Below are 272,891 nucleotides of genomic sequence, written 5' to 3'. Positions count from 1 at the left end.
TTTATTCTTACAAGCTATTCCTTGCGAGAGTCTGGAGTCTGAACTAAGTCGAAACCTGTACTACAGATCTCCATCTCTCCGAGGACTTACTGGTATGTAATAAATCTAACAAATGTTTTTGTGAGGTAAAGTTGTATAATGTGTCGCTAGTTGCGGTATATAATATAGTTAATGATATGTGTGTGTGTGTGTGTGTGTGTGTGTGTGTGTGTGTGTGTGAAACCTCTCTGTGTGTGTGAAATGAATGTGAGTGTCTGTATGAGAGAGGGTGTGTAAAGAATTTTATCCGTTATTCCTTTCAAATACTTCATGTATGCTGGTTGTCTGTTCAGTTTCGGTTCCGTTTTTTTAGATTTTATTAAGCGCTTACCTTCTACTCATTATGTACCCGTTTCTTTTAAGCACCTCTTGAACAGCGGACAGTTCCTCTGCCACAAATTCAGGGGCACAGACTCTGTTTTGTGAGAGTAATGAAGCCAGACAGGCTAAAGAAACTGCTTATCAGGCTCTCGTTCCAACAGGGATGTTGGCGTATCTGATGCGAGGCGGAATTTAAATGCTGCGTCCAGGTTTAGTAAAAGAGTAATTGCTAGAGCCAAATTCGACTTCGTCACCAAAATTGGGGAGCGATTAGCCCGTCATCCTTCTGGAAGTCGAGCCTTTTGGTCCCTTGCTAAGGCTGCCGAAGGTAACTTTAGTCAGTCGTCCTTACCACCACTACGGAAGCCGGATGATAACTTGGCACATAGTGCAAAAGAGAAGGCCGATTTGTTGTGCGCTCTTTTTGCCTCAAATTCGACTTTAGACGCTGGGAACACCATACCTACTACCATCCCATGGTGTGGTAACTCTATGCCGGAAATATCCGTAACACAACGGAGTGTCCGGCGAGAGTTGCTGTCTCTCGACGTCAACAAGTCGAACGTGTGGCTGGTGCTAAAGAAGTGTGCTCCTGAGTTGTGTCCCGTACCCACGCGCCTCTTCGCGCTTTCATACTCCTCTGGGCAATTTCCGTCGTCATGGAAGTGTGTGCACCCTGTGCCAAAAAAGGGCGACAGGTCAAACCCATCGAACTACAGGCCTATCGCTATCGCATCTTTGCTCTCCAAGGTGATGGAGCGTGTAATTAATACACAGCTCCTCAGATACCTAGAAGATTACGATGTGTGTGTGGTGATCTTTTAGTGTATCTCACACACCGCTGGGCTCTTGCCATCGAGAGCAAGGGTGAGGCGTTGGCAGTCAGCCTTGATATGGCGAAGGCATTCGATCGGTGGCATCAAGGTCTCCTATCGAAATTGCCCTCATACGGAATACCAGAGGGATTATGCAAATGGGTCGCTAGTTTTTTGTCTGGCAGATGCATCAAAACCGTGGTCGACGGTAGTTGCTCCAATAGCATGGACATTAACGCTGGCGTCCCGCAAGGCTCTGTTCTCTCCCCGACACTGTTTTTGCTGCATATTAATGATTTGTTAACTACGGTTGACATTCATTGCTATGCGGATGACAGTACTGGGGACGCGTCTTACACGGGCCGTGCGAACATCCCTCTTTCCGTTGTGGAGTCAAAGCGCGAACAGCTTGTGTCTGAAATCGAGAGTTCTCACCAGAGTCTCCGATTGGGGGCGATTGAACTTAGTTCAATTCAACCCTACCAAGACACAAGCCTGCGCGTTCACCGCTAAGAAAACCCCTTTTGCTGTGGCTCCGCAATTCCAGAACACGTCCATTACCATCTCTAAGAGCATTGGGATTCTCGGTGTCGACATCTCTAGCACAGTTGAGTTCCGTAGTCATCTCGAAGAAAAGGTCAAGCTGGCGTCCAAGAAGCTCGGTGTGCTGAATAGAGCGAGGCGGTACTTCACTGCGAACCAGAGACTTCTATTGTATAAGTCGCAAGTTCGGCCGCACATGGAGTACTGCTCTCATCTTTGGGCAGGAGCACCTGGATACCAGCTCGGTCCTTTTGACTCGGTTCAGAGATGTGCTATGAGAATTGTCGACGATCCCAATTTCTCAAACGGTATCGAACCACTTAGCTTGAGGCGAGACTTCGCATCGCTTTGTGTGTTCTACCGAATATACAATGGACTGTGTTCTGATGAATTGTTTGACATGATGCCTACGGCTACCTTTTACCATCGCACCGCTCGCCATCGACAGGGAATTCATCCCCACACGCTGGAACCTAAGTTTCGTACAGTGCGGTTTCAGTGACACTTAGATTGTGGAATGAACTACCTGCCGAGGTTTTCTCGAGAGACTACAGCATGGGGTTTTTCAAGAAGGGTATATTAAGGTTTCTTAAGGGTCGGCAACGCGCATGTGACACTGATGTTTCAGGCGTCCATAGGCTACGGTAACCGTTTAACATCAGATGGGCCGTATGCTTGTTTGCCACCTAAGTGGTATAAAAAAAAAAAAAAAGTAATTATTAACCGAGAATATGGATATCATCTGCGTGGAATCTAGTTATAAAGAAGTTCAAACAAAGTTTGACAGCATCTCTCAATAAGTGTACAGATACCGTGAGTGTTGTGTATCGCAATCTTTCGTGTATTGGCGGTAGTTAAAAAAACTACTCGCACCTACCGACATTGACATCGATGTTCAGGCAGCTCGTGACCATATTACATAAAATTATTCGTGTTTAGACCCGGTTAACATTTAGTTTTTGTAGTACTCACAAATAATACGCATTAGTGTCTAATATGTCAATAGAAATTAAACAAATTAATTTTTTGTTGAACCACTGACATCTACTATAATTATAAATAATTTAAAGATAGAAATAATTTATAAGTGTTATGGAGTAATTATATGGTGAATACGAAATGTAACTGGTGTTTAATTAATACAATGGGACAGAGAAGTCGCAGCATAATAGCCACACAAAAAAATACACGAAAAATTACTTAATTTTTTTATTAATAGAAAATAATTTAATGAAATAACAGAAAGAGAATTCACTTATTATTTTTAGTGAAAGAATAATTCACTTATTATTCTTTCACTTGAGCTTCGCTTCTGCCTCTCTCATAAGATTGATAACCTTATCATACACTTGTTCTTTTGCATCAATACCCCAAACAAAGTCTCTGTGACTGAATGCTGTCCTTTCTATTTGATGCATACCGACTACATTGGGTAACCTTTCAACTAAATGATAAATATCTCTATAATCCGCCGTTGCATCACCCAATGAGTAGTGAACATTAATTGGTGCTGTAACTAGGGATAGGTCGTAGGATGGCGGGACGGCTTGACCGTATCGTTCAATATTTACGATCGGTATATGATTGTATCTTCGGAACTCTCTGGTATATGTACCCTGGAGGTAATGGAAGGCTTGTCTTACGGATGATCCGGCGGGCGAGTGGCCGTATACTACTGGCGTTAAAGTCTGGAAAAATAAGATTGTTTCAAAGTATGAAAGAATATAGGTTCTAAAATTGGGTAACTTCCCATTACAACTTCTTTCGCTGGTGAGCGCAGTATAGGGCACATTCCTTATATAACTAATTTTTGACAAATATTTTTAGTTTTAATTAGTATTAACTGGCATCTACTTCGATGATTATAAAAATACCATGCAAATATTTAATTTCTTTATATTAATTAAATCTTATCTTCAAAATTAGTAGTGTTACCGTTTCTGTAGACTAAGTTATACCACGAGCATCAGAATTGAATTTGTAACATCTGCGATGCAGCTTACTTCTTTAAGCGACAGTAACCACTTACCATTAGATGGGTCGTCAGCTTGTTTGCCATAAAATACATAAAACACTTACCGTATTAAAATATTCTATGTCGCCTTCTGCTATTAACATTGAGACACATATGCTGTGTATTAAATCGCCCTCTTTGCAGAAGTTAATACCAAACCACGTTAGCAATGCTCTGTTGCCGAATACATCGTTATAGCCCACAGTTTCGCTAAGAACCTGCAACAAGAATATTATATAAATAGGTTTATTTCCGTGAACTTTGCTTTCAAGGAAATAAACTAGATAGATGAGATCATAGTGGAGTTACACCCACCAACCACCCATAACAGAGGTCATGAGTTTAAATCTGGCTAACGCCAAAAATTTTTCCATTTCGAGCCAGTAATGGAAACACCAATGTAAAACCCAAATTCAATCCTAGAGACGGCAGCAGCCCTGCCACTTAGGATTAAAATATAAATATGAGAACATACATATAAATATAGTAATATAAATATTTTAGTCTAACTTGATAGCGGGAGCCGTCTTTCGATTTAATTGCAGTTTATTATTAGTTTTTTCATAACCGTTGATTAATTAGAAAATTGTATAGCTTAGGATTAATCCCAGAAACATCTCTCTAAAACTACGTTAATAATCTTGAAGAAAAGCTATCAAATGACTTCTTACCTCAATAGCAGTTGAATACGGTGCTACAAGCCTTGTGAAGAAATCGTTACTATATAAGAAGAATGCAGCCGGCGCCATTGCATGAACTGATATGAACTTCTCATTGTATTCTGGCCTTAAGGAGTTGAGGACGAAGAATATGGTACAGCCTTGGGAGTGACCGATATAATGCAACTTGGAATGTCCAGTCACTTCAAGGATGTGGTCAATGGTGACAGGTAAATCAATATTTCCTATTTCATCCCAGCTGAATCTCCAAAACTCTGGATTACGTCGATCATTTGGGTCCAGATAAAGGTTTTCCCTAGAATAGAAATTTCCACGAGCATTGCCCAACCATACGTCGTAACCGGCCTCGGCCAGGGCATAACCTGTTGATTAGAAAGATTTCTTTTAACATACAGAGGCAATAAAATGCCAAATTTTGGTCATAGCAATAGCATTGCATTGTGCATTTATACATGTTTCTACATACTAATATCTGGATATTCCCTATATTTCGCTGCAATATTTTGAATCTTCAGTAGACCAATAGAATACCAAGACACTGCTAATTGGCACTGTCGGTATTTAAGACACAACGTAAGTTATACATATACTTAATCCAGCCATCTGCTATGTTAGTAGTAGTAGTAGCTTGTACGTAGTACATCGAAGATTTGTTTCAATATTTGTATTTACAAAAAAATGTATTTATAATTCTACCAGTTTTCTAGTACCCACAACACAAGCTGTACTTAGCTTGAGACTAGATACCACTGGTGTGAATTGTCTTGGGATACACAAAATATGGGAATGTACATTTTCTGTTTCGTTATACAAATTACTACATAAATTGATTAAAGATATTTTCAAAGCTGCCTCACCCAAAGCGATTTCTGGTCCCTGTACTACAAATTCAGCTGATGAAGAGATAAGTCCATGCATGACCAAAACAACAGGTTTATTGGGATCAGGCTCATTATTCTGATCTCTTCCATACGGAATTCTATGAACTTCCAACACGTAATTGTCAGGCGTGGTTAATTTGTGAATTTCTACTGGATATCCATATTTTTCAATCAGACCTGGCTGAAAAAATGTTAAATTATATAACATGCTACGAAAAGAAGTTATTTAATTTAACAATTCATTATTAAAATCGTTAAAGAATTAACATTACAAGACTTGGCTTGAAGAATACAATAATATTACCTTAGTAATAGATGTTTTATATTTACGTATATTCTAATTCATTGTTTTTTTTAAAGTTTGGGTAGTGCACGCACATAAATCTCTGTTTCTCCTATGGTTGGCTGGAAGATGATGCCTTAAGTCTACATTTGTGTACATATTTGTGAATTTACTGCATATAAAGATTAAATAAATAAATAAACTTCTATGTTTCTTCTATTATTCCAAGATTAACCTTTACGCCGTAAGTCAAACTAAACTAACTACAAAATGAGAGTAAGCTAAGCAATGACGGCCAATAGGTATCAGTTGAAGAAGATGACATACAGCTCCCATCCCAATATACCTTGGCATATACATATTATATTAAAAAATCCAACTTTACACCAGAGCCAAAAAACTATTCCAAAAATTCATAAGTCCTATATTTATGGAGATAGAAAGTTGAAAATTTATTAAATACATAGCAATTTTCAGCTTTCTGTTTGTATAACTGCCTATATGAGTTAAAATTTTTTTAAATTAAAATATTCTAAAAGAATTTTTGTAACTGCTATTAATAGTATTCCATTTTCTTGCGTAGAAGTCACAAAGCTATGTGACTATGAGTGAAGCCGGGGCGGTCCATAAACTTGCTATTTATCACATAATGAATAGTGCTCATTATCATACATACGTACATAAGCATTACAAAAATAAATCATTATCTTCAAGATAGGATCGCCTATCTCCACAGGAAATTATTAATCAAATATATCATAATTTTTGTGTTCAGTTAAGATATAAATTACATATATCTGTTGTATACTATCTCTGTGGTTTTAAACTAATCTATGCTTTATTAAATATTAAAATACTATAAATCTCAATACACATTTGACGACCTCGGTGGTCTAGCGGTCAAGCACACCGCTTTACGACCGACGGTCGCGGGTTCGATTCCTCGCACGGCACAAACATTTGTATTCATGAGTATGATTGTTTGTATCGGTCTGGGTGTTTTCTATGTATAATATGTATGTATTTACAAAAAAAAAATATCTATGTATTAGTATCAGTTATCTAGTACCCATAACACAAGCTTTAGATAGCTTAACTTGGGTCTAGATGGCGCTGTGTGAAAAAAAACAAAATAAAAAAAAAATAAAAAAAACATATACTTGTTATCATCACCATCTCATTTTCCCTTGAAATCTTGAAATCTTCTATAGTTTCTAAGGCAGCAGCTAAAAAAAGCTTAGTGAGTGTCAGCTGCGGTTCCGAGGGGAGGTTGAGTAATTTTTTTTTATAAAAAATTACCTGATACGTTATAACTTCAAAGTTAATTTCAATTCTTACTTAGAAAATATATTTTAATACATTATCTGCTACGTCTAGTTATATCAATAATATTTTTTTTAATGTTGCTAGGATCCTGCTCCGCCCATCCTCGAAACTATTTTGACTTTTACCATCATAAAAGTTTTCAGCCGAGAGGAAATGATTGACGAAATTAGGCTCTGGCTCGAGAACTATATAGCCTATGTCACTCTGGAGTCATCTTCGCATAGAATGAAGTCGCTTGCGCTATCTGTTCACTTAATTCTTTTAAACTACGCAACTAATTTTAATGCAGTTTTTAGCAACAGAAAGAGTAATTCAAGAGGAAGATTTATATGTAAAATGCATTTAGACATATGTGAAGCCGGGGCGAGTTACTAGTGTAACTATAAATAAGTGAAAGAATTTCACAAATAATGATAAAATAAAAAAAAGAAAATAGATATAATTTTATCGATTCATTTTATCTGTTTACTAATGTATAATTATTTTATAATCAACATAATATTCGATGTTAATACATCTAAATATACATTCTGTAATTAATTTACTGTTTTACGTCATGTTTTAATTACCTTTATAATCACTAAACAACATTTAGTTTGGAGTCTATATCCACACTTCTTAACAAGGTAGGATGAAGCTTAAGTTGCCGTCCTTAAGATTTCTTAGGGGCCTTCTTTCTTACCCTTAAGCAATCTTAAGGTCGGCAACTTGACACTCCTGGTGTTTCATAGACTATGGTAACCATTTACTATAAGATGGGCCGTAAGCTTATTTGCCACCTACGTAGTATAAAAAAATGATATCACTCTAATTGGAGAGGAAAGGCTCACCCTACAACATGCGTCATACTTGGGAACGAGTACTTGTAGGAACCTAGTTATTACGACTGACATAATCTTATTTAGTTACTTAACCAATTAAACGAGTAGTTAATATTTTGACTCTACTGAATTAGCGCTAATTGATGTTTTGTACGCACACATTTCAATTTGATAATTACAACAATTATTTAAAAGAGCAACACCCAAGTTTCTTGCTCCTTGTTCTTGTGATACAGCTACAAATGAGCGGTAGATTAAAAAAAAGTATGACTATTCAAACCTTCTAAATATAACTTTTGCTTAAATTTAAGTTTATTTGCATAAGATATATCTATTCTATTCTATTCTTTCTGCATGATACATTTAACAACGTCGGTGTCAGATGTTATGGTAGAATGCAATACTAGGTATATGTACAAGCTGCAAACTTGAGTGAAGATTACCTTTGGATGATTTTCCCATGTCAAAGGATACTAAGTATAATTAATATATAATAAGTTAAGTACGTATAAGTAACTACTCCAGAGCGGAATGGTATTGTTAGTAATGTAGACTAATGAACCCATTCAGTTTCCATTCTGTTCAGGTTGCGAACTGATTAGATTTTTCGATTTTTTTTTATATAGCATATGCTGGTGGTCTCTCTACTCTCCCAAATTTGAATTTAAATGAAATAGTATTATTCTAAATATGTACAACATTAAAAAAAATACAAGCTGAGTTTCTTGTCAGTTCTTCTCATCTCGAAATCATTCCGAACTGACGGTAGATTTGACATATCATAAGAGTCTGTAATAGATCTACATGAATAAAGACATTTTGAATTACTAGCAATGTACCATGTCTTGTTGACCTCCACGTGGTTCCTCCTGGAAATCATCGTGACAAGTTCCTAGTGAATTTGCCACGATGGTTTAACTGGCTAGAACTCATGTTCATCTTATAATCCTTCACTGGTGCCCAGTCAGCGTAGACCGTTAGAGCAGGCGGATGCACCATGTCATTATCATCCAATAAAACAAACCAAGCCCATTACAGTAAATTCTGATGAATATAATCTAAAACAGGATGTTTTATATACCATAAAAGGTGGAATAACTCTGAATATCAACCACTTTCAACAAGAAACAAAGTGAAAATCTTCCGATTTTAACATTTCTTCTCCTATGAAAAGAAGAAAGAATTTCGTAACTTTCATTCCCACATTATTGTAATTATTGTAAGGATATCTATATATATAAAAATGAATCCCTAAATCACTAGTCACGGTATCACACGTGTACGGGCTATACCTTTTTTTTATTATTGTGTTTGTTATTGTCGGGTGAAGGTTCTTATGAAAGATAAAATTAAGAAAAGTTTGCTGATTTTTTGTTTATTATTATAATTAATAAAAAAAAATGCAATCCAATGCAAATTAAATATTCATAGTTAAGACACGACAACGTGTGTCGAGTTAGTTACTCTTACTAATATTATAAATGCAACTGTTTGTGGGTATAGATGGATTCATGAACGTTTGTTACTCTTTCACACAAAAACTATTGAACGGATTTTGATAAAATTTTACAGTAATATGACTTAGACATCAGAATAATGCACAGGCTATAATTTAAGAAGATATCAGGTAAATTGGGCGAAATATAATAACAAATGTCATGGAAGTGGGTAGCAGACGAAGTTAAGCGGGTAAGTTAGTCTTGTATATCTTTTAAAAAAATGTAGCCCACTTTACTTGTTTAAACGTCTAATTCGTTATGTGAAAGTATTTTTGTATATGTATAATAATAATAGAGAGATTTTGTATGTATAAAAAAAACATACATTCAAACGAGTAACACACAAGTTACTTGCTCATTCTTCTTGTGATGAATCTGCATTCCAAATGATTGGTAGAATCAAAATATGACTATTCAATAGTGCTTGTAATGAGTTTATTTGAATAAAGATTACTTCTATTTCTATTTCTAAGAGCTTTATTATATCTTTTTAAGTTTCAATTATTAGAGAATTACAATGCAGAGCTCACATAGATTCGTGCCGTCGCCCACCATTGAACAAAAGCTGAGAGAGACAGGCATAGACCACACAAACACAATGCTATAAATCTACCACAGATAATACTTGTACTTGACACTTCCTAACGATAATTTACAAACAAATATTCAAGTCTTTCATCGTTACTTTAGTCGTTGTCATAATGAGAATTGCATTACTTACAGCATCCAGAAGTGCATCCTCGATTACTTCCGGTGTAAACCCATGATTTCCATTTTCCTTCAACCAGTTCTCAACGTAATCTGCATTCGGCGACCTCCTCGCTACCACTGCCGTCGCCAATACCATGAACAGTAGTGGCTTCAACATTATAACCTCAACGTCCAGTGTAACCTAACAAAGACCACCCACTGACTCGAAGAACCACATGTATTTAACCTTTTTTATGGCGTTATCTGGTGTGGCGATCGATCATGTTGAATTAATGGATTGATAATTAATTTAAAACCAAGATAAAATGGTAACCAAAAAACAAACAATTTTTATATTATATAACTGGGGTAGTATACTGGAAAATAATTGCATAAATAAATAAATTAACCTAACTAAGACGGTCTTGGTGGTCTAGCGGCTTAGCACACCTTACCTCCAATAGTCTCAGATTCTATTCCTCGCACGACACAAATATTTGTATTCATGAGTATGATTGTTTGTATCGGTCTGAGTTTTTTCTATGTATATAATATATGTATTAACAAAAAAAATCTTAGTATTTATATCAGTTGTCTAGTCTCGTACCCATAACACAAGCTCTGCTTACCGTGGGACTAGATGGCGCTATGTTAATAGTCCAGGTTTATTTGTTATTATTATTATTCTTATATATGATATCACTATGACATAAGTATCATCTTTATTTAAAATTCCAGTTGCAGTATTATTATTATCACGGAATATTTGACTTAATATATTAGAACTTTACTTTCCTTCATTTTTAGTCTATCGTCTGTTGGATTAATTTTAATTGTTATTACTATTTTCATCACCATAGATGCATAATTGTCTTCTTTGAACCTCAGTACCTTGCAGTAACTATAAGTCGGAGTAGTGAAACAATAAACCTACGCTCTCGGACTAATAAATTAATATAAGTCTATCTAATTTACAATTGTGGTAAGTTGTCTAACTGTATACCTTATTTTGTCTAACTGTTATATTACGCACAGCCTAAATAATTCAAGAAATTAGAAACTCTGTTATGATGCAGTTTTGTGCCTATAATTTTATAGTTTCTTTTATACAACACTTTTAACTTCATGTAGTGCATATTCGATTATTCTTACAACTGTTAGCTGTCAAAATGACATTAACACCCCAGATGGAGCTATAGTGTCAGAGTACAAAAAATGGCTCCTACGCAGATGAGAGGCAAAATGTGATTGTACTTCTTCCGATCGAACCCCTATCTCATTTCAACGAAATCAAAATTTCATGAGTCTTAAGAGAGACAGAAATTACTGTAAATTCTAACTGTAAACACTTATTATATTTTTAAACCATTCTAATATATCTTTAACATTTATACTGCACTAGTTGTACCCGCAACTTCGTCCGTGTGAAATTTAACTCTATTTCCTAAAATAAAAGTAACCTAAGTTACACCTTATTACATCAGCTTCCTGCCAAAAAAGTCCCATCAAAATCGGTCCAGCCATTTCAGAGATTAGCCGGAAAAAACAGACAGACAGACAGATAAAAATTGTAAAATATGTTATTTTGGTGTATGTACCGTGTTTATATTCATATGCATGTAGTAAAAATACGGTTATTTCAATATTACAAACAGACACTTCAATAAAAAAATAACAACAACTGTTTATAGACCTATTCTTCGATTAAAAAATAGCTATTCAAAATTGTATCAAGACTATATCTATTCAATTCTAAAATATGACAAACTCAACATAACCAATCATCTAAAGAAGAATAGTTAAAATAAAAAAAACAATAACATTTTAGATAGTTTAGGTTTTATGATAATGCTATCTCATCTAAAAGATAATACTATCTAAAATGTTTTTTTTATTTTAACTATTCTTCTTTAGATGATTGGTTATGTTTGAGTGTGCATTATCATAAAACTATTTCAGTAAATCTAAACATTCGGTACTACTCAGTAGTATGTTATTATTTTTACTACCACATGCAATAATTTTACATTTATTTAAAACCGCAAATCTGTCTACAGCAATATCTTTATTCGTCTTCTTTCTTAATTCACTTGATAGTTCGGAAATATACTTGTTTGGTATATCGGACGGCAGTTATAGTCCGTTATTATTGTAGAATCAGTTACAGTGGTTAAATGTAGACAGGCTACAGTCCAAGCTACAGTGGCTGAAATTGAAACGTAACATCGAATACGACTATCACTCAATTGTGAAACTTCTGTGGTGAGAATAAACAGATTTCAAGAGACGACCATTTGTTTCAAACCCCACCATCATACAGTCCACTGCTCTCCCTGAGGAGCTGTCGCCAACAGTGTTGTATATTGCTCTTTTTTATTTACAGAATATCTAATCTTTGTCGAAGCACATCTCCAAAAAATCATCCAAAGTAACTATAATAATACTTCATTCGTAAAAAGTATCCTCCAAAGTAACTATAATAATACTTCATTCGTAAAAAATATCTTCCAAAGTAACTATAATAATACTTCATTCGTAAAAAATATCTTCCAAAGTAACTATAATAATACTTCATTCGTAAAAAGTATCTTCCAAAGTAACTATAATAATACTTCATTCGTAAAAAGTATCTTCCAAAGTAACTATAATAATACTTCATTCGTAAAAAATATCTTCCAAAGTGTTGTAACTGGCTAATCAGATATGTATTTTATATTCTAAATTTGTATTTGAATTTATAGTTCTTTTATATTACATTCTTGTTTTTGATACTTCAATTCATTCTTTCTGTTCCTAATATGTTAGTTGTCTATTATTAATATATTTTCTCCGTTTTACCAAGTCTTTTTTCTTATTACTACAACACAAAGTAACTATAATAATACTTCATTCGTAAAAAATATCTTCCAACGTAACTATAATAATACTTCATTCGTAAAAACTAATTATAAATTTTAATGTTTCAAAAACACTCGTATTAACTCCTGCTGATTATTATGTACTTAAATCATAATAATTTGACACTTATCTATAAATTTAATGCGTGAGATATCTATATATAAATGATAAAATAAAAAACAAACGCGTAATGTAATTAAGATTTATTGATATAAAAATAATATCACAAAATAATCAGACATTCGTAATGTATAGACACACATAGACCTACCTATTTACTTCGAATTCAAATCAATATTATTTATTTCACAGTAATAATTGTCATAAACGGTGAAAATTACTCAAGATGTATTGTAAAAGATAGATTTCTTATGCTAGTACTAAACATTATGCAAAGATTCTTAAATAAACATGTTCCATTCATAAACATTTTAACACACTTGGATTTGGAGTGCCAATGACTAGAGATAGCACCCCAATATTGTTATGTTCAAATCCGGCTGAAACATTTTCTATTAACTCTCCGACTGCAGTCGGTGGTGTTAGACCAAATAAAAAAATATCGATAATAAATATTTTTTTATTACTCTTAATTCTGTATTTACAATATATTAAATGGCCATTTTTATTTCTTATTCGCTTCCAATTCTTGCATAAGTCTCACAACGGTATCGTACACTTGTTCCCTCGCGTCTACACCCCAAACGAAATCGAAATGGTTGAAACTTGGTCGTGGGGCTAGGTACATACCTACCACATTGGGTAGTCTATCGACGAGTACGATCATGTCTCTAGGATCTGTGACGTAATCGCCCAATCCGTAATGGAGGTATGTTGGCGTTGTCACTTGGGACAGGTCGTAGGAAGGTGGCACTGGGCGTCCGTATCGTTCGATGTTCTTCATGGGGGTGAAGTTGTATCTTCTGAAATCTCTGGAGTTGTAAGATTGTCCGTAGTGGCCGAGTTGGAATAGAGATGCTCCGGCAGGCGCGTGACCTACGATTAGAGGTGTCAACGTCTGCAAAAAATTGTAATCTTTATGTTTGTCTTTGTATATAATGACTAGGTGCAAACGTTGTTTTCCATATATATAAAAGTACGGACATCGCTATAAAAAATAGGGGTTGGTGGTAAAACAGTGTATGTCTTTTTAAAGCTACGTCATAAATGAATCAGAAATAAAATTGTGTCAAAAACATAAAAAAAATTGGTCATCGGTCATCCTTAATCACTTAAGGGTATAAAAAATGGATAGTAATATATTCTCAGAATACACATATAAAATTTCATCAAAGTCAGTCAAGCCGTTTTCGAGGAGTATAGCATCTAACACTGTGACACAAGAATTTTATATATAATAGAGAAAGACATCATACAATCGTAACAAAACTGATAAATAGTATCTATTTAATATCAATATTTTGAACAAATTTAATTTAATAAAAGCTAAAGAAATGCGAAAATTAAAACCAAAAGAGGAAAGTGACTTATTTTGTGAATAATTCTGAACTAGCTAGCTATTTTTTCAATAATAAAATAATAGTTGGTGCTGTTTTGATATTATATTTATTATGTAAGATTGGTACGCTTTGATATTTGATTATCAAAGATCTACGTAGTAACAAACACGGGAATTATGTCGTTATATAATTATAGTTGCACAATTAGTTATTAGAAATAGAAATAATCTTTAGTCAAACAAACTTAATATTTGCACTATTGAAAATACGTTTTATTTTACTGAATAACACATTCAGAACGTAGATTTCAAAGGAATGAGAAAAAATTGCGTGTTGCTCTTTTAAATAAAGGTTCAGTATTACATTTTTAAGAATTTGTGTTAATTTTACTATAAATATAGTTAATCAGGTATTAACATTGACACTTCTGCTACTCCACAGTCAGTGGTACTCCATACACAGTAGGCAGTCAGCTCGTGACCACAGCTAGTGTTACCTAACCACACATTGTTAGTGATAGACACCACAATATATAACCAAAAAATCACATTAATATCAAGCATACATCCTGCCTAATGAACACAATCTAAATATATATAACTCAAAGGTGACTGACATAGTGATCTATCAACGCACAGCCCAAACCACTGGACGGATCGGGCTGAAATTTGGCATGCAGATAGATGTTATGACGTAGGCATCCGCTAAGAAAGGATTTTGATTAAATCTACCCCCAAGGGGATAAAATAGGGGATGAAAGTTTGTATGAAACTTTGTCAATTTTAAACCGATCGGGCTGAGACTTTGCATGCATAAAGCTACTATGACGTAGGCATTCCTTAAGAAAGGATTTTGATAAATTCCACCCCTAAGGGGATAAATTAACGTGAGCGAAGCCACGAGTAAATTGTATTCTGAATGAAAAAAAAAACAGTAATATTCTTTATCGTATACTTACAGAATTTATGTACGCTGTATTGTCTCCTTTTAGTCTGTTTGTACATAGATCGTGGAATATGGCACCTTCCTTGCATAAGCTGACAGTAAGCCATTTTAGAGCATCCCTCCTGCCTAATAACTCGCCGAGTCCGAAGTAATGATAAACGTCCTGCAAAAAATTATGAAATTAGATCACCATATCACAGTAACTTACCAGAGTACAGGTGTAATAAGTCGTCTGCGGTACCTATGTCTCGCATATTTCAGCCGCCAAGCTTAGTTTGGAAGCTGTTTAGGTTGTAGGGTCAGATTAGGTAGTCAAAATTATGGGGTAAAGGGAATGGTATCTTAGTTTTCTGGAATGACAAATGATAACGTCATATTCGACTACTGGCCGAAAGGTGTGGTGTATCGGCGCTACCGTGGCAGATTGCCGTCTTCAGTGCCGTGATCACACAGACAATATTATTGTATTAGTTTTTAAATATTATATTATATGTATGTTAGTCTATAAGGTATTTATAATATGGGCCTAGTTGCCTGAAATAAATGAATAAATAAATAAATATTCTTAATGCTGTTAAAGTCTCGATGGTCTAGCTCGGTGTTTCCAAATTAGTGGTACGCGTACCCCCAGGGGTACGTGAAGTTGCATCAAGGGGTACGTACGGCTATCAGTAAATCAAACATACACACACACTCACAAACTGTCACATTTGTAATATTAGTATAATTGCTACAATAAGGGATACGCAAGGTTTGAGGTCTTTTTTGAAGTAGTATGCAGCAAAAACTAATTGGGAACCACTGGTCTAGCATACCACTTTACTTCTGATGGTCGCGAGTTCGATTCCTGCTCACACGGTACAAACATTTGTATTAATAAGTATGATTGTTTGTATCGGTCTGGGTGTTTTCTATATACATATATTATGTATGTATTTACAAAGAAATATGTATCTAAGTATTTATATCAGTTGTCTAGTACAAATAACACTAGCTCTACTTAGCTTGAATAGACGTTGTGTGAATTGTCCAGGGGTATTGCTATTATTAATATTATATAAAATTAATAAAAAAATACTTACATCGAGAGGCCCCTCATATGGTCCCAACGTGAGCAGTAAATCCATTTCATTATACAAGAAAAAGGCTGCAGGCGCCAGAGCTTGGAACGAAATGAATTTCTCATTGTACTCGGGTCTCAGAGAGTTCAGAACGAGGAACGACGTACCACCCTGCGAGTGTCCGACGTAATGCAAACTGGACTTGCCGGTTTTCTCCAGGATGTAATCAATGAAGGTGGGTAGATCGATATCGCCGATTTCATCCCAGCTGAAATGCCAGAAATCGCCGTTGAAGCGTGCATCGGGGTCGAGGACGAGGTTCTCCCTTGAGTAATAGTTTCCGCGGGCATTGCCCATCCATACGTCGAAGCCGGCATCGGCAAGAATATAAGCTGTAATTATATATTTATTTTAATTGGTAATAATATATATTATATCTAACACAAGGGGTAAAAGGAACGTTAATAATGTGAATTAATTCTACATTGCTAGCAATGTACCAAGTGACGTTGACCTCTACGCGGTTCCCCCTGGAAACCATCGCGATAAATTCCTGGTGAATTTGTCACGATGGGTTAACTGACCTGACCTCATGCTCATCTTAACATCTTCCACTGGTGCCCCGCCAGGGTAAACCGTTAGAGCACCATGGGTGGACCATACCATTTTTATCCATAAAAAATTATATATATCTACTATATGTATACGTATGTATGGCTGATCTTGTGAACATATTGTCCTATAACACTTTCTATGTCTGCTGGAAGAAATCTCTTTTTACAGATAAGCTCACCCTTGTACATTACATTTACCTTATTACTGGTGTTTTTTCCTATGCGTGTGTATAATTTAAGACACTTTACTTCTGATGGTCGCTGGTTAGATTCCTCGCACAATACAAACATTTATTTTTACGAGTATGATTATTTGTAGCTGTTTAGATATTTTCTATATATCATATATGTATTTACAAAAAAATGTATTAGTTACCTAGCACCCATATCACGAGTTCTGTTTAGTCTTAGGTTTTTTTTTTCATACTGTTTCCCCGGATATTTTTCAAGCTTATTTCAATCTGGATTTTATACACATATTTCTTACATATAGGCACTTAATCTTAACTACAAACTAACTGAGAGCATACGTACTACAGTGTAGTTGTTTTTTTTATATAGGTACATTGATCAGTCTTAGGTTATTTCAGTTAGGTGAAATATCTTAAGTTCGTAAAAAGGATTCTTACCTAGAGCCCTTCCTGGGCCTAATACCACAAATTCAGCTGAAGACGACAAAAGGCCGTGCATGATGAATACAACTGGTCTGTTAGGGTCCGGGGTCCCTGTCTGGTCTCTGCCATGGGGGATTCTGTGTAGTTCCAGCACATATTGATCTTTCGTAACCAATTTGTAAACTTCCACTGGGTAACGGTATTTCCTGATTAAATCCGGCTAGAACAAAACAAAATTAAAATTTAGGAGTAATGAAGATTTCACTTTTTATATGTTTGCTTGTTTGTAATGGTTGAAGTAGATTGTAGAAACCGTGTGAACCTTAGTCTATTGCAGCTGTCAGCAGCTTGCTTTATACGCTGTTGCGGTTTTTTCAGTATATGATAATGGAATGATGCACCCGCCTGCGCTAACGGTATACGCTGACGGGGCACCAGTGGAGGATGATAAGATGGACATGAAGTCAGATCACAGTTAGCCCAACGTGACAAATTCACCGGGAATTTATCAGGATGGTTTCCAGGGGGAACCGCGTGGAGGTCGACCTGACATAGTACATTGCTAGCAATGAGATCATCAGTCCACATTACTAACAATCCTCTCTCCCCCGCGCCCCCGCTTTTGCGGTTTTTTTTTAAAGGATGATAATGAAATGATGCTTCCGCCTGCGCTAACGGTTTATGCTGGCAGGACACCAGTGGATGATAAGATGAGCTTGAGGTCAGGTCAGTTGGCACATCATGATAAATTCACTAAGAATTTATCACGATGATTTCCAGGGGGAACCAGAAGGCGTGGAGGTAGACCTGAGATTGCTAGCAATGGAATAACCAATCCACTACCCAAGCTGTTGCGTGTTTTTTTAATTCGAGAAGTTTTAGTTACTCTGTATGCTTCAGCGTTTGCGTCTGTGGTTTACGCTCGCTTCAGCAGGGTTTGAAAAGGATTGTTATATTTATATATTACTAGCTGTCGCGGCAAACGTGGTTTTGCCTTAAAATAAACTAGACTACCCCTAACATTTAGGGGGATGAAAAATAGATGTTGGCCGATTCTCAGACCTACTCAATACGCTCACAAAATTTCATGAGAATCGGTCAAGCCGTTTCGGAGGAGTATGGGAACGAAAACTGTGACACGAGAATTTTATATATAAGATATTATTATAGTGACATATTGATTTTATAAGTAAAAGAAGATGTTAGTTAGAATAAACAACGACTAACAAAGCAATATAAAACAAACAACAAAAAATAAAAGAACAGGAACAAAACAACGTTAAAACGTAAAGCAAAAAATTAGGCAGTGAATTTACAGTATAAGAGCTGACTTCTAAATCCTCTGAGTTATATCACTGGGTCTGGGCCAGTAATGTAATATAATAATATGTTATACTTAGTGTTGTTCATGGATATAGGCCGCTTTAGTGACTTTATTTCTGTTGATTGCGGGTTCGATACCCGATTCTCCCTTCTGGGGCAATCAGGCAATATTTTTATTTTGTTCAGTGAATTAAATATAGTAAATTAAGTGCAACCCTACTATTACGTGCACTTAAACGTAAATAAATAACAAATATAAGCATAAATTACCTGATAACTTGTTTGTTTACTAACAAATAACTTATTTGATAATTTATTTGTTTGTTTTTATTTGTTATTCAAGGTCGTATAACTACGCAAAGTATGAAATACTATACAAATTAAAAACGATTTAATACGGAATATAAAAATGAAACTATCAATTTAAACTACATTTATACATTTTTTGTGTTATAAATGTTATTTTGGTGTATGTACCGTTTTTATATTCATATGCATGTAGTAAAAAACTGTTATTTCAATGTTACAAACAGATGCTCCAATTTTATTTATATGTATAATAGCAACACCACATCACATCATAAAGGTATAACGCTACAATGGTGAGGTGATTACCATCGCGCTACCAATGGAATTGAACCTCAAATCAATAACCAAGTCAAAAATATGTGAATTACGTTTAACAAGTTTTAACGTTTAAAACATAAATAGGATAAGCAATCGTTATGAGTTTTAATCAAAATCCGCGAAATGCATTATCTATTTATTTATCTATCGTAACGGAACTATTAAAATATTTATAAATGTTTATAAACAAGAATATCTATGTTGTTATCACATTATTATTATTAATTTGTCATTTGTTATTATCATTAATACCTGAAACTGATAAGTGCGTCATTTCCGTCCATTCAAGGTTCGTTATCAATCAGATAATCAACTGTTGTGGAATTAATAGAGAATTACTAAAAATTCCAAATAGTATATTAACTATGAAACATCAACTTAGAATATATGTTTCAGATTATATTATTATATACTAGCTGTGTCCGCGACATCGACCGTGTGACCTCGACCAAACAAAGAAAAAATATTCAATAATCTAACCCAAAAAAGGCAAAGAAAGTGAACCCCATTACGATTTACCCCATTAAGGGTAACATTTGTACAAACTTTGAACGTCATATTTATTTGTTTTTAATCAAATAAGTTTCAAGCTAGGTTAAAAATGACGATTTTCCATACAACCTTTCATCCCCTCTTTTAACTCTTATCAACTCCTTTTCACATTAAAAAGTAGCCTATGTCCTTTCTCAGGGTCTAGACTATCTGTGTACCAAATTTCATTTAAATCGGTTTAGTAGTTTTGACGTGAAAGCGAGACAGACAGACAGAGTTACTTTCGCATTTATAAAATTAGTAAGGAGTATGGATAACTAAATATATACATTTCATACAAAACTCTCTAGTTCTAAACCAAGCCAAAATAGTAATATAAGATCTAGAACTAAAGCTAAACTTAGCTCTTATCTTATTCATTTGGGGTAATACATATTTCCTTTTTTTTTCTTTTGTAATGGTTTGGAACTTTGATTGATGGCAAATGCAGGGTGCATTTGCTAACATCAAAGTTTTGGGAAACTATAGGATTTGATATAGGATAATTTTGGATTTTATTTCTCTTGATCTTATTTCTTTTATACTCTTGTATTTCTCCGTATTTCGCTTTTTTTTTGTTTTAATCTAAGAACAAGGTATCTAATCTTTAAGTACTGATACAGTATTAACAGTCAATACATACAGCTATCATTTCAGAAAGAAGCGCCATGATACTTTAATAATCTGTGGCGATTACCGACGACTATCGTTTTGTACGGAAATGAAAAAGGAACTTCGAACACGAAGTAGTGTTCGAAGTTCCTTTTTGATTTCACTGATTTTTTTTGTATTTTCTAGTTACATAAATAAAAAAATTAATCAATAAATTAAAATTTCTGTATTTATGTATTCTTACGTTGAAAGTATAAAATTACACCAAGATAAGAATTGGCGCCAATTTGTAGTTTGTTTAATATGGAGTAGCACTGAAAATTTGGCGGGAATACAAAAATCAATACGATTTTTTAATAGACTATTATTCTTCTTCTTAATCTATATTTAACGATAAACTAATATTAAGAAAAAACAAAATCTTTCCACATGATAGTTTTTCCAAAACAATTAAGTATTTCAATGAGAATTTTTTACTAAAATAAAACTATCATAAAATATATTAACCGAATACTGGCAAATAAATGCTTCAGATAGACAAAATATCACAATATTTATTTCAAATTTCGAACACAACGAAAATTTAAATTGTGAGTATTTTAATAACTTTGTGGTAACTAACCTCTTGCCAAAAGAAGAAGATAAAAGTTTGTTGTAGGTATTCTGTTTGTAAAATTTGAAAGTATTGACGTTTGTTGATTATGACTTATTTAATATGCGTATTGTAATATTTAATTAAGGTACTTGTTAAGGTTAGGCCTTGAAAAGAACTTGTATCCAGAACCATAAAACTAAAATATATAAACAATATTTTAGTTTTATGTGCTAAGTTTAATATTAAGTTGGGCGATTTGTAATTTGCAGATATTATTTTTAAAAAAGATTATTGAGAGTGTTCAGTTGTGTTATGAGTTTTATTAGTATAATTAGCCACAACAATGCTTTCGTATCTTAAATTGAATAGAATAGAAAATCGTTTATTCAAAGTAACTTACATTGAAGCACTTTTGTATACACTTAGATTTATGGTACCTATAAAGTAAGGTATCCGAAAGTGAGATGATATTTCCCACTATACATTCGAATTTATAAGATTATTTTATTTCAAAACATTATTACAACAACGCAACAATATACTCTTATTGAATTTTGTAATTTAAGAAACTAAAAATATTTGTATTCGTGTTTGGCTAACAAATGAATTCAAATATTATGTTTTGAAATTGTAGTTATACTGAATGATTATCGAGATTTATTTAAAATAATATTTAAACCAATAGATTTATTACAGTATCTATAGAATATACTTATTATAGTACCTTTTGGAGTATTATGTAAGGTTGTATTATTAGTGAAATATTTCTATTCAACTTTTTCTTTTTGACTAGCTTTAATGCCAAATTGACATTATTTCTTACAATATTGTGTTATATGTAGAAGTCGACGGCGTTTTTGTTATAATTTTTGTTACTTTCAAGTAATTTTAAGTAAACATTGATTAAACAACTTGTAAAATCAGCCTCTAATAAGATTTATTATTACCTACAGAGTGATAAAAATTATGAATAAACATGCCACTAAAAATGTTCTTTCCTTCATAATATTATTAGTTATAATAAATTAAAACAACACTAAAATTTCAAAAACAAGTGTGTCGAAAATTAACAGAATGTTTCTCGATGATTCTCGACGATTTCTGTCGTCAGCTGTAACTGTTTTGTAGGGTTAATATTATGACAATGAAAATGAATGTGTTCAGAGGCGACCGACAGAGTCACATAAAATCCTCCTCGTGATCTTCACAGAAAAAAAAACTCCCGTCAGCCATTGAGTTATAAAAAGGTTGCAAACATATAGATTTAATAGTGTCGATATCTGTCTATACAGGTTATATTAGTATGGATTCTAAAAACAAAACAATGTAATAAATATGTTTCGTACATTAAAATCATACATTTTTGCTTGATTGAATGTAAATGAAAATAAGTAACGATTACAATGTTAGTAAACATTTACTCTAGTGATTCTGACTACCCCAACCCTTGCAACACTAGTCGTGAAGGTATTAGGTATTGTAATGTAAAAGCACTTACGACATCAAGAAGTGCATCTTCGATCACATCGGTCGAATATCTGCCACTGCTTCTCAGGAACTCCTCAGCAAAATCAGCATTAGGAGACTTCCTGGCTACCGCCACCGTCGCAAATAAAGCAAACAGCAACGCCTTATACATTGTAGAAACTGCAGCGTTACTGTACAGTGTTAACTACGAGCCACTACTGTTTTTAATAGACACACGTGGTTCGCTTTTGTTAAGTTCATTATCAAGATTATTTGATATAGTTGATTTAGACGTGATCAATCACTCATTTGTTGATTAGAAAAGATAAATTGTGCTTAAACGTTTTTCGCCTGGAAAAATCAACTGAACTTTAATACTATTAACATCATTTAACACGAAGTTCACAGGATTGACAATATTATTAATAAAAATCTGAAAAATGATATATGCGATTACAAACATGTGTATATATATCATAAAAGTTTAGTACTAATATACATATTAGGTATATACCAAATCGAAAGTCACTGATAGTCTGCATGAAAATAAACAAATTTGCCCAAGAAGCAAAACAAAGTCTTTAAATTTGGGAAAATTGATTTTTTTTTTAATTTCGATAGTATATTTTATGTTTTCCATTTTGTCTCATGATCAAAATAAGATCCGTTTTATGAGTAAGTATTGTACCTGGGTTTTGACTTATTATGCCTATTACAATTAATTTCTTCTTCAATCTGCTTCAATCAAGTACGGACTTCATGGATAATAACAGTTTTAAACCACAAATATTGTGAATTACAGATTCGTTTCAAAAAATATATATATTTATATGTACAAAAAATATTATCCTAAAACTTAATCATACTTCAGCACAATAGTTAATATTAATTTTGTTTCCTTAATGGGTACACAAACATTTCATTTGAGAGAAAAACTTCATAATTCCACGCGTTACTAGATCTGATATTCTATGTTTTGGTATCCAGTACAATAATGCTGTTTAACCGGTTAATTTTGTGGTAGATGACTTTAGTTGCTACCTAATATAGTTGTAATAGTCTTTTTTTTTAAGTAACTGGAAGATCTGCCTAAATACTCACATTTATAATCTTAACCGTTGGGTGGTGTAAATAAATGAGACGGATATACATATAGACGACTTTATACAAAGTAGATATTTCTTTTTTTCTAAGTAACTGGAAGGTCTGCCTAAATTTACTCACATTTATAATCTTAACCGTTGGGTGGTGTAAATAAATGAGACGGATATACATATAAACGACTTTATACAAAGTAGTAAAACTGGAAGGACTGTCTAAATTTACTCATATTTATAATCTTAACCGTTGGCTGGTGTAAATAAATGAGACGGATATACATATAGACGACTTTATACAAAGTATATATTTATTTTTTTTAAGTAACTGGAAGGTCTGTCTAAATTTACTCACATTTATAATCTTAACCGTTGGCTGGTGTAAATAAATGAGACGGATATACATATAAACGACTTTATACAAAGTAGTAAATATTAAGTGAAAACTCTGTTGATAATACACACTACACTAAAATGAAAGCCAATATCGGAGCAATTGTGGAAAGCACAGATCACTGATTAGAACGTAACTGTGGTAGAAAGGTTCAAATCTAGGCTATATTGGAATAATAAAAGACAGGGCCTAGATTGCTGCCTAGATGGGAACAGTGGTGGAAGCGCCTTAGATCGTTGCCTGAAACGCCTTGTGTGAGCAAAATAGAAGCTGATTTTATACCCACTATCCTCCAATATCGCCCCTGATTTTAGTGTCGTACATACGCCGTTCAAGACGCAACAAATTATATTCTTAATCTTAATTGCTATCTTGAAGGTTGTCTGTATTTACTAATAAATTTATAATGTTTAATTAATCGTTTTGTTCCACAAAAAAGAAGCATGTAGGAAGCATTGCAAAATTTAAATTGGTACTTTTAGGAAAAATTAATATATCGAAATCAGTTGGGTTTTGATTTGAATCGCGTATGTACCTATTATTTTTGTTTACGACAACAACACATGTATTATGTTTGTTTACTTCATATTAATGATATTATTATTAGTATTAAATTTGATAAAATTGCTAATATGACAACCTTTTTTTGGCAGTCGGTAAAAAATGAAACGTAAAATTGGGTGAATGATGAATATAATCATATTTGGATAATCAGAAAACTCATTAATTGTTATGACAATCTAATCGATTTGTCTGCAGATTGAATATAATGAGAATGTCATTAATAGCATAACATTTGAGATTAAATTGCATCGTAGATTGTGTCTGAATGGTTACGCACATTTTAAGCACAGACTATCAATTCGTTGTAAGATTCGTTTCCGTTTCGGCTGTCGATTAAATTATTTCGTTTTGTTTTTTGTTAAAAATCTTTAATTTGTTCTGTACTTTTGTAATCTTTGAAAAGATTCTTAAGTTTATTTTGATTCTTAGAAAAATTAAGATATTCGGATATTAAGTATATGACTGGTGGTTAGGACTGGAACTATAGATAGATAAATAGCTTTATTCTCAATTTACAATATTCATCATCATTGTCCTGCAAAACTGCTGTCGACGTGAGTCTGCAGCCATGTAGTTCTCTCTTATTTAAATAATAATAATAATAAACTTTATTTGTCTCAAAACAAAAACTTTTCACACAATACAACTGTTGCCCATAGAATAATATAATTTAAAACTAATGAATGAGACAAAACGGTCTATAACTCATTGGGAACAGTGAGTCCACCCTCTCTGCTATTCTGTTATAGCCTTTATCAGTAAAATAATACAATATGAGATCAACGACGACGATAGCATATTAAGTTAAGTTTTAAACTACAACTAATAAAGTAAACAAAAATTGACAATAACAAACTTAAATAGGTTCATATACCATTTAGAAAGTATTTGTATGCACACATAAAATACGATATACCGATTTTATAATATTTGTATATTATATATACAAAATTAATTTATGCTATTTTAATTTGACATCTTGAGGTGCGTTTCCTTGAATATTTAAGGCAATTTTATTTGTAATAATCTATATCTATAGTAATTTAAATGTAAATATGGGGTATCAAATTATGCTTAAAGTCAACACTACCTCGTAACATTTAACCTCATTGGTAGATTATTAATATTTCGATTATCGGCACTGTACTTTTAAATTACTTACATTTGTTGTAGAATTTGTATAGATTACTATATAAATTCTTTTTAATAATATTTATTCCAATAAGTTTGTCTACGGGAACGTGCTATAATTTTTTTTATCTAACAATCTTTCATAACACAAAGCCAAAACACAATTTCTAATGTGTATATTTTAATCGTATGTTGTTATTACGTATTTGCAACATTGTCATAATCCTTGATAAAGTTATAGCTAATAAATCATCAATCACTGTCAACGGTATTGAAACAAGTTCTTTTATTTAAGTTCTGAATGATGGCTCGTTCATCCATCATACTCGTGAACGGATGTGGAAACTCATGTGGGAACTGGTCTGTTCGAGTTACGGCTACTGACAAAATTATTTCCTTTTAACAAAAATGCAATAGCATGTACTGGTGGTCTCTACATTTTCCCTAATTGAATTAAAAATACATATTTGTTAGTAGAAGCTCATTTGGAAAGAATAAGGGCTGGGTTTCTTATCAGTTCTTTTTAGCTCAAACACTTCGAACTGACGGTAGAGTAACATCATAACTGCTCAGACCTAGAATGAATAAAGATATTTTAATAGATAGAGTGATTCAAGAGGAAGGTTTATATATATAATGATATGAGTATATTATAAATGCAAAAGTTTGTATATCTGGATGTTTGTTAGTCTTTCACGCAAACACTACTGAACCGATCGTCCTGAAATTTTGTACTTCTTGGAACTTGGATACTTTTTGTTAAAAAAAAACTTTTTTCGACAATTGTTTTTGCAAATAAAAGAAGAAAGTAAAATATATGATTTGAGTTTACTAAGAACACAACTTGCAACTTGTAATAGGAAACAAGCTGAATTGCCACCTGATGGTAAATAGTAAACATCACTTACGGACAATATGCCCATTACTCCACTCAAGTGTTGTGATTCAAAGTAATATAAATGTTGTATTTCAAACTTACTGATATTGTAATCGGATAAGTTTGTGAGTGTAGAACAAACATCCAAACCACCCGTTGGATGTTTGTTACTCTTTCACGCAAAAACTACTGAACGGATATTAATGAAACTTTAGAATAATATGCTTTATCTCATCCTTCATCTGAAACCTTGATTAGAAAATATAGTTTTCCACGCACAAATATAATAGTAAAATTAATACTAATAGTGATTGATTTAGCGATAAGGCCGGCTTTTAGTACTTATTCATTATTCTGTAAATTATATTTCTTGTAATACACGTCGGAGATGCAATATAGATTAAATAATTGACATGACATTAATTAATGAAATATAAAAACATAATATAATTAAAAAAAATATATATAGGTAAATACATATATTATTTGCGTTTGCATATAGCCATTTAATATATTTAAAAATAAAATTATAAAATCTCAAATTTGGAACGTCAGGCACAGAACATCGATGTTGTTTTATATACAATTTTGCACTCCTTCTCGAACATTCCGTGGCGTAATTAAAATCTGTGTACAACATATTCTAAACATTCTTTTTATTTCAATTAAAACAAATTAAACATTGCAATATTCCTCCAGCAAACGTATATTATGTATGAAATAACATAGATAATACTCTCTACAACCTAAAGGCCAGCTGCGGCCAACAGCATTAGAGTAGTCCGAAAAACTTACTTACTTTCGATGTTCGCGAGTTCTATGTCAGTCCTCGCACGGTACAAACATTTGTATTCATCATTGTATATATATCTTTAGTATTTATTGTTTGATTTAGTATATATTTATGTATTATATATTTATTATAAATGTAATTTTATTTGTTTAGGTATTCAAGTACATATTATATATTAATATATATATTTTTTTCTTTTATCTTTATGTATATTGTATTAGTATCTGTATTTTGGACATTATATTTTTATGTTTAGTTTTAATTATTTTGACATTTTCATAAAAAATATAATTTGCACATTTTATAACACTTCCTATGCCACGCTCTATTGGGTTGACTGGAAGAGATCTCTTTTAGAGATAAGTCCTCCTTTGTTAACATTAGCAATTAATTTACTTATAAATGTACAATAAAGTATTTGTATTATATATATATTATATATATAAACCTTCCTCTAGAATCACTCTATCTATTACAAAAACCGCTTGAAAATCCGTTGCGTAGTTTTAAAGATTTAAGCATACATAAGGACAGACAGCGACAGCGACTTGTTTTATACTATGTAATGATATACATATTTAAAAATGTATCTATGTATTTGCGTAACGCACCTTTTTATATAATAATTATATTTTTTTATAAATACATTTTAAATATTTGATACTTTGTTCCTTTTCTATTATTTGTCACATTTGAAAAATATATGTCTTTTACCATCAGAGACCGTAGTTTCTCTTAAAACTAAAATTAAAATATATTAAAAATACAGTCCTTAAGAAACCTTAATAATTAAAAATGTATTTATATCAGTTGTCTAGTACCCATAACACATGGTCTATTTAGCTTGGGACTAGATGGCGCTGTGTGAATTGTCCAGAGATATTAGCAAATATATTTATCAACAAAATTATACAGTCGAACTAAGGACATCTTTGAAATCGGTTAAAATGAATGTCAAATAATGTCAACAATAAAGTAGACTACAATAGATATCTTTTAACAATCGCAATAGATATATTGGTATTGCTAAAAGATAAGAAAGGTATAATATACTAGATATTTAGTCACATTAATATTTTTAATATAGATACGTAATACGTAAGAGATAATAAAGATACCACCATTTGCGGCAATAGTATTGATAATCTAAATCTTAATAATTACATAGTCAAACAAAATCGCTGTCGCTGTCTGTCCGTCCCTATGTGTGCTTAAATCTTCAAAACTACGCGACGGATTTTGAAGCGGTTTCTTTTAATAGATAGAGTGATTCAAGATGAAGGTTTATATGTATAACACATGTACACCCATGCGAAGCCGAGGTGGGTAGCTAGTAATATTATAAACGCGAAAGTTTGTAAGCATGGATGTTTGTTAGTCTTTCACGCAAAAACTACTGAACCGATCTGATGATCGGAATTTCATGATTGAAATTTTGTACTTCTTGGAGGTATTAGAATAAACATAGGATTTTTGTTTAAAAAAAACAAAGGACTTTTTATTTAAAAAAAAAACAAATAATTTCGATTCAATGCGAGCGAAGTCGCGTAAATGGTAGTAATATTATAAATGCGAAAGTTTATAATTATGTAAAGTGTATAATAAAGTACCTACGCAAATAAGAGGAGTAAGTAAAATGGATAATAAAGTACCTCTGCAAATAAGAGAAGAAAGTAAAATGTATAATAAAGTACCTATGCAAATAAGAGAATTAACCCCAAAACAATTGAAAACTAAAATAAAATATTTTTTTGAAAACATCCATTTTATAATGTTACCGAGTATTTAGACCTAAATATAATTATGTTGTAATTATGACTATTAAACATACTATGTTATTAGTTATATTTGGTACGTATTTAATTAATGTAATTTTATTTATTAATGTAATTGTAATTGGATTGAATTTATATAAATATGAATTACTGTAAGTTATGATCTGCCATGAAAATTATTATTGAGGGGAAAATAGAAGGAAAGAGGGGGAGGGGAAGACCAAGGAATAGCTACATCAAACAAATTGAGGACAAAATGGGAGTCGTGTCGTATCAAGAATTAAAGAGCATGATGGAAGATCGCGGAAAGTAACAAGAGCTCCACCGACAAGAGCGTAGCTCTTAAATTATGAATGAATGAATGATCTGCTATGATATATGTAAAGAAGTTTTTTACATTGGTTAATAAACGAAATATGAAATATGAAAATATGGATGTTTATTACTCTCTCACGCAAAAACTACTGAACGGATTTTTAATTAAACTTTACAGTAATATTTATTCAGGATAGCGTATAGGCTATATTTTTTATTGAAATCTATATATTAAAATCTAATACGGATGAAACCGCGGGCACAGCTAGTAATTTATATATTGTAGTTCATAATCTTTGTAATTTAATAGATAATACGTATATAATATTGTTAAACACTTGTTGGTACCCGGCGCATGGCACGCCGTCGGTTGTCTAAACGCAATCATTTGTATTAATGAGTATAATTGTTTGTATAGGTTTGAGTTTTTTTTATCCATAAGACAAGCTCTGATTGACTTCGGACTAGATGGCGCTGTTTGAATTGTAAAAAAAATGGCAGCAATACATATAAATACATATAAGGCATACCAAAAGGGGTGGAAAGAAACGCAATATGAAATTTAACTGTATGGAAAGTAACAAAAAATATATTACACAATTAATTTTTGACTTTGTATGTACAATTGACAAAAAATAAGGTATATAATAAATTAGCTGACATATTTCAAATTAACTATTTTTTTTTTAAACCGAGGGGTTTGTGACTTTTCCGATGAGCCCCAGGTGGGGAAAATCCACCCTGGATTTACCCACCTAATGGATCATGTAAAAAAAATACACACCTGACATTTAGGAAAATAACCACATATTATTTATAGTCGTAACTTTATCCAAAGTGTAAAGGACAAAGTTTATCTACTATAGATACGAAAACTATATTTAGATATATATATCTATAGATACTGTAATTAAATATGCATGCATAAGGTGTAAAACTAAAAGACTGAAATATAAAAATTTTGGAGAAAGAACTATAGAGTCGATATATCAAAATAAATATTTTTTTTCAATTAATAATGCTTTTTTTATGGCATGCTGCACCCGCCTGTGCTAAAGGCTTTCACTGGCGGGGCACCAGTGAAGGATGATAGGATGAACATGAGGTCAGATCAGTCAGATCAATTAGACCATCGTGACAAATTCACAAGCAATTTATCACTATAATTTCCAGAAGGAACCGAGTGGAGGTCAACCTGACATGGTCTGAGTTTTTGTATTGATTTGGATGTACGTATATTATGTAAGTATGCACATTGTACTTTCATTTTGTATGTGCAAAGGCCCCATAGCCTATGCGTTGCCCCCAGGTAGTTTCTGCTTTGCCTGATGCTTAATCCTAGGCCCTGCTTAGAAACATTAAGTGTGAACACACGCCTATCCAAACACATACGGTAATATTTATTGAGTTGTATATTTGCCTTTATATTACAATCGGCGCTAAAAATATGACAATAAAATTATTAAAATTTATTAGTGACTCTCTACAGTTTTGTGCAGTTGCAATATTTGTGGAAATCTCGATTAATTTAATACTAACTACCCGCCTCTGCTTTGCACGGGTGTAGATATTTTCTACTTATAAACCTTCCTCTCGAATCACTGTATCTTTTCGTAAAAACTGCATTAAAATCCGTTGCATAGTTTAAAAGACCTAGAAATGATACATTTTAAAATAGTAGGTATATGAAGTACAATATCAATTTTTTTAGGAAAGGGTTTTGTTTATATTTTAAGTATGTTTTTTACTTTAATTATTATTAAAAACATAAAACACTGATAGGTATTGTTTATATTTTAAGTATGTTTTTTACTTTAATTATTATTAAAAACATAAAACACTGATCATTTCAGATGAGATAATTCTGTAATTTACCTGTAGGCATATCTTCGTAAAAACGATAAAATATGTTACGATGTATTATTGTCGCTAACAGCAGACCGATTTCCGTGATGTGTTTTGTAACAAATAAAATACATTTTTAGTGGATTATATACTATGGTACTATGTTCTTAGAAGATATTATTATAATTAAAAACTGTATTTAATATACTTGTCTGTAACAATTAATTATCAATTACCCAACTTAAAATACAGGCTGGATAAAATACATACTAGTTTTAATAAAAAAATACTTACTAATAAAATAGAGGAAGTTCAATTTTCTGAAGTATTTTGAAACTAGCTGTACCCGCGACTTCGTCCGCGTAAAATAGTGACCTTGATCAAATAGTAAAAAAAATATTTAATGACCTAACCCAATAAAAGCCAAACCAAAAAGTTTCATTGTTATACAATCTTTCATAACCCTTTAAACCCTTTATAACTGTCTTTATACGACACGTCAATAGTTACCTATATACACATCAATAGCTGTCTTTATACGACACGTCAATAGTCACCTATATACGACATGTCAATAGCTGCCTATATACACGTCAATAGCTGTCTTTATACGACACGTCAGTAGCTACTTCTTTACACGTCAATATCTGTCTTTATACGACACGTCAATAGCTACCTATATACGACACGTCAATAACTGTCTTTATACGACACGTCAATAGTTACCTATATACACATCAATAGCTGTCTTTATACGACACGTCAATAGTCACCTATATACACATCAATAGCTGTCTTTATACGACACGTCAATAGTCACCTATATACGACACGTCAATAACTGCTGTCACTTCTTTATACGACACGTCAATAGTCACCTATATACACATCAATAGCTGTCTTTATACGACACGTCAATAGTCACCTATATACACATCAATAGCTGTCTTTATACGACACGTCAATAGTCACCTATATACACATCAATAGCTGTCTTTATACGACACGTCAATAGTCACCTATATACACACGTCAATAACTGTCTTTATACGACACGTCAATATGTCTGTCTTTATACGACACGTCAATAGCTTCCTTTATACGACACGTCAATAACTGTCTTTATACGACACGTAAATATCTGTCTTTATACGACACGTAAATAGCTGTCTTTATACGACACGTCAATAATCTGTCTATATACACATCAGTAGCTGTCTTTATACGACACGTCAATAGTCACCTATATACACATCAGTAGCTGTCTTTATACGACACGTCAATAGTCTACCTATATACACACGTCAATAACTGTCTTTATACGACACGTCAATAGTCACCTATATACACATCAATAACTGACTTCACATACGACACGTCAATAGCTATACGACATCAATATCGACATGTCAGTAACACGACACGTCAATAGCTACCTATATACGACACGTCAATAACTTTCTTCAAATATATATTTCAATAAATAGTCTAAAAATCATATAATCATTTAACTCGTCAATAAATTTCTTACATACGACATTTCAATATTTATATTTAATCAACAGTCCTCATATACGAATCAATTTCTTCACACGACACGTCAATAGCTTATATAAAATAACTGTCTTCATCCGACATTTTATTCTTAACGACACGTCACTACCTATATACGACACGTCAATATTTCTTCAAACGACACGTCAATATTACCTATATACGACACGTCAATAACTAAGTCTTCATACGACATGTTCTATCTTCAAAACACGTCAATAACGAATATACACGTCAAAACTTTCATCCCTTAATTTATTTTACCCCCTCTAACGACACGTCAATAAAACACGTCAATAACTATACGACACGTCATATTTATTTATATTTCATTACGACACGTCAATAGCTACTCACAAATAAGTCTTCAACGACACGTCAATAGCTTCATACGACACGTCAATAACTGTCTTCATACGACATCTTTCATCGACACGTCAATAACCTATATACGACACGTCAATAGTTTTTTCGCATTAAATAGTCAGCTTTTAAATTAACATCAATAAGTAAATATACGACACGTCAATAGCTACCTATATACGACACGTCAATAACTGTCTATAACAAATAACTGTCTTCAACGACACGTCAATAGCTACCTATATACGACACGTCAATAACTGTCTTCACACGACACGTCAATAACTGTCACACGTCAATAACTGTCTTCACACGACACGTTTCAATAACTGTCATATACGACACGTAGAATATGACACGTCAATAACTGTCTTCATACGACACGACTGGATGGACATCACTCATCTGCTTCTTCCTTATCCCATTTATTTGGGGTCTACCTATATACGACACGTCAATATGTTTTTCTCTTCCGACATGTCAGAATGACTCTATATCACGTCAATAGTTAATATACGAAGTCAATAGTCCTCCAGAATGCCATACGACATTCATGTCATATACGACGTTATTATATTATACGACACGTCAACACTTTTAGATTTTTACTTATAATAATATTTCTTATATATTAAAATATATACGACATTTGTTAGACACGTCAATAGCTACCTATATACGAACGTCAATAACTGGACTTCATAATTGTCAGTAATTTCTTCAAAGACACGTCAATTAAATAAACACGTAAGAAAGCTCTTCATGAAGAAATTGCATGGGAAATAGTAAAAACAACAATTTTATGACATAACTAAACTTTGACATATTATTTAATTCTGTCGGAACAGAGGTCGCAGGGTCAGCTTGTTTAGAATAAAATATACACAACATTAGTTAATTTTTTATTATTAATTTATCTATATGATTTCATGTTAAATACGCCATTTTTATTTCTTCTACACGTCAATAGCCACCTATATACGACACGTCAATAACTATCTTTATACGACACGTCAATAACTATCTTTATACGACACGTCAATAACTGTCTTCACACGACGTCAATAGCTGACACGTCAAACTGTCAGTCTCTCATACGACATCAGTTATATATCAATAGTTAACCACATTTGGCAGCCTACATACAGCTTTTTCTTAATATATATTTAATAAATGAAAAATTAAACTTCAAGTTCCACAATCCATATATTCATTTAACTTTCCTTTAAATACCTTACGATAATGTGTTTCAGGTTTGAAAATGGCGATATATCCATACAACCTTGTACCTACCCTTTCGATCCCCTTAAACCCTTTTCCATATTAAAAAGTATGTATATCCATTCTCAGGTGTTAAATTTTATTTAAATCAACTTGTGAGAGATCGTACGATGGGGGTACAGGACGGTTGTACAGCTCGATATTTTCGATTGGTAGGTAGTTGAATCTTCTGAAGTCCTTGCTGGTGATGCTCTGTCCGAAATGAGAGAGTTGGCGTGCTGAAGAGCCAGCTGGTGCGTGTCCGAGGATCACTGGCGTTAATGTCTGCAAATAAAATTCAATGGAGATATTCAGATTGATGTAATTGAACTGGTTATGGTCATACATACATATAGATATTCAGACTGATATAGCAATCAATATAATTGGACTGCTTATAGCCTAATCATATGGTTATTATTAAACTTTCTTTAGCTTTATGCATGCAAAGTCTCAGCCCGATCGGTTTAAAATTGACAAAGTTTCATACAAACTTTCATCCCCTATTTTATCCCCCTAGACTAATTGTGTACAAAATTTCACTTAAATCTGTTCAGTAGTTCTGGCCTGTAAGTCAGAAATTGTACAAAATTTCACTTAAATCTGTAATCAAAATCCTTTCTCAGCGGATGCCTACGTCATAACATCTACCTGCATGCCAAATTTCAGCCCGATCCGTCCAGTAGTTTGGGCTGAGCGTTGATATATCACTATGTCAGTCACCTTTGAGTTATATATATTTAAATAGATTTCGTCCAGACAGAGACATTTAACTATATTTTTCTAAAATAAAAGATTTTTTTAAAAAATAAAAATAGCCTAAGTTACTCCCTATTTCATCAGCTACCTGCCAAAATAAGTCCCGTTAAAATCGCTCCAGCCATTTCAGAGATTAGCCGGAACAAACACAGACAAAAGTGTTTATATTCGTATGCATGTAGTAAAAAACGGTTATTTCAATATTACAAACAGACACTCCAATTTTATTTATATATATATATATATATATATAGATTATTAAATAGATACAGTATATGTACTTACAGTGTTAACTTGTCCTACAGTTATATATATTGATAAAGTTACCACTTTTAGATTTTTACTTAAATATTATTTCTTACATATAAAAATGAAATGACGTTTGTTAGAGATTAACATTTGCAGTACTCTAAAGAAGAATTAAATAATGAGTCCAAGAAATTGCCTCTCTACGTCCTAATAAAAGCAACAATTTTATGGCCAATCCAGGAATGGTATATTCTGTCGAGTCTGAAAATTAGAAATCATTTGAATTAGGTTTAGTTTAATATTTACTTTACAAAATACGCCATTTTTATTTTCGCTCCATTTATGGTATAACGGTTCCAGGGAGTCATTGCACTGTTTCATAAGACGAATCAAATATGCTAACTCTTCTCTCCAATACATTTATGAAAATATCATCTATGCCAGAAGGAATATAGTGTCAGTTTCAAAACGAGTTAAATGTGATTGCAACTAGATAAAAGCTTGTACGTAACAATAACAAACTGATTTTACCTAAATGTCGTTTGGCTAAAGTTAGTAATTCGTTTTATGGAAATTGCGTAAGGTTTTACATTAAAATACCAGAGTCTGTTATATAAATCTGCCAGAAAAAAGATTTAAATGTCAAATAAAACAGTTCCTTTGCAAAAAAGCTTACTTTTATAGTAAGCTTTTTGCTTGAAGAATTCGTTAACGATAATAATGTTTTTATAGAAAAACTTTAAATCTATAGCACTGACAATATTATCTGATTACATTAATAATGAGTGAACTAGCACTTCTATGTTGATTATCGACAAAAATTGTAAAAGATCTTACTTGTTATACTGTAATTATTTATATAAAAAAAAAACATCTATTTAAAAGAGCAACATTTATATGTACAGTTTTAAATATATACAGTCATTCTTCTTGTCCTATGAATCTGCATTCCGAATGAGTGGTAGAATCAAAATATGACTATTCAAAAGTGTTTGTAATGAGTTTATTTGAATAAAGATTATTTCTATTTCTATATCTATTTAAATTGATGATGGAATTGTGCATCCTGTGAACTAGTGGAATATGATATGATGAGAATGAGATCAGGTCAGTTAGCCCATGATGAAAGTACTCGCATGTACATTACTAACAATGGTGCCCTAGTCTCCATTACTAAGGCCCCCTTCCCCCAGTTATGGTAAGTTTGATCCGACGACGACCTCGGCGGTCTAACGGTGTAGCATGGTCGCAGATTCAATTCCTCGCACAGTACACTTTTAATTGGATTCAGTACGATTGTTTGTGTCGGTCTGGGTGTTTTCTATGCATATTATATATGTATTTAAAAAATGTTTCTACGTATTTGTATCAGTTGTAGACAACTGAAGAAAACATAGAAATATTTTTTTATTATTTTTATGGCTATATAGAGTACCCATAACACTATCTCTGCTTGGCTTGGGACTAGATGGCGCTGTGTGAATTGTACAGAAATATTATTATTATTCAAACATCTCTAATAGAATAGAATAGAATAGAAAATCATTTATTCAAATAAACTTAATTTAAGCACTTTTGAATAGTCAACATTTTTCTAAATCTACCGCTAATTCGGAAAGCTGTCTCATCACAAGAAGAATAAGCAAGAAACTTGTGTGTTGCTCTTTTAAACAATCCTTGTAAGTTCACGTTTCACAAGTCGAAACGTGTGAATACAAACTACCAACCAATACTAATTTATTTAGGCTCAAATATAAAAACACAATAATATTAAATCAGTCAGTCTAATAAAGACACTTTACATTGGTTCCTTTTTAATTTTTGAGTTGAACAGACATCGGCATATATGTATACTAGCTTTTGCCCGCGGTTTCGCTCGCATTGAAATATTTCTGGTTGCTAGATGGCGCTGAAGTAGCAAAATGTTGATATATATTTTTTTTTATAAAAACATTTGTTTTTTATTAATAAAAAGTATCCTATGTACATTCTAATACCTCCAAGAACATGATACAGAAATTAATGATGACGTAAAAAAGCGTAGCAAACATTCAACCTTTACATTTATAATATTAGTAAGTATATATGTACAATTTTTTTATATTTATATTGATACAATAACGACTACCTGCTACTTTATCTATGAATATTCTTTTTCTTCTGATAAGTGAGAATTAATTACAATGGTTTCAATATAAAAAAAAAATCGCTATCGCGTTTTTTTAGGACTATTTAAGAGAATATACATCAATTTGACAACTCTCACTTAGCAGAATATTCTTGACTCTTATGATTCACTTATAAACTACAGCTTTTATATTATTCCGTTGTATAAGCTACCTTACTGTAAAAATTTCAATAAAATCGGCTCAGTAGTTTTTGCGTGAAAAGGTAAAACATCCATACTTACAAACTTTCGCCTTTATAGGTAATATTATAAGATTTTTTTATACCACTTAGGTGGCAAACAAGCATACGGCCCATCTGATGGTAAACGGTTACCGTAGCCTATGACGCCTGAAACACCAGGGGTGTCACATACGCGTTGCCGACCCTTAAAAAACCTTAATATACCCTTCTTGAAAACCCCCATGCTGTAGTCTCTCGAGAAAACCTCGGCAGGTAGTTCATTCCACAATCTAAGTGTACACGGGAGGAAGCTCCTCTGAAACCGCACTGTCCGAGACCACTTAGGTTCCAGCGTGTGGGGATGAATTCCCTGTCGATGGCGAGCGGTGCGATGGTAAAAGGTAGCTGTAGGCATCATGTCAAACAATTCATCAGAACACAGTCCGTTATATATTCGGTAGAACACACCTTCGGTAGATTTACTCTTTAAACCAGAAGTGAACATTTTTATTAAAATTTGAGCGATTAAAACCGCGGGCACAGCTAGTAAATAATAAAATTAAATAAATATACTTACTTCAAGAGGTGCGCTGAAATGTGCTCCAAGCTTGAATGCGAGCAATTCATTGTTATTAAAGAAGGCAGCGGGCGCCAGAGCATGGAACGAGATGACCTTCTCATTGTACGAAGGTTGCAGAGAATTGAGGACGAGCAACGAAGTACAGCCTTGGGAGTGGCCGATATAATGAAGCTGTGATTGACCAGTCTCCGCAAGCACATAGTCGAGTAGTGTGGGCAGATCAATGTTGCCAATTTGTTCCCAGCCGAACTTCCAGAACTCTGGGTTGCGCAAATCATCAGGGTCCAACACGAGGTTGTTCCTCGAATAGTAGTTTCCTCTGGCGTTGCCTAGCCACACGTCGAAACCGGCCTCGGCGAGAAGGTAAGCTGTAAATATTTTGGTTTTTAAGAAGACTTTAAGGAAAATTGTTGACTTTAAAAATAGTGGGTAAATCAGTAAGCTGTAAATCTTATATATAAAATTCTCGTGTCACAGTTTTCGTTCCCATACTCCTCCGAAACGGATTGACCAATTCTCATGAAATTTTGTGAGCGTATTGAGTAGGTCTGAGAATCGGACAACATCTATTTTGCATTCCCTAAATGTTAGGGGTAGGCTACCCCTAATTTTTTTTATTTTTATTTTAAGGCAAAACAACGTTTGTCGAGACAGCTAGTACATATATAGTTTTTATATTTAACTTTGAAAAATTTGTAGAAAAAAATCTGCGTGGGTACTTCAAGCTTGCCTGTTGCAGCTTCCTATATAATCTGTGTTTCCCCTGCAGTATGGAATTAAGGAAATCTTGATGGAGATATTCAGTGGATTACATATATCGCAGTAAATATGATTTACTTTCGTTCCGATCGCAGTTGCACGTTACGTACAAATTGTTACTCAGCAACAATACTTATTTTAAATGTGATGGATTATACTTTTTCTTCTTAAATCAATGTGCCTAATACGGTCCCTTAATCCATTACATTTAAGACACTCTACATCTTAAAAATAACATACATAATATAAAACTATATACTGAAGAGTAAACAATAGAACAACAGTAGTAAAAAACATATACAAAATTAAATCTGTTAAAATATTAATCACTGTTGGACCTATACATCTGCCATTTTCAGAATTTCGATTTGTTTTCACCACTATATTCAAGAATTCACTAAATTATATTCACTTTAGTGCTAGCTCATAACCTGAGGGAGATATTCAGTAGATTACATACATAGCAGTAAATATAATTTACTTTTGCAGAAGGAATATAGACAGTTTCAAAAGAGTTAGTGATTGCACTAATAAAAGCTTACGTAACAATAACAAACTGATTTTACTTAAATGTCGTTTGGCTAAAGTTTTATGGCAATTGCGTAAGGTTTTACAATAAAATACCAGAGTCTGTTATAAATCTGCCAGAAAAAAATTTAAATGTCAAATAAAACAGTTCCTTTGCAAAAAAGTTTACTATAAAATTGAAGAATTCGTTAACGATAATATTTTTTTATAGAAAAACTTTAAATCTATAGCACTGACAATATTATCTGATTACATTAATAATGAGTGCGTAGCGACTTCTATGTTGATTATCGCATGCCTCTTACTTGTTATACTGTAATTATTTTTATTTTGCGCAAAAGAAAACATCTATTAAAAAGAGCAACACACAAGTTTCTTGCTCATTCTTCTTGTGATGAATCTGCATTCCGAATGAGTGGTAGAATCAAAATATGACTATTCAAAAGTGCTTGTAATGAGTTTATTTGAATAAACATTATTTTTATTTGGTTCTGATCACAGTTGCACGTTACATACAAACTGTTACTTAGCAACTACTTATTTTAAATGTGATGGATTATACTTTTTCTTCTTAAGTCAATGTGCCTAATAAGTCTGTTTTTCCCTTTAAGTATTAAGACAGTGAACTTAAAGGTTATAAAGGTATAAGATCTTAATTTTCCGGAATGACAATGAATGTTATCGTGGGTGTCACATGATAACGAGATATACGTGGTACTAGTGGTAATAATGGTAACGTGATATAGGTGGTAGGTACGCATAAACATGCGGTTACCATCAAATTTACCATCAAATTGGCATTTCCGACGATTAACATTTATCATTAGGCCGTCAGCATTTGCCACTCTAATCAAAGAGATGTATGCATTTACTTAACTACATATTTCTATCATTTGTATCTAGTAAACAAGGTTTGCTTAACTAGAAATAGAAATAATATTTTTTCAAATAAACTCATTACAAGCACTTTTGAATAGTCATATTTTGATTCTACCACTCAATCGGACTGTAGATTCATCATAAGAAGAATGAGCAAGAAACTTGTGTGTTGCTCTTTTGAATAGATGTTTTTTTTATATAAATAATTACAGTATAACAAGTAAGAGGCACTAATAGATGTAGAGAAACATATTACTCTGAGCAAAAATAAATGGGATAAAGAAGAAGGTGATGATGATGATGTTAATGATACTAGTATTTATAAAGAAATGTACTTTATAACAACTACTAATATTTATCCAGCACCCAAAACACAAGGTCTGCTTAGCTTAGGACTTGATGGCACTGTGCCAATTTTCATAAAACATTACAGTTATGTTACTATTTTCGGTAGATAAAAAATATAATATAAATAATTTGACAGGGCATTTTAGCTGCTTATGAACGCAGCTAAAATGTCCTGTATAATTAAATGACTTTTGATTTGATTACTAAGAAGTCTCACCTAAAGCTGTCCCTGGGCCTAGGACTAAGAATTCAGCTGACGAAGAGAAGAGACCATGGAAAAGGAAGACAACCGGTCTGACTCCCGGCTCGTTGTTCTGATCTCTGCCATGGGGGATCCTATGAGCTTCCAGTACGTAGTTATCAGATGTAACCACTGTGTGGACTTCCACGGGATATCCATATTTTCTGATTAAACCAGGCTGGAATCAAATAATAATAAGATATGTACGTCTATATTATATATTTAGATGCTTTTTGATCTCAAATTATAGTTAATTATATGTATAATTATATTATTTATGTTAGGACAGGTAGGGCTGAACACCGCAACTTCATCTGCATCACTTATTTGACATTTATCATTATATTTCGCCGAATTCACATAATATCTTTTTAAATTATAGCCTATATTATATTCTAATATATAAGCTATATTACTGTAAAGTTTAATTTAAGTCCGTTCAGATTTTTTGCGTGAAGAGTTAATAAACATCCTTATCCATACTCACAAACTTTCGCATTTAAAATATTAATAATATATAGTTACAACATTAATTATTTAATACACTTTAAATTATAAATAACAAGACAATAATCAACAGAAATTGTCCCGAAAGTATCCGGCCCGAAGGACTCGTAACGTTGGTAGCATTTCCGGGTTTATTAATTGTTAGAGAAATCCTTTGTGCCAGACGATCCAGAACAGAGATCATGAGTTCAATCCATAATGCACTGTCATGAATTACGTCACATGTAAAATGGAGGCGGGGGAGAGGGTTGACGAGGTCGTAAGACCACAAAGAGGGGGGAGGATGTTAGGGTCGACGAAGACGTAAGACCACAGATTACAGATTACAGAATTACATAGGTGAAATAAAGGTGACTACATAAACGACTTTTTGCAAAGTATTCTGCAAATAAATGATTTGATTTGTAAATTTTTATTTGAATAAAGTCGCTTACGTTGGTACCTCCATTTTTCTTTTTCTAATTCTGACGCAACAATATTAGATAGGTATATAACGAAATCGTTAATCCGATTTTTAAGGAAACATAGAAAAACTATGCCTAAATATGTTATCGCATTATTGTAATTATCTGTCATTTGTTATTTCCTTAATACATGAAATCTACATAAGTATAGATAACCACATATTCGCTCATTCACAGTTTAGTTGTGTTATCAGGATTCTAATCTGGCTTAATATATTTCTATTTAAAACTAGTTGTTCCGCGCAACTTCTGCATCACAATTACTTGTTATTTATCATTATATTTCGCCCCATTTACTTAATATTATTTTAAATTATAGCCTATGTTATTCAGATTTATAAACTACACCTATTAATGTAATGTTTCATCAAAAATCCATTCAGTAATTCTATATCATCAGTTCATCATCCAAACTCTCAAACTTTTTCTGTTTATAATATTGGTATACATATAATTGGTTGAGTAACAAAATAAAAATAATTATCTATCTATCTATCTATCTATGTTTCGTTTATCCAGAGAAATTATGGGGTACAGAGGTCATTCGAGAGAAGTGAAATGTAATGCCTTCAAATACCCTTTAATCTTTTTAACACATCTTACACAGCAAGCTTGGGGGAATGAGGATGAAGTCAGATCTGTTAAACCATGGTGGCGGATTCAGGAATTAACCACGATGGGAAGGAGAAACCATGCGAAGGTTGTCTTGATACCATTGACAGCAATGAACATTACTTCTATTTTATTATATTTGTAGCGAATACCTTTATACATTTTATATTATTGTAATTGTATTCTTTGACACGTTCCTCTTTATTACATTCATTTGTACATTTTGTTGTCGTATCAATCTCATCTATTAATTATCCCTATACTGTACCCCCGGTTTCACCTGCATGAAATTTTATAGCTCATGTTATTCTGATATATAAGCTATACTATTGTAAAGCTTCATTAAAAAATCCATTGAGTAATTTTTGCTTGAAAGACTAACAAACATACATCCTTCCATCCACGCTCACAAACTTCCGCGTGTATAAAATTAGTAAGATATTATCTTAAAACCCTCGTAATCCACTGTTCAGGTACATTCACCTCTCTTTCACTATTCTTTGAGCATTTTTGCCTTTAATATAACTTTATAGCGGGGTTCCTCTGAAAAGTGTCTCAGATGTCTCAAATCTACTAAAACAAATACTAAATACTAACAATAAGAGTACATAGGATATATACTCTATCTATCCTATCCTATCCACCACTGTGGTGCATCGTTACTGTGTCACTGTGTATTGTTTTGAGTAATGCTTTCATCTCTAATTTAATGATTTGTTTTATTTACATTTATTTTATATAATAATTTATACGCTACTTCAGCATCGACATTGTTGTGGTGTAATAAATGTTATTCTATTCTATTATTTTCAGGAAAAGTACTTACGACATCGAGAAGGGCATCTTCAACCACATCGGTGGAGTACCTGCCTTCGTTCTGCTTCACCAACTCCTCGATGTAGTCAGCATGAGGTGATCTCCTAGCCACCGCAACCGTTACCAGCGCCGCAAACAGTGCAAACTTGATCATCGTGACCTCCAAACTAACGTCCAGTCTCAACTGCCAACCACCACTGTCCACAACAAACGCAGGTGGTACGATTTTGTTTTAATCACTATCAAGATTATTTCATAGTTTATACCTACGTGATCAATCATACAGATTACATGCGGCCTTGGCGGTGTCACATATTGTCTTACTTTCCGGTGGTGGCGGGTTCAAACCCCTCGCTATAAATAAGCTGTTGTTTTTGTAAGATGGCTGTGAACTAATTGTTTACTGTTTCGTCGCAGTCAGTCGTGATCAAAGTTAAACGCCATAATTGACGCCATAGATATCTGTGTGAATTTATATTTTTGACTGTTAAAGGAAACGCTAATAGAAAAGCAAAAATCCAAAAGACAGCAGTAGACTTACTCTCAGTCATATCGGTTTCAAATATATCTAGCGAAAAGTGAAAATGTTAAAAGTCACGTACAAATCAACAACCTACGACAAAGCTAGTAATCAAAGATTATCATATATAGTATATATAGTCGTTGTTCTTTGCTTTTTCTCATATTTAAAGAAGTTCTCTAATTTGACAGACAATTATTAAAAGCTTGATTGGCAGCTAAAATAGGTGACACTGAGGTACTCATGCATACGATTCTTTACAACCGAGGATTTGCGAAAAATCTCCTGCCTGAGTACCACCCTTCCTAAGTTGTCTGGAAGAGATTATAAACAGTTGGCTGCCTGGGTACTCTCAAAGTTGTGTGAAAGAAATGGTAAAAAGTCGTCTGTTTAAGTACAACCCCTGGCTAAGTTGCCTCGAACTTGAGTACCCATCTCTTTGTTGTTTGGAAGAGATTGTATAAAGTCTTCTGCCTGAGTACTCTCCTTCCTAAGTTACATACAAGAGATTGTAAAAACCGTCTGTTTAAGTATTCTCCTGCTAAGTAGTCTCGAACTTGAGTACCCATCCCTAAGTTGTTTGGAAGAGATTGTAAAAAATCGTTTGCCTATTATATTCTTTACAGTTACAAAGACCGCCTTTTGTACATTACCTTTGTGTTGCAACAATTGTTCAAAATTATATAAATTCAAAATATCTGTTAAATCATATTTACTGAGCAAAGCCTATTACTCACTAAACGATTACTTGAATGACGAGCGTACATGGCAATAGTTGTTCATGCAGTGGATTTTCATTTAATGTTAGACATAGACCTATATAAATATACATTGTAAATTTTTTGGCTAAAAAAAGTAATTCATTTGAATTTCTTGCCAGTTCTTCTCAATTAGATCTATATACCAAATTGAACGGTAGGGAAAAAATTAAAGTTATAATGTAAAAATTTGACGTTCTTAAGCGGCTAGAATGTCCTATATGAACAAATGATTTTGAATTTCTTATTGTGATGAGACAGCTTTCCGAATAAGCGGTAGATTATAAAAAATAATTATATCTATTCAAATTTGCTCAAATTTAAGTTTATTTGAATGCAGAATTATCTATTCCATTCTTTGTAATTTACTTCTGGTACTATAAAGAGTTAATAAGCCTAGCTCTGCTATAAAAAAACATTTGGGTCGATTATTAATTCTATTATTGTAAATACGGTGGCCTTGAACAAATATCTTTCGGTAATGCCAAGATTAAGGTTACTTAATTAATCAGTGTGTCAATATGATTACAGGATTGTACCTTCATGTAGATATGTTGGATATCACGCTCACTCATATAATAATTATTAAACACTGATTATATGTTGATACTTGATACTAAGTAGGCTCATGACAATAAAAATATAATGTATGCAATAAAAATCTGGACATGTACATATTATAACGTGTAATAATTAGACAATCGCGGTCGTCTTGTGGTTTTGTACCGTCTTTTCTTCGGATGGTCGCTAGTTCAGTCTTCGCACATTGATAATAACAATGCAGTCTTAGGTTGTCATAGTTAAGTGGTAGATAACTCTGAAAATATATTTAAACACATATACTGTATCTCAGTTGTAATATACATTGACAGGGTGCATTATTTTTCATTTGGAAACATATTCGAATTACGTGTATTCATGAGTTTATATATATTATGTTATAGGAATGGCAAAATGGAGGGGAGTACACATATTGTGTGTGTGCTCGTGGTACTCCAGTATAAATAATAGTTATAAATAATCCTGGACTATTAACATAGCGCCATCTAGTCCCACGGTAAGCAGAGCTTGTGCTATGGGTACTAGACAACTGATATAAATACTTAGATATTTTTTTGTAAATTGTTACATAATAAACATACATAGGAAACTCAGACACATATTAACAATTATACTCTTGAATACAAATGTTTGTACGGTGCGAGGAATCGAACCCGCTACCATCAGGAGGCCCATTGGCTGGTTTACCATTCATAAAATATACATATAAAAAAATTACTACAGTAATAGATAAACGACAAAAAACAATATTAGCAGGCATAAATTAAGAATTTTACAGTATTTGAATAACACGTAATTAATTACTATTTAATTAATTTTATCACACTAAAACCGGTGCTATCTATATTGATTAGATATAACTTCATTAATAGAATCACTGCCCATGTGACGACGTGACGTCACATGGTGGGTGGTACGTACTGAAGAAATATTATTATTCATTGGATGAAAATAAAAAACATAAAAAATATTTATTAATTTATTGATACAAATCATAAATAATAGAATTTTTAAGAAGTTTATTGTTCTCGTTGGTGATGGTCATGAGTTCAATTCCTGCACAATAATAATAATAAACAATGGAGCGCCATCCCATAGAAGGTATTTTTGCTTGGAACTAACAAATCAAATCAAAATATCTTTATTCATGTAGGTCTATTACAGACTCTTATGATATGTCAAATCTATCGTCAGTTCGGAATGATTTGTAATGCTATGTTGGGTTGACCTCCACGCGTTTCCCCCTGGAAGCTATCATGAAATTCCTGCTGATTCAGTATTTATAGGCTACCTGACCTGACCTCATCATTTTATCCTATACAGGTGCCCTGCCGGCGGGAGGCGGGTGCACCATTCCATTATCATACATTAAAATATCCATTAGGATATTATACAAATCCTAACAAGAAACAGATGAAAAACTTCGTTATTATGTATGTAATAAACAAGAGATTAAAAAATAATCCTAACTACACCAAACAACCCACGGATCGCTAAATCATTAAATAATTACTGACGACATAAAACGCTGTTATCAGAGTGATAAAAATTATCTAACACACGGTTGTTTCTGTAGAGCAGTTACTATGCCATCTATGAACAATGACTTAGATTAGAAAGATTGTTAGGAATTGAAGCTAATGGTCTAATTGCTAGCTCTATAAATTCGACCGTAATACACTTGCCCCTATAAATAAATACTTGACGAATTTGCTACGACGAGTTAACGGATTTAACTTAGGCTAAGGCAGTACATCGGACTTCTAATTCTTTAGTTTTAGATTTAATTAGTTTTTTACTATTGTCTTTTCTTACGTTTATTATTTGCACTTCCGTGAATCACATGCCACTTCCTATCTCACGCTGTGTTAGGTTGACTGAAAGAAATAATTCTTTAATTTTTTATTTTATTAATTTTTGCGTTGGTTTATTTGTTACTTTTATTATTTGCACTTCCATGACTCACATGCCACTTACTGTGTCACGCTGTTTTAGGTTGCTGGAAGAAATAGTTCTTTTTTGATTTAATTAGTTTTTTACTTTTGTCTTTTCTTACTTTTATTATTTGCACTTGTATATCTGTGACCCACACACCACTTCCTGTGTCACGCAGTTTTAGGTTGACTGGAAGAGATCTCTTTTAGAGATATATCCTCTTTTATTAATAGAATTTCAAATATGTATTTGCAATCTTGTATTTAAAAGTACAAAAGGAATATATATTGAGTATTTAATCGAAGTAGTACTAGTTGATAGTTTGTATTCACACACTTCAACTTAAAAATGTAAAGTAACAACAAAGTTATTTAAGAGTTGCTCTTTTTTCTTGCGATGAGACAGTTTTCCGAATGAGCGGTAGATTGAAAAAAATGTGATGACTATTCAAAAGTGCTTTAATGTAAGTTTATTTGAATAAATCATTTTCTATTCTATTCTATTGCAAAAAGTCGTAGTACCATTTAAAACTAAATGAGGCTATTTTAGCCTTGTCCTCCAAATGACCGCAAAACTGAATGTCACTGGATATATCAACGCCAAGGACCTCGAGATTGGGCTTCACATCAAGGAGAGTGTCTTGAAACTGAGGAGATACGATAAATGGAATCTTTTTTGCGGTGGTGGTGGACCGCCTTATTTGCCATTTCAAATATGAGTTATTAGTACATTAGTATTATTTATATCAATATTAACAACAAGTTTTAGTTTTAACATTTTCGGATATTTTGTAGTCCGGATTCATGATCACAGTACTTTTTCGTACAAGGTAATAAGAAGTAACTTAGGCTACTTTTATTTTAGAAAAGTAAAGTTACATTCCACTCGGACGAAGTCGCGGGTACAGCTAGTGTTAAATATACGACGTAATAGCGTCGTATATCGTGTTGGAAACTCCAACAAAAATAGGTATAAAACCTCCTCAATTATTTTTTTCATATTTAAATACAGAACGCTGTGTTCTCTATATTACGATTGTCATTTGTTTTTTATGTTCTTATATATTTTTGTTACACCGCTAATTATATCGACATTTTAATAAATACATATATATAATTACGATTTAATTTACAATTTGGTGTTTTTATAATTATTTACAACGAATACATCCATGCAACTCGTTGAGATTCACACGTATCGTACGTAAATAAACTCAACCATAAAACTGTGATACTTACAGATGCTTTCCCGCCGTTTTACTTTTTTAAATCAGCCTACTGTCTGTGCCGCGCTGCGGTCAGTTCGAAATTTAAAATAGTGCTGTTATGGAATATAACTTCAATATTTACCGCCAAAAACAAAAAAAAACTTCACATTTGCATTTATAACGCACACATGTTTTATAAACTTCTTTATGTAAGTATATATAGAAAACCGTTGAAATTAAATCCACTTTACGGGCAATGTGTTAAAAAAAAATGTAAATTGTCATTTCAGAACTTCTTTATTTCGAAATCAGCTCGCGACTTCAATAATTTACTATTTTAGATTTAGAATCATCTTGTATTTTTTAAGGAATATATAGTAGTATTTTAGTATTTTATGTCTAGAACAAGTTGTTTTTTTAGGAAAATATGCCTCAATCGTGATCATATAAATACGGCGGGTTCCATGCAACCAGCTGTGATACCTCCAGAGAATTTACAATCTAGATGTATAGATATAAGCAACCTCTTAAATAAATATAACAAGACTATAATCCTAGATTGAATGTTCGTAGGAATTTCCAAAGGCTACATTTTTTAGTAAGTTTTTTTTAGAGCTAGAATGCCAAGTGGTAACCGTCGCCTATAGGGGGGAAGGAGATTGTTAGTAACGTGGACACATGACCCTATTGGACGTCAAGACGCGTGATTTACCATGTCAGGTTGACCTCCACGCGGTTCCCCCTGGAAACCGTTGTGATAAGTTCGTGGTGAGGTTGACACGATGGGCTAACTAACCTGACCTCATATTCATCTTATCATCCTCCACTGGTGCCCCGCCGGTATGTTGTCAATTTAGATGAGATATTAAATTAAATAAAATTTACAACTAGCTGTTCCCGCGACCTAGTTCCCGTGGAATTTAACTTAGTTTTCTAAAATAAAAGTAGCACGCATTACATCAGCTACCTGCCAAAAAAGTTTCGACACACAAAAATTGTAAAAAATGTTATTTTGGTGTATGTACGGTACATACATTTATATTCATATGCCTGTAGTAAAAAATTGTTATTTCAATATTACAAACAGACACTACAATTTTATTTATATGTGTAGATGGCTATAACCAAATAATCTATATTATAAACGAGAAAGTTTGTGAGTATGGATGAATATTTGTTACTCTATCAAATAAAAACTACCGAACGACTATAATTTAAATAGATATTATGTAAATCGACCGAAATATAATAATAGTCAAGTAAAACTGATGCAGACGAAGATGCAGCAAGTGTCATGTAAAGAATTAAAGCCGCTGTAATAGTAATTATAAATATATAAATAATTATATAAATAAAATATATAAATAAAAAATACATAAATATTATTATAAATATGACCAAGTTTACTTAAGTTAGAAATGATAATAAACATTATGTATAAATAAGCTTTATTTTGGCCAAACTATTACATTGTATCAAACGTTTAAGACATTGAAATAATTATGTAGTAACAATATAAAATTCACATTAAAAAAATAGCACGAAATAAACAAAAGGCCCAGTATTGAAGCTTGAGTATGTACTGTTGAAATTATTATAATCTTTACCATATACCTAAATCTATATTTAGATAGGGTACAGCGATAAAATCCGAGAAAAATGTTTAAAAATACGTTTTACAGTTAATTTTGTCTGTACTGACAATAATTACGATTTATTTTAGATGACACAATGACCAGAATTTGAGGTAGAATATATGAAATGAACTTATACAATTTCCTATTATTAAACATTAATTCTCTTATACAAAAGACATGCAATCGGATCTATAATAAACTGCAGTAACTAAAAAAATAATATTACTGGAATATAAACTTTAAAGTAAAAATATTAAAATCTATTTCTCAAAAATTTTAGGAAACAGTTCATATACGGCATGCATGCAAAATGTTATACAAAATTTTAGGTGTTGTGAGAACTATTTTGTCCTTTACTTACAACTGTTCTCTTCATTTGAATGAGAGTGACAAATATTGTTTTATAGATTTTTAATGACAGTTTAAAAAGATACAACAACACATCAAGAACGTTCTAGGGTTCATCAAGTTTCAATATTGGGTTTCAAGGAGACACGTTTATAAATAACATACTAATTGTACACAATATAGGGTATACTACAATTTATAAAAGGGAAGCCTTTCTTATAAAATAGAAGAGCACCAGCACATTGAAGTACTCTCTGACCTCTCCAAACACGCTAAAACGATACTTATTTTCTTCATTGGCTTTTTATTGCATCGTACCTGCCGCTAAAGGCTTAATTTTAATTAATAACATTTCTCATTTATGACAGATTACAATCTACAATTTTGCCGTCATGATCATCAGTTCACTGGACATAGGCCTCCCCCAAGGCACGAATATAAGCCCTTCTCTTCCAGTCATTACTCGAAACCCTACGTATGCCGTCGCTCCACCTAGCTGCGGTGCTTCCTACTCTACGTTTGCGAGTTCGCAATTGAAATGATATACTTCATTTTATTTAAGTGTTTTAGGCTATTTCTCGGTGCTTAGACCTGTAGCACTGTCCTGTTAAGTAGAATTTGCAGATGCCACTATGAAATAGATCATATAAATTCGCAAACCTACCGATTTCAATCCGTTACAATGAAAATTGTTACAGCATTATACAATTAAGCCCCGTTAAAATTTAGGAGATAAGGTCACCTACTGTTATTTGCGTCTTTTTAAACACTAGTATCACTAAACTCATCTCAGTCAGCAAAGAAAAAACGGTTGGTTTCAGGCGAATTTTACAAGATTAATGTTATTATACAACAATACTTGACAATCCCCACAGCGCCATCTAGACCCAAACTAGGCAGATTTTGTATTATGGGTACTAGAAAAAATGGTATAAATACTTAAGTACATTTTATTTTATAAATGCATACATAATATATATACAAACAGTCATACCCATGAATACAAATGTTTGCACCTTGCGAGAACATTGGAAGGCGGTGTGGCAAGCCGTCAAGTAATAAGTTATATAATATATTAAAATGTATTCGTATATTTTCAAAAATACTATAGTATTATTTAATTTATTGTATGTTAGCTTCGTATTGTTATTGAATAATTTATAAACTCTTTAATATACAGTTTTATTGGTGCAAATAACAGTGGGTTACACCTTTGACTCCATCTGCGCGGCTTGCAAAATGCAATATCATCTCTTCGGTCCAACACATTGAGCACACACTATAATATCATTGACAAAATACAAATAAACTTAATTCTTAAGCATTTAGCAGGTCATATTTTGAAGTGAAACTTCTAATAGATGTATTAAGATTTTTCGGTCACGAAAAAGCGTTACCGCCCCGTGGAGGGGGTAGACGTACCGCATTGTGAGAGAAAGAGGCATGTCCATTAAAGTTTCACTTCTAATTATAAATATTTTTTTATTTATTCTACCTCTAAATTTACAAAAGATTCAATCAACTGAAAGGAACAGAGATATTAATTTGAATTGATTATAAATTATTTACTTTAGTATATGTACTAACATTAATAGCAAATTAGGGATGTAATATTTTTATATATCTAGAGAGAATAGTATTGGACCTTATGAGTATTAAACCAAGAGTTAAATGTACTTTGTCGTCGTTAATATCTAAATAACACTATTCAAGGATTAGCAAATTTACATACGTAATACTTTCTTATTGCCTTATAGCGTTACCAACACTGGTTTATTAGAAGCAATATGTGAAATATTAAAAATAGATTTCTCATATATCTGGTGCACCAATATACTTATATATTTAATACTATCATTTGGTACTTAAATTGATTTGTAGAATTATCGAAATATATTTGTCTCGCTTACACTTACAGCGTACCAACATAGTTGGGGAGTATACAACATAGGTACCTATGTGTTTTTATATCTTAGCTTGGCTCAAAATGCTATAGGAATGCCGAAGATAGCACGAGTGTCGCCTTTATGAAATAGTGGGCTGACTTGTATAATTAAAAAAAATATCTTGGAATGCGCGAGTGCGGTTGAAAATTTATATAATAATTTTTATGACGATTCTATAAGTACGAAATACAAATCTGAGCGCCAAATGCCAATTTATGTTACATTTACGTATTATATATCATTCATACGTATTTAATATTTTCCTATAATTTAATATTTATAAATTTGTGCGCTATTTTTCTTCTTTTTTTTTTCATTTGGTCGATTATTTCATAGACAAAGTGATTAACACCGTGCAGCCAAACCTGAATGATTCTATTTTTAGTTATTGTTTGCAATATAGAAATACCTCGTTTTTATTTCATTATATTCATTATATTTATATTCTCGCGATAAATCTATTCATCATTCAAAATATTATTACAGTTTGCACTATTACGTTACACATTGTAAGATATTATTACAATAAAGTAATTTCCTATAATTGCACAAATGCTCTTAACTCTTATATAGTATTTATTGTATAAAAAGCCTATACTGACATTCACTTATTGATTTGCCGCCAAAAATTTTGCACTTTTTTTTTAAATTGCGTTAAAATTTTCAGTACGCTCCGACGCACACAAAACATTTGGTACAGCTTAAAGCAAACAGCAAGGAAAACCTAAATGTCTTATGCTTATGTAAATAATCGCTTATATAATTATAATGCCTAACATAATATTGCTACGTTGTATAGATACATAAAAAACGTATTGAAAATACTAAAGTTCATTAAATTTATACATTATTATTTAATGGTTGACATCATATGAAACTTATACAAATACAATCAATATATAAGAAGGGAAACGGTTACGACTAATGACTCTTATGTCTAATTGTCAATATAGATATATTTTTGTTCAGTCAGCCACCATTTCCGACGCAAACAACTGGATTGGACATGAAACTACGACCATGTGTTGTATTAGTATTGTATGAGCACATACATATTATTATGATTGATACAGTAACAAGGAAAATATTCTATTTATTGAATTATATAAATGATTTAACATCGTAATATTAATTTGCAACTGTAAATATCTGACAAAATAGAACCATATTCTTTTTTTAAACTAAAAAAAAGATTGATTTCAATTACAAATAAAATATAGTTAAGAAATTTTGGCGCCAAAACATTGACATTTACTTTTTTTATGGCACATTCAAACACTAAGGAAAGTGTGGTTCGGACGTCCAATCCAGTTTTTTATTCAACCAGCCAAATCTAATCCTTCCAGTCTTTCTTGATCTCGAAGCACCATTCCCACTGGAGGTGTACATTCTTATCATCGTCGGTGAACAGGCTGTTGACGGTGTAGGAGCCCCGCGCCACCATGCCTGATGGGGCGTCCTCTGGCGGCGTGGTGTAGGATTGGATCTCAGTTTTGGGAGGGTAAGACCCCACCATATGAGTCATCTTGTCAACTGGAATGCCATAAACAAAAAATATTAATTGACGGTCTCGGTGGTTTAGCGGTTTAGCACTCCGCTTTAATTCCGATGGTCGCGGGTTCGATTTTGCATTTATGAGTATTAGTTTTATCGGTCTGCTTTCCTATGTATATTATGTATGTACCATGTATTATGTATTTACAAAAAGATCAGTTGTCTAGTAACCATAACACAAGCTCTCCTTACTGTGGAACTAGATGGCGCTGTGTTAATTGTTCAGGTTTATTTATTTATTTATAATACTTGTAAAAAATTGTGATTGCAGGACCGGTGGTGAGTGTGTAGATACAGTAAGGTTAGACCTGTACAACGCTTACGACACTATGGCAATGGTACTCGTAGGTACACCGTTTGGTTTTTTAGTGGGTAAGAATCCCACACACTCTGGCATATTATTAAGATATTCCGACACGATAAAAAAATGAGTTAGTACACAACTTCACATATTCCATCATCACCTTGCCTTTATTTTTTATATTCTTATTACGTTTTAAATATTTAAAATTAGAATTTTTAGAATATAACTTTTTAAGTAAGTTATTTTTAAGTATTATTTAAGACGAAATTGCAAATGGTTTATAAGCAGCACAGAAAAGCTGATAAATTAAAAAAAATGTAATGCATTCGCAAGGCGAAGCCAGGACGGGTCGCTAGTATAAAATACATGACTAATTCTTTTCCTAGCGGCCTCGCACTACACGGTACTTCCACTAAAGGGTATCATACCAAACTTGTACAAATAACGCATCGTGAATACAATACGCGCCTACTAATTATATATAGGCATGATTATGACAAAAAATCTTACAACATACACTGAATGCAAATACATACCGGGTACTATCCAGCGGCAGAAACAGAGAACAAAGATTTGTTTAAACATACGTCAGCGATACATAAGAAAAAAAAAATGTAGTTCTTCGTATCAATGCACAGAAGAAAAAAAACAAGAAAAAAAAATTTAGAGCGTTTGAAGACAATGTAACTTTGTATGTATTAATAATACAAGCTCTGCTTAGTTTGGAGCTAGATGGCGCTGAGTATATTGGTCTGAGGTCTTATTTATTAGGCACATAGGTGAGGAAAATCGGGGGTAAATTATATTCACTGTTGTATATCCATTGAATATCTCCACCATTATTATTATGTACTAGCTGTGCCCGTGGTTTCACACGCATTAAATTTCAATATAAAATATAGCCTGTGTTATTATGATGCATACGCTATATTACTGTAGTTTCATCAAAATCCATTCAGTAGTTTTTGCGTGAAAGAGTAACAAACATTCAAACTTACATACTTTGGCGTTTATAATATTATTATGTATATATTACCTGGAACTCCTAATCGGTAGGTCTTCTGCACGTATTTGAGACCGTGCACTATCTCCCGCTGTACGATGAAGTCGATCCTTATTTTGTACTGCACACCCTCCTTTATCACGAACACCTGTAAACAAATAAACAGTATTTATAAGTAGCTGAATTACATTGGACACAACCAGAGATTGTAAAAAAATGCAATTTATAACTATATATATAATAATAATAATCTCATGACAATTCACACAGCGCCATCTACACCCAAGTTAAGCTAGCTAAAGCTTGTGTTATGGGTACTAGATAACTGATACATAGATATTTTTTTTTTCGTAAATACATATTATACATAGAAAACAACCAGACCGATACAAACAATCATACTCATGAATACAAATGTTTGTGGCGTGCGAGGAATCGAACCCGCGACCATCGGACGTACAACGGTGTGCTAGACCGCTAGACCACCGAGGTCGTCAAATAAATAATCCATATCGTAAAAAAACACAAACAATAAGACATTTTTTACTCTATTTCTTTGACGCAGTCAGCTAACTGGTCGTTAATAACCGGATTTTATCGGTAAATTTGGTTAATAACGGGTTTTAGGACAATAGTATGATGCCAATTGTAGCGGAATTACGCAAAATGATATAAATCTTAATAATCTTAATGGATAATGAATTGTACTTGCGTAAAATAACACCTAATTCATTTAAACAATCGTATTATGCTCACGTATTGCTAGCGGCAGGCACCTAAAGTTCATCTAGCGATAGTAAATTTTCCGCATCACGCATACCTACGCGTATGACGGATTTATCCGACCGTTCAACCGTCATAGTTCGGGTGAACTGTCGTGGGCGTAAATCATTGCCCGACATCTGGTACGGTGCGAGAGATCAGCAGATCTACTCCGGAATCTCAATCGATTTCTATGCAATGAAGATTTGTTTGATTCTTTTTATACACAATCAAAGCTAAATTTAAAACTTAAATTATCTTTTCTTTTACATTTAACTTTTAAATTTTGATAATGGACGATGCGCCCACATGAATCTCTGTTTGTCCTATGTTTGACTGGGAGAAAATGCCTCAAAGTATTAAGTCTGCCATGAGCATCTTAATTTGTATATTTGTGCATTGAAGTTTTAATAAAAAAAAATTACAATGTACGGTGTCATCAAACTTTTATACATACAGTTAGTCAGATTAAGTACTGTAGAAAGCTATTAAAACGCGATTTTGTACGCGTGGAATTAATTATCATATATATACTAGCTGTCCCGGTAAACGTTGTTTGGCATTAAAATAAAAAAAAAATTAGGGGTGGACTACCCCTAACATTTAGGGGGATGAAAATAAGATGTTGGCCGATTCTCAGACCTGCTCAATACGCTCACAAAATTTCATGAGAATGGGTCAAGCCGTTTCGGAGGAGTGTGGGAACGAAAACTGTGACACGAGAAATTTATATATAAGATTTTAATTAATCCCAAGTTACTATAACATTATCTATCGAGAAGTGAATGTGAAAATATTAATTTCAATCAACTTTAAAAAAGGATAAGATCCTTATAATTTTTTAAAGTTTTTACTTTTAGCTTTAAGTATTTATCTCAGAATTATTTTCTAGTAAGTGTCATGATGTTTTATTTTAAAGCTTTTGCTTTCATGTCGTACCATATAATTTAAACCAAGATCTGACTAGTAGTTTTTAAGTTAAGTTTAAACAAAAATAACTTTGAGAAAAATAGTGTCACTCTGAATGGCAATTATTAACTGTCGCCTAAACATATGGATCACCACGATTAGTTTTTTTTATAGTACAAGGCATAAACTTGCGGCCCACCTGATGGTAAGTGATTACCGCCGCCCACGAATATCCACACCAGGGGGATTGCAAATGCCCACGAATATCCACACCAGATGGTCAGATCAAATATCACGTCAACTGCAAATACATCAGGCATTCCAGCGGCCTTTTGAGATAGGAATCCTCAGCAGTGAGGGAACGATTAAGAAGAGAGAGAAGTTCTTTACTTGAAGGTTTCAATATCGTATCGGTACGGAAATATCATAGCTGGAAGGTGATTCCACAATGTGGTTGTGCGTGGCAAAATGCCTCTAAAGTTATCTCCAGAGAGGTTAACAGTAAATCTTCTGTGTATAGTATAAAATGAAGCTTCCACTGTCTGTTCGGTTTACATAATTTAATGCAATTTTAGGAATCGATAGAGTGATTCAAGAGGGAATAAAGGAAAGGGAGTAAATAACGGAATGACTGCGAACAGAGATGAATGGAAGAGAAAAACATATTATGCCGACCCCAAATAAATGGAATAATGAAGAAGCAGATGATGATGTTAGAGTGACTCAAGAGGAAGGTTTATATGTATAATACGTGTACATCCGTGTGAAGACGGGGCGGGTAGCTAGTGATATATAATATATTACATAGTATAAAAAGAATTCGCTTCCGTAGTCTGTTCGCTTAGATCTTTTAAACTACGTAACGGATTTTAATGCAATTTTTAGCAATAGATAGTGATTAAAGAGGAAGGTTTTATGTATAACTAGGTACTCGCCCCGGCTTCGCTCGGGTGTACATGTATTATATATATACCCCTTTCTCTAGAATCACTCTATTTAAAAAAAACCCGCTACAAAATCCGTTGCGTAGTTTTAAAGATTTAAGCATACATAGGGACAGCGACTTTGTTTTATACCGGTATATTAACTGTAGTTATGAATAAGTAAATCAGTTCCCCTGCACTTTTAGATGACTATGCACACTGTATGTTGTTGTTGGAGGTTCGCCAGTTCGATTCCGGTATCGTACGCTAATTACGACCGCTTATAATATGGGATTACGTACATCGGAGTACACCTGTCACAAACATTGCTGTTTGTATGTCACACTATTAGAGAAGTAATTTAAGCATTATATGTATAGAACATTTTGCGACTACCCTACCTGTACTATTATAAAATGAGGAATATTAGTGTCTGGCTGTCTGTTCGTTGCCTTTTCACGGCTGGAAGAATTTTAATAAAATTTATCATGACCTATCGACTTGTCCCGGCTTCGCACGAATCCATTATAAATCTTTGAATTTTTTGTCCTACTCGATATAACACGTATGTATTCTTAAACTTACGAAGTATACATATATAACTTCATCAAAATCGGTTCAGATTCTCTCGCGGACAAACAACGTGAAATTTTTATATATTACCATCTGACCCCGCAAATTTGTATTGCCATATAAATTAAAATCACTATTAAAAAATAGGGATTGGTGATAGAAGGGGTGGGTTGTAAGTATTTTTTAATACCACATAAAAAAAAATAGAAAAAATTAACACAATATATTTGACACTTAGGTGGTATAAAAATTTGTTATAAACCTATTCTCAGACCTACTAATTATACGTATAAAAATTCAAATCAATCAAAATCAATGAAGTCTAGGAGTATAAACACGAAATCTGTGACACAATTTTTTTGTTATATATATAAGATCATTATTTCTATGTACACATTGTCAGTTTATAATCATCTGTAATATACATCGTCTCGAGCAACAACATCGTATTATTCACCCGCAACAATACGTATAAAAATTCATCAAAATCAATGAAGTCTAGGAATAGTATAAACACGAAATCTGTGACACAATTTTTTTATATATTAGAAGATACATTTACTCATACCATGGTATGAGTAAATGTATCTAAATGTATATACATCTTCTCTCTACTTATATAGTAGTAAATTATATAAATAGAGAGTATTTCATATAATTATGGGGCTTCACTTCGTCTGCTTGTGATAAGGCAATAGCGAGCAATGTCGTCCGTAATATCAATCAATACTATCAATATACTGTACAGGGCCAATTAATTGACTTATAGGCGAGTTATGTGACTAATTGCCTGTGATTGCTGTGTATTACTGACCTATGTTGTACTAGCCGACCTGGCCACGCGTTGTGGCTTACAGTTTCTTTATATATAAAAACTAACTGAGCCCGTTTGTATTGCTATATAAATTAAAGTCGATATTAAAAAATAAGGGTTAAATTTTCACCCTTCTACCATCATAGAAGGGTGAAAATTTAGGGTATTTAAAATTAGGGGTTACTATATGTATTTTTAATGCCACATTATAAAAAAAATTGTCCAATAAATAAAAAAAATGTTAGAGGTGGACAACCCTTATCACTTAGGGTATGAAAAATAGATAGTAGCCAATTTCAGACCAACTGAATACGCATATAAAATTTCATAAAAATCAATATGAGTATGGTAACTAACATTGACACGAGAATTTTACATATAAAATAATTTGCAATAAAATAATATTGCGACTTAAAAGAGCAACACGTAAGTTTCGTGCTCAATTTTTTGTGATGAATTTAAATATGATATAGTCCAATAAGGTGAGAATAAATAAGAAATATGTATAGCTACAAATATACATCGAAATAACATAGGCTATATATATAAATGTCATGAAACGGGTGAACCCGGGGGCATGACTAGTATTAAATAATTGAGTAATATGGAAACGGGGCGAATATATCTGACCACTTTCGCATAAAACTCACGAGATTTACAGCCAATTAATCGTTACATTTCACGTTTGGTGTTCACACGGATAAAACCGCGGTCAAAGCTACCACTAAATAATAGAGCAAATAATAAAACAAGCCGAATATATCTGTACACTTTCGCATAAAACTCTGAAGAGCACTTATACAAAATTTACAGCCAATTTATCGTTACACTCCACGTTTGATGTTCACGATGCCACTTTCACTGCATTTGCACTCACGCCAATTATCTCAGAGCACTATGTAAAATGTACTGTTTAAACCTACAAAAAAGATTGAAGCCTCCTCGTACTAATAGGGGGCCATTCATAAATTATCTCAGACTAATTTCATGATTTTTAGCCCAACTCCCATCCATGTCACACTTGGTCACATTTACCACGATACTAGGCCTTAGTGTGACATTACATTAAGATTATCGTTAGTAATTAAAATTTCGTGTTGTTTTGAAATGTGACATCACGAAATTAAGACCCCTGCCTCCCTTCGTCACACAACTTCACACCTTATCGATACTCTCCTATTCCTTGTCACAGTTTATCGACCGACCCCCTCCGCTCCACACAACGTCACACATTGTCGACAGTGAGTGAGTGGGACAGACGAGTGAGACCAAATTTATGGATGACCCCTAAATGTGGGAACGAAAAAAATAAGAGACTTTCAACGAAGCTGTACGGAAGGAATGGCAATGGAAGCAACATGACTCGTTTTACACAAAGCGCTATTGTCACAGAAATAGACAATGTTCTCATGAACATGTTGAGAACAAAGCCTCTGTTATCTTTACTTCATCAGAATATTTTTTAACTTTAGTTAGCATTTTGAATCTATTACTGCAGTGATAATAAATGCAGACATAACCGAGTGGTGAAATGAAATTTTTACATATAATGAAACCAAGAACTGTCTGTTCGTCATATTGGACTCAAATATTTCCACCAAACATGAATTGGCACACCAATTAATTCACTTGCCATAACGTCAGCATTGTTTCTGACTACCCCATAAGACAACAGGCGTGACGATTGTTACATCTAAAAGTGCTGAAAAGCGGAACTAAAACTAAATGAACGAGGCCGTAAGTGACAATATCTATTGATACATACATAGTAATTGGACAGTTAATTGTAATATTGTTAATTGTATATTAAATCTATATAACGCCAACTATATTCTTGTGGCAACTGTGGTTTGCGTTACAACTTCTAAGGTACACTCCCTGCTAACATCGAACGGTGTCACTCGTTTTTTAGTTAGTAACTTAAAATGTAATATTTCATTAATATTATTAATAAATAAAATACAAGTTTTTTTATGCCCATGGTCTCGACTATACATATATATATACTCAAGTTGTGTTCAAACACACCGATATTACACAAACGTACAAATAAACTCTCAAATAATATTATTTTACATATAACAACTATGAAATACCTGCTTCTTAAGATTTGTCAGATCACCAGAGAGGTCCAACTCCACGTCGTCCCGTCCGGTCACGCATAGAGCCAGTTTCTTCACTATGACCTTCCGCGGGTCATTCACATCTGCACAAATGTATGTTAATTAGACAATTTTTTATTGGGTTGTTGAGGCTAATATCAGGTGCTTGGACCTGTAGCACTGCGACCTACATAGATCTATTGTGCCCGCCCCCTTTCAGAGATCGCTACCTGCACCTGTCAGGGGCAAGAATCGGAGGATACTTTTAGGAGCGATGGTTTTTATCTCCTCAGGAGAGTAAACTTTCCAAAGGACTACAATCACATAGGATGTGTGGTGGACAAGAATTGAAGAAGAAAATAAATTAATTAGACCTAACTATAATAGAAATGAAAACGATATAATGGTTGATAGAATTTATGTAAAGTTCCCACTACAATCACTAGGATGTGTGGTGCAAACAAAAATTTGTATAAGAAAATAAATTAATTGCATCACATAATGGAATGAAAATTTATTATCATATTTCGCCCAATTTACATATCTTTTTCTCTAATTGGCCTGTCTGAGTGCAAACCAAAAATTTGCGCATCGGCAACTAGGCCGACCGGACGCTTTGTCCGACATCACATTTACTTGCCTAAAATTTTATTATTATCATATTATATTAAACCATTTACATATCTTTTTCAATTATAGCCAATGTGTTGAAACCGCGGGCACAGTTAGTGTAAACATAATTTTTCGACCAAATCCAATTCTTAGTTTCAGAGATCAACACGTTCAATCAATGCAACTTTTTATATCAGTAGATAGAGACGTAAATATAAATATACCACACAATACACTGACCAGCAGAAACGGTATCATTGTGGTACTATATTATTTATACTGTGGTATATGTTTCCCGGCGTTTGATGCGTACACAATACGAATTTGCAACGGCGTTTAGACCGGCCGGTCGGCCTCCGATTTAATGATCTCATACGTAAATAATTCATCAAAGAAAACATTCGCAAATTACCTTGAGCTTATTTTTTAGAGAAGTATATTAAAGGTACGGAAAATACATAAAATAAGAATAGTCGTTCGCGAGAAGACAACATAAAAGACGCACTTCAACATGACTTAAGACAGAAATAGATATCTGCCCATTTGTATCACGTAGCCAGAGACAAAAGGTGGAGTCGCCATTTAATAAAATGTCTAGGACCGACAGGCAAAAGACGAGTAGGTAGACAGAAAAAGATGGTACGATAACATCAAAGAAATAGCAGGGTAAAATTGGATGAGTGTAGTTACAAATAAAAAATTATGTAGCAGGTTGGAGGTAGTTTTTAACCACATAGGACCATATTATGACGACCTCGGTGGTATAGTGGTTTAGCACACCGCTTTACGTCCGATGGTCGCGGGTTCGATTCCTCGCACGGCACAATATGTATGTATTTACGAGAAAATATATATATATATATATATATGTATTAGTATCAGTTGTCTAGTATCTATAACACAAGCTTTAGCTAGCTTAACTTGGGACTAGATGGCGCTCTCCTGAGATTATTATTATTATATTATATAAACAAACCAAATTAATTAAACCTAATATTTAAAATTGTAATTTTATAGAAATGAAGGCTTAAATAAATATTTTTTTTATGAACCGTAAACAATGTCTTACCTGATGCAATGTGGTATAAGATGATCATCATAAAATTATTTACTAATTACGTAGTATGTAGTAGGTATAATGTAACGGTTTATGATATTATGGTTATTTATGAGTATTTTTGTTATGTATTTACAAAAAATATATATATATACAAACGTTGTTTTGCTAGCTTTAGTGAAAAATAGATTGGTTGGCCGATTCTCAGCAATACGTTGTTATAAAATAATTTGCCTTAAAATAAAAATGAATAAATATGATATAGTCCAATAAGGTGAGAATAAATAAGAAATATGTATAGCTACAAATATAGATTGAAATAACATAGGCTACAAACGTCATGTCAATACGCTCACAAAATTTCATGAGAATGAAAAATAGAAAACTTGACACGTTTAAATATATAAGGCCGATTCTCAGACCTACTGAATACGCATCATAAAATTGGCCTGGGTTCATAAAATATATATAAGTCAATATCTCATGATTTTACACAATGTCAAAGACGAAGACTGGTAGATATTCTATACATAAAATATAAATACGGTACATACATCAAAATAACATTTTTTACGTTTTTTGTCTATCTGTCTGTTTGTTCCGGCTAATCTCTGAAATGGCTGAACCGATTTTGACCGGACTTTTATCGACAGGTAGCTGATGTAATGTAGGCTACTTTTATTTTAGAAAAATTCTTTTAATTTAGAAAAATAAAGTTAAATTCCACGCGGACGAAGTCGCGGGTACAGCCCGTAGTAAATAAAATTACAAAATAAAAGCCTCTTAGCAATGTCCTACAAAATACATTAGATAAGTGTTTCCCAAAGTGGGCGTTAAGGCTTTAATTTTATTTATTAATTATTTTATTAAAAAAAAACATTTTTTTTATTAAAAATTTTATTTAAAAAATATATTTATTATTTATTTTATTTAAAAAACGATAAAATTTAAGTATCTGTGTCTGAAGACTACATAAAGGCGTAAATATTTCGTTGGTCTATTTACAAATTGTAAGTGATAAACACGGCGTCGTCTTATCACTCAGATAGTTCAAATGATAACAGTGTGATAGAATATTCCAGATAAAAAAACGATATTTGATTTTCTTAACATCTAGTATATTGAAATAATCGTTATTACGCTTCACAATTATTTTATGGTCGGCGCAGATTGTTATTCTCTTTTATTGATCCTGTCTCTCAATTTTTTTCGGACTACTCTAATGCTGTTGGCCGCAACTGGCCTTTACAGCTTCACCTTCTCTCATTCTAACAACAATACTTCTCTTGTGCATGTTAACCTTTCTACAGTTCATATATATTCATTGACTATAACCGCGACTTCTTCCGCGTGGAATATAACTTAATTTTTCTAATAAAAAAGTAGCCTAAGTTACTCCTTATTACAACAGCTACCTGAAAATAAGTCCCGTCAAATCGGACTATTTCAGAGATTAGCCGGAACAAACAGATAGACAGACAAAAGTGTTTATATTCATATGCATGTAGTAAAAAACGGTTATTTCAATATTACAAACAGACACTCCAATTTATTTATATGCATAGATGATCCTTTTTCTAGTATTTAAACACATAATTAAATAATAAACTGACTGTTCAAATACATGTCATTATAATAATAATATCTCAAGAAAATACACAGCACCATCTAATCCTAAGCAAAGCAGAGCTTGTGTTATGGGTACTAGACGACTGATATAATACATAAATAAATTTACAAGTATAAAAATAAATACACACATAATATATGTACATAGAGAACACCCATACCGATACAATGATACTCATGAATGCAAATGTTTGCAACCGTGCGAATAATCGAACTTGAGACCATAGGGGCAAGGCGATGTTCTAAACCCCTAGACCACAGAGGCCGTTTTAATATTATTATTGTTACTTTATTGCAACGTTCTACATTGCATGAATATAACAATCTTTATAAAACAAAGAAGTCACCGCTGTCTATTCGCTTATCTTTTACGTTTACATTCAGCCGCTTCCCCTGCCACTCACGCTGCCGGAAATATTGCCGGGCGACAACTGAGCGAGAGGGCTGAATGTAAAAAAACGCTGCCACTCGCACTTCCAGTCCTTCGACTCGCGCACGAAAAACCGACAATCGAGGGAGCGTCGGGCAGCGCGAGTGGCAGCGCCAATGGCATTGGAATTGTTTCCACTTGTGTTTACACTCTCGCGCTGCTCACTTCCCTGCCCACACGGGCTGAGTGTAAATTGGGCATTAAATTACGCAACATATTTTAATGCAGTTTTCAGCAATAGATAGAATGATTCAAGAAGAAGGTGCAAATCTATAGTACAGTATAGAACAAGCTGAGAAATTCAAGGTTTGTAATGCCTCCGTGCGTACCCGGGAATGTTCACTAGTGTAAGATAAAATCATGCCTGTATGCAGGCTGAATACAGTGGACATAAATTTTAATATTTAATTAGAAACTATTATCATTGTATTCTGGAAATAAACGATTTGATTTGATAATAAATTTAAAATAGATATTGATCTACATGACATTTTCATTAGCGACTATAAAATTAAAATTTCTATTTGAAAGTTAGTGTAAGTGAAGAAACTGTATTATTATTATGATATATATGAATATAATTATCGAGAAGTTTTAAGAAATAGCGTATTAAATATCGTTCAGAATAAAAGCAGATAAAAGTAGAATGACAATACAGTTGTTTTCAATATAAAAGAATAGACAATAAAAATCATAAACACGTGCTTCCTGCATAGATAGCTTAAAAGGATGCAACTGGCTCATGTATGTATAGGTTGATGAATGTAATCCTTTACCCATAAGCCTAAGAGGGATTTGTGAATTGCAGTATTTAGTATTCCTATTTCTCTGCCTACATCAATAGGACACAGGCGTAACGAAGGCGGCATCGATGGTCTAGCGGTTTAGCACACCGTCTTACTTCCGATGGTCGCGGGTTCGATTTCTCGCACGGCACGAACATTTCTATTCATGAGTATGATTGTATCGGTCTTGGTGTTTTTGATGTATATAATATGTATGTATTTACCAATTTTTTTTAAAAAATTTTTGTATTTGGTCTAGATGACACTGTGCGAATTGTTCTAAGATTTTTATTATTATATCTATGTGAGTTCATTTGGCTGAAATGGTACCTTAGAACTTAGAATCAATACTATTGTACAAATTTACTTGTTTAATTAAACTTAAAAAATACAGTTGTTTACTATACTGATTACAAATTCGTGAAACAAAACTGATATGAACTATCCATTAATGAGAACGTACTAAATTTACCCACATTAATGGCTTGCTACTTCCTTTGTATATGTTACTATGTTATATAGATAAGAATAACAAAAAAGCAATGAATATTCTATTTAACTCAAAGAAAGTATGAAAAACAACATGTAGTACCGATCAGTAGGGTAAATTCATAATATACATAGAAAACAGACAACATAGTAATATATATAGAAAATACCCAGATTGATAAAAAAAAATCATACTCATGACTATAAACATATATACCATGCGAGCAATCAAAATCCATGACCAACCAAAGTAAAGATGTGTGCTAAGCCATCACACTGAGGCCATCAATATAATGTCAAAAATTTGGTACACAGCTCTAATGTTGTCAAAAACTTAGTACATACAGCTCTATCTATATGTTTATCACTACGACTGATTTAATCTTATTGTGTTTTTATATTTGAGCCTAAATGAATTATTGCTGATTGGTAGTTTGTATTCACTTGTTTCAACTTGTAAAATGTGAACTTACAAGGATTGTTTAAAAGAGCAACATACAAGTTTCTTGCTTATTCTTCTTGTGATGAGACAGTTTTCCAAATAAGCGGTAGATTAAAAAAAAAAATTAATTTTTTTAAACAAAAAGTGCTTAAATTAAGTTTATTTGAATAAATGATTTTCTATTGTATTCTAATTGTCAATAAATATATAGAATATTTTACCAGAATTTACAAACAACACCACAGTATATAGCTAGTAAATATAGTAGTATTGTAAAAAATTAAACTACATACCAACTACAACTGTCCCTGCTTGCGCTTGCCCCAAAAGAGCTTCTTTGTACTTCCTTAAGGACTCATCTTCTTGGTCAGCAGCTAGGATCTCCTCAATGGTCTTCTCAGGTGGAGGTTTGTATGTGGACTTGATTTCTTCCTCTGTCTCCTCATCGGGGGTATGAGTGACTTCTGGGTCTCCAGACATATTGGTTTCTACAATATTAATAATCATATTTTTTACTATTGAAGGTTTTGGGCTATTGTCAGGTGCTAAGACCTGTAGCACTGCAACCAGCATAGATCTATTATGCTCGCCTAGATATACAGACCTGTCAGGGACAAGAATTGAAGGATAATCTTAAGAGTGATGGTTTTTATCTCCTCAGAATAGAGTGTAAACTTTCCAAAGGAGATACTTCCTTTATGCATGAGTGAGCTACATCCACATAGAATGTGCAGTGGCATTTCCTTTGCAGCTAGGCAAAATCTGCAGATTGTTGTTAAACTCAAGCCTAATTTTGCCATGTGTTTATTCATTTTGCAGTGTCCAGTGAGGGCCCTAGTCGTGATGCATATATTGTTTTTACACAATAATCTACTGGGGTATTGATTCTAGTAGCCTGTGTAATAATAACCCAGGAAACTTCACACAGTGCCATCTAGTGCCAAGCACAGCAGAGCTGGTGTTATGGTTACTAAACAACTGATATAAATACTTAAATACATTTTTTGTAAATTAAGTATTTACAAAAAATGTATTTAAGTATTATACACATTAAACACATACACATGAATACAAAAGTTGATACAAATCTGACATTATTTTGCAAAAGTATATTATAAATTTTAGCAATCCATAAAAGATAATGTGCAGTTGAATCATAATTTTTCTTGTGCAGAATGATAGAAGTCCTCCCCAATTCACCCTAAATGTTAGCATAGACAAAAGTTTATTTGCAATTTTTTTCAAGCCTTTATTTACTAAACAGTAATTTTTAATACATCACATACAAATTTAAATTGCCAGCAATCCATAAAAAGTAAAATGGCAATTTTTGTTCTGCGAATAGAACTCCTACCCAACCAACCCTAAGTATTCATGTAACAAATGAGTCTTTTCCATTTTTTTTTTCTAGATTTACTAAACAGAGTATATTATAAGACATCATTTACATATTTAAATTGTCATATCATTCCCCTGTTTAGTGTCTTTGGACATGCTGCTTTCCATATCACCCTTCCTCTAATAAGTCTCATCAACAGTGAGTCACAGTTTTTTTATCTTATCAGACCATCTCATATCTATTTTTTTTTAATATTATAATGATGTGTCCACTGTGATTTCTCTGCTCCAATTGTTTTCCTCTAAACATGCGGCCTATCGTCGCCGTTTTAACGTTTTTATTGTCTTTACATCTGTCAATTGCAATTTTCCTTATTTGCTAATTAACATGTACCTATTTGTTTGTAAAATTAGATTTCTGTCATTATGAGGTGGAATGATTTATGTATAAGAGCACTTTATATGTATGCTCTTTAGAACAAGTATTATAATTTTTATACTGTTCTTTTGATAATTATACTTTCAGAACAGAATGAAGAATTATCAGTAAATAACAATTTATAATCATTTCATGATATTTTTTAAAATCATATGCCTGTATCTACCAGAACGGGATGCTGGCACGTGCTCATTGATTATGCAAGATTTAGATTTACAAAATTCCGAAACCATATTATAGATACTAATAATGAAAAACCGGGTTTAATCGCGAGCACGCCGCTTTCAGTTGGAACCGCCCTATTTTCATTGTGGATAACAATTTTTGCATAGCATAAATCATAAATCATTATTGTATTAGATATAGAGATAACCTAAGAAGACCCAGCAGTATTATCTGTTATAATACAATTTTTATTTTTAGTATTTAGAAAATTATGCGGCTTCATCACATCAAGGTAAGCCCATAGCACCAACTTTAGCGTCCTAACTATAAAGAAGTTAATGTTTTTACTTACCTTTTAATACTTTTTTTGACACAAAACAATATTATAATTCCAATAAGATTGTACTGTAATATTATGCACCAATAAACGAAATATAAGCGGTTGCAAACGAAAATTACCAAATTGTTACAAAAACTAGAAACATAAAAATGACGGCGAAACGGAAATGCATCAATGATTCAGTGATTCGATTTGTTTTCGTTATTGGCAATTTTGCATGGCATTGGTTGGCATGTCACTTTTAGATTCTCTATGGTTTAGCTAAAAATAACAAAGTGAAAACTTGACTTTAGAAATTTCAGTCATTTAAAATATACGTGAGAGACGTATTATATTATTCTGAATGCGTACAGCGAAATTATAAACAACGTGACTGGGATTGCTGATGTAACGAATAATGTATGTCGAACGCAATAATTTATTATTCTGAGAGAGTGACCATAATAGAGACTTCCTTCACTGGCATCTCTGGGCATCCATATTTTTTCTTTACGGCTACATTACCATTTCAGAGTAAATTTTTAGTGGAGAGATGGTTAAATGATTTTAATTATTGCGCACCATTATTTGTATAGTTTACAGAATATCTACATGTTTTTTTTTTCATACTATGAGTGTCTGTAACGAAATAATGATTATTCTAATGGCAACATATTCAGTAAGCTTAACACAAGCATTTCTTAAGTCGATCGATTGTACTCTTGATATATATAGTCAGTTTGACACACTGAATGAATGAAATGAATGAGTTATTTAAACTTTTTTCATATTTTGTTCTTCTGTTTAGAACTTTTATTTTTCTTTAATTTGAATAACAAGACTAAAAGTGATTTCACTCTAAATATTTATAAATGATGAAACAGCAAAAACAATAAATTTAATTATGTTTTATTTCTATCATTAAGTTAATAGTAATGTTCGTAAGTAAACTTTAATTCATAAATAGTTATTTATGTATCTCTTTCGGTCGATTTCTGATACTTATGCATTTTCAGATATCGAAATTAATTTTCTTAAGACCATCAATGCTAGGTCGATACAAACAACAATCATGTACTTGCACAACGACCGTAGCAGACGAGGAAAAGGAGAAGGAATTGGAAAGAATCGCTCGAAATGTAAGGAAGTGATAAGTTTATTATGTAAGAAAAATTTATTCTACTACTCTAATATTATTTATAAATCGTTAATAATTGATTGATGCACCCGCCTGCTCTAACAGTTTACGTTGGCGGGCACCAGTGGACGATTGTGAATTATGTAGTAATAACGACCATGGTTTTTATGGGGATAGTGTGGAAGTATATCTGCTATCAATTAGGTCATTACTCCTAATTACTTAGAAATTTCCTAGCGGGTACAGTATTCCATTCTCATCCTTAAAAAAAAATTGGTGTAGATACATAGCATACATAGCATAGCAGATATAGCATAGATACAAAACTGTTATACTGACAATACTCCCATGTCAATGTAATAGAACCCAAAATTAATGAGTTTTTTTTATAAATTGATACAAATTATAAAGATAAATATGGGAAGATGCATGCTCAGCTGATATGAAATAAAACTATATAGATACTTATTTCAGGCATCCATAGATGAACCACCAACTGCATGCTGTCAATCCGGCTGTGCTAATTGTGTATTTATAGTTTGGGCGGAGGCATTGACCAGCAAGATGGATAATGCAGGCCCAGAAATAGCTGAGAAAATACTGAAACTCGTTGAAGACCCATCAATGAAGGCATACTTGGAGATGGAGCTAAGATTGCGAGGTCTAAAGAAACAATAGAATAGAATAGAAAATCCTTTATTACTAACTTCATTTAAGCACTTTTGAATAGTCATTATTCTTTTTTAATCTACCGCTTATTCGGTAAGCTGTCTCGTCACAAGAAGAATGAGCAAGAAACTTGTGTATTGTTCTTTAAACTAATAGTTGGAAGTTTACATTTTTCAAATTGAAATGTGTGAATACAAACTACCAACGGGCACTAATTTATTATTATTAAATCAGTTCCTACAGGCAGAACTCATTCACAACTATGATCTATAATTGTGTATGTATTAAAACTAAAGAAAATACTTAATAGATTATTTATTGTTTGGATACATTTTTGTAATTAGTAGTTGGTGTTTGTGTAATTATTGTATATATTGATATTGATTCTATGTACATATGAAACATTAGCATAGTGTAGAGTAATTTAATATATATGTAAATATGAAAAATTGAAATTATAAGCAAATTAAATGTTCCACTTCTATTTTTTTTATAAATTAATTAATATTTATTTAAAGAGATAAAAATGCCTCTGTCTCTCCATTTTTTGCTGTACAAAATAATTTTAACATAAAATGTATTAATGTTCGTTCAGCAATTTAATTGTGAAAGCAAATGTAGGGACAGACAAACTTTTTTGCATTCATAATATTAAAGAATACTAGTTCTAATACATAGGTACAAGGAAAGTCCTGAATTTTTCGCTATTTGAAAAAGTCCTTTTCCAAACTCCTCTTGTTTAATGCCAATAAGCTTACAATACTTACCAACAATAGGTTATATCTAATTTATTTTACACTAGTAATACCTAACATAAGCTGTGGTATAATAATAATAATAATAATATAATAATAATAATGTATTTACAAAAAAAATTATACATTAGTATCAGTTGTCAGAACAATTCTCACTAGATGGCGCTGTGTGAATCTATTATTATTATTATCTTCATCTGTGGTAAAATTAAGAAAAATCACAGGATTTTACCACATTTATTTATTTTTTATCGAGCTTTCGATATTTAAATACAATAAAAATAAATAATACGTAGTAAAAAGTCTATGATTTTTCTTAATTTTACGTATAAATAATTACAGCGTCAAGTTTAATAAAGTATATTCACAATGATTGTTTTGACAATGGTAATATACTTGACATTAATAGCAATTGACCCAATATTAACAATCCTTTCTCCAAAATATAATACCAACAAATAGACGCTTGAAATTATATAAAACTTGAAGTAATTTAAAGAGTTTCATTATCTACCTGGCTGTCAGTAATTTAGTCCGATAATTGTGATATTTAATTGGAAAACTTATTCGCAAGGCTCAGGTGAAATGTTCAAATATTTAACTAGAATTAAACAAAAGTTATAGAGTACACTAGTTTATGGGGTTAAACTTTTTAATTGAATATCGACAGGATATATTTTCAGTTTTATGAGTTGTATAGTTCAGTTATGTCACATCTTCACGACCAAAACACCAGATGGGGTAATCGCAGGCTTGTTAACAGACGTGACTAGGTAATATTTAGCTGGAAGGTACTGGGCGTGAATTTTTTTTATGGATGATAATGGAATGGTGCGCCCGCCTGCGGTAACGGTTTACGCTGGCGGGGCACCAGTGGAGGATAAGATGAACATGAAGTCAGTCCAGTTAGCCCGTTGTCGATAAATTCACCAAGAATTTATCACGATGGCTTCCAGGGGGAACCGCGTGGAGGTCAACCTACTAATAAGATCGTCAGTCCACATTACTAACAATCCCTTTTCTCTCCTGAATATATTTATTATGGCATGGGCAAAACGAGCTTGCGGTTCAGTTGATGTTAAGTAATCACAGCCCATGAACACTCGCAATACACGTCAGGGGAATTTCAAATGCATTGCCGGCCGTTTAAGAAGGAATAAGCTCTTTTCTTAGCCTTGAAGCCTTGATTCAATATCATATCGATTCAGAAATACCATTGCTGGAAGGTGATTTCACAATGTAACTGTTACGTTATTCAAACAACAAGTGTAGGCTGTGAATGATACTTTATTCCTTTTTTATAATAGGTGACACATTAGAGTATTTATTATTTATCTACCTACATATTAGTTCATAATATCTGACAGTAACCACATTGTAGAATGATCTTCCAGCGATGGTAAAGCGTGACAAAATTTCTAGAAAAATTCACGTCTGAATACCGCCATTCAATGATCAGGATGGTATTTTAGTTATGGGTAGTTAGTGCGATGGTGAAATTTAGAAGCTGGTATTTATCCGAACAATTCCTCAAAACACCAGGCGATATATTTTGTAGAAAATGCCAATAGATGCAACGTGTCACCGTAAAGCCTATCGGTCGAGTCTGTTACAAAGATGTTGATTTTATAAGTATAGAATTAAAATAAATGAATAGAAAAATTGCGAGGTAACTTGATTTGAGCTGGTATGTGCATGTTATGCAGAGGAACGAGGATCACGTCTTATGGAAAGTGTATAGTATGAATATGGATGGATGTAAAGGGAGAGGACGCCCTAAGAAAAGATGAGTGGATTGTGTGAGAGATGATATGAATAAAAGAAGAGTATATTCATATATGACGACCGATAGAGAGCAGTGGAAGAGAATGACATACTGCGCCGACCACAAATAATGGGATAAAGGCAAGTTAATGATGATGAATGATGAGAATTGTATTGTAAGATTGTTTTTATGTTCATTTGTTTTCCTTTGTTAGGGAATACGAACTTAAAAATAGGATTGAAACGCTATCATTTTATATAAAATTTATATTTCAACAACCAACAGCAATTATATATTTCACTTACGGCTATTGTCAACTTCTCATATATCTTAATTGGTACACAGATGTCATTATATTACAACTAAATATAATTCCTATGCACTTGTATTAAAGTTGAAATTGTAGATGACATTTATTTTAATACATACACAGATCTGTATCGTGGCCAAATCGTAGAATAGAATATTTTATGAAATATTCAGACATAGTGAATTACTCTTTAATATCTAATAAATAAGGTTTATTTTATAATTGATAATTCTATGAAGTACATAGTCATGAATTATTAAATGATATACTAATCATTTTATATTACGTCTAACTATAATATAATATGAACCATAAAGCATATAACCCAATGGTAAGTGATTACAATCCGCAACACCAGAGAAATTGCCGGCCTCTTAAGAAGGTATAAACTCTGTTCTTGAAAGTTTCAATATTGTATGGATTCGTAAATACATTTTTGATATCAATTTTACGACTTGGTCACAACATAAATGACTAGACAAATCACTTATCCTAAATGTGATGCAGTTTTAGAATAATAAAATTATACTAAGCACATGCAATTTTGTTTTCAATATGAATTGACATTTTTATGACACCCATACATATATCTATATTTTATATTTATTTTACAATTTACCAAAATCTTTATCTATTTTACAAACAGCGCCATAGAAAAAATATTGAATATTTTCTTCGCAACTTCTAACATGTTGTTACATTTAATTTTTATATTATATTCCTTAGCTAGAATTATGTAGAGAGCCGTTATCTAAATATATATAACTCAAAGGTGACTGACGTAGTGATCTATCAACGCACAGCCCAAACCACTGGACGGATTGGGCTGAAATTTAGCATGAAGATAGATGTTATGACGTAGGCATCTGCTAAGAAAGGATTTTGATTAATTCTACCCCCAAGGTGATAAAATAGGGGATAAAAGTTAGTATGAAACTTTGTCAATTTCAAACCGACCGGGCTGAGACTTTACATGCATAAAGCTACTATGATGTAGGCATCCCCTAAGAAAGGATTTTGATAAATTCCACTCCTAAGGGGATAAATTAACGAGCGAAGCCGCGGGCGAAAGCTAGTTTTATATATAACCCATGTAACTTCATCTGGATTACCTACATTTTCTCCGTTTTCGCAACACTTTTCTGGCCCTCACAGAACACTGCAAATTGAACAAACTTGTAGGCCTATGGCACAACAAAAATCTGCAGATATTGCCAAACTGAAGAGGAAACGCCATTACACATCCTATGTGGTTGTAGCCCATTTATGCATAAACGTAATATAGGAGATATTACGTTTGAAAATTTACAATCTATCCTGAGGAGATAAGAACCACCGCTCCTAAGAATATCTTTCAATTCTTGTCCCTGACGGGACTAGGTAGCGAACTCTGACAAAGGGCGAGCACAATAGATCTATGTAGGTCACAGTGCTATAGGTCCAAGGACCTGACAATATATTTTCTTTAAGATAATCAATTGTTAATACTATATTCTTTTCAATATACTAATTATTAGTTGAGGGTCTATTTTATTTGTATATTTATTGTTACCGACCCCACAGCCTAAACAACCCAATAAAAAAACACTTCATGTTGATCCGCGTCTATAGGTCAAAGCATATATATCTATATCCTTGTTTGATAAATTGGCTATACAACATTAAAAGTTTTATTCAATTCCAACAGTTCCTGATATTTTACGCTTTCAACTACCTTCTCAGAAAAGAATCTCTTTAACTTTATTATATTAGTACTTATAGATTGAAAATCTTAATAATTGTATAGCAAGTCGCAAATCAGTACATTCAATTCAAAAGTCTATGAAGATGTGGCCTGTAAATTAGGTTTCATATCGTATAAAATTCTAATTGAAGTATTATATTTGAACCGACTTGAGCAATTTCTCCTAATGACTGATTTTTCGGGTAAACACCTATTTTCTTTATGACTGACTCGAAAGAATTTGAAATAACAAGACTTGAACAAAAGATATATTAGTATATATTAGTTAATATATAAGTTTTTTTTATATAAAGATATATTAATATATAAGTATTTGAAATTGACTGTTTTTTTTGGTTAATCACATTTAATTTACCACTGACTTTTTCCAAGATAAATATAGGGGGGTATCACCATTTTCTTAAATATTCAGCAGGTACAACAATCATATTACATATTTAGCATAAGTGAAATTAAAAAATATATATATAAATGAGCTAATAATACCTCTTTATGGCGTACACAGAACATATACAAAAAGTATATTTTTCTTATTTCTCTGTTGTCAGTTTATATTAATTAAGTATATTTATTTCCGCTTTTAACTGCTCAGTGAGTTTTCCGATAAATATCCGAACATATTGACCGAATTTGGTCCACAAACCCATTTTTCATGAACTCCATAAAAATGCTAATCAAAGTTTATTGGAGCGATATCTTTTGACACACCTTCACAAGTTAGTAAAATGTACAAGATATATAAATAAATAATATCAGCGAGTGTAACTTTTTTATGTTATGGCAACCCAAGTAGAGCTTGAGTTATATGTATACCACACAACTTAAATAGGTACATACATAAAAATGTACATTTAACAAATTGCAACCACTGCAACTGTACGACTACATAGATAAATACTAACATTAGATTAGAAAAAAAATACTATCAAACTGTCATAATAAACATATTTATTATTAATTGGTTTGAGTTGTTTTCCTATAATATTTTTTGACAATTAACAAAAATTACTTTAATACCTACTATACAAAAAATTATATTTTGTTTAATTCCATTAACACCAATGTTCGAGATCACATAATATTTATGTAGTATGGAAACTTGTCCACTATTACTGTAAGTGTTAAGACGTCCTCCATTTAAGCTGTCGATTTAAAATTCCAAACAGATACTTTGATTTTATTTAATTGCATAGAAATGGTACATACCCAGAAGGATATATTGAAAAGTATTGTATTAATTAGACTTTGATTTTACTGAACAAGTTTAATAATCCTACACTATGCCCAAAGAAGTCGCACGACTTCTCCAGCAAGAAGAGTGTGGTGAGTTTCCAGAGGAATCCGCCGAGATCGGATCCGTTATGGCCACTGTAAGATCGGAGTCGACGAGTGCTAACGTGCCCTCGTGACCAGGTATTTGGTGAGAGATCAGGGATATCTTGGAGTTTTTAATGAGTAGAACAGTCACAGTACCAGGTGGGTCTCCACATGGATTTTCTCCAAGTATAATAAAAGGTTAAGATCCCATCACTTAAGCTGATAACCTGGATATCGTTTCGAGCAAAAACAATTTATTTCACCGCATTAGGTAACAAAGCTTTCAGTTAGATTGTTCTACCCATTTCTCTCGCACCTTGACACTTGGCATGGAACTTGACGTCGCATATTTAAAGTCGTCTAAACAAAAATAAACCTTATCAGCATTTGTTGAAGTATCTGCTTTCTAAATAGATTTCTAAGACTTTTAAAAACGTGACTAAGTACTTGTGCTTGTTGCTGGTCTCTACCAGTAGCTCCTGTACATTTAGGTATAGTTTTTAGTCACAGAAATGTGACAAGGGGACTATATAGTGCTGTAATTAGTCAGCCCTTTTGTCATAGAACAGTAATTCCTATTATGATAATTAGCATGCATGTAGCATGACGCTGTGTTGATAAAATTATAAAAAAAAATCCTGTCATAATTCGGCTGAGTATATATACACATATACACATATATAATATCTACCAGATTTACATATAATCTGACTTTAAAATCGTGAAATAAAAGTGTTGTCTAGGTAGGTACACAGTTCCTCCAAGCAGCACTCGTTCACAAGTATGCCGGATGAGCCAGTGGTCACTGCGCTTGACCATATTTTAGGGAGCCCAATGACTCGGCCCACCACGCCGCCACATGTCTGGACATTTTAGTGAGTATCACTACTCAAGATAAAGGACCACGTCATAGCTACTTAAAATCACCATGTGGTAGTTATAGTATTCGCACTTTACATAAGAATAAAAAAAATATAGAGACAATTGGGGTATTATCAGGTGTTACCTACCTTAGGTTCTAAAAATTAATATAGGCATCTAATCCCGTTACATGAAATTGATTTTCAGTTGCCATGTATTAGGCCATGCCCAAATTAATATTTGCAGTCGATGAGAGTGATTCAAGAGGAAGGTTTATATGTATAATACATGTACATCCGTGCGAAGCCGGGGCGTATAGGTAGTGATAATTAAATAATATATATTAAAATATGACTACTCTCATTATATAGAAATATACATTCTATTTGTAACCAGAACATTCCATAGACCTATTTTTATACTTTCTTTTACAACAAAATAATAACTCAAAGATAAGGATGTTTCACAGTTTTTATGTCGAATCCTTTTAGCTTTAGTAGCTCTAAGAATGTAATTAATAGATAGGTGCCTATTGCGAGATTCTTCCACTTTTATAGGTAAAAATAATAATAGCTATCTATATTATTTTTACGAGTTTTCCCAGCTATAAAAACCAGGAAAAATTACGCGGTAAACTTGACCTCCGTAAACGTTCCAAGTCAATTAGAAAAACCCAAATATACCATAATTTAGACACATCAAAATAAGGGTTTATATAAGCACTTAATAATACAATTTCATTATAATTAGGTACGCTTCGTTACAAATTGCCTAGCACCTTATTTCTGACACATTAGGTATCATTTTATTGGAAATTTATTAATGTTTTACGATGTTATTACATCGAAACGACTACTAGGCGCCCGTCCTGACTGACTCGGGTTCACGAATATAGTCATATTGCTCAATATTCCAGTCATAAATGTTAAAAACGAATATTAATTTCACAAAATATGGTAAAGCGTAATAAAATTAAAAGTACATCTTCGATATTGAATAATTAATCTAATTATAGGCCCACATATGCCTATAATGTAATAACCTTTTTACGCATTTTACGTGTCCCAGCACTATTATCCCGATACTTTGTAAATCGAATAACTGAAATTCGGAAATCTAATATGAGTTAATATAAAGTCGACAGAAATAATTCATTAATCGAATGCACAATCAGGATATTAAATTCCTAAATCTAATGAAAACACTCTTTTACTTCAATTAGAATTTGTGAAGGTAACTACAAATTTATATATTATTAATTTACGTATAAAGTTTAAGGATAGGTCTTTAATGCGCTTAAAATTAAAAGAAAACTTATTTTTACGTTATTAATGTCAAAAAGGATATAAGTCTTGTCGATTATATTATTTCAACAATTCAATATTAAATGAACTAGGAAAATTAATATGAAAAACAAGCCAACATGGCTGTATAAGCACAGTTCTCTTTGCCTATCCTTAAAAGCTTAAAAAGAAAAAAATATATAGATATAGGCCTCTTCTATTAGGCGGATTTTATATAAATAGGGTATGAGCATAGAAAAAATATACTCTTATTTATTTAAAAATCATTTCATAGCAATAGTAGGTACCTATTATTTTTCTTTACCTACCAATTTTTGTTGTAACCACTTTTGTAGTAGGTATACAATTATTATACAGACTTATTTCGTAGAAAGACCATGATATAACTACGTATATATCTTAATATATAATATAAATATGTTATGTCACAATAAATATTTATGTATTACATTATATTATTAAGGGTAAATATTTATTTTTTAATTTTAGAAATATTTAGACATAAAACTAAACAGTCAAGTATAAGTAGGTGACTAAATAGACATATATACATTTGACTATATAAATATATATTATGTACCTATACATACAATCTTATAACAGCACCAATCATGCTCCGCAATTTTATTTAGAAAAATATATATACTTTTAATTAATTAAATTATTTAATTAATTTAATGCATTTTGTTTACCTTTTTAATACAGAGTAAATATACAGAGTATGCAATTAAAACAGAAGAAGCCAAGACAACTCACAGCGCCATCTAGTCACAAGCTAAGCATAGCTTGTGTTATGATTACTAGACAACTGATAGAATTGTTTTAAACACATGTTTTTAATGATACATATATAACGCCCAGGCCGATACAAACAATCATACTCATTAATACAAACGTTTGCACCGTGCGAGGATTCGAACCGGTGGCCATCGGAAATAAAGCGGTGTGCTAAACCACTAAACCATTGAGGCCGAAAAATTAATCAATAAAGTCACAGATAAAATATGTATAATTATTTATAATGTTTTAATAAATATAAGACATATATCTACTTATTTCAACTTAAGCATTAGTTCGTAAAAAAAACATTATTATTTAGTAATACTTTTCTCAATTTACATTTTATAGATATCTACCAACAGTCTCGATCACTTGCCTAATATTAATCCTCTAATTTACCATTTAATTAATGGGCTTCAATGTATACTTAATTATAGATTTGACTAAAACAAGGATTAGAAGAGTCGAGTACGATATGACGTTCCTTGCCTTGTTAATAAGGCCCTTACACTTTACGCGAGACACAAACATACAAATATTGTTTGGTGCGTAACTGAAATGCAAACAAACTGACAAATCACTGAATTAAAAGAGGAACCCTCAACCCTGAACATAACAGCAATTTCGACGTATACTTACTAAAATCTTACTACGTTTTATTTTTGTATTGAATTCCCGATATTTCAATAATACTCGTAGCTACAAACGAAAACGTGTGAAGATAGACGCATATGTCTGTCCATAAAAATATTTTATTTACCGTCTATCCGCTGCTCTTCAGTTTACCCGTGATCATGGCGGTTGAAAACCGAAATATCAGGAACTCAAACAAAATAAAACGTGGTGAGATCCCGTGATTTTTACTAAATGTATGTATAAATAATAAACAACTTCATTTGTCTCCAATAAAAACTAATAAAATTGCTTATATAAAATTTAAAAGTAATAAACGAGACAAAACGGTCTATAACTCAGAGGAGGCAGTGAGTCCACCCTCTCTGCTATTCTGTTATAGCCTTTATTAGGAAATTAATACAATAGGAGATCGAGGACGACGAGAACACTTAAGTTAAATAATTACCGCGTCAAATTTAAAACAATATAAGACAATTTCAACGTTCCTAAAGATGGATATATCATTCCTCTGTACCTTTATATTTTACTAATATATCTTATCCTTCACAAAGGAATATAGTTCGAGATACAATCTGCTAAACTGCATTAATAGACAAGACACAATTCTCACGGTGACGACTTTTAGTACCCGAGTTACGTTCCAATTTGTCAAGCACTTCCTCTCGGCCGAAAACTTCTAAAATGGTTAAGCCTAGTGAAAGCCAGAGGCAGTTCCGAGGGTGGGTTCAGGAGTAGTAATATATTTTCTTATTTTTAAATAGATCTTATGTAATATAACTTTAAAGTCCATATTTTGGAAATTTATTTCAATAGGTTCTATTGATTAATAGATGGCGTTGTCCAAAATACAAGGCCTTTTACTACTTTATCTGGACGACTTTGTACGACTTATTTCTTGATAGATTATAAGGTACCATTTAGGCTACAGCCAATGATCATAATCTATAGAATACAACCTCTGCATTGCTGCTAATCCCCTCGCTCTACCATCTGCATCATCACTAACATCATCATCAACCATACACTCATATATCACCTTATAAGATTTCGTATCATCTTCTAAAAAATACTTAACATCATTACCAACTTTTGGCATAACCTTATTCTTTTTCAATCTTATCTCTTTCTCTGTCAGTCTGTCGTCTTGCACCTCATTGCTGACCCAGAAGAATGGCATATCACCTTGGTAAAGTTAACGTCAGTCCTCGCAAAATGAGACGACGGGGGCCGAGTGGTTTTCTCTGGGCGGTACGAAGCAGGCGCACGCTGGGGGTCCAGGGGAGGATAGTGCTGATCCCGGGCCTAAGGATCCTCCGCAGGAGAGTCTCGCCCGGTCCCTTATATTCAGGATGGACCGCTGAGGACTCCACCATGGCTCGTCGTAGGTGCTGCCTGCGTAGTCGCGATTCTGAACTGGTGCTACAAAAATAGAATTTATATAAATTTCATTTCATTATAAAAGATATGTTTCATTAATAACTATTATTAGAAACGAGTAATACTTGTATTTATTTATGTATCTCGGAAACTGATCTTACGGTTTGGATAAAATTGTGCATTTATATAGGGTTTTGCTTAAGTTACTGTACATAGCGTCTTTGCTAGAAAATTGTTTTATAAAAGGAAGGTAGAAAGTACATATATAGAAAATACACAGTATCATCTTATGCAAAAAATGTTATGTTATTAAAAGTATATGTTAATAAACTAACAAGAAATAACAACAATTCAAGTACCAAAATAATTAATTAAACAAAAGATTATAAAATTAAAAAATTATAATCTTTTGTTAGTTACTTAATCTCTTCCAGAGTTAAACGTTTTGCCCAAGAAATTCCTAGCGAAGCATGGTCGCTCGGGTACTAAAGATTTATAGAAAGCGTGGCTGCTCCCTAATTCAACGGTGATGCATATTTTTATATATATGTACTATACGTAACTCATGACAAATGATAGCTTAAAACACAATTTAGTTGCGGTATCAAGATATTACGTGTAACGCTTGGAAATGATGGATGACGCAAATAAAGAGATTACGGAAATTAAAAGGTCAGGTCTGGTGGAAGCCTTTTTACGTTTATTAATGGCTAAGTATTAACAGAAAACGCAATATTATCTATTTATTTACTAGCTGTATCCGCGACTTCATCCGCGTGGAATTTAACTTATTTTTCTAAAATAAAAGTAGACTGAGTTACTCTTTATTACATCAGCTACCTGCTAATAAAAATCCTGTCAAAATCGGTCCAGCCATTTCAGCGATTAACCGGAATTGTTTGTTCCGACAGACAGACGAAAATTATAAAATATGTTATTTTGGTGTATGTACCGTATTTATATTCATATGCATGTAGTAAAAAACTGTTATTTCAATATTATTAACAGACATTCCAATTTTATTTATATGTATTGATTTATTTAATAAAGGCTACATTACCCATATTATAAATACCTTATAGACTAACATACATAAGAAATAATAATAAAATATAAATAAAATTGTCTCTATGGTCACGGCACTGACGACGGCAATCTGCCACGGTAGTGTCAATAGACCACCTTCGGCCAGTAGTCTTCCTTCATGAAGGTGGGCAGCATGTTGGTGGGGAGTCGGGCCACGAATGCTTTGAAATTGCGTTGTAACTCGATTCCAGCTGCGTCACCTTCAATATCAGGTTACTTTTGGTCCATTATTATAGTATTTTTTATTGGGTTGGTTGGGCTATTGTCAGGTGCTTGGCCTTGTAGTACTGCGACCTATATAGATATATTATGCTCGCCCTTTTTCAAAATTCGCTACCTAGACCCGTCAGGGACAAGAATTGAAGGATATTCTTAGGAGCGATGGTTTTTATCTCCCCAGGATAGAGTGTAAACTTTTCAAAGGAGATATTACGTTTATGCGTGATTACAGTATAAAATTTCATTGTTTCATAACCTACTGATTTACATGATTTTTGTAGGTGACAAAAACTTTTGTTTTCCAATATATTTTTATCTGACGGCCTCGGTCGTCTAACGGTTTAGAACACCTCTTTAATTCCTATGGTCGCGGGTTTTATTCCTCACACGGTACAAACATTTGTATTAATGAGTATGATTGTTTGTATTCGTTTGGGTGTTTTCTAAATATATTATGTATGTATTTAAAAAAAATTAAAAATATTTACATCAGATGACTTGTAGGCAAAATACAAGCTCTGCTTAGCTTGGGACTAGATGGTGCTGTGAGAATTGTTCTGAGATTTTATTATTATTACATGTTACTTACGGAATCGGCAAATTGAATTTTTCCTCCTCTCGTGATCTTCTCCCACAAGCCACCATGTCTTCATCTCACCTTTTCCCTGAACAATAATATTTTATATTAATATATATAATTTATACATTACATAAATAGGAAGTCTTTTTTTTATGTTTTTGTAATGGACATGTTTATGCATGTACGATATGAGTGGAATGTACTTAACATTCCACTCACACGCATCTTAATAACATTATAAACTCAAAAGTTTGTGAGTATAGAATAGAATAGAATAGAATAGAAAATCATTTATTCAAATAAACTTACATTGAAGCACTTTTGAATAGTCATAACATTTTTTTTTTAATCTACCGCTCATTCTGAATGCTGTCTCATCACAAGAAGAACAAGCAAGAAACTTGTGTGTTGCTCTTTTAAATAATTTATTCTTACTTACAATTTAAGTTTAAGTGTGTGAATACAAACCACTAATTAGCACTAATTCAATTAAATACTCAAAAAGAAAAAATATTGAATACATAACCAACTGGTTAAACAATTAATAAGAGGAAATCAGTCATAGTGATTAGAGCAGACCAGTGGATGGATAATTGTTACTCTGTCACATTTAACTGTGCAGATTTTTAAAAATAAATTTAAAAAAATACTCCTCCTCAAAACTGTGCCGTGATGTGTCTGCACTCCAAAAGCGGGGTAATGCAAGGTGTCAGCCTACTAGTGTCACCAGAATTTATGTTTATTTTATGTTTCAGTGTGTAGTCTATGTTTGATGTTTATTTATATATGGTAGTATGTCGTAAATGTTTGCTTTGTGTTGTCCGCCTGGATTTATATATGTATGTGTATTATTATTATTATTTTATTATGTTTATTGTATATGAAAGTGTCCGCTGAAAACCAGCGTCGTGGCACCCCGTCACGACATATACTGAGCGGAGACCTAGTTGGTACTATAATTATTAATATAAAATGTAAATTAAATTTTAAAAATTATTTTCAGTGTACCAAATAAACAATTTTCTTTCTTTCTTATTTAAACTACTGTACTAACTCTACTAACGGTTTTGTAGAAATTTTACTATAATACAGGTTAGGTTACACATTACAATGACATCATAGCCTATAAATATCTCGCGAGAGAAACAGCGGGCACAGCTAATGTCAGCTATAATTTCATAGCATACTTAGCTCCACCATATCCATCCATACTCGTGCTCTACGTTTTTAATATTAGTGAGTATAGTACTCATAATATAAAATAAGATTTATAATACTTTACGGGATTATCAGTAATGGGTACTAGCATAGTTCTAGTTACTTCCACGAGGTTCCAGGAAACCATTGGCCTAACCTCACTTCATCCTCATCCTAACATTCTCCATCAGTGCATCGCTAGCGTATACCGTTAGCGCAGGCGGGTGCACCATTCAATTAGCATTTATTAAAAAAAAATCGCGAAAATTTTTGTATTGGCCAAATTTAATCTCACGACCTCGGGTGTATTCAGGGCAGTGAACCACTAAATTAAACAACATAAAAAGTAAAAAATTCTTCTGGATTTTTTTATATACTAATGAGTTTTTGTTTTCAATCACTCATTGGAAACAAGAACTAAAGAATCATTAGTATATAAAAAATATATTTTTTATCCCCAGTCATCTATTTATGTGGATTATTGAAGGCTTTTATGGAAAACTGTGTAACCGTAAGGCAGTACTTTCACCTTACAACAACAACGGAAGATTGTTTGATCTGATTTCATAGCTCTTTTAAAGTACAACCAAGATGCGTAGATATTTTCTTTACAAAAAGCTCTCCTTTCACGCACTGCAGAGATATGCAGGAAAACCGCTTTTTCTCTTTTATATGTACTTTGTATAATAATAAAAAAGAAAAAATATTAAACAACATTCCTCGATACTTCAAAGAATTTGTTTTATTTATCTATTAAAAGTACAAATAAACAAATACATGATGGACTTGACCATCTAAAAGTATATGTACATATAATATAGTTCATAAAAAATGTTTATATCATAAAGATTTTAGTTTTTTAGATTCTGCCCGCGATCCTACTTTTACTTCAATAAAGATTAATATTCTTCTTCTTCTTCTTTGTGTAATCTTAACAATAATAATAATAATAATAACAACTCTCCCAATTATTATCTCGTCTACAGATGTCATTTCAACATCCTCACACACTAGCCTCAAGTTATCAGCTTCACCCACTTACTTCCATACTTCTCTAAAAAGCTGTAATACTAAATACATGTAGAATTCTCCGCAAATTTTGGTCTTCCGTTTAAAAAAAATATTCATCACCATTATTTCTTTTATAGTTGTTATTGTTTGATGATTTTCACCCGCAATGACAGTTTTATCATCCCATCAAAAGGATATATATATAAAATATAAAACAATAATAATAATAAATGGTTGTTGGTATATATATATATATAGATATATGATATAAAAAATTACAGAGCTTATATAAAGAAGCCGTCAACAAATCTAATAATAATAAATCTAAATGTCGGTCGGCCATTGTTGATTCTGATTTGGAATGTGTGTGTGACAGTTACATAATATTATTTATTTAAGCTTTGCATTCCATAATTTTAAAGTAAGCAGTTGGTAGGTAGAGACTTAATAAATCGTTTATCTTATATATAAAATTCTCGTGTCACAGTTTTCGTTCCCATACTCCTCTGAAACGGCTTGATCGATTCTCATGAAATTTTGTGAGCGATTCTCAGACCTACTTAATAGGTCTGAGAATCGGCCAACATCTATTTTTCATCCCCCTAAATGTAAGGGGTTTTATCATCAACTCCTATTTTTTTATAGCGTTATTAATTTATATGGCGAAACAACGTTTGCCGGGACAGCTAGTATTATTATAATATTCTATATATAATCATAATAACATCTAATTCACGTAATTAATAATTAACTACCTGTTCCCGCGACTTCATTCGCGTGGAATAGAACTTTATTTTTCTAAAATAAAAGTAGCCTAAAATATTAAAAATTATTTTGTTCATCTTAATTGATTCGTTCCATTAGTAACTGATAGGTTCAAACTAACACATTTACATCCTGCATCATATCATCCCTTATTTTATTCCCATGGGGGTTGAATTTATCAAAATCGTATTTAAGCAGACGTTTTCATCATAGCAGCTCTAATCTTTAATTTCAGTTCAATCAGTCGAAAATCTAAAAATATTTATACAAACTTTCATCCCCTATTTTATCCCCTTAGGGGTGGAATTTATCAAAATCCTTTCTTAGGGGATGACTATGTCATAGTAGCTTTATGCATGCAATATCTCAGCCCGATTGGTTTAAAATAGACAAAGTTTCATACAAACATTTATCCCCTTGGGGGTAGAATTAATCAAAACCTTTCTTAGCGGTTGCCTGCGTCATAACATCTACCGGCATGCCAAATTTCAGCCCGATCCGTCCAGTGGTTTGGGCTGTACGTTGATAGATTACTATGTCAGTCAGTTATATATATTTAGATTGAAACTCTATATATTTAATTAATAAAATTGTACAATATTTAATTCAGTATGTTAATTTTATATTCTGAAATATTATGAATATATTATCGTACGAGCTTTGAATCCGCACCTATTGGAAATAAAACATTGCGTGTTGGATTCAATATCATTCCATTCTGGTATTGTATACTTGTGTCCCATTCCAAATAATAAATTAACATCCAACATCCAAGGGCACTATTGAACGTTTCGACCCGCGTCAGTTTAGAAAAATTCGTTTCCTAAACGGCCAATCGTGGGTCGAATCCGAGATATCTTCAATTATAAATCTAAGGCCACTCATACTATACGATACTCGTAAGATACGGCACTTAAGTTGAATAATCTTATACATAAAATTCTTGTGTCACAGTTTTCGTTCCCATACTCCTCCGAAACGGCTTGACCGATTCTCATGAAATTTTGTGAGCGTATTGAGTAGGTCTGAGATTCGGCCAACATCTATTTTTCATCCGCCTAAAGGTTAGGGGTAGTCCACCCCTAATTTTTTTTTTATTTTAAGGCAAAACAACGTTTGCCGTGACAGCTAGTATTAATATAGATAGATAGACTCTTCAAATTCTCTCCACCCTAAGGTTGCCTGGAAGAGATCGCTTTTTAGCGATAAGGCCGCCCATAGTTACCTCTGTCTTCTTTGTTATTGTTTTTTTATCATTTTATACAATTATTTAATACAATTAATTGTGTATGTAACTGTATTTTCTGTGAGAGAAGCAATAAAGAGTTTTATTCATTCATTCATTCATATATAAATAGATAAACAGACAAATTTGTAATTGGTGAATAAAGATTTAAATGTCGTTCAAACACTTCCTTCGAAAAAAAAGTTTATTACAAAATTGAATAGTTTGTAAACCATAACAATGTTTTTGTACAAAAAACATAATATATACATAGCCCTGACAATATTATCAGATTGCACTAAGAATGATTCTACGTTGATCATCGTATGCCTGTTACTTGTTATTGTGTAATTATTTATTTTACACACAAGTTTCATGCTCATTCTGCTTGTGGTGAGTCTGCGTTCCGAATGAGTGGTAGAAAATGACTATTCAAAAGTGCTTGTAATGAGTTTATTTGAATAAAGATTCTATTTGTTTATTCAAAATTCTTCAAACTCATAGCACATTTGACGTACAAAAATATATATGTACAAAAATAGAAACGGAGGAAGCTTTGTGCTTGGTGTAGCTTAGTGTTGGAATTTAATAAAAAAAGAATAAATATACAAAAAAAAAAAAGAAATAAAGGTAGCTTTGTGTTTTGTGTAACTTAGTGCTGCGAAGGTGATTAAGCTACCAACTTAGCATAAAGATACATGTACATGTTTGCACTAGCTTTACCGGTGACTTCGTCTGTGTCATTTTTTTTTTATTTAAGTAAATAATATTTCTGAAATTAAATAGTGTAAGTTACTCCTTATAACATACTACATACTATACTATATCTTATAACATACATTTACTACTACATACTCCAGATAACTATCTGCGAGTACAAGTCCTGTTAAAATTGGTGCAGCCGTTTCAGAGATTAACAAAAACAAACAGACAGAAAGCTTTTTTATAATATTTAGATTACATATTATTAATTGTTCATCCTCACCTTAATATTGATGATTCCCCTCTCTTTGAAGTGGTAGCCTCCATGCTGCTTCAGTAGTAAGTACGTGTCATTACTGATGTGGACCTTCTGGGGTTCTCCGTTGGACTCCATCCGCGCCGCCGTGTTGACAGTATCCCCAAAAAGACAGTACCTGGGCATCTTCACGCCCACCACTCCAGCAGCACATTGCCCACTGTGGATACCTAGTGGAAATTAAAAAAAAAACTTTTTACGTATTTGTAACAAATTAGCTAAGCCCGCGACTTCACTCGTGTGAATTTTATAGCCCATGTGTTATTCTGATGTATAAGCTATATTATTGTAAAGTGCCAGTATGTGTGGATGAATGGATGGATGAAAGAATAATCTTTCACGCAAAAACTACTGTTTTTCAGTAGTTTTGCAGTTTGGAGTCTCCGAGTTAGGATAATAATAAACAATTGAAGCATGACCAATTCCAACACTATACTATTTATCTAAAAAAAAATGTCTCCGGCAGAATCGAACTGACTACTCTTTGGAGTCTCCGATTTGGGATAGTACTAAACAACTGAACCACGACCCTCTTCAATATGTATGTACCAAATATTGAATTCTAACAATACATTTTATACGAGCAGTTTTAATAAAATATATCGGGGATTCGGGCCCATCAGTTGATAAAGCCGCTTTATTAAAGCGAAAACATATTTGATTAGCAGAAGTCAAAGGCATTCATGTCGACGGTAAATATTGACTTGTACTGATAACAAAGGTTTTGTTCGTAAAATCAATTGTTAAAGGAAATTTGGTTTTAAGGTGACTGAACTAAAATACGAATAAATATTTGCATGACCTGTCCAGGTTTCGCATGCTCAGACAAAATAAATAAATAAGTAACTAATTAACACAGCGCCATGTAGATCCATATTTAACTTGGCAATCAGTGCAAAAGAGAAGGCCGATTTGTTGTGCGCTCTTTTTGCCTCAAATTCGACTTTGGACGCCGGGGACACCATACCTACTACCATCCCATGGTGTGGTAACTCTATGCCGGAAATATCCGTAACGCAACGGCGTGTCCGGCGAGAGTTACTGTCTCTTGGCGTCCACAAGTCGAATGGGCCAGACGGCATACCGGCATTGGTGTTAAAGAAGTGTGCTCCGGAGTTGTGTCCCGTACTCACGCGCCTTTTCGCGCTTTCGTACTCCTCTGGGCAATTTCCGTCTTCATGGAAGACCACCCTTGTGCACCCTGTGCCAAAAAAGGGCGACAGATCAAACCCATCGAACTACAGGCCTATCGCTATCGCATCTCTACTCTCCAAGGTGGATGGAGCGTGTAAATATATCACGATCTATTGAGCGATCGTCAATATGGCTTTCGCCATAATCGCTCAACTGGTGATCTTTTAGTGTATCTCACACACCGTTTCTTTCGAGAGTAAAGGTGAATTGGCAGTCAGCCTTGACATGGCGAAGGCATTCGATCGGGTTTGGCATCATTATCGAAATTGCCCTCGTACGGTATACCAGAGGGATTATGCAAATGGGTCGCTAGTTTTTTGTCTGGCAGATGCATCAAAACCGTAGTCGACGGTAGTTGCTCCGATAGCATGGACATTAACGCTGGCGTCCCGCAAGGCTCCGTTCTCTCCCCGACACTGTTTTTGCTGCATATCAATGATTTGTTAACTACAGTTAACATTCATTGTTATGCGGATGACAAAACGCATTTTACACGGGCCGTGCTAATATCCCTCTTTCCGTTGTGGAGGCAAACCGCGAACAGCTTGTGTCTGAAATCGATACGAATAAATACCAAGACACAAGCCTTTTGCTGTGGCTCCGCAATTCCAGAACACGTCCATTACCATCTCTAAGAGTATTGGGATTCTCGGTATCGACATCTCTAGCACAGTTGAGTTCCGTAGTCACCTCGAAGAAAAGGTTAAGCTGGCATCCAAAAAACTCGGTGTGCTCAATAGAGCGAAGCGGTACTTCACTGCGGACCAGAGACTCCTCTTATATAAGTCTCAAGTTCGGCCGCACATGGAGTACTGCTCTCATCTTTGGGCAGGAGCACCTGGATACCAGCTCGGTCCTTTTGACTCGGTTCAGAGACGTGCTATGAGAATTGTCGATGATCCCAATCTCTCTGACGGTATCGAGCCACTTAGTTTGAGGCGAGACTTCGCTTCACCGATTATACAACGGACTGTGTTTTGAGAAACTGTTTGACATGATGCCTACGGCCACCTTGTACCATCGCTCGCCATCGACAGTATTCCCATAAACAGTGCGGTTTCAGAGGAGCTAAATGGAATGAACTTCCTGCCGAGGTTTTCTCACGAGACTACAGCTTGGGGTTTTTCAACATATTAAGGTTTCAGCGCCATGTGGTGCTTCAGGCGTCCATAGGCTACGGTAACCATTTACCATCAGATGGGCCGTATGCTTGTTTGCCACCATAGTAGTATAAAAAAAAAAAAAATATTAAGCAGAATTTTGTTATGGGTACTAGACGACTGATATAAATACATAGACACATTTTTTTTTTTAATTACATACATAATATACATTGTTATAGCTATTGCTAATAGGGAAATTGCTGATGAGGAGCACATCCCTGTACTTTAGGATGTATGGGACATCAGAAATGACGAGTCAACGCTGCACATCTTCGTTGCGCCACCGCGCTACGCAACTGCTGACTTGACACCTAGTGTAGAGTTACCGCAGCTTAGTATTCAAATGGAAAATTTGTCAATTCAATTCGGTACCAACTCCGTCCGAAGACAGTTATAGTCTTATTTTATAATTTGTAATATTTTATTTTAAATTAAATATATTAACAATTAATTGGGTTTATTGACTCCTACGGCTGCGACTCACGTAATTACATAGTAAACATCCAGATCGATACAAACAATCATAGTCATTAATACAAATGTAAAACGCCTTGGTAAACCGCTAGGCATCCGAAGCCGTCAAATCATGATAATTTTTATAGTATCTTAAAAAGATATTAGATTCAAAGTAACTGATACTTTGTCTAAATAAACTTTCATTTTCTATTTCACCCTCTAAAATTAATTTAATAATATTTTTGAGGTAAACTAACCCTACCCTTTCAGTAACAACCCAACAAAAAATAACAATTTAAAAAGATATGAAAATATTTTTTTTACTGTACTGTACTGTAAAGATCCCACTCTTTTAACATAATCAGACTATGAATGAATGAATGAATGAAAAACACTTTATTGTTCCTCTCACAGAAAGAATAATTACATAAATTAATATGTACATTAAATATGAAAATAATTATAAAACAGAGGTAACAATGGGCGGCCTTATCGCTAAATAGCGATTTCTTCCAGGCAACCTTAGGATGGACAGGAGTGATTAGACTGTGTCTGGTCGAGGTATAACAATTAGTTGTTGGATGTACAATTTACATATCATATACACATACATATAACTACATAATAATCATTATATATAAAATATCCATACATACATACATATATATATATATATATACTATCTGGCCCCATTAACGTTGTCTAGTCTTAACTATAAATATTGAATTAGCAAGATTTTTTTTATAAATATATTATAAAAAATAATTTTCGCACAACTTTCTTATTTTTACTTTCATAGGAACCTTCTCCTAACAACAAACACAACAAAAAAAAATATTAAATCTATCCAGCCGTTCACGCATTCCATAAATATATAGATTATCTGTTACTCGGGTTTTTATTTGTAATCACAGATAGCTATTAAATATTTCTATATTTTTTTCATTAAGAATTTCTATATGTTATTTATATTCTTAGGTATATTTTTAAAAATAAAAGGCATGCGGAATGTTTTTATTGAACCATTTTGAAAATAGAACTATTTTCAAAATCGTTTAAAGACAGTTTTAACGGTCGCATAGATTTATTTCTTTTTATAAATTTACGAGTATACATTATTCTTCTCGTAGATTCCACGGCATAACCTAGGAAAATAGAGTTTAATATATATATATATATATATATATATATATATATATATATATATATATATATATATATATATATATATATATATATATATATATATATATATATATATATATACAAAGTAATATAAATAATTTAACAAAGTATCCAGAATAAAATTTTACGTGATGTTAGTTATGAGTTGCCTTTTCACTTTGCGGCGCATAAAATCACCTTAATTTCTTTTACTTGTTCATGTATTTTTTTTGTACGTCATCTTTGCTATGTGTCTGTAATTGGTGAATACAGAATTTATCTATCGATAAATTTATACTGAGTATCAGAGGTAAGTTATAGTAAAGCAACCCGTCAGTTCCATGAATGGATAGCATAATGGAAAGCTCGCAGATAGATTACCACGATAAGCACCAATTTCATTCTTTTGCTTGGCACTGTTTGTATTCCTGTGATATATCATCATAAATCTACTTAACTTCATATATCCTTGAGAGAAAATTCTTATAGCCACTCAAATAACGTCAGATTATTTATTCACTATATGTTTCTCGCATCAGATGCCGAGTTAATTTTGGTGAATGTTTGTAAGTATTTGGGATTAATGTTATAGGTATTACACAACTGATTTGAATATTTGATTGGTTCTTGGAACCGCAGATATAATTTTATTTATGAATAATCCATGTTATACATTTCTTTTGAATCCCTTCCATAGTTTTTGTGTGAAAGAGAAATAAACATCCATTCATACATCCACTTCCCCAATCGATCCCCCGTCCAATTCAAACGGGTATCGAAATTACGACGGCCTGAGCCGAGGCACGACCCCCTAGCAGTGCCCTAAGGTTAAAGTCGTATTTGTCAGACAGAAGTTGAACTTCAGTTGAGCTCTATAAGTCCTTCCGGAATTCTAACATTCGGTATAGTAGCCAACAGCATTAGAATAATTTGTAAAAATAAAAATTAAACACACTGGCATTAAGATACAGGCAAGTTTTACATTACAAATAAGGTTTTCAAAATTACATTTATAAATATAAGGGCTAATAAACTAAAATTAATATACCATATTTTGTAGGTTCATGTTTACTAATAATAAAACCTTACTATAAGTCAGTGTTGCGATATAGCTTAGTTCTATAGTATATTCACGTGTGGGAGTCACATTCAGCGACTTGACTCTGTGGGCGATAAAGGAAAACATATATATGTACAAACAAACAGTACTTACTAGAGCCAAGACGGGAAACCGACAAGAACATTAGAAAGAAGTGACAATTTAGAATAGAATTTGGCATTCGAAATATAAAACTTATAAATGTAACATAGACTAAAGAAATGGCTTGTATTCCACAGACTATACTACGGCCCAAAAGCGAGGTTAAATTTGAAAATAGAATCCTTGATGGATTCAATTTTTTTTAAATTTACATTTAGTTGGAATGGAACAAACCTATTCGTATATGCAGCCGTGCAGCTGGCATATGCCTCATCCTGATCTTCGGTACAGCATCCAGCACATGCAGAGCTAAGGAAGCTACTTCAGCCGCATGACGTGAGCACCGTTCGGGTAGTCCACCTACTACCATGTACGCATCTCCTATTGTTTCCACCTGAGAACAAAGATTTTGTTAAATTTCGACGTGGTGGTTAGCTGTTTAACGTATAACCTTAGGAATCGAGTGAGGTTTATTGGTTGTTTATCTGCTGTATTTATTTCTTCATAATATTTATGATAGATTCTTATACTTTGGCCGCGATTTGATATGGATAAAGGTTGTTTTATTTGTTTAATGTGTTTCTCACTAATGTTATGTAAAAATAACCCAAGTGAATTCAGAGAGCACCATCTAGTCCTGCTAAGCAGAGCTGTGTTATAGATATTAGATACGTCACAGAAATACTTAAATAGTTTTGTTTGTAAATACATACATAATACACATAGAAATACCCAGACCATTCCATCGTGCGAGGAATCGAGTCTGCAACCATCATCAGTCTATATATAAATATTGATATGTATGTACTTAAATATATTTATACTCCTATATTATTATATGTTAGGGTTCACATGGATATTTTCGAAAAATCTGATATTTTATATTAAAAGAAGGTAGTTTCATTATTACTCGGTATCGTTAAACTAGTTGCATATAACCCCCACTCATATCTTCTCTGTATAAAAGGGAGGGTTTTTGTAAGCCGCGGCATTCGGTCTTTGTGCACAGGATGTGCTGGTTGTATTTTAAATTGCTAAAGTAAATTGTGTTAGAGACATAGTTAAATTAATGTTATATAGTTGTTATTTTATTATAATACATACTTTTACTAGTACATAGAGTTGATATATCTTACATATATTATTACTATACTATTAGCTACATTCCAGGTAAGATACCATGTCAGGGTAACCACCTCATTTCCATTCGCCAGAGGGTTGACTTTATGCTTCTTCTATCATCCTCCACTCGCGCACTACCAGCGTATACCGTTAGTGCAGAAAGGTGTATCATTCCATTATCACTCAAAGCAAGCCGCTTGACGGCTGAAGTAAGTACAGTTTGTAGTAAGTCTATATTTCGTTAAAATATATACTAAAAATATTGATGTTATCTTTATTATTGTGCTTGAATTTGATTTCTTACCTATTAAACTTTACTAACTACAGTTCTTTGCGAATAATTTTTTTGTTTGTCCCGTATACCCGTCCGGGGAATTTATTGTAACGCAGTTGTAAAACTTAGACAATCTTCATAAATCACATTCGTAATATGAATACAAACAACTTTTTAGTATTGAAATAGTTATTTTTGGAATTATTTCGACATTAAAGTTTGCTTTAAAAATATTTTAGCATTAAGACGTAAACTTACAACAGTTGGTTAAAGGAGTAACAAGCAACTTTCTTGCATGTTCTTTTTGAAATGACTATACAAAAGTGTTTATATTAAGTTTATTCGAATAAAGGTTATCTGTATTTCTATTTAAATTTTGATAGGATACAGATGTTGCAAGTCTAGACATAAATAAATACTATACTAGCTACTCGCCTCGGCTTCGCCCGGGTGTAGATGTATTATATATATAAACCTTCCTCTTGAATCACTCTATCTATTAAAAAAAAGCCGTTTCAAAATCCGTTGCGTAATTTTAAAGATTAAAGCAAACATAAGGACAGACAGACAGCGACAGCGACATTGTTTTCTATTATGTAATGATTGTATTAAAAAATTACAATTCTCGCCTGTGCTATACTAGTACTTTTATAGGCTTTTATGTGCACTTTTGATAAAAATGCAATACCAAACATATATTCTCCCTAATTAAAATTCATCTGAATTTTTATAATCATGTACAAGCTTATTTGAAAAGAATAATAGTCAAGTTCCTTATCAGCTCTTCTCAGCTCGACATCACTCCGAACTGACGGTAGATCTGACATATCGTAAGAGTCTGTAATAGACCTACATGTATAAAGTTAAAGGTTTCTTAAGAGTACGGTACTTACTTAGTACGGTAACGCGCTCGTGACACCCCTGGTGTTTCAGACGTCCATAGGCTACGGTAACCGTTTACCATTAGACGGGCCGTATGCTTGTTTGCCATCTACGTCGTATAAAAAAAAGATTTGAGTACAATTAAATTACCTTGTAAACATTGTAGTATGATATAACAGCATCACAACAGGTGTACAGGTCGTTTAATATCTCCACGACCTGTGAAAATAATATTTATATACATATAAATTCATACTGTATAAGACATATTTATTATGGTAATGAATTTTATTCAGTCAACCACCTCTATATTATGAAGTGCCCGAGGTTTCACTCGCGTTACATTTCAATAAAAAATGTAGCGTATATGATATTCTGATACATAAGCTATATTACTGTAAAGTTACATCAAAATCCTTTCAACAGTTTTTGCGTGAAAGAGTAACAAACCGTACTTATAAAATTTCGCATTTATAACATTATTAGGATAATTTTTTTAGTGACAATTTAATTCAATATGATCTAGACGACCTCGGTGGTCTAGCAGTTTAGACACCGTCCTACTTTAGATGGTCGCAGGTTCGATTCCACGCACAGTACAAAGTATTGTATTCATGACTATTTTTTGTATTGTTCTGGGTGTTAGTGTCCAATTATGTATTTATATCAGTTGTATAGTACTCATAACACGGGCTCTCCATAGCTTAGGACTAGGTGACTCTGAGTAAATTGTCCTAGGTTTATTATTATTATTATATATATATATATATTGGTTTATGACACAACCTAGTCTGACAACAAAGTTCACTACATCATTATAAGTACGATTATATCAATACATAATCATATCAAGAATTATATTTTTTAATATAATAATACTTAAATTATATTTTAATACTATATAGCGATTACTATTATGCTCTACAGATTAAAAAAGAACGCTACACTTGATTTAAAAAAAATAGCAATTACCCTTATATAAGTTATGTAACATCAAAAATACTTTTAAAAAATAACATTATCCTATATCATCAAATACGTGATAAATCAACAATAATAAATACATAAATTAATTCTATATCCATTTGGAACAATAAAATAACAATTCCATCATACCATGAAAAGGGTGATTTTAATTTGCAAGAAGAACCTAAAAGAAGGTCAAAGAATAATATTGTCATAGACAACATAATTTCGCCATGGACTTATTTGCTTCATCCCAGGGTTTCCCATTGTCTAACTTTAATTGTTTTACTTGTAAGTGTTAATAATTAACGGACGTACCTAATTTAATTATAAAGTGTCGACGACAATGAATAATTAATTTAACAAATTAAAAAGAGGTACAGCGAATTTAAAATTTAAACACGATTTATTATTTATCTCTAATATCTCTCGACAATTGACACAATGCTGTCTTGGCTCAAGGTGAGTAGAGCCTGTGTTATGGTTTTTTTATTGGGTTGATGTTTGGTGTTTTTTTTATGGATGATAATGGAATGGTGCACCCGCCTGTGCTTTACGCTGTTTACTGGCGGGGCACCAGTGGGAGATGATAAGATGAGCATGAGGTCAGGTCCGTTAGCCCACCGTAACAAATTCACCAGGAATTTATAACGATGGTTTCCAGGGGGAACCAGGTGGAGGTCAAACTGACGTAGTACATTGCTAGCAATGGGGTTCACAGTATCAGTCCACATTACTAACAATCCCTTTTCCCCGATGTCAGGACGATGTTTGGACCTAGACTCGTCAGGGACAAGAATTGAAGAATATTCTTAGGATCGATGGTTTTTATCTCCTCAGGATAAAGTGTAAACTTTCCAAAGATAATACGTTTATGCATGAGTGGGCTACACTCACATAGGATGTAGTGGCGTTTCCTCTTCAGTTTCGCAAAATCTACAGATTTTTATTGTGCTGTGTTATAGTAGGTAATATTATCTTGTCCGGGCACGGCTGCTTTGGGCGGTATCTGTGTCATGTGGCGAGGAAGGAGCCGACGACCGGCTGCCACGAATGCGGAGGTGTAGAGGACACGGCGCAACACACGCTGGAAATATGTCCAGCGTTTGAGAGTGAGCGCCGTGTCCTCACACGAATAGTGGGGGACGATCTCTCGCTGCCGAATTTAGTTCGGAGGATGGTCAGTAGCGAGAGATCGTGGCTGGCGGTGAGCTCCTTCTGCGAGGAAGTTATCTCGCGGAAGGAGGCGGCGGAAAGGGAGCGGGAGTCAGCTCGTCCCGCTTCCCTCCGCCGCAGAAGAGCCAGGCCTAGAGGTGGGAGCGTATCCAACTCCGTCCCCCTCTATCCCCCACTGGGGCCGGGGTGACTGCCTTGAGGGAGGCAGTCCCCCCAATCCAAAGGCCCCGGAGGTGTGCGCGTGTACCCACACGCCTCCACAATGGAGTAGGGCGAAATAGGTCGCCCTAACCACTAAACGAGATGGGGCCTGCCCTACAACATCTACAGGGCGGGCCGTCGCCGTCGGAGCTGGGGTAGAATGCACTTGCGAATCCCCTGGCTCCGGCATAGGCGCTCGTAGGTACACCGTGTGGTTTTTAGTGAGTCAAGTCTCACACACCACCTCGCCATCCCTCCGGCGAGGTGACGGTCTTTTGAAGATTTTCCACACGTTAAAAAAAAAAAAAAAGGTAATATTATCTTTTCTGTGGTTATGGGTACTACACAACTGATATAAATAAATAGATTTTGTTTTTGTAAATACATACAAAACTCTCAGACTGATACAATCATACTCATGAATACAAATGTTTGAAGCATGCGAGGTCTTTACAGCTTCACCGGACGATACCCCTATCGTCCGGTGAAGCTGTAAAGACCAGCAGCCAGTGCAGCTGGCACTCCAAACCCGCGGTAGGACTTATGGAGCAGCTAAAGGCCAACTCCCGCGTGACGGATATGACTTTAGCCTGAGGGCACCGCTAGGGCTTCGAACCTCGGCTCAGGCCGTCGTAATTACGATCCCCCTTTGAATTGGACGATCGATCGGTAGGATTCTACATTTGGCAAATAAAGTATTGCATTATGAGAAAATAAATGCTTGAAATAAAACTTACTTGCATTGGTGAATTCACTGCCGCCAGTCTAGTGAAGCCAACTATATCGCTGAAATATATCGTGACACAGTCGTAACTCTCCGCTTGAACTCTCTCACCCCGCTTCAGTGCTTCAGCGACAGTTCTGCTTGGAAATAAATTAAGATTACTGTATTTATCTATCTACTGGCGACTCATCGTGACTTTACATGGATATTGTAACCAGTTATCGCTGGTGACTGAAATTCAAATTGAATTCTAATATTAACAGAGCCGTTTGTAATCATTTGTTCTAAAAATCGAATTAATCATATGTGAAATTTTAAAAAAATATCTTTAATTTCAGTATGACTTTTGGCATAGATTTACTTCAATAGCTTCCGTTAGATTTTGTTCCCACAGTTAACTATAACTCAACAGGGGAGTAGTGATATATATACAACTTCCTCTAACATCTATCTATTAAAAAAAAAACGCTTCGAAATCTGTTGCGTGGTTTTAAAGATTTAAGCATACATAGGGACGGACAGACAGCGACAGCGACTTTACTTTATACTATGTAATGATGTGGACCAATCATCCCAATGCTAACAATGTACCATGTCAGGTTGGAGGTCCACACACGGTTCTCTTTGGAAACCATCGTGATTGATTCCCGATGAATTCTTCACGATGGGACTGGAACTGACCTGATCTAATGTTCATCCTATCATCCTCCATTGGTATCCTACCAGCGCAAACCGTTAGCGCAGATGGGTGCAACATTTCATTTTCAGCTACTAGAAAATAATAATAATAATCTCAGAACAATTCACGCAGCGCCATCTAGACCCAAGTTAAGTTAGCTAAAGCTTGTGTTATGGGTACTAGACAACTGATACAAATACATAGATATTTTTTTTTCGTAAATACATACATAATATATATGATATAGAAAACACCTAGACCGATACAAACAATCATACTCATGAATACAAATGTTTGTGCCGTGCGAGGAATCGAACCCGCGACCATCGGACGTAAAGCGGTGTGCTAGACTACTAACCCAACTTCACATTTTATTGTATATTCTACGGTTATAATTTACGCCTAGATTCTGCTCGCGACTGTGTTTGAAGTAATATTTTAATTTTAGTTGCACCTGATACGAAAAACTGATAATTATAAAATATATTTATTGATTAATTAGATTAGATGGATCTCCTTCCAGTTTAAAGCTTATGTATACTGAAATTCACAAGTAGTTAAGCCGTTAAGGCGCGAAACCCTAAGAATGGACGTTTGCTAACTCAAGAGAAAGAACAAAACACCAGACATTGCTGTCTCTTTCCATCTCATCCCTAAAAACACATCTTCAGATAATTTCATTTCCTACTTGTCTAGAGTGTGGATAGAAATAGTTAATTAAAATAAAACGTACGTCCCAAAGTGATCACTTTGTATATAAAATATGAGGTAAGACAATTTTGTCATAAAAAGTCAATAAAACTTACTATGGAGGTTTCATAATACCGATTTACGAAGATGTGTCGGCAGTAGTAAACAGAACTATTATTCTGCCTGTAATGCTCCACGGCGAGCCATTTTGTATCCTGTCTTTGTGGGATGGGACATAGGATGTAAATTGGATGAATAAGTTTATTGAGGTCTGATATAAAATTCTGGATATTCCCTTTATTTATTGTTACATTTATTTCAGTCCTATTCTGCGAATGATTTCTTTGTTTTTTTTTTGCGAAAAACATCTACTGGGCATTGTTAGAATTTGGTACTCAGTCATAAGTTATTAGGTATTGTATTTTTATTGAAAATGTCATGGTCTAGTGGTTTAGTCTCTGACTCACACCCCAGAGGTTATGACTTCATATCTGTCTGACACAAAATAAGTGTAGATTTATCTAAAAATAAATGTTAAAAATTGATTTTTAAAATTTTATTTATTTTAATAAAAAAGACGTCAAATTCCACTTTAATAGTCGCAAGAATCAGCTAGGATTTAATATTTTGACGTTTAAATTCAACGATCTTTGTATAAAACAAGTATATTGTATTCCATCTAGGGTAAACATGTCAGACAAATCCATATTGTACTTAATATCTATTTATGTAATAACATATATCTTACAAATAATGAATCTTCAATCTTAAATGAATTAGGGCAATACCATTGGGTGAAACGCTTACAATAAAATCCTCAAAACAATAACTATAATATTTTGTACATGCATTTTATGTATCTATACAAAAGTTATGATCTATTCACACGTTCTGAGCAGATTTCCTTGACTCTTTGCAATCAAGAGTCATATATAACTATAATATTCTTAGGTACTTCTTACCTAGGTAGCATCCTATTGAGCAGATCGTCAGTCCTGCTCTTCTCTTGCAATAGCTGTTCCGTTCTGGCCGCCACTAAAGCTTCTAAGTTTGAAGCGTACTTCTCCATCATTGCGAGCATGTTGTCGAATATGTTCGTCTTCCTAAATATATAAGGTATATTAGAATTATATCACATATGTTTATTCTGTGGAATTAACTAGTAAATTCAAAGAAAATTCGGTAACTTCAATCAATAAGTACGGATACAGTGAGTGCTGTGTGTCGCGATCTTTCCCTGTACAATCTGCCGACGATAGTTGAAAAATTGATAGCACGTATCGTCATTGACTAGTTACGCCAAAACTACTGAATCGATTTAAATTAAATTTGTTACACAGATAGTCTAGACCCTGAGGAAGGATATGGGCTACATTTTAATATAAAAAAAGGGTTGTAAGAGGTTGAAAGCGGAGATGAAAGGTTGTTTCCATACAACCTTTCATCTCCGCTTTCGTATTCGTATCGTCATTTTTAAAGCTAGATTGCTTGAACTTTATTTTTAGACTTCAAAAGTGTGGAAAGATATAAAAATGATTTACTGTTTATCTAAAATGGTGGTCAAAATGCTTCCATTTGCCATATAGGGTATAATTTATGGTAATTTTGCCGTTATATAATTTTGACTGTAGCTTATTAGATACTGGAAGTACGGGGAGGTTAAAAATCCAAATTACAACTCATGTTTTTGGAAATGTTTGGCTAATAACAATCATCTTAAACCTATTTAGAGACTTAAGATTGTTTGCACTCAGAACAAATGACATAAGATTATAAATTACTTCTTAAAAATTTTAAAAGCGGTACACAAAACTGTAGGTATGAATACTAACATGCCAGCATGCATATCCTTCAGCCGCAATCTGACGAGTCTCAAATCAGGTCGCCTTTCGGGTCTTTCACTCCAGCAGGCGTTCAGTACCGCCAGAACTGATGGTCGTGCTACCAGGCCACTGAGAGACGGTCGGAACAGCACACCACCGATTGGCTGACGAACTCGTCCTATTATTTCTGTTGACAAAAGAATATTTGTTCATTTAAACCAGGTTAAACATCCAGGAGAATGTCTGACGGCTGCTTATCTTCTATTAAAGAGGTTATTGGGGCGGACTAAACATCGCTTCGCACATAGAAATATTTACTTTGAGCCAATGTCTTAGACGACCGGTTGCGCTACACCCCTGTTTGCATTCCCTAGGGTGGGGGAGTCTTCATAAGAATTTTACCCAAGTTTAAAAAAGATTGTTGGATAGCGGTGGATGCGAGCAGCGCAGGGCCGATCGTCGTGGAGATTTTTGGGGGAGGCCTTTGTTCAGCAGTAGACGTCTTCCGGGTTAAAATGATGATGATGATGATGATGATGATAAAAAATGAAGGCCGCTACGACTTGGCTGCGACGGCAACCGTCCAGCGATGTTCGCTATTACTCCAGTCCGCTGGTAACCACGGCTAGTGCAACCTATTCCTGTTAAAACCCATTTAACTATATTAATAAAGCTTGACCGATACTTATGACATTTTGTTTATGGTCAGTAGCTTAGAGTAAAGTACTTAAACTGTTTTTTTGTGAAAAACAGTTTAAGGACCACCCATTCAGGAGTGTGCTCCATGGGTGGTCCACCCCAATTTTATTTCAATTTTTTACTGTAGACGGTGTAGTGCAAGCCCCATGAGTAGTGCGAAATAGGTTGCCCTTAAAATAAGTTATAGGGCGACCTATTTCGCACTACTCAATTGTGGAAGCATGTGGGTACATATGCAGGCCTAAACATTCATACTTCTTCCATCAACCCCGATTTTTTAATGGCGATATTAATTTATACAGTAAAAGAACGTTGGCCGGGTTAGCTAGGAGTTTTAAATTAATTCTATAGTATTGCGCCTTTTAATATCTATATTTGCGACTCATTTAGTACGTGGCACAGTGGGAACTCGCCTAAGAAAGCCATCTCATAAATACTTTTTCTAAAACTCCGTGGATATGCTTGTATAATACCTCAAATTGTAGCCAAAGAGTTACTCTATCATTATAAATATGATTCAAATCTCTGACTATTCATACTTCATAGAATAAAGCCTCTAAAGTCAAGGAATGAAAAAAATGCAAAAATAATTTTGTAACTTAAATTTGTTTGGTATAAGTTTATAGTATCAAAATAATATCAAGTCATATAGTGTGATACCATTTTAGAATGCTTAGAATGTGTACTTTACTATAAAATAAAAATATATTTAGTTTAGTCGAATATTATTTAACTAAAAATCCATATATCGTTATATGTACTATTTTCTTTTCTCAGACTTTCACTTGGAGATTTGACAGTTGCTGAAGCTTGCCGAAGTTCTAAATTTGGTTTTATTTATTAGGAAATATAATGTAATTTGATGGCATAACATTTTTTTTTGCAGTTTCACTGCGTAAAATATTTAAATCGAGTATAATATCATGGTGAGATTTGTTTTTTCTGAGTACGTATATTAAGATTTTTTTCTTTATTTGAGAATCTCTGTCTGAATATTCAAAAAAATACTTTTTGCTCAATTATTACTATATATTTTATCTTTTGCCTTACTTTTATCAATTATTTCACACAGTATATAGTTCCCATTCCCATACAAACCTATTCTATAGCGCATAATGATAAATATTTTTTATCAAGTAATTTTGCACACGTATATGACCATTATTAAGTATAAAATAGTATATGTATTTGCATATGAAATATTACAGTTCTTCATAAGCATTTGTTATTACTAAATAATTGTTAATTACTCATCTCACCCCAATGAGTGAATTCTCGTGTACCAGACGCGACTTAAGTGTCTTATTGATTTAAAGTGATACAAATTATGTTGATTCTATCTCAAACTACGAAATAATTTTACCGAATCTTCAGATGCGAATATAGCAAAAATTATCGCAAGTATTCAGAAGTCCTTCATAACTCATTTTCGTCACCGCTATACGAAATATGGTCGAAAGAAAGAACAGTTTTTAAATAAAATAGCAATTGATAGGATGGTATTTTCACTGTAAATCTAGAAAAAACTACATGCGAACCTGAACCTCCTACTTCGATAGAGAAAAGAGGAAGACATTCTAAAACGTACGAAGACAGTTCGGACAAAGAAACGGACAAACAAGGCTTGCTTGATACCTGTGGACTTCATACTGAACTCATATGTACAGGGTTTAAGGGTTTCATCATTGATATTTTACGAGCATTGCCGGCAGAAAACTAGAATGAATTGAGCAATCTTAATGAACCGGCACATATAAGAGCATATTCAAAACATTAAGCTCTTAGCATTTTCATAAAATTGGATCTGAACAAGGCACAGTACGAAAATATGAGGAGTTGTTTGATAGCAAAGAATTACTTATTGTTTCCATCATACAGGTTGATTTGTGAAGCTAAAGAATCGTACTATCCGCCAAAATTGTATTTTATTTTATTTTTATTGTAATGTATAGAAATTACTAACGTTAAAGCAGAAATCAAATGTATGTACCATTTGCAGTGCAAAATCCACAGAGATGAACAATTTAGAAAAACTACAAAATAAACCTGTCGATGAAACTTCCTATCAATACGAGTATGGCCTTTCAACTTTGCATTCGTGGAACTTATTTTACATTTATCTTACAATCAATATACAAATCAATAAAAATGGTCTGCCACAACAACAGAAAATAAAGATTTAAAAAAGCAAAAGAAGGCTTATGTACAAAGAAGGTTCAGAGAAGAACTTGGATTAAATATAGATAAACCGAAGCAAGTTAGTGGCAACACTAATGACGGCAATACAGCCACAAGATTTTTCCAAAATTATCATTGTACATCAGAAATTACTAGTATATATGAGGAATTAATAAAACTGTTTTATGTTATGAAATGAAATGTGAACGTGTGATACGTTACTTTTCTGTCTTGCCTTTTGGGCAACTTTCAGAAGATGCTCAAGAGTCACGGAACAAAGACTATAAACAGTTCAGGCTTCATCATGCAAGACAATGTTCGAGGGTAGCCTATAACAAAGATGTTCTACACGCATTTTTATACACCTCTGACCCATACATAACAAGTTTAAGAAAACCTTCCAATTAAAAATATTTAGTACTTTTTGATGAAGAAAAGGAGCTCTTGAGTGACTTGTAAGCTATCTTTATAAGAATTTTGGTTTTTTACGCTGATACTTTTACTTATTTCTGTATAAACTTCTTAGGACATAAATGTAAGTCTACAAATTCTATATTTTTTGTATTCCTAAATTATTTATAACTATTAAAAATATTTTTTTACTCACAAAGCATACATTATTTAAAAGTATATATATTTAAGATTATCAGAAAAAAAAATCATGTACATATCTTTATTAATACAGAAGTTATAGATTTATGAGATGAAAATGAGTCAAAGTTCCCACTGTGCGTGGGCGCGATCACCCAGGGATTACAACCTATTCTTTAGTAAACAATATAGTAATTTAATTAAATTTCCAACGCAGGCACCACCTACTCCGAAAATGAGCAATAACTACTTCCAAGTACTCCTAAGGGATCAATAAAGCAAATTATTGAAGTCCTTGGGAAGTAAAATGCGCACACAAAATACTATATGAAATACTATCGTAGACCACCTAACATAGACTTTCTGAAAAAAATCCAATGATGGAAATACCAATATATAGACTTAGCGAAATAATAGTATGGCAAATTTTGAGATTACCATGACGTATACTTAACGATACTTGTTTCTAATGACCCCATAAAGAGTTATAGTCGTGAATACAAATATTTTGAAACTTTAGCGTTCTAACTTCATTTCATTCCGAAACAATATTTATACAAAATCAAACATAAATACAAACGTTTAGGAACTACAGCGTTCTGTATCGTACAATTTTACTGCTAAAAAGCTATACCTTTCTTAATGAAAATTAACATTAAGATAGATTGTACCGCGAAGAAAAACATATATTACCTGTCGGGAATTAAACTTAGGTTCAGTCTTTCATATCATTTATTTGTTATTGATATATCAAGTAGTAAAAATTTAATAAATCTATTAAAAAAGTATAATATAAGCAACACTGCAAAAACAGACGAAGTTGGGTGTTACTGATAGTGGTGTACAATAGCTATTATTTATATTTAAATAGAGCCAACATCAAAGATGGGAGTTCAAGTTTAATGGGTTCAGGTAGGCAAGTATTTTGTGATAAGAACATTTTCTAAGCCTCTTTAAATGGGATAAATTCGGAACTGTTCCATCTCTTTGCACTTAAGTTATGTAATTTTTTATTTTCTCTATGGAATTAGTATAAGGCTAATCGCTTACTGCGACACAGAGAGACGAACTTTTAGCATTCAATATATTAACCGTGCGGGTGGCGGGTCCATCGTGTGGCAGAGAGGGAAACTTCGAGCAGTTTCCGGGACTTGTGAACCGGGTGTAGGTTTAAGTGCTCTTGTGCCGAGGTACATCAACACTTACCTTCAGCGCTCGTGTTTTTCTCCTTACCTAACCAAATCTGGTAGATGCTTGTTAGTACTGCTTTAGATCTTACTGCAGTTCTGTAAAGTCTGCAGACAGGCCAAGATACTGCTTGCAGTACAGAAGATTACATCATGTAAAGTGCTTTTATGTAAATGGAATGGCCAGTAAGCTGACGGTCCACCTGATGGTAAGTGGTAACTATGATGTCACTCATTTACCATTCTGGAGGACTAAGATGTCAAGCCTTATTTAATACTAGGTGTGCCTGTGGTTTCACCCGCGTCAAATTATTAGCCTATTTTTATTCTGATGTATAAGCTATATAACTGTAAAGTTTCATCAAAATCTGTTCAGTAGCTCTTGCGTGAAAGAGTAACAAACTAACCATTCTCACAAACTTTCACGTTTGTAATATTAAAGAAGATTTACGCCCTTCAATCGAAACAGTTAACTTTCAGAATATATTTTTGTCAATGTTTGGAAATAAATAAAAAAAAATGTTACTATACATTATTTCGTTGTATTTAGGCCTTAGTATACGCTTAACCTAATGTAAATAAAAACACGAATATGCTCTTATGTACATTAGTGTAATCTTTAAGCTTACATACAGAACGTTTTGAACAGAATTAAACAGAGCCACGACAACCTTGTGGTGTAAAATTGTGGGGTCGGTTGTAATTGACATACAAATGAAATAGACTTTCGACAAATAATTAGTGTATTTGAAGAGGTATAGTATTTAATATATCAATTATAGTAATGTACTAGCTGTGCCCGCGACTTCGTCCGCGTGGAATTTAACTTTATTTTTATAAATAAAGTCTTTTTCTAAAATAAAAGTAGCCTAAGTTACTCCTTATTACATCAGCTACCGATAAAAAGGTACGTCAAAATCGGTCCAGCCATTTCAAAGATTAGCCGGAACAAACAGACAGACAGTCAAAAATTGTAAAAAATGTTATAATATAATTTCTAGCAATAGAGTGACAGCTTTTGTTTTCGGACTACTCTAATGCTGTAGGCCGTAGCTGGCCTTTACAGCTTCACCGGGCGTTAGGGGGCGAGTGCAGATGGCACTCCAAACCCGCGGAAGGACTTATAGAGCGGCTGAAGGCCAACTCCTGCTTGACGGATACGACTTTAGTCTGAGAGCATCGCTAGGGGTTCGAACCTCGGCTCAGGCCGTCGTAATATCGATCCCCGTTTGAATTGGACGGGGGATCGATCGGAGGGGGTTATACAGCTATAAAATTCTGGTTTACGTGTCAGGAAGGTCGTGATATTGAGTTTGGATGACACCAATAATTCTCCGTGTTAATTTTCCAAATGACCTGACCTAATGCTCATCTCATCATCCTGTACTGGTGCCCCCCCAGCGTACACCATTATCGCAGGCGGGTGCACCACTCCATTATGGATTCCATTATCTTCCAGACCTCGGTGGTCTCGTGGTTTAGAACACCGCCTTACTTCCAATGATCACGGATTCGATTCCTCACACGGCACAAACATTTGTATTCCTGAGCATGATTGTTTGTATCGGTCTGGGTATTTTGAATGTATAATATGTATGTATTTACGAAAATAAATGTATCAAGTAGTACACAAGCTTTAGCTAGCTTAACTTGAGTCTAGATGGCACTGTGTGAATCCTGAGATTATTATTATTATATTAAAAAAATACTAAACTAAAAATCAAATTAAATAAAAGTGCAAACTAACCTGCAAATGTCAAACTGGTGTCACCCCACGGTCCATTTCTGCCCAGAATCTCGTACAGGATAATCCCGAAAGAGTATACGTCCCCTTTCTGGGAACCTCTGGCGGGAGGGTTGGGATCTCTTAGGAGCTCCGGAGCTCTCCACAGCATCCGTCTCTCCATGCGAAGTGCATCTTCAGAATCAACGCAGCCACCTTAGACAGAAAGTATGTATATTACGTAATTGTTAAAAATGAACACTTATTTATATTTATATACTAGCTGTGCCCGCGGTTTCATCCGCATGAAATTTACAGCCTATATGTTATTCTGATGTATAAGCTATATCACTGTAAAGTTTCATCAAAATCCGTTAAGTGGTTTTTGCTTGAAAGAGTAACAAACATCCATCCATACTCAAAAACTTTCGCTTTTATAATATTAATAATAAGATTCTTTATTGCACAAAATAAATTACAGGAATCAAAATTAACAGAGTAATAGGGTACAAAAAACGGGCTTATTGCATATGCAATCTCTTCCGGACGACCTTTGCGTAGGGCAGAACTATTATTAAACTAAAAGCACATTTTAACTTATTAGTGTTATGTATCCCTTTCTTTAAATTAAGGGAAATGAACTTCCTTTCTATAGATTCATCGTGCGGGTGCCGAGTCCATCGTGTGGCAGAGAGGCAAACTCTAAACAGATCCCGGGACTTGTGTCTCTGGTATAGGTAAACTCCGAGCTGTTCCGTTGTGACCCGAGTGTAGGTTTGAGGACCCATTTACCAACATACGTCGACAACTACCTTCTCCGCGTGTGTTTCTCTACTTACCCCGAAAATAGCTCATAGCTCCAAAAAGATGGACGAAATAATTCAGCAAGTCGAAAACATACAAGGAGGTAAATAATTATAATATATCTTCATAACTGTTATTCCAGATGGGGTATATAGGCGCTTTGCTCTTATCACTACGACTGATTTAATCTTATTGCATGATTATATTTGACCCAAAAAATTTGTGCTTGTTGGTAGTTTGTATTCACACGTTTCGACTTGTAAATGTAAACTTACAAGGATTATTTAAAAGAGCAACACACAAGTTTCTTGCTCGTTCTTCTTGTGATGAGACAGCTTTCCGAACGAGTGGTAGATAAAAAACAAATTGTTATGACTATTCAAAAGTGCTTAAATTAAGTTTATTTGAATAAATGATTTTCTATTCTATTCTATTCTATTCTTTCGCGCGCGCTCACACTTCACGACCTTGTATAACGTCGTGAAGTGTGAGCGCGCTTATACTTCAGTATAAGTACCTGACTTAATAAAACCTCCGTAAATAATAAACTGCAAAGCTACGATGTTCTTATTGGCGGTTAATACATATATTTCAATACGTTGTGGAAAATACACACTTACAAAAAAATCAAGCTGCAAAACAACAGTTCTAAGAAAGCACGGAAACGATTTATTAACATACCCTCAATATGTTTAGGAATCAATGGAAATAAACCTCTTACGCTTTTCGTTTGAAGCTTACAGTTCATTGACAAAAATAAATTGTATGTAAACAAACAAAATTGTAGCACGTTTCTTGTCGAGAATTTATTATTCACTTTATTTATTTTAAATCTTTTATTAGTTCTAAATTCAAAAATAAAAAAGTATTACAGCCCATATATTTTTATTCTTATTTACTTTAAATCTTTTATTAGTTCTAAATTCAAAAATATGGACACTTAATACATAACATACATATACAACATACATAACAACAATTTTGAATTTAGAAAAGATTCTAATGGAAATTAAATAATATTTATGCGTGCAAAATTAATAGAATAGACCATAGACCAGAAATTTTAGTTTCAATAAGCACATAATAAAAAAAAATATTTTAATAATCATCATACTTTTATGTAAAAGTAAGTAGGTACAAATCAGTAGTATCTACATATATAAAATATCTATAAAAATGTGTAACGGAATCTCAGAAACTCATTATAGTACAGAATTAATGCTATACATGGACTATAGCAATGTACTAAGTTAACTATCATTTATGTATCCAAAATCGTACCCGCGACCATTGGACGTAAAACGGTGTGCTAGACCGGTAGACTACCGAGGTCGTCAATTATATAATTAGGATGTTCTACTGCAAAAACTAATAACAAACAATAGATCCCTTAAAGAACGTACTAGTTCTACTAATTGAAATAAAAAAAGAATCATCATCACATTTAGATTTCAAGCATTCATTTGGATGCAACATAAATAGCCAAGTTTTAAACGTAATTCATATAACGCACGTTCAATCATAAAATAAATATATATCTAGTTATTTTAGAAACAGTTTTAAAATTCCAACACGACGTTTTCATTAAAACACACTTTCATGAGCCTTAATGAAGGTCGTTATATAAATTGGGAGGACGTATCGCATCCTGTGTGCTGCATAACAATTTTTTTTTATATTTATGACGTGACTGGAGTTTTGCTTATGGATTATAACTGTATGGTATACCGCCCTGCGCTAACAGTATATACGCTGGCGTGGTGCTAGTCGAGGATGACAGGATGAGTGAAGTCAGATCAGTTAACCTACATTGGCTATTTCCCCAGGAATTAACCATAATGGTTGCCGGAAAAATATTTGAGTTGAACAAAAACAACAAAACTAAAATGATATGGTTGTACTTTTTGTCAAATCGGATTGTTTATAGGATTACAGATTTTTTTTTTATTTCCTTCTGTTTTTTATGCCCTCACATATGATATAATCTATGAAATTTCATTGAGTTCCTAAGGCTATTATTTAAAATTATTGTGACGTATTCATTACATATTTATTCTTAATATGAAACGGTGATTATTATTATCAGCAGCATTTACTATTATGAAACTAATTTATAAAGTTTATTCTTTTTTATTTTACTCATTGTAATAGCAAATGGGCTAATAACAGGACGAGAAGTCGAAAGATTGTGCTCAGTGGCATGCCTTGGGAGAGGCTTATGTCTAGCAGCGGACTTCAGTGGACTGATGGTGACGATGACGGTGATGGTGATGATGGTGATGATGATGATGATGATGATGATGGAAATTAATATTGAATAAATATATAAATAAAACAAAATAATTTAAACAGCTACCATAATCTGAGATCAAAGTATCGTCACCGTTTTCGGTAGATCCACGAGTTTCCGGCGCAATAAACTCTGTAATTGTATGTAAATCCATTGTGATCATAAATACGTTGATTAGGCTATATTATACAATAACACACCGACACAACTGGAAGCTGTACGTTTGTTTACGCATCGTACGAGTAATTCGATGCCATTCATTTTAAAGGATCAAATTGTGTCGACAGAGAAACAATTGTATTTACAAAATTAAAGAAAACAAAATGTGCGTCATACTCGTGGACGTGTGATTCTTCGGAAGTGTTAAGCTATATCATTTATATTTTTAAATATAATTACGTAACATATACCAAACTAACATTTTTTTAAATTTTTGTCAGTTTGTCTGTCTGTCTGTTTATTTCGGCAAATCTGTGAAATAGCTGAAACGGTTTTGACGGGACTTTTATTGGCAGGTAGCTGATGTAATAAGGAGTAACTTAGGCCACTTTTATTTTAGAAAAAATATTTTAGGTAACTTAGAAAAATAATGTTAAATTCCACGCGGACGAAGTCGCGGGTACAGCTAGTTTGATATATAAATATATTTATATATCAAATGAAGCCTTTCCACAAAAGCATAACGTATTACACGTTATGCTGTCTTTTACACGTTTCTCGCTCGTACGTTCCACTCAACTGAACTTTCCAATAAATCTATAATTGATGATTCTTTGTGTCACCTAGATTTCTACGGATACGGTAATTATATTGTAAGTGTATATAGCTAAGTTCCTACAATAATAATAATCCAGGACAATTTATACGTGTCACCTAGTTTTCTATATATATCGTATTTACAGTGTACGCGTATGTAGCTAACTTCCTGCAATAGTATTATTAATAAACCAGGACAATTAACAGTCACATCTAGTCCCAAGTTACAAGAGTTCGTATCGTCCAACAAATCGAACCTGCGACCATCAGGAGTAAGGTCGTCATTTCCAATATTTTTTTTATTTTAATTTCATGTAATTGGAATTTCAAATAGTATATATAAGAGGTGTATATTTAACATGGCAATATCTATAAACTCCCTATATTCCCGACCATCAATATTTGATGGTAAAAAACAGTAAAGATGTTGAACAACCATCTAACTTACCACCATCATAGTATTAAAAAAAAACTACACTCGCGAGCAACCAAATCGACTCAAGCGCTACCTCTACATTCAAACATTGTTTTAAGTCAAACTATACATAATTTTAATAAAAATGATATGTCATTTGAAAGCTTATATATGTATATATTTAATTTTACTGTATCTGGAAACGAAAGAATACGAAGAGTGACGAAAGAGGGCGTTGAGAATGAGTCGTAGTTTTTTTTTTCGGACTACTCTAATGCTATTGGTTGCAGCTGGCCTTTACAGCTTCACCGGACGTTAGGGGCGAGTGCAGGTGGCACTCCAAACCTGCGGAAGGGCTTATGGAGCGGCTGAAGGCCAACTCCTGCCTGACGGATACGACTTTAGTCTGAGGTCACCACCAGGGTTTCGAACCTCGGCTCAGGCCGTCGGAATTTCGATCCCCGTTTGAATTTGATGGGGGATCGATCGGAGGGGGGAGTCGTAGTATAAAAAAGATGATTATTCAAAAGTGCTTACATTAAGTTTATTTAAATAGAGATTATTTATATTTCTATTCTTATTATTTTTCTATCTATTAAATAATACTACATGTGATTTCCTTCATCACCTTTGAACATACGAACTACAATAGTACCATATATTGAACGCTATCACTACATGTCCCATATCAGTCATTGCAACGCGCTAAGCACTCACTGTGAATTGGGTCTTACTTCGTTCTCAATTCATACATAATCAATAGACATTTCATTAGGAGTAAAGCTTTTTCTCTGCCATGAAATAAATGTACTGTTCGTGAGTAAACGAGCCTCCATAATTAATCATTAGCAAGTGACTAAGGAGCTCCGCAAATGTAGACATTTAACGTACGAAACCAGCCAACTGGCTATTGTTTTCATAAAATTTCTAATAAAAATAAATCATCATCATCATCATCAACTGCTTCTTCATTATCCCATTTATTTGGGGTCGGCGTAATATGTTTTTCGCTTCCATTCATCTTTCACACAGTCCATCCATCCATAAAAATAAATATTAGAAATTTTATGAAAATTGTTTTAAAGTGTCGTATCAAATTCAAATTCAGAAATCATTTATTCATGTAGGACATTTTAGACGCTTAGGAACGTCAAGTTTTACATTATATATTTTTTTTCCTTACCGTCCAGTTCTGTATATAGATCCAATTGAGAAGAACTGGCAAGAAACTCAATTGAATTACTTTTTTTTTAAAAGCCATATTATTTACAATTTATAGGTATATAGGTGTCTTTGTCTAACATTAAATAAAAATCCCATACATGAACAACTATCGCCATGCACGCTCGTCATTCAAGTAATCGTTTAGTGAGTAAATAGGCTTTGCTCAGTAAATATAATTTAACTGATGTTTTCATTTATTTAAATTTAATTCCAATTGTGATTGTCATTGTGATTGTACACATTTAATATGTATTAGTAAACAAATAGACATATAATGCGTAGGAATGAAGATAATATTATTATTTGCACTACCAACAATTATTTCCTGCACCACCTATGGTTAACTGGTAGAAAATGCCGCATGGTGTTAAGTCAGCCAAATGTACTGTACTATATTTTATACCTATTGTGTGCATTAAATTGAAGTTAAATAAATAAAAATTAATATTTTAAGGAAGGTGTTACATATGAATGTGGATGGTTATAAGGGCAGAGGAAAGCCGAAAAAGATGGTGGACTGTGTGAAAGATGATTTGGTAAGAAAGAGAGTAAATAACGAGATGACTGCGAACAGAGATGAATGGAAGAGTAAAAATATTACGCTAACATAAAAACCCCAAATTAATGGGATAAGGAAGAAGCAGAAGATGAGTAAACAATATAAATAACATTTAAATATACTCTGCTTTAGACAGTCTGCTAAACGTAGTGTATAGAGGATATAAGCGCTCCTTTTTTGTCGGATTACTCTAATGCTGGCCGTAGCTGGACTTTACAGCTTCACCGGACGATAGGCATTCTAAACCAGCGGAAAGATTTGTAATAATAATAAGGAGCGGCTGAAGGCCAACTCCCGCCTGGCGGATACGACTTTAGTCTGAGGGCACCGCTAGGAGTTCGAACCTCGGCTCAGGCCGTCGTAATATCGATCCCCGTTTGATATAGTCGGGGTATCGATCAGTATTTATGTTAGCAGAATGTCTTTATTACAGTTATTTATATTTAATACTAGCTGTACTTGCGACTTCGTCCTCGTGGAATTTAACAAAAAGTTAATTGGATTTTTTTTCTAAAATAAAAGTAAACTTAAGTTACTCCTTATTACATCAGCTACCTGGCAAAAAAAGTCTCGTCAAAATCTGTCCAACCATTTCAGAGATTAGCCGGAACAAACAAACAGACAGACAGACAGACAAAAATTGTAAAAAATGTTCAGAAGCGAAGCGAATAGGCGCCCCAGAACGATTCTTTACACTCCACGTTTAGGCGCTATGCGTTATCTTGCTTTTTTACAGTTATATATTTATATCGCTACAGTGGAATACGGCATTATCCAATGCCAAACGGAATCGTTAGTCCACATTACTGGCAACCCTCTTCCCTCCACGCACGAAGGGTATTACGGAAATCACATGATAACGTGATTATTTCATTCAAAAGAGCACAATTTACTTGCTCGTTCGTCTTGTGATGTGGCTGCGTTCTGAATGAGTGGTAAAATAAGTTTATTTGAATAAACTATCATTAGTAATTTTATTTCTGTCTGTAGTGTGGTTCATTTATATAGGTTACGATTTGCATTTATCATCAGGGAATAGAGATTCTTCACAATCATTATCATCACATTCATTATCATCAGAAAATTCATCACATTAATTAACATAAGCAATTTTACCATTCCGGTTACATAAAACATCGACATGTCCTTCTCCTGCATCGTTTTATTGTTCTTTAACCTTTTCCTTTATACGTTTAAGCACTTTACGAATGAATATCAATAGTGATATCATTCTTATTTGGTAACAAAATGAATCTACGTTTACGTCATACCTAATTGACCATGTGTTCACGTTTGCGTTCTATCTAAATATTTAAATCACACGATTCTGTTCCACATTTCATAATATCAATCTAAACAAGGGTGTGTTAATTTTCTACATGGATGATTTTGTATCAATAAAGTCAATAATTAACTCAGATCAAATTATTAGTACCCAGTTGTATGTTTTCGAATAATTACATTATATCGAATAATATAATACTCATATAATGCCTATGCATTATATGAGTATTATACATATAATTTCCTAATATGAATAACAATTTATATGAAGAGAAAGAAGCATGTTCTGTATGTTTTTTTTTAAATAATTTATTCAATTTAAGCACTTTTGAATAATCATAACAATTTTTTTTTCTTCCGCTCATTGGGACAGCTGTCTCATCACTAGAAGAACGAGCAAGAAACTTGTGTGTTGCTCTTTTAAATAATCCTTGTAAGTTCAAATTTACAAGTCGAAATTTGTGAATACAAACTACCAACCATCCCTAATTTATTAGGGTCAAATATAAATATACAATAAGATTAAATCAGTCGTAGTGATAAGAGCAGACCAGTCCCTAGAAGCAGCGCTCGTTCACGAGTATGACGGATGAGCCAGCCATCACTGCCCTCGACCATATTTTAAGGAGCCCAATGACAATGTCTAATCCTAACTAATATTATAATTATGAAAGTAACTATGTTTGCCTGTCGTACTTTCACGCCAAAACTAATGAACCTATTTAAATGGAATTTGGTACACAGATAGTAGACCATGAGAAAGGACATAGGCTACTTTGTAAGAATTGTAAGGAGTTGAAAGGGGGTGTGAAGAAAGGTTGTATGGAAGTATCGGCATTTTTAAAGCTGGAATCTTGAAACCAATATTTTTAGCTATTGATTAAATATAAATAAATATGACATTCAAAGTTTGCAAAATAATCGCTTTAAAATAAAATAGGAGACAAAAGGTCGATAATTCGTCATTTTGGAAGCTAGCACTATGAAATTTAATCTTTGGATTTTTATAATTAGCCTAAATAATTAACAATGTTATCCAATATCACTATTCCACGCGGATGAAGTCGCGGGTACAGCTAGTGGATAATAATGGAACAACATCCTTATTCCCAGTAGACTAAAATCCACTTTGCGAGTATGTAAGAAGGATTCATTTACTTTAATCTACCTCTGGCGCAGAAGACGTAACGTTAATGGACTAGAATAATTTCATCATGTTATACGAAATTAATACTATTAATGACTCGGTTAAAGCTTGTTTTTGAACCACTAATGATGAATTTGAATTTGGAATAGTAATATCAAAGCAAATTTTTTTTTAAAATTAATATTAGATCTATTTTTTCTTTTTTAATGTACTTAATTTTTTTTGTATGTTTATTTTTGTATTTTTAATGTATGTTTTTTTAATGTACTGTAATAATAATAATAAATAATCCTGGACAATTAACACAGCGCCATTGAGTCTTACGATAAGCAGAGCTTGTGTTATGAGTACTAGACAAGTAGTATAAATATAGTTTTTTTTTGTAAATATATACATATGCAATGTACTGCAACTTTGCATATGTATATATTTAAGTCAATAAGTTCTGGAATAAACATATTTAGATTATCATAGACATAAAAAAAGAAGGCCGAATAAATACAAGCAAGTTACTAAGCAGCTAGTATACATGAGCCAAAGGTATCAAAAAGTCCGCCTTGGTTGACTATAGGCCGTTACCTAATCTATACTCATCTATGAAGCCGTTTATCCTGACTAAATATCGACACACTATCAAATTATTAGTCTAAAAAGGGTTGATTTTTCATAATGAGCTGTATTAAACAAAAAAATCGACATCACGCGTGAAATACCAATGTTATACTGTAAAAATGTTAAAAATGCTCTAAACCCTTACAAATTTCTATTTAAAAAGTGAACGTCTTTATTCTATTTTTGAATATTCTTTTCATTATTATTTTTTGTTGTAATAATTTGATAGTAATTTACGCGGCAAATTCTATGTTCATGTTCGAAATTCAAATTTATTTAAAAAAAAAACAATAAACAAATTTCTCCGACTACCCCATAGACAATTTTCTAGGCTATAAGCACGACATAAGTATCTGTAAAGACCGTAGCTATCGCCATGAATAAAACATTGTAAATATGATTTCCATTGCGGCCAGACGAAAGTTATGTTTATACAGGCTGAAATTGAATTTATTAAAGGTTTTTACTCGTCATTTAGAATACGTTAGAACTAAAATGATGTAAATTTATTATATAATCAGGTTTGAGTACTGGTAATTCGAAGGTTACTGACCATAAGTAATTAAAATTTTTACAGTATTGTTTATTTTACAAAATATTGCCATATAATTTATATTGTTACTTATTTATTAAAACTTTAGGACACAAACACAAAAATAAAGATGTTTATGGCGGATTTAATACCATAAGACATTTTCTTCCAATCAATTAAGTAATAACGTCTTCATGATGACTCAACTCAGATGAGGTAGTTGAAGATATTTTACTGTCTGCGATGAAGATTCAGATGTATAGAAGAACATGTCAGATTTCTCAAATTAATTTCCTATTGATTTTAGGAAAAATATAGACAAAATATATAACCATAGAAAAAAATTGTCTTTCTTTCAGCAGATTCAAACTCATTCATATGTAGTTTGGATCTGAATCTAGGCATCCACTGAGCTATAAAGCTCTCAATAAATAAATTACTCAATTGTATTACGTCAATGGCTCAAGAAAATACGCCCACAATTTGTTGAACTCTCCGGAATTTGATGAATCGATGTGACGAAAGGATTATGTGTTAATCTCACTCAAATTATCGAATAAACATTTTGGAATATTCGAGCATTTACGGATCAAGCGACAGTCGATTCATTCGACATAATGAATCCATTTGTAATTATACAACACTTTGAATCAGGATAATGTTGCTGTATTAACAGTATATGTCAACTGAATAAATTTGGTTTCTTTAGCGTCTAGTTAACTGGTGAGAATAAATAATTCGAAATGTAAAATGCAAAATAAAATATATTACTTGAAATTGTATCAATTTACTATTGCGCAGGTTCTCGTCATTAAAACCAAAATATAGTAATAAATAATAATTTGTTTGTGACTATGGATGGATGTTACTCTTTCACAGAAAAACTATTGAACGGATTTTAATGAAACTTTACATTAATATAGCTCACACATCAGAATAATACATAGGCTATAATTTTAAAAGATATTATGTAAATTGGGCAAAATATAAAGATAAATGTCATGGAAGTGTGATGCAGACAAAATTACGTAGATCAGCTAGTAAGAAATAATCTCAGAACAATTCACACAGCCCCATCTAGACCCAAGTTAAGCTAGCTCAAGCTTGTATTATGGGTACTAGATAACTAATACAAATACATAGATTTTTTTTCCTAAAGACATACATATTAAACATAGAAGACACCCAGACTGATACAAACAATCATACTCATGATTACAATTGTTTGTATTACGAGGAATAGAACCCTTGACCATCGGAAGTAAGGTGGTTTGACTAAACTCCTAGACCACTGAGGCCGTCATGTCATTCAAACAAATATATTTTGTTTGATTATGTGTATTATGTGTATGAGAAAACAATTGTTTTCTCATTACGGCATATTTGCAAGCCATTGTCGGTATAGATTCATTTTTAACATTTCGTCCGGATGTGCTAACCCAATTTGATTAAATTAAATCAAAATAATTTCTGGGTGAAATTGTGAAAATATTTCTTTTTATAAAAATACAGGTGGTTGCGTACTTTTTATTACAGTTCAATTCTCATAATGACAGTGCCAACTCTTAAACAACGTAGTTTAATTGCTCTGTATTAATGGAAACCACTGAGCAAGTAATCACTACGTTTTAGTTAGGAGACCGCTTTTCCAGTAGGCAATTACTTATCTATGCTGGCAGAAGTCAGTATTTTGTACTCAGAACAGTTTTATGTACATAACGCTATTAGTAAAACTAATAGAAAATAGAGTGCGAACTAGTATTTATTATATCGAAATAGCTTGGAAGTAAAAGTTTAACATTTCCATAAAAATGTATTATATGAATAGATTTGTCAAATTGAGGCGTTATATTCTCATTTGTGTAACCTTTATACATATTCAAAATACACTATTCGGGAAATGTTCCTAAAGTACTATTTATTTGATGTGCGTGATCTGTGTCACATAAGATAACGTATTCTATATTCATATAGTAAACGAAAAATACTTCAATATAGGCGCGAAATAGTGTCGTTTTAGTCGCTAAACTGAGGCGAGTTCTAATTTTGAAATATTTCATTTGTTAAAAACTTCCTCTCTGAAGTCAAGTCGTAACCAGGAAATGTTGTTCCATATTCAATTTAATAGTGAATTGTCAGACTGTTCTATATTTGAATTCTTTTTTAGTTTCTTGTTGATAGAAAATATTACTAGCCCTAATAAAATTAAGCTGTACAGCCAAATGACCATTGCCTTTCCCATTTAAAGAAATTAAAAGAAAATAAGAGACTGTAGAGGAAAAGTTTTGCTCGGCCTATCTATATTTTTTCCCTATAAAACAATGTGGTAACATTTTTCTTTGTATCTTATTTTAGTTAAGTTAAGTTTGTGATATACTTTACTGACTGATGGCTTCGTGCCAAAATATAGTAGAATAAAAAACAAAGTTAAGGTACCTAATATTTTCTTATTCATAGACAGATAAATCTGTTCTTAACTAAGTTTTTATTATTTTTATTGCAACCAACGGCTAACTTTAACACACAATTCAATTACAGAGTAAGAGAAAATAATCTTTTTGAAATAACAAACAAGCTGAGGACAAGTTTTTATACGAATGTAGTGGTCACTATCAAGCGTACGACCAACCTGATGGTAAACTGTTACTATAGCCTATGGATGTCTAAACACCAGGGGTGGCAGCGCGTAGCCAACTCCGAAATTTATACCCTCCTTAAAAAATAATTAAAAAAAAAATATTGTTTGAAAAATGGATTATAATGCTTATAAATAATATTTAAATATATATCAAAGGTTCGGTTTGATTACAGACTTTCTAATATAATGTAAATATTTATCAACGTTATTTTACAAGCTTTTGTTATATATTGTGTTTTACATTTATAATGACGAATTAAGGTTATTAGTCTATATTTAAAATAACTACACTAATATTATAAATTCAAAAGTATGTCTGTCTATTACCTTTTCGTAACTGTTGAGGCTGAACGAAGCTTGATGGAATTTGACGTAAAGACAATTTATATAAGAGTACATAACCCCTTTTGCCTACAATAAGCAGATGTTATTCCGGAATAAAAACTACTGACTAAGCAATGTTATATAAATAAAATACTTAATACTAGATAAATTCATCAATTTTTTGTAGCGATTTAATATCTAGCCTGAGAAAAATCACAATGGAATAATATTAATTACATTATTTAACCATTAACACTTTCTTATAGAATTACCAAACGACGCTAATCAGACTAATTAACTTATCTCGTCACGTTTGTCAGAATTTAATCATCTATCCATTCCATTCTATAGGTGCAACCCTAGCAGTGCCCTTAGATTAGAGTCATATTGACCAGAGTAGACTTACAACCTATTATAAGTTCTTCAGCGAGTATGGATTGCCGTCTGGTAAACTACTATACTAACTACTGTTAAAAGTATTAGAATAATTGGAAAAAAAAAAGCAGAATATATATATATATCTTATATATATCTTAGAATAATTCCAATATATATATCTTAAATATATCTTAGAATAAGACAATGAATTGACCAAACCTGTCGAGTACCTAAATGCGTCACAAAACAAACGTCAACAAACTATACCTACGTCTAACGCTCTATGTTGTTTTTATCGATATATTCATTTTATGGTAGATTGATGCTGAAAACTGATCAACCAGCTTCGTTAGCATGAAATGGATGTGCGAGAAAAATATTTATGTCGACAGGCATCGTCGATAAAAATTATGAGCCGAGTTCAGGTAACGAACAAGGAACACTTTCTATATAGTTAATACTACACTGTAATTTATTAGAGGAAAGGCGATATTGTCCAATATGGGACACAGTTACCTATATACTCTAAGATAATCGTATCAGTATACTGCAAGTAATTAAGGCCAGTAAGACATTAATATTGTCTACTAAGCACTGTCCAAACTGTGTCACCCCATACATTTTGCTATTGTAATTTAGTATATGAGATCAATATTTTAATGTATGTACATTTGATCAGTTAACTTTTATCTGACGGCCACGGTGGTCTAGCGGATTAGCACACCGCTTTACTACCGACGGTCGAGAGTTCGATTCCTCGCACGATGTAAACATTTGTATTGTATAATTGTTTGTATCGGTCTAAGTGTTTTCTATATATCTATGTATTTGTATCAGTTATCTAGTACCCATAACACAAGCTTTAGCTAGCTCAACTTGAGCGCTGTGTGAATTGTCCTGAGATTATTATTCTTTATAATTTATAATACAATAATTTATTAGAAACAAATAATCATTAATCACCATACTATCAATCAATCATAAACTCCATCTTTTCAATCGACTATCATAAAGAATACTCACTTTTCAAATTATGAAGACCATAGTCAGCTATCTGTAACACCCATCGGCTGTCAACCAAACAGTTGCTCGACGTTAAATTCCCATGGGATATCAGCGGAGAGTCGTGCAGGTAGGTGAGACCCCGCAGAAGATCAGCTACCAGGCTAGCGACGAACATGTCATCCAGATGTAGATCTCTATCAGCCAGGACGCGTGCCAGCGAGCCTCTTGAACAGTAAGCGGAGACCACGTAGCTAGAACCGCTTTCGACGCAGACCCCAACAAATGTGGTCAGATTTTCATGACGTAGCTCACGGATCTGGGAAAATAAGTTGTAATTATCATTTTGTTAATACGAGAAGTAAAAACTTTGTACCCTTTTTTACGAAAATTTCGTGGATTGAAGGAGTATGAAATTTTGCACAAAAAAATTACGACGGCCTGAGCCGAGATTCGAACCCCTAGCGGCCCTCAGACTAAAGTCGTACCCGGCGGGAGTTAGCTTTCAGCCGCTCCATAAGTCCTTCCGTAGGTTTGGAGTGTCATCTGCTCTCAACCCCTATAGTTTGGTTAAGTTGTAAAGGTGCGATCAGCAGTAATAGACTAGGCCGATAAAAAAACACTTATAATTTATTTAGAGAAAGAGTGCAGAACGCTAATATAATGTACATATTTTTTACATATATTTATGCATAATTTATGAGGATTAAAACGTTATATTTCCCCACATTGTAATGTCACTACCATATCACCCGATTCATAATCAAAGTAAAAGACCTTTATTCATGTAGGTTCATTTCAGTCTCTTAAGATATGTCAAATCTACCGTCTGTTCAGAGTGTTTGTCGATCTGAGAAGAACTGACAAGAAAGTCAGCTCGTATTCTTTTCAAATATTGTTTACAATGCAGATTCATGTTTAAATTCAAATTTGGGAGAAAAGAGTGTCCACCAGCATATGCTATTGCAATTTTGTCAAAGCAAATATAATCAGTGTTCGTAACCCGAACAGACTAGTCTTCTTTTTAGATTAGTAATATAAACATATAGCTACATATGGTATTCAATATACAATTTTATGCTTCTATAATCAGAGGTAAGATTATATTTAATCAGTTAGTTGTATAGATTATTCACGGATAAAATCTTGAAACATAAACTAAATTAATGTGTTTCTATTATTTTAATTATAGTTAATTCTCCAGTAAATGTTTACAACATTCTAATTAGCGTTAAAACTCTCGAGTTAGTTTAGTTAGACGTTATTAATTACTATATTACGAAATGTAGACGTTTTAATTATAAATATTTATACTCAATATGAATACATTTATTATATTATAGTTAGACAAATGTATTAAATAAGTGACAATAAAAATGAACAAAAAATCTATACTCTATAAATATACAAAAAATAAATGTTAAGACTTTCATCTCATATCATAAAAGGCTAAACGTAGCAAAGCGAAGGCTAAACAAAAAGCTATGGAAATTCTCTTCTTGATAGCTATTTATATTTATATTATTTAGCTATTCTTCTTGATAGTAAATTGAAAGTAAGTGACAAAACACTTCAGTTAAAGCAGGTTAGCTGGAGGTTTTAATCTTAAAGAGTAATGTATTTTTAGTACTTACATAATCCTGAGAAATAAAAATAATAAAAACCATTCGAGGACTGTGATTAATTCAAATGGTTTCTAGCACTTTATTATTTGAAAGTTACTTTAACAATGAAGAGTAAGTGAGAAAGGCTTAAGAAATTGAAGTAGTTAAGAAAAAGAAAGCCACAATCGTAAAACAAATAACAAACAAGTAGTCAATCGTAGTCGAAAATATTTATATAATAAAAAAAAATATTGTAACAACATTGTTAAAATAATTTATAGTAATACATAAAAACAAAAAGAAGATATAATAACAACAATGCCTACTGGTCACCAAATCTTTAAAACTATAACGTTGAAAATTTTCAAATACAATACTTTTAAACTACAGTTTGAATCAAATATAAACAAATTAGAATTGAAACAATATTTTTAAAAAATTTTAATGTTGAATTTAAAATAGATCACATCACTTTAATACTTTTTAGAGTTACTCTGGACTGATCTGCTCTGACAACTATGCCTTCTTTTATTTTGTTACTCAAGTACCAATTTTATGACGTTTATTTTATGGTTTGTATTTACAAAAATCTTAAATATATTACATACTAGCTGTGCCCGAGCTTCACCTGCGTGAAATTTATGGTCTGTAGGTTATTCTGATATTCAAGCTATGTTACTGTAAAGTTTCATCAAAATCCGTTCAATAGTTGCATGAAAGAATAACAAACATCCATACTTACAAACTTTCGCGTTTATAATAATATTATTGAGATTAAGATTAAGATTAACAATATGCAAGTTTATTTGTTCTTGTGATGAATCTGTTTTACAAATAAGAGATAAAATAAAAAAAAAATTGTGACACAAATAGTCGTAATTTTTTTTTAATTCTTTTAAAGTGATTTCATTAAGTTTATTTAAATAAAGATCGTTTCTCTTTCTAAATGCTTAAAACGAGGTGTCAAGAATATTACTATAACCAATAATAATTACTGGTTATTATTATTATTCTAACTTAAACTTTAAAAGTAAAATAACTGTGATACAAAAACATGAATCGAATTTAAACTACAGACTGTAGATAGTTTAATTAAAACAACATAGGTAGTTAAAATTACTAATGTTACTTTTACGTACAAGACTACAAAATTGTAAGCGGATGTATGCGTTCCATTAAAACTTTTAAATTACTCTACATTTTGTTATATAAAGTTTTTAGTTGTTATCATGAATATATCCACCCTTACCAATATGTACATTATTTATAAGTTAAATTATAGTTCAAACTATTGTACCAGTTAAATGGGCATGGCGATAGTAACATAGATAATGGTCAATTAAATCATTGAATAATTAAATTTCAGATAAACATTCAATCAAATCAGATAAACTGTAATGTAAGGTAATAATAACCTTAGCAAAAAAATAACTTTCTAACCAACAGAGAAAGCCAAGAAAATAATGTAATAAGTAATTATATCAGTTGTCTAGTACCCATTACACAAGCTCTGCTTAGTTTAGGATTAGGTGCCGCTGTGTGAATTATTTTGGGGATAATATTGAAATTATTTTTAAATTGTTTATGATGAACTGACAAAAAATTTGGCTAATTTTAAACAATTCCTTCACCTAAAGAAGTTCCGAGTAACATAACTAGAATTCAACGATGCCGATGTGAGAGCCGCGGCTTTATGGATATAGTATTCAATTAAAATATTCTTACCTGTTTCAATTCCTTCCTGATGGCTCTAGTAACGTCGATGCTTTTCTTCTGTAAACGCTTCACAGCAACAATATTGCCTCTGTAGAGAGCTATTGTGGTGTGTGCACGTCGAGTATCCACGTCTTGGGGCATTGATGTCTGTAAAAAGTTCTTTATTAAATCTCTCAAAATGTTACTTGGACAGTAAAATTAACGGAAACGACGCCTAATGTAATCTAAGTGGTCTCAGACAATGCTGTTTCAGAGGAGTTTCCTCACGCGTACATCTAGATTGTGGAATGAACTACTTGCCGAGGTGTTCTCGAGAGACTACAGCATGGGGTTTTTCAAGAAGGGTATATTAAGGTTTATTTAATCTTATTTAAGATAGACTTTTACAAATCATCTGTGTGAGGATGATTGATGATGAGACTGAGGTACCCCTCAGTCTTTATTTATAGCACAGATAACACAATATTACATACATATAGCAAGCAGCAGCCAAACAATTTACTTTATTTGTGTTTCGGTTAAAGAGTTAAATTCAAATTCAAGATAAGAGGAATGGCATCTTAGTCTTCTAGAATGACAACATATGACAGCCTAAGTGATCTATAGGTTTGGCACTCCGCCTTACTTCCATGGTAGCACGTTGGATTCCTCGCACAATAAAAATATTCATACAGGTATCGTAATATGAGTCTAGCTATTTACTATGTATATTATGTATGTATTTATAAAAAATATATCTCTATGTATTTATATCAGTTGTCTACTACCCATAATACAATCTTGGGAGTAGATGGCGTGTGAATTGTCCTGACAAAAAAAAATATAATACGCATTACATGATATCTATGGTACCTACTTACCGTCAGCTTGTTTGCCATTGAAACTATATAAAATAAGTAAGAAAACATTATTTTAGTAAAACATAAATAATCACTACTCCATTAAACAACATTAAACATAGCGACAAACTCTGACATAATGTAAACAACGAAAAACATAGTATGTTGACAACCGACCGACCGGAACAAAGAGCTCACTATCAAATTAATTACGTTGCTAGCTTTAGGTCGTAGTTTTATCAACTTGTTATTTTCTCTATTCTAATAATAACTGTTACGATATTTATTTACACGTCGATATTTTGTTATTCTATACGTATACTCGTTACAGATAATTTTACTGGAATTAAATTGTCACTAAAAATAATAGAGACAAAATATAAATGATTTAAGATCACTATTTTATATATTGTCTATTTATATATAACTAGCTACTCGCCCCGGCTTCTCCCGGGTGTACATGTATTATACATATAAACCTTCCTCTTGAATCACTCTATCTATTAAAAAAACCTCTTCAAAATCCTTTATACTATGCAATAATGTGATAATGGATTGTGTGATTGTGTTAAAATAGCAACACACAAGTTTCTTGCTTGTTCTTCTTGTGATGAGACAACAATCCGAATGAGCGGTAGATAAAAAAAAAATTTTATGACTATTCAAAAGTGCTTCAATGTAAGTTTATTTGAATAAATGATTTTCTATTCTATTCTTGTGTTTATGTAAGCACTAAGTATTAATTACTGCTCTTTATATTTAATATTACCACAGATAACATAATATTACATAATACTACTATGCCTTTTTATTTCTTCAGTCCATTCTTCCGTCACCTACCACTTTCTATCTTCTCTCCTCTACCCAAAGTTTCTCTTGAAGAGATTGCTTATACGATAAAACAGCTTTTTGTACCTAATTACTCTAATTTATGTTCTTTATAATTTATTGCTAGTGGAATAAAGAGTTATTAAAAAAGTTGTAAATAATAAAAAAAGTTGAATGAAAAGTTATACATAATCACTACAGATAAAATCATGTATAATCTAGTCATTCGTTAACTTTGCAGACCATCATTTTGATAAAAAGTTATTTATAAGAAATACTACAAGCCTATAAAAAAAAAACCAGTACAGAATAGGTGTAATATTTATGTAGTATGTCGTAAGATTATTAAATTTATAAGCGACCACAATTTACATAAAAACTTAGATTAAAAACTAAAACATTTACGTTACATTCATAAAATGAAATTACTATTAGTTCTGAAATATTAAACACGTATTAAATCACGAATATATCAAATTCTGTCGATTGTTTACTGATTGTTTACATGAATACTTAAATAATTAGGTTTTTATGTAAGCACGGTGTATACTATCATAGGCGTTTAGTAAAAAGCTGTTAATTTTGATATTACAAGTTTAACTTTAAATTTATTTTTTCCATAAATTAACTCTCCGGAATCGATATCACAGATAAGATATTATAACGATATTAACTAAAAAAAACCTGATAGAGAGCGACAGGTTTGTTCCTGGTCACATTGAATTGAAACATATCCAGCGAAATGAGGAAATGTAAAGTGTTGCGTTAACCATAACATTGAGAGGTGATAATACCTCTGCCACTAATATCTCGTGACTATCTGTTTTTATTTTAATATATATATATGTATGTAAGAAATGTAATAATTTAAGTGCGTCTACAAAATTCCACCCGCAAACAAGTGTTCATTACTAAACTTGATTGCAATTACATTGCCACTTCGGCTTGTAGCTTTCCACTCCTATTTTTGTTTACCTTTAAGTATTTACTTCGGCTCGGTGTATTTAGTGAAGTGCAGCGCTGTGTACATTACTTAAGTAAGTTCAGTGCCTACTAAGTAACCTAGATTTACTTCTTGTAAATAGAGCCTAGTTAATTGGTTTTCTGGGACTCGCACGTCTACCGTGCTTTTACAGCGTTACTCACGAGTAAATAATTAAATTTAATGACTGCAAATTCTTGTATAAATCAGCTGGGTCAGCGTATTTCAACCGCCAAGCTGCTTGCTTTGTTAGCTGCATTAGATTATTTAAACAAAGATTTTCTATATAATCCTTTAATAATAATAACCCAGACAATTTACATAGCTCTTTATCTAGTCTCTAGCTAAGCAGAGTGTTTTAGACGACTGATAGATATACTTAGATACATTTTATATAAATGCATACTTAACATATATAGAAAATAAGATAATGTGCAAGTAATCGATCCCGGACCTACGGAGGTAAAGCGGTTCAACCGGTAGACCAATGCGACCATCAATTAGAAGATAAGAGATATACATGCAATTTAATGCATTTTAGGGATGAAAGAAGAAAATCTGCTCGGGATGCCTTAGAAAAAGATTTTATTCAAATATCAAAATTTAAAAAATCTAATTTTATATTTTGAATCTGCTCGAGATCCATTATAATAATTTCATATGATTATTTAATAAAATATTAATGCAGATTAAAAGAAATTACATCTACTTATTTATACAACTGAGTGTATCTACGCTTAGAATTGTCCATTGTCTACATTCTCTATGAGAGGGAGTGTTTAAAAAGAACTGCTGGATATGCCTTATACAAAGATTTTATAGGACCAGTCAATAAAGTTTTAATGTGGTTAAATCTAGCTGAATCTACTTATTTATACAATTGAGTGTACTTTGTATCTGTATATAAAGTTGCCCATTGGACTTTCACATCACGTAGGTATTATATACAAATATTTTACAAACAAGTACCCCGTTAACTCCGCCATTACGAATTTCGGCCATTGTCCGCGGAGTGTTTGGTTCCAACCTACCGCAATTTACTTTTTTCCAACGCTTGAGGCCCTTGTATCCTTCCCATTATACTAAGTACTGTTCTGAATTTTCTACTCTAATATCGGCCGGGGAGAGTGGTCATATTGTGGACGAAAGGGAAGGGAAACTTTCAATAATATTAAGGTATATATTAGACCAGTATTCAGTATTTTTATGGATGACTAAGTGCGTCCTGACGTTTGCATGAAAAAGGTACAGCCTATGTTACACTAAATAATATATATACAAAAATTAAAAATAAAATAAAAACAATTACAGTGAGATACAGTAACGAAATGGAATGAAAACGACAGAGGTAACAATGAGCGGCATTATCGTTGCCTATTTAACAACCAAACATTTGTAAATAATAATGATAAAGTTACTTAACTGAGTTTTAATATTCTAACACCTATAGAAAGGTGACATCGACTGTCTCATGCAGGCAGTACCATAGGATAAAACTAGTACGAAGTTAACTATTGGATTTATTTTAAAATATGTTATGTATACAATTTAAATAGATTATGTACCATGCTGTTTATTTCAGTTCAAGTTCACTCGTGCGTTAGTCAACGACGCATTCTTCAACTTACATCGTTCATAGTGCAATTCAAAATTATAATATATCATAAAACAGTTTATGCTCTGTTAGATACTGCTTGCTCTTCAGAAAGACAATAATTCCTTTGTCTATGCCAGGCAAACGGACGCTTTACATTCTCGAGCATAGACAAATTTATAATGATGTTGAAATGAGAAATTTCATATATTGTTCCATTTGACTCGACTTTTCTATTGTTCTAGAGTGTAAAAAATGTAATTCTCTAAAATCGCTGCTAAAGGTAAAAACGACGGAATGCAATACTTCTCGTTATTTGAGATCTACAAAATTCCAGTTTAAGTAGGTAGTTGTATGTCTCACTAAATTAAAATTTCTTTAAAATGACACCGACTCTATGTACTTCATAGAGTTCTTTTTATAAATATAACGATATTAAGGCGTAAGAGAAGCTATATTTATATTAAAAATTTGTTTATTTTAATTCCACTTGGATGAAATTGCAGGTAACAGTTAGTTTTATATAAGAGAGATATTGTATTTATCTGACATTTCTCTTCGTTATATATCTAGTCGTGGAAAATTTCTGTCATATTGTCTGTGTCAAGTTTAACCTGTAGAAATAATCTTTATTCTAATAAAGATTGAATAAAGATTATTTCTACAGGACTCTTTATTCAATCTTTATTCTAATAAAGATTATTTCTACAGGACAAACTTGACACAAACAATATGGCACATATTTACAACGACTAGATATATAACGAAGTGAAATGTCATTTATTCTGTCCTGTATTTTAGAAATTATAAAGCATTCTAAAATTCTATTATTCCCAAAACTATGTATATATATTATTATTATAGAATGTATATATATATATATATATATACATATTTATAATTATGCACGGTAATCGTTATAGCGCAAAAATCAACATAACTTTTAATAAAAGTATATTAAAATTTTACATAGTATGCTCAAAATGTTAAACGGATATATGTACATACATATGAATGTCCTGCTAGCTTATATGGAAAGTGAAGCAAAAAGGAAAACAGCACTTTAAATTGTATTTTATTAACACGTATCCTATGTTGTTAAAGGTGTATGCATTGTTGGTATAACTATCCTAAACAAATGAATAAATAAAGTACGGCCGATGGGACATAACTGCTTGTCATCTGAGCTGAGCTAGATGGTATGTATATAAAATAGTTGTTTATCTTGTTAAATTTAAATTTCCATATCCTATATCCTGTCCAGAAACTGCCATAAAATACTCCAAATATCGTATATCCATTGAGAATAGTTTGTGAGTATTTATCACGCTAGATGCTACTCATGTAGCAACTAATACTACACTAGGTCTTAAAATGACGTACCTAAGGAAATTTCCATGATAATACATTCAAGGACAATTCTAAGTAATATTAAAAGAAAGTGAGTTTTTTCTTTTCATATTTGAGAGACGAGACCCGACTAAAGTACCAATATGTAAAATTTCTCCTCATAAAAGGAAATGGTGTTTATACTGAGCTGTATGCGGAAATTGTATATAATAAACTGAATAAGTTATTAAAAAGTTTTTGTATTCTAGAGATGATCTACTCCTCATTGATAACATAGAAACAAATAATAAAATATTGGTGAAATATTTATTGTTGGAATTCATGAGTCTCCAAATTTCTCTAGAATAAATATAGAAGAGATAATTCCTTAACTTTTTTCGACCCTTCTCTCTATAGGAATAATTCGAAACATTTCATAAAGGAAATAAAGTATTTTGTTAAAATGGCGTTCCTGTATTTGGTAATATTTAGCTTAGATAAGATTCTGTCAACAGATTATATTAATTAAACATTAATATTTTCAACAATTCATGATAAAATAAAACGGTATAATTGAAAATATACAGACCGAATCTCTATCCATCCTAATACATTGGCAACACAGCTCTTGTAGCCTTCTCACATGCTCAAGAGACTAAAGAGGAGAAATGTAATGTAAAGAAAAGCAATAAAGGTGCTGATCTCTTCTCTCGTATTTTAAAAGAATAAAAAAACAAATATACAATTATTTATATATATTATACTTTATTTTAACTATAAAAAATCTTATTATTCAAACAAAATATTAATTTAGATAAATTTAAATAACTTATCCTAAAAACAAATAGAGTTATGGCAACAAAATACTTTTTTATTTGTTTGATAACTAACTAAAACTCACGACTTAGTTTTTGTAGATGAATGATCGATCCTCGTAATGCGTAAAATCTATTTTTACTTTAAATTTCAACAATATTTGTTCAATCGTGGATAGGTAAAAGTCAAACAACGTATACTGTTAGCGCAGGCGGGTGCATCATTCCATTTTCACCCACTAATAAAAGACAAGCATACAATCTTTTTTTTTTCGAATTATTACAATGCTATTGGCCGCAGCTGGTCTTTACAGCTTTACCTGGAGATATGGGGGCGAGCGCAGAAAGCACTCCAAACGCACAGGCTTATGGACCGGCTGAAGGTTAACTCCTGCCTGATGGATACGACTTTAGTCTGCGTGCTTCGAAACTGATTTTATATATAAGTAGTATATGTGAGAAAGAGAGGGAAGTATTATATATAGCATATCTAGAATATACTGCGCCATATATACTATTTCTATAAACTTTCGATTTTATACTATATATGTATTTTAGTATATGTGAGAAAGAGAGGGAAGTATTATGTCGTCTCTAGCGCTCACTGCTGGCGTCATAAGTACATTTCTATATACTTTAAAATAAATAGCTTCTATAACTTACAGACTTTATTACCCATCAAACTAAAATAAACGAGTAAATATATAATTTCCGTAGCTTCGCCCACAAAGAGCCCATTTGTAGTTACTTTATTCTCAAAGTACCTTCATGTTACACGAGTTCATAATACAACTAATATGTAAATTAGTACGTGCACTTTGATAAAAATGAGTTATTATCGTAATGAACATACCAATGAACATACTTAATTAAATAAGAAATCTAGATTTAGTCATAAAATCATCCTAACTTACTATAAGTATAGAGACCTCAAACGATGAACATAGATTTTATACACAATACAAGATACAAGTTAATGATACTTTGACATCAAAGCCGCGAATTACACTGCAGTTTGTATGTGTTTTACTGTAGGTATGTGAAATATAACAGCAGATTACGTCACAATATTCTTATCAATACGGGCTAAACATTTCATTATTTGACTTTTTAAATGTTTGTTCATTTTATAAGTACAGGGGCATTCGAAACACTAAGATAGGATTTCTTGAAGCTTCCATGCGAAATAAACCGGTTCGTAGAGCTGCAGTAAACTGCAAGTGTTTTCTATAATATAGCATTATTTAAAAAAAATATTAAAGTAATAATGACAGTTATATTATAAACAACAACATGTAATAAGGATACATCTATTTCAATTATGGATTGTATCAAAATTACCCGTGCCTCTTATTCTAGAACTAACAAATCAAAAGACTCACCTTATTCGTGTTGCAAGCAGATATAAAAGTCAGGTCCTTTGCCTCAATTCTCCACAGCACTGAAGCCAACTTCTGCTCGTATCTATAATGACGGAACAGCAAGGCAGCCGCCAGGATAGCTGCTGCAGCGGCCGCCGCAGCCGCCGACAGTACCCCAGGGTCGTGAGGCAGGGAGCACTTGGAGCCATTGAATCCACAAGCCGGCTCAGCGACAGGCGGTCTGCCTCCAATCCAGGCTATTGTATTGCCTCCAACTAGTTCCTGTAAAAGAACTAGCTTTTGAAGAAATATGAACTAACTGCCTATTGTGACAAAGGTTGTATTGACTTAACACAGTGGTACCATAAGTAACTCATATAAATTTCCAGTTGAGTCTAGTGATATACAGCTATATATCTATCTATACAGATAAATATAATTGGAGTGTCTGTTTGGAATATTGAAACAATAGTTTTTTACTACATGCATATTAATATAAATACGGTACATATACCAAAATAACATTTTTTATAATTTTTGTCTGTCTGTCTGTTTGTTTCGGCTAATCTCTGAAATGGCTTGACCGATGTTGACGGGACTTTTTTTGGCAGGTAGCTGATATAATAAGAAGTAACTTAGGCTACTTTTATTTTAGAAAAATAAAGTTAAATTCCACGCGGACCAAGTCGCAAAATCAGCTAATATTTAAAATAAGAATAAAGCTGGATGTCACAAAAAGTCAGAGAGTCGGATTGTCCACTCCTGGCACTGGACATCACTACACTTACGAACCCAATGATTCTGGAAATAATATATAAATAAATTAACCTGTTTTTATAGTTATATCTTAATCAAATGAATGAATCACAAAATCTAAAATTAATAAAAATCATGAGTGATACAGTGTGTACTTTGCTGTGGCTATCAAATTTATTCCAGTGATGGTGTATATAGAAAAAGACAAAGGAGGCGTGCTTGTAACAATTGATCACTATCTGTATACTATCACTATCTGTAACTATATGTAAGGTATCCCATCAAAAACATACATAAATGTGAAATCTTAGCCAAGTTCCATATTATGCCTTGATTGTTGACTTCAACGACAAAATAAATGAGATCTAAATGTATGCCAAGTTCAATGCTCAGTTCTGAAATTTATTTATAAAAATATAAAATATCTTTTCTACTTATAACTTAGTATAATATATTGTAGCCTAAGGTCAGACTTGGCTAGTTTTCATATTTTTGCAATTTGACAGGTTTATGTGAAAGAGTTTTTGAGTTATGAGGGGGTCAAAAGTGGCTCCAAATGGTTCGTGTAAAACTACACACGGTGCTGCTCGCCATTTCTTTTACTTGAACTTGGCTTTGACGCGCTCCCGCGTCTAGATTCGTTAAGTCTTGCTAAGTTATTAATATACTAAAATTTAAACCGTTTAAATAGAACCAGAGTTAAAATTCGGCGAGTGTAAAAACTACGAGTTGAGAGCCGGTATGCTGAGAATGTTTGTAAATACATACATAATATTAAGGGTGTACACTCTGTTAGTTGTCCTAAATAAATAAATAAATTAGGGTCAACGGATTACAATACTGCCTGTTATCTGAAGTGAGCATGATATTTGTTAAGTATATATTATACTTCTTACATATATACCCATTTTTATATCCAGAAAGCACCGTAAATAAAAGAATAAAGTATATATCATCACGCTAGAAATACTAAACAACTAATATAAATATGTACTTAAATATATATTTTTTTTGAATAAATAAACCTTTCATAATTTCTTATGTTCAAAACCAGTTAGTTGAAACTACTGAGAAACCCGTGAAGTTCAAAAGTAGCGTGTAAGAAAATTACTTTCCGCAGTCAGAAACTAGAAGCAACTTGAACGGGTACCCTAGCTTTGACTTACTCTACACGCGTCGCTAGAAGTTATAAAGATTTTCCTATCTCTATAGAATATGCATGGTATTCGAAACCAAACAACAAAGTTATTCCAAAATTATACAGATAAACATTGGAACTCGAAACTTAATTAACACAAAGCATTGCAACTTACTGCGCAGTGCTCTGATAACTATGACTGATTTATTTTGTTACTCAAGTACCATTTATTTATGTATGTCAACATTGCTATTTGGAATAGAATAGAATAGAAAATCATTTATTCAAATAAACTTAATTTAAGCACTTTTGAATAGTCAAAAATTATTTTTAAATCTACCGCTTATTTAGAAATCTGTCTCATCACAAGAAGAATAAGCAAGAAACTTGTGTGTTGTTCTTTTAAACAATCCTTGTAAGTTCACATTTTACAAGTCGAAACGTGTGAATACAAACTACCAACCAGCACTAATACTATAGGCTCAAATATAAAAACACTATAAGATTATATCAGGCAGTTTATATTTACACGAAATTCCAACACGCAAATTACTTGCACATTATTCTTGAGATAAATCTGCTTTTCGAATGAGTTGTAGAATAAAAAATTGTGCATATTAAAATATACATATATATTGAATAAAGATTATTTCTATTTCTATTATTTCTAATACTTTAAGTAAATATTATTTTATTCTATTCCAAGTTCTGAACTGTCTAAATACTGTAACATAGGTTTTCCTTTCTTACTGTACAGATTCCGTTCAATTGTCTTATATTATTATACTAGCTGTACACACGACTTCGTCCGCGTGGAATTTAACTTTATTATTCTAAAATAAAAGTAGCCTAAGCCACCTCTTATTATATCAGCTACCTGCCAAAAAAAGTCCCGTCAACATCGGTCCAGTCATTTCAGAGATTAAACGAAACAAACAGACAGACAGACAAAAATTGTAAAAAATATTATTTTGGTGTATGTTATTGTAATTTGGTGCAGGTAATGTATATTTGGTGTATATCTATTTATATTCATATGCAATTAGTAAAGAACTGGTATTTCAATATTACAAACAGACACTCCAATTATATTTATATGTATAATTTTCAAGATGTTAAAAAAAAATATGAATAGTAATATAATAGGAAAGGAATAAATAAAATGTTTGATATATAATTCGAAATAACGTGAAATGCTGCCATATATAGGAGTATATCCAGAATATAGAGAAAAAAACAGGAAATAGGGCAATATCATTGCTTTGTACCTAACCATCGTATATGAATATGACAACATGTAATGAGACTGTCTGTAGACCAAGACGAGGCACTGACAGCCTCGCATATTTAGATGTTTAATAAAAATCTGTTTTTATGCCAATAAGTTTAGAGTTGAAATTGTAAATGAAATGAAAAAGCAATTACTACATTATTGGTAATGGTTTTTAGTTTTCAACCCTCTTCATATATGTAAAGATTCTTCTGCATTATTTTATCCTATGTCTTTGATAATTTTGATTCATTAATCTTCTTTTAAATTCAAGTTTTAATATCTTATTAATATTATAAACGCGAAAGTTTGTGAGTATCCATGGATGTTTGTTACTCTTTCACGCAAAAACTACTGAACGGATTTTGATTAAACTTTACAGTAATATAGCTTACATATCAGAATAACATATAGGCTATAAATTTCATGCAGGTGAAATCGCGGGCACAGCTAGTAATCAATATTTTCCCTGATGTTCCGAGTGCTAATGGGCGGCGGTGATCACTTGCCATCAGGTGAGCCGCAAGTTTGTTTGCTGTTAGAAAGATTGAGAGCAATGAAGTAAGAATATTTCGAATTTATGTCAAAATATATATAAAATGTCTAAACCCTTCCAGCCAATATTATCAACACCCTCTATCCAATAAAAACATCACATTGGCCGTATGCTTGATTGCAACCATCGTGGTATAAAATAAATAGTTACCGGCAATAGATCAGATGAGTTTGCGTAATGGAACGTGGCGACAGGTTGGGCGCTCCAGCCTCCTGGGGCAGTAGCATCTTCCACCAAACCGATCACCGTGAAGTTGCCTTCTGCATCACCAGCCGTGTCCATGTAGACCTGATAAGTAGAAATTAATCTTCATATTTATACATACTACCATTCTAATATTATAAATATAAAAGTTTCTTTCTTTAAGTGTATTTGTCTCTGTGTTTGTTACCTTTTTACGACGAAACTTCTGAACGGATTTAAATGAAATTTGGCATGAAGATAGATAACGAGAACGGATACCTTTTGTCTCAAAGAATAGTCTGAAAGGGGGTGAATTAAAAGATGGAAGTTTGTACAGAAGAAGTTGCCAATTTAAATATAATTAGCGACCCAACAGGCATCACATGGTGAATTACAAATCTTTGAATTTCTTGGCTTGTTCTGTACTATAACACACGTGTATTATACATATAAACCTTCATCTTGAATCACTGTATCTACTGCTGAAAACTACATTAAAATCAGTTGCGTAATTTAAAAGATAATAAAAGATATAAACGAACAGACAGCGGCGGAGACTTTGTTTTATACTATGTAAAGATACAAAAGAATTGAATCTTTTAAATTAATTGATATCATCTCATAACAAATTTGTGTCAAATCATATCAAAATATTTATGTAGGTCTATTACAAACTCTTATATTATATAGGATAGGTCAAATCTACCGTCAGTTCGAAGTGCTTTCGAGATGAGAAGAACTGACAAGACACTCAGCTCAATCTGCTCATCTGTATACCTAATAATAATTCCTAATAATAATAATTCATAAAATACTATATTATCTGTATATGTGCCATCAAAAGTTAGTATTATCTTATTTTATTTATGGTAAATAAATAAAATAAATTATATTTAATTTTGCTACTTTACATTTATTCTTTACCATCCATCCTAAATGCCAAGTTTCATTATTAGTTATTAAAATAACCACAATGAGTAAAGAAAGAAGAGTACGTGAAAGAGTGAAACAAACAAACAAAGTTAATTTATAATAATAGTTAGGATTGGACTATTCTAATCCTAACTAATACTATACATGATATTCTTGCATTTCCTCCAAAGAAACTACAGGAATATCTGGTTAGTAACTTTATAAATTCTTTATTACTGGCTTATTTACTATTGCGCGACGTTTCAATAGAGTCTAAACTACTGGAAAATTCTGCAAAATAACTGAGAATGAACGTTTCCTTACTTTCAATTCGTGGGGTAATTTTATTAAAGCGAGAGAAAACTTTGGTATTCGAACTGAATGTCTGATGAAGAGTTCGAAGGTAAATCAAGTTAGCAGTCTGTAATAGAGCATTTCCTGTACACGTACATAAACAGAAAATAGAATCAAGTAGTTTTTCATTCGGTGTCGGTAGACAAAGGACATTGTTTTATTATCGGACTTCTTATAGAAAAAAAAACATTTTATTCTATGTAAAATTTTACAATCGTACAGTTGTAATACATTTAGTATATATTTACTACTAGTTACCCACCCCGGCCTCGTACGGGTGTCGTAAATCACTCTATCTGTTAAAAATCACCGCTTCAAAATCCGTTGCATAGTTTTAAAGATTTAAGCATACATACGGACGGACAGACAGCAACAGCGACTTTGTTTAATACTATGTAATGATATGATAGACGGCCCTGTGTGCGCATAAAGATATCCTTCTTGTATATATTTAAAAAAAGTCCACAATTATACAAGTATTTAGCATATATTTACTATATAATAGATGGCCCTGTGTGCGCATAAAGGTATATTTCTTATAGGTATTAAAAAAATACAGTTCTAAATAGTGGATTTGAATAGGCATAACTGATTGGTTGTCAAGATTATATAAATTTTTAGATATAGTTTTTTTTTAATATCTAAATATTACAAAGTATTAATTTCTAAGACAGAGCTTTTACTATAGCTACTACAATCAACAGAAATGAAATTTAAGGGTAAGAGGTTTGACATCTTTAACATCAGGTGAGATTGCGGTCAAACGCGCTCAAATTATGATATAAAAAAAAAATCTTAATACTCATGAGTGGTATCGTATGAGTGCTGTCACATGATAACGTTAGTGATCTTCAAGTATATAGGCTACGGTTATTGCTTACCACCAGATGCCCGTCAGCTTGTTTACCATTCCAACTGCATAAACAACTCAAACACATTTTCTTTATAAACTATCTGACCCGGCGTACTTCGTAACGCCTAACAGTAGATTCCCTAATTTATTCGTTTATTTAATATCTATTCTGCTATTAAGGACGCCGGGTCAGCTAGTAAGATAAAAGTTATTAAGTCAATAATTACATTATGTCAAAAAATAAAATTATGTAGCAACTAAAATTATTTTAATAGTCAGTAAAGAATTACAATTTACTAAATATTAAACTAAAATTTCTATGGTATATAGTTTAGTATCAGTCATCAATTCTGCTCTGCTCTGCTCTTGTTCGTATTCCCGTAGTAATATTTTTTAGAATACAATCATATAATTTCCTGTAGAATGCTTAAAGTCAACCCTATGCCTGTTGAAATAAGCACAGATAACCATATTAGAGCCGATTTAAAGAGCATGATGGAAGATCGTGGAAAGTGATAAGAGTATTGCCCTTAAATTATGAATGAATAAATGAGAACAAAATATATTTGAGCATAAAACTAATTTTCCAGCTGTGCACTTTATAAACTATGGAAATATATTTCAATTTGAACATGTAATGTGCTGGAAATGTGTTTCTGATTTACTTTGCTATCCTTTAAAGAGGAGGAAATTGTAAAATTTCCATATACGCTACAGCAATTTTTAAAACGGTTTCTTTATTTTGACTTTAAGTTACTTCCTGGCGTTCCTTTGGCTTTGCCGCTTTATTGGTTACATGTTTGCAGTTACATTTCACTAAATGCAATGTTATTTTACTTTCTAAGTTTAGAAGAAATGTATTTTCTTATATAGGAGAATTTCTGTTACTTTTGTATATGAGTTTTATATTACTTGTTTTACTCAATCGTTCGTTTCATCTTGGCTGTTAATTTGGGAAGAATTAGTAAAAGACTAATCTCATATTCTTCTTAAATTATATAATCAATCAAAATATGGTAGTACACCTAAGCAAAATACAGACCGAATAGCGATATATTCTCGCTTAAAAATTCTGTTAGTATCGTGTTAAAGTATGAATTTGTCGATTTGTACCCAAAAATTGATTTCTTTTTTTCTAAGATATGACACGTTTATTTAATCAAAATATTTACTCTCATTATCATACATTGCTGCCATGTAACCAGACGTTAATTTCTAGTGTATTTGTAAATTTGACACGATGGGTTGACTGACCTAACTGATCTTCTTATTATCCTCACTCCATTCATAATGTTAACTATCGTGTGACGCACCATTAATTAAAAATCGTAAAGTCAATAATCATGTAACCTGAAACGGAACGTCAGAGGCCAGAGCCAAAGTAATCTTTGTGACATTGACAAGTAGATGGATGGGTGGATTGAACTGAGGTAGCGGGAGGTTTAGAGGGAAAAAGTTGAAGTGTTTTATATTATTATAAAAACAAATAAGAGATAGGTAATTGTGAATATTGTAGGCATTGTGGATTGATGTGTAGATTTCTCTCCCTGACCAACCGGCATCACGCCTAAGTTGTCAGGGTACTAGTGATTTTAATAATAAATATATATAGCACTAAATACATATATACAATGCATTATTATTGAGGTTTATCTAGACACGCGGAAGCGTGTCAAGCCGAGTTTCAAGTAAACTGGCAAGCAGCACCGTGTGTATATTTACACGAACCATTTGGAGCCACTTTTGACCCCCTCATAACTCAAAAACTCTTTCACATAAACCTGTCAAATTTGGTTCATATATTGAGACTTGCGAGATAAATATGTGTTCCAAATTTCATAAACATATCTCAAACGGTTATTTAGATATTAATGTCCAAAAATCGTCATTTTTATCACTGATCAACTATAGATCAAAATTATAACCCACTTCCAGATGACCTAGGAAGTTCAAATTTGGCATGCAGATAGGTAATTAGGTGAATATAAAGGAAAAAATCTGAAACTGGTAAATTGTTATCATTTTACTACAATTTTTCACTTTAATTGATTCTGTTTCAACTTATACTGGACGAATACTAAAATTCTATGAAAACGTCGATAGCCACCAATTAACGTTGACCCCTTCACATCAGTGTCGATAACTAGCAAACTTCAAATATTGCATTGAGCGGTAAACACTAGTTGCTATAATTTAGATTCTGTCTAAAATACACTCGTATTTATAACTAGGAGTATAGTCGAATTTCGTATTTATTATGTTATTAACTGAGATTTGGTATTAATTATTGTTTCAATATTTAGCGCACATCGATAGTGTAAAATCATTATTTTTATAAATAATTATTAAATAATAGGCATATCGGTATAGGGCGCCGCGGCGCCGTGTGGGAGCGGTGCGATAAAACGTTGAACTAACCTATAAGGTTGGTATTTATGCTACGAAATTCATATTTGTGGTTATATTATTATTACATTATTTTAGTAAATACGTATGGTATAGACAATAGTTTAAACCAAAAAATAATAATAAATTTAGTACAGTTAGAAGTAGGAATGTATAGTTAACGCGAGAATGAGAACAAACAAACGAGAAACGAGAATGGTAACAAATTGTTTTCTTGAGAATTCAATAGATAACAGTCAATTTGTTACATAATCGTCTTTATGAACTATAACGTGTCAATACGAAGTTTCAGATATTAAATACGCGTGTCTTGGCTAGTTTTCATATACGAAATATACTGTAACCTTTGCAAGTTCTAAACATGTTACTTGTCGGTTCCTATTTTAATATTAGTAGTAACTAGCAATCGAAAGTAATAATTGGTATATGAGAACTGGCCAAGTTAGACCTTAGGCTACAGTATATTATCCTAAGTTATAAGAAGAAATGATACTTGTATATTGTTATAAATACATTTCAGGACAGACCATTGAACTTGGCACCCATTTAGATCTCCTCTCTTTTGTCGTAGAAGTCAACAATCAAGGTATATATCATAATATTAAACTCGGCTATCATTTCACATTTATGTTTTTGATGGGATAATCTAATATACCGAAAAATATATAAATGTCAGTTACTTAGTAACGGTTGTTTGAACTGAATACAATTTTATGTTTTACACTGCATGTCTTGTTTCTCTAATATTACCAACTAATACCATATCTGTTTGTCTTCTAACAAACAGATGTGGCATTTTGCAATTTGCGGAAGCACGATTCTCTGACTGATTCAGAATCTTGTTTAAATCCAGTTAATTCCACTACTATTGGAATGTGCGTACAAACAGTTGGACTGGAATACTGAGTTAGCACTACAGGATTGCACATGCCATTTCAAATTCGTGCTCAATATCCAATTGGTACTCTGCAACTAGTAAGCAAATACAAATACGTGTAAATACATATTCGCATAGACTTAAGAATGTAACTGGTGCCACAATATATATTATAATATGCCTATTTAATACCAACTTGATCAGCGATTAATAATTTACTTACAAACTCGTTTCGATTCCTCACACGGTGCATACATTTGTATTCATGAGTATGATTGTTCGTATTGGTCTGGATGTTTCTTTAGTATATTATATATGTATCAATATATTTAAGAATTTATATCAGTTCTCTAGTATACATATATGTGACACCTGCACTGCTTAGTTTGAAACTAGATGGCGCTTTTCGATGGCTTATTATTATTATTCATTAATTTTAATTGAATAGTATATTAGGAAAACAAAATTTAAATAGCATATATTTTAAGAAGAAATCAGATTTGTATTATGTATTAACTGATGGTTACAATAAGAACACCATTTTTTTTAATAATTAGACGAAGTAGTTATACCTCGGTGGTCTAATAGTTTAGCACACTCCTTTACTTCCGATGGTTGCGAGTTCAATTCCTCGCACGGTACATACATTTGTATTCATGAGTATGATTGTTTGTATCGGTGTGGATATTATCTATGCATATTATTTATATATTTACAAAGAAATCTAAGTATTTGTACCAGTTATCTACTATTCATAAGTTTAATATATTCATATATTTGAGCTAAACTTGAGATATATCCAGTTTTCTGCGAAACTCTTTGTTGGGTGCAGGTTTGAAGTCCTCACGAGATAACACAATCCTTTTTATTCATAACTTCGATTGGTAAATATATGCATATATCAGTTGTCTACCATGCACGATGACGGTATCGTGTGACATATCCACCGTCATTTATATTCACTCCAATTACTCTCAGGAAGACAACTTCACGAAAATATGTCGCAGTTTTCTCTGTACCCTCAGAGAATATCGCGCAAATACGCACCTTATATGTCCAAATCCTCTTGTCAAGCGAGAATATTTCGCTATTTTATTACCATATACTTCCTTATAAATTTTTATTCAAACAAATATCCGTGTGTCGTTATATTTTCGAGTCTATAAATTGTATTACCGATTTACCTTCCTGTAGCCAATGAAAATAAACAGCGATTTAATCGCACCATAAATAAAAACGTAGTCAGTCAAAGTAGGTAAAAGTATGTCAAATCAATATTTTATAAGGTAAGATTAAGAGGTAATATCAAAGGTATTGCTTATCAAATATTATAAAGCAAAATTATTATAATTCGATAATTACCTGTACTTATAGTTCGTTAAATTTAATAAAAATTCTTTGTTTAGGAACACTTACCAGGTTAGACCTTATGCAGGCTACGTCTATGTGGATGATTGTGACAAAGGTTACATATATATTTCTGCCGTCAGCAAATTACGTTGTTAGCTTTGTTCCAGTTTAGGGTAGAGATCTGCCAGTGAAATTACAGAGTACGGAAAGCGATACGGAATCTATACATATAAATAAAATTGGAGTGTCTGTATGTATTATTGAAATAACCGTTTTTTAGAAGAATATAAATACGGTACATACACGAACTGTCTGTTTATCTGTTTGTTCCGTGTAATCTCTGAAATAGCTGGACCGATTTTGACGGGATTTTTTTTGGCAGGTTGCTGATGTAATAAGGAGTAACTTACTCTACTTTTATTATAGAAAAATAAAGTTAACAGGCGATTCGCAAGGTGTCTAGCTAATATAGGAGATGGTTAGTATTTTCCTACATTTATAATATAGAAGTGTGTCACATTGATTTTTGGTACATATATCTACTTATGTAAAAACATGTATTAAAAAAATATATATTGCGTAAACTCTCTGTTTACAAAAAATCATCACTTCTGTTAAGTTGAACTTTCATTATTATTGCTATTAAGGGCTATATCACTGACGCAATAATATCCGCACGAGGTCACAAAGCATTGCCACAATTATTATTAGATTCATTCATGCGTCCCCTTTTCCTTTGGGATTATTTGGGATATGCAGAAATTAGAGGGCCTTGATTAGAAATGTGATGACTGATATTTTCATGTTAAATCTGAGAGAAGAGTGATTTATTAATGACTATCTTTCCGCCCGCGGCTTCGCCCGCGTAGACTATAGGTTATACTATTCAGTAGTGGAATGTTATACAGCTTAAACCTTCCCCTTGAGTCACTCTATCTATTCTGTCTATTAAAAAAACTTGCAGAAATTAGAAGGCCGTGATTAGAAATGTGATGCCTGATATTTTCATGTTAAATCTGAGAGAATAGTGATTTATTAATGACTAGTTACTTGCCACAACTTCGCACGGGTGTACATGTATTATATATTTAAAATTTCCTCTTGAATCACTCTATCTATTAAAAATCATTTGAAAATACGTTGCGTAGCTTTAATGATTTACATAGGGATGGACAGACAGCTACAGTGACTTTGTTTTATACTATGTTAAATGATATGAGGTTATCTAAGAAAAACATATTACGCTGATCCAAAATAAAAAAAAAGGATAAGGAAGAAGCAGATGATGAGGTAATGTGCTCATAAGTACAAAGCAATTGAATGTCGGTATATTTTTTAGTGTTATCTACTTTAAACAGGTTTAAAGGGTATAAGCCTGTTTAAAGTAGATAACACTAAAAAAATATACCGACATTCAATTTATATAAGAGCAAAAACAAACTTAACAGACAATCTTGTATGGATAGATCAACAAAATTGGAGAGGGACTGGCCACATGATCCGCAGCAAACCTACAAAACACGTGTTACTGAATGGTATCCAAGGGAACCAAAAAGGAAAAGATATGGACTAGAGACGCTGGGAAAATGAAATTAAATATAAATGAACAAAATTGTGCAACTAATAATAATAAAAAAATAAATAAGTGCAGAGTAAAAGCTTCTTTATCTTTATTTTAAACAGACTATATCTAGACAAAGTCATAATAATTTAAGATAGAATAATGATAAAAAAGAATGAATAAATAATTATGACATTTCTATCATTGATGCATGTTTTCTTTTTTTCTGGATATTTACTCCTTAGATAATACAAATAATTAGTTTCCCAGCCTCCCACTAATACATGTAGCGTTTGTTTTCTCCATCTTTACCCGACAATTAATCGGTTAAGTGAAATAAGTCACCGTAACCCACCCCATACCACCGCAGGCAGTAAGACGCTACCTTTTCTACCCAATTTGTAGTTAAGTACCATTACGAGTGTTTTACGTCCTTTTATCTCTGAATACAGTACACGGATCGAGGTCCTATCACATCCTCTTTTTGTCCCTTTATAAAAAGTAGCATTTCATCCTTTTTTTATGTTATCCACTTGTAGTTGAATGTAAAACAATTGAAATGTTTTTTATAAAAGCATCGGTATAATAATATACTTGTGAAAAAGTGTTATTTATCGCTACGAACGATTTAGTTATGTCAGACCTACAATGTGATTCACTGGCAGTTTTGTATGTTTCTTTATCCATAATTAAAATAGAAGTATTATGTTTATCTATTGTTTTATATACATTTCTATAACTGCGCTCTGCTCTTCTGTAATTAAACGTCTAAAAGCATGTCTTTTTTTATCATTTATTATTATTAAATCGTTACAAAATTTTATTTGTGTATATAAATGCCTTGATTTTTATGATTTATTATTTATTATCGCCCCGGTTATACACGGGTGTACATGTATTATCTATATAAACCTTCCACTTGAACCACTCTATCTATGAAAAAAAACCGCTTCAAAATCCGTTGCGTAGTTTTAAAGATATACATATGGACGGACAGACAGCGACCGCGACTTTGTATTATACTATGTAAGGATTTATGATTAACATTCTTTGTTTATATTCATGCAATATCAACAGCCGTAAATCAATTATATAAAAAAGCGAGCACGAGTAATAATAAAACAATGTTTAATATACAATTATACTGAACGTGACAGAACTGAATGAAGTGCAATTTTCTATTAAAATTTCTAAGTCCAGACAGCTAAGGGCTTTAGATAGGCAAAGGACAAAGATGACGCCTATAATAAAGGCGACAAGACTGAGGGAGTAAATTAGTTGGGGCTTCATAATAAGATCGTAACTTTCCGAGATACTAAAACGAAGATAATATGAGAACTTGTTATACAGATTAGGATTCTTAGTAGCCGTAAGAAAAGAACGTAATTAAAGGTATACTTCAGTGCACAATAAAACTTTTGTTAGGGTTCACATTAATATGTATCACATTGATATTTGAAAAAGATATTAAAAGAAGGTAGTTTGTGTTTAGTACTAATGACGTGTTACATGTAAAGATTATTACAGATATTGAAAATATCGTCATCTAATATTTATAGACCGAACTAAGCTGGTTGTCATAAGATAACCGTTACCCCTCCTCTCCCTACTCATCATCTGCTTCTTCCTTATCCCATTTATTTGGGGTCGGCGTAATATGTTTTTCGTTTCCATTCATCCCTGTTCGCAGTCATCGCGTTATTTACTTCCTTTCTTACCATATCATCTTTCACACAGTCCATCCATCTCTTTTTCGGCCTTCCTCTGCCCTTATAACCATCCACATTCATATGTAACACCTTTCTTAAAATATTATCCTCGTTCCTACGGATTACATGTCCATACCATGATAGACGATTACTCTTCAACCTCTCTGACACATAAATACGGAGGCCGGTAGTTGAATAATTATCTTTCGTTGAATAATATAATAATTTCGTCATCATAATTAGTGGATCTTACATTATGATTTAGGTATTCTTCAGTATTCAATCTATCTCTATTGAGAGATCTTGCCTCTTCCCTCACCAAAGCGCGTTTGCAATACTTTCGATTGAATTTTTGCCGTAAATATTTACGTATCGCTCCACTCGGCTCGCTCTATTGATACAGTAAATATAAGGGATTTTTTTCTTTATTCTGAAAATTTATTATAATTTCAATGTTTTGTTTGACACTTCTTAGTCTTGGTCTATTCATACGAATGAACTAAATATAGGTCCTTTTGGTGAATATCGAGTTTTCAATTAGGTGTAATTTTAAAACAAACTTGTTTAAAGAAAGTCTGAAGAGTGAAATTTTGATTTTAGTTGCCTTGTTTTTATGTGTTTGAATTTGTTTCCTATTGACAAAATTTTATCGTGTTTATTACTAAATGTAGATTTTTTAGAGTAATATATCGTGTATGGAGAGTGGTCGGAAATATGTAATGTTGAATAATGGAGCTTTGTAACCAATTGTGAGTTATTATCCAGACTTAAATAGATGCCAAAGATAGCGAATTCAAAGACCCACTTCAAGAAAAGATTGATATGTCAATTCATATTTGCGACCGACTATCTTTTGATGGAACTGCAGATAACAAGTTAAAAGTAATCCAAACGACAGTTGTAGGATAATTACCTGCTCAGTAGGTTAGAAATATACCTAGCGAAATATGGGCATGTCATGTGTTGTTTACAATTATCCTATTTTATTTATTTACCTAAAATAGCAATTAAAGCACTATCAGCATACCAGTAAGTGATAATTGAGGAGATAAAAACCATCGCCTCTAAGAAGAACGAGAAAAAGAACGAGCTCAATTGATCTATGCAAGTTGCAGTGTTATAGGATTTAGAGCCTGATAACAGCCGAAGAACCTCCAATAAAAAAAAAGATAATTGTCACCTGTTTACAAGAATTATACAACAGACGTCAAGTTACAAGTAAGGTGTGCTAAACCACTAGACCATCGAGGTATTTGGAATGATAAGTGACTGTGTTTGAATAAGAATTATATATATAATATTTAGTATATACTTGTATAAATAAATATAAATAAAGGAAATAGGTTAAATAGAGGCGCGTACGCAGTCGACATTGTACAGAATTTCTATTCTAATCGATCAGAGTTAAATAGGCATAAAGGTACAGGTATATTATAACTTTTTAAGATAACAATGAATATAATAACAGACAGATTAGGGTCAGTGGGAGCCTCAGGAAAGGAAAGTCATTAAACAATCGATTCGGTACCTCACAAAGAGTTTTATCGTTTTTATAATCTGTTTCCTTGAAAAAGTTAATGTACCTTGCCCTAATGAATATTGAATATAATCTGTTTGCTTTGAAGTTAAATTTACCGCCAAAATTTCTACATCAGTAATGTAGAAATTTTGGCGGTAAATTACGATATTTAGCTAAATTGAAATATTTAAAACACGTGCTTACAACTGCGTAGTTGTTAAGATATGCTTGATTAGACGTTGAACATATATCTATACATATAAATAAAATTGGAGTGTCTGTTTGTAATATTGAAATAACCGTTTTTTACTACATATGAATATAAATACGATACATACACCAAAATAACATTTTTTAGAAATTTTATCTTTCTGACTGTCTGTTTGTTCCGGTTAATCTCTGAAATGGCTGGACCGATTTTGACGGGACTTTTTTTGGCAAGTAGCTGATGAAATAAGGAGTAACATAGGCTACTTTTATTTTAGAAAAATAAAGTTTAATTCCCCACGGAATCAAATAATAAGTGTATGAGGTAAATATAAGGTAACTTTTATTTATTTGTTTAAACCTTCATTAGTGTACAGTTTGATGCAGTCCTAACTCCCAAACTATAAATTTTATTTTATTGGGGGGGTTTGGGCTATTGTCAGGTACTAATAATAATGTACAAATGTAAGATCTATTGATCTCACCCTTCGCTCGACTCCCAAACTAGCCTGAGCTGTATAACAGAATATCGTTATCGGATGCTAGGAATATCGTGGACAAAGTTTCGTACAAATGATTCCATATTAAAAGAACTCTGCATCAGACAGCGCCTATCAACCACAGTGCATTCACGCATTCCGACCTTCTTCGGTCACGTATCTCGAGGTGGTAATGACTCCATAGAGCGTCTCGTAGTGCAGGGAAAAGTGGAAGGCACCAGGCCACGTGGTAGATCACCAATGAGATGGACAGACCAGATCAAGGCCGCAACTAAGTGCTCAGTTTACGAATGTACCCGGAAAGCTACAGTCCGCGACGAATGGCGCCGTATTACCAAAAACCTCACTCATCGTGATTCAAAATGTTGACCACTACCACTCTGACAAGAGTGTACCGACTAAGAAGAAGTATAACAGAAGTCAGTTCCACAATGTACCTTTTGACAGTGCAAATAATCAATTCATGGAATGTTTGCGCTGTTTACAAAACTGTAAAACCTAAGTTACTTGTTCATTCTTTTAAAATTAATCTAGGTATATTTATTATGGTGACAGAATAACAAAACTGTAAAGGAAAGTGCTTATCTCATGTTAATATAGCATACCTATTTATATTCTAGCCTATATATCGGTTATTACTTATGCAGTCTACATATTGAGATTTTTTTTACAATTTACACAGCACCATCTAGATCCAAGTTAAGATAGCTAAAGCTTGTGTTATGGGTACTAGATAACTGATACATATACATAGATATTTTTTTAGTAAATACATACATATTATACATAGAAAACACCCAGACCGATACAAATAATCATACTCATGAATACAAATATTTGTTCAGTGCGAGGAATCGAACCCCCTAGACCGCTAGACCACGAGGTCGACGAAACAAATTATTGCAAATACAGTCGAGTTGTTACTAGTAGGTAATATATTTCGCCACAATATATAAATCGAATATCTTTAAAATAAACTTCCATGAAGATGCCTGAGCTATATTGTTTTATGCCGAGACGGAAACAAATCAAAACATTATCTATTTCTAGGTATCAATACCGGTTTATATTCACTGAACTATTTCATCAAATGTTCCTGTATTTCCTATATAAAACAAGAACACGATCTCCTTATTGCTTTACACGATATGAAATATTTTTCTTATTTTGTACTACAAATCGAATAGAATAAATAAAGAGAAAAGAGATCCTTCTATTTTTATAAACCAACTGATAATGTTACTAAGGACTATATTATATTAATAACTAGCTAACCTAGGCTTTGCACGGGTATACATATAAACCTTCCTCTTGAATCACTCTGTCTATTGCTAAGAACTGCATTAAAATCCTTTGCGTAGTTTAAAAGATCTAAGGGAACAGACAGCAGAAGTGACTGTATTATACACTATGTTACTAGCGACTCGTCCCGACTTCATACGGATGCATTACAAATCTTGGCTTGTTCTATACTATAAGATGCAAATTCAAATTCAAAATATATTTATTCATGTAGGTCTATTACAGACTCTTATGATATGTCAAATCTACCGTCAGTTCGGAATGATTTCGAGATGAGAAGAACTGACAAGAAACTCAGCTCGTATTTTTTTTTAATGTTGTATATATTTACAATAATACTATTTCATTTAAATTCAAATTTGGGAGAATAGAGTGACCACCAGCATATGCTATATAAAAAAAATCAAAAAAATCTAATCAGTGTTCGCAACCTGAACTGCATATATTATACATAAAAACCTTCATCTAGAATGATTCTATTTGTCCTGAAAACTGCATAAAGTCGTTGCATAATTTATCTTTTAAATTACACAACGGATTTTAATGCATAAGCGAACTAACAGCGGAAGCTACTTTATGTTATACTAGCTGTACACGCGACTTCGTCCACGTGGAATTTAACTTTATTTTTCTAAAATAAATGATTTTTCTAAAATAAAAGTAGCCTATGTCACTCCTTATTGCATCAGCTACCTGGCAATAAGTCCCATCAAAATCGGTCCAGCCATTTCAGAGATTAGCTGGAACAAACAGACAGACAGACAACAATTGTACAAAATGTTATTTTGGTGTATATACCGTATTTATATGCATATAGTAAAAAACGATTATTTCAATATTACAAAAAGTCACTCCAATTTTATTTATTTGTATAGATGTATAGATTATGTAAAGATATAGCGAATTGTTCTGATAAAGACGTTGTACAAAACCGTTTGCGTTGTGCCTCTGACACGCTTATTTCAGTCGCCCTACAGTTTACTTTGGTGAGGTATAGCAGTGAAATTACAGAGTACAGAAGCATAACAATGTAGTCCTTATTATGATAATATTTAAGGCTGCATTTCCAGCAATTTTTACAATAAGTAATTAAAATCGATGAAAATTTGTCAAGACATTATAAACGTGCATGGCAATAGTTGTTCATACACGGGATTGTGATTTAATATTATAATTAGACAACTATCTACACTAAGTGTACAGTGTTTAAAAAAAAGAATTTCAGTTAAGTTTCTTACCAGTTCTTCTGAATTGAATCTGTATACTGAACTCGACGGCTCAGTATATAGATTCAACTAGCTGTTCCCGCGACTTCATCCACGTGGAATTTAACTTTATTTTTACAAAATAAAAATAGCCTAAAGAACTAAAAATAATTTTATTCGTCTTAATTTATTCGTTCCATTAGGTACTGATAGATTCAAACTAATACATTTACATCCTGCGTCATCCCTTATTTTCCCTTCCCTTATATTCCCTTATATTATCCCAATTTTATCAAAATCCTATTTAAGCGAACGTCTTCATCATAGTAGCTCCAATCTTTAATTTCAGTTCAATCAGTCGAAAATCTAAGAAGATTTATACAAACTTTCATCATCTATTTTATCCCCTTGGGGGTAGAATTAATCAAAATCCTTTCTTAGCGGATGCCTACGTCATAACATCTACTTGCATGCCAAATTTCAGCCCGATCCGTCGAATAGTTGGGGCTGTGTGTTGATTCTACCTTTGAGTTATATAAGTATATTTAGATAAGAAACACTGGTAAGAGGAAAAAATATTAATACAAAAAGCTTGATATTCCTAAGCAGCTAAAATGTTCTACTGAATGTTTTTTGTTTTGTATATAATTTTCATTACTAGTACTTAAATGATTTTTCATTTGAATCAAAACCAAAACAAATATTACGACATGTGTTTCATCGCTGGCCATTAGAACTTAGATATAGTTTCGAAACTCAGTGTTGACTGTTCGACTCGAATAGCGGAATTAAACAAAAATAATACAAATCCATTAAATAATGAAATAAACTCCGCAAAATAACGCTTAATTCGATAAAATATATAATTAATAATAATTTTAGCTCATACATTTCATTTTAATAATCTCCGCAATAGTACTTAACCTTAAAAAAATACCTACTTATTAAAACCTATATAAATGATCCCATTCTGTACACAGATTAACTCTATGGCTACTCTGTATTGCATTGTTACGTAATCGACAGTGCTATGTTTAATTTGAACTCTGGAATACCAGTAATTGCTTGCAAATTATTACCAGGAAACATGCTCATAAATACCTCGGAAATTTTTCAAGCAGTTACTTGATAAATTTCCATCTAAAAATTATATAATAAATTGTTATCTAATAAACATTTCTCTTCTGAATAAATGTAACAGAGCAAAATGGTACGAGCTTGAAATAGGTGCCTTCGTATAGATTATATAAGAGAAATATACAGATGCAAAAAGAAAAATCAAAGTTGTAATACAGATTTCAATATTATTATTTACATGTTACTGTAAGTTCATTGTTACATATATAAAGTAACGTAGAAATAATTAGAATGAAGGTTAACCACAGGTTACTTACTAGTTTCTACATTACTAGACATTAAAACATAATGATCACTGACTCAGTTTGACTACAGACTAAATAAAACTTGTAATTCCAAATTCAAACCGCTATTTCCCGCACAATAATATTCGCGCTATTTTTTCGGTTTGCTACTAGTTTCTATGTAGCTAGACATTAAAACATAATGATCACTGACCCAGTGGTTTTACAGACTAAATCAAACTTGTCATTCCAAATTCAAACTCCTATTTCCCGCGCAATAATATTCGCGCCATTTTTCTCGGCTTTCCTCACTTAGAATAAAACATTTTTTGGAAGAAACTATATATTTAATCTAAAATCTGTCTCATTTAAGATAAAAACATATTTGTATGAATCTGTATGGTATTTAATAACCCATATGGGTTTATAGAAGATAGATTTGATAGGGTACTTACATCAAAACCTTGTACTGAACGGTAGGTGGTAGGTCTTAGAAGTTTCATCAAGGCAGTGCCATCTGTAGGTGGCAGGCCGGCCCTCATCGCAGCCGTGGCAGCTCGGGCCCAAAGTGTCACAGCATCGTAAAGATGAGCTGCTTCTATGGGGACCTGATAGGAGAATGAAATCAATATTACTAACTGTATTATCCAAAGTATAATTTTCCTCTATTATAAGTATATAGTTAAATAAGATATTTTATATTATATACCCTATATAGTATAAGCTGTAGTCAATAATATATTATTATAGTATAAAACAAAGTCGCGGCCGCTGTCTGTCCCTATGTATGCTTAAATCTTTAAAACTACGCAACGGATTTTGAAGCGGTTTTTTTTAATAGATAGAGTGATTCTAGAGGAAGGTTTATATATACAATACATGTACACCCGGGTGCAGCCGGGGCGAGTAGCAAGTAACCTATAAAGATGAAAACTGTGTTTATTTGAAAATGCAAAACTCTGAAACTACTAGTTAGAATAAGAAAATCGGAATAATTTAACAATCTATACTAATATTATAAAGCAGTAAAAAATTGCAAGTTCGATTTATTTTCATATCTGATATCTAATCATATCTGATCTGATAGTTACGACTGACCACGTTTTGAAAATTCTTTCAGTGTTGAAAAGCCCATTAATCAATAAAGTCTATAAACTACAATATCACGCTACGACCAATAGCAGTCGAGCTGCAATAAAAAATATTATGTGAAACAGCGAAAATGTGACCAAATAATATTACACAGATCAGCTAGTAATTTAAGAAATCTTACAATCATGCTACAACATATAGCAACCGAGTAAAAAAAGTCAGCAGAAATGCTAACGGACCACCTTAATGCGTGTTAATTGCAGTAATTACTAGTAGTTACTTTTGATTCCCTTACTCCCACAAACTTTCCGTAGATTGGAATATAAATCATAAATATATAGGTACATAATTCAATTTCCGTTGGTAAACCACACCTACCAGGCCAACGAAAATTGGATTATCTAAGCCGTATCTTCGCGTGGAAAGAATACAGAAACATCCCAAAATTTTATAGTAAACAAACAAATGAATCTTAATCATTACATAAAATAAAGTCGCTGTCGCTGTCTGTCCGTCCCTATGTATGCTTAAATCTTTAAAACTACGCAATGTATTTAGAAGCTTCTTCAAGAGAAAGATTTATATATATACTTTAGAGGAAGATTTTTATGTTTATATATATAATACATGTAGACACATGGTTTAGCTAGCGGTTTAGCACACCGCTTTACATCCGATGGTTCCTGGATCAAATCCTCGGACGGTGCCAACATTAGTATTCATAAGTAAGATTGTTTGTATCGGTCTGAGTGCTTTCTATGTATGTATTTAAAAAAAGTTGTAAGTATTTTTGTCAGTTGTACGCGACTGACATTGATTTTTAAATACTGGGTGTATTTAAAAATCAATGTCAGTCGTCGGTAATACAAGTTCTGCTATGGACTAGATGACGCTGTGTGTCCAGGGTTATTATTATTATATAGTTAGCAAAAATTTATATTATTTTACCACAGATAACATAATATTACATAATTTTACTAACAATCTCACTTTGCAAGAACAAGTTACAAACATAAGATTCGTTGTCAACATCCATAGGTATTATAGCATAAGCTGAATGTAGCGAATACCTTGGCCTCACGCCAGGACACGCAAGGACGAAGATCGCAAGATATCGTTTATTTTTTCTCAAACACAATGGTTTTCCAATAATATATTTTCCAATGAATTTTTATTTACCGTGTTCTTAACATATTTGTGTGGATATAATGGTATATTTATCGAATACAGACATCAAAACATTATTATACGGTACCTGCGAGATTTGAAAATAAACAGGATATTTAGAAAATAACCGGCACAGCTAAATAAAAGGCGCTGTAATCAATAAAGAAATTACTGTTCCAAATAAAGAACAGTGTGGCAATTTGGAGCTACGTAATTTTCGACATTACCTTCACAGCTTAATGTTATTGAACAAATTTATTTTGTAAAAGGACCGTTCCTCATTTATATATTTTTTTTGTAAACAAAGTGTGAAGGAGCAGTAAATTATTAGACCACAATGCTGAGAGCTTTGTGGTTTAGTGGTTAACTGCCCGTAGACCCGAAATGTTAAAGTTCAATCTAATCTATATTGTTGTAATTCTTGATACTTATATAGGCAAATAACAATATAATTACTAGTAGATAATAAATATGATATTGTAAAAATACTGTAAATTTAAGATTTTTTATATAACTTTTGTAAGTAACATTTGTAAACCTAAATAAAAAAATTTAAATAATTATAATAATAAAAAAAATTTTATATAAAAATTAAAAAAATAATAATACACGGAGATCCGAGATTTTGTTTTATGGATTGTCAAGAAGAGAAGTAAATACAAACTTTGAGTATAAACATTAGTACTTTTGTTTAGACCATTATAAAATTAATATACAAAAATTATGACAATTTATATTTCTTTAGAAACACTAATAAAAATACTAATTAATCAGTGAGACAACGGTAAGAGTATGCTCTGTTTATTACGATCCAAATATGGGCTATTGAAACTGGCAACAATCACTTTAGTTCATTTTTGTACCGCTTAGTGTCGCTCTCTTCTGTGTGCCTGCCATATTATGTAAAACACATTGTTTATATGTTTTTTATCTAATCCAATCCAACATAAAATCATAGGAAACCTATCAAATTATCAAATATATCCATGTTCAATACAACTTCAAAACTAAGCATAACCTTCACGATTCTAATCCCAGATGAGGCAGTCAGAAGTATTATCAAACATCAAAGTCATTTTCTAATATATAGTGATATTTCCCGATTTTAGTGAAAGCACTCTTACAGATATATATTTTTTATATTAGGAAAACAATAGAAGTACACGTTTACTTCGTTTTTCATTATATTATATTTAACCAATATGATAATACAATATAAAACATTTATGATCAAAGTTAAATATCTTTTCGATTATATTTTTAAAAAAATATTTTAGTTTGTTTATTGTCTTTCTCATTTAAGATTTGTGTTCCTGGCTGTATTTATTACCTATTGCTTTAGGGGTATTACAGTACAATCTACTCTAAAAAAATATCATTTCTTTAGGGTATATTGTACTATGAGACATACATACACTTATGACTTTTACACTTATGACAATGTCTGTACTAAACCTGAAAGAATAAATGATTTGAATTTTTAATTCGAATTCGCGTGAAATATCACTTACCGAAGCATCTTCGAAGAGTTTGTGGTAATTGGGCACGCAGAATGGCGGCGCTGCAGACAACTCCCTGATCATTTGGCAGAGCAATCTGAAAGCGATTAAGGCTGTTTATTAAAAATATCATTATAGTCACTATATACTAGACTTATTTACAACCCACTTAATTTTACGTCCGGGTCAAATTTATTGACCGGGATAAGAGTAGCCAGTGTCCTACCTGTTTGAAAACTCTTGAAAGATAATACAGAAGATTGTTTGAGGTATTAAGGAGTCATGAGATACCACACAGTCGAATCTTTTGATAATATGTAGGTATTATTAGATATACGTAGGAAACTTACAAATAAATACAAATAGGCATACTCTTGTTACAATTATGTTGGTATGTGGTATGGACATTGCTTGGTATGGACTGTTTTTTTTACATATCATATCATAAAATCTGTTGTATCTGGAATAGAATAGAATAGAAAATCATTTATTCAAGTAAACTTACATTGACGCACTTTTGAATAGTCATCACATTTTTTTTAATCTATCGCTCATTCGGAAAGCTGTTTCATCACAAGAAGAACGAGCAAGAAACTTGTGTGTTGCTCTTTTAAATAAATTTATTCTTACTTTACAATATAAGTTTAAGTGTGTGAATACAAACTACCAATTAGCATTAATTCAATTAAATAATCAAATAGAAAACATATTGAATACACAACAACTGGTCAAACAATAAGAGGAAATCAGTCATAGTGATTAGAGAAGACCAGTCCCTACAAGCAGCACCCGTTCATGAGAATGACGGATGAGCCAGCCATCACTGCGCTCGACCATATTTTAGGGAGCCCTATGACTCGGCCCACCACTCCGCCACAAGAGGCTGGCGCTACCACGCCGCCACTAATCAGAAATGTATTTTTTATTCTAAATTTGTATTTAAATTTATAGTTATCTTATTGTACATTCTTTTATATACTCTATTCTGTTATGTCAATAGTTTTACCAATACATATCTCTGTATACCTAGTCTTTTTCTATAAATAATATAAAACTAATGTTAGAATGAGAACAATTGAACAAGAATCGGCCAGTATATTTCTATGTAGTCTAAAATTTTATTAGAAAGTTTTACTATTTCCTCACTTTTGACTGAAAACACAAACAGAATAGCCAAATATATGCAGCCGTTCAGAAGTGGCCATATTATTTTTATACTTCATGAATGGAATTATTATATGCCATTATATGCCAAAAAATAGCTTAGATCTTTTAGAAATATATTCTTGTATATATTTATAGAGAAATAAAGCAATGTGGAAAAAGTAGGGCAGAAATAAGGCGCATAAATTGCGAGTAATATAACTATATATTATACATAATAATAATAAATAAAGGGACCCAAAAAATACTACGAATGATGTCGATATAATATCGTACTACAAGAAAATATTGTCATCTATACATATAAATAAAATTGGAGTGTCTGTTTGTAATATTGAAAAACCATTTTTTACTATATGCATATGAATATAAATATAGTACATACACCAAAATAACATTTTTTACAATTTTTGTCTGTCCTACTGTCTGTTTGTTCCGGCTTATCTCTGAAATGGCTGGACCGATTCTGACGGGACTTTTTTTGGCAGGTAGCTAGTGTAATAAGGAGTAACTTAGGCTACTTTTATTTTAGACAAAATAAAGTTAAATTCCACTCGGACGTAGTCGCGGGAACAGATTGTTATACATAAAGCATACCCATAAAACAAATACTATAGCACTTGTATACAACACCAATTTATGTATATCCTTACAGATGTAGATATAGATATTTTCATCTGATGACTGTTTCAAAACATTTGGCTTAGTGCCAACGTTATCCCTTCAGATATGAGTCTGGGATAATGTGATTTATCTGAAATAGCCAAAGTTTTATCTCACAAAGCAAAGCTGATGACAACCGTTGATAGACTTTCAGTCCTCAACCGACTGCCAAAAGGACAAGGTCGACAAATCGGTTTGATATTTGTAATAATAAAAATAATACTCGAATATAGTAGGTATAGGACGTAATAATCAAATCAAAAATAAACCTAAAACCAATAGAGAGAAGAACATATCTGAACATGATCAAAAAAGTCACACGAAGCAAATCATAAGCAAAACTAGTTATTCTCTATTAGTTACACAGATAGAAGTAGGTTATTTTGAAAATTTGTAATTTATAATTTGTTTGTGAGTATGGATGGATATTTGTTACTCTTTGATGCAAAAACTACTGAACGGATTTTCATGAAACTTTACAGTAATGTAGCTTAAACATCAGAATAACATATAGATTATAAATTTCACGCGAGAGAAACCGTGGGCACAGCTAATAAATTTATAATTGTAATTAACATACAAGGAATTTTTTACTTACTTCTTCACGAAGTAGTAAGTAAACATACAGAAATCTATTTTTTCATATAGAATTGAAAGACTATATATTAATTTCGATCTGTTTACTAATACGCTACGATTACAACAGCATCATAACGTACATACATATTCATGTTACTGTTTATAAAGAACGAGTCTATTGAAATCAATCAAATGGAATATATCCGACATTTATTTCGCCGTAAATATCGTTAATGTTTCCTGAAGGTGTATTAGAATGTTGTGTGAACTCGATATCCAATGTATATGTATGTGCAAAAAACTAAATGAAATAGGGTTGACAATTTCTATTATTAGGTTTGTAAAATATAACGCAAATATATACTCCATAAAATCTACGAGTAGTGCAGTAAGTTATAAATAATGCGGTGCAATGCTATAGCACGGTATAAAGTAGAAACTTTCGTGAAATAACAAAACGCATTAGACCTCATATTTTTTTTTATAGCATAGGAGACCAACAGACTTGCGGCTCACATGAAGCTAAGTGATTACTGCCGCTTATAGGCACCTACAATACCAGGGGAATTGCAAATGCGTTGCCTGCGTTTTAAGAAGGAATAAACTCTTTTCTGAATGTTTCAATATCGTATCGGTTCGGAAATACCATTTCTGGAAGGTGATTCTACAATGTGGAGTTAAGAAATTTCTAGAAAAATCCACGATGGAGGACCGTCATTCATCCGGATGAATGGATCAGGATGATATTTTAGAAACACATTGAGGTAGTATTTCAAAGCTAGCAAATATTAACCATATGGTTGTCCAGGGAATAGATGTGTGGATATTGCCCTGGCAGATACATTGTTGCCAAGGGGCTACTAGATCTAATAAACCATTCTGTACTTGATAGTTAGACAACCCTAGACACATTTAAAATATCGTAAACATGTTTACTTCCAAACGTATAGATAAGGAAGTTTTCTTAACAATTTAGAGAAAAATATATTAATAGGATATATATCTTTTAAGATAGATAATAAATTTGTTTATGACATAAAATATAATAAGTTCAAACTTATTTCTAAGTAATTTTAACAAAACATTTTTTTACAATAAATAAATAATGTATATAATTTTTAGGTACTGTTATAGACTTGTTGTATCCTGCAATTATGTTTAAGAAAATTAGTCAATACTTTTTGTGCAGAATTTAATATCCTTCTTAAGCAATAATTCCCCAAACAAACTTTCTGTCCCCTATTAAAATAAGTAAAACCTTAAACTGCCACTTCCCGCACAAAAGGTCTTTCGCAAAGATCACTCACCTCTATCAAAAATAATTAAAATTGATATGTATAAGCTTGAAAAAGTGACAAACAGACTTTTGCATTAGTATGAAATTTCATACATATTAACGAAGAAACATACATCTTATGCAAAAGAAGTTAGAACATTCTGCCGACAAAAGAGGACTACTGACACTAGCTTTTTCTTCCGGTCGATCCCCCCTCGTATCCAACAGCAATCTCGGCTTATACGATGGTCTGGGCCAAAGTCTCAAACTCCATCTAGTGGTACCCTCAGGCTGAAGTCGTATCTATCAGGCAAAAGTCATCGGCCGCTCCATAAATCCACGAATTTGAAGTTTACTTACCACCTTACTCTATTTAACTCGGTAAAGCTATAAACGCCTGCGGATAATAGTTATATAGAGAATAATTCGTTAAAATAAATACAGGCTTGTTCTGTCATCCCGATAAAATACAGTAAGATAGAAAGAGACAGATTACTCACGAGTAATGTGGGTTAGTAGGAAACGATGGTGTCAGCTTGAGAACAGCACGAAACGCCAGGATGTCATTAGTGCTGTTCTGGCCCAAATGATCTGTGTACAAAATAGAAATAGTTTATTTTAAAACAGAATGTATAAGAGATAACTTTTAGCAATAAGGTTGCCTTTTGTTAAGATTCTTTAAAAAGTGTTTTTATTTCTTAAAACCTAAGGTATCATACCATGTTCTCTTACTTACTCTCTTATTTACTCTTTATACTGAAATTCAGTTTACAAAGCAAGATGGTTAGTGTAGAATTAAATGAAGGAAAACCTATAGAGATGATTTTACAGTCTCACTTTTAAAGAGCTCAATATAGAGTTCCACTTATCTTATTACTAATTGATATCTTATCTATGTTTATACTAACTTTTTCTTTTCCATATTGTCCTTTTTGTTAATTTTGTTGTGTAAAGATAAAAGATATTTGATACCTTTTCACTTGGCTGTATGTAGATACACTTGTTTTTCTATTTCTAATATTAGTGTAGACTAAATATAAATTAATATTATTGTATTACAGTATTGTAGCATCACGATATTTATCCCAGATGGAGTGGTCAGAGGCCTACAAATAATATATTATTACCAATTAAAATAAAATTACTTAATATTATTATTCATTTGGAACGTCGAATAAGGCAGACTAATTCGCATAGTGGCATTATTTTTGATTTTTTCTTTTTAGCGCCGCAGTATTACGCAGTACATGTACATTTTGTGGAAGAAGCCTTGATTAGATGTGCTGAAATGTTTGTGAAATGCTAATCTAAACAATCTTATTATACGCCTTCACATAACGAATTTATCTTTATATTCTTAGACGACCTTCACAAGATTGTCTAAGTTTGTACGATAATATTATAAGCCTTCTAACTTTGTACTCGTCACACGGTCACACTATGTAATATTATGTTATCTGTAGTCACACAATGTTATACAGCTCTTATAGTACCGAGACTAAGCAGAACTTGTGTTATGAGTACTAGACAACTGATATAAATACATACATAATATATATAGAAAACACCCAAAACGATATGAACAATTCTTTTTCTTCCGTTTCAATGGCAATTATATGTACATTTCCCAGAATATAGCGACGACTTTTGCGCACTCTATCGCATTTTTTAGATCTTCTTCTGTGCAGGATGATAGGCACAAAGGACAGGACAATAGATGGACCATTGTCTGGGATGGTGCTCCGCAGTCGCAAGCTTCCCTTGATGCGACACCCTATTTTACCAAGTTGTACCTACAGCGAGCCATCTGGGTTCATACGAACAATCGTACTCATGAATACAAATGTTTGTACCATGCGAGGAATCAAACCCGCAACTATCGGAAGTACAGCGGTGCCCTATACCGCTAAACCACCGAGGCCGTTCGATATATGACATAGACAAGACGAACTGTCCTCTATATATCTCTCTTTGTGTATTGTAATAATTGTCTAGTGTCTGAAATAAATGCAAATTATAAATTTTATCTCGTCTCCTCAATGAATCCATTAGAAAGGCTACAGTAACTGGTTACCATTAGATGGACCATTTGTTTGATTGCCACCATAATAATAATAATAATTAATCGACAATTAACACAGCGCCTAATCCCACGGTAAGCAGAGCTTATGTTATGCATATGCAAAAAAAAATATATTTTATATATTATTTATATCAATAAATACTGAATTTTTTTGCAAATACATACAAATGTTTGTAACGTACGAAGATTCGAACTCGAGACCATCGGGAGTAAAGCGGTATGCTAAACCGACGGACCACCGAGGCCGGCTTGTATAAAAAAAATCTGAATCTGAAGTGTTACAATAAATGAATATATAGGAATAGCTAATCAATAAACAAAGTCACCAACTTTTGAACAGCAAAAACTGCCAATAGTCCTCGGTAGCAAGTGCTGAGAAGGGTACAAAAACTTTCATCATATTAAAACAGGTTTTTTTATCATTCTAGATAGGCACATCGTGATCTCGACTGACTTAAAAAAAGAAGTTTCTAAAGATTGTATTACAAACTTTTCATACAAGGAATAAAAAAAAATTAAATATTCCTAGTTTTCTTCTAAAAAAAGTAAGTCCATCTTTCATGGGACATTGTATACGTTTTTACAATAAATTGCCAGATAATGTTTTATATTTAAATGAAGGGAAATTTAAGATACATGTAAAAATACACTTTGCTCTAAATCTTATTATAAAATAAACGACTACTTGAATGACTGCAATGCGTGGTCTTAATTACAATTTTAACTTTTGTTATGGGACATATAACTTTCCCATTGGCTTAATTATCAATGTATTAAACATCAAATAAACTTATTAATAACATGTTGTAATATAAATATTGTAATGGGGAAAAATGTGATTGATACAACCTATGCTGTAAATACTATAAATGACGTTGTGCAATAAGTTGAAACAGTCATGCTCGCTATAAAGTTCAAACATGTGGCGTGGTGGGTCAGGTTGATGTGCTCCTTCAATATGGTTGAGTGCAATGATGGCTGGCTCATCCGTCATACTCGTAAAAGGGTGTTGCTTGAGGGGACAGGTCTGTTTAGGTTACGAACACTAATTAGATTATTTGCTTTTGCAATGACATCTGTTGGTGGTCACTCTATTCTCCCAAATATGAATTTAAAAATGAATCTGTATTATTGTATAACATTTATTTGAAAAGAATACGAGCTGAGTTTTATGTCAGTTCTTCTCATCTCGAAATCATTCCGAACCGACGGTAGATTTGACATATCATAAGAGTCTGTAATAGACCTACATGAATAAAGATATTTATGTCTGTTCACTTTAAATAAAAAAATAGCTCTCTCTAAAAGAGTAGCAATATTGAATTAAATATTTTCTCTTAAAAAATATTTAATGTAGGTTATATATAGACAAAGTAAATGAACGTGACTTTATTATACATATAATATTATCATAAAACCTCATATCGTTCAAAGAACGACAGGAATTATATGATATTTTTCCTTTGTACAGATTACGTAAATATCAAATATACATAAATTATATAAGGTTGTTTGTTAGTCAACAACTAATGACCGCTTCCATTAGCCTGTCCGTCCGTCAATTGGGTTACTGATGTAAAAAAACATCTATATATAAAAGATAATTTATTTACTTAATTTTATAAGGCTTTTATATAACTTGGAATGGCAAACATACTGGTCGTATTAAGAAGGAAATTGGTCTTTACGTATGCTATTCATATAAATAGCTTACAAGATATCACTTTGTTTGTTCCACGGACAGTTTGATGGCGATTTTGACGGCCTCGATGGTCTAGCACACAACTTTACTTCCGATGGTCGCACGTTCTATTCCTCGTACGGTGCATACATTTGTATTCATGAGTATGATTGTTTGTATCAGTCTGGGTGTTTTCTATCTGTATAATATGTATACATTTACAAAAAATATATATCTAAGTATTTCTATCAATTGTCTGGCACCTATAACACAAGCTTGTTGATTGATTTGCTACTTACTCTTTTGGTTTTGATGGAGTGGTATATATTCATATAATAATAATAATAAATTTATTTCATTATAATAGATGTTTTACAATATATATATATATATATATATAATATATATATAAGAAATTATAATGCTGAATAAGATTATTTAATAGAAAACAACAATTCACGAACTATTTGAAGGAGTATTAAGGGAAGTGGATGAATTTATAATATCTTGAGGCTAGTGTATAAGGATGTCGGAATGACACCTGTAGATAAGATAACAATTGGGAGAGTTTGCAACAATTGCGCTGCTTCTGCCTGTAATTGTAATTTAATTTCTATTGCCAAATATTACATTCAGCAATTTTTTTATGTATGTATGGCTGTATACGTACATAAATATATTGTATAGGCAACTTAAATATGTCACTTGGTTGTCTCAGATAAATTAAATTAGAAAAACGTTTGCTTTGTTATTTTATGTGATTATATATATGATTATTATTATTATAACCATGTACGTACCAGCATGTGTGATGGCTGCAGTACTCGGGTCGTAGATCTCATCATCCACGGCGACCACAGCGTACTCCCCGTTCTTGAGGAGTCCTCGCCGCTGGAGCAAGTTCACGAAGTCTACCAGAGCGATATGTTCACCAAGGAACACGTACACTGTTAGAAAAAAAAATCTGAATAAACCACCCATAATGCAAATGTTATATTATGACGACCTCAGTGGTCTAGCGGTTTAGCATACTGCCTTATTTTCCATGGTCACGGATTCGTTCCTCGCACGACGCAATTTGTATTTATGCACTTTTCAATAGCCATACTTATTTTTTTTATCAACCACTTATTACGAAAGCATCTGCATTTGCCCCTATTTTTATCCGATATAGCTGTTAAGGCGAAGGCCAGCTAGAGCCAACGGCTTTAGGGAAAAATTGTGGCAATCCTTACAAACAATGCCACCACTCAAGGAACAGGCCGACCAATCCGGGGCACTCGCGGCCGCCCGCCCGCACTCTATTATATATTTATATATGGTATATGTGAACTGTACCAATAGGATAAGTAATATGTTCCTTGCAGTTAGATAAGACACATGCAATTTGGTCGACATAAAGTTGACCGTTCGGTTTTGGTATTTTACAAAATAAAACAGCTTTCCATAAGAGAGCCTTACTCTCTCACTCTACTCAACACACGCCATACAAACCCTATCTTCACGCCTATATCTGACACCCATATAGTATTATTATAAATATTACAATCGTCATCTCTTTCCTTAAACAATATAATAATATATTTGTGATGATCATGAAGTCTAGTGATGATTAATCTGTGTACATTAGAAGGATTGTCATTTTCTTACACTTTGCTTTTATCATCGCATTACGAACATTAATATATCCGGAATAATATTAGTATCTTTCATCCAGGATAAATGTTACTTTTATCGTAAATATTGTTACACTATCTCCCCTAACATAATGTTGGGATAAACATTAAATTCTCCAATAACTTATCTGACGATACATTATATAGGCCATTTACTGAACAAAGACTGTGCTGGTGCTCCCTAAACGATCGCAGAGTACAAACGATATGCTTTTGTTGATAGTATATTATCATAGATATAGTGTTATTACTGATACCACAGATAATATAATATTACATACTGATACTAACATCGCATACAGCTATAACGCGCTCGTCATCCTACTGCGGCTGCGCGCCGTGCAATATTGTGCATCTGTGGCGCATAACGTTTGCGCGGGAAAATAAAGACAACAAAATGGCTTCTTCTACAGACGTACTGATTATTTGTTGTGCTCTTCATTGTTATTTTATACTATTTATGTCTGCAATTACTTTTATAATAATAATAAACTCAAGACAATTCACACAGCGCCATCTAGACCCAAGTTAAGCTAGCTAAAGCTTGTATTATGGGTACAAGATAACTAATATTAACGAAAAAAAAATCATCTATGTATTTGACATAGATAATTTTTTTTTTCGTAAATACATATTATACATAGAAAATACCCAGACCGAATCAAACAATCATAGAATAGAATAGAATAGAATAGAAAATCATTTATTCAAATAAACTTACATTGAAGCACTTTTGAATAGTCATAACATTTTTTTTTTACTTATGAATACACATGTTTGTGCCGTGCGAGGAATCGAACCCGCGACCATCGGACGTAAAGCGGTGTGAAGACCGCTAGGCCACCGAGGCCGTCAATATATAATAATATACCTATATACACAACAAACCTGAATTTAAATACAAGCCCTAAGAACATATCTAACATATAGAATACAATAGATGTCGCAACTACTTCAATTGAGCAAGCGGCTGAAGGCCAACTCTCGCTTGACAGATACGACTTTAGTCTGAGGGCACCTTAGGTGCACCGTTAGCTAGGAACCTCGGCTCTGGCCGTCGTAATTTCGATTCCCGTTTGAATTGGATAGACAATCGATCGGAGGGGCCCCAATTCGTGCGTGAAAGAGCGTATGTGTAAGGGCAACAAGCAACAAAATACGTTGTCATTTTCAAATAATAGATGAGGGTATATAGTCAAGGTGTCTTAACACTATACATGATGTTTCAATTCATATTCAATATTCAATATGCTATGCATAATATTGTACAAGTTGATACAAAAGGACACATTAGAATTAGTTAGTTATTAATAAATATATCCATATTGATATTATAAATACGAAAGTGTATTAATTTGTTTGTCACATTTTTATGACTAAAGTCCAGAATGTGTATTATTGAAAACTATCTCATTGTATATACTGGTGAATCAAAATCAGAAGATTATACAAATACTTTCAAATATGTGACCAAATAAAGTTATTAGTATATTACTATCATTAATCTGCATTCTGCATCTGCAGAGCATTAATCTGAGAATGGGCGGTAGGCTCGCTCTTTGCCATATTAGATTTAAATATACCGAACTGTGTGTATCTGCAATATTAGGCTCACCTCGAAGTCAACAATGATACTGCCTCTAACTACTAAAATATAATATATTATACTTCTAGCATAAAAGTCGTGTAATATGTTTGTTCATATACTCGTATATAGAGGTCAAAATAGTCATTACGTTTTTTGAAAATTTCTAATTTTTCATTCTATAAGAAACTTCACCGATAACAAACAAAACAATATAAATTAATTCGGGTCAGTAGCTTTCATGTTCTGACGTAACTGAGAGAAATAGAGACCGATTTATATATATTGATATAAATGCTGATTGTAGTTTTATTAGTAGTACGAAATTAACACAAAAAATCATATCATGACTGTAGTATATGTGAAAAAGAGAAGGAAGTATTATGTCATCTCTAGCACACACTGCTGGCATCATGTGGGCTGTGAACGGCGAGAAATAAGAGCGGTGTATTTCTGACAATAATAATAATTGGAACAATACAATATTTATTTACATGTAAATAAATATTTCACAACAATCTGCATTTCAACCTGTTTAATACGCTGTTTAAAGTATTAGTTGAGAGTATAATTTATTATTGAAATTGCACGATTGTAAACGCAATGTAGTCAACCGGTCGTCCCTAATGCAATTACTTTTCCTTCACCCTTATAAATCTGCTTACACAATCGCACGACAATCATTCTGTCGGCACACTTGAATGATCGGAACAGGATTTTATATTTCCACTACATTTTCCTTGATACCATATTTACGCAATATCTTTTCAGTTACCCTTGTATATAATCGCATTATTTGCATGCTCTACTCGTATGCATGCTCCACACCAACAATACCATTTCTTTACATATAATATCTATCATGGTAAACTGCACATATTTTTGCTAACATATGTTGTCATTTGCTGTTACATATGCACTTTTATGTGAATAGTTTTATAATAAGACGAGGCTCGGTATCATTCTGTAAGTTTAATAAGCTTCTCATGTTGGTTGATACATGGACAGAATTTATTTCTTTTTTTTCTCTTTATTTTGGCAACAGACAGTCGTTATATAAATATAGGTATAATTGGACAGAGAAATTTGTTTCGACAATACACCTTTCTGTAATAGCCCACCAAGCTACTTGGTGGCAGTATTAAGTGAGATAAAGTTACTTTACAAAAACTCACAGACAGACGGCCTCCTGATGACAAACCCATAACCGTCACCTATATACATGAACAGCACTATGAACATATTACCATGACACTTGTGGCATCTCATGTGGTGCTATTCCAGAGCACTAAAACGTCATGCCTCTTGCATTGACCATATAGACTAAATTTAGAATAGAATAGGAATAATATATATTTTAATAAACGAATTTAAGCACTTTTGAATAGTCATTTAGGTTAGGTTTTTTATTCTACAACTCATTGGGAACGAAGACTCATCAGAAGAAGAATGAGTAAGAAACTAATGAGCAAACAAAATTACCAGTTATATAAAAATAATTGAATGTATATATTATGTATAATACAGATGAAATAGATCTTTACTAGTATTACAAACGTGAAAAGTACTAAACTCACTAACTTTTGTAATACTATAGATAGATAGATGGATAGATGGATGTTTGTTACACTTTTACGCAAAAACTGCTGACCGAATTTTGAAGTCACTTTACAATAATATATCTTATACATCAGTATAACACATAGGCTATAAATTTTATGCAGGTGAAACCGCGGGTATAGCTAGTATCATCATAAATGGAAGTTCCAGGAATTCCAATGGAATCGAAATCGGTTGATCGACCCACTGAGAGAGATAACCAGTAATGTTTGCTCCCGAGGGTCTTCAATATCGTAATGGTTCAATTATAACACATTCCAACACCACTAAATATATAACATGCGGTAATATAGTACCAGAATATTTGCTGTCTCGTCCTAGTCTCGGTAACTTTGTTAATTTACGAAATTTATATAGAAATTTCACACACGTCAGTTGTGAAATTATTGGAGAATTTATTGAATTGACACTAATATATAGTATCATTGATTAAATATAAATCAACTACGTATTCACGCAACACTATTGCATAATGATGGCCTCGGTTATTTAACAGTTTAACACACTGATTTACATCTGATGGCCACAGGTTCGATTACCCACAGGACGCGTATGAGTCGATAATAATAATAATAATAATATCTCAGGACAATTTACACAACGCCATCTAGTCCCAAGCTAAGCATAGCTTGTGTTATGGGTACTAGACAACTCAGATAATTATGTGGATATTTTTTTTTTGTAAATAAATAAATATTATACATAGATCATACCCAGACCGATCAATCATACTCATGAATACAAATGTTTGTACCGTGCGAGTTATTGAATCCGCGACCATTGGATAGTAAACCGGTATGCTACACCACTACATACACCACCGAGGCTGTCAATAGAGACTAGATATTTTCTAAGTAAATTTGAGTTTATATTTGAGTATTTTTATAAGATATCTAGTACCCATAACATAAGTTCTGCTTTCTGCTTAGTTTGGGACTATATGTCTATTTTTTATTACTCTAATGCTGTTGGCCGCAGCTGGCCTTTACAGCTTCACCGGACGTTAGAGCGCGAGTGCAGATGGCACTCCAAACCAGCGGAAGAACTTATGTAGCGGCTGACTGCCAACTCTCGCCTGACAGATACAACTTTAGACTGAGGGCCCCGCTAGGGCGTCGAAGCTCGGCTCCGGCCGTTGAATTTCAATTCCTATTTGAACTGAACGGGGGATCGATCGGAGGGCACTAGATGATGATGTCCAAGGTTATTATTATTATATAATAGAAGTATTGAGAGCATCATAGCCATGTGGTAGAGTTTAAATCTTATCAACACCCACAAAAGACATTATGGGTCTATTGACATTTCTGACTAATTATTCGGTAAAGAATACATTGATATGAAATAAAAAATTAAACCCGAGATGGCGGTGGGTGCGAAAACCAATGAAAAGTGGTCATTTCATGTGTTAGTTTTTATGCCATTACAGCATCGACAGCTGACCGTGACCCTGACTACTCCATCTGGGTAGTCGTGAAGGTATGCTTGTTTTTTTTTAATATTTTATCTATACATTTATACATATAAAAAAAATTGGAGTATCTGTTTGTAATAATGAAATAAGTGGCTTTTACTTATGCATATGAATATAAATACGGGACATACACAATTTTTTTTTTTTTTCAATTTCCGGCTGTCTGTCTGTCTGTCTGTTTGTTCCGGCTAATTTCTGAAATGGCTGGACCGATTTTGATTTTTTGCAGGTAGCTGATGTAATAAGGAGTAACTTAGGCTACTTTAGGACGAAGTCGCGAGAACAGATAGTATTTCTATAAAACAAGGACTATCATTACAAAAAGTTTTCATAACTCCTTTGTCTTGTAGGAGGTGGTCTTGCAGAGCACTTCGGAACAAAATGGAAACTTTACAAAAAAAGTGTACGAACCGTATTTTCGATTCCCTTTTGAATTGAACGGGTGATCGATCGGAGGGAGGACTTGGCAGCGGTAGTTACGTCAGATATAAATTTTATTTTTTAAAGACGCCACATGATGTACGTTCTAATTATATAGTCAAAACAATATACAATAGTTTTTCTTGACAATCTCTATAAATCTTAATCTATGGAACGCGTCGCTTACCAATTCAGTATTAGGTACACACCAACAAACAACCGACCTAATGTCTAGACATTGCCTGCACAAAAACGCCTGTCTAACCTATTTCAGCCGCCAAGCAACTTGCTTTGTAAGATGTATTTTGTTTAGGGATGCCAACTGTGCCTGGATCCAGAGAGAACGAACCGAAAGAACCAGTATGAGATTTTTGGTCTTCAGTACAAGTACACTCATACTTGTACAAATTTATATAAAACTACCTATATAGCTACCCACCCTGGCTTCGCACGGGTGTACAAGTATTATACATATAAATCTTCCTTTTGAATCACTCTATCTATTTAAAATACCGCTTCAAAATCCGTTGCGTAGTTTTAAAGATTTAAGTATATATATGGACAGACAGCGACAGCGACTTTGTTTTATACTACATATGTGATGAATAATGATTTTGACCTGATGTACGAGGTTAGAGTTACTTTATTTATATTTTTTTTACAGAAAATAGTAAAAATTAATAATTATATGAACCGATATAAAAAGCGATCTTAGGACGCTAAGCAATCTCTTCAGTCTATCTTTGTGTAGAATAAGTAACAAAAAGATAAGGAAAGTTTGTAAGATTTTCAACTATATATTACAAGGATAATTGTTTTAAGATTTACAACCCTTTTTTTTCTTGGGGAAATCCGTCATGGAGACCCGCCCGCTCCAGGGGTAACGAGCGGGTACTGCCGGACTCGTACCGGCTAAAACCCCAAGGTGCACCTCTATCGCCGCATCTCAGTAGACGGGTCACTACTCTTCTTCAGGAGAAGTAGCGCGGGTAGACGCGCGCACCCTCTCAAGGCTGCGATGTAAGATTTACAACCCTAGTTTTAGTTTCTGTTGAGATATTTTGCTGATGAAATTACAGTATACGCAGGAATCTTAGAACATTTTGGTCTCCTAGTGAACTATGATGACGTGATATCTATGATGCTGATCATGTAAGACAACGGTTGCCATACATAAATGAAGATATTTTGATAAGATTTGATTTAAAAATTGGTAGCAATGGCGTCACAGAATCGCCACTGGATCACTTATCGTAACGTAACAAAATGTGGTCATCCACTCACATTTTATTGAGGTTACAGACATGCTAACACTTTACGACACAAAGAAATATCGGGTCACTCCCTTGACATGTGTCTACAAAAATCTGTGACCGCAGAGAGCGTAAGATGATAAGTTCTTTTTATGATTACAATTGAAATGTTCAATCATTCATTCGGATCATAGATAATTTGTCTGTAATGATAAATCTAGCCAATATTGGCATCTCGATCATAAAGTTCTGAAATTTTATTTAAAAGATAGGAATAATTTCATTTCTGAAGGCTATAAATGTTGGTCTCGATATTTTAGGACAATAATTAAAATTATGGTAAAAGTAAAAAAGTTGTTTAGTATAGAAATTATCTACTATATATTTAAATAAACTTCTAAATGAATCTAGATCCACGAAAATGTCCATTGTATACTATAAATTAAAATTCATTTCGACATCAAATACATAAAAGTCACAGCTCTATTAAAGTATTATCGAAAACAATTACCCAAGTCTCTTTAAAATAAAGATGGCTTACTAAAATAATTATAATGTAGTTTGCAGTCCTTTACTTGACAGTTTTTCAATTTACTAGGAATAATGTCTGAACTTAGATAACTCACTAAGTGTAAAGTTGATTAATAGTTAAAAAAGATTTCACGATATCACCGAATATTAGATTTTTTATAAAATTGTAACTACATATAAGCTGATGGCCCACATGTTGCAAAGTTTTAACTATAGTCTATCACGGTTTTCCAATTAGTGGTACGCGTACCCCCAGGGGTACGTGAAGTTGCATCAAGGGGTACAGGCTATCAGTATATATCTGACCCGCCGTGCGCTACCCCGCGCCTGCCGAATCTCGTCATTCGGCTGTCCCCGTCACCCGTTCTTGCTTCCCACCAGTTCAGCTTTTGTCGTCATCCTTATCCTTACTAATATTATAAATGCGAAAGTAACTCTGTCTGTCTCACTTTCACGCCAAAACTACTGAACCGATTTGAATGAAATTTGGTACACATATAGTCTAGAATCTGAGAAAGGACATAGGCTACTTTTTACTCCGAAAAAAGGGTTGTAAGGGGTTGAAAGGGGAGATGAAAGGTTATATGGAAATATCCACAATTTGCGCGGACGAAGTCGCGGTCACATCTAGTTTATAATATTAGTGTGATTGCTACAATAAGGGGTACGCAAGGTTTGAGGTCTTTTTTGAAGTGGTAATCAGCAAAAACTAATTGGGTACCACTGGTCTATTAACATGATCAACACCATGGATATAATGCAATAGAGTGTAAGCCGCACCGTTACTCTAGAGAATTAAGTTGTTATACCTCAGTAACCAGAAAATTAACTGTTATATATCACACACCGGAAAACAGAATACAAGTAAGCGGCTTAGTAGAATTAGGTGAGATAAAGCTTTCCACGCAGACGACTTTACACAGTTTTTCGCTTGTAAATGTTGTAGGTTTTTCTTAATGGACGATAATAAATTTGTACCCCCCTGCGCTAATGATATACAATAGCAGAGCCCCAGTACAGAATAATAAAGTGAATATGAGCCCGGTAAGGTTCCCCAGTAATTAGCCACAATGAAGAAATAGAAATAGAAGTATATAAAAATAAAAGTTATTAAAGTATTTCTTTTTATGTACTACGATAGTGGTAAATGGTTGCCGTCGCCTGTGGACGCCTGACACCAGGGATGTCACGTGCGAGTTGCCGACCCTTATGAAACGTATACCCTTCTTGTAAAACCCCATTCTGTAGTCTCGTGAGAAAACCTCGGCAGGTAGTTCATTCCACAATCTAAGTGTACGTGGGAGAAGACATTAAAAAATCTTGAAACTTAACATATATGAAAAAAATATTCTATTTTACAAATTTAGTGGAATGTAATATATAAATGCTTCTCAATACATTTATGAAAATATCATCTATACCCGGAAAAATATAGACAGTTTCAAAAGAGTTAGTGATTGCACCAATAAAAGCTTACGTAACAATAACAAACTGATTTTACCTAAATGTCGTATGGCTAAAGTCAGTAATTCGTTTTATGGAAATTGCGTAAGGTTTTACAATAAAATACCAGAGTCTGTTATAAATCTGCCAGAAAAAAGATTTAAATGTCAAATAAAACAGTTCCTTTGCAAAAAAGCTTACTATAAAATTGAAGAATTCGTTAACGATAATAATGTTTTTATAGAAAGAAAGAAAGAAGAAAGAAAAATATTTTATTCAGTGCAATATAGAAAAACTTTAAATCCATAGCACAGACAATATTATCTAATTACACTAATAATGAGTGCGTAGCGATTTCTATGTTGATTATCGCATGCCTCTTACTTGTTATACTGTAATTATTTATATAAAAAAAAACATCTATTAAAAAGAGCAACACACAAGTTTCTTGCTCGTTCTTCTTGTGATGAATCTGCATTCCGAATGAGTGGTAGAATCAAAATATGACTATTCAAAAGTGCTTGTAATGAGTTTATTTGAATAAAGATTATTTCTATTTCTATTTCTAAATATTTTAAAAGCCGAATATCATATTTTGTATGTGCAAAATGTTGCCTAAATAATATATATGTAGCTATTTAGTAAATAAGAGAGATCTACGTGCCTGCAGACAATCCCCGAAAGAAGTTTTGCAGGACAATGATAGGAAATTTGGAAAAAGAAATATTTTTATCTATCTAACAAGTAATCTGTCTGTATGTATGTAGTACTAAGTTTTTTATTATATTAAGTTTATTTACTTAATATAATAAAAAACTTAGTACTTACAAATTGATTCTCAGATCATTATGTATTTATTGACGACCTCGGTGGTCTAGCGGTCTCGCACACCGCTTTACGTCCGATGGTCGCGGGTTCGATTCCTCGCACGGCACAAACATTTGTATTCATGAGTATGATTGTTTGTATCGGTCTGGGTATTTTCTATGTATAATATGTATGTATTTACGAAAAAAAAATTATCTATGTATTTGTATCAGTTGTCTAGGACCCATAACACAAGCTTTAGCTAGCTTAACTTGGGTCTACATGGCGCTGTGTGAATTGTCCTGAGATTATTATTATTATTATTATTTATATATAATATTTATATGTTTATGTTTTTTTTATAGAAAATATTTTGCTTTATCTTTTTTTACATTTCTCATTTATATTACCAACCAACCAATCTTTCTCTGCACTAATGGTTGACAGGTAGATAACGACGCAAGGTGTTAACTCCGCCGTATGTACACATTGTTTTTGTGCATTAAACTTAAATAAATAAATATTTTTTTTTACCACTCACTAGAAACAGTGATGAGTCTATCATCACAAGAAGAATTAGCAAGAAACTTCCGTGTTATTCTGTAGACGTACTAATTCCTGACCTAACTGGCTTACGTAACTGTAATTCTCAGTACAATAAAATTAAACCTTTTTTCCAGTCCGGGCTACTTCGGCCTATCAGATGTGTTAGGCCGTAATCTTCAAACATCTATTGTGCTCGCCCGATTTTATAGGCGAGGAATTTTATGGTGCCGTTAACAGGGATAGTTTTACCTCGGGATTGTACTTTGTGAATTAGATTTTGTGACGCTTTGTTATCTACTTGGAATTAAAGGTCGTTTAAAGATAGAATTTGATGTCAGCATGTTCATATAAAAATTTACTGTCCAATAAAACGTCTTTTTATAATCAATTAATTAAATATGATTATTTAAAAGTGCTTATATTAAGTTTATTTGAATAAACATTATTTTTATTTCTATTTCCATTAAGTGTTTTAATTTTCAAATTTACGAGAAATTTGAAAATTAAGAGACTCAAATGGAGATGGCACATAATAAGAGAATTTTATAAATAGACTAGAAAAGGACAAGACGGTATCCCAAGGAAGCTAAAAGAAAAAGAGGCAGACCCCACACAAGATGGGAAGCTGCTATCAGGGAAATGGGTCAGAGTGACTTAAGAAAGAGGAAAATGGAAATGATTGGAGCAGATATTAGAGCATACAGATCTACAAAAAGTAAATAATATGAATTATAATAGTATAATCTAAGCTGATCTGAATAAACGTTATAATAATAATAATTAATATGTGTTTCCTGATAGTACAAGTACAATAGAAACGTATTAACTAAACAGATGAAGCTGTTCTAAAACTCGCGCTTATATATTGCAGAATATATCTATTTCATATTAATTAGTCATTATAACAGTGCCGAGGTACGTGCGTGTTTACTTTGCCCTATAACTTCATGCCTCAAGTTAATGTTTGTCAAAGAGGCAACTTTTAATGAATGCAAACTTTGAATTTTATGCATAACCTCATAAAGTAAATTTTGAAGACAAAATGGGAAGGAAGCTCCTCGAATTTACCGGTATGCCATCCGTTTTCAACGCTTCCGTGAATTTTTTTACAAGCCCATTTTAATACGCATATATGGTCTAGTATAGTACCATACATACTCTGCACAGTTTATACGTACAATTAAGACAATACACGGGATCTTATCATGTTTTATTCATTTTTAGTGGATTCCTGACATTTCGGTGGTTTCAACCATCAAATATTTCGACAATTTGAGAACAGTAAGATCTCGTGATTTGTCCTGGTTATACGTAAAAATAATTACCGTATCAATTTTAAAACAGTATCTTTACAATTTGTCCATACTACCTATTGGATATTTTAACTTAATTAATATAAACTACATTTAATTTATGGACAGGGCTGATTCATGCTCCAAAAAAGAACAGTTAGACCAATCTTTCGAAGCAACAGGAATGGAATTGTGATTATTTTGGACAATTGGGTGAGTATTCTTTCTGATCCATCTCTCTATATTCTGGTAATATTTGAAACAATTCGCTAAACACATAAATATATATAAAACTAATGAAGAGAGACAACAAGGAGACAACATTTTGTGAACCAGTTGTCATCTACACTGAAGCTAGGCGAAACATAATTTCCATAACAATATGTCGCATTTTAGAAACATTTATATTCATGAGTATAATAGTTTGTATGTTTGTATTGATGTATCGTATATTATTCGATATATTATATCGTATATATTATATTTTCATAAATCAAAATTTGTACAAAAATACTTGTATCTATAGTATAAGTTCTGCTTAGTTACGCACCAGATGGCGTTGTGTAAATTGTCCTTGTTTAAATATTATTATATGAATGAATGATATTTTAAAACGATCTTATTGTAACGACTAATTTTATAAATGATTTCACTTCCTCTCTTTAAAAGTACAGTACCGATGCTCCTTGTTTCGCGCGACTCAGTATAATGTAAATGGGATTTAATTATGATAATGAAGATAACGTCTTTAAGTAAATAATGTAATAAAAACCCGAGCACGAGTTAGCGAGTACAACTCGCTCTTGACCATTCAAGGGACTTAAAACGTCTGGTCGACTTTAAGATTGCTAAAATATTCAGAGAGAATAATAACAACAAGTGGCCCACTACATAACTTTGTTAGTTATACATTTATACAATAATCTCAGGATAATTCACACAACATTTCTAGTCCCAAGTTAAGCTAGCTAAATCTTATGTTATCGGTACTAGATAACTGATATAAATATGTACATATTGTACTCCCAGAATGATACAAACAATTATAATCATGAATACAAACGTTTGGGCAGTGCGAGAAATCAAACCCGCGGCCATCGGAACTAAGGCGGTGTGCTAAACTGCTAGACCTCCGGGGCAGTCATATGTATAATAGTGACAATTTTTTTAAATTTTTATTTGAATTAAAAAAAAATCGTTTTTAGAAGCAATATCACGTGGGATCAATTAATTATTAGTAATATATTACATTGCTAGCAAGTTACTATCCTGTAGAAAAATAAAAATATTTATATGCAAATAGTAACACGGATTATATTTCATTCGAGCAGTACCGCGAAATAGAGTTAATAATAAAAAACTCACCTCTCGTCTTGTCGTATGTCTGATCAACGATCCGCTCCATTTCAGAGATATGGAGGGGCTAATAATAAAAAACTCACCTCTCGTCTTGTTGTATGTCTAGTCAACGATCCGCTCCATTTCAGAGATATGGAGGGGCTAATAATAAAAAACTCACCTCTCGTCTTGTTGTATGTCTAGTCAACGATCCGCTCCATTTCAGAGATATGGAGGGGCTAATAATAAAAAACTCACCTCTCGTCTTGTCGTATGTCTGGTCAACGATTCGCTCCATTTCAGAGATATGGAGGGGCTAATAATAAAAAACTCACCTCTCGTCTCGTTGTATGTCTAGTCAACGATCCGCTCCATTTCAGAGATATGGAGGGGCTAATAATAAAAAACTCACCTCTCGTCTTGTCGTATGTCTGATCAACGATCCGCTCCATTTCAGAGATATGGAGGGGCTAATAATAAAAAACTCACCTCTCGTCTTGTCGTATGTCTGGTCAACGATCCGCTCCATTTCAGAGATATGGAGGGGCTAATAATAAAAAACTCACCTCTCGTCTTGTCGTATGTCTGATCAACGATCCGCTCCATTTCAGAGATATGGAGGGGCTAATAATAAAAAACTCACCTCTCGTCTTGTCGTATGTCTGGTCAACGATTCGCTCCATTTCAGAGATATGGAGGGGCTAATAATAAAAAACTCACCTCTCGTCTTGTCGTATGTCTGATCAACGATCCGCTCCATTTCAGAGATATGGAGGGGCTAATAATAAAAAACTCACCTCTCGTCTTGTCGTATGTCTGATCAACGATCCGCTCCATTTCAGAGATATGGAGGGGCTAATAATAAAAAACTCACCTCTCGTCTTGTCGTATGTCTGATCAACGATCCGCTCCATTTCAGAGATATGGAGAGGTATGTAGTCTGCGAAGCTATGCTCTGCAGTTACCGTCATACCATTCGATTGGGCCAGCTCCTATAATACAAAACGTACACATATAAATTATATTAATAATACTACAAAGCTTCATAAACTATCGCGGTGGTCTAGTGCTTTAGAACACAGCATTACTTCCGTAGATCGCGAGTTCGATTCCTCGAAAGTCTTCCTTCCTGTGTATTCATGAGTATGATTGTTTATATATGTCTCAGTGTTTTCTATATACATATATTAAGTATGTATCTACAAAATATATCACTGTAGTGCCCATAACACAAGCTATGCTTAGCTTAGAATTAGATCGCACTGAGTGAGTTGTCCTGAGATATTATTTTTTGTGTGAGTATATTAGTCTCACCTATTTCAGCAGCAGTTTCATTTGCTAAAGTGAGATGAGAACTAAACGCATGAGTGGGTCACATGAGAACGTGATGTGTGTTGTACTGCTCATGTATATAGGCAAGGGTTAACATTTACAATAACGTGGGCTACCAGTTTTAATATTGAAACTAGTGTATGGGATTTTAGACGTATTTATGAGTACTTTTTAGTGTTAAGGTCATCTACAGAGCGGGTCAACGCCGCCGGAGTCGCTGTAGAATCCTAACGCGACCTCACGACGCCAGCAATGGGGCTCTACCAGCTAAAAATCCATATGATTAGGTACTCCGTATCCCACACACCCACTCGTCAGCACTCTGACAGGAAGACGATCTATTTGAAGATTTTTACACAAAACAAAAAGGTGTCACTTATACTTTTTTGTTTATTTATTTACTTGTCCATAGATTATGAAATAATAAATGCCATAGAATATATAAATATTAGTTGTACATTTTATACTATAAAAGATTATTTATGTAACCTAAACATTCTATGTGAAAGGATTAGAATCCTGACACAAATATAGGGCTCCATGTTACACTCTGAATGTATCAAAGAGCTATATGCATGCTAAGTCGTCGACTTGGGTTTCCTTTGTTATCAACATTTTATTTATTTCTTTAGACATCTTCAATGCATATAATGGCATACTTAGTACCTAACAACGTTTTATATATATCAACAGAGAGTAAAAGTAGAGTAGTCATGTTCACTAAAATGTCTAGACATTGATGGCTGGCTCATCCGTCATACTCGTGAACGAGTGCTGCATGTAGGGACTGGTCTGCTCTTATCACTACGACTGATTTAATCTTATTGTGTTTTTATACTTGAGCCTAAATAAATTAGTGCTGGTTGGTAGTTTGTATTCACACGTTTCGACTTGTAAAATGTGAACTTACAAGGATTGTTTGAAAGAGCAACACACAAGTTTCTTGCTTATTCTTCTTGTGATGAGACAACTTTCCGAATAAGCGGTAGATTTAAAAAAAATTTTGACTATTCAAAAGTGCTTAAATTAAGTTTATTTGAATAAATGATTTTCTATTCTATTCTATTTTATTCTATTCTAAACAATGAGAAAGAACTACAGACAATAATTGACGGTGTAAAATATGTAGCTATAATAAATTTAGCATGTAGACGGCATAGTAAGGGAAACTATGGATAGGGGTGGATGAGTCGACAAGGTCAAACATTGTATTACTAGGTTGGGAGGAGTCACAATACTCCTGTAAAAATCATAAAGTCTAGGACTGCTTCAACCCTCTTACGAGGGTTAGATTTCGTGACATCCCATTTAGATCTTAGTATTAAAACACGAATTTGAACAATTAAAACTGTGATCAACTGTTTGTTGGGGGTAAAAATTACTGAAATTGCCATAATTTCATTTCTTTTGTTTTTATTATATATTTATTTCAGGTAACTAATGGCTTAAATTAAAAATACCTCATAGACTAACCTACATAATTATTATATTAATATTAATTATCTTTGTGGTCACGGCACTGACAACGGCAATCTGCCACGATAGCGCCGATATACCACACCCTTCGGCCAGTAGTCTTCCTACATTAATGTTGGTTGGACCCGGGCCATGAACGGATGACCCCTACGTTGCTTTCATACGTAATATACTTGTACAATTCTATATAAAAACAAAATTGTTACTGGCAGCCTATAAATATATGCGTTGCCATGTCAGTTAAACATAATAAAAAAAAAGAATTTTAAAAAAGAACAAATTTAATTCAAGAGATGTTATCGAGACATTGCATTTTTATAAATGTTTTTTCTTTTATTTCTTTATTTTTATTTAATAAAAATGTTTTTTAAATCTATCAATCAACAATTCCTCGTCAAACAAATAATATTACATAATACGACTGCGTAGTATGTTTGACATTTCGACTCTTGCTCGAAATAAACAGCTGCCCGATTAAGGAGTTAAACAATATTTTGTTTATTTTAATAGCTTTATAACTGAAGTATTTATAGGTATTATTAAAATGTCGGCCATCACGGCGTATAAGGCACCAATTTACGCGAAAGCACGTTCACGTAAACAAATGAACTTCTCATAATGTACTTGGTTGGGGCGCTTGCAGTAGATAGTGCTTATAGAATAGAATAGATGTAACCATTATTCAAACTTTAAGCGCTTTAAGCATTCATTTTTGCTATACTTATTTTTTATGAATACTTTTAGTAGCTAGTTTTTTTTTATATTTTAGTATAAACATCCTTACTTCCTTACTAATATTATAAGTGCGAAAGTAACTCTGTCTGTCTCGCTGTCACGCCAAAACCGATTTAAATAAAATTTGACACATAGGTAGTCTAGACCCAGAAAAAGGATATAGGCTACTTTTTAATGCGAATAAAGGGTTGTAAAGGTTGTAAAGGGTTGTAAGGGGAATTGTAGGGCTCTATGGAAGTATCGTCATTTTTAAAACTAGAATCATGAAACTTATTTATTAGGCTGTTCATTAAATGTAAATAAATATGACTAAGTAAAAAGTGTAAAAGTGTTACCCTTAAGGGGTTAAAAAATAGGGGATGAAAGTTTGTATAGAAAATCGTCATTTTAACGTCAAACTATAACGAGCAATCTATCATCTTTGCCTTTTTTGGGTTAGATTATTAAACATTTTTTCTATATTTGGCCAAGGTCACTACAACACGCGGACAAAGTCGCGGGCATAGCTAGTGCATTTATAAGTATGAATTATAACAATTTTCGGACCAACGTTTTGGGATTGTATTCTATTATTCTTACTTCCATACTAATATTATAAATGCATAAGTAATTCTGTCTATCTGTCTGGCTTTCACGCCCAACCTACTGAACCGATTTAAATGAAATTTGGTACACAGGCAGTCTAGATCCTGAGTAAATTATTCTAAAGTCATATATACTATATAATAAAAATATTTCAGGATAATTCACATAGCGCTATGTAGTCCCAAACCAAGCCGAGCTGTGTTATGTGTACTAGACAAAAGAAAAAATTCATACATTTTATTTGTATATATAATATATACATTATATATATATATTTTTTTCTGTATACATTATATATTATTGGTTTGGGCGTTTTCTATGTATTTAATATATACATAGAAAGCGCTCAAATCGTAACAAACAATCATGCTCATGAATACAAATATTTGTACCGTTCGAGGAATCGAAACCGCAATCACCGGAAGTAAGGTGGTGTGCGAAACTGCTAGACCACTAGGGGCTCTAAGATAATATGTACATAGGTCACAAAGTTATGGCTGGATATAAGTTACCTTCGCCAATAATTCAGAATACTCCATCTAACATTATAGTCGTAACAATTTTATTTTAACAAAATAGAGTATATAAATTCTTACCTATCGAATGTGCAAAGAAAGTTAGTAATTGTTTTTTTGCAAATGTCGACGGTTCTCTGTAAAATTCGAGAGTTTGCTCGCAGACTGCTTTATCGATCTTTGTCTCAATGGACTGAGAACACTCAGGTTTATTAGCTTAGCTTGCTATACAGTCGCAGGTTCGATTTCAATGTGTACATAGACATGAAAGAGCTTTTCTACCGCATATATCACGGGGAGTGTTCTGAGAAATTGTTCGGATTAATACCAGCTGTTGAGTTTCACCACCGTACCACCCGCCAGAAACTGCAATACCATCCTGATCACATGGATGAATGGCGGTCTTCCACAGTACGGTTTTCTAGAAACTTTTTGCCTCGCACAACCACATTGTGGAATCACCTTCCAGCAATGGTATTTCCGAACCGATACGATATTGAAACCTTCAAGAAAAGAGCTTATTCCTTTTTAAAAGGCCGACAACGTACTTGCAATTCCCCTGGTGTTGCGGGTGCTCATGGGCGGCGGTAATCACTTACCATCAGGTGAGACGCATGCTCGTTTGTCCCTTGTGTTATAAAAAAAAAAGAGTTTTGTTTAACTTGTCAAGTAGGAGTACTCTCTGCATGATCCAGCCTCCATGAGGAAGAGGTACCGTCGCTTAAACATACGATATAACCTAAGTAGTCATGCTCACTAATGTCCAGACATGTGGCGGCGTGGTGGTTTTAACTTCAAAATGTAAAGTTACAAAAAAATAATTAAAAAAGTAACACGACAGCTTTCTGAACGAGCGGTAGATTAATAAAAATAAGCGATGACTATTCAAAACTGGTTGAATGTAAATTAATTTGAATAAATCATTTTCTAGTCTATTCTATTCTATATGCATACTACGTATGTGGATGACGGTTCCCACTTATCACCAGATGGGCTGTCAATTCGTTTCCCATCCCAGGCACAGAAAAAATATTTGGAATTTGCTATCGATATCTACCTCAGTAAACATTGTCTTATTAGAATTATCACTGATTATTGTTATAAAAAAACGTATCACTACATATTAATCAATAACAATAATACAAGTGATTTCACAATAATAACGCAACAGGAAAAGATTCGACCAGAAATCCGGCACTAGTATGAATTACATGGCATTATATGAAGGATATATTTTTTGTATTCCAACCTTGTACAGTTTGGTAAGAAATATTGCTGGATTTTCTATCGTTATAACCAATGTGACCATATCTTTTTGTCAAATTGGGACTATAGAAAAAAGGATATAAATAACAACAGATTTTTATACAAAATAGTCCGAGTGGGTAACTCTAAAACGCCTATTTCAGCAACTTTCCTTGTAAAATTTAGATCAAGTATGAGATGAGGAAGTAGAGTTACGCAGGAGGGCCACCAAGGACATAGTAGTTGCTTTTGTGTTCTTGTTATTTTTAGTCCCTAGCGTTGAAGTCCTGTATTCATGTTTTTTACTTGCATAAACAAATAATAATCAAATTATGAAAAAAACGGGACTTTTTACTCCATCCGCGAACAGAGCCCATAAACGGGACTGTCCCAATGAAATCAGAATTTATGAACACATTAGTCACATCCGTTTTTTATATTATATACATACATTTTGTAAGAAGGAAACTTACTTTTTTTCTAAAAAAAAAAAACAATAAATGATCAACGTATGTAAAAAAGCGAGACTTTTTACTCCAACCACCAATAGAGTTTATAAACGGGACTGTCTCAATGAAATCAGAAAGTATGATCATATTAGTCACACCCGTTTTGTATATTATATACATATATTTTGTATGAAGAAAACTAATTTTTTTTCTAAAAAACAATAGATGATCGAAGTATGTAAAAAAGTGGGACTTTCTACTCCATCCGCGAATAGAGTTCATAAACGGGACTGTCTCAATGAAATCAGAATGTATGATCACATTAGTCACACCCGTTCTGTATATTATATACATACATTTTGTATGAAGGAAACTTATTTTTTTTTCTATACGCTATAACTGACATTGATGACAGAAACAAAGATAATGTCAGTCTGCTGTCTCATTAGGTGTGTATGAAATAGGCCTTTTTCTGTTCACTTTCCTCGGAGCTAACTTACCGATTTCTTTTTTTTTCTGTATAATTGAAATGACGAAGGACCGACGATCTGGTCAAGATCGATAGAAGACATCGGATGAGAGCAGCGTACGACCGTTCGTTGTGGAGATCTTTGAGCCTTTGTTCATCAGTGGACGTTTTCCGGGCTGAGATGATGATGATGATGATGGCGATGATGATAATGCTGATGATGGCGATGATGATGATGATGGCGATGATGATGATGATGATGATAATTGAAAAGTAAAACAAGGTGATAGCCAATCTGATGGGAGTGATAACCATTGTCAAAAGGGTATGGTTAGTGTTGGAGAGTATAGAGATATATACCACTCAAATTCAAAAACATGTAGAAAACTTTCGGCACCTTATAATTGATTTGACAGTAATATCATGTCAGATCAACCTCCTTTACCACGATGGACCGACTGGCCTGACTTCGTCCTCGACTGGTGCCCCGCCAGTGTATACCGTTAGCACAGCCTTAACATTTTAAACACCACATTAAAATATCTTATTTCTCACATAGGAATCGTCATTTTTTTATTGTTAATTACGTGTATTATTTTTTAATTATGTTTTTAGTGTACAATAATTTGAGGTAGACATTATTTAACCCTAGTTTTATTTAAAGTGCCCACGGATGATCTCCCGGTCCCAACGTGTAAATTTACTTTCGTTGCAGAGTGACCCACCGGTGAGCATGCGGTCTTTGAAGAGTTAAATACCATTTCATATAAATTCTTAAAAATTCTGTTCCGTTGCCTGTATATAGAACTTTTAATAATAATCTTCATTAGCTCATTTATTATTAGTATTATAATTTATATCTATAATCTAAATATATACATAATTAGGTAACTGATAATTGTTGCCTATTTATATAGTCACGAAAATAAGCAACAAACTTTAATTGCCTGTTATTTAGTTTACACAGCTTATTATTTATAGAGTTTATAAATAATACACCAATAAATAATTATATCTCATTTATAAAATACGGTCAGAGGCCGGGGAGTCTACCGGTTTAGCACACCGCTTTACAACCAAGGATCGCGGGTTCAATTCCTCGTATGATGCTAACTTTCTTATTCATGAGTAATGTGGTTGGTTGTGTGTGTCTGGGTGTTTTCTATATATATTATGTATGGATATAACGAAATATTATCATCATTGCCTTGTCTTTATCCCATAATTTGGGGTCAGCGCAGTATGTCATTCTCTTCCACTGCTCTCTATCGGTCGTCATATATGAACATACTCTTCTTTTCATATCATCTCTCACACAATCCACCCATCTTTTCTTAGGGCGTCCTTTCCCTTTATCCATATTATACACTTTCCATAAGACATGATCCTCGTTCCTCCGCATAACATGCCCATACCAGCTCAATTCGTTACCTCGCAACTTTTCTATAACCGGCGCAACTTTCAAACTTCCTCATATATACTCATTCCTTATTCTAACATTCGCATTTCCGCACATGCACACGCCTTTCGTCCATCCCCTTTACGGCCCAACATTCAGATCCATACAAAATGACAGGTCTTATGATAGCGATCTTATGATAGTCTTATAACGAAATATTAAGCAAACGAAATTGCAGCTAACATGCAGTAACAATAAGGATACACTCATAAACAAATTCAGTAAAAAAATCTTCTCTAAATTGCTTAAGAATAGAATTGAAAATCCTTTATATAAATTAATTTAATTTAAGCACTTTTGAATTATCCCTAGTTATCCTTCTTTTAATCTACCGCTCATTCGGAAAGCTGTCTCATCACAGAAAGAACGAGCAAGAAACTCGCGTGTTGCTCTTTTAAATAATCGTTGTAAGTTTAAATGTTTAAATCGAAACGTGTAAATACAAGATACCAACTAGGACTAATTTATTATAATGAAATATTAAATAGACAATAAGATTAAATCAGTCGTAGTGATTAGAGCAGACGAGTCTTTAGAAGCAGAATATTGAATCTTCTATTTATAACCGCTACGTTTGCACCGACACCTTTAAAGTCCATGTAAATAAACAAGTTTCAATGGAGCATTACAATTCTTCTTATTATTCAATCCTACAATCCCTTAATGGACAACGAAAAAGGAAAGGTAGCAATTTTTAAACGATATCCGACGCAATGCTCATCAATATTTTTTCATTCCAAAATATTCCCTTGATATAAAAGTCTTGAGAACCGGTAAGAAAATTCAACTGTTTATTTTACCTGTTTACAATCCTTAATTAATTCTCTCAGACAGACAAAAAACATGGAAACGTTTCAAAAACATATTAGTATTTTTTAATTATTAATACAGAAACTCCATTCAGTTTTGTGTAACGATTTTGTTTAGTGTAACGATTTAAAACACTAGTTTATTATATGAGGTGGGGGGTTCAATCCCGACACACTATAAACATTTGAATTAATAAGTATAGCTTTTTATATTAAGGGAATTCATACCCTCACGCTAGTACCTAAGTGGTCTCGGACAGTACGCTTTCAGAGGAGCGTCCTCCCACATACACTTAGATTTCAGAATGAACATGCCAAGGTTTTCTCACGAGACTACAGCATGAGGTTTTCTAGAAGGGTATATTAAGGTTTCTTAAACACCCCTGGTGTTGCAGGCATTCATAGGCCTTGCTTTACGGCTAACATTTACCATCAGATGGGCCGTATGCTTGTTAACCACCATAGTAGTAAAAAAAAATTGAAATATATACATTTACAAATAAAGTATTTAATTTACGTAATTATATCAGTTATATAATTCGCAATATATTAGCTATCAATAGTTTGTGTTTAGTTTTCTTCTAGCATTTGTCATTTTTTTTTAATCATCATCTCAGCCCGGAAGACTTCCACTGCTGGACATAGACCTCCCCCAAAGATCTCCACGGCGAGCGGTCCTGCGCTGCTCGCATCCATCACCTTCAAGCGATCGTGACCAAATCGTCAGTCCGGCTTGCTGGAAGTCTTCCCACGCTGCGTCTTCCGGTTCATGGTCGCCACTAGAAGACTTTGATAGAAGACCCTACGAGCTATGTGCCCTGCCAGTATCGCAATACTTCGGACTATGTCTGTCACTATGGTTCTTTTTTAAATAAATAATAATAATCCCAAATAGTGTATAGTTGTCAAAATTAAACTGTACAGAATATTTTCTTCAACACAATAATTGACATATAAAGTACTCACAAAGTACTCTAGATACATTCAAAATGCTATTTTAATGAACAAAGAAATCTGCAAAATCCTGAGTATAATGGAAGAGATATATTACGTACATTACATATAAGAATATATTGTAAGTACGTATATCTAGGGATATTTTTATCTGAGCTTTTTATGGGGTCCTAATGATCATCTTCCTGGTCACGAATCATCTGTCAATACCTAATCAGGGTGCTTGTAATAGTATCGAAATATCGGGAGTCCGTAAATAACATCGTTACAAGAAACGAACGGAGCAACGGCTTTATATCTCGTCTATTAAATACAGCCTAGACAGTCTGGAGGTTTAAGTACACGTCTTACTTCCGATGGTCGCAGATTCGATTCCTCGCACGATGCAAACATTTATATTCAATATTATGAATGTTTGTGTTGTTTTCTATGTACATTATGAAATGAGATGAAAAGAAAAAAAAAAAATTATTGTTCCTCTCACAAAAGGAAAATAACAATTACATAAATTAATAAGTATAAATGCAAACATTTATTTCCACGAGTATGACTGTTTGACTTGTTTTCTATATAAGTATGAAATGAAATGAAATTAAAAAACTCTATTATTCCTCTCACAAAAAGAAAATAACAATTACTTAAATTAATAAATATAACATATATAACACAAAATTTGACGGCCTCGGTGGTCTAGCTGTTTAACATACCGCCTTACTTCCGATGATCGTGGGTTCGATTTCTCGCACGGCACAAACATTTGTATTCACGAGTATGAGAGTTTCAAGAGTACGATGTTTGTATCAGACTGAGTGATTTCTATGTATAATTTCCGAAAACAAAAAAATAATTATATTATGTTTTTATAAAAGTAATCTAGTACCCATAACACAAACTTTAGCTAGCTTAACTTAGATCTAGATGAATGGATAGATAACAAATAGAAAAAATACATAATTACATCATATATCGATTTATATATCTAAATAACTCAAAGGTGACTGACTGACATAGTGATCTATCAACGCACAGCCCAAACCACTGGACGGATCGGGCTGAAATTTGGCATGCAGATAGATGTTAAGACGTAGGCATCCGCTAAGAAAGGATTTTGAATAATTCTACCCCCAAGGGAATAAAATAGGGGATGAAAGTTTGTATGAAACTTTGCCAATTTTAAACCGATCGGGCTGAGACTTTGCATGCATAAAGCTACTATGATGTGAAGGATTTTGATAAATTCCACCCCTAAGGGGATAAATTAACGCGAGCGAATCCGCGGACAAAAGCTAGTTAAAATATATATTGAAGTATTTCTATCAGTAGCATAGTACCCGTACCAACTCTACTTAGCTTAGTACACCATGGTGCTTTGTGAATTCTAAAAGAATAATCCGTAAAGAGATCCCTATATAGTTGCAAACTACTGTAAAAAAAACACATTTGCTTACTTTAATAGCATTCATTTGTTGCGTAGCAGCTGTGAGAGCGTCTCCAACGACGATAGCGAATTTGGACCATCCAAATGCCTTTAGCAGTGCCACTACTGACTTGCTGACTTTGTACGCCGGTGGTAGGGTCCTGGCGAAAGTCGCACCAAGACCTGCATTGCCCTCATGCGACGACCCACGAGCTCCGGTGCATTTCTGGAGACAATCAAAGAAAAAGTTATCAATCTACTTATAGTATTATCTAACTACTTTAAATCTTCATTATCTAGCGTAACGGTAATCATTTACCATCAGATGGGCCGTATGCTTGTTTGCCACCTTCGTAGTGTATATAAAAAATCTCCAAGATAACGTAACCTAATTAAATTTAAGTCAAAATGGTAATAAAACTATAACACATTGGTTTAAGATAACAATATATTGGAAAAAGTTTTGATGTGTCACACTTTTTCGTTCCAGTATGACGAAATGGCGACTATGGTACTTATACGAAACATTCGACACAAAAGAAAAACTGAATTTGGAAAAATATATACAAATTCCAGTTTCAAATTTCCATTATTTTTTATAATGGTTCAGTATCTTTAGGGTTTACTTAACTTTTAGTAAGTCTATTCCATTTTCAAATTTCCACTTTTTTTTTATTGGTTGAGTACCAATGTATTTTTAATTCTTTACCTAACTTATAGCTAAGTACACCCTTAATGTTTAACCCTGTATATACGAAAATATTTTCTTACTGTACTTCACAAACTTTGCTACAGTGACGTAGTGGGAAAGTTGCAGCTGGCGTATTTGTCCAGCTCATCTAAGTCCATTAATATTAGCAGTGACACGAAGTCATCCTGCCAAGGTTGTACAAGCTTAGAAAATTCAAAATTATTGTTCATTCAATAAACAACTATAAATATTAACATACATATATTGACGGGCATGGTGGTTTAGCGCCTTATTTTCTGTGGTCGCGGGTTTGATTCCTCGCACGATGAGTATTTGTATTTGTCTCGCTTGTTTTTTTTTCGGACTACTCTAATGCTGTTGGCCGCAGCTGGCCTTTACAGCTTCACCGGACGATAGGAGGCGAGTACAGATGACACTACAAATCCGCGGAAGGACTTATTTAGCGGCTGAAGGCCAACTCCATCCTGACGGATACGACTTTAGTCTGAGGGCACCTACAGGGGTCGAACCTCGGCTCAGACCGTCGTAAAATCGATCCCTGTTTGAATTGAACTGGGGATTGATCGGAGAATAGAATAGAATAGAATAGAAAATCATTTAATCAAATAAACTTAATTTAAGCACTTTTTAATAGTCAACATTTTTTTTAAATCTACCGCTTATTCGGAAAGCTGTCTCATCACAAGAAGAATAAGCAAGAAACTTGTGTGTTGCTCTTTTAAACAATCCTTGTAAGTTCACATTTTACAAGTCGAAACGTGTGAATACAAACTACCAACCAGCACTAATTTATGTAGGCTCAAATATAAAAACACAATAAGATTAAATCAGTCGTAGTGATAAGAGCAGATCAGTCCCTACAAGCAGCATTCGTTCACGAGTATGATGGATGAGCCAGCCATCACTGCGCTCGACCATATTTTAGGGAGCCCAATGACCCGGCCCACCACGCCGCCACATGTCTGGACATTTTAGTGAGCATGACTACTCATTCCACACGACCACGTCACAGCTACAAAAATTACTATATGGTAGTTACAGTATTCGCACTTTACATGAGGATGCATGCGGAAATCAATACAAAAGCCGCTACGCTATCATATATCAAGAAAGCAGTATGAAAAATAAATTATAACGTTGTCCGCAAATAAACTTATACTTGCTATATATTGCTATCATCTATAAATTCATCTATCCTATAATAGGCTTTTTTACATAACATTTGTTTAATATAAAGTTTGAATTGCCTCTCTGTCAGATTTAGCGTAGATTCTGGTAGTTTATTATGGAATCTTACGCAATTACCATAAAATGAAATGAGAGGTTGTACCTATGTATTTCGATAAAAATGTATTTATGTCTTAGTAGCCAAAACACAAGCACTGCTTAGGGTGGCACCACATAGTACAATGTGAATTGTCCAAGCTTGTTATTTAATATTTTCCTGGCATATATTCCTGACAGCCTCGGTGGTCTAGTGGTTTAGCACACCGCTTTACAATCCGATGGTCGTGGGTTCGACATTTGTATCTATGAGTATGATTGTTAGTATCGGTCTGGGTATTTTCTAAGTACAATATGTATTTATTTACAAAAAAAAAGTATCCATGTATTTATATCAGTTATCTAGTACCCATAACAAAACTCTGCTTAGCTTGGGACTAGATGGCGCTATGTGAATTGTCCTGAGATATTATAGTATTATTATTATTATGTTATGTACTATATTTAGATGTGTCAAAAGCAAACTGATTCGCGTTTCCTTAAAGCGTTCGAGTGGGTAGACACTGTAATTAGAATTACTTAATCTTTGGCGTTTTATAATTTGTATTCATTGTAAATAATTGGAATTATCGAAAATTCCTGTAAAAGTATTTTTTTATACAATAAACATCGTAATTAAAATTCGTTGATGAAGCGAAATATTTTGTACACAAAAATGAACATTTTCCGCATTTAAATTTTAATTAATTTACTGTAACTACCGTAAATTAATTAAAATTAAAATGCGAATGTTGTCGTTTAAACAACGACGAATTATATTAATTTAATTATAACTTAATTGCGTTTTAAGTTACAAAAAATCGAGTAAGTATTATAAGTCTATTACAAACTCTTATGTCAAATCTACCGTCATTTCGAAATGATTTTGAGATGGGAAGAACTGACGAGAAACTCAGCTCATATTCTTTTCAAACTTGCTTATCTGTTGTATGATTTATGTTAATACTAAGTACCTATATCATCACGACGAAATGTAAATATTTATGTTTATAATTGCGTTCACAATAACACTGACAGTCAATAATGGGTAGTCAGAAACCTCATCTGGGTCAGTTGTGATAACATATTTATTTTACTTGTAATGTAATATAGATTATTCTCCGCATTTTGCCTTTCATCTAGACTGTTATGCATGTAGAGCCGAGACTACTAAAGTAACCAGCTAAGCTCCTCCCACAATTGCTGGACCCTCCTGGAATCTTCATAAAATTCACGAAGCGACCTCACCGTTCCGAGGATATGTGTTCATTATGTGGCCACTGCTACGCACTCCAGGGTTATGTGAGCAGCCGTTACTTCAGCTTCAGAGCCCCGACAAATAGGACTGTAGCACCTGTTGTGTATAAAAACTTATCATAATACTTCATACATGAAAGTATTAAGTACTAGCCGTGCCCGCGGCCCATATGTAATTTTTTGAAAATAATATATTGGCGCTATTGCGCCAATATATTATTTAAAAAAAAAAATATTTAAAACCTCAAAAAAATTTTTAGTCTATGTGTTATCCTGATGTATAAGCTATATTAATGTAAAGTTTCATCAAAATTAGTTCAGTAGTTTTTGCGTGAAATAGTAACAAACATCCATACGTACAAACTTTCGTTTTTATAACATTAATAAGATTTTTATTTTTAACTAGTTAACAGACATTATCAGTTTATCACTATCTACACTATGAATATTGAATTCGCATTGGTAATTAATAAAAAAAAATTAGCGCTGTTTTCTTAAAGTTTTCTATCACAATAACCTTGTCCTGACAGTTCGAAACACAATAAAAAAGAATTAGCAAAATCTGTATAGCCGTTCACACGTGACGCTATGAGTATGTAATATTATGTTATCTGTGCTATGAGCAAGGGATAGAATGATTTATTTTTGACACTATTATGATATTTTTGAGCATTTTGATCTCACGGTACCTAGTCATTCAGTGATCTAATCTGAATTATATACTTAGTAGCTGTCCCCACGGTTTCACTCGCATGAAATTGATAGTATAAATGATATTTTGATATATACGCTATATTAGTATAAAGTTTCAACAAAATTCGTTCAGTAGTTTTTGCGTGAGGGAGTAACAAACATCCATCCATACTCACAAACTTTCGCGTTTATAATATTAATAAGATTATATTTATAATTAGCTACCCACCCCGGCGTTGCGTGGATGTACATGTGTTATATATACATATAAACCTTCCTCTTGAATCACTCTATATATTAAAAGAACCGCTTCAAAATCCATTGCGCAGTTTTAAAGATTTAAGCATACATATGGACAGACAGCGTAATGATGATACTGTTACTGTAACACCATCGCTCCTAAGAATATCCTTCAATTCTTGTCCCTGACGGGTCTAGGTAGCGAACTTTGAAAAAGGGCGAGCACAATAGATCTAAGTAACTCGCAGTGCTACAGGTGCTACAAACATCTGACAATAGTCCAAACAACCCAATATAGAATATAAAATACTGTTACTGTACTTTAAAATCAACTAAGCCACTAATATTAATTACTGTATAAATTTTAGCTTACCAGAACCACGACAAGATTTAGTCTCCATTTTCTTCCTAATATAATTCTCAGAACTTCGATCATTTAGTTAATCTGGAATTAGTTTTTTACAAGCTTTATTTATCATTATGCAAATTGTTTAATGTTTAGTTATTTTTTCTTTATAAATTATTCTTCGTGACCGTGTCTAATTCCACGAGTTATATTCCATTTTGGACCTAATGCGGTGGCATCGAGAGTAGATTTTCTTTTAATTTAAACTGCAGATGACTCGGCGCATTTAACGTTATTTGTAATGTCAAAGAATGAAATGCACAGAGTAATTATATATATCAAGTTTAGTTTAGGAAAGTAGTTTGGTCTGTTCTGGTTATGGCCACTGTTTAGGGTCTTCAACCCGCGCCCGTCAACAGCATAGGCCTACTTTCAATAACGACAACAATTAAGTAATAAAACTACTTGTTAAATCATCCTAATCATTACCAATAAAAAAAATCCTTATAAAAATACCTATGGTGTGACCCGCTGTATGCACAAAAAATCATTTTTGGACCTTGATTTGTAAAATGTTGATAACCGCTGGTATAGACTTTCCTTTATATCCTTTTGATAATATTGCAATAATAATTCTATTCTGCATAATTTTTAATTTAAAAATAGATCTAAATTTTATAAACATTTACAAGCACATTTAAAAAGAATAAGAGCTGAGTTTCTTGTCAGATCTTCTTAGCTCGAATGATCGAACTGATGGTACTTCTTGATGATATATCAAGAAGTAAGAGTGTGTAATAGGCCTACATGAATACAGATATATTGATTTGATTTTATTTGAAATATTTGGTATTTGAAACTCAGAATCAAAACAGATGCGTTATGGTTGGTTCCCTCTGTGTCTCTATTTACTTATCTACTCTGCTGTTTTTCTCTGTCTGTACAGAATAAGACGCAAAAATAAACAGATAATTCAGTGTACATATAAAATATGATACAAGGTAAGTACATGTAAATTGTTTGATCGGGAAACTCTAAACGTATTCTCATAGTTTATAGAGAATTTTATACAAGTTGCCCCTTCAGGGATTATGTTACAAGTAACTAGCGTAAATTGAGGAAGTTACTAATTCTACTGCTACATAATATATAGTATGTTACGTTAGGTAATAACCTATTATATGTTTACAATAATAATGATATCTCAGGTCAATTCAGATAGCGCCATCTAGTCCCAAGCTAAGCAAAGGGTATTGTACATTTTTTTTGCAAATATTATAAATATAAAACATCCAGACTGATACAAACAATCATACTCGTGAATATAAATGTTTGTACCTTGTAAGGAATCGAACCCGTGGACATCGGAAGTAAGGCGATGTGCTAAACTGCTAAACCACCGAGGCTTTATACATAAGACAGCCATAACAGTGATCTTATCGATATAGACATTATGCAAATATTGCTGTTAAAGTTTTTATGTTTGATAATGAAATGGCACACCTGCCTGCGCTAGTGGGGCACCAGTGGAGGATGACAGTATGAGTTGGTCACTTAGCTATCGTGGTAAATTCACGATGAATTAGTAATTTACAGGGGAACAACAAGGAGGTCGACCTGACATGTCACATTGCTAGCAATCGGGTTATTAGTCCACATTACTAACAATCTTCTTCCTCCTGTCTGTAAAAGTTAATGTAATTAAGTTAAAGTGAATAACTCTGTCTCACTGTCAGTCGCCAAGTATACTTTGTAAGTTGTGTGTCGGTTTAGATAAGGCAGTGAAATTATGGGGTATGGAGATATGATAACTAATTCATCTGGAATGGTATCGCATGACTACTAGTATTGCGATTGTCACTTACTATTAGGTGAACTGTTAGCTTATTTATTAATCAAACTAGCTACGTGAACGCACCCACGTGAAATTTATAGTCTATGTGTTAATCTGATGTATAATCTACTATATTATTCTAAAGTTGCATTAAAATCCATCCAGTCATTTTCGCATGAAAGTGTAACGAACACCAATCCATCCACACTTACAAACTTTCGTGTTTATAATATTAGTAAGATAATATAAAAAAATTGTAAATAAGTTAATTTTACACAAAGCGAAGGCCCAAGTTAGTATATGTATACAAAGGAATAAAATTTAAGTATCTGTTTGTAATATCAAACTATAATTCCATTAAATACCTATGAAAGTATATACGGTAATTACATAAAAAAAAACATTTTTCTTCCTGTCCGTCTGTTTTTTCTTGCTGTTCGGACATCGTCGGCTCGCCGGACGCGAATAGCACCGGACCGACCGGCCCTCACTTCTGATCCCGTCACCGAATACTACACGCGCGCACAATATCCGATCATTCTCTGTATTTTTTATATTTCAACTATTACATTTAACTTACAGTCCAAGAAACCTTTTAATTTAAAAGTCCTTAGTTTAGGACCCTACATTAATGGTCCTTCGAGCCGGATGCTAATGTCTGAAACAGCTAGACCGGTTTTTACGGGGCTTTCAATCACAGATAGCTAATGTTATACATTACTATTTATAACATTAGCTACTGTTAGTTTAGAAATTTTATTTATTTTCATAAAAAAGTAAACTCCACGCAGACGATATCACAGGCAACAGTTAGTTCGTAATAAAATGATCTAAGAGTACGAACATAAAACATTAAATGGCAGAAAACATAAAACAAAGATATATCTACAGGATTTAATGCCACGTTCCTTTCATGTGTGCAGTAGATTGATAACGTTTTCTTGGTAAAAAAAATAAAGGTTATTCCACTTCGCGTAACGTAAATAGAAATATTTACTACTTGTACACAAGTACACTTACGAAATCACGCAATTCTGATAGAAACCTTAAAAAGCTGTTGCAAGTTTATTCACAGGAGGTAACATAACTATGATAATGTTATTAAAATTTACATTTTTGACGTAGACTTTTTTACCAAGTCGGGTAATTAAGCTAAATTTACCGGATCGATTAAAGAGTACCAGATGGGACCACTAAGCAGTCTAATCATGCTTAATGTATATTCTAAATATATAGTCTTGGTAGTTTAGCGGTTTAGCACACCGCTTTAGTACCGACGGTTGCGGGTTCAATTCCTCGCACGGTGCAAAGATTTGTATTCATGAGTGGTTCATGTTGGTACTAGATGGCGCTGTGTTAAATATTTATTTACATATACCCTAACCCTCGATATTTGCTTTAATAATTATACAAAAAGAACATGCTCATCCCATTTTCAACGTTATTATATTGATAATTAAATTGGACATTAAAAAATATGGTAATATTAAAATCAACATATATTTCACATATGTAGGTACATTTATAATTCATTCACACAAACATTTACATAGTAGTATAATAAAAAAAAAAAGGAAAGGAAAGGGAAAAAAAAATTCCGAATTACGACATAAGTGAACTGTGAAATAAAACAATCAATAATTAAACAAAACCTGGACTATAACAAATAGTGAACTTTGAAAATAATGTTAAAATAAGATTTCATATAAATGCAGTGTAAGAATTCATAATGTAACAATACGACACAATGTAATGAAAACTGTGAAATTAGTAGTACTGTAAGATTTATATAATTGTATATGCATATTGGTAAATCTAATCAATAATAAAGATGGGTCCTAATAAAGATGGGTGACACTGCATGTTGTCAAACTCACCCGGCCGGCCAGCGGTGGTTCTGGGCCAGACGGATAAGGTCTGCCTCGGTGTCACTGTTAGGCAAATTGTAACATCTCGGCTGGAGTTGTACAAAAGTGGAAATTAAATAAATATTATAATATTAAAGTAAATTAAAAAAGGCACGGACGAATATGCCTGAGGAAAATTGTATTTAAAAATAAAAAAAAAACATTTACATAGTAATTCTATTTTTCATATCATCTTCTTTCTATGTTGATATACTGTACTGTTGATATACTGTGTACATGATGTACTATATCATCTTGAAATAAATTGAGACGAATCTGTGACCGTTTATTTACCCTGAGAGACAGCGTGTGTCAACACCTTCCAACTCACACATTCAATGAATAATGGCCTTACTTTGTAACTAGGTAGTGATCCGTCTTGTACTTTTTAGTTGGTCTAAGTAAATCACTAAAGTTGGACAATGGATTCAATTAATGTAGTTCATCTTTTATTCGACGACCTCGGTAGTCTGGCGGTCAAGCACACCGCTTTACGACCGTTGGTCGCGGGTTCGATTCCTCGCACGGCACAAACATTTGTATTCATGAGTATGATTGTTTGTATGTTCGGGCTACTCTGAAATGTCTGAACCGATTTTGACAGGTTGCAGGTAGCTGATGTAATAAGGAGAAACTTAGGCTACTTATATTTTAGAAAATAAAGTTAAATTCCACGCGGACGAAGTCGCGGGTACATATAATATGTTGCGGGTGAATGATACGATGTTGTTGGTCGAGACGATGTATATTACAGATGATGTATGTATTCATGAGTATGATTGTTTGTATCGGTCTGGGTGTTTTCTATGTATAATATGTATGTATTTACAAAAAAAATATCTATGTATATGTATCAGTTATCTAGTACCCATAACACAAGTTCTAGCTAGCTTAACTTGGGTCTAGATGGCTCTGTGTGAATTGTCCTGAGATTATTATTATTATTATTCAGAAAGAGACAAATCTAGAATCTTCTAGAACCTCTACATATATCATGAAACTTTCGTAATACAGAGACCACTAAAATATAAAAAAATAAAGACATGTTTATACAAGTACAACTATTGTACATAATATGATCGTTACCTCTTTCTGGTTCAATTTTAATGATGATCAGCCTGCTATACAATCTATGTTAAGGTACAAACGGTAAGAAATGTCAGTTAATTTACGGATCCATAACAATTTAGTTTTTAGTAATAACAATGTGTTCCCTCTATAAAGGTTGAGTGCAATGATGTAATGTGTGTGAATGAGTAGCACCATGAGCGGCTGCCTCATGATACTCGTGAACAGGTGCTACTTATGGGGACTGTTCTGGCTACAGACACTGATTAGACTATTTCCTTTTGATAAAATTGCAATAGCTTGTGATAGTCACTCTCCATGCTGCCTAATTTTAAATTTAAAAATGAATCTGTATTTTTGTAAACATGTACAAGCACATTTAAAAGAATAAGAGCTGAGTTTGTCGTCAGTTCTTCTTAGCGCGAATGCACTCCGAACTGACGGTAGTTTTTGAGATATCATAAGAGTCTATAATAGATCTACATGAATAAAGATATTTTGATTTGACAAGCATTACATAAATCCAACTGACGGTAGTTTTTGACATATCATAAGAGTATGTAAAAGATCTACATGAATAAAGATATTTTGATTTGATTTGATTTGACAATCAATAAAGGCGTGATTCTGACGTAGATATTCAGTAGATATAGCAATAAATATAATTTTATGTAACTTTTAATTTTGATATTATCACACTCGTTTACAAGACCTAACTGTTACTTAGCAATAAGAACACTTTAAATGTGTGGTTTATACTTTTTATTCCAAAATCAATGTGCCCAATACGGTCCCTTAATCCATTACATTTAATACACTCTACATTTAAATAACAAACATAACTAGCTGACAGCGCGAACTCCATTCTGCCTCAAAATTAAATATAATATGTCAAAGGTGTTTTAAGGTTTAGTTACGCTATAAATTTCTGAACAGAAAATTTCCGTTCAGAAATTTATTGCGTACTTGACAAGTATCAGCAGTTTGTTGGGAAAATAAAATTGTTGTTTTTACTATCTTATATGCAATTTCTTCATATTTTATCACATTTAAACCTTCCCTGGACTTCCACGAATATTTCAAGACTAAAATTAGCCAAATCGGTTCAGCCGTTCTCAGGTTTTAGCGAGACTAACGAACAACAATTAATTTTTATATAGTATATATGTATATATATATAACAATACTCAGAAGAGTAAATAATAGTAGCAAAAAACAATTCCAAAATTAAACCTGTCAAAACACTAATTATTAATTACAATTGGATCTATAATTTCCATCAGGTAACCTGTTTAAAGTGGTAAAGCTGTTTACCATTCTATTTGGACTAAAAAACTTGTAACATCATATGCAATGCAATAAATATTTGAATAGACATAAAAGAACAGCGTCAAATTCAATGCAACCTCCAAATTTCCGAATTACATAGAGAATCATGTCATGAATTTATAGTGTCCTGAGTGAAGTATACTCATAGATAGCACTCTATGTGACAGTCACATGTAGAGTTGATAACAAACACACGTTTAATGAAATTTATACCTTATCGTTGGGTAATACAGATGTTTATGCTTCACATTTTTACTGTACAAGTCATTTTTCAAGCCTCATAAAATATGGATGAGGGGTGCCTTTTAACATTTTCTTTTTCGGTGGAACACAAGTATTTGAACGTTTATAACCCATGTAGGTTGGAGTTCGGTTACTGAAATAAATTTTAGTGACACGCGGATTTACTTATGCATAATGGCGGTGGTCTAGCAGTTTAGCAGATTGCTTTACTTCCAATGGTCGCGGGTTCGCTTTTTCGCACGGTGCAATCATTTATATTCAGAAGTATGATTGTTTGTATCAGTCTGGGTGTTTTCTATGTATAATATGTATTTATAAAAAAAAGATCTGTATTTATATCAGTTGTCTAGTACCCATAACATATGCTCTGCTTATGTTGGAACTGGATGACAGTGTGTTAATTGTCCAGGATGTTTTATTTATTTATTACGGATTTGTTACGCAGAATTAGATCGCATACTTGCGCTCCGCGTTGTTCTCAATAGAATTCAACGGAGAAAAACTGTCAGAAAACTCAACAATTTTTTTTTTAAAGACAATTTATTCACCTTATGTACTATGTGTAACATTAAATGAAAATCCCGTGCTTGAACAACTATTGCCATTCACGGTCGTCATTCAAGTAATCGTTTAGTGAATAATAGGCTTTGCTCAGTAAATATGATTTAACGGATGTTTTGAATTAATTTTAAGGTATTATACTATATTAATAACAGTATAACGCTGCTATTACTACGCTAGCTGAAGAGTTCGGTAATATTTTTAGGCTTTATTTTGCCTTCATAGAGAATTATATTGTTATGATTCCATTTCCTATAATTTTACTGACATATCTCACCAGGAAAGGAAGCTGCAGGCGACAGAATTAAGTGAAATAGGTATACCCACGCAGCCGACTTTATACGAAGTCTGTAAAAAGTCGTCAAAGCCGTATTCTGAAGCTGAAGATGGCGCCGCGGCGCCGAAAGCAAAAGTGTGTGCGAAAGTTAACAATAACATTATCAGGAAAATAAAATCGTTTCTTAATTTTACACCCACATTATCGTCTACGAAATTTTCATGTAAACAATTTGATTAAAGTAAACATTATTACACAATAACATTTCTTCATTATCTATTTTTAGTATTCTCGGCAATAGACATAGAAATAATCTTTATCCAAATACACTTAATATAAGCAGTTTTCGTTAGTTTATAAGTCGTTTTTTTTTTAATCTAACACTAATTATGAGAGCAGACTTATCATAAGAAGAACGAGTAAGAAACTAACTTTTTCCTCTTGTTATTCAACTTTACACTTACGATTTTGTATGAATACAAACTGCTAATAGCGAAATTCACAAAAGTAAATAGTTACTGGAGTTATAAAATAAATAAGTAATAAATTATTATTTAAATTATAATTAAATAATATTTGTTACAGCAGATCAATTCCTACAAGCAGCATAAATAAAATCATAACTTAAATGATGAATATGCTGCAATCATCTTAAAATATTTTGTTTCTTTCAAAACACTATTCTACATGGAAACGAAATTTGAAATTCATAATATAATAAATAATATGTACGTATACATTCTGATAATTATGGTGATGGGGTTGGTATTGGAGAAAACTACATATGTACACGTATAACATATATTTACTTTTGTACATGTGTTTACAATGCAGAGGATGCTTACAGACTAACTGGACAACGTAAAATGCAGTGTTTATAAGAACGGCCACTGGATATCAAAAACCGGTTTAGGTATGTAATATTATATTATCTGTGGTTTCGGGTCGAGCTCGTCGCTAGCACCTTCCATAATATTTTTAACACTTATTTATAGTTAAAGATACAGAGTACACAGGTTTCGATACGACATAAATAGAATAAATGAACTGTCTAAAGAAGGAACGACCACAGAGTAATTAACGACACGTGTTTCCCCACTTCCCGCAGCAACGAACGTATTCGTTTACGCGGGAAAATAAACCATATCGCCACAGATTATTAAAATCCTTGGTATAGCAGCGGTAACTGTATGCGTATATTGTCTTGTCATCATCATCATCATCGCAGCTCGGAAGACGTCCACTGCTGGACAGAGGCCTCCCCCAAAGATCTCCACGACGATCGGTCCTGCGCTGCTCGCATCCAATGCTTTCCAGCGATCTTGACCGGTGGGCTAATTATGTAACACGATATGAAATTGTTTCTGTTGAAGTTGTGATGCAATATGAAATCATTTCAATTTAAAAAATGCGATCAAGTAAGGTCGAATGACCGCAACATAAATCATTTCTATCGATAAAACACTACTATGAAGTTGCAGCGGAATATTGTTAATCCGACCAATTTAAAAAGTCAGTACATTAGATAGCTTATACCTTTAGAGGGATACATTTTAATTTATTGGGTTGTTACACTAGTTGGTTGATTTGAAACAATTTTTATTGCGTTCAAAAATTACAAAATATACTGCAGCGTTCACTTGTTCTTTTATTTTAATTTTATTAATAGACATTTAATAAAATAAAATAAAGAAAGTCTATTCTATTCTAATGAAAAAATAAGGTTAATAATTTTGAATATAAAAGCATATTTTATACAAACTATTTATAATCATTAATAATATTAATCTAACCTACAAATTAAATTTTCTTTTCTGCTATAGATACCTAGGTAAGTATGTAGGTATCCATATAAATTTAAAATGATATGGGCACATCTTTTTAAATTTGTACATAATTGCTTTAAACAAATAAATTTATTTACTTTAAACAAATCACAGAGCATCATAAACGTTGTATTCCGTTCACAGAGCACCGTATTCATTGAAATAGTTTTTTAATTATATTAATATCATAATCAACCCTAATTTTATATTAAACATTTACTCTAGTTAATACAACATTCTATGTGATTTGGGACGAAAATAAAATATCGAATTGGCAACACTGATGTCGTGTTGTGAGTCGTGACAATTTTCCCATTTTAATAAATTTAAAACCTTTTCACGACTTTCTACGTAATATTTAATATAATAAAAATATATGTAATACTGAAAATTACCAAAACAAGATAAATAATGCTGATATTTTAAAGATTGTAACCAAAAGAAACACCTTCTAAATTGTTTCTCATAATGTAAAAACCGTTTCAATTCCACGCTGTCATTTCGGCAAAATAGCGATTACGTGACGTTGCAACGAGGTTACTAAATCGACATTCGATAGAAATATTTTTTATCGATATGTAAAGTTGCGTTTACGTTGCAATGCTAGTTGACAGCGTCAAATGGCGTCTATATGATCGCATTATTGACAGATGACGTCATTTTCACTACGTTACATACGAAAATCGTTGCGAACGAAGTTACATAATTAGCCCACAGATCGTCGGTCCACCTTGCTGGAGGCCTTCCCACGCTGCGTCTTCCGGTCCGTGGTCGCCACTCGAGGACTTTACTGCCCCAACGGCCATCTGTCCTACGAGCTATGTGCCCTGCCCATTGCCACTTCAGAGTCGCAATTCTTCGGGCTATGTCGGCCACTCTGGTTCTTCTGCGGATCTCCTCATTTCTGATTCGATCACGCAGAGTAACTCCGAGCATAGCCCTCTCCATTGCCCTCTGAGTGACTCTGAGCTTGTTGATGGGGCCCATAGTTAGCGACCACGTCTCTGTTCCGTAAGTCATCACTGGCAACACACATTGGTCGTAAACCTTGTATTGTCTTGTACTAGTGTGTAATATTATTTTATCTGTGATATTAATATTTACAGTCGATATCTACATGGAAACTTCAAATGCATATTATAATAAATAATAGGTACGTATTCCTTACCAATATTTCTTAACACTTATTTATACATAGTTAACATACATACTACAGGTTTCAATACAATATAAACAGAATAAACGAACAGACTGTCTGAAGAAGGAACGACCACAGAGCAATTAACGACATGTGTTTCCCCATTTCCCGCAGCAACGAACGTATTCGTTTACGCGGGAAAATAAACCACATCGCCACAGATTATTAAAATCTTTAGTATAGCAGCGGTAACTGTATGCGTATACTGTCTTGTACCAATATGTAGTATTATTTTATATATGGTATTAATATTGACAGTAGATATTTAATTAGACTTCGAAAGGCCACATTTAAATATACTCGATCAAAATATATTTTGACTACTTGATAATGACAGCAAAATATTGCTGCTGTGTCGCTCTCTACAAGGTCGACGATGCTAATTCTTCTGTTTACTCCATCTGAGGTTAGAGTCATGAGGATAATGGTTTTTTTTTTGAGGGTTGATAATGAAATGGTAACATCGCCTGCGTTAACGGTATACGCTGGTGGGTCACTAGTGGAGGATGAATGATAGGGAATCGCGTGGTGGCCAATCAGACATGGTACATTGCTACCAATGGGGTTATTAATCCACATTAATAACAATCCCTAATTCCCCCAATGCTTGTTAATTAACATTACAATGTATATGTGACTGTTTTTTAATTGCTAACTTAATCATTTGTTAAAGAAATTATGTAAAAGACAATTTTACATGTAATTTGATTTGAGTTGTCGCTTGTCTTTAAACTTGGCTACTCAAGTTTCCCAGCCATTACAAACTTTCCAAATTATTATACTTTCTGATTAAATTCCTTGTTAGTAACCAAAGAGTGTTAAGTTTCGTCCAAATTTATACGAATACCAATAATATAGAATTTAAAAGTAATGAAGTTAAGATATTAAGATACACAATTTAAATGAGCAATGCGTATATATGCTTATATATCGTCATCATCTGCTTATTCCTTATCCCATTTATTTGGGGTCGGCGTAATATGTTTTTCTCTTCCATTCATCTCTGTTCGCAGTCATTCCGTTATTTACTCCCTTTCTCACCATATCATCTTTCACACAGTCCATCCATCTCTTTTTCGGTCTTTCTCTACCCTTATAACCATCCATATTCATATGTAACACCGTCCTTAGGATATGATCTTTATTCCTACGCATTACATGCCCATACCACGATAGACGATTACTCTTTAACCTCTCTGACATCTTATATATATGCTATATATTGTCTGCTATGTATGTATGCTTATATATTATCTCTTAAATTTTACACCTGAGTGCAAATTTTTCCAATTGCCAATTATATCAAACAATCGTTTAGCTACAAAAATAAGTTTCAATCGTTTAGATTTGAAAATGACAAATGTACACAACCTTTTATCTCAAACTTTTTATTAACAAACCTTTTATTCAAACTTTTACAAATCTTGTCGCATTAAAAAGTAGCCTATGTCGTTCTTTGTATACCAAATTTCATTAAAATCAATCCAGTAGTTTCGGCGTGAAAGCACAACAGACAGTGAGACAGAATTACTTTCACATTAATAATCATTACTTAGTATAAAACAAAGTCGCTGTCGCTGTCGGTCCGTCTCTATATATGCTTAAATCTTTAAAACTACGCAACGGATTTTGAAGCGGTTTGTTTTTAATAGATAGAGTGATTCAAGAGGAAGGTTTATATATATAAACATCTACGATAGAACTAGTACATATAGTATAGAGAGATTTTACGTAGATATTCAGTCGTAGATTATCAACCTAAGTTCTGTTATTTCAGCCGTCAAACAGCTTGCTTTGTTAGCGTTATTTCTATTGAAGGGTAAAATTTAAAAAAAATTGTCCCAATGCCAATGCATGACTGGTATTACAGTCACATGATAACGTGATGTCATGTATATAGGTATGTAATATAATGTTATCTGTGATATAGAGGACAGTTCCCACTTAACATCAGGACGTCTGTCTGCTTGTTTTACCGTTTCAATTACATAAAAAAAGGAATTTCTACTTTAAAAACTGGGAAATAAGGACTGTATACCTTTTTAAAATGTTTTGTTACATAATTTGTATAACTTATTTGACTTTATAATGTTTTAGGAGGGATTCACCACAGTTGTTGAAAATCTTAGAAATTTCTCTGCATTGCTGTATAACTTTCATTGCCCATTATGTATATGGTGTAGGAAGAAATAAGGAGAAAGGAACCAACGTGTACTTTTGTTATGGGCAAACAGGCCATTACAGGAACAGTCGTTCCGTGATAATAAACCCTAAAAGGGAAAATAGACTTGAACCTTAATCTTTTCATTTGTAGTTGACATATAAAATAATCTTGTCGTATCTTTTTATTGAAATAGCACAGATAATACAAGATTATAAGTTTCTGGAAGGTATGAAGCTACTCTTCGAATAATATATAATCAGACAAGGCAGGAACTTTTTATTAAAAAAAATACTTTATAAGCATAGTTCCTTTGCCTTTCCAACAGGATAAACCACATAAAAAATATTCCAAGTCCCGCCTTATTTGACACACAAATTATTGGGGTTGACTCTTTGACTTGGTTGGTATTGATAAAATGATAATGTTATGATATACGGAGAACATTAAATAAAAGATACGTCCCGTTGTGTGTACTTATCATTCATTTTTTCGATCGATTTTATTACTACTTCTATTTATTAATAATAACAATAATAATTTCAGGACAATTCACACAGCGCCATTTAGATCCAAGTTAAGCTAACTAAAGCTCGTGTTATGAGTACTAGATAACTGATACATATACATAGATATTTTTTTTTGTAATTAGTAAATACATACATATTATACATAGAAAACACTCAGACCGATACTAACAATCATACTCATGAATACAAATGTTTGTGCCGTGCGAAGAATCGAACCCGCGACCATCGGTCGCAATGCGGTGTGCTAGACCGCTAGACCACTGAGGTCGTCGTTATCATTATAATAATTATTTATTATAATGATACAAGTAAAGGGCATGGCTTGTACAGGTATATGACCACTCCTGTATAAGCAAATTACATAAACATATTCTATTCTCCCTAATTTGAATTTAAAAATGAATCTATATTTTTGTAAACATGTACATTGTATAAGCTTATTTGAAAAGAATAATAGCTGAGTTACTTGTAAGTTTTTTTATTGGTTGGTTTAGGCTACAGTCTGATTCTCAAGGCATGATAATGGTATGGTGCACTCCCCTGCGCTAACGGTATACGCTGGCGGGGCACCAGTGGAGGATGATAAGATGAGTATGACGTCAGGTCAGTTAGCTCATAGTGGCAAATTTACTAGAAGTTTATCACGATGGTTTCCAGGGGGGACCGCGTGGAGGTCAACCTGACATGGTACATTGCTAGCAATGTATTAATCCACATTACTATCTCTTTCCCCCCCCGGCTATTGTCAGGTGCTTAGACCTATAGCACTACGACCTACATACATAGATATATCGTGCTCGCCCTTTCTTCAAAGTTCACTACCTATACCCGTCAGGTACAAGAACTGAAGGATATTCTTAAGAGCGATGGTTCTTATCTCCTCAGGATAGAGTGAAAACTTTCTTGGCAGTTCTTCTTAGCTCGAAAGCAGGCCGAACTGACGATAGATTTGACATATCATAAGTCTGTAATAGACCTACATGAATAAATATGTTTTGATTGAATGATGGATATATTACTATACGGTTTTTCGTACATAATCAGTATTTTTAGCATTGCAATTGCCACCTTTTAGCACAGCAATTGTTTGCATTATTTCAATTTGTATATTTTGTCTTCATATGCAAAATGTCTTGTTTGACTTCACTAATGTAATGTGTATATCTGTTTTATTTTTGTTCTTATTATTACAGTGCCTTTTGTGTGTGTGTGTGCCTTTAACGTGAATAAAATTTTTATCTATCTATCTTACTTTAAAATTGACTTACTCTTCTTTTATAACCGTTATTGGTTACGCCATTTATAACATTTTTATTGTTAATAATTATATGTATTGTTATTTCGCTGGTCTGTTATATTTGCAGCCAAGGTTTGTATATTTGTAATTTAGTGGGTAAGTATGTACCTATAAAGTGGCGCCTCAGTCGCGTCACTGAGAGTGCAATTGAGCATCTATTCACTTTGATAAAGTAAAACGGTCTGATTTGTGCAAAATCACCTAATCTTGAATTTGGACAATATTTTTGAGTTTGTGCTTTATATCATTGTGATCTGTGCGACATCCGTTAGAGGAGGTCCAGGAGTACGAGCCCAATATATTGCAGGTAACAAGCCTGCAATATATGCTCTTGGAGACCACCGCAATATTTCTGAACCAGCGACTGTGCCATACCGTATGGTGGTGAAACCTTATTTTCTATATTTTCCGCAAATTCCCACCAGTTATTCTTTGTTACATAAATTCATTTTTGGTTTTATATTCTTAAGTGCAGTGCCGACTTATTAAATGTAATGTTCATAGCTTCGTGCTTGTAATATCAATGGATTATGCGCAGTTTATATAAATAAAGATCAGAAAGTGATTATTTCGTAATATTATGGTTATATCTTGTTTAAGTATCTGCCTACATAGACATTAACGCGAAGAAAGCTGATAAAAGCCGTCCTACGCCTTTAAATATGTATATGCAAAGATTGCTTTCTAAATATGCAGTATACAATAATAAACAGATTACATAATGTACCTAGGGATGCAGTAATAATAATATAAAACCAGGCAAATTGCCACAACGCCATCTAGTCCTAAGTTAAGCAGAGCTTGCATTATGGGTACTATAAAACTGATACAAATATAATTTCTCTGTAAGTCTTACTACGAGTAATATTATTAAGACGAAAGTTTGTAAGTATAGAAGGACGGATGTTTGTTACTCTTTCACGTAAAAACTACTGAACAGATTTTGATGAAACTTTACAATAATATAGCTTATGTATTAGAATAACACATAGGAGATATTTTATATTGAAATTTAACGCGGGCGAAACCGTGGGCACAGCTAGTAGGTTGTAATTTTAAAAAGATATTATGTAAATGTGGAGAAATATGATGATAATGACAAATGTCAAGTAATTGTAAAGTAGACGAAGGTGCGCGGGTCAGCTAGTACATCCTTACTCCTTACTAATATAATAAATGCGAAAGTAACTCTGTCTGTCTGTCTGTCTGTCTGTCTGGCTTTCACGCCAAAACTACTGAACCGATATAAATTAAATTTGGTACACAGATAATCTAGACCCTGAGAAAGGACATAGTCTACTTTTTAATGCGAAAATATGATTATAAGGGGTTGAAATTGGGGATGAAAGATTGAATGGAAGAATCGTCATTTTTGAAGCTAGAAGCTTGAAACTTATTTTTGAGGCTGCTTATTAAATACAAATAAATATGACATATAAAGTTTTTAAAAATGTTACCCTTAGGGGGTAAAATAAAATAGGGGATGAAAGTTTTTATGTAAATTTGACTTTTTTGAAGCTAGAAACTGATTTTTGAGGCTGTTAATTGAATATAAATAAACTATCAAATTATGTAAAAATGTTACCCTTAAGGGTGTAATATAAATTAGGGGATAAAAGATATAAGGTAAATTCGTCATTCAGTCTCATCTCGTCAGATCTGGCTTAAAGAGCCGGATCTATGAAACTTTTTCCATTGGCTTTTTTGGGTTAGTTTATAAAATACCCCACTAATATTATAACTGTAAAAGTAACTTTATCTGTCTGTCTGTCAGTCTCACTTACACACTAAAACTACTGAACCGATTTAAATGAATTTGCTACACAGTTAGTCTAGACCCTGAGAAAGGACATCAGACAGCTACTTTGAATGCGATAGAAGGGTTATAAGGGGTTGAAAGAGTTATGTATGGAAGTGTCGTCATTTTTTAAAATGAAATGATGAACCTTTTTATATAGTTTTTATTGGGTTAGGTCATTAAATATTTTTTTCATTATTTGGTCAAGGTCGCTATTTTACGCGGACGAAGTCGCGGGTACAGCTAGTATATAATATACATAGAAAACACCCAGACCGCTACAAACAATCATACTCATGAATACAAAACCTTTGCACTGTGCGAGGAATCTTAAAGCTGTTTTGTAAGGATAATAGGATGACACTGGGGTCAAGCCTTTCATGGATTACTAAGAATGACCTCGATGGTTTCCTATAAATCGGTATTATAGCTGTATGTTCCACTGAAAAACAGCATTGTGCCTTTAGGCAAGGCATAATGCTAGGAAGGGTTCTTAACACACAGTGACGTGGTGACAATACTACACAGTGGTGGATAAGATACGCATTTTACTTTATTATTTTGATTTTTTCTTTTCTTTGATTATGTAGTTCTTTTTTTTATACAATAATTTTATGTCTAATTTAATGCATTGTGTTATTTTCTGTTTATATGATACTAGCTACTCGTCCCGGCTTACATACCCGCACGTGTATACTTGAATTATATATATAAACCTTCCTCTTGAATCACTCTACCTATATAAAAAACGCTTCAAAATCCGTTGCGTAGTTTTAAAGATTTAAGCATACATAGGGACGGACAGACAGCGACAGCGACTTTGTTTTATACTATATAATGATGATAATTATTTATATCTTGCTGTCAGCATCATCATTGTTGTGTTGTGATGTAATAAATGTTTCTATATATATTCTATTCTGTAAGGTTTACATAAAAAGTTTATGGGTTGAGAAATTCTGTCTCTATACAGTGACAGGTATACTAATATAATACCTATGGGATCATTTGCCATTCTGTGTACGAAGTATAAAATGTAAATAAAGTTCGTGACAGATTACTGCTTTTGATTTATTTTGTCGCTGTTTCTTCTTCAGTTTACGTCCTGGGAGAGTTGATTGCTCGTGTATGAAACGCGTCACATACCCTTCATCTTATTATTAAACTTATGCAGTATATCTCTACGGCACAGATCAGTTAGAATACATAGTGCGTCTTCAGTATTTAAATATAATTTGTAATGTAGTAGTAGTTTGGTAAATTAATATAATTTGTGTAAATACAAACTGTTAAATGGCAAAGTAATTGGCGGTTTGTATCGACACAAAATTCTTATAGAATAGAATAGAATAGAATAGTAAATCATTTATTCAAATAAACTTAATTTAAGCACTTTCGAATAGTCATAACAATTTGTTTTTGATCTACCACTGGTTCGGAAAGCTGTCTCATCACAAGAAGAACGAGCAAGAAACTTGCGTGTTGCTCTTTTAAATAATCCTTGTAAGTTTACATTTACAAGTCGAAACGTGTGAATACAAACTACCAACCAGCACTAATTTTTTGGGTAAAATATACAATAAGATTAAATCAGTCGTAGTGATAAGAGCAGACCAGTCCCTACAAGCAGCACTCGTTCACGAGTATGACGGATGAGCCAGCCAACACTGCGCTCGACTATATTTTAGGGAGCCCAATGACTCGGTTAAAAATGTAATTTCGAACATTTATTTAAAAGCAACACGCAAGTTTCTTCCTCTTTCGTCTTGCAGTGAGTCTGCATTCCGAATGAGTGGTAGAATGAAAAAAATATGACAATTCAAAAGTTATATTAAGTTTATTTGAATAAAGATTCTTTCTGTTTCTATTTAATTAGCACTTATAATAGCTATTAGCGGAACCACTAGTGTAGTATAAAAGCACAGTTTCTTAAATCTATAATACTTACATGAGATATGAGTGGTAGATTCCAGGCAGCAGCCAGCTTGGCCTCGGTGTGGCAGGTGCTGTCGGGGCCGAAGAATGCCACCACGCCCAAGTCACGCATCTGGGTCATCACCCTGCAACCATATTTTAGGACAATAAACCATGTTCTAATTAGAATAAAAAGTATTAAATATGTAATATTTCATCGTTAAATACTGTGTTGATCCCATTGTTTAGGGTCGGCGCAGTATGCCATCTTCTCTGATCTCTATCAGCCGTCAGATCTGAGTATACTCTCCTTTTATGTAAATCATCTTTCACACAGGCCATCTACCTTTTAATCAGTCGTCCTCTACCTTTTCGTTCATCTACTTTTATTAAAAACCATTATTTTGTTTGTATTAAAATTAATTATTTAAATAATTTATTAATACTTTATGTGTCTATATCATTTCGTTTCATTCCGGTACGATTTGTATGTGTGAAACCACAAATTTTCAATGAGCACACCTGACCTGAGTGGTCAGGTGTGCTCACTTCTGTAAGCGCTACGACCTTCTCTATTGGTGATCAAATTCCAAGCGTTATTGAATCTACACCCATATTGCGACAGTAGATGCTCTTTTTTGGACTATAGAATATGCTACACTACTGACGAGTTTATGTTGCTTCGGCGCAATGTATGGTATTTTCGGCTATATACTGTATATAATATAAAATGTAGCTCGTCAGTCATCACAGAAATAGTGAATCTAAGGTAGCACCTTTAGCATCTTGTAGCACCACCAGAAGTACCTTCTACTAAATATAAATCGATTTCAATTGTAATAATAAATATAACCTAATAACCATTTCACAAGCACCGGCTTTCAAATAAAAAAGAATCATTAAATTTCAGTCACGTAGATAAAAGAAGAAGAATAAAAAATAACACACAAAAAATACAGACCAATTGACAACCTCCTCCATTTTTAAAGTCGGTTAAAAAGTGTGATAAGTAAATAATTCTTACCGCAGTGTAAAACTGTCCTTGTCCTTAGGCAGTGGTGGTCTCGAACGGCCTATGTCTGCGGCCACAAACCGCAACCTCAGCCCGGGTAGCAGGCTCGGTTCCCGGTTTACCGCGGCTACTGCCAGTGGCATAGCGCCCAACACCGTCTGCAAAGATACATTTTATTTATCTCCACAATTCTAGTATAATTTTATTATACTATGAATCACAATAAGTTAGCTAACTGCCAGTGGCATAGCGCCCAACACCGTCTGCAAAGATACATTTTGTTTATCTCCACAATTCTAGTATAATTTTATTATACTATGAATCACAATAAGTTAGCTAACTGACCCACGCAGCTTCGTCTACGACACATTTCCCCTTTTTATAATATTTTGCTGCTCCGCTCCTATAGGCCATAGCACGATGTTTAATGACCTATAGCTTTCTTCAACAAATGGGCTATTCAACTCTAAAATTATTTTTAAAATAGGATCAGTATGGGAAATAACCTCGAACATCCAATCTCACAAAATTTACCTCTTTACAATATCAGTATAGATGGCCAACATTTGTATATATCTTATAGATCAAGTCAATAGTTGGAGTCGTATCGTATTAAAAACTAAAGAGATTTATGGAAAATCTAAAGATCATTGAAGAGCACGACTCATAAATTTTGAATGAATATTAACTTGTGAAATAATGTAAAAACAACAAAAGTAGGGGAGCGTGGGGTACAGTGGTTACTTCTTTTTTACAAATGCTGTAACTTCATCTTTTCTACCCCTGATTTATCAATGGTTTAATGAAAACCTAGAAGATACATTTCAGTTTAAAACAACATTGCAAAAATAACCTTACAAATACTTAGTATCAATTACACTGTACCCCACGCTCACTATATAAAAAAATATCTTTGTTTGTAATGAACTAATGAGTTAATGTTGAATATAACATCAAAAAATACTTAACCGATTTACTATAATATATATGTATATAACTTAACGCATATAATTCAAAAGCACGTATATATACTTATATGTACTTTTGAATTATATGCATTTAAGTTAACACTATGCAACATTATCTACCAGTCGACTATGAGCGGTGAAAAATATACGCTCGCGGTAAGTAATAAGTCGATAATACAGTGTTTATTACATAATTTATATCACAATATTATTTCTACAGCCAATGAACAAATTTTGCAAATTATTTATAATTGCCTATTTATAATATTACATACAATTATAATCCGAAACGTCAAACTTTGACAAACAAAATACTTTACAATAATTATTACTGCCATTGGGAATTCAATGTTTATTATCAACAAGAACCTGAAGTTTCTGCGAAGCTATGTGGTTTAGTTATTCCCAGAAGGAAACTAAGAGTCGTCTTATAAATTACAAACAAACAAGTTTAATCAAAAAGAAAAATAAGTAAGTAGAAAGAAGCAATTAAAGTACTTTATATATATTAATATGTGAAATTTTTTTTGTACCAATTTTTTTTAATATCAATAAAATTCTGTTAACATAATGATTCATAGCATTACGTAGTTATATATTGTTCTCTATTTAATTTACTATTTATTATATAACTTTATCTAGCTTATATTGAATGCGTCTATATAATTCAGCTTTTAGGCATACATAGTGTTGGATTACAATCCAGTTTTGTACCGAACTACACGCTCCTAATCGTATTATTGTATTGATTTGTATGCTAATAATAAACTGTTTTGTATGCTAATAAATAAATAAATGTGTGGAGCAAAAACTTTGAAACCCTTTTTATGAAAATGGTCCCGACGAGGGAGTATGAAATTCAAAACTTATTGTTTATACAGAAAGAGTGCGGAACGCTAATATTTTTTTAATTATTTACAAAAATACATTACACATACTACTATGTATGTAGCACACACGCGTAGAAGTATACTTTTTAAATTAATTATAATCGAATTCCGATTATTGGGCCATCACTAGTTTTTTTAACATTAGTGATAATGGAATGATGGATCCGCCTGCGATAACAGTTTGTATGTAATACTTTATTGTACAATACAAATTATACACCATCCATACTAACAAAGTTGGTGTGGACTTTAAACTTTTATAAACCCGTTTATAATATTAGTAAGACAATAAAATCGATACCATTAGAAATTGGTTTAAAAGTACACAAACATAATATTTAACGTTACACGGAGAATTATCTTTTTAAACATGTGATCTCGTACTAAATATTCTACGACCCTCCTATGGCTTCTTGGCCAGTATTTAAAACGTATTTTTAAATCAAACTTATAGTTTCAGATATCATCGCGATCAAACCAACAAATTCAGCATTACATCTTAGAATAGATTACAGAACACAAATAATTAAAACTCATCAAAGTTTTTTTAAGTACACTGTAGACCCTGACTTTACTGGCGAGAACATCTTATAGCGCACTCAACTTTTAATTAACTCTCATTCATTGCCTAATGAATGTGCCATTATTCTTATAATAGGAAACATTTGATTAATGATTATAAATCCGAGAAATTATTGAAATCACCAAGTTATTTCAGAATTAATATTAGGTACTTATTTCGTAAACATTACATAGTATAAAATTTATATTTAGTATAAAATTTATATATAGTATAAAAGTCGCTGTTTGTCCCTATGTATGCTTAAATCTTTAAAACACCGCAACGAATTTTGTAGCAGTTTTTTTTAATAGATAGAGTGATTCTAGAGGAAAGTTTATATATATAATACATGTACACCCGGGCGAAGCCGGGGCGAGTAGCTAGTATATAGGAATATAGAGTTAGTTATAATACAAAATATACAAAAAGGTTTTTGTAACGGCCAAATTTGAACCCACTATGGTTTAATCACAAGATAGTAAACCACTAGACCAAAATACTTCTTATTATAATTATATTGTTTTGTATTGTAACTATCGAATAGTTTATTATATAATGTTTTAAATTTAACGCGGTACATTATGTACGAGTATAATTAGTAAAAATCACGGTCACAACCTACTGGACAGATTTACTCGTGAATGGGAATACAGATAGAGCATATCTATATTAGACGCCTCGGTGGTCAAGCAGTTATGCAGACCGCTTTACTTCCGATGGTCGCAGGTTCGATTTTTCGTACATTACAGATGTTTGTATTGGTTACAGTGTTGCGCACGTGACACCTCTGGTGTTTCAGGCGTCTATAGTCTATGATAACCGTTTACCATCAGATGGGCCGTATGCTTGTTTGCCGACGCAGTAGTAAAAAAAAGATGGCGGGCAGGCGTTGAATTGCCCACTATTACTAAAATTAATAATAGTATTTACTACTAATTAGTATTTAGATACGCGGTATCGTGTCAAGCCAAGTTCAAGTACCAGAACTTGCGAGCAGCACCGTATGTAATATTACACGGACCATTTGGAGCCACTTTTGAACCCCTCATAACTAAAAAACTATTTCACATAAACGTGTCAAATTTGGCTCACCTTATGCTGAAATATTTATCAAGAAATTATATTTTATGTTATGAATAAATTTCAGGACTGACCATTGAACTTGGCACCTATTTAGATCTCATTTCTTTTGGCATTGAAACCAAGCATATGATGATGATGATGATGTAATTTCGGCCACGGCGACTGTCTTAATCTTCGGTTTTGCCGTTAATGTGCTCGCATGTGGCTTATGTAGCCAAGGCATATATCATAATATTAAACTTGGCTCTCATTTCACATTTATATTTTTGATGGGTTATATACAACAGACTTAAATATTAAGTTAATAACATGTATTTATGCCCAAAGAATGTAATTTCTTAGACAGATGCCAAGGTCACATCAGACGAATGTCTTTTTATGATTTACAAAGGGATAATAACTCGTTGCGTTGCGAACATTCGTTGAATACATATCATAAACAATTCTCTCAGAGATATTCGAGTCATGCCAGTCGTCGGTGTTCTGGTTCTGTAATTATAATCTTCAAGACTGCAATTTTTCAGGGAGTAGTCAGGGGCGGCGTCGTGTTAACGCAATATTTGACGGCCATGTTTTCCTTCCGCAAACGAATTTCCTTCCGCTTAAAACCTTTTATACTTGTAAGAAATAATTTATATGTCTATATATTATCTTTATGAAATAATTGAATAGGAAACTATTCAAGTATTGTACTGACTATACAGCGCCATCTTACAATCAGTTAGATTAGAGACATTCGTGTTTATTTCATAACTTATTTATATTATAAAAATGTAATAATGATACAAAGTACAACAAGGAAATGCTAATTAATTATGTTATTTTCTAAAACTATTTTAAGTATTCTACGTTCCGTTATTAGAGGATAGGAATGAAACGACTACCCTTCTTCTTAAAAAGGGGTAATTGTTTCAGAAAGTTAGTGAGTTACGCGCTGGAGTTGGCACCAAGAGAAAATTTGAATAAACGGCTTGCATATCGATTGACTGTTTTTATTATTGCCACCTGATTTCTTATATACTGATTAAACTACCTTAACCTTCCACTCCGATCAACCCCCCGACCAATTCAAACGGGGATCCAAATTACAACGGCCTGAGCCGAGATTCGAAGCCCTAGCGGTGCCCTCAGACTAAAGTTGTATCCGTCAGGCGGGAGTTGATCTTGTGTGGTTTTAATACATGATTAATTTGATGTCTGCTACTTACATTTACACGCGGCTTCGACTACCTGACTATGACTGTAGGCAATGCAGGAACGCACAGGGGCATCTAATCCCAAGTTAAGTTTTGTAAAAAATATTTAACTTAAAATTCATAGCGCTGACAATGTTATAATTAAACAAAGATTGCAACTCTCAAACTAAAGTCGTATCCGTCCGGTGGGAGTTGTTTTCAGCCGCTCCATAAGTTCCTTCCGCAGATTCTGAGTACCATCTGCACTCGCCAACAGCATTAGAGTAGTCCAAAAAAAATTCTTAATCTTCTTTAATATTTGGAACCTACTGAACTTCAGCTGCGAATCCAAGAGTGGGTTCAGGAACTGTAACCTCACAAGCTTTTTTTTTGTTAATAATAATAGACCATATGGACTATAACTTTAAGGTTAATGTCAATTGTTAGTTATTATCAATTTTATCAGGTTGTCTACTTCTCAATAGAATAGTACAACGCCGTACAAAATATACATTGTGTACGAAATTTCACTTCGCGACACGACACGACACACACTATACAACGACACTTCGCTAGCCATATTTGAATGGCGAGGGACTTGTCTTAGGTACCTTTATTCTTCTGTGTCTTAGCATCTTAGATACCTGCAGTCTAAGAACCTAAGGCACAAAAGAATAAAGGGTATTTGTTATTTTTAATTTTTGTCTTTTTATATATTTTTTTCTAAATTCGATCTCACGACTATGGGAATTATATTGGGGTAGTCAGCCGGTCACAGTATACTCATTTTAATTCCATTATATTTTTAGAATACTGTTCCTAAAAAGTGAAAAGTAATTCTTGACACAGCAGAGTAAAGACTAAGTAATATAAAATGATATTTTTTTTTTCGAATTTGGGAAAATTCGAACTTAGAACTATGAGAATTATCTTTGGGTAACCACTGAGTCACAGTATAATCATTTTAATTCCATTATATTTTTAGAATACCGTTCCCAAAAAGTGAAAAGGAATCCTTGGCACAGCAGAGTAAAAACTAAGTAATATAAAATGACACAATATTTTTTCGAATTTGAGACAATTCGAACTCAGGACTATGGGGATTATCTTTGGGTAACCACTGACTCACAGTATACTCATTTTAAATCCATTACATTTTTAGAATACCGTTCCCAAAAAGTGAAAAGGAACCCTTGTCATTCGCAAGTCACGACTGGGTACGGCCGCTTTCAGTAAACCGTTCGTAACTTCCCGTATTATATGCAGATATAATGCCTTTGAATAGAACTCAATTACATGCTTCTTTTAAAAGAAATCGTTTATCGTACTTTGTAATACATTTAAATGCCATTTCTATTTGCTATTTGTTAATATCTTTACACAGTATAAAACAAAGACGCTGCCACAGTCGGTTCGCTTTTATATCTTTTAAATTACGCAACGGATATTAATGCAGTTTTAGCAATGGATAGAGTGATTCAAGAGGAAAGTTTATATGTATAACTAGCTGTACCTGCGACTTCGTCCGCTTGGAATTATACTTTATTTTTCTAAAATAAAATAATGTTTCTAAAATAAAATTAGCCTAAGTTACTACTTATTATATTAGCTACCTGCCAAAAAAGTCCCGTCAAAATCGGCCCAGCCATTTCAGAGATTAGCCGGAACAAACAGACAGACAAAAATTGTAAAAAAATATTATTTTGGTGTATGTACCACATTTATATACATATACAAGTAGTAAAAAACGGTTATTTCAAAATTACAAACAGACACTCCAATTTTATTTATATGTATAGATACATACATAAGCCGATAAATTCAAAGATTCGTAATGCATCCATGCGAAGCCGGGATGGGTCGTTAGTTAATTATAAAATTAAATTTCAGTTCGTACGTATGCAAAACTCGAAAAGTAGTCGATGAACTTTTTACACAGAGTCGCATTTTCATTTATAAGTATTATTAATAACCTGCTAAATTTCCCATGGGAACGGGAAATTTATAATTAAAATTAGTCTAAAGTACAACGAATCTTGGCCTTTTAGTTATTTATGAAACGAAAGACGGAAAATTGACGTTTTTTAATTTCAGAAATAAGAAAGTCTCATTCAGCCGCATGCCGTAGTAATAACATTTGATTATGCCATTTCTTTGCCCTTTTTCTTTGCCTTTTTTTTTCTCACTTCAGTTATTTCAAGGTCAAATAATCAGTTGAAAATATTAATATCAACTTATTATTTATTCTATTAAAAATGAACAAGAGGAATGGAATTTTAAATATACCTTCACGACTGGATTTGCCAGATGGGGTATACAGGCAATATTAACTGTGGACGATGTGAGGAACATGCACATGAAATCAAAATATTCTTATTCATCTAAGTCTATTTAGTGATTTATGATATGTCAAATTTACCGTCAGTTGAGAATGCTTTCGAACGAAGAAGAACTGATAAGAAACTCATTTCTTATTATTTTCAAAAGACCTTGTACATAATTACAAAAATATATATTCATTTTTAAATACATGAGAGTGAGAGAATTTAGAAACACTGCTCCAGTCACATATATATATTACACTAGCTGTTCTCGCGTCTTCGTCCGCGTGGAATTTAACTTTATTTATCTATAATATTTTTTTTTCTACAATATAAGTAGCCTAAGTTACTCCTTTTTACATTAGCTACCTGTCAAAAAAACTCCCGTCAATATCGGTCCAGCCATTTCAGAGATTAGCCGGAACAAGCAGACACACAGACAGACAAAAATTGTTAAAAATATTATTTTACCATGTAGTAAAAAAAGGTTATTTCAATATTACTAACAGACACCCAATTTTATTTATATGAATAGATACCTAAGCATTATAGCATTGTTGTTAAAAAAAATCATTGCGATGAACTTTTTAGCATTCCGTGGATTCACCGTAGGAATGCCGGATCTAGAGAAAGACACGCAAAATCGTTAAGCGTTCCACATTTTTAAACCTATACCCGGGTCACAAGTCCGGTGCAGTTCACCGGACTTGTGACCCGGGTATAGGTTTAAAAATGTGGAACGCGAACTCGAAGTTTCCCTCTCTGCCACACGATGGACCCGCCACCCGCACGGTGAATACTAAAAAGTTTGTCTCTCTAATATTCTTTTATGTATATATATATATGGAAAGAGGATTTATGCATTTTATTTTTATTATAGTTTTATTTAAAAAAAAGAAGTGGTTGACAGAACGACGTAAGACGATTTTAAGACGTTAATAAATAATTAAATATTATAAGACTTTTCTTCAAGTCTCACTCGCGATAATCCCACATATATATAATATATAATTTAATTTATATATTTTATAAAAAACATATTAATACGTGAAGTAAAAACTGTACTAAAATTGCGCCGAAGAGTATTAAATTTCACACATTTATAGTTTGAATAGGGAAGGAGTATAGAATACTAATAATTTTCTTAATTGTAGATAAAAATACATTAAATCATTAAAAAAATTACATACACTACTATGTATAACACAAAGACAAGAATCTGCAGATTCTGCCAAACTGAAGAGGAAACGCCGCTTCACATCCTATGTGGTTGTAGCCCACTCATGCATAAACGAAATATCTCCATTGGAAAGTTTACACTCTTTCCCGAGGAGATAAAAACCATCGCTCCTAAGAATATCCTTCAATTCTTGTCCCTGACGGGTCTAGGTAGCGAACTTTGAAAAAGGACGAGCACAATAGATCTATGTAGGTCGCAGTGCTACAGGTGCTACAAACATCTGACACCCCTATTGTCAAGTCTATTGGAAGCGGATTGTTAGTAATGTGGATGGATAACCCCATTGCTAGCAATGTACCATGTCAGTTCGACCTCCACGCGGTTCACCCTGGAAAACATCGTGTCATTCCTGGTGAATTTGTCACGATGGGCTAACTGACCTAACCTCATGCTCCTTTTATCATCCTCCACTGGTGCCCAGCCAACGTAAACCGTTAGCCCTGGTGAATTTGTCACGATGGGCTAACTGACCTGACCTCATGCTCATCTTATCATCCTCCACTGGTGCCCCGCCAGCGTAAACCGTTAGCGCAGGGGGGAAAGGGGATTGTTAGTAATGTGGATTGATTATCTTATTGCTAGCAATGTACCATGTCAGGTTGACCTCCACGCGGTTCCCCCTAGAAACCATCGTGATAAATTCCTGGTGAATTTGTCACGATGGGCTAACTGACCTGACCTCATGCTCATCTTATCATCCTCCACTGGTGCCCCGCCAGCGTAAACCGTTAGCGCAGGCGGGTGCACTATTCCATTATCATTCATAAAAAAAACATCTGACAATAGCCCAAACAACCCAATAAAAAAAAATGTATAACACACATATTATATTAATCTTCTGTTTATTGTTAAAGTCCGTAGTCAAATTGAGAATGCATTAATGCAGTCTTACTGAATGTTATATATTATTATAGTCGAAATTAGACATTTAATATACTTATAATTTACACCATCATCAACCAATGAAATAAACATCATAATATAAAATTTATATGTATGTATCTGTCACTATAAAAAATATAGTAAATCTCTATCTATCTATCTATCTATAATGTCAATGGCGTCGGGCCGGTAATTTTTCATGTGTTCTCAATAAGCTACGAACTTGATGAATAGCTTTCTTCTTAGATACAAGTAATTAATCTTATTTTAATGAAAGACTCCATTGTACTTGTAAATAGGCTTATTGCTGTATTATTTTTACAATAGACTTACTTGCCGTTACTAATCTTACGAAATATAAAGATAAAGGAGCGTAACCAATTGTAGCGGTGATTATCACCTCACCACTGTGTATGATATGATGAGGTACCTGTACATAATTTATCTGTTTATTGTAGTATCTAGGTAATGAATATTATACAAGTGCAATGATTATATTATTTACTAGCTGTACCCGCGAATTCGTCCACGAGGAATTTAAATTTATTTTTCTAAAATAAAAGTAGCCCAAGTTACTCCTTATTACATCAGTTACCTGCCAAAAAAAGTCCCGTCAAAATCGGTCCAGCCATTTCAGAGATTAGCCGGAACGAACAGACAGATAGACAAAAATTGTTTTGGTGTATGTCATATGCATGTAGTAGAAACCGGTTATTTCAATATTACAGACAGACACTCCAATTTTGATATATATGTATAGATTGTACATTAGTATGTTTATTTGGTATTGTGCTACATGACTTATTAGTGACTCGTATATTCGTCGCGGAGTCGTAACGTGAACTGAAATCTATGTTATCTGGAGAGTTACTAAAGGAAGAAGTTGACAGATATATTACAAATCGCATTTGAGATAATTATTGTGCTTTTGATAATCTATTTCTATTAGTATTTATGAACTGGACAGAAAATATTTAGAAGAAACGTTAATCGATAAAGAAGTAATTATACAAATTACTAATAGCTCAGAGTGATGATGCGATTATTTTATATCTAATATTATTTTATATCATTATCATTACATAGTATAAAACAAAGTCTCTGTCGCTGTCTATCCGTCCCTATGTATGCTTAAATCTCTAAAACTACGCAACGGATTTTGAAGTATTTTTTTTTTAATAGTTAAAGACCACAATTTTTTTTTCTTCTTTTGACATCATTTTTTATTTTCATTGATTTATAATGTGGCCTAATAATAATAATAATCTAATTATGAACCAATTATGATCATTTTTCTTTGTAATATTATGGAATGCAACAAATATTTGAATATTGAGTATTGAGTATTAATTTAGAATAACAAGCTAAGCAGAGCATGTGTTATGCGTACTATACAACTGATATAAATACTTCGATATTTTTTTTTGTAAATGCAAAGATAATCTACATAGAAAACACCCAAACTCATACAATCAATCATACTCATAAATACAATTGTTTGTATCGTGCAAGGAATCGAACAAGCACCATCGGAAATAAGAGATCTTCTAAACCAACACCACCAAGGTCGTCAAATTGCATCTTACAACGGAAACACAGATTATGAAGACAGCTGCTGCGACTGAAATTGATGAAACTTTTTAACAAGAAACGAGACGACTTTTTACAGTTTGCTATGGTAAACTTATACAACAAGAGAATCTGCGGGACAAAGCTAGTGTTAGTATAGATTTCAAATAATCCCTAATACAATATAAAAATCAGATATCGTATTCTAAACAGTTTTACGAAACCTTCCGCTTTGGCTTATACAACACGGGTATTCAAATACAAGGAAATTCCGGATAAATCTCGAGGTCAGATGGCGACAGGGTTCTGCAGGTACGCCATTTGGCGCAAAGTAAACTAGATTTTATATTTACATTTATTACGTAGCATTTCGATTGTGTATTCGCCGGTCACTTTGGTCTCTCCGTCTTGACGCGCCTGACCTTGATGTGGATTCAAAAGAATATTTTTAGATACACAATACGTTTGGGATTTATATAATCTGTAGCGTGACTGTATGGGATAGATACACCCAGGTCCCTCTTTCCCACTGGATACGTGCCCGGGGCCCCGCGATGGATTGGGGCACCCTTATCTAGTCTAGTCCTTACTCCATTACCAAACGATAATCGATAGCTACTGTACTCTCACCTGAAAATTAGTCTTAACAAATGCTTACCAGCTACAGTCAATTTGTTCGTTTTTGTTTTTTATAAATGTCTAGCCATGAAGTTGAACCCCTCATCACATAAAATTTTTTTTTAATATTTTTGCCTGGTATGTTTTGACGGTAGAGCATCCCCATATACATCTCTAAAGAATCATGTTCAAAAATGACTGTCTATTCTAACATAATAGTGCTTTATTACTGTGGTCATAGGGGCCCTATTATCCTAAGATGCCCAGGGCCTCTAATAGGTGAAAGACGGCCCTGGATATACCGTTGTGTGAGAACAACCAGATGTGACGAGATAAGAGGAAGTTTGAACTCTGTTGCTAAGGTTCATTATTCTCTGTGCGTGATAACATACTGCAAATGACAGGCCACTACAACGTAATTTACGAAGGCTTTCTGCATTCGCTTATATAATTGGTAAATTACAGCACAGGATGGATGAAATATTGTAATAGAATTACAGGATACAGAGGCATAATGCTCTCGGATACGAAAACGAAAACGACAATGCATCAGTGTCAGCTCTGGTGGGTTCCAATGGCCGCAGATATAGGGCTCACTATGGAGTAGGCCATAGATGGAGCTCACATAGAGTGAGTCGAGTCCATTTAATCACGCAACTCTGGCATATGGTGTTGGATGAGGTACATCTTACATCTTGAAGTTTTTAATGAGTAGGAGTCTCACAGTACTCGCGTCCCCCGTGGCGGGCAAGTTTCCATGAAGATATACTCCATGTAAAAAAAACGGCTGAAGCCACGTCTGAACAAATACTATTTTCACTTATTTTCTATTCCAGTCATATAAAAACGTATATCAAATCAACTTCAAGCAAAACTTATAATACTATTTTATGGTCCCACGTTGGGCGCCAGTTGTTCTAAATGTCAACAAGTTTAAGTAACTGGATTCGATGTTATGAATTCGATTCTCAATGGACATCATAATCTGTAGGTTTGAGCTTTTTCGTTACCATCGACTATTGGTAATTCCTCTCCATACGCTGGAACCCAAGTGGTCTCGAATAGTGCGGTTTCAGAGGAACTTTCTTCCGAGGTTTTCTCTAGAGTCTATAGCTACAGGGCTTTTTCAAGAAAATTGAGTATTTTAAGGGCGACAACACCCACGTGCTGTCGACCCTTAATACACCTTTGGTATTTCATGCGTCCATAGGCTATATTAACCATTTATCATCAAATAGACTGAATGCTGTCGGCTATCATTGTAGTACAAAAATAAGTATGCAAGGCGGGTCGCAAAATCAAACCACTAAGCTTCACTTTAATTATATGAATTACTTTTTGTCGCTCGAAAGCACACAAACCGTAGCTCTAGAATGAAAACATGACTTTTCGGAAGACAAAAGTAAATAAGCTATTAAGATTTCAGAAAAATCCCACGGGAAGAGCTATCTGTTTATATCTGATTAAAGAAACACCCCGGGTTAAAATTATTTACGTAGATAAATCAATAATTTGACTCGATTCTGTAAATTAGGTGGGTAGATTAATTGCTGTATGATTGTAAGCCTAGAATATCTAATTAAATTAGCTTAATTTAAGATCTAATATATTATCAAAGTCTGTTTCAACTAGTTTAGAATATTTGTCTAAAACGAGCCATTTGTACTAAGTAGTCTTTCATCCTTTACAAATTGTGCAATAAATCATAACAATAATTGTAACTTTAGGAGAATCACAGTAATTGTGCTTAAATTTACTGGAATCTGTTCATGACATCATTGTATTGAGATTCGATAATCATTACCAGATAGAGAGAATGTATTATTAGTAATTAGTTACAGCTGTAGAGAAGTTGGTGTTAGGACATTTCACACAGCGCCATCTAGTCCCAAGCTAAGCAGAGCTTGAGTTATGGGTACTAGACAACTAATATAAATAGTTAGATATTTCTTTTGTAAATACATACATAATATATATAGACAACACTCAGACCGAAATCATGCTCATGAATATGTGCGCACTGTGCGAGGAATGGAACCCGCAATCATCGGAACCAAGCGGTGTGCTAAACCACTAGACCAACGAGGTATAGATATATTTATACACCATAAACTATGGAATTTTTGATATAAATAGCTCTGAAACTCGAAATATTACGTTGAGTTCAGCGTGTCGTATAGCGGCATAACTTTCGTAAACTAGAAGCATTACAACTTCCGTATAATAACTCCTAACGTCACTAGTTATATTAGAAACTTTCTCAGAATTAATAACAGTAAGCATATTTTATATATTTTCCTCTTTAGTTTTTGTAACTAATACTTATTTAATATAAAGTCATGACTTCTTTTTTGATACAAATTATTTCGTTAATATTTCGGACGTTGATCTCATACGGTTAAGATTTACATTTATTTTTTATGTAAACGAGATATTTATCATGATAATAGTATTTTAGAACTTCAGATATTTCAACGCTATTCTAAAAGTCCTAGGAGCGGGTCGACTGTGAATTACTGAAATAATATTTATTTATTTATATTTGGAATACCAAGGCGCCAACACAACGCCATCTAATCCCAAGCTAAGCAGAGCTTGTGTTATGGATATTAGACAACTGATATTTAAATACTTAGAAAAAAATTGTCTTTATAAATACATACATAATATACATAGATAACAAACTAATACAAACAATCATACTCATGAATAAAAAATTTTGTGTCCTGCGAGAAATTGAATCTACCACCATAAGAAGTAAGATATGTACTTAACCGCTAGACCAGCTCTCTTCAATAACAGTACAAGACACATCCGTGATTCCTAAAGCCTTTGAGCATAGACACAATTAAGAAATCACTGTTCAGCGATAATTTAATAAATATAGCCTTTGGGCGATGTCCCGTGGCAACTAACTGAATTCGGAGATTAATTATTGACAGATTTACGAAGACGAACAATCGGGACAAACAATCAACTGCTTGTGTTTATGGAGCAGATATAATCTGAGCAAAATTAAATAATAAATATCTATATTAATGTTTACCAGAGGTAGATTTTGGGATAAGTCATCTACGAAGGTAACTCAGTATCGCGTATTTTGGCCGCTATGCAGCGTGTTTAGTATATCTTTTGATTTGAAGTGTGAGATATGATAGTAAAATTACAGGATATATGACATTCAGGATCTTAGACTTCCGAAATGGCAACACATGAAGATCTCTAAGAATGTTATTGAAAAACGTGAGTGCCGACAAATTCTTACCCTTGCAGTTACATACAATGGTAACACAAAGGTATTTCGAAGTTTCAATATCCGGACTAGTTTCATAAATTAATTGTAGCTAGTACAGCTTCTAGTCACTTTTCAGCTGAAACTACAACTACTAAAGTATTGGACTTAAAATTGACTTCATGTTTTTTTGTCTTAAACCTCGCCACGTGCAGCACCAAGGGTGCAGCGGGAGGAGAATGGGGACGGTGGTTATGCATGATATGGAACTGTGCACCCGCCTGCCCTAACGTCATACGGGCACCAATGAATGCTGATAAGATGAACATGATATCAGGTCAGTTGGCCCATCATAGTGAATTTACCAGGAATTTAACATGATGGTTTCCTGGGGGAACCACATGTAGGTAAACTTTACAGGTTACATTGCTAGCAGTAGGTTGACTAGCACGCTGCATATCATTGTATCATTGTATCACATGTTTTTATTTTTTCTTTTCGTTCGTGTTTTTAAAGGCTATTTTTATTACGAAATAATTTTGAAAATTTTTTTATACATACTTTTTTCTTATCTAATACTAGCTCGTCCCGGCTTCGTACGGGTGTACATGTATTATATATATAAACCATCCTCTTGAATCACTCTATCTATTTAAAAAGACCGCTTCATAATTCATTGCGTAATTTTAAAGATTTAAGCATACATAGGGACGGACAGACAGCGACAGCGACTTTGTTTAACACCTATGTAATGACTATCATTACATATTTGTATAACATCTGATTTATATTCATATTTTTTAAATTGTAATTTATATCCGTCCGTACTGTGGACCCAACTGATAATCAGCACTGGAAACGTTTCCAGCATAATACTAAGTTCCAAATTGACTCAGTTTTGTAAAGTGTGTAAATTGTAACTTGTATTTTCTCCTGTGTCAAGACGAGTCAATAAAATTATACTGTACTAACTTTTGCTCGCGGCTTCGCTCGCGTTAATTTCTCCCTTTAGGGGTGAAATTTAAGAAAATACAATCTTAGGGGATGACTATGTCATAGTAGCTTTATGCAAGCAAAGTCTCAGCCCGACCGAAGTTTCATATAAATTTTCATCCCCTATTTTATCCCCTTGGGGGTAGAATAAATCGAAATCCTTTCTTAGCGGACGCCTACATCATATCATCTACCTTCATGGCAAATTTCAGCCTGATCCGTCCAGTGGTTTAGGCTGTGCGTTGATAGATCTGACATAGTGTCAGTCACCTTTGAGTTATATATATTTAGATTATATATAATGTTCTCAGTATTACACATTAAGAACTCCATCGTGATTCAGAGTCACAGGTTGATGGTTATTACACCATTATATTCAAACAATGCAAATTATACTGCAGAGACTTAAACTGGGAAAACAATGAGTGTACCGCTTCAAAGAGAATTAAGATGTTGTAATAGCATTCACTTCATAAGTCGAAACAAGCGGTCATGTTTCATTAATGAATAGAAAATCAACTGACTTAGGTTTATTTCGTATTGCTTTAATAGTTAACGATGTAACTTTGTACAAAGTCGTCTGAAATACATTTGTCTATTTCAGTCGCAAAACAGCTTGCTTTATAAGGTGTGTTATAAGGCAGTAAAATTATGGGATACTACCTGACCCGCGCATCTTCTTCTATCACTGAACGGATTTTGATGATAAAGTAGGTCTTTCACAAAAACTAATATAACTTTATAATATAACATGTATATATATAACATATAGGCTATATTTTTTATTGCAATTTAAGGCGGGTGAAACCACGGGCACAGCTAGTAGGATATACAGCAACAGTCTTATTTGACATAAGGAAATGTTGAATCATGTCTGAATGAAATGTCTTATTTGGTATAAAGAAATAGATCAACATACAGCATAACAATGAAAACTGTTTCAATATGAATCATCAGGATTATATGAACGGAGAGACGAAGTTGTGTGTGACATTTTCAAGAAGAAATATTTTTAATTCATTTTAAAATATCAAGTAAACCACATATATTTAACTAGAAAATTTTAATACGGCACAAAACATTCGAAAAATGTAATGTGAAAACATCGTCATAATAAATTAATTCAATTTCAATATTAAAGACCACTCTTCCAGAAAAACGACTAATCATGCAGGTTCCCTCCAAAATGGAGGAAGGAACAATAAAAAGTAACGAAAATCTTTAAGTTGAAAACTTTATAAAACAATCATTTGTAGAATACAATTGATACTGCCATCTGAGGGTAATTTAGTTTACAAGTCTAATTTAGGGTCCGTAAAAAGAAAAAATGAAGAAACTTTTCTCCCTAGACAATATTAACATTGGTGAGTTAAAAATTATTGATAACTCACAAAACGTAACTCTATTTCATATTTGACAACCAAAATTTACGCTGCACAGTGCTGATTTTCAGTCAGGCCTTCTCATCGAAAAGAATGCATATCACAGGTGTCACATGATATGTTATAAGAACAGAAGAAGATCGAAAAAGAGATGGATGGACTGTGTGAAAGATGATATGATAAGAAAGGGAGTAAATAACGAGATGACTGCGAACAGGGAATGGAAGAGGAAACATATTACGCCGACCACAAATAAATGGGATAAAGGACAAGCAGATGAGGTGTCACATGATATGATGATGCTGTTTGGTAGGCGGATACCACTTACAATTAGATGGGCCGTCAGCTGGTATGTCGTTTGCAGTACATCTAAAATTCTAATTGTGACCAAAACTTCTACGTAGAGAATACAAAGAATGTAAATGTAAGAACATTTTAATATTTTTATAGTAACTTAAGAGTTGGTAATAAGCCCTCGTATTTTCGAACGCATGAGCAAATCGTAATGCCTATAATTCTAAGAACTTGGGTACAAAAGTTTAGAAGTTATCACAGCGTAGTGAAGTACGTGGAGAGAGTGGATTTCTCCCCCGTGCTGAAATCGTACGTTTGGGTAGCAGTGGTAATAAATATAAATTATTATTATATTATATTATTATTACATAGTATAAAACAAAGTATCTGTCGCTATCTGTCCGTCCCTATGTATGCTTAAATCTTTAAAACTACGCAACGAATTTTGAAGCAAGTTTTTTTAATAGATAGTGATTCAAGAGGAACGTTTATATATTTATATAATACATGTACACCCGGGCGAAGCCGGGGCGAGTAGCTAGTGGCATATAAATGGTAAAATATATAGATATTAAATAATAAAAACATCTATTCAAAAGAGCAACACACAAGTTTCTTGCTCATTCTTCTGTGATGGATCTGCATTCCGAATGAGTAGCGGAATAAAAATATGACTATTCAAAAGTGTTTGGGTTGAGTTTATTTGAATAAAGATTATTTCTATTTCTATTTCTATTTGTAAATAAATGTAGAACAGTTGCCAAAATGACTTCGCTGGTTAAAAAACCCATACTAGCGAAACTGCTATAGTTTGGCTAGTATGGGATTTTAAAGAAGGGTATATTAAGGTTTCCTGAGGGTTGTCATCGCGCACGTGTCACCCCTATTATTTCAGGCGACGGTGACCTTTACCATCAGATGGCCCATTTGCTTCTTTGCCACCATCGTAGAATTAAAAAAAGGTATAGCATTTTTTTAATATTTCACTTTCTAACCCGCGTAACTATATCTGCGTTATATTTTTACAGTTTTTGCGACATTTATATAATCGCTACCGATCCTAAACCATTCATAATCGGCCATAAATTGAGGATCGCGGTGATCTAACGGTTTAGCATGCAGCTGTACTTCCGATGATCGAGGGTTCAATTCCGCACTATACAAACATTTGTATTCATGAGTATAATTGTTTATATCGGTCAATCTATGGATACTGTGTCTGAATATTCAAATGAGTGTATCTAAGTATTTCTAATGATTATAATATTTATTTCAAGAAAAACATTTCACATGAGATACAACTTTACAAACATAGAAACTTAACTTGATCTATAATAATGAAACAAGAACAAGTGATCAATTGTATTTATTTACAACGGTCTGCACTAAGGTTAGGTTGTATCGCAGGACAAAACTATGCTTTACCGTTTTACCTTTACTTTATATATCAGTTGTCTAGTATAACGCAACCTCAGCTTAGCATGGGACTAGATGGTGTTGTGTGAATTATATAACGTTATTATTATATTATTTAAACCAAACATAGTAGAGATAGCAAATCAATTCGCATTGAAATGTGTCGATTCGCCCGTCGATTCGTCGATGACCTTTTTACACATGAATTGTATGTATATTATTATCGTATTTCGTATACTGATATTTAATCTTCGAAAATTGAATTTTGAACTATAACCATATAAAGTACTTTCTTGATTGATTTTCAAAATAAAGTTTTGTTGCCGCTAGTAAGGCAATTGTTGCTTAAAGACACATGGAAAAGTAGAAAGTAAAAATATCATGTTTGGTTCATAGTCTAAAATGTATGTTTAACACCCAGTGCTGCACTGTACCGCCAGGACTCCTTTGTTCTTCCGTACAACATAAACACGCGGGAGGTCATTACTGTCTACCCTTTGTTTTTTGTTCAATGACGGACACTCAATAAGGACGTCTCTCCAACCCTACTATATATGTTTAACAAAAGCAAATTGAATTTTCTCTAAATATTCCCCAAGTTAATATTGCATAATACTTAATATATTAAATAATATTAAAAATTTCAATGTAATGAATTGATTTCATGTACTGCCGCGTAAAAATCTGAGGTATAAACAGTTATACATGCTTATGAACACAAATGTTTGCATATTAAGATAACCAAACCGTTGGGAAGAGTACTATCTGAATCACTACACCTACGTGCCATAAAATCATGACTTAGTTATTTCGCGATATTAGTAAGTTATAGTTTTCCCCAGTCTGATGACATTATAAATTGTATTAAACACATTACACAGTACAAATTATTCCTAATGACATAATACATTTTCCTAACTGGATTCGGAAATAATAAAATATACTTTATTTTTAATTATCTACTGTCACTCATAACATGTTTTTATTCTTTATTCACAATGTTTGTGAAGAGACAAACAATTTCACTTTGATGTTAATTGGACTTTTGCCTTTTATCTTTCAAGCACAACTCACCAATATTTAAACGGTACAGAGGGAATTATTGAAAATTTCGTTGATTCTTTAATTTTTAACTCTAATGAATTTCTACTAATTGGTCGTTTATACTCACACGTTCCATTTGTATGTAAAGTTGCAATAATTATTTAAAAGAGCAGTTTTTTTCGTTTTTTCATGAGATGTGACAGAATTCCGAATAAGCGGTAGATTCATAAAATAAATATGACTATTAAAAACTGCTTAAAATTGAGTATACTATATTTGAATAAAGAATTTTCTGTTATATTTAAGATTAGTGTCATTTTATTCTTTCTTTTCAGTAATAAAATTAAAATGCAACTCACCTGACTCCATCCGTAAGCTCCAAGAAATCCAATAGTAATGGTCTTCTCAGTCCAGTTGACATTGAAACTCGGACACAATTTCGCACCACCACAGTCACTGTTCACCAAATCGTACAAACTCACACCGTTCGCTTCAATCTTATCAATCGACACTTTCTCCTCTATCAAATTCGTAGTCACCCTCGAGTAAATATTGTTCAAGTAAACCGAGTCTAGCATATTCGTATTAGCATATCGTATATCGTCTGTGTTCGTTATGTTTACAATCTCGCACTTCCTACGATGTACTGTTCCATTATCGTCAACCGTGTTCTTTATAGATTTCAATATATCCATTTCTGTTCCATTAAAAATATATTCTTCATTTATATTATCGTTAATCGCATTTGTACAGTTCGCATCTGTTTCTAGATCATTCGTTGTAGTGATTTCAACTTTTGCATGATCAATGGTGTTGTTTTTTGCAGGTTTTGCGCCGATGCCGTTTAGAAACAATATTAGAAGATATATTGGTATTCGACGCGCCATTTTCGTTTCAATTCATTGTTGATGTTAATATGTAGATCGTAGTATTCTGTAAGGAAAATAAATTTAATGTAAATTAGTATATATTACCAGGCGCGAGATATTTAATGTAGTATTACTAAAATCCAAATGTAGGTCGGTTACAGACAAAATTAAATGGAATTAAGACAAGGGTCTCATTATTTCTCTCACAGAAAATAGAGTTACATAATCTATTGTGTAAAAAAGATAAAATATATAATTACAACGAGAGAGACAAAGAGGTAACGTTAGGCGGACTCATCGCTAAATAGCTGTCGTTATATAGCTATAATCCCTTCCAGACGAACTTGTACGATTAGAGAATAAATTAACGTTATATGTTTCTGTTTTAATTATAATATATATCTACGACCACGAGTATTTAACAAAAAATCCAAAAATTATAAATTTTGACATACACATTTATACACACGTCGATATTGATCTCTTCTACAAAACTGTAGCATGCCAATTTCTTTTATCTATACCCCGTGACAAAGGAAGGATTAAAAAGCAATGTAAGAAAAAAAGGATGGAGGAAAGAAGGATTTGGTGGGTTTTTTGATTTGTTAGGTTACATTATCGAAGTTTTAATTATTTAGTGTTTTTAAAAGTATTTTATCGCCTATGTTCGTCAGGGTTAAAGTAGGATTCTAATGGCATAAGCGAACGCAAAGAGTAGAGGCGATGGATGCTGAGTCTTAGCATCCGTCGACTTCAATTTCAAATTGAAATTCAAAAATCATTTATTCATGTAGGACATTTTAGCCGCTTATGAACGTCGAGTTTTTACATTATATTTTTTTCCCTACCGTCCAGTTCGGTATATAGAATAGAATAGAATAGAAAATCATTTATTCAAATAAACTTAATTTAAGCTCTTTGGAATAGTCATAACAATTTGTTTTTTATCTACCACTCGTTCGGAAAGCTGTCTCATCACAAGAAGAACGAGCAAGAAACTTGTGTGTTGCTCTTTTAAATAATCCTTGTAAGTTTACATTTACAAGTCGAAACGTGTGAATACAAACTACCAACAAGCACTAATTTTTTGGGTCACATATAATCATGCAATAAGATTAAATCGGTCGTAGTGATAAGAGCAGACCAGTCCCTACAAGCAGCACTCGTTCACGAGTATGACGGATGAGCCAGCCATCACTGCGCTCGACCATATTTTAGGGAGCCCATTGACCCGGATATAGATCCAATTGAGAAGAACTGGCAAGAAACTCAATTGAATTACTTTTTTTTTTAAATCCAGTTTATTTACAATGCATAGGTATTTATATAGGTGTCTATGTCTAACATTAAATGAATATTAATAATTAATTCAAGCATGGGCCTCGCGGTGTTAGACGCGAGACACATCTGTTGTCACTTAAGAAGAGTGAGGTCTAGAGGAGGAGGCTGTAGAGCCTGCGCTGCTAGGGCTACGGTGAATGAACTTTGATCCCGTGCATCTGATGCTAGTAGCGAGCTGAGGACACTATGGGGTTTGGGCCGGTAGTAGCCCGCTAGTATCCGTTGGTCTCCCCCGGGGCAAGTGGATTTCCATGACGGATTTCCCCATGTAGACGAATAAAGGATTCTAATGGCATAAATTTTTTTCAAATCGTCCAATTGTTTCCGAGCATGAACAAACCAACAATGAAATCTTTTCTCTTTACAATATTAATATAGTATATGTATTCTTAACACCACAATCTACGTGAAGATGATTGTGTACGTAATTATATTCAATATATCCATAATTCATAGATTAATATTAATATAATATTAAAATATATACATAAAATGTCTGTGTGTATTTTCACCTTTATACAATTCAACGGTAAAATTAATTTTAGTGAAATTTAATGTGAAAATAAATTATATCACATGAAAAGACTTATCTTTTATCTTTTCATTATCTCAAAAAATGTAGACGATGTCACGGGTATAAACTAGTAAAATATAACTATAATCGGTCACGAACAATGGCCCAAATGAAAGGCTACATGCGGGTAAGTCCAACTGTCTATAATCGCCACAGATAACATAAAACAAATTGTCGAATGCAGAACCTCCTTATTTTCACAGTTGGTTAATAAATCAAAGCATTTTATCAAATTCATAATGTCTAAAACAGCTGACCCAGTGTTGTAATAGCGTCGGTCTCAAATGAGAAATTTTAGAAGTTATATTTAGATTATAATTTGATTGTTAATTTAAAATTCTTTAAACCTAATAAATTATTCATTTATTCGATTAAGTGGTAATTATGTGTAACCCAATATTTAAGAGATTATTTGTCAAACAAAATAGAAGAAAAAGGAGAGACAAGCAAGAAAAGAATACAAAAGGACGAAACAAGAAACCGATTTTTTTAAATGCAAGCCCGCCTGACGGCAAGTGCCATCCCACACCTATATACATGAACAACACCAGATTGCCATTCCAAAAGACTATGATATCAAACCTCTACACATACATATTTATGTCTATTACATGCACCACCTACTCTTTTCTAATCTTTCTAAAAGTTCATATAAGTCTAGTACAAACTCTTACGGCCTTATTACAAAAAGATAAATCTGGTTTAGCACTAGTAATAAACCATTCACCAATGTATTCCTTATTACAAAATGAAGTTTATCTCTAAATCGTGATTCGTCTATGGTCTAAAGTTAGACCTGCGATGCCCCTAGTTTAACAGTGGTCTAAATGCAAAAATACAAACTCCATTTTAAAAATTCTATTGTTAGTTGTAGTTTTTGGAAAAATATTTTAACTAAATTAAAAATATATTAACTAAAAATATTTAAAGCAAATTTTACGACAATAAAAACGTATAAAAGACGTTAATTGTTATTTTTTCACTCATTTGACTTTGAAATAGTCATCATTCGAACGATCCAATAAAAATATCTCGCCGTTCCTTTTCTCCGTATAGGACTCCTACTTGTAATTTAAAACTGATTTTCAGCCTAATAGTATATTAATAAATATTATATATTAATGAAATAGTTATAATGAAGATATAGATAAATAGAAATAAATTTATTTTTAGTTTATACATTTTTCTTTGAACTAATATTATTTTTGATCTTTTCAGTTTTCTGGTAAAATGGAACGTAATTGTACGGTGACAGACATGAGTGACTGATTTCTGTATGTAATACATAATGAACGATTTAACTGTACTAAGTAGTCCTCTGTTAGATCTGGATTCGTAATAATGTTAGGTTTATTCCAAGTATTAACTTTAGGAATGGTTTAAACCACGACCATTTAGACCACGTTTCGTCCGAGTTTTAACAGATTTTTTGTAATAAGACCGTCAAAGTATGTCAAAACTACTGTCAGTTCGGTATGCTTTCGAGCTAAGAAGAACTGACATGAAATTCAGCTCTTATTCTTTTCAAATGAGCTTGCACATCATCATAAAAGTCATTCATTTTTAAACTCGATTAGAGAGAATGACCACCAGCAAATGTAGTTTGTAATGCAAACCAAAAATTAATTAAGTTACTTCAATTCCAAAGGTATATACGTAATGTCTCATTTATATGTATTTTGTCGTATTTATAAGTTTAAAAAATATAAAAATAATTTGTCAGGCCTTTGCAAAAAGTAAATAAAATATAGTATACGATTCCCTAACCTTAATTAACTTACTCTTCCAAAGGAATTTAAAATGAGTAATCATTCTCGTATATACGCCATTTCTCATTTTAAATATATTTTAATATTGATAAATGTAAAAATTAAAAAATATATATAAAAATACATTTATAATATAAGTAGGTATGATAAGCCTTGGCATAAAGCAAAGAAATTGTATACAATTTCGCAACTTTAATTAACTAAATCGCCAATGATTTTCCTTGAAGTACCTTATCTTTATTAGTACACGTGTATTCGATCTACCTATAAATCATTTATAATATCATATTGCAGTGCTATTCATAAATATCGTTTAAATTTTAATAGGTCAAATTTAATAGAGAATGAACACGAATTATTACAGAAAGGTATATATAGAATTAAAATATGACTTGCCGTAAATTTAATACTTTCCATTTGAAATAATAATAACCCTGGGCAATTCTAAAACGCAATCTATTCCCAAACTAAACAATGTGTCTTAGGTACTACACAACTTATATATAAATACTTAAAACATTTTAGTAAATACATACTTAATACACATAGAAAATACCCAGACCAATGCAAAGATTTATACTCTTTTTTTTTCGGACTACTCTTATGCTGTTGGCCTCAGCTGGCCTTTACAGCTTCACCGGACGTTAGGGGGCGAGTGCAGATAGATACAATGAGTACTAGCCTGTCGGGGACACCTAACTGATGGAGCTTGTAAATCAAGCCGTTGTGCCAGACTTTATCGAAAGCCTTAGCCACATCGAAAATAGAACGCCTGTACCGCCTTTGGGGACTTGGTGGCAAAGTACAGGCTGTTTTTGTGATTGTAAATGTGATTTACACTCATCAAAACAACTTTTAGGTGTGCTAAATTGCTAAACTACAGAGTCGTCAAATACTTCTTACGTAAAACCGATTTACTCTGTAAATAATTACTTAGGAGATAGCCGTTGCTTATTTAGGCAAGGAATTACAATATCAACTGAAGTATAAGTCTAGACTACTGTTATAAATGCGGAAGTGTGTGTTTTTCTCTTGTTGGATATTGTATATTAAAAGTTGTGTCATTCTTTCTAACTCTACGGCATCTGTACAGTCTGTGGAGTGGCAGCTAACTTAATCAGATTATCTGTATTTATAATGTAACTAATCTGTGCATTTTGTTTGAAACGATATTTTGGATTTTATCTTCAGTTTTGTATAAGTTTGTGAACTGGCAGATAGCTTTATCATATAAATCTATGTTTGTGATACTACTCTGTGCGTTATGTTTAAAATGGTACTTTCGATTGTTTTTCTTCAGTTTACTATGTTTCAGTAACACAGTTAACACAGTTTTTTATATTTTTACATTTTATTATAGAATACTAACATGTCTGTCTGTCTATCTTGGTGTTTATTATATACTTATTTTTAAACTTCCGCGTTTTGTACATATTATTAATGTAGTTAAATAGGTTTTATCATGATTAATTTTATCGTAAGTAAAGGTATTTACATCTCTCGACGAGTCGAGTAGATTGCACTAGCCGTTATTACGAGCTGACTAGTAGCTAGACTGGTCAGTTATACACGTTTTACTAGAGTTTAGAGGCTGAAGATGTAGTTTCAATTAGGTAAAATTGAAATAATAATAGATTATAAAGTTTAGCGACAGAAATAGACCAGACAAAAGTACCCACGCAGACAACTTTATGCGATGTCTACGTCGACATATTAGTTAATTGGTGAGTACTCAATAAGTGTATTATAATATATGTACGATATACAAAATTAGTAAATAACTCTCAACAAATAACACAGCGCCATCTAGTCCCAAGAAAACCTGAACTTGTGTTATGGGTACGAGACAACTGATATAAATACTTAGATTTTTTTTCCTAAATACATACATATTACTCATAGTACCACCCCGACCGATACTATCGTATTATATGACAAATATAATACTAATATTTGTGCCCTGCGAAAAATCGAACCCGCGACCATTGGAAGTAAGGCGGTTTGCTAAATCGCTACACCACCGAAACTGTGAATCAATCCATAGTAGGATTATAAACGCGAATGTGTGTTTGTCTCTCTGTTTGTTGCTTTTTCAAAATTCAATAGCACAATAGACTTAAATAAATTTGACAAAAAAATAGAGACTACAAAAGCTAGCTTTTCCCGAAAAACAATCTGAAACTGAGTGAAATAGGGAATGAAAGTTGATGCAAATGAAGTCGCGGGTAACAGGTAGTATTATTTATTTATTTAATAACAAATATTATTTTTAATAATACATTCATTGAACTAAATCACATCGAAATACCCTTCAGCGTGGTCTCATTTCGTACGATAACGTGACTGGAATCCAAATAAGGGCTTATGTTCAAGAATAGCGTTTTTCTTCATTTTGTATATATATACTGATACATACATACATATAGATATATTGTATGTATGAACATCAAACGTAATGTCTTTATTTACTAAAAATAGTCTGACAAATTTACTTTAACTGCAACTTTAGCTCTTAAAATACAGACTAAATTAATCCTATAGACGGCGGTAGTTCAGAAATATATCAACGAATTGCGGGTATGCGAAAGTTTGCGTTCACTACGTCACTTTTGACAATACTTCTGTCTGGATTTCTAGATAAGAGGATAATCCAAAGACAATGGCTGTATGGGCTGGGTTCTTTTGTCTTACTCTGTGACGGGAAAAATAGAACCAAAAAAAAAAGATAATTATTTGTTTTTTTTTAGATGATGGAGAATCACACAATTCGAATGCATATTGACAGATTGTAAAAAAAAAGACAATTATTTGTTTTTTTTAGATGACGGAGAATCACACAATTCGAATGCATATTGACAGATTGTAACCAAAGTTTAATGAGTACAGTATTGAATAATTACGGAAACATAATATTTTCAGCGACAATAATAGATTTTTAATGCTCTTTTTAGTTAAAAGTATAGAGAAACATGTAGATTTATGATATGTAGAGCTTAATATCATAAGAATAGTCAATGAGTAGCAGACTAAAATCGCACCGCTATTAAAAATATTTATATTGTGCCAACGACTAAGACGCGCGGGGAACCTGCTCCGACTTGGTTGCGACGGCAGATGCACGGCACTGCGCTTATAGCTGCTCTCGCGCATACACGTAGTTGTAAATATTGTAATATACTTACTATAGTAACTTACGCTTTCTAATTTTTTTATTCGTACATAATGTGACGTGAATGTTAGTGAGGACCCACAGGAGTAATCCAATGGCCCTACACTACAAGAGGAAGTGTGACTTTAGCGGCCCATAGTTGTATTTGTGATGACGTATTGGAGCCGCGTCAAGTATAATTATATGTATATTATACTGAAATCTAAATAATTTGGTAGAATAGGAAATATTACTTTTTTTATGAAACTGTCCTACAATTATTCTAACGGTCGCCTATATACATGAACAGCACTACGTCATCACGTTATCATCTGATACCCGTGATGACATTCATGTGTTGCCATTTCAGAGGACTTGCCTATTATCCTGTAATTTGAAAATGTTGACTTCAAAATGCCTTTCTTTTTTTAATTCCTAGTAGTAATCTGTATAGTCCATGATACATTAACTAATAAAAATAACAAACAAAACAACCATCCACAAAGTATGTATATACGGAGTTATTTTTTAGGTAAAATCGCCGTGAAACTTCAAAGCTACATAAACAAAAACAAAGACGGACATGCCTATTAAACCCAGATTACATTCTGGGATGGAGAATGCTCGGAAGAGGAAAAATTAAAAAGAGTAACGAAAAGGGCGGTCAACAAACCCCGCTGGTCTGATTGATCTCTTTCAGGGAAAGGTCCGAAGGAATTATTAATTTAAATTAATAATCAGGTCAATTTGTTTCATGAACAAAATTCTAAAATATCGCAATTTCTTAAATGATTGTTCAATTTTAATGAATTAATTTAAAGAGTATCCTGGATTGCCCTTCCGGAGTTGTTGAGATGTTATACCTAGTATATACCTATATATATATATATATATTCTTTGTTTTACTTAAATATATTAATTAGAAATAATGTTAACAAAGGAGGACTTATCTCAATAAGAGATCTCTACCAATCAACACAATAGAGTGTGGCATAGGAAGTGTTGAGTGGGTCAAATTGTGCAAATAATAATTTAATAAAAATGTCATAAAAAATAAATAATTAACTGTTATTATTTTCTGGTTACACAACGGTACAATCTACGAAGGATACGCCATACATCCTATTTGCTTGTAGTCCACTCATAAACAAAATATCTCCATTGAAACGTACACACTCTATCATGAGGTCATAAAAACCATCGTCCCTAAGAATATCTTGTCCCTGCCGGGCGTAGGTTGCGAACTCTGAAAAAAAAGGCCGAGCACAATTAATCTTCGCAGGTCGCAGTGTTACAGGTCCAAAATACCTTGTAACCAAACCCCTCAGTAAAAAAAATACAGGACCTACGTCATAATATAGAATACCAATGTGAAGCCGTATATTCAAAGGACACTATCGCCATATTGGTATAAGATGTGATTTATATAATAACTAGCTGACCCGGCAAAAAATGTTTTTCCCCATAAAATAATATCACAATTAAAAAACAGGGATTCATAATAGAGTCTGTAAATTTATCATGTAGTAAAATACATGCAATTAGAAATTTTCACACTTTATATAAGCCATATAAAAAAATTAACACTTTTAAAAAATAGGGGTATAATGCACTTTTAAAAAATTTAGAATTATATATATATATTATAAATATATAATTATATTTTTAAAGCCGAATAAATATAATTAAAATCACCCTTATCACTTAAGGGTATCAATAATAGTTTACGTCCTATTCTCAGATCTACCGAATATACATACATAATTTAATAGCAACCTGATTTTTAGTCAGAGTTTTGTATTAATATATAAAACTCAACAATCATCAATGAATATCTAATGATATCAGATTCTTTAATATACTAACAACATCTTGTGAAAACGGCAATACAACTGTCCATTGTACAATGTTCTCGTACAGCCAAAAACCGTACCAGATTAAAATTGCGAGGGGCTCTGTCACCAAGGAGGACAACGAAGAGATACCACCACGAAGCCACTATCACTCTGTCAATAGCGTATGACAACAGAAGAAGAATAATCACAAACATACAACTCTCCCATAGAAAATACATTACATATAAATCTGTAAGTACCCAATGACGCAGAACATGAAAATCAATTAGGTAAACGAGGAAAATATCTGATATAACTTGTAAAATACGAAAAATCTAATTGGACGTAACTATAGATACGTGCTGTTGACGTAACTTGATTAACACAAGCCTCAGGAAAATTGTGTAATTACATTTCAAATCTATAAATACTGCATATTAAAAACTGTATTACTTTAATCTGAACTATTTCTGAAATAGGGGAAAGGAATTGTTAGTAATAAAAAATTACTCCATCGTTAGCAATATTGTAATCATTTGGTTGATCGTGGTTTCCCCGGAAATTTTTGTCATAGAATAGAATAGAAAATCATTTATTCAAATAAACTTACATTGAAGCACTTTTGAATAGTCATAAACATATAACATTTTTTTTTTCTAACCGCTCATTCGGAATGCTGTCTCATCACAAGAAGAACAAGCAAGAAAATTGTGTGTTGATCTTTTAAATAATTTATTCTTACTTACAATTTAAGTTTAAGTGTGTGAATACAAACCACCGATTAGCCATAAATTCCAGTCATTCCAGTCATTCCAGGACAGTTGCCCCAGCGTGACAAATTAGTCATAAATGGTTAATTTGTCACGCTGGGGCAACTGTTCTGACCTCATGCTCATCTTATCATGCTCTACAGGAGCCCCGCCAGCGTAAACCGGTAGCGTAAGTGGGTGCACCATTTCATTATCATTCATTAAAAATAACTTTTGAGGTAGCTTTATGAAAAGTTGTCAGCTTTGTAAAAAGTTGACTGCGTGGGTACCTCTATCGGCTGGTAATATCTGTGCATGGAATAAATTTGAATAAATAAATAGTAGCTCAAGATTTTACTACGCTTCATTTCACATACTGTAAAAATATTTTTAGACAATTCACACAGCGCCATCCACGTACTAGACAACTCATATATATACTTAAATATATATTTTTTTATATATACATATACAGAAAACAGCCGTTATCATGTGACACTCGTGATACCACTAATGCGTTCATTTTTCACTTCACATACATTCACTTTAATTCTCATCTCACTCTAGCAAATGAAGCTGCTGCTGAAATAGGCGAAAAAATAATATCTCAGGACAACTCACACAGTGCGATCTAATTCTAAGCTAAGCATAGCTTGTGTTATGGGTACTAGACTGATGTATTTTGTAGATACATACTTAATATATGTATATAGAAAACACTGAGACATATACAAACAATCATACTCATAAATGTAAGTTGGTACCGTGTAAGGAATTGAACTTGCGACAATCGCAAGTAAAGCGGTGTGCTAAACCGCTAGACGACTGCAGCCGTCGTACTTAACGAAAATGGCTTTATAAATAGTCTACATGGGTACTTTTTTATTACAGTACATCTGTGTTACTAAAAAAGTGGACTCAAAGTTGTGTCTCGAATAGTGTACAACACTTCGTAATCGATATATGATAAGTTACTTTAAATGTATAACATTAATAACAATAACAACATCTCAGACGGTTGGGATTCCGGGGCGGCTCACTCCCGGGAAAGATGCAGAAAGCGGTGCTGTTAGATTCTGCCCGCATTGTACGCCGGTTTCTCTCCCTGGGGCCCTGAACCCCGGCCGACTGTGCTTCTGCCGGGGGTAAGATGCCATCTCCTCTCCTTAAGAGGGGAGATGAGATTTCTTTTGGAAATATAAAAAAAGTATAATAATAAGGGGTAAGTTGCCATATCCTCTCCTTAAGAGGGAAGATGAGAATGTTTGTATAATGATAATAATATATATATAATGTAAAAAATGACACTTCAAAATAGTCTGACATTAAATATTCACCATTCCAAAACATATCTCCTACAAAAAACCACAATATTAAATACCTGTCGATTAACCAGAAAATTTTTAACCTCCTCAACAATATCTTCATACAGCACGACCTCTCCCACACTTGGCGAAGGCCCGTGTAGGTGAGTATTACCTTTTAAATGTATAAAAGAAGAGAAAGCAGAAGAAGAAATAATAATAATGTTTATTTGTCTCAAACAAAACTAAAACAATTATTGCCCATACAATAATATAATTTAAAACTAGTGAAGGAGACAAAACGGTCTATAACTCATTGGAACAGTGAGTCCACCCTCTCTGCTATTCTGTTATAGCCTTTATCAGTAAAATAACACAATATGAGATCAACGACGACAATAACACATTAAGTTAAGTTCTAAACTACAACTAACAAAGTAAACATAAAAATTGACAATAACAAGATTACAAACTAATAAGATTGGACAATAACAAATTTAAAATGATTGTGTTTTATTTTATTTATTACTAGCTGTCCCCGCGACTTCGTCCGCGTGGAATTTAACGTATTTTTTCTAAAATAAAAATAGCCTAAGTTACTCCTTATTACATCAGCCACCTGCCAAAAAAAGTCCCGTTACAATCAAACCAGCCATTTCAGAGATTAAAAGGAACAAACAGACCGACAAGTAAAATTATAAAAAATGTTATTTTGGTATATGTACCGTATATATATATATTCATATGCATGTAGTAAAAAACGGTTATTTCAATATTACAAACAGACACTCCAATATTATTTATATACATATATAGATAAAATTGTAAAACCCGAGCCGATAAATATGCTGCTGATGTTGACAAATAATTATGTCAACCTATTACCTTCGTTGAAAAAAAATTTTATTTTTTTTTTCAACGAAGAAAAAAAAATTTGTAAAAACACAAAAGTTTTCTCAAACACATTTCCCATTACGACACGTGCGCCACCTACTGTAAGCAATTGTATTATGCTAATAACCCACTCGCAAGTGTAAGCAATATGTTGACAAAGTTATATCGCAATGGAATTAACGATATGCGAATAATACGATTAAACAAACAGACAAACAAATATTGTGTTATACTGTTTTAAATTTGACGCGCTTATAGTATATTGTATATATTTATATAACTAGCTGTTCTCAAATTTAACTTACTTATTACATCAGCTTTCAAAAAAAGTCCCGTCAAAATCGGTCCAACCATCTCAGAGATTATCCGGAACAAACAGACAGAAAATTGTAAAAAATGTTATTTTGGTGTATATACCATATTTATATTCATATCCAGCCGTTTCAGAGATCTGAACAACCAGACAGACAGATAAAAAACGTAAAAAAATGTTATTACATACACCAAGTATGTACAGTATTTATATTCATATGCATGTAGTAAAAACGGTTATTTCAATATTACAACCAGACGCTCCAATTTTTTTATATGTATAGACAATCATTTCAGATCATTACCTCTTTTCACGACGACCCGCCGCGCCACTTACGAACGAAACAGACACGTTCCATAGTTCATCTATAAAATATTCTCTCGACATCCGTCACTCACTAAATTCTATATGCAACCTTCTATTAATTTATGTATCCTTTTATATATAATTATTTGTTGAGGGTCTATTTTATTTTAACACTAGCTGTAACCGCGACTTCATACCGCGTGGAATTTAACTTTATTTTTTTAAAACTTAGGCTAAGTTACTCTTTATTACATCAGCTACTTTCCAAAAAAAGTTCCGTCAAAATCGGTCCAGCCATCTCAGAGATTATCCGGAACAAACGGACGGAAAAAAATTGTAAAAAATGTTAATTTTAGTTAAAAGTTATTTTTGTGTATATATATTCATATGCATGTATAGTAAGTAAAAAATGGTTAATTCAATATTACATACAGACACTCCAATTTTATTTATATGTATAAATGTATAGATAACCCAATAACTTCACAAGCACCATCTTTCAAAAAAAAAGAGATTCATAAAAATCCTGTCACATGTTCTAATAACACACAAAAAATACAGACCAATACAACCTCCTCCATTTTTGAAGTCGTTTAAAAAAGTGTGAAAAGTATTTAATTCATATGCAGTGTAAAAACTGTCCTTGTCCTTAGGCAGTTATTTCAATATTACAAACAGACACTCCAATTTTATTTATATGTATAGATAACAATTACAATCATTTAGTAAAACTCACGAGATCATATTTTCATTGAGTTCTATTTCACGACGACTGTTTCAGCCGCGCCACTTTTATGGGCAGACATATTCGTCTACCTTCATCATTATTGTTACAAACTGATTGAAATAACACAAATATTAAATTTTAAGTTCATCATATAGAAATAAAGTCAAAAATTTAACATCATCGAAAGGTTCTTCTAAGGACAGACATCCGTCATCAACGACGAAATCATAAAACACTTACAGTAAAACAGGAGAGACGAGAAAGGGAGAAGTTTTAATAAATAATTATGTATAATATATATGTATTTAGAAATAAAAATCTATGTATTTGTACTCATAACACAAGCTTGAGCTAGTTTAACTTGGGTTTAGATGGCGCTGTGTGAATTGTCCTGAGATTATTATTATTATTATTAATAAATAAATAAATAATTGAAAAACGCACTCATCGCTTAATTTGCGCATACAAAAAATCCAAAAATTCTAATAATCAACTTTTTGCTCCGATTATAAAGTCCCCCCTTTATATAATAGTTTGTAACATATATCTGTACTGTAATGTACTGTTGTTAAGTTGTTTATAATGAGATAAATATTATATTTTAATGGTAGTTGTAGAAACAGTTAGGTGACATATACAGAATTGTTTTATAAATAGAAAATACAAAAAATGAACGTTAAATATATAAGTATTGAAAGAGTTTCTCAACATGCACAGACAGCAATCAGTTACATTTTTATTATATACTTTACTAGCTCTGCCAGCAAACGTTGTTTTGCCTTAAAATAAAAATAAAAATTTAGGGGTGGACTACCCCTAACATTTAGAGGGATGAAAAATAGATGTTGGCCGATTCTCATATCTACTCAATACGCTCACAAAATTTCATGAGAATCCGTCAAGCCGTTTCGGAGGAGTATGGGAACGAAAACTGTGACACGAGAATTTTATATATAAGATATATACGATTACATAACATCCATTACCAGCGAAAAGCTTTTAGAAATCCCGAAGTGTACGAGATATAGGTAATAGTATTAATACGCGTTCAAACCATGTTAGTTCCGCTGATTTAGTCGTGTCTGTAGGTTGAGATATGTATGTTAGAACATGCGTACTACGAGGTTTATAGAAATAATCAAATCAAATCAAAAACTTGATTCATATAGGATATACGCTACTTCTTCTGAAGAAGAGTAGTGACCTGTCTACTGAGATGGGTCCCCTCCGTCGGAGCTGCGGAAGAATGCTCACGCACACCCGGAGCTCCGGCAACAAGCAGTAGAGGTACACCTTGGGGTTTTAGCCGGTAGGAGTCCGGCAGTACCCGCTCGTTACCCCTGGAGCGGGCGGGCCTCCATGACGGATTTCCCCAAGAAAAAAAAAAAAAGGATATATGTTGCATATTCTAATGCAGTTGGCCTTTAACTTGTAACTGTAGAGGGTACTCCAATCCCGCGGAAGGACTTACGGTGCGTGTGTAGGCCAACTCCTGCCTTACTATGATTAGAAACTCCGTTCTAATTTAGATTCCGGTTGGAATAGTACAGACGATCGATTTTGAACAGAACATTGTGAGAAATTCAACCCGAAGTAAAGCGTTGTATTAAACAGTGAAGTCACTGAGACCGTCATAATCGAAACAGAGAAACTGTCATATATTTTCTTTAAATGGTAATGGAATAGACCATCCTTTGCTAATAGTATTAAATAAAATCGCTGGCAGGGCACCACTGGAGGATGATAAGATGAATATGGGAATTAGTGAGAGGAAATTATAGCTTTCAGTATTGGCTGCAATCGGCCTGCTGCAGATGATCCCTAAACACAGACAAGAGAATATATAAAGGTGGAATTTTTCTCTACGTCTTGTTTTCTTGTTTGTTGATAAATTGTTTAATATCTCATACACTAAGGATATGAGATATTGCCAAACAACTATAATAGTACTATGATAAACAAAAACAACGTTGTCTTTTATAAGAGCACTCGTAAATATGGGATTAATGAAGTGGGCGACAGAATAAATATAACTTCGATGGATTTAAATGATAAAAGTTCATTCAATTGTACGTTAAACTCAAATTACTCCATCGACATTGTCAGGCTTAACTGTCGAGAAATTTATCAGAATATATTCATTTTACTTAAATACCGTTTAACTATAGTTAGTAATTCGTTTTATGAGAATTGCTTAAAGTTTTACAATAAACTGCTAGAGTCTGTCCTAAATTTGAAAAAAGTTTCAAAAACACTTTCTTTGTATAAAAGCTTATTATGTAATTTAAGACACTCTTTATAGATAATAGTGTTTTCATAGAAAAAAAATTACTGACTGCATGAATATTATGCTGACAATATTATCTAATTGCACAATGAATGAGTGCGTTGGTGGTTTCAATGTTGATTGTCACATGCCTCCTGTTAAGTGTGTATTTACTTAATAAAAAACATTTACTTAAAACAGCAATACGGAAGTTTCTTGCGATAAGTCTACGCTTCGAAAAAGTGGTAGACTAAAAAAATATGTTTTTATATAATAATAAGTTTATTTGATAAATATTATTTACATTTTAACCTGTATTTCAGGTATTTTAATCTTATAAATATTCTTTTATTTTCATTTTGTGTATGGATAATATATAACAAATATAACCCATTACATTACATTTCATTAAAAATATACTTTTCTAAATTCTATTTTGCTCATAACCATGCTTAGTGCAACCAAGACGTTGCATAGTGATGTAATTAGTGTATTTTTTAATATCTAGATAAAATTCATAGCAACTGCAATAAATGTAGTTCATTATACTGCCTATTAACCCTATTTTTATAGAATAATCTCGATAGCCTATGAGTTCTAGCTGTTTCGCAAACCAACCCGCGACAGATGGTCGCGGCTCGGTTTACTCGCCAAAAATTTTGTATTTACAAAAATTATACTTCAGTATTTTTACCAGTTGTTTGTTCGTCCATAGTATAATGTAATGTATAATGTAATGTAATGTATCCATATAAGCTCTGATTAGCTTAGTAGTAGATAGGACTGTGTAAATTCTCCTCGGTTACTATTATTGTTACTGTAATCTACATCCTACTACTGTATACTTCTATGAAGTCTGTAATACCTAACAGTTTTTATGGTATTAAGAATAGGGAGGAGTTCGCGTTTTTCGAGGGCTAATTATTGAAATTGTTCTTTGCATAAGTAAATTAAGAGCCTTGAACTTTAAGGAACGTTTGAAAAAAGTCTAAGATAGATCAGCTGATCCTGAGTTTTGCGCTTAGCAACACATTTAGCGATCCATTTTTATTTATGTAGATTCTTGTGAAAATCCGATAAACTGTATTAATAATTCATATCGAAATCATTTTTATTATCGATCACCAATCTATATAATATTAAAGAAAAACTAATTTTCAATAATATAATGACCAAAATAGATTGACCAGAATTCGATGGTAACATAAAATATGGCGAAAATTAAATTAGTGCACCGTTTTACAAACGTAACTACGTTACTATACGTGTGCCATTCAAACGCTTCCACACGCAAAATTAAATCTGGTTGTACGCAGAAATGAATTATTGGTGTTTAATTAAAATTGTATGAATACCCGGACAGATGTATCACTCTGAAAAGCCTCTTACTGAGGATATACCAAAAGAGACGCCAATTACATACCCGTATTTCAACTCATAACTTCATACGAAATGATTTAATGTTAATGAGTTTATGAATTCGTATTATTTTGTTTAATTCCGATTCCATTAGCATTTGTGGGTACCACACATATAAAAAAATTGTCCAATAACCTGACCACCGCTACCTGCCCGCCTGATGGTAAGTGTTAACGGTCGGCTATAAGTATATACATGAACAGCACAACGACCATTATCATGTATTGCCATTCCGAAAAACGAAAATGTCATGCCTTGTATCATGTATTTTCACTGCCTATGTATATTCCAAAATTAACAAAATGTGAGAGCATTTAGTATCTACATTTAGAAGTTGCTCTATTCCAAATAACAAACATTATTATATAGGAGAGTGAAGGCTTAATTCTAATCAATCAATATGTCCCAAATACGCAAACATAATTGCAGGCAGAAACTAGTTTAAAAATAATTGACCCAAGTAGTGCGACCTTATTTACCCGATACGGAAGCAATCAATCACAGCTGTATGAAGACAGGCCCAACATCTGTATGCTCAAATAGTTGCCTGTTCGATATCAAAGTTTAGGGTATTGCCCTTCAATATCTTAAGTGATTGTGTATCCCACGCTTTCTAGAGGAGAGTTTGTACAACTTTTTTTTTATACCACGTAGGTGGCAAACAAACATACGACCCATCTGATGGTAAACGGTTACCGTAGCCTATTGACGTCTGAAATACCAGTTGTGTCACGTGCGCGTTGCCGTCCCTTAAGAAACCTTTTTTTTTACTCTTCCTGAAAAACTCCATGCTATAGTCTCGTGAGAAAACCTCGGCAGGTAGTTCATTCCCACAATCTAAGTGTACCATTTGTTGGTCATAGACCTAAATTTGTAAGTAATGCCTGACCTTAATTGATTTGCATTTTATCGACTCGCCATGCCTACGTCTTTATTACATTGTTTAGCTTAAATTTCCCAGTAGAAAAAGTTTATTGTTATTTTTGTTGCCATCTTTTGTTAAATATCAATAAGTCTATAACTGTAGTACATCACTTTACTTTATTGACAATAATTTCTACGTACGCTTTTGCCTTTTTATCACATTGGGCTGGGTTTCATTGTCGAAATGTTGACGGATCTCTAACGTTTTTGAAAATACATTCCATGTTCCTCTGTCCAAGGCCTTTTATAATAAAGTTATTGTTTATGTTTAATCGAATTAGGTATTATTTTGCGGACGTCTATCTCACTACTTGATAGGTTTATGTTATTTTGTTTACTTCCGCTACAATTAGCATATGTGAGACCACAAATATTCGGTGTGGAAACTTTTTGTGGTCTTAAACGGAAATTGTAGCGGAATTAAACAAAATAATATAAACCTATCAAGTAGTAGCGTTATTGTTATTAACTAAATTGAAATATCTGTTGTCTGTTGTATTTGAAATATATATATCTTATATATAAAATTCTCGTGTCACAGTTTTCGGTTTTAAATGTATTCGATGCAATCAAAATCCTTTTTTAAAAAAAGGAATTTATTTGAAAATAAAATTATAAAGTATGGTACAGAGGATTGACTTATATGAAATTTGGAATGAGACTGATGCCTCAACACTATGCTTCGCCTCGGTACTCAGTATTGCTGAAGTCAGCAATACTGGAAATGTTGATTGTGAACATTTCCTTATGTTCCCATACTCCTCCGAAACGGCTTGACCGATTCTCATGAAATTTTGTGAGACGTACCCCTAACATAGGTCTGAGAGGGGGATGAAAATAGATGTTGGCCGATTCTCAGACCTACTCAATACGCTCACAAAATTTAGGCGTAGTCCACCCCTAAATTTTTATTTTTTATTTTAAGGCAAAACAACGTTTGCCGGGACAGCTAGTATATATAAATATATATGTTGAATACATCTTGACATTCAACCATTAAATTATAAGGGGATCATCTTTTCCTACTTCCGACAATTCAAACACACATCTAACTATCCTTTTAGGATTTAATTCGTAATTTATAACAACTAGAACCAGCTCTATCCGTGGATTAGTGGCACCCAGATTATGGTACAGATGTTGATAATGTCATGCACATGATTTGTAGTGATCCTTCTAATTCAGGTATTTGTTGTTGTTTCATAATCTACATCATCAAAATATGTAGAAAATAGTAATAGTAGTAACAGTAAGAAGGATTTTTTTTATAGCATAGGGGACAAAACATCTTGCGTCTCACCTGATGGTAAGTGTTTACCGCAGCTCATTAGTACCCGCAACACCAGACGAATTGCAAGTGCGTAGCCAACCTTTTAAGAAGGAATACGTTCTTTTGTTTTTTCAAAGGTTTCAATATCGTATCGGTTCGGAAATACCATTGCTAGAAGGTGATTCCACAATGTGGTTGTGCGTGACAAGAAGTTTTTAGAATATCGCACTGTGGAGGACCGCCATTTACCCAGATGATCAGAATGGTATTTTAGTTTTTTCCGGGTAGCACGATGGTGAAACTCAGTAGCTGGTATTAATCCGAACAATTCCTCAGAACACTCCCCGTGATATATGCGGTAGAAAATGCACAGAGATGCAATATCTCGCCGCAGAGTCAATGGGTCGAGTTTGTCACAAAGACATTGTTGAAATTAAAATAATACTTTATAAAGAATTATTATTTGCCAGTTGTTCTTAATTGAAGTACCTAGCCGTATATATATACATATATGAGTGACCGAAACAGTCCGAAATGAATAAATAATTTAACTTTCAATTCTACTACTACTACAAATGAAGAAGGAACTAAGTAAAGCAAAACGTGTTTTTTTATTAATATTCATATGAAAAATAAACGTAAACAAAACAGATGTGGCTTGAAATAACTTTGCACTAAGCTTCTGTAATATACATATACAAACTGTTCTGAGTTACAGTTTATTTTTTTATGAAATTGCGATTCCGGCTTCACTAACTAGAAAGGACCAGAAAATCTGTACACGACCTAGTTTCACAGATTAATTAAAATTTATTATTTACAACTACGACGTATAAAATAATATTAAATTGGAGTAATTTTGTAACTAGCTATATTTAATTACTAACTGTACTCGCGACTTCGTCCGCGTGGAATTTTACAGAAGTTAATTAGAGAATTTTTCTAAAATAAAAGTAGCCTAAGTTACTACTTATTACATCTAATCTATACATATAAATAAAATTGGAGTGTCTGTAATATTGATATAACCGGTTTTTACTACATGCATATGAATATAAATACGGTATTTACACTTAAATAACATTTTTAAAAATTTTGTCTATCTGTCTGTTTGTTCCGGCTAATCAAAAAAATCCCGTCAAAATCGCTGGACCGATTTTGACGGGATTTTTTTGGCAGGTAACTGATGTAATAAGGAGTAACTTAGGCTATTTTTATTTTAGACAAATATAATTAAATTCCATGCGGACTATGTCGCAGAAACAGCTAGTTTATTATATAATATTTACAATATTCTGAAACTTTCGAACTATTTACAATATTCAACAATAAAATTTGTTTTCTGTATGTTCAAAATCTACCCTGTAACATCGTAAGCACAGATTATTATATTAGAGTCCGTTAGTTTTCTGTTCCCGCGTCTTTCCTTCCCCTCCCTTACCTACAGTACTGAACTGACCGTACGCCGGCCATGACGCGCGCGCATTTGTTGTGAATTAAAATAAATTAGAACTGTGTTAAACCTACTGTGAATCTGGAAAGCTAGCGACGATACCTTCGAGACCCTGAAGCCCAAGAAATCCGCAGAACCATACAGGTACTTGACAGACGCTTCCACCTATTTTTCCCTATATATATACATAGTAAATTCCCTAACATTTTGGTAGCAGAGAGTAGTTTCCCAAACACTGTATACTATAAGATATAATAGGGACCGTCGTATGCGAAACAAACCCGTTTGTAGGATTATATTGCCTTAAAACAAGACACGAGTTTTACATATTTTCTTTGTTATTGGAAAACTATTAATAGACTTTTAAAACACCGTTATAATCCAATAATTCACTATTTGTTTAAAATAATTAATAGTTAATATTTTCTATAAATTGATTCTGTAAACCAAATTGCTGCATTCGTAGCGCGTAATATGTTGTAATGTTTATATGTTTGCGTAAGAGCACACAGACGATTTCTATTCTATACGGCGAATGACATTAACATCCCTATTAGGCAGAGTGTGGCCGAGTTCCTGAAGTCCTGAGTTCCTGAGTGTCTTGAAGGCAATTGCTTGTAAAATAGGCTGTCCCATCCTAAGATACTGGGTGGGACAGGTAATTCGTTAAAGGTTACATTTTTATAATATTCTGTATTTGTTTGTATTTTTATCTTATATTGTACTACTAACATAGGATAAGTTATATTATTAAGTTGTTACTAATAAAATGGACCAAAGTTGACTGAAAAATAAATTATTATTATATATATATATATATTATTATTATTCTCTCTATCGTCTCACTCTATCAGCTTTTGCTGGGTTTCTCCACACTTACGGGCAGAAACCAAAGAGCAGTGTGTGTGTGTGTGTGTGTGTGTGTTTGCGCGCGTGTGTGTTTGCATGTGTGTTATTATTATTAAACACGGCTTATTTGTATATTGTCCTATTAATCCTTACTTCTTACTAATATTATAAATGCGAAAGTAACTCTGTCTGTCTGTCTCGCTTTCACGCCAAAACTACTGAACCGATTTAAATGAAATTTTGTACACTGATAGTCTAAAACCTGAGAAAGAATATAGGCTACTTTTTAATCCGAAAAAAAGGTTGCAAGGGGTTGAAAGGGGAGATGAAAGCTTATATGGAAGTATCGACAATTTACGCGGACGAAGTCGCGGGCACATCTTAGTTAATATTTTCTATAAAATGATCCTGTAAACCAAATTGCTAGTCTTTAAACAAGGCTTATTTGTGTATTGTTAATTTATTATATTGTAATATTATTGTGTACGCTTATCGACGGCCTCGATGGTTTAACAGTTCATTAGCACCCAACCTCAGTTACAATGGTCGCGGGTTCGATTCCGCCCACAGTACAAATATTCGTATTCATGAGAATAGTTGTTTGTATTAGACAGTGTTTTGTATGTACATTATATATACATATATATATTTAAGTATTTACTATCAGTTGTCTAGTACCCATAACACAAGCTCTGCGGGGGGAACTGGGATTATTAATAATGTGGATTAATGATCTCATTGCTAGCAATGCATGGTACATTGCTAACAATAAGATTATAAATTAGGTTGACCTCCACGCGGTTCCCCCTGGAAACCATCTTATCATCCTCCACTGGTGACCCGCCAGTGTAACCCGTTAGCGCAAGCGGGTAGACCATAAAACTGCTTACCTTGGGACTAGATGGCGCTGTGTGACAGTAGAATTCACACAGCAAGTAATTATTATTAACTTATTACTGCGAAGTAGAATGTAATACTAGAGAAAATATTTGTGTATAATATAACTATAACATCAAAGTCTGTTTATGTTGTTGTTTGTTATGTGTAAAACATGTAAATCAAAGGTATATTACTTGCCGGCAACTGCAACATTTATTAGTTAGTTTTAATGATGTATATAGCTTGGATGAGTTGAAACACAATATCAAAAGTTAGTCAATATGCAATAGTTTCTGTATGAGGTATTTAGTAACTCTATCGTCTATTTAATGTTACAGTTTTAGTTTAGATAAACTGGGAAGAATTCAAACGTTGTTCTGAATCTAACTAATATTATAAACGCAGAAGTTTGTATGTGTGGATGGATGGAAGAATGTTTGTAATCCTTCACACTAAAACTGCTGAATGGATTTTAATGAAACTTTATTATTATATAGCTTATAAATCAGAATAACACGTAGGTTATAATTTAAAGAGATATTATGTAAATTGGGCGAAATATGATAATAAAGATAAGTGTCAAGTAAGTGTAAAGCAGACAAAGTGTGGGTTAGCTAGTACATATATGTATAATATACATAGAAAACATAATGATAATTCTTCTTTCTCGCAAAAGAATAATTTAATATAAGTTAGCAAGTGCGGTCCACAAGAAATTTGTAGGAAATCCTATGAAATCTATATCTATCTATTTATATTTATATACATATATATACAGCCCAAACCACTGGACGGATCGTGCTGAAATTTGGCATGCAGATAGATGTTATGACGTAGGCATCCGCTACGAAAGGATTTTGATAAATTCCACTCCCAAGGGGATAAAAGTTTGTATGAAACTTTGTCAATTTTAAACCGATCGGGCTGAAACTTTGCATGCATAACGCTACTATGACGTAGGCATCCCCTAAGAAAGGATTTTGATAAATTCCACCGCTAAGGGGATAAATTAACGCAAGCGAAGCCGCGGGCAAAAGCTAGTTAAAATATATACTGTGTTTAATATACATCAATTGAACTCTGTGCCCGCGGTAACGCCCATGTGAATTTTATAGCCATGTATTATTCTGATATATAAGCTATATTACTGTAAAATTTCATGAAAATCCGTTCAGTAGTTTTTCGTGAAAGAGTAACAAACATCATTCATACTCACACACTTTTGTGTTTATAATTTTAATAAGATATAATGTTTAAAAGTAACCTATATCTATAATATAAATATCGATATATATATATAAATAGCTGTATGTGACATAATTAGCCGACACGAATACTTAGAAGTCTGAATTACCGGAAATATTGTACCATTGTTGTCACTAAATTGTAATAATTAATATATTTTTAGTCAGTCTTGTCTGATCATTACTTATATTATAATTAAAGTTCTTTATTTCATTAATTTTACATTGTTTAATTGAATAAATATATTTTTAAAACTCCGATATCGGCCGCCGTAACATAAATCACGCTAACCTTTTTTAAAACTATATTATCGAAGAAAAAATAAAATAATAATTCGTTTATAGAATGTATAACAGTTGTAAACAACTGTGGAAAAACTGTAAACTGATTTTAATACTACCATTGTTATCTGACAATCCCAGTGATATATTGTTTTGTTACATTTGCATTTGTCATTGAATATTCTAGAAATTTCACATCGTTGACCGATTTATTCACATTGCATATTCAAAGAAAAAAAAACAAAAACATACCTGTACGTATCAAAATATATGAAACTACATATAAAACACAATCTCTTTTATGTTTTATTTTATTTAGATTGTTGGTTTGCATATTCTATTTAAATCAGTGTTTACTTTTATATATCTGTGTATGGTAAAAAATAACTGGTTTTGATAATATGAATAATTAAATTCACTCTGAACTAAAAACGAGAATTATATAAATTTTTCACACAAATATTTCTACAACAAAGGACATTTATAGACGAGAAAGAGTAATATAAATAGAGTCCAGTTTGCGAAAAAAACGTATTACCCATACATAATAATAATGGACTTAAATCATAATAAGTAAATTAAATATAATATCTGATTCAACAGAGATTTTCAGATAATTTCAGTGATTAAATATTAAAATATTTATTCACTTGTTACTGGGCACTTTAATATTGCCATATATCATTCCGTTTTAGTACTTATCTACATTAAGCCTTTGGGTAAAAATCAATAAAGTCCGTAAAAGAAATTCGGTAAATAAGATAAACAAGGAATAATACTTAAAAGACATTTTACTACACATATGCAAGTTTTCAAACCGAAAGCACCAAACATTTAATCGATGTGATTTCGAACTCTCGGAATCAATCTCAGGATGTGAGATAACATCTAAGGATTTTGACCCCAAAAAATGTCAATGCCTCCCTTTCTAATAGATGCTCTGTCGTTAAAAAGCTTTTAAGCTGCTTGTTTGAAGGGTGCAAATTTCGGAGAAATTACTTAGCATTACGGAAGCGTAATATTATACAAATTTAGTCGTAAAAGGTGTTGTAACACCTTCGAAATCTACTGAAATTCATAAAATTGAACAATACTCTGTAAAAAGCAATTTATTTTGGGATGTTTAAAATGAAATTCAACAAACTTCTTCAAAAAAGTAAATTTAAAATAAAATTTAAAATATTCACACAAACTGAGCAGTTATTTAATATATTTGGATAATATATTTTCAGATTCACGCTTTGTTTCTGGTAAGTATGAGAGATGAGGGTTTCGTCAATACTTAGCTTTGACTTTGGTGTATCTTTTAAAACTAACCCTGTAGCAGGGTTGGCAACTTTACGAGGATTCTCGTATAAATCCTCGTACTTTTGGCCTCAATTGGTCAAAATCTCGTACTAAAACGAGATTTTGACCTACGCAAATGAGTCAAAATAGATAGAGAGGTTAGATATCTAAATTGAGCTAATGAGTACATTAGCTAAAACAGATAAAATCTAGTAAGATTTTATCTGTTTTTCTATTGCTTATATAGCTTTGATCTCAAGTATCATATTTTCAGATTCGGATCATCCCTACCGATCGGATACGAAATCGAGTCGTGTGTAAACGCCTTTATGTGTCGCCCACATACAATCCCTGGCATCTATCATAAGTGTATTCCTGCCGGAGATCTGAGGGCAAGGATCATGACACCTCAGGTATTATGACTCTTATGTCACAGATTATAAATTATTATATACCGCCAAAGATTATGAACAGGTAATAGGACATCGTTGTGGCCTAGTTTTCTTCATCGATTTATAGACCTCAAAAGTGGTGGTAAGCATCGAAGGAATTTCTGTGAAATATTTATGTTGTGATGGAATTCGCGATCCCTCATACTTGTAAATGGGTGTTGCTTGTGAGGATCTGTTCGGGTTACGAAAGATTATTACACTATTTACTTTTGACAAAATTGCAATAGCGTATGCTTGTGGTCAATCTATTTTCCCAAACCTGAATTTTAAAATGTATCTGTATTATTGTAAACAATATTTGAAAAGAATACGGGCTGAATTGTCTTGTTTTTCTCATCTCGAAAACATTCGGAATTGACGCTAAATTACATATCATAAGAGTCTGTAGTAGACCTACATAAATAAAAATATCTTGACTTGATTTGAATTACAATTAGAATTAATTTATTATTTATCTGTACATATATATATGCAGGTCTTAGTGTTAATTATAAGAAGAACGTAGTAGGCGTGCAATGACATGTTTAAATTATAACAATAATAAATTAAAATAAAACTGGAAACACCGTTAACAAACTAATTCTAAGAAAAATCTCAACTGATGCTTAGATACTGAAAACATATCAATTGCATCATATCTACAAAATAAAAAAAAATGTAACAGAACAAACTGTTACATTTTTTTTTATTTTATTTATACACTCTACATATACACGGAGTTTATTAAACAAACATTTTTTTAAAACAAAAGAAAATACTACTAAAAGTTTCACAATTATTCCATTAAAAAGTTTCCATTCTGAATATGTAATAAAAACAGAACAAATAATAGTTATTGAATAGAAACAATGAATCCTTTAAACTAGAAATTCTAACCAATATAAGCGACCTATAAAACTTTCCTAATTAAATTAATTAATAGGTCGCAAGTTAAACATGAAAAAAGTAATGAAAACGAACTCATTCTGAGATTGGGAGTGACGGTATAATATTTATTTATTTTTATTTATTTATTTAATACAGGCTACATAACCTATATAATAAATACCTTATAAACTGACATACATAATAAATAATCTATATATATAACTCAAAGATGACTAACATCTATCAACGCACAGCCCAAACCACTGGACGGATTGGGCTGACATTTGGCATGCAGGTAGATGTTACGACGTAGGCATCCGCTAAAAAAGGACTTTGATTAATTCTACCCCCAAGGGGATAAAATAGGAGATGAAAGTTTGTATGAAACTTTGTCTATTTTAAACCAATCGGGCTGAGACTTTGCATGCATAAATCTACTATGACGTAAGCATCCCCTAAGAAAGGATTTTGATAAATTCTACCTCTAAGGGGATAAATTAACGCAAGCGAAGCCGCGGGCAAAAGCTAGTAATATATAAATTTAAATTGTCTCTATGGTCACGGCACTGACGACGGCAATCTGCCACGCAATATGTAACGCAACTTCAAAGAGTAAATGAGTTTCCAATTTGACTGTGTCAGACAGTTCCAAGTGACTCAACTTTCATAATAGTTCTGCCCAAAATTAAAGTATTACAACAATAGTAATCCAGGTGGTCCGAAAGATTGCTTTTAGTGAAAAGGCCGTCCTTTATTAAACCCGTAACTATTTACAAATGGCCAAATTTATATTTATTTGTATAAAGAATTTTGTATACTATTCTTTAATATATTGTTTATGCCTTTTCTTTACTGTGTATTACAAATGAAGTATATTCTATCTATCTACCTTTATTGAACCCGTTTATACAAAAGTTTTTCTGTACTTATAATTAAACTGCGCAGTAAATAGTTAAATTATTATGTTATTCTTAACTATTATTTGAATCGTATACGACTCCTTTATATAAGTTTCTAATAATTGAATGTCTTTTATTATAATAATATTTTTTTTTATAAATCATATTTATGCGGATAAATTTGTCATGATTGGATCCATCTGACCTCATTCTCGTATCATCATCCACCACTGAGCCCCGCCAGTGTATACCGTTAGCGCAGGCGGGTGCAACATTTCAAAATCATCCATTAAAATATACCTTAACGCCGTTCCCCCATGGAAACCATCATGTTAAATTCGTGATTAATTTACTACAATGGACTAACTGATCTCATGCTTATTTTATCATCCTGTACTGTCAATAAGAAAAAATCTGACGTGATAACTGCTGTCTAAATTCATGGTGAATTTGCCACGATGAGCTAACTGACCTGACCTCATACTCATCTTATCATCCTCCACTGGTGCCCCGCCAGTGTATACCCTTAGCGAAGGAACCATTCTATTAAAATCCTTCAATAAAAAGATCGTATATTATATTGTACAATGTATAATTTATTTTGTTATAATTTAAGCATTTTTAAAAGAGTTTCCATATCGTTACATAATAGAATCAGAAATAGAAATAAACTTAATATAAGCACTTTTGAATAGTCACGTGTTTTGTTTCTACCACTCATTCGGAACGCAGAGTCATCACAAGAAGAATGAGCAAGAAACTTGTGTGTTACTAAACCCTATATTACTCACTGATAAAGAACCTCTCTCTTAGTAAAATAAATTTTAAAATCGCTCAAATTAATTTGGAATTTTTCCATTACAAACATAATATCAATTTATATTCAACTCTCATCCCGGCTTCGCACGGGTGTACATGTATTATATATATAAACATTCCTCTAGAATCACTCTATCTATTAAAAAACCGCTTCAAAATCGGTTGCGTAGTTTTAAAGATTTAAGCATACATAGGGACAGACAGACAGCGACTTTGTTTTATACTATGTAATTATTATATAATATGAATTAACGGGGTAACACCTCAATCAGTCATTAATTGCAATGAGTAAATATTCGAATGTATGTATTTAATTGTATTTCGACCAATACATTAATTAAACTACCCAACCTACCTCAATTCTCGGGAATGAGAAATAATTATGACATGACGTCATAGCCGTCACTATGTGTTTGTAGGTTTTTGTTTTATTAATTTTCCAGTCTAGCAGGTTAAGTACCTAATCTTAACGTATTTAAAACGAAGTGACAACAAATAAACGATGCTTCGGGAAAAATACATCCAGTTGCCATTCAATGAAAAGAAGAAAAACTATATTTTTACCTGTTACCCTCGACTTCATCTGTCCAACTTTCATCCTCTATTTCATACCCTGCCAGATTGTTTTTTTAAGATAAAATAGCCTATGTATATCTTTATAATCTTTATGCCTAATATCATTGGGATCTGTTCAGCTGTTTTCAAATAAATATTAGTCATGAAAATGTAACAAACATATGTACGAGTATATTTTTTTTTATTGATGATAATGGAATGGTGCACCCGCTATCGGTTTATGCTGATGGGGCACCAGTGGAAGATGATAAGAGCATGAGGTCAGGTTAGTTAGCCCATCGTGACAAATTCACCAAGAATTTGTCACAATAGTTTCCGGGAGGAACCGTGTGGAGGTCAACCTGACATGTTACATTGCTAGCTGTAAGATCATCAGTCTACATTACTGACAATCCCCTTTTCACCCTGTACGAGTATATTATAACCTAGCGACCTGTGTTCACTTCGCACGGATGCAGTACAAATCTTTACATTTCTATATTTCTCAGCTTATTCTATAATATAACACGCATGTATTATACACATAAAGCTTCCTCTTGAATCACTCTATCTATCGCTGAAAACTGCATTAAAATATGTTGTGTAGTTTAGAAGATCTAAGCTGACTGACAGCGGAAGCGATTTCATTTTACAGTATCTAAATATAAATGTAATATTGTTAGTTATATCTGCTTAACTCCATTTCTAATTTATAATGTTACAATAGTATGGATCAGTACAGATTTTCCTCTTTATTATCTTATCTAATGTTTATGTTAGTATATTTATTTCTTTTTATGAACTGTTTGTATTTTTGATATGTTAATTTTGACTTGATTCCTTCTTCGCTGTGAGCCCTTTTGAGAAATACAATTTTCATTACAATTATTAAAGATTTTTATTAATAAGTCGTTGTTTATATTTCTTAATTCATCCCACTCCAGTCACAATGTTTACATTTCTTTATTCATTGTTTACATTTCTGTAACATTTGAAGTCGATCTTATTTCAGAATAAGTACCATTTGTCATTTTTTCGATTTGATTTCGACTCAGCACAAGTCACCATACTGTTTGTGTCTGTATACAAAAGGTAACCTTTGCGACCCACGCGCACTTCATGGAAAATGGTAATGGTTCCCATCGAATGTGCGTATGTCGATGATTTTTTTGAGCAAGATTTTTTTTATTATTTTAATACATACATTTAATACAATAATAATAATCGTTGTTTCTTCTTGTATTGTTTCTTTTATCATCTATCTATTTATTATTGTTTTGATTACCAAAAAAAAAATATTTTGCCTTAAATATATTTCAGTATAAATTTTTATTTGATTTGATTAAATATAAATATAAAGGCGTATTTTGTTATATTATGATACAATGACGTTAGATTTTACATAGTATATTTTATTTATTATATTTTATTTATTTACGAAACTACAATACGTCATAAAATAAAACGGGGGATGAAAGTTTGTATCTAGAACGGTATAACTTTTTGCTTTGACATTTTAGGCTAAGATTATTAAATATTTTATGCTATCCAAGGCTACTTTACCATGCGGACGAAGTCGCGGCCACATCTAGTCATTATCATTACGTAGTATAAAATAAAGACGCTGTCGCTGTCTGTCCGTCTCTATGTATGCTTAAATATTGAAAATTAGGCAACGGAATTTGAAGCGGTTTTTTTTTAATAAATAGAGGGTTTCTAGAAGAAGGTTTATATGTATAATACATGTACACCCGTGCGAAGCCGGGGTAGGTAGCTAGTTATGTACATAAAAATACATTATAGCTTAATTATACTTGATGATACAAATCACAATATTTATTATGATGGTTTATTTTGTAACGTTTAAGTAATTACACCGGCAAAAATTCACTTAAAAATATATAGAATGTACTTACCAATTATTTTAAATCTATATACTATATATTATAATAACAATCCAAACATAGGCATATCCGTTCACAAAGTTCTCAAAAGAGTTTTATTAAACTTTATATTACATATAGTTCATAGTCCACAAATTTTAATCACTACACTTAATTACAGTTTTTTCAGCCATAGTTGTAATATTTTTATTATTGTTCTAATTTTGTGTTCGAGAAATTGAAGTTCGCCAAAGAATTTGCAATTCAATTGTACGTAGGAACGCGAAGACACGTGCGTTCAACCCCAACGACGGCGGTACACTGCCGCTGAAAACTGAAGGAAACTGCCGCATCGAGGCTCTACTATCTGAAAAGTATCCTTCGATTGTGAAACAACAAATTTTATATAAGTTTTTAGTAGCTACTTCATGTCTGAAAAACCTTATTTTAATAATTTGTGGAATAGGTTTAAATATGTGTTATGAATAATTAATTTATTATTATACAGATTAGGAAACAACTAATTTTATATACGTTCTACATTATCTAGTAGCTACTCACATTTCCTGTCTGAAAAACCTTGTCTTAATATATTTGTGAAATAGGTATTTAAATTATAATAATAATAATTCACTTATCAACAAACAAAAATGGTCGTTTCCTTCGATTTTTTTCGTTTCTGCCTCAACTTAACGTGTAAAGTTTGAATATAGCATCAATTTTTTTCACACAGTTTTTTTTAAGTTACAGCTATAGCAGCTATATTGGGAAGTTACCCTCAGTTACTATGTTCAGCTTACATTTTTGCTTTTTTTGTTGGACACTGAAATATATTTTGTTGTTGTTTTCGATGTAGTTTCGTGAACATGATGTTATGTAATGAATCCCGATTGTTTTTGCTACATTTGTGATGAATATTTGTGGTTTTCGATTTGTAAAATATCGAAAACCTATATCGATCTATAGTTTTTCGTCAAAATGGTGTTTATAAAATATTTAAGCTATTTATTAATTTCCCAGTATTTTCTTCATACTCAGAACCATAAAAATACCCAAAAACAGAAGAAAATGAAGGAAACTTGACTAGTCAACTGACTAGGAAACGACTGTTTTTTTACTGCTATTCTATACTGATGTCAACAGTGATATTATAAGGTAGATTTTTAAATGTAATATATATTTATATACAAGATTAGGATATATCTACATTAGGATCTGAACTCGTAACTTAATAATCGATCTAGATTATTCGGAGAAAGTTGTGAATTTATTTCATTTTTTTATTATTAAATAGCTCGATAGTACCTTTCAGCTTTTGTTAGTTTAATTGTTTAGTGAGTTTCGTGAACAGTAAAGTTAGTAGAATTCCAGTAGTCTTACACAATTTGTCATTGAATTATATAACAATTATTAATTCCAGGTCAATAAATATGTTAAATATGAGTGAAACCAGGGTTGTTATACATAAAGGTCAAATTGGTCATCAGACTATATAACAACATAGCTCATTTTGTTAGTAACAATTACTTAGCCTATAAAAAACAAATGTGGGACAACCCCTTAACGTATCACCTGTCCCATCCAGTGTATCAGAATGGGACAGTCTATTTTACAGGCAATTATCATTAGGAAACGGGAAAAGAGAGGGTGATTTCATTCTGTACAAACGTTCAGAATGAAATTTCATTCTGTACGTGTACGTACCGTAGTCTATGGACGCCTGAAACACTAGTCACATGCGCGTTATCGCCCTTTTATGTAATTGTTGATTGGAATAGAAAAATAAATCTAGGGACTCATTTGATGTTAATAATAATTATTTTTTAATAAAAACTCCATATCTAACTAATCAAATCATGCTTATAGTTTTCTGTCGAAACATCGAGTTGTCATTTCATAATGAACCTTAAAATCGTAGGAATAAAAGTTTATATTCACTATGTAAAAACTATATCTATAAATGAGCATATATATTGCACAAAGCCGATACCTTAATCCGGTTGTCTCAGAGATCCCACTTCTATCCTTCGGTCCTTTTGTGAAAATACCGGTCGTACGAAAGTTGAATATTTATTAGGTAAAATTTTATTATTTTACTTAAACACCAGTTTCTGGCGGTCAAATTTTTATTTTTCAGAAACTGTTAAAAGACTACCCTGGTCATAATTAGAGAAGAAAACTTCTCTGTATACCATACCTGGCATATATAAGTTGAGTATGAGGATTAAGACCACATAATGCGTCTGTACCGTATAATTCCAACAAAACAGTAGTAAAACAGGGTGCTGACTATAAAATCAGAGCTTGTACGCTGCAAACAATACACTGAGGTGCTGCCTTTTTGCTTATGGGCTATGCACATACACTACATTACTCATACCTTTTTTTTGTAACTGTATTGTATTGTATTTTGTTAACTGAAATGTAATTGTGTATTTCCTTTTTTTATTTTTGTTGTTAATATTTATTTATTCTAAAAAAATATCTATATAAAAAAAATCTGATCAGACAATGTAGATGACTTTTATAAATTATTTCTTAAAGACCTCCTTCATAGAAAATACTTGACGTTGTTAATATTAATTTCCAAAGAAATGTTTACTTTATTTTTTTATATAATACTAGATATCAATTAGGGTGTTGAACAAATCTCTTTATAATGAAAGTGAATGCTGAAAGCTGTAAGATTTTACAAAAGTATACTTATGACGTAGGATGCAGTCTGCGTTGGTACCTCTACGAGTATCTTGCCTATTTCAGCCATAAAGCAGTTTTCTTTGCAAGATGTTTTTCAGTTGAATATACTAATATAGGTACGTTATAGGTAGGACAGGACAGTACTAGATAGGACAGTGAAATTACCGGGTACTGAATTGTGACATTGTAGTACCACCGTAATGGCAATAACCACGGTCGTCATATGATGACGTAATGACAGTTCTACTGTTCATATTTTTTACAGCCTCGGTGGTCTAGTGGTTTAGAATAGCGCTTTACTATCCGATAGTCGCAGGTTCGATTACTTACACGATACAAACATTTGTATTCATGAGTATGATAGTTTGTATCGGTCTGGATGTTTTCTATGTATAATATGTATTTATATACAAAAAATGTGTTCTTTTTTTGTATATCAGTTATCTAGCACGCATAACACAAGACACGCGTAGCTTGAGGCGCTGCACAGTGGGAACTTTGACTCGTTTTCATCTCATAAATCTATAACTTCTGTATTAACAAAGATATGTACATGATTTTTTTTCCTGATAATCTTAAATATATATACTTTTAAATAATGTATGCTTTGTGAGTAAAAAAATATTTCTAATAGTTATAAAAAATATAGGAATACAAGAAATATAGAATTTGTAGACTTACATTTATGTCCTAAGAAGTTTATACAGAAATAAGTAAAAGTATCTAAGTAAAAAACCAAAATTCTTATAAAGATGGCTTACAAGTCACTCAAGAGCTCCTTTTCTTCATCAAAAAGTACTAAATATTTTTAATTGGAAGGTTTTCTAAACTTGTTATGTATGGGTCAGAGGTATATAAAAATGCGTGTAGAACAACTTTGTTAGAGGCTACCCTCGAACATTGTCTTGCATGATGAAGCCTGAACTGTTTATAGTCTTTGTTCCATGACTCTTGAGCATCTTCTGAAAGTTGCCCAAGGGGCAAGACAGAAAAGTGACAAAGTGATTTCATTTCATAACATAAAACAGTTTTATTAATTCCTCATATATACTAGTAATTTCTGATGTACAATGATAATTTTGGAAAAATCTTGTGGCTGTATTGCCGTCATTATTGTTGCCACTAACTTGCTTCGGTTTATCTATATTTAATCCAAGTTTTTCTCTGAACCTTCTTTGTACATAAGCCTTCTTTTGCTTTTCTAAATCTTTATTTTCTGTTGTTGTGGCAGACCATTTTTATTAATTTGTATTTTGATTGTAAGGTAAATGTAAAATAAGTTCCACGAATGCAAAGTTTAAAGGCCATATTGATAGGAAGTTTCATTGACAGGTTTATTTTGTACTTTTTCTAAATTGTTCATCTCTGTGGGTTTTGCACTGCAAATGGTACATACATTTGATTTCTGCTTTAACGTTAGTAATTTCTATACATAATTTTGGCGGATAGCACGATTTTTTAGCTTCACGAATCAACCTGTATGATGGAAGAAATAAGTAATTCTTTGCTATCAAACAACTCCTCATATCTTCATGCTGTGCCTTGTTCAGATCCAATTTTATGAAAATGCTAAGAGCTTTATGTTTTGAATATGCTGTTATATGTGCTCATTTCATTCTATTTTTCTGCCGGCAATGCTCGTAAAATATCAACGATGAAACCCTTAAACCCTGTACATATGAGTTCAGTATGTCCACAGTCCACAGGTATCAAGCAATCCCTTGTTTTTCCGTTTCTTTGTCCGAACTGTCTTCGTACGTTTTAGAAGGTCTTCCTCTTTTCTCTGTCGAAGTAGGAGGTTCAGGTTCGCATGTAGTTTTTTCTAGATTTACAGTGAAAATACCATCCTATCAATTGCTATTTTATTTAAAAACTGTTCTTTCTTTCGACCACATTTCGTATAGCGTTGACGAAACTGAGTTATGAAGGACATCTGAATACTTGCGATAATTTTTGCTATATTGCATCTGAAGATTCGGTAAAATTATTTCGTATATAGTTTGAGATAGAATCAACATGATTTGTTTCACTTTAAATCAATAAGACACTTATGTCGCGTCTGGTACACGAGAATTCACTCATTGGGGCGAGATGAGTAATTAACAATTGTTTAGTAATGACAAATGCTTATGATGAACTGTAATATTTCATATGCAAATACATACACTATTTTATACTTAATAATGATCATATACGTGTGCAAAATTACTTGATAAAAAATATTTATCATTATGCGGTATAGAATAGGCCTGTATGGGAATGGGAACTAAAAACTGTGAGAAATAGTTGCTACAAGTAAGGCAAAAGATAAAATATATAGTAATAATTGAGCAAAAAGTATTTTTTTGAATATTCAGACAGAGAATCTCAAATAAAGAAGAAAATCTTAATATACGTACTTAGAAAAAACAAACCTCACCATGATATTATACTCGATTTAAATATTTTACGCAGTGAAACTGCAAAAAAAAATATTATGCCATCAAATTACATTATATTTCCTAATAAATAAAACCAAATTTAGAACTTCGGCAAGCTTCGGCAACTGTCAAATCTCCAAGTGAAAGTCTGAGAAAAGAAAATAGTACATATAACGATATATGGATTTTTAATTCAATAATATTCGACTAAACCAAATACATTTTTATTTTATAGTAAAGTACACATTCTAAGCATTCTAAAATGGTATCACACTATATGACTTTATATTGTTTTGATACTATAAACTTATACCAAACAAATTTAAGTTACAAAATTATTTTTGTATTTTTTTCATTCCTTGACTTTAGAGGCTCTATTCTATGAAGTAAGAATAGTCAGAGATTTAAATCATATTTATAATGATAGAGTAACTCTTTGGCTACAATTTGAGGTATTATACAAGCATATCCACGGAGTTTTAGAAATAGTATTTATGAGATGGCTTTCTTAGGCGAGTTCCCACTGTGCGCTGTGTGAATTGTCCTGAGATATTATTATTATATATAGGCGTCAGTTACCACTTCATCGTACACATATTTCTATTGTATTAGGTTTTTTTTAATATATATTTTAATGTTAAAGAAATCTTTAAACTATATATTTTATACCATCAATAACAATTAAACAAAAGATATACGCATGTGTGTCAAATACATGGTATTTTTTATGCATAATAAAATATATTACCACTCTGTAGTCCTTGTCTAAATAAACTATAAACGTGCGAAATTCATACACCTCCATCCGCGCAAATTTCGTAATATGGCTACAAAGTTTTTATTTCACGTATTAATATTATAATACTCAACAAAGAAACAGAAAAATAACTAATTGAAGTCATTTACAAGTGTTATTTGTTTTTAAGAATATATTTTTATATATAATATGTATAGGCAAAACATAGTCATGTAAAAATGCATTTTATACGCCCTCAGGAAAACCTAATGATGATGTTCAATAGATATCTACAAACGTAATGGGAACAAATATAGCTCCCAATATACGGAAATTACGACAATAAATACAGCTCCAAACATGGAAATAGGGTACGTTCTGTTTATGGTTGCATCGTTCAATAGCTCCTTAAAATGAAATCAAGTCCAGTAAAGATATTTTTATTCAGCTGAATGATTGGCAACAGCCCTGCTCTCATTTCATTTACCTCTATTCATCTTAATTTTATAAAGGCGAAATGGCATTTGTTTGTTATTTCACACACGCTTTCAAGCCTTAGCGGCTTAACCATTCATTATGAAATTTTACAAATTAGGTAGTATTTGCAGTGGACAAAACATTGACTTCTGTGGAAAGGAGATTGTTAGTAATGTGGAGTAATGCCCATTGCTTGCAATGTATTATATCAGATCAAACGATGGTTTTCCCTGGAGTGACAACCATAGTAATAAATTCTTGGCGAATTTATCACGATGGCCTAACTGACCTGACCTCATGATCAATTTTTCATCCTGCACTGATTCCCCGCCAGTGTAAACCGTTAACGCAGGCAGAGGCATTATCCCATTAACATTTATTAAAAATATATATATACTTCTTATCCAGGACAATAATAGTTTGTTTCTCAAACAATACTAACTAAAAAAATATAGACTTCTCCATCCTGGACAATAATAGCTTATTTTTCGAACTATACTAACTAAAAAAGGAAAACATCGACCTCTCCATCCAGGAAATTATAGTTTGTTTTTCGAACTATACTAATGCTGTACATCGCATCTAACCTTTAAAGTTTCATCGGAAGTCAATGGAGGCGAATGCGTAGGCACTCTATACCCGTAAATACTAATAAAGCGACTGAAAGACAAATCCATTATTTTATCGTGTCGAACAATCTTCAAAGACCGTCCTCCGCCAAAGGGACGAGATGGTGTGTGGGGTTGTTACCCACTAAAAAAACCATATGGTGTGCCAATGAGTTACAGAAGTCTCGAAGACGCGTTTGCATAGCTCCCGCGACTCGGATGACGTTGGCCCGCATTATAAATGGTATAGGACAAGCCCTATCTCGTTGGTAGGGCGACCCATCTCGCTCTACTCGATTGTGGATCCGATTAAGGATACTCGCATGCAACTCAGGTGACGTTAGCCCGCATTATAGGATAAGCCCTATCTCGTTGTTAGGGCGACCTATCTCGCTCTACTCAATTGTGGAAGCGCGTAAGGACACTCGCATGCAACTCAGGTGACGTTAGCCCGGATTATAGATGGTGTAGGATAAGCCCTATCTCGTTGTTAGGGCGACCTATCTCGCTCTACACAATTGTGGAAACACGTAAGGACACTCGCATGAAAGTCAGGTGACGTTAGCCCGCATTATAGATGGTGTAGGATAAGGCCTATCTCGTTGTTAGGGCGACCTATCTCGCTCTACTCAATTGTGGTAGCGCGTAAGGACACTCGCATGAAAGTCAGGTGACGTTAGCCCGCATTATAGATGGTGTAGGATAAGGCCTATCTCGTTGTTAGGGCGACCTATCTCGCTCTACTCAATTGTGGAAGCGCGTAAGGACACTCGCATGAAAGTCAGGTGACGTTAGCCCGCATTATAGATGGTGTAGGATAAGCCCT

The 272,891-nt window shown here is 32.9% G+C and overlaps 6 protein-coding genes across 6 annotated transcripts; 1 reads left to right on the top strand and 5 right to left on the bottom strand.

Moving 5' to 3' along the window:
* Positions 1-3,013: 3,013 nt before the first annotated feature.
* Positions 3,014-10,090, bottom strand: LOC131852532 (lipase 3-like). The gene is made up of 5 exons (XM_059203209.1): positions 9,944-10,090; positions 5,270-5,474; positions 4,404-4,774; positions 3,798-3,950; positions 3,014-3,406 (listed from the first exon to the last, which is right to left on the bottom strand). Exons 1-5 carry the CDS (start codon positions 10,088-10,090, stop codon positions 3,014-3,016), a joined length of 1,269 nt encoding a protein of 422 aa, XP_059059192.1.
* A 3,345-nt stretch (positions 10,091-13,435) lies between these two features.
* On the bottom strand, positions 13,436-22,831 carry LOC131852518 (lipase 3-like). The gene is made up of 5 exons (XM_059203190.1): positions 22,691-22,831; positions 17,520-17,724; positions 16,298-16,668; positions 15,229-15,378; positions 13,436-13,828 (listed from the first exon to the last, which is right to left on the bottom strand). Exons 1-5 carry the CDS (start codon positions 22,829-22,831, stop codon positions 13,436-13,438), a joined length of 1,260 nt encoding a protein of 419 aa, XP_059059173.1.
* Positions 22,832-34,720: 11,889 nt separating this feature from the next.
* LOC131852472 (lipase 1-like) lies at positions 34,721-43,872 on the bottom strand. Its single transcript, XM_059203137.1, has 5 exons — positions 43,729-43,872; positions 41,296-41,497; positions 38,558-38,932; positions 35,672-35,685; positions 34,721-34,912 (listed from the first exon to the last, which is right to left on the bottom strand). The coding sequence occupies exons 1-5, from the start codon at positions 43,870-43,872 to the stop codon at positions 34,721-34,723; spliced, it is 927 nt and encodes a 308-aa protein (XP_059059120.1).
* Positions 43,873-53,540: 9,668 nt separating this feature from the next.
* LOC131852493 (rho GDP-dissociation inhibitor 1) lies at positions 53,541-69,489 on the bottom strand. The gene is made up of 5 exons (XM_059203159.1): positions 69,313-69,489; positions 67,312-67,506; positions 61,569-61,678; positions 55,525-55,639; positions 53,541-54,163 (listed from the first exon to the last, which is right to left on the bottom strand). Exons 2-5 carry the CDS (start codon positions 67,496-67,498, stop codon positions 53,964-53,966), a joined length of 612 nt encoding a protein of 203 aa, XP_059059142.1. The 5' UTR covers positions 67,499-67,506; positions 69,313-69,489; the 3' UTR covers positions 53,541-53,963.
* Positions 69,490-70,084: 595 nt separating this feature from the next.
* Positions 70,085-71,551, top strand: LOC131852530 (oxidoreductase-like domain-containing protein 1). The gene is made up of 3 exons (XM_059203207.1): positions 70,085-70,220; positions 70,296-70,418; positions 70,892-71,551. Exons 1-3 carry the CDS (start codon positions 70,215-70,217, stop codon positions 71,093-71,095), a joined length of 333 nt encoding a protein of 110 aa, XP_059059190.1. The 5' UTR covers positions 70,085-70,214; the 3' UTR covers positions 71,096-71,551.
* Positions 71,552-81,756: 10,205 nt separating this feature from the next.
* LOC131852471 (guanylate cyclase 32E-like) lies at positions 81,757-234,837 on the bottom strand. Its single transcript, XM_059203136.1, has 22 exons — positions 234,310-234,837; positions 214,294-214,439; positions 213,304-213,415; positions 190,847-191,041; positions 180,245-180,362; positions 166,186-166,332; positions 162,122-162,212; positions 157,952-158,036; positions 154,637-154,789; positions 138,033-138,170; positions 134,184-134,444; positions 126,424-126,561; positions 123,116-123,413; positions 109,154-109,345; positions 102,761-102,938; positions 101,891-102,031; positions 99,573-99,696; positions 96,643-96,711; positions 94,449-94,608; positions 89,004-89,206; positions 83,830-83,905; positions 81,757-81,977 (listed from the first exon to the last, which is right to left on the bottom strand). Exons 1-22 carry the CDS (start codon positions 234,835-234,837, stop codon positions 81,757-81,759), a joined length of 3,774 nt encoding a protein of 1,257 aa, XP_059059119.1.
* Between the last annotated feature and the right edge of the window lie 38,054 nt (positions 234,838-272,891).

This window comes from Achroia grisella, unplaced genomic scaffold (genome assembly GCF_030625045.1).
Source record: "Achroia grisella isolate CSIRO2021 unplaced genomic scaffold, CSIRO_AGI_Agris_v1 utg853, whole genome shotgun sequence".
In the NCBI taxonomy this organism is placed as follows: Eukaryota; Metazoa; Arthropoda; class Insecta; order Lepidoptera; family Pyralidae; genus Achroia; species Achroia grisella.
The sequence above is the reverse complement of the archived record's forward strand: the minus strand, read 5'-3'. Positions and strand labels throughout refer to the sequence as shown.

What these genes read in the sequence shown, in the direction of transcription:
- LOC131852532 (XM_059203209.1), bottom strand. Translation starts at nt 10,090, where the DNA reads ATGTTGAAGCCACTACTGTTCATGGTATTGGCGACGGCAGTGGTAGCG. An exon ending in GGGACCAGAAATCGCTTTGG is followed by an intron (nt 4,775 to 5,269) that starts GTGAGGCAGCTT and finishes TCTAATCAACAG; the next exon opens with GTTATGCCCTGGCCGAGGCC. An exon ending in CGTATTCAACTGCTATTGAG is followed by an intron (nt 3,951 to 4,403) that starts GTAAGAAGTCAT and finishes TTCTTGTTGCAG; the next exon opens with GTTCTTAGCGAAACTGTGGG.
- LOC131852518 (XM_059203190.1), bottom strand. Translation starts at nt 22,831, where the DNA reads ATGTATAAGGCGTTGCTGTTTGCTTTATTTGCGACGGTGGCGGTAGCC. An exon ending in AGGCCCAGGAAGGGCTCTAG is followed by an intron (nt 16,669 to 17,519) that starts GTAAGAATCCTT and finishes ATATAATTACAG; the next exon opens with CTTATATTCTTGCCGATGCC. An exon ending in ATACAGCGTACATAAATTCT is followed by an intron (nt 13,829 to 15,228) that starts GTAAGTATACGA and finishes AATTTTTTGCAG; the next exon opens with ACGTTGACACCTCTAATCGT.
- LOC131852472 (XM_059203137.1), bottom strand. Translation starts at nt 43,872, where the DNA reads ATGATCAAGTTTGCACTGTTTGCGGCGCTGGTAACGGTTGCGGTGGCT. An exon ending in AAGATGCCCTTCTCGATGTC is followed by an intron (nt 41,498 to 43,728) that starts GTAAGTACTTTT and finishes ATTTGATTCCAG; the next exon opens with CCTGGTTTAATCAGAAAATA. An exon ending in AGGCCCAGGGACAGCTTTAG is followed by an intron (nt 38,933 to 41,295) that starts GTGAGACTTCTT and finishes AAATATTTACAG; the next exon opens with CTTACCTTCTCGCCGAGGCC.
- LOC131852493 (XM_059203159.1), bottom strand. Translation starts at nt 67,498, where the DNA reads ATGTCTGGAGACCCAGAAGTCACTCATACCCCCGATGAGGAGACAGAG. An exon ending in AGCAGGGACAGTTGTAGTTG is followed by an intron (nt 61,679 to 67,311) that starts GTATGTAGTTTA and finishes ACATTTGTGCAG; the next exon opens with ATGTGAATGACCCGCGGAAG. An exon ending in CTACCGATTAGGAGTTCCAG is followed by an intron (nt 54,164 to 55,524) that starts GTAATATATACA and finishes ATGGCATTCCAG; the next exon opens with TTGACAAGATGACTCATATG.
- LOC131852530 (XM_059203207.1), top strand. An exon ending in TGGAAAGAATCGCTCGAAAT is followed by an intron (nt 70,419 to 70,891) that starts GTAAGGAAGTGA and finishes TACTTATTTCAG; the next exon opens with GCATCCATAGATGAACCACC.
- LOC131852471 (XM_059203136.1), bottom strand. Translation starts at nt 234,837, where the DNA reads ATGGCGCGTCGAATACCAATATATCTTCTAATATTGTTTCTAAACGGC. An exon ending in ATCTACCACTCATATCTCAT is followed by an intron (nt 191,042 to 213,303) that starts GTAAGTATTATA and finishes GATTGTCTCCAG; the next exon opens with AAATGCACCGGAGCTCGTGG. An exon ending in ACGGCTGCATATACGAATAG is followed by an intron (nt 89,207 to 94,448) that starts GTTTGTTCCATT and finishes AATTTCCACTAG; the next exon opens with GTATCCACAGTGGGCAATGT.